The sequence below is a fragment of the Carcharhinus amblyrhynchos genome, chromosome 16 (assembly GCF_965287045.1).
Source record: "Carcharhinus amblyrhynchos chromosome 16, sCarAmb.v2.hapA, whole genome shotgun sequence".
NCBI lineage: Eukaryota > Metazoa > Chordata > Chondrichthyes > Carcharhiniformes > Carcharhinidae > Carcharhinus > Carcharhinus amblyrhynchos.
In genome coordinates this window covers 22,242,093-22,485,885 of record NC_137339.1, presented here as the reverse complement: position 1 = coordinate 22,485,885, position 243,793 = coordinate 22,242,093, and the positions used below count along the sequence as shown (strand labels likewise).

At 40.4% G+C, this 243,793-nt stretch overlaps 2 protein-coding genes across 6 annotated transcripts; one reads left to right on the top strand and one right to left on the bottom strand.

Moving 5' to 3' along the window:
• Positions 1-415: 415 nt before the first annotated feature.
• Positions 416-129,325, bottom strand: plagl2 (pleiomorphic adenoma gene-like 2). Of its 4 annotated transcripts, none has more exons than XM_080204828.1 (5): positions 129,218-129,325; positions 30,921-31,047; positions 29,857-30,107; positions 21,513-21,949; positions 416-5,940 (listed from the first exon to the last, which is right to left on the bottom strand). In XM_080204828.1, exons 4-5 carry the CDS (start codon positions 21,770-21,772, stop codon positions 4,695-4,697), a joined length of 1,506 nt encoding a protein of 501 aa, XP_080060954.1. In that variant the 5' UTR covers positions 21,773-21,949; positions 29,857-30,107; positions 30,921-31,047; positions 129,218-129,325; the 3' UTR covers positions 416-4,694. The 4 variants fall into 4 exon arrangements, with proteins under 4 accessions (XP_080060954.1, XP_080060955.1, XP_080060956.1 ...); XM_080204829.1 differs by lacking the exon at positions 129,218-129,325 and adding an exon at positions 32,737-32,803; XM_080204830.1 differs by lacking the exon at positions 29,857-30,107.
• Positions 129,326-194,900: 65,575 nt separating this feature from the next.
• kif3b (kinesin family member 3B) lies at positions 194,901-231,195 on the top strand. Of its 2 annotated transcripts, none has more exons than XM_080204823.1 (9): positions 194,901-194,987; positions 204,007-205,459; positions 208,381-208,482; positions 211,488-211,610; positions 213,773-213,891; positions 215,349-215,465; positions 221,487-221,592; positions 221,830-222,017; positions 228,195-231,195. In XM_080204823.1, exons 2-9 carry the CDS (start codon positions 204,056-204,058, stop codon positions 228,274-228,276), a joined length of 2,241 nt encoding a protein of 746 aa, XP_080060949.1. In that variant the 5' UTR covers positions 194,901-194,987; positions 204,007-204,055; the 3' UTR covers positions 228,277-231,195. The 2 variants fall into 2 exon arrangements, with proteins under 2 accessions (XP_080060949.1, XP_080060948.1); XM_080204822.1 differs by having other exon boundaries at positions 228,192-231,195.
• The last annotated feature ends 12,598 nt before the right edge of the window (positions 231,196-243,793 follow it).

The following is a 243,793-nucleotide window of genomic DNA, read 5'->3' as shown; positions in this document are numbered from 1 at the left end:
TCAAGACAGATTAAATTAATGGATTGTGTGGAAAGCTGATCAAAAACAGATGTTTGCTTCGGTTCCGTGAATGGGCAGGATGGGTCTTTCTGGATGCAGTTAGTTAAAGGGATTTTACAGTCAAGGGCTGAATGACAAACAGGCAAAATGTGACAGGTTCAGCAGAGAAGCTAGGGCTCTTATACAAAGAAAACCTTCCATCAGCAATCAAAACAGAGTCACTTTAATCTATTAAAACTCATTGGATGTTCTCCTTCCTTTACATCAAAATTGCAAAAAAAGTGTTTGCATGCCAATATGTCACGGAGCACTTTCCACCTGAGATTAGGTTTCGTGTTCTCATAAAAAGTGATTGGAATCAGAATGAAGATAATGAACACTTAGCAATTCAAGCTCCATATTTTAATTGCTCAAAAGTAACATGGTAGCAGTCAAAGTATAATGTACAATAAAGTAAAATATGTTTGCCGAAATATTTCTTTGGATCTACCAATACAAATGTCCAACAAAATTCAACTGCAGCAACAGATTGCAAATGAAACCTGATAAAAACACTCATGTAAAAATATGTGATTATGTTGCTCTTTACCTGAAATACATTTTGTACAAATACCAGTAGTATGTAAATAAAATGCTATATAAAAATAATGATTACCATATGCAACAAACATCCTGTTGTAACAGAATGCAGCATTCAAACACAAAATGCAGGAAAAAAAGTACTATTTACTACACAATGTATAAAGGACAGAAATTGCCTGCAGTTTTTCCAACTGCAATAATGTTTTACTATCTATTACTAATAATCTATTGACACTTTACGTGGACTTCATGCATTAAGTGTTTTACACATTCACTTTAGTCCTGGATGAAGATTGGCACATGGAAGTTTGAGGGGGGAAAAAAACCATCTGAGCAGTATTTAGTGATTTGTGAAGGAGCAAAGAACTGTTTTCAGTCTTCAGTCATCCACTGCGGAACAATCCAGCAAACACCATCATGTTGATTGTACCTCCATTCCCCAAGTCTGTGAACTTTCTTTAGGGGGTAGGCACATTTATTTTTGAAAAAAAAATATATAAAGTGGGCAAATTACGTTGATCTGCTTTCATTCAGTCCCAAAATATCAGTACAAATATAGAACATGACACTTTTAATTGTAAAGAACTTTACAAAATACAGAGAAATTGTGCAACTATGGAAGCACACTGACTATTGGCCATCTGATGTATAAACCATCGGTAAACATTGGTTAACACAGTGAAGAGAGATGTAGCGTGTACAACTCACAAATACAATTTGTAAATCTTTGAACGCTGATGTAGAATTTCAGCATGAATTGGAACAACAATCCAGCACTCAGAATTAATTGTGAAAGAAAAAGATTTGAGAGTAATTGTGGTTTTTACATTAAATTGGTTTATACATCAGACATCCTACATATTAAAGTACAACACAGAGCAGCTGAATGATAGTAATACAAAACACTGTAATGCTCTTTTATCATAATACTAATACATCTAACAAAAATCTAATGGCACTTAATTTTATAAAAGACTCATTACCAGTTTACGGTGCTGAAGAGATAACTCTCCTATAAAGGTTTCTGAAAGTGCTAGAACATAGTGAATTGGCCAGCCATAAGGGGAACTATTAGCCTTACAATGAATACAGCAATTAAAATTCATTGAAAAATGCGTACTTGATCATTGTGCAGTTGCTCACCTGTGAATAAATTGATACGGTCACTTTGGACTTGAACCAAAGACTTTTAAGGTTAACTGGGAAAATGTCTGTCCACAGGTAGTAAAGTTGCCCTCACTCGTTTGCTTCCAAGATAGCCATGATATAAACTATCTCCTTTTGTTGCAGAGCAGAACATGGAAGTAATTCACAATTTTCCAATTGGTACCACAATAGTCTACATTTTAACTTTTTCCTCCCAAAATAATGAACTGAGGAAATCCACTAAAATATTTAGAATAGAATATTTAGTAATGCCACACTACAAATATGGCTGTCACGATTTATCTTTTTTTAAAATCCCTCTTAGCCAGGAGAGGGATATCATTAAAATTCTGCAATAGAGCATTTTGGCAGTGATTTTAATCGTTTCCTAATTTCATAAAAAATAAGATTTTATATATTAAAATATAGATATGGTTGATTTGCAAGAGTTTTCTTTATTGAACATTGTCATCCAGAACTAGCTTATTTGTGAATCAACTTCGGCAGTTTTCTTCCTGATGTTGTCTCTGTACCGGGGTGAAGTTGTGTCCACATTCACTGTAAGGCGAGTTTGGTTTTCTCCTAGGCTTAGAGCAAGAAGCATGCAATGAGGTGATGTGTTGTGTCTTTGTGAGTTCCTGCTCAGAGAACTGTGAAATAAGGATTCAAATAGCTCAAAGCCTCTGATGGCCAAAATAAGGCACTGACAGAAGAGGCAAAACGGTAACAGAACTAAAATCTTTACATTAAAAATACAAGCATAACATAAAAATCTTTCTTGACAAGACCCTGACTTAATATAATCAGGGCATTCTTAAAACAAACACCCTGTTCTGTATCCTTTCTAGATCTCATAACTCCTAAATACAAGGAAAGGAACAATATTTTCAAAGTAAATATTCACTACAATAAAAGTCTAGGTGATACTCAATGGACTTTAAAGGATACTACGCCTACAAGCCAAGAATGCACTTCTTGCAGACGATGGTTAAGAATTTTAATTAGTTTGATGTGTTTTAACTACTTAATTTGGAGCTAAATCTTCTAAAATATGCATTATAGTATTATACACAGATGTATATCATAATGTCTTTCCTTTTCTTGAACTTACGTCTGGGGTTTAAATGAATACACAAAACAAAATTTAGGATTATTACTCAGATGTAAAAGGCAGGATGATTAAAATATCAGAAGCATTTGCGTTATAATTAAGCCGCAATATCTCCCCATTAAGCTGAGAATTGAGGATGACCATTGTTGGTTTCTAAAGATGACTTTTTTTTAAAAAAAAAAGCAAAATTAGTGTTGGAAGGAAAACGGCATTACACATTTACATACTGGCTACTGTGTCATTTCGTTTTATTGCTGAGTTTTAGGGTGTGCCACAAATCTGGAAGCAAAGAATAATTCTGCAATAGTTTAGGAAAATAGAGCCAGACCTCTGTAAAAATAAATGTGCATCAAGCTAACTTTGATCAATTGGCTGTGATTATTTTTGTGCAATTATGTACCTTTGTTAGAAACTAATGTTCAAGTCTACCTTGCTTTAGTTCATTCCTCTTTCAATACTGTTTGCTAAGAGAGCAAGAAATGCATTTACTGTTACTTACAGGGAACACAAACATGGGTGCTCCTGAAGGTAGGACTGAACAAGGTCACTGAGGTGCTTATTCTGTACCCTAGACAAGTCAGCAGTGAAATTCAAACCGCTGATTTTAACAACATGTTGCAACATTTAAGCTTTGCTTTAAATGAGCTACTGCTAATGTTCAAAAACTTCTCATCACGCGCAGTAAAATAACTTAACGTATGAACCATGGATTAAAGTATTTGATCATAAATAAGTGATATCCATCCTCATGAGAAAAATGAAGCAATTAAGGAAATAAATAGGGATTGCTCCTGATAAGATGAAAACTTTCGTACGCCCCAGTATGACAAACGCAGCTATAACAGAAAGAATTGCAAGGTTCGAAATTACTGCTGCCAACATTAGCAACTTAAAGTGTCGACTGAAATTTTTTTTGCCTGCTATTTTAACCTGTCATGACCATTTACTTAAAATGCATTAATGCCACCATTAAAATAACAAAGTGAGAACGTCATATGGATCTGCCAAGTATTTGCCTACCGATATTACCAACAGTAATTTCTGGGTGCTGCTCTTTGAACAATTACACAGGGCCAGGGCTTCTTGGCACATACAAAATGTCTGAATTTGTAGGGAATGATGGGCCAGATGGCCTCTTTCTGCACTGTAGGGTTTCTATGATTCTAACTAAGGGTGGTTTAACAATTAAGCAAGTCAATACTTTTTTGCGAAAGGACGATTGACTGGGCACATCTCACATTGATGAGCATAACTTAAGTTTCACTGTGCAACTTCTGTTTCATGCAGAGACGTGTGTGTGTGTGTGTGTGTGTGTGTGTGTGTGTGTGTGTGTGTGACAAAATATTGTTTCAAAACACAATATGGACAAAGCAGAGATTAATACACATTGCATAATGCTATAATAACTATATTACTTTTTTCCCATCCTTCACTAATTTTTTTCCCTGTAATTCTATTGCAGACTTTTAGCTCATGAAGTAACTTCTCAATCGTAACAGATCTCCATGTATATTAGAAATAAATGAAACATGTAGCTATCTGGGGAGTAATTTTCACATTAAAACTCATCCACGTCTCAAGAGTTCTGATATGTTCAGCCCTCCTGTGGATTTGTATCCATGTTAGAGTGTAGAAAGCAAAAGGCTTATTGTTTGTACATGCCTCGTCAGTTGCTAATAGATTGTTTTTTTTTAAAAAACCCTCCATATTATGGATTAAACTGAATAACGGAAACTGCCTTATAAAAGCTTCTCCAAAGCTTGAGCTTCCTTTGAGTCCTTTGAGAAAGCTTTGTGCGCTTCATTAAAATTCCACTCCAAGCACAGATTTATTGAATAAAAGATCCAACAGCAGTTTACTGGAAAGCCTGGTGGAAACGTGGCAACGTTGTTGTGCTCAGACTGGTGGTAAAGACCGGAGACAATGGGTGAAGAGGCCCAAGGTTCAGACCGTTTCCAGACCCTTGGGAGTCCTGCAGCTGAGGCTGAAGAGAGGTAAGTAAGGACTGAGGCTCACTTTGCGCATAGCCCATTACCAGCCCCCCCGCCGAAACAGGTGGATTGTACGTAGGGTGGTTCAGTGGTAAGAAGCTCAGTAAATGTGAAAAGTCCATGTTTGCTGTACAGAGGGATTCAGTAATTATAGCAGGGCTTTTGGAAAGCAAATTTTCACCAGAAATGTCATCCAGAGGGCCACTTTGTGAATCTAAGCCTACTTTAGCTGGTGAAGACTGAGATTCATGGGATGAAAGTGGCAAACTGCTGTGCAAGTCCATTAAGTAACTTTCCGTTGGCTTTTCAGGCAAGCCAGTGGCATATGAGGTAGATCCAAGCTGATATTTAGAAGAGGGTTGAGGGGGTGCTGAATGAATTGAGGATGGGGCCTCCATTTGGCAACCCATTCCCATAGCTAGAGAACTAGCGACCAAACTATGTGATGATCCTGAATTTGTCATGGCTTGAATGTGTGGACTGTACATGCTCATTGGTAAACTAGTAAATGGTTTACCTACTGTCTCTTTAGAAGCCATGCACATCATTGGACTAAGTTCTTCCTTCACTGTTATGGGTGGACTGGAGTGAAGGAGTCCCATCATATCGGATGGTTCAGTCTTAATTTTCAACAATTCCTGCGAATGACTCTTCTTCATGTGTCTTGTCAGGTGGTCCTTTCTGCCAAATCTCTGAGCACAATACTGACAAAGGAAGTCTTTCCTGCCTGTATGGACTACCATGTGTCTCCGAACATCTTTCCGAGTATAGAACCGTCGGTCACAGTGGTCGCACTGGTGCTTCTTCTCCTTAACTCCACTCGATGACTTGCCCGAATGCGTTTTCAGGTGCTCAAGCAGAATTTCTGTGCTCTCAAATGTCTGAAGGCACACTTTGCAGGTCAGGTCACCACTGGTGGCAGCATGCAGTGCTAGGTGGCGTTTATATCCCAACTTGGTGTTGTAGTTTTTGCCACACTCTTCACACTTGAAAGCCTCTTTATTTGGATCATGTGTCTGAAGGTGGTTCTTCAGATGGTCTTTCCGGTGGAACATTTTTTCACAGTAGGTGCACTTATGTGTTTTTTGTGGTGAATGTGTGGCCATGTGCCTAAATAAAATAATAGTGAAAATAATCAAGACTACGCATATTTCTCATGCTAGCTTAAAATAAAAAATAAGTAGATCACATTAGATTAGATACATTTAATGCTTATTACAAATACTTGGTATTTGATCTCAATTATTTTTGATATGCTTATTGAAAGCAACCCTATGAAGTGATAAGCATAAAACATGTATATTCTTACAGATACTTTACAAAATAATAAAGTACAATTCAGTGCAATTATTTTGCCAAATTATTCTAAGCAAAAATACATAATGCAGTTTCTCAATTGTTACAAGAAGGTCCAAAAGATTAGGGAAAGCTTTCAACACTTTGAAATTAAAATGGAAAGCAACATCACGTACTTTCCATCTCTTAAATCAAACACTTTCATTAATTACATTTTTTTCCCTGAAGGAAATGATATAAAGATCTGGAAAAAGGAACAAAAAGCAGAACAGCAGAAAAATATCTTATCAGCTCCATGGTAGCTCAACAAAGCAAAGTAATTTAATGTTCAATAACAGTTGCGTACATCACAATATTAGAATTTAGGCCTCTATTTTCAATACATCTGCAATTTAGAAAACACAGGAAAAGGCAGCCATGCAGAGCAAGACAGAGGGTGCCTACAATACCGAAGATAGCAAAGGAAGTGTAGACAGGAATCATTGGATACAAAGAGAGTTTGGGCTCTTGGGTAGCTGAATAATTTGATTATAGATTAAGCCAGGTGACATATCAGGGCATTTGGTTGTCAAGCTAGATTTCCAAACTAGGCCCAAATACCAACCAGATTTGTCTGCTGTTGTAGATAACCATTGTTTTACATTCCAGGCTTCACTATGTTCTGCCTGATATCGTTTACCATGCCAATTTTATCATCGTCTCCTGAAGGTCTTTTTCACCCACAGGCAATTATAGCATTCTGAAGTGGCCATTATTCTTGTGTGAACATTGCCAATGACTAAGCATTATAGCTGCGCCAGATTCAGTAATCTCAATATTCATTCTTACAAACTTTCAGCACACGTCACTGAAATAACGGCCATGACTGAAAATTTGGCTGGCAACTTTCCCAACCACAAGACAAGGTGGTCAGTTGGTAACATCTTTACCTCCATACCAGTGAAATAGGCTGAAACAACAGAGTGGAGACAAACCTGATTTGAAAAGCTTATGTAGTTACTGGATAAACTCATCGAATCATGAGGGGATTAGAGAGTTGCTCTAAACTGATGTCGCACTAGATTCCATACCAAGAAACACATTCAGCAGCAAATGGACAGGTTCTCTTGTAAAGAGCACCAGGAAAACTGCTGTCATGTGACACCAGAGGCAGTTGATAGCTTCATATATCTAGGTTCCACAATCACCAGCAATCTGCCACTTGATGCTGAAATCAACACATATAGAACAAAGGCTGCAGCTGTTATGTCTAAGCTAAGAGGCTGCAGAACAACAACAGTCTGATGGCGGACAAACTTCTAGTCTACTAAGTCTGCATTCTCAGCGTACCCCTATGGACAACATATACTAGGCACGAGAAAAGTATGAGTAGTTTTCACAACAGCTGTTTCAGGCATATCCTCAGCATCCCTTGGCAGGAGTGTCACTAAATTGCGATCCCAGAGCATGTTAATTCCATCAGCATGCACTCGTTGTTAAGCCAACTAAAGACTATCGGCTCAGCTGTGTTCATCAGATGTAAGAGGCCAAATAAAAAAAGGAGCTACTGTAGGGTGAGCTGGTGTCCATACCCCTGCTACAAGGACACCTGCAAGTGGGATATGCAGATGGCACTTATTGACACTAACAACTGAGAGATGGTTGCTGGCAGCCATGAGGGCAATGCAGTGACACATTGCTGCCTCACAGCGCCAGGGACCCAGGTTCAATTAGGGCCTTCGGTCACTGTATGAAACTTGCATTTTATGTCTCTGTGTCTGCATGAATTTTCTCCAGGTGCTTTGGTTTCCTCCCACAGTCCAAAGATGTGCAAGTTAGGTAGATTGGCCACATTAAATTGCCCCTCAGTGTCAGGGGGACTAGCAGGGTAAATACATGGGATTACGGGGATAGGGCCTGGGTGGGATTGTTGTCGGTGCAGGCTCTATGGGCTGAATGGCCTCTTCCTGCACTGTGGGGATTCCAGGATTCGAAGATCTCCTGAGACCGGCTGTTTTGGAAGGGCATTGGAAGAGGACAGTAGAAATAAAAAGCTCAGCTGGCTGAGGTGAGGGTCCAGAGAGAACAGAGTCCAGTGAATTGTGCTGCTCTCAACCTACTGTCTTCCTCAGCAGGAAAGGAGGCAGAAAGTGCAACCCCAGAGTGGGGCTCCCAAGCTACACTATGTGATGCTCAACACAGAGGTGAGCACCGTGGCACAAATCTTCACCTCATGATACAGATATGATACATTAAGGCAAGTCTTCAAATAATGCTTCTGATGGTGGTTCACCAAACTCAACTAATTATGATTTGGCATGAATGTTTGTCTGGTGTCTAAACTCAGTGAGGAAGAAGATTGTATTTTGTCTCATTCAAGAAAATTGCTATGAAGTTACAATTGCCACAATAAATTTGGACAGTTCTATTAAAAAATGTTTTGGTGGAAAATGATTGGAGGTTTGAATGAGCAGTCTGCAGATTATGACATTGTTAAGACTGTTGTGCTTAATGCACACAAGCTGATTCCAGAAGCTTACAAACAAAAGTTTAGAAACTCGCAGAAGAAACAGATCAGTTTTTGTGAAGGAAACAAACGATGTCTAACTGATACAGCTAAATTGCAACCGGATTTTGAAAGTCTTAGTGGCATTGTTAATGGAAGAACTTAGAAGTAATATTCCTTTTGGAGGAGCTACAGGATTTGGGAGATCATCTTGATCAAGTTAACCAGGAAGATAATCTCTTGATCAATGGGACAAAACAAGGCGGTGGATAAAAAGAATTATAAGATTCTGATTAATGGAGTTCAGCTTGAACAGACTGATAACCGTCTATCTCTATCTACCTTGGGTCATTCATCATGGAAGATGCAAAGATACCAAAGGAATCTGGGCTAAACTTAACAAGGGTCACGGCATTGTGAACTCACTTAAATAAATATGGAAGGGCTACAGCATCTCAATTACAACAAAAATCTGTCTTCTGAAAGCTCTCATGTGGTCGGTGACAATGTACGGCTGTGAAAGCTGGACCATTAAGAAGTGATGAGGTTTGAATAAGAGCATATGAAACTGAAGAGGTTTATGCGTGTTATGGATGGCCAAATGAATGGGTGTTCAAGAAAGCTGGGATTAAGAGGAACTTGTTTGATGTAGCAATGTCACAGAAGCTAACAGGTTTTCAACACATAACGCAAAAATAATGGGATTGTTTCGAAAAAGGTACTGCACCTGGGACAACACCTGGAAAGCATGCATAAAGGAAAACCTAAGATGACATGAACAGTTAACATTAGTGCAGACAGCTGTTGAGGGCAGTGGAGAATAAAATTTGGATTCTGTTTTGGTATCAAGCACCCTCTAGAAGACCACAAAGTTTCCAAAACAACGGAAGCTGCTGTTTTGACTGATAGATACAAGTGGTCTCACAAACACCTGGTTGCAGCAAATCAGTGCTACAAGCACACAAAAACTGGAGAAACAGGTTGATACTGAACAGAACTCTAATTATCTTGAAAGTGAAAAGGAAAGATACTTCTCAGAGTAGTGAAACAGATAATGCAGTAGATAAATATCAAGGAGACTAAAGGCTAACATGTTACTTTTGCCATAACACAGGGCATGTAAAAGCTGATTGCTAAAAGTTAAAAGTGAAACTGGTAGCTTTTATGTGGGTGTCCAACACTGCTACAGTGAGGGAACCTTGCAACAAACTAAAATCTAACGTAAACAGAGTGGGAGCAAATCAGAGCAAAACATATGAGTTCTACACTAGAAGGTGAAATAACTGTGATTTGTCAGATAAGTGGATGGAAAATGTTGTTATCTTTTGGTTTATAGGGTCAGATCAAAGCTGAATGCTAACAGAAAGTGTAGGTTTCTCTCCAAAGAATTCATTAATTGAAAAGTGTGTATGAGGAGAACACTGGGCATTCATTAATTCATTAATTGAAAAGTGTGTATGAGGAGAACACTGGGCATTGATGGAAACTGTTTGCTTGTTCTATAGTGTAAATTTAACCTGTGTTTCAGTCAATAAGTCTTACGGTTGGAGTGGTGTCTAACTTGCCTACTGACAACGTCAATTTCATTCTAGGAATTACCTCGTGGGGAAGCGAATGCTACCATCATCAGGCAAGTCCATTAAAACGAATGCTACCATCATCAGGCAAGTCCATTAAAACTAACAATGTACTAAAGAATTCAGACACTCTGTAATCATCTTAGAAAGTACTGTTAAAATTAGATGTTTAGACTGAGAATAAAGAACGTTTGAAACCTCCAACTGACAATGAAGAGTTGAAGTCAAATGCAAATGAGCTGAATCTGTCTCGATTAAACATGTCTTCAGATTCTAAACCATAGAGGTCAAAACAGAACACAACAACAAACTTCCAGGCTAATGGATAAGTAAAGAATGACAGTGCTTTGAAGCAAAAAGGCCTATCGGCAGCTAATGCTGATGCAATGAAACTACGGGCAATATTCAAGTTTTACAGTGGAAAGTAAAATTTCAAAATTAAGCAGTTTTGACTTTTGTTTGGAAGGAATGGAACAAAGCTCAGTTTGAATGGAAAGACGCAAAACAATAAGAGTAGTAAACAGAGAACTAATTTTCTTTTTTAAAAGGCACCTGGATTTTTAAAAAATTGGAATGTAAACATCGCAACAAAATTCTGAAAGCGATGAAGGAGAACTAAATATTCTGTATTTCAATGGAAGACAGACAATTTGGATCGTTGGCTAACGGAGACATTTTTATTCAATTTTGGACATTAAAGACATCTCTGGAAATGAATAGTGATCAAAAAGTAAAATCAAAACAGGATGGTCCAAAGACATTGTTTAAAAAGTCAGTACCCACAATGACGGCACAGGATCAGGCTTTTCAAAGGAATGAAATGATGAGTCCAGTGGGTAAAAAGCATTGCAACAGCAAATTTTGACTGAGTCTCCAATTCACACCTGATGGGATTTAAAAGCTAAAATGATTTTCAGAAGTCAACGATATTGTTCTTGATAAAATTTCCCAAACTGAATCAATGGCACCACACATGAAAATGTGAGCTTTGATCCTCATGAGAAAGGAGCTGTTTGTAACAAATCATTTCTCAGTCATATGAGAGAGATTGTAAGAATTACAAGTATTGGACTGACACAGGTTAGCAAGATGGACTGTTTAATGAAAAAATCTGACAGCATGTGGAAGAGTGCTACTTAGTCCAAAGATGTGTGGGTTAGGTTGACTGGCCATGCTAAATTGACCCTGGTGTCAGGGGGATTAGCAGGGTAGATAGGTGGGAGTTATGGGAATAGGGTCTGGGTGGGATTGTAGTCAGTGCAGACTTGATGGGCCAAACGGCCTTCTTCTGCACTGTAGGGGTTTGATGATTTTATTATGTTTGTTGTTAAATAGTTATAAGTTCTGATATTTTGGTTAATGCCTATTTGATTAAGCTCACCATTATGATAGTGACTTTTCATTCTTTAGGCGGAAGGTGGAACATTCATAAAATATACAAGATTATGTTTTGGGACTTTTTTTTCAAATTTAGGGTGAAATGAAGGGGGTCACGTGAGCTGTTCTGGATGCAGGAGAGGGGAAGCAGCCCGGGACCAAAGGGTTCTAGGTGTACTGTGGAGGAATGGGGGTGGAGACTAGCAGTTGGGTGGAAAACATCAAATTTGTGGTATTTAAAATGAGGCTGGAGGAGTTGCCTAGCTTGGCCTAGAGGGAGAATTGCCAGGAAAAAGAAAAGCTGTGGAAGACATTTCTAAGATTGCAAGTTACCAAGTTGAGAAAAGTAAAGAACAAGAATGAACCTTGGGAGCTAAGTAATAATTGTGACTGATTGTGGGAAAACTGACTGTCTATATAAAAGACAACATATTCATGGAGTGTGTTTTTTTTTCATTTGAGCTAAGATATTCCTTTGTGTGGTTTAAAGTGTAGGTTGTCTAGAAAAAGAAAATGAACTTTGCCAACAATATTTTTAGTCATTTGTTATAGAAGTTTTAAAATGTGACACAAAACCCCTGATTTTACCAGCATAGCCACTTCAAAATTGCGGCAGGCGAGGCTCACAGAACGGCATTCCCCATTGGCCTCGGCGCAATCTTAAAAGCCTTGGGCAACGTGCCGGTAAAATCAGAGCTAAGAAGTTTAAATCAGTCTCGTAGCAAAAACCAAACACAAATAAAATTGGGCAATCTGAGATGCTTGGACTATACTCAGTCACAGCCAATAATTCGTATTGTGATTTTAATGTTGGGTTTACAGACAGATGCATGGATATTTGACATGGTTGATGAAACAACGCAATCACTGAAAAGTTATTTAATTTTTAAACTTTCATTTAAATGCAGGTGAAGAGCAAATAAATTAGGAAATTTGTTATTGTTTTGTGCAGCCAACATGGTGAAAATTCATGGATTTACATTCCAAGTTCTCAAAAATTCCCATGTTACAAAAACCAACAATCCAGGTCACTCTGAACTTTTTAATCACTGCCTTGTCAGTGATAGAATTGTATAGTTCTGAAACAAGCCATCTGCTCCTGCGAACTTGTAGGAACCTGACTAGCCTACAGAGTCTAGTAAAGTCTATTTGGAAGCAGCTTAAAGCTCAACTTTCAGATAATTTCTTTAGTTGTAAATGTCGATGACGCAGATTATATGGCCATCTTAAAACCTTCCCTTACAGAATACCCAAGCTTCGACGTATCCCTGCTGATTAAGTATCCTTATTGCGAAGCTGTTCCACTGAATGGAACCTTGGCATAATTCACTGGTTCTGAGTGAGTAAAGAGGTCCCATTGTATGTCCACTCGGCTGAAGTAGATGTATAAACTTCATCTGTGAAAACTGCAGAGTGTGGATGGAAGCGCAACATTCCTCTGTGTGCAACTTTAGTGATAAGACTAACCTAATTAGTTTGTACAAGTGACTTGATTCATTAAAATAGCAGACAGATGAATATCATGTCACCATGTTAAAGAACTAACACTAACATCACAATCTTTTAATTTGTGCCAGGTATCACTAAAGCCAGTTGACAAATCAAAGAGGGCATTCTCTTTGTGTGCTGAGTTACTTTTAGGGACGCAATTTCTCATTCAGAATAAGTTACATCTGAGAGGCAATCTACAACAATGGAGCCCAAACTCCAACCTTAGCAGACAGTTCTGGTCATAGCAAAGCAACGCTTTGAACAAGTGCCATAGTTTGGTAAATTCTTGAGGCCTATTATTCATCATTATTGCTTCATCGCAATCTCCATGGTGAGAAAGGGAGGGAGGCAGAATCAGCTTTTAACATCCACATCAGCTTTCTGCAGAACAAGGGTCAGATAGATATAAAAAGCATTTTTGTGGCAGCAAATCATTTGAAACAACAACATAGCTGAGAAAAAAAAATAGTAATAGTGTTTCACACAATATACGGAAAGAGTGGAGCAATGTCCTCTGTGCATTTTGTGTAAATAAATTAATAAACCCATTTACAAAGAGTTTGTGATTTTGTTAACTAGTGCAAAACAGAAAACTCATGGCAACACGGAACTGATTAGAAAACAGTCTAGAGTTCTAATTAATCAGGGATCTAGTCTGCATTTGAGGGCAATTTTATGGCAATTCTGGAGGTGAGGCATGTGGGTACAGCTGCGACACAGCTGCATTACTAACAGATTTCTTCAGGGATAAAAGCAGGTCAATTTTGGAGAGGGAGGGGGACTTGAAATGTTTTACTGGACTGTAATCTAATCAGTCTCAATTTTCAAACAAGGTTCCACAATGAAAGCCCCTTTATTGGTTGGTGTCCAGGTGATTTTGTTAAGCAAAATTCGCAGCGCATTCCTACAGCTGGATAAAATCTTAAATTAAAATTGAATTTCAAACGATTAATGATTCCCCCAACAAGTTTTCTGGTGTTATAATCTCTTCAGCAACTATTTGTCTAATTCTAAAATAGTAAATTGTCTGTCTGGGAAAGTGCACATACAGAAAGCTTGACAAATCTCCATTACATTCCACTATGAGCAAACTTACACAGGCTTTAACTCATTTTAAATGAGCAAGGCTTTGCCTCTGTAAAAAAGTACCCACACAGTTAAGTAGTTCAAAGTCATTGAGATTTCACATTTTAACTTTGCAAGTTTAAACTTTTTTCCCTCAAATTTCCTGATCTTATAAACTGACCCATTTCAATGTTGGTTTATGATACAGAAATGCCTTAACTAGAGGAAAATAATGGAATACCAAGTATAATAACCAGGATCTTATCACATTACAGTGAAATCTAGCAAAGTATATTAACATTTGCAGCATTTGATATCTCTGAAACGTAAGCACTTTAATTTTTAAAAAATGCATCTTACATTATTTTCAAAATTCAATTTAATGAAGAAACGAAATCATTCAAATTAGCAGCTTGTTTAAAAAAAAACTAATTCTCGATTGTTCTTTGATCATCTGGAAATCTCCCACAACAAAGCCCACAATAAGTCAGACGGTGGGGGTTAGCTGGCAAGGAAAATGATTGAGATTTGAGATAGAAACAAGGGAACAAAATAAATGATGAAAAGGGGCAGTTTTTTTTTATATAAACGTTACCAGAGAAAGGTAAAGAAATAATAAAGCTGGCAGAGACGGGGAAGTTGAAAGAGGATTAATGAATGATTATCTTGTAATTATGGTCTGTAGTTTTGGAGTCCTTCACAGGAAGGAACATTCTCTCTACATCTATCCTATCTAACTCCTTTAGAATTTTAAAGACTTCAATCAGGTCACCAATCAGTTGCCCCTTTTCTGAAGAGGGATCCCACCTGTTCAGTCTTCCCTCAGAGTAATGAGTCAGTCTTTGGATCGGTTGGAGTTTGGAACAGGATGCTTTCTAGGGTAAGGCCGGGAAATCATCATTCTTACCACTTAATTAATTTTTTGGATCAGAAACCAAAAATGCAATTGGTATTTTTCCTCCCAATAAGGGTAAGGAAACATTTTCTTTAAAGAATTGGCTACTTTTGGTAACTGCATCTTTTTTTCGTGCTGGGCATTACAGCAGGGACCTCTGATGTAGCTGGGTCAAAGAGGTGTAGGTGGCAGCAGAAGCTGGTGAAGGATAAATGCAGGAGCTATGGGGAGATGATGAAAAAGGTGCCAAAGGCTACGGTGGAGAGAGACACATAGGGGAAGAGCAGTCTCTGAACTCAGAGGGCCATAAGTGAGGGGCTTTGATGTTTTGAGATCAGTCAGCGGGAGATTCCACTACAACATTTACTCTGAGATGGCAGCAAGAGTAGGGGCAGGTTGGACAGAGGTGAATGGAGAAATGGAACTGTGAACAGGACATCACACATGTTAACAGTGAGGGGGTATAGGAGATGCAAGAGAAACATATTAACAATGAATAAAGAATGTAGTAAGCAAATTGTGATAAATTAAAAATCAGCAGGACCCCAAGAGGTGCCTTCAGATTCGCAGCTCTTGGCAAGTAGGAAACAGAGAGAGAAGCAGCACCCCACTACCACATTTGGAGGATCTGTGTATTGAAGGATTGAAGAGGGATTGAAGAGGAACTAAATTGTCACCAATTGTCATAACGGCTCAAGGATTTTAATACATTTTTGATGGCATCTATTCTGCTTGTGGAAAATTCATTTTGTTCTCAACTAGCCATATTTACATAATCTGTTTAAATGTTTCCCAATACGTTAAGTCACTCAGCAAATGACTGCTCAGGTGTGACATGTTTTCCTAAGTAAAGGGCATGCAGTAATCTCAACGCTTACATTTACACAATGTCTGCACGTATTATGGTCCAATGGCAAGTCAAAAGGCAGTTTGCGGGAGCTTTTTAATGGTTGTGCGTTTTACTTTCGTGGTTACCTTTAATGGATTATTTGCTAAAATGGCATGCAACATGGATAAAAATGTCAGCCTTCAGCATGATAAAAACACCAGTGACATCATGCAGAGAGGGGAATTGCTATTATAGCCAACTCAGCCAACAACTTCTCCTGGCCAAGAGAGCAAAAGCTGACCCAGTCAGTAACGAGTGGCTCCAATAAGGCATAATACTGACTAAGAAAGAGTGAATAGCATCAACTAGGTTCAGGATGGAAAGGAGGGGCAGGTCCTTTTGTGCAAGTCAACATGCAGAGTGATCATGCTGAAAAAGGTGAAATGTTGTTTGCAACTACTGACCAAAAACTTAAAAGCCACATTAAGATCTGCTGTGTCTGATAAACCCAGGCCAGAATTCCAAACTTGGGTAAAGGGGAACTGCAAAACTTTGCACTTTACAGCACTAACTGCTTGTTAAAGAAATATGAATGTGGAAATATATTTAGCTGTATTGTGAACATGATGGTTTCCACTAAAATAAATGCACGTAACTAAAATAGTGACACTCCAACCACCCTGTAGCTAATCAGAAATTTCTATTGAACAACAATGCCCAAGGTGCTTTATAGAGATATAATCAGACAAAAAGAGATGCTGATCCAATGGAAGAGGTAGTAGGAGTGGGTAAAGGGTTGGTCAGCTAGGTTTTAAAGTAGAAGAGAGAGAGGGGGGTATAAGGTCAGAGAATTCCAAATCATCGAACCAAAACTGCTCGAGGAATGGCTGCCAGGGGCCGTGTATGTCTGTTTTTATCTGTAAATATGGAAGCCATACATGACAGTGATGATAAGTAATACTTGGATTGGGACAAGAAAGAGCTCTGGATGAGCTCGAGTTTAGAGAGTGTAGCCAGGATGGCATTGAAATTGCAGAGATTGAAGGTGATACAGGCAATGGCTTCAAGATGAAGGAACATGGCTGAAACATGGACAGCGGGAGGCAATGCTACAAAGGAGCAGACAGACCAAATCTGTGCTTAATAGGATATGCGAACTGGAGCTCAGCCAAGGTGGCAAACAGACTGATGCAAACTTAGGGAATGGTCAGGAAGAAAGACAAGAGTCAGATACAAATCTCAAGTCTATTCTGCCATTTCCTTATATCTACGTCATGCCTCTAAACAATAAAATGTTCAATTCAGCCTTAAACATTTCAATTGACTCAGCATCCACAGCTTTGTGGGACAGGATCACATTTACATTTGTGTGAAAAAGTGCTTCTGAACTTGACTCCTGAATGGGCTACCTCTAAATGGTCTCTCTCTAATTTTAAACTGTGGCCTCTTGTACTGGAACCACATCCTCTTTCCTCCCACACATACTAAAGGAATAGCTTCTCCACATCTGCTTCATCAAATTGTTTTATTATTTAATTATATTAATGTAATCACCCTCAATTTTCCAAACCCAGGAGAATCCAAACTAAGTTTGAACTACCCGATTTCATAATTTAACCTTTTTATCCCTGATTTCATTTTTGTAAATCTATGGCCCTTATTGGGCTAATTTATACTCGTGGAAGTTTAGTGTCTGGAAATCAATGTAACACTCCAGATGAGGTCTGGCCAGTGCTTTGTACAAATGAAGCATGTTGTTCTCCACTGTGAAGTCTACTAACGAGAGATTGCCAAAAGACTAGAAATAAGATACCAGGATATGGAGTTTTGGACACCAAAGTCAATGCCTTTAGTTTTGTCAATATCTAATTCAAAGGAACATGCAGCTTATGCAAGATGGAATGTTGACTGAACTGTCCCAGCCTTGAGACATCCGATGGGTTGAGAAGTGGTGGAGAAACAGAGTTGATGACGTTGGTGTAACTGTGGAAGCTATCACCACAGGGCAGAACGTAGGTTACAAAATAGAAGGGGTCCAAAGACATATCCTTGAGAACTCCAAAGGATAATGTGGAGACAACAAGGAAAGCCACTAATGAAGACTGTCCGATCAGAGCAAAAGCAAATAATGACAGTGCCACAGAGTTGGAAATGGAGGACGATGTGATCCACAGTACCAAAGTCTAGGAAGGGGTTAATAGGGATGAGGAGGGAGAACGCACCACAGTTATAGAGAGGATGTAATATAATTTGTGACTTTTGTTAGGGCTGTTTCAGCACTGTGGCAGGGGACAGATGCCTGATGGGAGAGATTAATAGATCAACATAAGAACTAAGAGGAGTAAGCCCCTCGAGCCCGTTCCACTAGTCAATAAGATTGCAACCTCCAGCCTACCCGTAATAACTTTTTCACCCCCTTGTTTATCAAGAATCTATCTACCTCTGCCTTAAAAATATTCAAAGGCTGTTTCCACCGCCTTTTGAGGAACAGAGTTCCAAAGACACTCTACCCACAGAAGGAAATTCTCCTCATCTCTGTCTTAAGTGGGCGACCCTTTACTTTTAAGCAGTGGTCCCTAGTTTTACATTCTTCACCGAAGAGGAAGCATCCTTTCCACCTCCACCTTGGCAAGACCATTCAAGATCTTAAATGTTTTAATCAATCAAGTTGCCTCCAGTGGATACAAGCCTCACCTGTCCAACCTTTCCTCATAAGACAACTTACCCATTCCTCAGTTTAGTAAACCTTTCCTGAACTGCTTCTAATTAATTTACATCCTTCCTCGAAAAAGGAAACCAAAACTGTACACTGCGCTCCAAATGTGGTCTCACCGGTGTTCTGTGTTACTGAAGTATAACCTATATGTTTTTGTATTCAATTTCCTTCAATAAATGATAAAATTCTATTATGTTTCCTAATTACTTGCTATATCTGTATACTAGCCTCTTGAAATTCACGCATTAGGACACCCAGGATGTGGAGATACTGGTGTTGGACTGGGGCGATGCCACCGAGAAGTCTCACACCAGGTTAAAGTCCAACAGGTTTATTTGGTATCATGAGCTTTCAGAGCGCTGCTCTTTCATCAGGTGAGTGGAGAATTGGGTTCACAAACATGGCATATATAGACTGGGACTCAGTTGCAAGATAATGGTTGGAATGAGAGTCTTAACTGTCATGAAGGGGATAATCCTTTTCTCCACTCACACTGTCTGTACCTGTAAAGACTCACCTGGAAAAGACCCAATTTGCTAACTTTCTGCTCCTGTTAGCTTGCCAATCTTCTATCCATGCCAATATGTTAGCCCTATACCATAAGCTTCTATTTTCTGCTATAGTCTTTGACACCGCACCTTATCAAATGCTTTCTGGAAATCTAAGAATAGTACATTCACTGATTCCCCTTTATTCACAACATGTGACTCCTTCAAAGAACTCCAATGGTTAAATAGAACTTCCATTTTACAAAACCATTTGCCTGAGTCTCTTGAATCTTTTTAAGTATCTTGCCAACATGTCTTCAGTAATGGCTTATAGCATTTTCCCCATGACAGCTGTTAACAGGCCGGTACTTGCCTGCTTTCTGTCCCCCTCTCTTTTTGAATAACAGAGTTATATTTGCTATTTTCCAATCCAATGGAACTTTCCCCGAATCTGGGAATCTGCATGGAGTCAAAGCAAATATAGTCACGGATTTAGGAATAGGTAACCATTTCAACGGCTTGAAATAATGACATTTATTGACAAAATGGTTACAGCACGGAAGGAGACCAGTCTGCTATCATTCTGTGCTGAACCTCTGAAGGAGCAATTTATCTAGTGTCACTATTCCCCCAGCCTTTTTTAAATTCATTCTAGGGATATGGGGATCGCTGGCTAGACCAGCTTTTAGGAAGAGAGTTACCTAGCATCAAATTCTTAGCTTTGATGCACTCTTTTAGCCACAATATTTTACCCATCCAGCTCAATGCCTGGTCAATGGTAACCCTAGCATATTGATAATAGAGGATTCAGCCATGGTAATGTCATTGAATGTCGAAAGGCTTTTCCCCTTCACCCTGCAAATGCTTTCCCCATCAGATAATGGCTTAATTCCTTTGATATCATTTATTTTGAATTTTTTGTTGTACAAATGACCAATTTTTATTGATAGAGAGTAAGCAAACTACATTATTCATTTGCAGGGTCCAGTCCTCAAACAAAAAGATGATGCACCGAGGTCAAATTTAACAAAAACATGTGGGCCAATGGTTCCTTGATGCACTCTCTAAAGCAACACTAGATTTGATTTGCCAATCAGTATTCTGTCTGCATGCATTATAAATTGTTGCTCCCATTTTTTATTGTTTGATATTCTTGCTTCTGTCCTGATGAATTTAAAAAGTTCAACAGCATGACTTTACTTTAGTGAAACTGAACATTGTAGGAACACAGCAAATACCACCAGACAACCTGTGGTTGTTGGGTGCACCTTTGTAATGTGCATCACTGTAAATAAATGCTTATAGTTGTGTGTCAGGCTCCAGTTCAAATCATACAGCACCTGGATTTCTGGAATGTAACAACTGCTGGTAGAGAGTGGAACTGCCTGACATTCCAAGTCGTAACTGCACTCCTGCATTAACAATAAAGCTTCTGAGATCCCCAGAAAGTGAGATCCCATTTTAAATGGTCAGTGATAGGGAGCTTTGGCTGAGGCTCCAATAAGACAGCAACTAACACTGATCTCTTAAAAATATCAAAGACAACTGCACAGTTTACAATTTCCAGGCATACCAATGCTACACTGCTGAATCCTGGCTTTTGTTGTGCCATGTTTTCTCTCCTTGTTATAATAGCAACGCGATTTTAAGTGGCACCAAAGTTGCCTTTTTTCCAACTCACATGTTCCCCTGCCCTTCACCTCTGCCACCTCAGAAATAAACTCGCTGTGAATTTTGCATCCCAGTATCACCTGGTACAAGAATAAAAGCAACAAATAAATTGTATTAGATTGAATGCTGCCATTCTGGTTTGAAATATTTTCAGTGTGTATGCTATGTGGCTAACAGATACAAGACAAGAAGTGGAATTTCAAGACATTGATCTGAATAAAGCCCAATATTTCTGTGATATGATACACTGTTGACTAATCAGTATGGCTTCTTGTTGGATTCCAAGTCAGTGCATTATGCACAATTTGAAAGGCACACATTTTGAAGTTTTCTTTTACACAATGGATGCCAGGAAATAAATTTAAGGTTTAATTTGTAACGATAGCCAAACAGCATATTATATCCTTGCTGTATTGTGTGACATCACTTTATGCAGGAAATCGCTGGAGCAGGCAATGGTCAGAAGTGGAGTGGTCTTTAGCAGATGGCTTGCAAGAATCCTCATTAAGCCTGAAGGAGGTGTAGATACTTAAGTTAATCCTTTGAGGACTGCAGTGGCATTTCTGCGACATTCTTTAAAAAAGTGAGTGATGTGTGAATTTATTACTAACTAAGTATTGCTAGTGCTTGATAATATTGCAATTAAGTTTGATAATTTGTTTACAATATTTCTTTCGAAACCATTTCAAAAACCTAAAGATTCATAATTAGCATCGAAAGTTGCGTCCTCAAAGGATTAAATACATTTGATAAACAGGTTTCAGGGCACTTTTCCCATTCAGCTTCCCATACCTGAGAAGTTTATACTTGGACACAAAGGCTTTAGTGCACTCCGGGTGTGAGCACGTGTAGGGCCTCTCTCCTGTGTGAGAGTATGAATGGACTTTAAGTTTGTCAACACTGCTGAAGAATGCTCCGCAGATCAGGCACTCAAGGGTTCTCCTTGGCTTTGACTCCTTCCCTTTCCATTTGGCTTCTAAAACCTTCTGCGTATCTTCCTTCTGTTTTGTTATTGTGATTTGACTTAGGTCATCAGTGGCAACAGCTGCCATTGCAGCCTTACAGGCCAAGTCCCTAGAAAAATGGGGCTTTACCCACCTTCTCGCTACCAAGTGTATTTCCTGTGTTTTCAGTCTGTGTATTATGATCACTTCCAGTTGATAGATACCTGTTGCATCCAGAGTTTAAGGCTGCTTCAGCAAAATGGGAGGAGTAGAGAAATTTTAGGCCTAAAAGTCAAATTAAATACAAAGATTAACATTTCTAAACATGACAATCATTACATTTGTGTACCTTTATTTATTAAATGCCTTTGGGCTAGCTATGACCAAAGATTCTATGATTCTCTGATAATCCAATATGTTCAGGCTCCCATTCTGTTCTCATGAAGAAATGTATTTTTTACCAAAGGCAATTTTATTCAAAATTATGTACATCTAGATCTGAAAATCATACTAGTCCTCTGTCAAAGGTACATGCACACCAGACTTTGTAAAAGCCATCTTCACTTAACATGCATCCCAGTAACTCATTAAGAATATGCACCAGAGGTTGGACAGGATTGTGAACCAAGTGACTCATGTCCAGAAGTTTTAGAAGTTGGTTCCTTCACGTACGATGAGCAAAATCATGCCGAAACATCAAAAAGAGGCCAGGTAGATGTCTCTCCATATGGGAAAAATAAAATTTGAGACAAATAACATACAAGAGCAAGTCAACTTAGGCTACCTTTTCGGCACCTCAGATCATTATACTGGCAAAACGATACTGCAACAAGCTTGATTATACACTGCTGTTTGGTTGGAAATTTAAAAAGTGTGGTAACTACCTTAACATAAACAGCAAAATAACAAAGACATAAAAAACATAAACTGGAAATTTAAACAACTTAATCTAAAATAATGCACATGTTCTAATCTTTGAGTAGTGAAATCTCAGATTCTTCAGATAAAATCATTATAGCAGTATTTCTGGAGAATAAAATACTCCACGAAAGCAAAATTGAGGTTGTTGCAAAATAATGAACAAAAGACATCAAACACCTTTCTACTGATAGCAGATGGGGATCAAGTCTTTCGGCATAATCCAGGAAAACATTATAGTACTTTAATGCAATTCTTTCAAAGGTGTCACCTTTCTGATGAGCCCCAGGCATTGTTGACCTTGATGGCTTAAGTGCCATGTCACTGCTCAAAGAAAAGCACAAAGTCCTGCTGATATTCTGGTTAACATTCCTCCCTCAACTAACACTATAAATGAGATCATCCACCTCAGTGTTGCTAGTGGAATATATTTAATGGCTACTGTATTTGTCAATGTAACTCTTCAAAGGAACTAACTCAATACCAGAGGTTAAAGAAGCTTAAGTCGTTACAGAAACGCAAGTCTTCCCTATTGATCATCTGAACAGAAATTTCTGAATTTGCTTACTTTGGATGTGGTGCTGAAGTGTTACTGGTGTCCTGGTCAGAGAACAAGGAGGATCATACATAGTGTGTGTGTGTGTACGACATCAGAGAAGACTTCTCTGATGTCGTACACACACACATTAAGACGACCCTAATGCCCCTTTCCAGAACTGTGCAAAGTCTCTTGTCATTTCTCCTGAAGAATTCTGGCCCCTGGAAATGGTTTGTCTGCAAATGACAAAAGGAAACCTCGGGATTCCAGACCTGGGAAATGTATCCTTTTTCCATCACCCAAGAGAAGTGGGAGGTAAGTCACATGTACTTCTCCAAGCTGTTAGAACCTGTAATATTGTCGTGTGGAAAAAAACTCACTATTTAACCTCAGAAGGACTCCAGGCAAACAGCCTATCTCAGTCTATTGTTTTACCATCAAGCAGACAGCAGCAGAAAGAGCTCTGTCCAGGCCTCATCTATAACATGAACTACTGGAACACTGGAATTTTTGTATTTCTGCCTTCAAGACTAATTCAACACTACACTCCTCCTCCCACTGTGGAAGGACTCGCTCTGGTTTGCCAGGTCATCCAGCAACAGTCAGCACCTGGTAGAATGCAACAACATTGGACTTTTCATTCTGGACTCAGATGAAACCATAACTCTGATTTTTATCACAGTCTGCCTGACTTCCTTATCCCTCTTCCAGCATACAAATGCAGAAGGGACAGAAGTTGCAAAACCCCTTTCCCGCACTTTGTGTATGTGTAAAATCAACCAAACCTCTTATTTCACCATGTCTCAATCTTGGAACGCTCCAAACTGGAGTGTTCCAAAAAAATACCCCACCACTTTTAAAAGGGGAAATCAGAAATCAAAACCCAAAAATACCTAACTATTCACAGACAGGCAGTGAAAGGAAAAATCAGGACTATTTAAATTAATCCGCATCCTGTCTGTAAATTTGGCGCTTAATTTATGAGATACTGTCTTGCCCTGTGTGCAAAGTTGACGAATTTTTGATCTAAAATTCAGTGAAAGGATTGATCCTATGCTAATGGAAAAAAGTCAGACTCAAAAATGAGAGTTTGTTGCCGCTCTCAACATGAGCTACAAGATTTCAGGAACTTCAGCGCTGGTTTAAAACGCTGAAAGATTTTGTCTTCCTTTAAAAACATATTTAAATTGCTACCCCCTTTTAACTCCCAGCCTTTTTTTTAAAACACACACTAATCCCGAGAATGACAATAAATTTATTACAAAGACACCATCAAATATGACGAAGGATTTGGTTGTTCGAAAGTGAGAATGACTTCAGCTGATTGGTTTTCAAGGTTCCAATCTTTGTTCCTTGCCTGTGCTGGTGGAGTTAGCCAATTAGCTCCATTACATTATAAAATTGTCCCCTTTTAAATATTTGTAGGGGAAAAAAAACTAATAGGTTAGAAAAGGTTTTAAACCATTAGACATTAAGACAAAGACAGAACTACCAGCACTAAGATTAATGATTTTAAATCAAACTTACAAGCTAACAAGGGAGCAGTCTGCATACATATGAAACACAGTAAGAAATTTAAACAAGTGATAATGATTTAAGACATATATATTGATATTTTGAATGTATTAAATTACTTTATAAATGTATTTTTATGCAAATCATTGCTCGCTTTGGCCAAAGACATGATCATAGAGGGTAAAAAGACAAAACTACATCCAAAGGGAATAATGAAACCTTGGAAATATGCAAGTTTTTAAAATCAGTGGAGTTTCTAATGGTGGAACATTAAAGGACAACTTCATGAATAGGATTGATTCACTGTCCAGATAAAATGGATGCATGCCCAGATGCGGGATCACGTGTCAGTTTGACTTGATAGTGACCTGGAGGGGAGCACATGGGAAGGTCAACGTTGAACTTAGTCACCAGGCGTCTGGTTACTAAGAGATACGGGATGTTGTGTTAGCCAAAATGGGAAGATACATCCAGACTTTACGTACTAATTAAACACCATTACGCCAGATGGTGCAATTGGCTCGAGTCAAACAAAAGATCCATCCTTAAACTGAGACAGTGGCTTCATGAGTCTTGTATTGTCTGAAATTTCAGCAATACCCGATCACCTCGCAAATCCCGTATCGATTAAATTATTCATTGCATGTTAAAATTAAATTTGCTTCCATCACTTTTTTCAGTCAGTCTATTCCAGATTGGATAAACTGGGAAAGCTGAAGATGCTATCCCATGAGCAGAGTAGATTAAAAGAGATTTAATAGGTGTTCAAAAACATGAATGGTTTTAATAAAGTATTTATCTTGCAAAAGTATTGATAAAGTATTCCAGATTGTAACAACTAGCTCTGGGAAAATTGTGTTGCCTTTTTGCCAATTACAAAAAAAAGTGTCGTCTGGTTATCAAAGGGTCATCTGGACTCAAAACGTCAGCTCTTTTCTCTCCTTACAGATACTGCCAGACCGTGCTGCGATTTTCCAGCATTTTCTTTTTTGGTGTCAGATTCCAGCATCCGCAGCAATTTGCTTTTATCAATACTTCTGCAAGATAAATACTTTCTCTTTATTAAAAACCATTCATGTTTTTGAACATCTCTATTAAATCTCCTTTAATCTACTCTGCTCATGGGATAGCACCTTCAGCTTTCCCAGTTTCCCCAGATAGCTGACATTCCTGACCCTAGTATCATTCTTGTAAATCTTTTCTGTTCCCATGCCCACAAGGCCACCCCTTCATTGGCAGAGACCCCTGGGAATAATGCCAGGCAACAATAAAAATCCTATCAATTCATCAATGAGCAAGATTGGCACACCTTCCCCTGAATGCCTTTTATAATGTTGTTTTCTTGACTGAATCTTTTCCAATCGCATTTACCATGTTTTAGAATGTTGGCTTTAGAACAGGAGAACCATCCTCGCTCAGGTGACTGCATAGAGATTTATCTTGTACAAATCATTTATCAAGTATTACAGTAATTTTTGTAACACACAAGGAAATTGCTCTCATTATGGTGTCAAAGGTAGCAGCCATTACAACGCTTTAACAATCATGAACAGATCTCCTATGGTATTGTTCATTGGTCGTCCGGATTTGTGAGACTTCCCTATTAATCAGACCTGCCCTTTCAAAGCCACTGCTAAGATATTACCTGTTGGGAATCCTGGTTATGGAATTGGTGAGACCAACTGGAGTTCAATAAGTTATTAGTAGGTTTCAAGCTCCAGATGAAAGAAATTCAGAATTCTTTTTCTTATTTATCAAGATTTGCTGATTTATAAGTTTAGGAACTGGAGCAAACTGTTAAAGTTACAAATTAATATTAAGGAAACTTGAGTTCGTGCAGATGTCAAGTGAGAGGCCACAGATATTCTGTCTCTGAAAAGTCTTACTCAGAGCTCCCCGCCCCCCACCCCGCAATTCTTCATATTTTTGTTTGAAATGGGACACAGAAGACGGAGTTTGACAGACAAGAAATGCAAATTAATGGGTTTGCAGACAGGAAATGCAAATTAATGGGTTTATCCAAATTTTGCAATCTGGACAAACCATCAGAGGTGATGGCACAGTCACCAGTCGAGACGGAGTGCCGTGGGGGTTCTCAACAGCGTTTCCACAGGTTGTATGAAGGAAATCTCCTGATTAACACCCACTACAAGTTAATGAATCGATAGTCCTTTACATTGAACGTCACTTTGAATAAGCATCGAGGGTAACAAGGGCACAGAATGCACTCTGGATAGGAAATATTGTCCATTATTAAGAGTGGCCTGACAGTCCCACTAATGGCCAAATTGACCAAATCCTGAAGGGCATGCAACAAGGCCTTGACAATGTTCGAGCTTGGACTGATAGTGGCAAGCAACAATGTCCCATCCAAATGTCAGAGACTGACCATCTCCAAGGAGAGAGGCAATTTTACCATTTCCATTTGATTGCATTATCATCACTGAATCCCCTCAGAAACATTGACCAGAAAGCTAACTGGACTAATATAAATACTCCAGCTACACGGGCAGGTCAGGAGCTGGGAATTTTGTGGTGAGTAATCTATTTCCTGACTTCCCGGTGCTTCTCCGCCTTCTTCTATAAGGCACATTTCAGGAGCTTCCATTTGCTTGGGAGCAGACCCAACAACGAAGTTTGATGCCATCTAGGACTAAGCAGCCTGTTTAATTGGCACCCCCTCCACCTTAAGAACAAACTTCAATTTGCCCAAAATTATGCTGCTTGTGTCCTGATCACCCATTACCCCTGTGCACTTTCACCCACATCGGCTCCCAGCCCAGAAACGCCTACATTTTAAAATCCTTATCTTCAAGTCCTTTCGCTGGTTCACCCACTTCTTATCCCTGCAGCCAACATTCCCTGCAAGCTGTGTGGCCACAACCTTAAAGTTCCCTTTTAAGTTATCACATGTGCACAGCCAGGCACAACATTTAAATTGGCTGCACACTTAAACAGATCACCCGCACACTCCAAAAAATGAGAAGGAATGATGCCTGTAACCTCATTCAACCGCATACCTCAAAAGCTTTGCCTCCTCCAACTCTGGCCTTCTATGCATACCAGATTTTAAATGCTCCAACAATGGTGGCCTTGCCTCCTAAATCGCTCCATCGCCTCTGATAAAACCTCTCTGACAAAGCTTATATATCAGCTGCCCTAATATCTGCTTATGTGACTTGTTGTCAAATTTTGCTCGAGAATTATTCTGCAAAAGCTTCCAAGGGTGCTTCAATGCTAAAGGTGGCATATAATTCCAAGTTGTTGTTGTTTTAAGGCATATGCCTTTTATCTACTGCCACTGCTAAGGAAGTGAAACTTGGGCACAGTCATCAATCAGATGGGAAGAATGAGCCAGGTAGGAGTGGCAGAATGAGCCTGCCTAGTTTAGGCTAAAAGCTGGCTGCAATCACTTGTGAATGTGGTGTGGTACACAGGAACTGGCTTTTAAAGAGTTACAGAAATGTTGCAGGAACAAATTGATCATGATGCATACTACATGTAAAGAAAAAGCACTGTTTCTGGTGTAATTGCTCACCGATATTCAAGCACAACTTAAAAAACGAAAGGCGACCAAATGTTGAACCTACTATATGTAGTGAGTTAAATATCAGCAATTTGTCGGGCCTTCCCAATGATTTGTTTGAAATTCCAGCTGTTAAACAGGGGAAACACTGAACAAGATTATCTCAGTCTTGTACAAAGACAGATTCTGAAGGGCACCCAGAGGAAAAGCCAATCCACAGTACACCAATGTGACAGAGTAACAACAGTAGATATCTACAATCAGGTCACCTACTACCCCTTCTCAATCAGAGATAGGGTAAGTGGAAGCTAAACGAAAAAAAAGGTGATGGAAAAACACATGAATGACGTAAAAAGACACATGGGAGGAAGGAAGATTTTGTGCACTGGAAACAGCTAATACAAAATAATGAATTATGTTTGATGAGGCTGGAGTGCACACAAGTGAACTCATTATGTCTCCCAAAACACCAGGGAGCCAATGTAATGTTATTCCATTGCTTCTCTCACAACTAAACCGCAATGTCAAAAATACTTCACTCAGGTTGCATTGCTTGAACTAACTGCATCTCGATTATCTGTACCCCAGGTCCAATGTTTTATCAATAACTAATCCCATATAAGATTCACAGATCACCATTTCCTATTATCAACAATATTTTGTGACCCAGCTGGTTGACTTATACAATACTGCCATCACTTTCTTGGATTCCATTACATCTTACATTATTTTACGAGTTGGCCATGGCTAAGTTAGTTGCACTCTCATCTGAGTCCAAGTTGTGGATTCAATTCTCATGCCAGAGACTTGAAACACTGGGCTGATGCTCCAGTGCAGAACTGAAGGATCAGTGCACTACTGGAGGAACAATCTTCAGGACCTTTAAACCAAGGACCTCTCTCAGATGGGAGCAAAAGATCCCGTTTGAAATGCAGGGGAACTGTCCCTGGTGTTCAGGCTGATATTTATCCCTCAACAAATATCACACTACTGGTTGTGGGAGTTTGTTGTGGCTACTTAGCTGCTGTGTTTCCCACACTGCAACAGTGGCCACACTCCCAAAGTTCTGCATTGGCTGCAAAGTGCTTCTGGGACAGAAGTGCAAGTCTTTCTTTGTCTTCCCATTTTGAAACTCGGCCCCTTTCTCTCTTCTGAGAGTCTTTAAAAAAAATGGGTACCACATGCGTGGCCACTTGTTAGGTGACGGCTATTGCAGCTTTAAAGGAACATCCCATGGTACATCTACAGTGGCCTTACCTTTTGGTAAGGCTCAGACGAAGGCTCATTCAGACTCGAAATGTTGGCTCTATTTTCTTGCCACAGATGTTGTCAGACCTGCTGAGATATTCCTGCGTTTTCGGTTTTTGTTTCAGATTCCAGCATCCGCCGTATTCTGCTTTTACCTTTTGGGTCTTGGCAACAAAATGTATCTAAAGCCATAAGGCAACCTCATCCTGAAGTATTTGTCCAAGAATGTGCTGCACATGATTAGTATAGAGTGTAGATTCCAGGTTATCTTCAATGGTCGTATATTGCCTACAATTCCTTGGCTGCTTGCGTGAATTCACTGCAAGCGAATCTGGGCCTTTATCAAGGAAAATGCACAGCTTCGGTGTTAGTGAATGTGTGCTTATGTTAACAAGATTTTTTTTTGGATTAATTACAACGTGGTGAGAGGATAACGACCAGACTTACAGTGTAGTGGAGGCGTCATGAAGTGGAGGAACACAGGTCGAAATTCACCCCTGTACAATTATCCAGATCAGTCATAACTCTGTGGTCAAGTATATGACCTGCACTTGGCATCTACCAAAAGAGGTAGAATACGTCGCCAGGCCACCGCTCTACACTGCTGAATAACCACTTATAATTGGAAGCAGTGGAGGCCTGGGAGCCAATTGCACGCCTTCTCTCTCAGTCACAGGAGATGCATGGCCCAACGAGATCTGCACAGGGAAAAACACAGAGATTTCAATCTGCCCCATGCAAAGAAATTAACCACCTAATGTTTAATGACTAAGCTTCCTTAAATTTTGACTTTCAATTCCTGGGCAAGTGTAAGGAGGAATTGTACCATGTTCTCAACTGCAGAAAGAGCCCTCAATAAAATGATACAGAATTACTCAGCACTGGAACTAACATCTGGCTGACAAGGAGTCTCTCACACACTAACAATATTGATTTGTCTCAGTTGGGTGTGACTGGTTGATGATGAAGGCAAGGGTGCCATCCATGAAGGCTAAGTAGCTTGAAGAGTTAATCACGCATTCTCATAAATCCTGCAGGCCATTGAGACATTTACTAAGAAATCTATACTGTCACAAAATTTAAAAGAACTAGTGGCAAGCCCGAATTCTTCGATATCCTATTACAAAAGAACATGAGGACAGAAGGAGGAGTCGACCACACAACCCCTTGAGCCTGCTTTTCCATTCAATATGATCATGGCTCAATTTCTGCCTCAACTCCACTTTTCTGCCACTCCCCATTTCCCTCAATTCCCTGAGAGACCAAAGACTAATCAATCTCAGCCTTGAATAGGTTCAATGATGGAGCATCCATAGCCCGTTGGGATAGAGAATTCCAAGATTCACAAATGTCTGAGTGAAGACATTTCTCCTCTTCTCCGTCGGCCTTTCCAGTTACGAGCAGCACAAATCAACTACTTTTACATTCAAAATTAGACGTGTTCCTTCAAGGACATTCTTTGTATTTTGATAAAATACAAATGTGTCTATAACAGTAATTGACGAACTCACCTTTGGCATGACTTGCTCCGCATGTACAATAATCTCCTTTAGCTCTGCCAAGACTATCCCTTTTCAGCCAGTTCCAACAATTCTCGTTGGAGGAGACCATGAAGTGTTGCTGCACATCTTTACTGATCTAGACAGAAAACAAAGTACCATCAATTAGAAATGTTGAATGATTTTCTTAATAAGCAGCAGGAAGAAGGCCCTGTTTATAATGTGGTATGGTTATTTGTCATTGTTTCTTCTGAATGCATCTCTCAATTACCCTGACAACATAACCTCAATCCTAAACTTATATAGGCTCTTAATTAAATAATATCTTTGAGCTAGAAACGTTTTCACAGAAGCTTTCAAATGGGTCTCTGTTCCAACAAGGAAACCTCCTGCCCCCAAGACCGAAGGGATTAGTTTCAAATATGATTCTTGATAATCATCAGAAATTGTGACCATTATTATCATTCACTCAGCTTTCTTTAAACACAAGGATAAGAACATAAGAAAATAGGAGCAGGAGTAGGCCATCTAGCCCTTCGAGCCTGCCTCACCATTCAATAAGATCATGACTGATCTGAAGTGGATCAGTTCCACTTTCCTGCTTTCTCCCCATAACCCTTAATCCCCTTGCCTACCAAAAACCTATCTACCCATGACTTAAATATATTTAGCGAGGTAGCCTCCACCACTTCAATGGGCAGAGAATTCCAGAGATTCACCACCCTTTGAGTGAAGAAGTTCCTCCTCAACTCTGTTCTAAACTGCCCCCCTCCCTTATCTTGAGGCTGTGCCCTCTAGTCCTGCTGATCTTTCTGAGTGGGAAGAATCTCTCTACCTCTACCCTATCCATCCCTTTCAATATCTTATACGTCTCTATAAGATCCCCCCTCATCCTTCTAAACTCCAACGAGTGCAGACCCAGTCTATTTAGTCTCTCTTCATAGTCCAACCCCCTCATCTCCAGTATCAGCCTAGCGAACCTCCTCTGCACTCCCTCCAAGGTCAAAATATCCTTGTGCAAGTGCGGCGACCAAAACTGCACACAGTACTCCAGCTGCAGCCTCACCAGTGCCCTGTACAGTTGCAGCAAGACCTCCCTGCTTTTATATTCCATCCCCCTCGCTATAAAGGCCAGCATTTCATTCGCCTTCTTGATCACCTGCTGCACCTGCAGACTGGATTTTTGCGACTCATGCACAAGGACCCCCAGGTCCCTCTGCACCGTAGCATGCTGCAGCTTTTCGCCCTTTAAATAGTAATCCCTCCTACTATTATTCCTGCCAAAGTGGATAACCTCACATTTGCTAACATTGTACTCCATCTGCCAGGTCCTCGCCCACTCGCTCAGCCTATCCAGATCCCTCTGCAGACTTTCCACAACCTCCGCACAATTTGCTTTCCACTCATCTTTGTGTCATCAGCAAATTTTGTCACCCTACACTCAGCCCCTTCCTCCAGATCATCTATATAAATGGTAAATAGCTGAGGGCCCAGCACCGATCCCTGCTGCACTCCACTAGTCACCAACAGCCAATCAGAATAGCACCCATTGATACCAACTCTCTGCCTCCTATTAGGCAACCAATCCTCTATCCACGCTAACACCTTACTGCCAACTCCATGCCTCCTAACTTTCTGAAGCAACCTTTTGTGCGGCACCTTATCAAACACCTTTTGAAAATCAAGAAACATCACATCTACCGGTTCCCCTCTGTCTACCGCACCAGTCACATCCTCATAGAAATCCAATAAATTTGTCAAACACGACTTCCCTTTAACGAATCCGTGCTGCGTCTACTCAAGCAAATAATTGCCAATGGACCCATACCTCGACTTTCTTTGTAACCCAGTGCGGACAATTTGTCACGAGATATGTAAAGCCACTTCCCGGATTGACTCATGCAAAACAAAATAATATTGGATATCAGTTATCAGCTCAAGTCAAGCTGCAAAACAAAGCAGAAGAACAGTGTGCTATTGCTAGCAGGACTGCAAGGAGGGCCTTTGTTCCAAATCCCTGAGAGGAACCTAGTCGACACTTGCTCATGACAGGAACACTTCGGTGATCTTTGAGGAGCTCCCAGCCCCGCAATCCAGTCAAAATTTAAACTTTTCATTTTCATAAGCACCGCAATGCACTGCCAACTATCATTGGCTTTATCATATGGCTGGCGTTCCTTTACAGGGTTCAAAGAGGACAGATATTTGCTCAAGTGGGGAGTTTTGTATTAACAAGATTCTATTGTACTATGCTTCTTTATCAGGGGAACAGATCACAGAGATCCCATCTCAGGCCGATAATGCTGCTTTTCTTCTGGGTACATCTGCACATTGACATCTAAAATTCTATTTTGTTCAGCTTACGCTGCAGTCGTGTGTGTGATTGCTACATTGTAGCAACAATGCGGGGTACATACATATCGCGTTATAACATCGTTTCAACTGGAACAGGAAGAGTTATCTACACCCACAACATCCCAGATCGCACCAAGTTTAATTCACCCTCCAAAATGGCCAATTCTTTAGCTTCACTGCTGTTAGACCCAGAATAAAGAAATGAATCAAGGAAATGAAAATAATCATTCAGTATATTCACTAAGTGCCGCCAAAATTGTTTGGGATACCAAAAATACATCCTGCAAGGAATTCAACTGGTTTTAAAAGGTAAATGATAGTTAAAAATACAACATATTTTTCAAAATTTCATACAGAAACCACAATGTTTTCCATTTTCTAGCCAAAATTTAAAAGCACCGCACTGGCACATTTGGCATGAAAGCTTCTTTAAAAAAAATCTTAACAAGACATTTCCTAAAATTGTGCCAAGTACTCAATATATTTCCTGTTTCTGTTAATAGCACATTGTCCCCACTAGGTGGTAGGAGAAGAACTGAGTAGATACATTTGCGAGGAAATTCAATACAGATCTTGGCTCAACTGTACTGGGTGCCACAAGGTAGTCATTAATTACATGCAAGTTGAAGTCAAACTGAAATACGAATTTATTAGCAAAAATATAAACGTGTGTGTCTGGCCCCTTGAGCACCATGAAATTCATCACCATCGGCAAACTCGGCTCCAACCAATGGAATTCTCTTCAAAAGGCTATTTGAAACCTACCTCTTTGACCAAGCCTTTGGTCACCAGTTCCAAAATCTCAAATGGCTCAGTGTCAAATTCTGTTCACTATCCTTCTTGTCAAACACCTTGGAGCATTTTGCGTTAAAGCTGCTGTTTAAATACAAATTGGTGTTGTATTGCGCGGAGGGTGTGGAGAGTCTGCAGAAGGATCTAGATAGGCTGGGCGAATGGGCCAGGAAATGGCAAATGGAATTTAATGTTGGCAAGTGCGAGGTGGTCCACTTTGGTAGAAATAATGGTAGGAAGGACTATTACTTACGGGGCGAAAAACTACAGCAGGCGACGGTGCAGAGGGACCTCGGGGTCCTTGTGCATGAGTCGCAAAAACCCAGCCTGCAGGTGCAGCAGGTGGTCAGGAAGGCTAATGGGATGCTGGCCTTCATAGCGAGGGGGATTGAATATAAAAGTAGGGAGGTCTTGCTGCGGCTGTATAGGGCATTGGTGAGGCCGCAGCTGGAGTACTGTGTGCAGTTTTGGGCGCCGTACTTACGCAAGGATATTTTGGCCTTGGAGGGAGTGCAGAGGAGGTTTACTAGGCTGATACCGGACTTGAGGGGGTTGAGCTATGAGGAGAGGCTGAATAAACTAGACTTGTTCTTGTTAGAGTTTAGAAGAATGAGGGGAGATCTCATTGAGACGTATAAGATGATGAATGGGATGGATAGGATAGAGGTGGAGAGACTCTTCCTGCTCAGAAAGGACAGTAGGACTAGGGGGCACAGCCTCAAGATAAAGGGGGGGGGCGGTTTAGAACGGAGTTGAGGAGGAACTTCTTCACTCAAAGGGTGGTGAATCTCTGGAATTCTCTGCCCGTTGAGGTGATGGAGGCTGCCTCACTAAATATTTTTAAGACGCAGGTTGATGGGTTTTTGATAAGCGAGGGGATTAAGGGTTATGGGGAGAGGGCGGGAATGTGGAACTGAGACACGACAGATCAGCCATGATCTTACTGAATGGCGGGGCAGGCTCGAAGGGCTAGATGGCCTACTCCTGCTCCTATTTCTTATGTTCTTATGTTCTTATACCATTGCACATTTAAATCTAAAATTGTGTTTTGTAAAACATATGTTGTTGCAGAGTCGTGCACCATTGTTACATTGTAGTAACTACATGGGGTACATACAATAGGCCGGAATTCTCCCATAGAAATTCGAAGTGTCGAATTCGTGGGAAAACTGGAGCAATCCACGCTCACTTTATTTTCCACTGGGAGTTCACACTAGAATCTCTCACACACAATGCAGAGGCCACCAACCAGCATGAATATCATTATATGTCAGTGGCCAGGGCCTATTCCCACCTGGGAAGCTGAGGCCAGTGGACCTCTGTGCATACACAGTAACTGTGAATTGTCAGCCTTTGGTTTACTGGCCAGCTCTGGACCCCACAATGCTGTCCCCCACCTCCCCTCCCTGCCCAAGCCTAATCATGGCCCAATCGTAGTCCCCCCTCCCCCACCTAATCTCCAGCGCCTCCGGCCACAATAACAATCCTTGGTCAGAGCTGTTGAAGGTCATCCAGACTCTAAGCATTGGCTCTATTCTCTCTCCACAGATGCTGTCAGGCCTGCTCACATCTTCCAGCATCTTCTGTTTTTGTTTCAGATTCTAGCATAGGCAGTATTTTGCTTTTATTATAAGAATTACAGGGTAGTCATTATCAAGAAGTTGGTGGAATTAAGTCGCACAGATTGAGTAACAGAATGTACAGCCACGTTTCATAGCAATATATGTTTTAAGAAGTTTGTTTTGCAAACAGGTCCTGTTATGGTGGGTCTAACACTAATGTGCGTCATCTATTAGGTATTGCAGTATTATAGGGTTTTAAAATTAAAATGCAGCTCTGTTAAAAGCTGTCAAGAAAACAGAATGATGCAACACATTTTTTCCAAGTCTCAGGAGGGCTTCAAAAGGTAGACACCGAGAGGTTATTTATCTGACTGGAGAATCCTGAACTAAGGGTCATAGTCTCAGAATAAGCTGTCAGACATTCACAACTGAGTTAAAGTTTCTTCGTTCAGAGGGTTGAGAGTTTTTGGAGTTCTCTACCCAGAGGGTCATGTAAGCTCAACTATGGAATATATTCCAGATAGAGATTGATAGATTTTTATAAACGAAGGAAATCTAGGGATATGGGGCAAGGTACAGGAATAAAGTTGGTGGAGATGATGATTCATGATCTCATTGAATGGCAGAGCAAGCTACAGCGGGTCAGATAGCCAACTTATATTTCAAATTCTAATATTGGTAACAACTGTTGTGTGCATCCATGCAACATTTAAAAGATCCACGAACGCATTTTTTATGTTGGTCAGGCCTATGCACATGGTCAACAGAACTTGGAGCTGAAGACAAGAGTCTCATGGGCGGCATGTTGGCACAGTGGTTAGCACCGCTGTCTCACACCGCCAGGGGCCCAGGTTCGATTCCCAGCCTCGGGGTCACTGCCTGTGTGGAGTTTGCACATTCTCCCTCAGTAGCTGCTCTAGTTTCATCCCTCATTCCAAAGATGTGTGGCCTAGATGGACTGGCCATGTTAAATTGACCCCAGTGTCAGGGGGACTAGCAAGTTTGCAGGGTATTGCGGGAAGTGTTGGGATTGCGGGAATTGGTCTTCTGTGGAATTGTGGTCAGTACAGACTCAATGGGCTTCAATGTGCCCACACAAAAAGTAAAAACACAGAAAGGGCACAAAAAAAAAACACTCTGGGAGGCACAAGAGAGCAAAGGGTAAATAATGTCATATGCTGTTCTAAAAATCACAATATTGAAACCATGCAGCAAATTATATCTATTGTTCTGTTTAGTTAATACCTAGATATGAGATTAGCATTATGCTGTGACTTCTGTCCTGCACTCTAGCTTTCTCCTCTTTTTTTTAAGTTACATTACCACTTCTTCCTTTTTCCACCTGAGATAATAGTACTTAAAATATGAATACAAAAGCAAGCTGGAAACTTGACACAAGATAAAAAAAATGCTGGAAAACTCCAATAATCAGGCAGCATCTGTGGAGAGAAACAGTTGACATTCATGTTGATGACCATTTCAAAATATCAAACTGTACATGAATTGGATGAATTATTTGTGAACTGTGTTTTTGAGGAAGTCAAGGTCCCCCATTATACAGTTTATATTTATCTTGTATTGTTTACAGTTTTCCAAGTCAATGGCCCAGGTTTTGCGATCGAGGAACTGAAGCTATCAACGTTCAGCATTATTATGGTGGAAATCACATTTTTGGCATCCACGCATGTACAATAAAACATGGAAACCCAAATACCCTGATTCCCACCAGAATTTCCCACCCAAGTTGCTGTTCTCTCCGACAGTGAGCACGGACTGATTATCACCCGAAACATATTTTTCTAAAAGTCAGCTGAGAGAAAATAGGAGACGTGCCTCAAACTTTTTTTTTTAAATATAGCGTATAGAGATGTGCTGTGACATACAAAATGTTGGGAACCACTACTCTATTCAACCAAAGCAGCTCTGATTTGGATACCCCATGAAATCTTCCACAATTAAAACAGCTAATGCCAGAAAATACGTCAATACCATTTCTCAACGACATCTGTAAAAGCCAATTGGAATCACCAAGATTGGTCAACAGCAGGGCTAAAGGGACGTAGAAAAAAAAAGAGATCGAGTGGAAGCTGAATAACCAGGTATTATTTTCTGCTCCTTTTGATGGCACGAAAACCTCCGTTGGAAAGGCTTTAAAGGTGTAGATTTGAGCATCCCAGTTAATCACTCAATCCACAAGACTAAGTTACAAGTTTGGATAAAAACAGTGTTTTCTAACCTTCAAAAAGGTGATGGAGAGAGGGTCAACTAGAAGTGCATGATACTAGCTAGTTAAATTTTAGGATTGTTATTAGTTTAGCGACCCATATCTTGGACAAAACCTACCCAGATTTTTGTTGAAATTTATTACGTTACAGGAGTAATAAAACTGTCAGATATTTGCACAAACCAAATAATTTATTAATGTCCTTTATGAAAGGAAATCTCTAATCGCCTATTAAAATGACCAAGCTAAAGGGCATAGTCATTGTTGAAAAAGGCTACCTATATGTAACATGTTGGTCATGATGTCAGTCCAAAATAATATGAAATAGTATAAATAATATTAAGAAATCTCCTCCTTCTGCATCTCCAACATACTTTTCCTTGCAAGATCCTCCTTAAACCCAACCTCTGACCAAGCTTTCAGTCACCTTCTGAATATGTGCTTCTTGGGCTTGGTCAATGTTCGTTTGATTGCACTTCTATGGAGTGCCTTGGGATGTTATTGCAGCGTGTAATGATGTTTATTTCCAGTCTAAGTAAAGGACCAAGTGAGCGATGTAAACTAGAAATTGCTGTTGGCAAAAAAACTGGTCGAGCTTCTAACGAATTGTGAGACATTGGTTTTAATGGGCTTATTTTTAAGAAAGGTTCAGTGACTCCATTAAAATAAGAGGAATGTCATGCAAGTATTCATTATTCAAATCATAAACAGCAATTTAAAGCCTTCTGTTCCATGATTTTAAAAATGAAACATTTAAAATGCATAGCTCTGTAGCGAGGAAAGGAAAGATTCCCATGCCAAGTCTGTGCTTTGACAATATTGGTTCACCCGTATACCAACCAAAATCTTCTTAAGTATAAAATCTGTTTGATTAGCACACTCAATCTAGATAACCTCCCACCTGTTTCTGGACTGCCATAGGCTCCACAAGAGGGACACATGCAACAGTGAAATCATCTTGTATTGGAACTGGAGCAGGAACTAATGGAATTATTGTAGATGCATGTGGCAGGCTTCATTCACAATTTATCTGGAATTAGAATTGCAGTGAAATAGATACATTTATTTTCATCCTTAAATTTCTATCATTTTCCCAGGGGATTTTTTTCCTTATTTAGACAGAATGGCAGTAATCATCTAACTTTAGGAAATGCAACAAATAAAGTGTAAAATTCAAATTGGTGAGCTGGAACATTCTCACAAATCTTGCTAGAAACCGAATCTCCTGCATTCACCCACTCACATCCTCTGCATTAATCTCCAACTTCATCACATCTGCAAACTGCACTTCTGGGTATTTTAAACTTTGTCTCCATAAACTATAGATGTTGACCAGAACTTAAATCATTCAAAATCCTTCCTATAGTATCCATATGAAATCTATAAACGATAAGGAAATAGCGCTTTGATATCCAAGTGCTGTGGGACTCAAAAGCCACGAAATGCCACCCCAGATGCCATATAAATGTCAAAGCAGGCGGCGGCGGCAATCAGAGCAAAAATATTCAATGAGAATGTTACACGCTGTGCACAAAATTAGCGAATACATAACAGCAACTAGATCATAACTCCTTAAAGATTAGTAGCTCAAAAAAGTAAATGTAAAAATGAGGACCGGTCCTTCCACTGTTTAATTTCACTTAAACTTAAGTTCATCAAGGCAAATGGAAAACAAGAAGAAAAAAAAACACATCAGGAGAAAACGTGGGCACCTTTGGTTCTCTTAAAAACAAAGATGGTATCAGGTTAAAATTGAATGGTATATATTATCTCCCCCATTGTTCTGTTGAATTAACAAAGACTCATCAAGAAATGCTCCCTGGTAAGAACTGGTAAAGCTCAACCTTGCTAGGGAAGGGAAAAAAAGGACAAATTTATGATGTACCCTATCATATACTCAGAATGCCACTAACTGTTTCACAACCAATTAATTATTTTTATAGTGTAGTGGCTATTGTTATTTAGATACGTGTGACCAGTGGAACAACTAACTCCCTGCTCTTTAAATACTCTCATTGGATCTTTTACAGACATTGGCATCAGTTTAACATCCCATCCAGAAGGCAGCTAGCCCAATGATGTAACTTTACACTGGTTCTGCATTGTAGCATCAGCCAAGGTGAACCAAATGGTATTGTCTTTGTTCTATCATTTTCTTATCCATTGCTCAAATATTCAAGGCTTAATCCCACAACCTTCTAGCTTGGAGGCACTGACATTTGACTTGGAAAGAAAACTTAATTTCTTGGGTTGTTTTGAGGTAAAAACAAAACCCAATATTACATTACACAGGTTCAGTTTTAAATTGAAAGCCATCATGTCAATTTTCATTCATGTTGTTTCAGACTAATCTGTCCGGAAAGATCATTGTATTGTCCTAAATTTCTACCCTCCCAATTTTAAGATCACTTTTACTTTTTGCCTTTTGACCTAAGCATTGGTATCAAAACTTGCAGCCCCCACGACTCCACTTTTTCAAACTCATTTCTAAAGCACACTCTGAGTCTCCACTTCGTTTTCTTTTTAAAAATCTTCCTAAAATCTTTGCAACCATCCCTTTAGTTATCTTACTCACTCCATCCACAATTGTGCCCATGTCCCTGTCAATATAAACTAGCACAGGACTCCGTTTTGCATTACATCCATGGTATGCATCCATTCACGTTATTGCAACTAGTACATTGATTGCTGACAATTTTTAATAGGAATGTCATACATTTTGCCTTTCTCTTTAGTAATTTCAGGCATTTTAAAAATTTCAATGCTGGTTGCAATACAGATTTATCAAAAGTATATTTTTGGACAGCAGACTCTCTAAACAGTAACATCTGCTCTGGGCTTCTCTTTTGGTTATGGTCACATAACCAGCTACTTTTGTCTTGCACAATAATCACTTTCATCATTTAATTCCTGTTGTCTACCCTTTCACGCAACGTCCCTTTCATTTCCTTCCTTGGCTCTGGTGTATTCCTGGGTGTTGTTACTTGCTCATAAACTTAAACCGAACTTCTTCCAGTTGTGCTGAAAGGCTATTGACCGGAAATATCCCTGTTCCACTCTCCGCTGCAGATGCCTAAGACTTCCGGCATTTGGAGTATTTTGCCACAGAAACTATATTGGGCACACAAATAAAAAAGTGTAGAAAATATATCATTCAGCAGAAGTATTGTACTAGTAAATCAGAAAGTACATACAGATTGTGGTCTTTTGCCCAGTAAATGGTCAGAGTACAGATGACTTTGTGATGTCCCTAGCTTCCATGGGCTAGTTTGAAAAATTGACTGTAATCTATGTGGAGCCAGCCTCCAATCTTCCGCCCATCCTTTCCTTTTTCCCAGTATCCTTACCCTTTCCCTTGCGCAATTTCTATCTACTACTTATCTCACTGTCCCCACTATCTGGTCCCTCTTCCCTGAACATCTTTTTCCGCCAGAACCTACTCCTCCCTCTTGCACATTTGATTCAATTTGAAGTGACTCTCAAGGGAGAGTTCCCACCAGAGATCGATAACATATATCACAAACAGTAACAAAAATTCTAATGGTATATTGCCTGGGGGGAGCATTCTCAGGGGTCAAGTTACATGACACCAGAAGTACAATGAGACGAAACAAACATTGTGCCTGTCCCAGAGTACAGGTATTGAAATCTGTCAATATGAATTTCACCAACCCACTAGTTCCCCTTTTCCAATGTTACCTTGATATTTTCAGAAATGAACTGAAGTTTCTGCATGGAATCATGCAATATTCTGAGGGAAATGTGCACCTTTCAGAAATGAGAAGAAAGTTGAAGATCACATTTAGAAGTCAATCCAGTCACAGTTCCACAGGAACACGAGTCGGACATTCAACTCTTCAAGCCTGTTCCACCAATTAGATCAGGCCAGATCACCCATGACGAGACTGACTGAAAAGCATAAATGAAGGCTGAAAGCCTCAATAAGTCACTTCAGGATAGAAATCAGGTTCAACAGCAATCAGAAGAGTAAACTGAAAGCATGTTTCAGACTACAAAGTGATCAATTTTTTCCCCCCCAATCCGTCTTATTGTAAAGTGCTGTCACTTCCTTCCATAACTGTTCCTCAATCTCTGCAGTGGGAGTTCCAGTGTTGATGTAAGATTGTCTGGTTGACAGGGCAGTTGCTTAACTCCTCTCTCTCTCACTGCAAGCTAACGTCGGGACAAATAATGATTCATCCTCCTCCACAGTTGGGGCTGCTAAGCCAACTTCACTGCAGTAGCTCCTTCAGACAATTTTGATGATGTGACTACCCATTAGCCCCTACCTCCTTTCCCTGTACACTCTTCCCTCCCCAGCCCAGTGACTGCAGGGGAGGTGGACTGGCCATGCTAAATTGCCCCTTAATGTCCAAAGATGTGCGGGTTAGGTGGATCATGCATGATAAATATATGGAGTTATTAGGATAAGGAGGGGGTTGCTGGATAGGATGCTCTTTCTGGGAGCTGCTGTATACTTGATGGGCTGGATGGCCTCCTTCTGCATTGTAGGGATTGCATGGATTCTATGGTTCTCTGACACCAGCCCTGTAACAATACTTGACCTTAAAAAAAAAATCAAACTGGTCTTCACTACTTAAGACGTTGTGTCTCAGGAAATGGACTTACACATGCTAAAAAGGCAGTTCAGTGGTTAGGAAATAAATCTGTTAGATAAAACTACAAGACAAGATGCAAAAAGACACAAAATACTCAGTAACCCTTAACGATGTTGCACACTTTTGTAACTGTTAGCTTGGTTCATTTGGTAATACTTCTGAATGAGTCAGGAAGTTGTGTGGTCATGCCTTGCAATGTGTTTGAGCATACAATAGCCCTTGATACACCTATGTATTACTGAAGGACTGCAGTCCCACTAGGTGCACAGCTTTTCAATAGAAACACTGCTCAGATAGATACAAAAAGTTGAATGATACAATTTGAAGGGCATACATATATGCCATATTGACTGATATCTCCTCTTCCACCGAAAGGAAACAAAGATTATCTGGGCACTCATTTATTGGATAATATAGAAATGAGTTATGTTTGCCTCTCGAGCAATGCAGTTCAAGAGCAATCTATTGCTGTGAAGCCAGAGAAGACACTCTGAACATAGAGCTACAGAAAAGCATTTTCTTTCTTTTGGCTAATAGGTCACAATAATTAATCTCTTAATATCTCAGAAAGCTTTTCCTTTCTATTACTAACATAGAGATAGGAAAATTCAACCATCTTAGCACCATTATATCCTACATTCACTCTAACACCGGCATCTATATTTGGCAGCAAAGCTGTAACGTTTCACATGCTGCAGTAAGTTCTGCTTTTATGTTTGCAATACTATCACAGTCCTTGATTGAACTTGAAAAAAAAGTTGTTGGATAACCCAATATTGTGACCACAGTTTCTTGAATAAAAACTTCTGGTCATGACTCAGTCCAGAAGCACAGCTTACCCAGTTGTTTAATAGTTGCTGGAGCAACTGACCACACATCTACCACGTCTCATTCAAAGCACTCCAGAACATCCACCTCACCATTCGCTACACTAGCTCTGCCACTAACACTGGAAGAGGAACTACAACTCCTAATATGGTCCAAGCAGCTTTTGTTCACTGAAGCAGAAAGTTATCTTTTTCCTGCTTAAGAACTTCCATTTCCTCAGCTGGATTTTGTTACTGTTGGTCTGTAGCATCTTTTAACATTATTAGCACAGCAATGTTGGTTCTAGAAGCTTCTTTCTTCCCCACTGCTCCCAAAGCATGGACAGTAATAGCAAATGTTAAAACGGAATTAACTGCAGCTCATGAAATGGTTCCACAATGAAACAGAGTCTGGAACTTGGGCAAGTGCAGAATATGACAGCACATCAAAGACTAAGCTTCAGAGCAAGCCAATACTTTTAAAACACTATGAGAATAAACGCAAAATGTATCACTTCTTCAGGACCATGGTGCTGCAGCAAAACTGCACAACACTTTGCAAATCAGTAAACCTCAAATTAATTTTGACAATGGCAAATTTGAAAACAAGTGCAGCACAATTTTGCTTCGAAGAACTGTTTAAGGAAGAACTGTACATTCCTATCCTGGAAGAACAGGTGTTAAGTAACATTTGGAAACTGCTCCTGCTGGAAAATATTGCCATTAGATATGATTGGGTCACTTTATCAATTATCAGTGAAATTAACGGAGGAATATTTAACATAATCAATCGTCAGACACTTAGGTGTCTTGTGTCATTTTAAGGCACATATTTGAAATCAGTTAGTGTTTCTGCTGAAACGGTGGATAGAAGATAATCGTGTGGATATTGACAACAGCAATCCTTAGGCTGACATTGCCACCACTCTTCCTACATTGAGTTCAGCTTTCACTAAAATACACTCAAAACAAAGAGACAGAAAGAAGATCGCTAATTCAGCTCACTCATCTGAGATCAAAATAACGTTGAGATCATTATTATAAAATTCCTTCCTCCCAAACCCAACATTTTCCTACTCTTTGAATCAGGAATTTGTCAATTTATTTTTTGACTGTTCCAATCACATTTAGTTCCAGCCTCACTCAGCCCAATTTGCTATTTTAACAACTTGTACCACCTTCAGTTGCCTCCCCAATCTACTTTTATTTCCCTTCTTCAAAGCTGTTTATTCACTTTTTTTCCCTCATTAAAGTTTGATGCGCCAACCTACTGTCATACAGATACTTAATGCGCTTATATCTGTAAAGAATTCCCGTCAGCCTCAAATTGTCTGCTTTTAAATGCCACGGCATCAGGGCCAAATGGATTATAGTACTCCAGCTTTGATGACTTCGATCTTCCTTCCACTTTCCAACTGATCATCTCGTTCACAAGCCATAGAGATTGCAGAACTAACAGAGCCCAATCAGCCTGTCACGTCAATGTTAGGTCTTCTTCTTTAGCTATCTAATCCGTTAGATAAATTAAAGTGGGAGCTTTTGAATGGATTTTTTGCTCAGAGTATTCAATGTGAATTCTTTACGACAGTAGATTTTATTAGTCAGAACTTGCAAGTAGCCCTTTGCAAATGAAATGGCACTCTGACCTCCACATTGCAATGAATGGATCTGGTAATATTGGCAAGTTATGTGTTATGTATGAATCATCTTTGTTATTTTGGTAACAATTTACCCAAAGGCACATCAGACTCTCAATGGAGAGATGGCAAGAAACTCAAATTTCTACATGATCATTTCCACAAGTTAACCTTTCCCTCAGTCCAGAAAAAGAGATCACCAATGGGGTTAGATGAGCAGGCCAAAGCACGCAGGAAGCAATGATATAATTGAAATCAAGGCCTCTTAGGCAACAGCAGCACTTCCTGTCAGCAGTCTAAAATTCCTCCAAAGCTTTAAGGAACTGATTTTAAACAGGAACATCAATGAGGAACAAAGAGCTTCCAGTTTGAAGCAACGTGAAACTGAACAAAATTCTCAGGCCAAAGCTACAAGCAAAAGTGGCTCATCCCAACAAGGCTGTTGGGAAGTAGCCTCGGTTCTGTTGAAACATCAGATCAACACATGCCACAGATTCTTCACCAGGTGAATCTCTTCCCTGGTACAACACTGCTCGAGAAATCCAAGTGCCTATCCAAGTTCGACTGCTGTTCTTAAAGTGGAATTACTCCCCGAGAATCTTGTACGTACAAGTGTAGAAATCCCCAAAAAATTGTAACATTTTCCTCTCAGCACCAATTTGTGCAGGAATATTATCACTAGGGAATTAAGGGGGCAGCATGGTGGCACAGCTGCCTCACAGCACCAAGGACCTGGGTTCAATTCCTGGCTTGGATCATTGTCTGTGTGGAATTTGCACATTCTCCGTGTCTGCGTGGGTTTCCTCCTACAGTCCAAAGATGTGCTGGTTAGGTGCACTGGTCATGCTAAATTCTCCCTCAGTGTACCCAAACAGGCGCTGGAGTGTGGCGACTAGGGGATTCTCATGGTAACTTAATTGCAGTGTGACTGTAAGCCTATTTGTGACACTAATAAATAAACTTTAACATGCAATGCCAATCCAGTAGAACGTTTGCATGACTTTACAGGGAGTATTTAAAATGTTGGAGTTCCACATTTGCTGAATTTACCAAATCTAACTTGCAATAAAGAGTACAAAGAGGACCCAATGTCTGCACAATATAGATAAAACAATACAGCCCCAGTTTGGTATCTGGCCACAGGACCAGAGTGTGTTGCCAGAAGGTGTTCAGTTGCCTGATTTGGGTGTTCAAATGCATCTTCAAATACAATCTCTTAAACACAGTACCAGCAATCTCACATACAACTCAATGCATCATACCCACAGCATTGATCAATCCACAATTAGGACTGATGTCCAACACCCAAATTCTTCATTTCGCTCCTCACACACTTACTCATGCTACCAGTCTCACACTGATGTCTCATAATCTCTACATGCAACCAATTCAGTTTAGAGATACAATGCTCAAATATGTTGCAACACATTCACTGATGCTGTCCTTTGTGGGACATGGTCACATATAACAAAACAGAGCAGCTGAGATAAGTGGGAGACAGGCACATCCACATTTCCTGAACCCTTTGCAGGAAACACAGCTTTGAATCAGTGTGTCAGCAGTAATGGAGGCTGTTACACTGACATCACCGAGAACATCCAGGAAGACTTATTCACCGGCTGAAACCCAAATTTAACCTCAGCCTGCTACCTGGCCTGAAGTGCAAGCTACAGATGATGTGACCACGCACCTCTTGCTTTGCACCTAAAACCCCTCCCTTATGCATTTATGTTTCCACATATCAAAGGCCTGGCCAATCAGCACAGCCTCACTATGAAGAATGCAAGAACACCTGATGAAATGGCACCAACGACTGTCCCTCAATTGTGGATGACATCTACACAAGGTCACAAATTTATGCCATGGGTCTTCATGTGGCTGAACAGGTCAACTCTCAACCAACAGAAGTGCAGGATTTGCTTCCTCTTCTATCCTTCTTGTGTGGTGTCTCACCATTAAGAGGCTGGAAAACAAAACATGATGCAGCTTGGACAGATTGGCAACAACTCCTTCCATTAATCTCAATGCCGCCACTCTTCAAGGAAAGCTTCAAACAGTCTTTGAAGAGTTTTTTGTCCTCCCGGGAGCGTTGTCCATTTGAGTCGAGGAAAGCAGGTGGGGGAGATGTTTTTCGACCATCAGGCTACAGCATCCCACGCATTAAAACTGATTTTTGTCTGTCTGCTTGTGGGTCAGACACAGTCTTCCCACTGAACCGAGAAACATGGCAGAGACAGTGCTGGTGGAATTAGTGTTTTTTAAGTGTGAGAGTGAGTCACACACCTCTCTGGCATGGAACTATAAAATTGCCTTTCTTTCACTGTTGCTGGGTCAACATCCTGGAACATCCTCCTTAATGGCTCCGTGGGTAAACTGACACCACATGACTGCTTCAAGCAGGCAGCTTACCATCAGCACCATCTTCTCAGGAAGATTAGAGATGGGCAATAAATGCTGTCCAGGCCAGTGATGCCCACATCCCACAAGGGGACAAATAATACTTAGTACAGGTCTCACAGGAATGTGGTGACAACAACTGCTTTACACATTAGAATTCTTTTTGACTCTTGTCTTTGTGGTTAAAACAACAAACATTCATTGCCGTAATCTGTAGAAGACTGAGCTGGCGTAGCTATCCTGGGTTGGATCCCATTAATGGTAGCCTTTTAAGAAAGATTTCTACCAAAGAATGTGAAGTACTCAATATATTCGGGTGTCTCTCCTTCAACAGAGAGTGACTAGCCAGGGATGGGTTGATATACAAGTTTTGCTTTGGCAACAATCAAGAACAGGCCCAGTTTCTTGTATGCAGAATGGAAAAGATGAATAGTGGCTTGCAAATCTGGTACAGAGTGGACAACGACATTGCAGTCATCCACAAAGTGTGGCTGTGTGTCTTGATGGTGGTCAGTTTAGTTTTAGCACAGAGGTAACTGCGGTTAAAGAGTTTTCCAGCTAGGTGGTGTTTAATATTGAGAGCAGAGGGCAGTTATTCTTTGATGAACTGAATCAACATTGTCAAGCGGATTGCAAATACTATGATATGGAGATGCCAGTGTTGGACAGGGATGGACACAGTAAGAAGTTTTAGAACACCAGGTTAAAGCCCAACAGGTTTATTTGGAATCACGAGCTTTCAGATCGCTGCTCCTTAGACTTCCTCCTGTGCAAATATTTTCACAGCCTTACTTGACTCCATTCTGAATTTTAAAGGCATGAGTTGCAGATCTCCCAAGACACTTAGCCGCATATTATGAAGCAACAGCAGGGTTGTGTTCAAGTTTCCAGCCAATCCAAATTTTTGGTATGCAATCCACAAACCCTCACTATTTATTAAGTCAAGTGCATTGGTCTGGACACTGAATAGAAAGAATAGCTCCTGCTGTTGGTGTTGACAATTTTCCTGGATTTGTCTCCAACAAAAGACTAGCTTGGAGGTTCCTCTGGCAGGTCGATAACAACACTGTGCCCCCAGCCACAGGAAGTAAGAGATTCAAGAGCGTGTGTGTCAGGATTCTACTAACTCTGGATAAGAGGGAACTACCTCAATAATAGATTCCACAACATGATTGATCTCCCTTCTTTCAGATAGTTACAATGTCACATTCCAAAAGTTGGAAAGTGGGGTGTAGTCACAGGGGAGTTTTCTTTCAATATCCAGAGGATGAGTGCATGTCATCTTAATGTGAGCAAAAATCCCACCATTTTTGAAGAGCTCAGCTGGAATACCCAGGGATTCAGGCTTGGTTGTTTTTCATCCGACTGTGCTCCAAACCAAGGATTCTACCCCAGGGCACTAAGAAATATCCTGGTGAGTATTTGCTGCCACTGTGGATTCATGGTTGAGTTGTCAAAATGTTCTTTCCAGCACTGACAGATGGCACAATCATCCTTAAAGAGAAAAACACATTGTGATGACGGGGATTTTATTACTTTGACCTTGCGGCTTCAAAAACATTTTGCATGTCATGGTGGTCGGCATATTGTTGGATCTTCCCACCACATGTCTTTTATCTTCAGGATTTGTCAGTAGGCGTCAGCCTTGAGCTGCTGGAATGCTGCCTTTGTAAGTTGTGGCGTTGGGTTGTTCCGCCAGGAAATGAAGGCTTCCCATTTTCCACAGAGGGGAGGGCAAAGGCAGGATTAACACTTGGTGAGTCATTGAGCATGAATGGGATGCAGCCAGAGCTTAGCGAAAGGGACGTATGTGTGCCAGTTCGACAGAGGACAGATGAGCTTAATGGCCGTGGACTCAAGACGATTGACTGGCATCCCAACCACCATTCCCTCCATCTGCAAAATTGACTGGAATAACTCACCCGGGCTCCCGCCAGCTAGAACGATAATGGCAACAGGCACATGCAGACACTGACACTTGCAATTACTTCTCTGAATTGCGCACCATCCTGATTTGGAAAATATCACTGTTCCCTCACTGTCATTGGGTACATTGAGATGGAATAACAGAATATGCTTACAATCAATAACTTTTCCTCTACAAAGAGCAAAACTATAAATAAAATTTATGCCTGCAAGCGAAGGTTCTGTGTTTAAATTATGTAACAGTACCTCCCTTGCTAGTGCGAGTCATTCCTTGTCTGTAAATTTAACTGAAAAGACTGCTATTCTCATTGTTCATGAAGTTCCAAGAGGTCCCATTGTCCTCACTGCACTCGAGTCAACTCACACTTCCAAGTTATGGCATCAAAACTTTGAGCTGAAGGGCCCATGAAAATCTTTAACACACACACACACACACACACACACATTTTGCATCCAGTGCTACCAACTGTCTCACTCGCCTAAACACCATGACAAGTCTGCTGTCTTTGCCTGACTGCTTACTCTTTTAATCATAGTGTACTACAAGGGCACAGTATAATGTCATTCTCATATATTCTGACACCTCCACTAAGTTTATTACTGCTTTCTTTATGATCTATACTTTTCTAGCTCTGCAAATCTTAATATTCATAAATCAAAAATAAAACCACCCCCGCCTTGCATTAAAGTTGTCCTCCCACTTATTGTTTCTAAATTTTTATCCTTTTTTTCAAAGTAATTTGAAAAAAAATTCACTTCTGGTCAATAAATAGGCAAATAAAATTAATATTTATGCATACGTACAGATATCTAAAGTTTTGAGATTTAGCAATCATTTCTGGCATCATACTCATAAATATCAGTACCACACTTCAAAACTAAATCAACTGAGGATCTGGTGCAGACAGTCAACATAAACATGCCCGAAGACAGCACAGCAAATAAATAGTGTGACTCTAAAGTATTCCATCATCCTGTTCTTACAGATCAGCAAATTCTCCTGCAGCAACGTTCTAAGAAATCCATGAATGCGCACTTGGCACATGGCATCAACCATTTGGCCTTTTGGCTAAGATCGAACGTCAGAACAAGCCCAAGATGGAGTACAATGCTTCAACCTGCCAGCTTGGATCTTGTTTGTCTCTCTTGTGAGGACCATGAATTGGATTCAATTTGAATTTGATTTTGATTTTTGGAGCAAGCAAGGAATAGATTTGGGTTTGCCCAGTCTATTCTGAGCACTGGCTTTGTATCTTTACGGATGGAGTGAATATTTTTTAAAAAAGACATGGCATTAACTAAGTTAAAGACGCTTTTTGGACTGCCCGAAACCTGTTGATCTTCCAATGCAATGAACTGCCCTCAATGGAGTGTTGCAGACTGGCATATTTCTAAGTTCACACACTCAAGTTTGGGATGGGGAAAGGCCACTATATAAGGCCATTCAGCCAACGTAGGCCAAGGGGCCAGTAACCGCGTAAAACCTCTCAGACTGTATGCTGAATCCGAACAATCGGTGATGGTAGAGGCGAACTCGCTGGGGTCTTTTAAAAGACTTCTGAATGAGTACATGGGATTTAATGTGATTGGGAGTTACAGATAGTTCTATGGCCTGGTAGGTATGGATATGATCGGTGCAACTTGTGGGCCGAAGGCCTTGTTTGTGCTGTAGTGTTCTGTGTTCTAATACGTAATTGCACTGAAGCACCTCAGACTGCAACATGACCGAAGTATATAATTTGAACAGAATTATACTGAGTAAAATACTGAAATATTTCAATCACTGAATTGAAGCACCTGAGAATACATCTTGATCTCTGCAGAAAATATGAATATCATTGCACTTCATGACAATTTGAAATGTTTTGTAATGTCTCTTTTACATGTTTTATGAATAAAGTATATTTTTGCAATAAATGGTGGTATTGTGGATTAGACTTGGAGTAACAATTGGAAGTTGAGTGTTAAAATGGCACCACAGCACCTGGGGACTTTAATTACAAATAAATAAATATGAAATACAAAATACTGGTAATGATGGCCGTGAAACAACCGGATTTGTCCAAAAACCCCATCTGGTTCACTAATGTCCTTTAAAGATAAAATGCCATTTTTACCCAATCCAGCCTATGTGACTTTGGACCCACAGCACAGTTGTTGACTCTTAACTCTCTCTGAAATGACCAAGCAAACCACTCAGTAGTATTGAGATAAACAACAAATACGAGCCTTTCCTATATTCCATCAGTCAACAAAAACACAGCACAACATATTGGTCAGAAAGCTGTGAATTCTACATCAAAATTACCTATCTTTTGCATTCTTCATCTGATTTGAACCTCAATTCTCTTATCACTTGATGCAGATCTCTATCTTCTCTCCATTGTTTTAGATAAATAGGGGAGTTTACAGTTTATGTTTTGAATCACTTGTTGTAATGACGTATGAGATGAGCATTCTTTGTAGAATACATTACTGACCATAAACTGCTTACAGTTACAGTGCCTCCCTTGTACAATGTATTCAACCATTTTAAGGCTGCTGTTTCAGATTTCATCCATTTGAAGGAGGTGATTAGATTTTGAGTTGTGCTGAGTAATAGTCACAAACAGAAATTCAGGCAGCAAATTCCCAAAGTAAACTGAAACACAATGTCACAGTGCAGGGTCCCTCCCAACTGGATTCTGCTTTGTTTACGCCAAAAATATTGGCAAGGTTGGGACTTTGCTCCTTGGACAGAAGGTGACAAAGAGAAGACTTGACAGAGATGTGCAAAATCATAAGGGGGCTGGACAGAGTGGAGAGGGGAAAACTGTTCCTGCTCGTAAAAGGATCAAGAAACAGAGGACACAGATATAAAGTGATTTGCAAAAGATGCAAATATGATGTAGGAAAAACTTGCTCACACTGCAAGTGGTTCGGGTCTAGAATGCACTGCCTGGCATGGTAGCACAGTGGTTAGCACTGTTGCCTCACTGCGCCAGGGAGCCAGGTTCAATTCCTGGCTTGGGTCACTGTCTGTGTGGAGCTTGCACATCCTCCCTGTGTCTGCGTGGGTTTACTCCGGGCACCCTGGTTTCCTCCCATAATCTGAAAGACGTGCTGGTTAGGTGCATTGACTCGAACAGGTGCCGGAGTGTGGCGACAAGGGGAATTACACAGTAACTTCATTGCAATGTAATCTAAGCCTTACTTGTGACTAATAAACTAACTAACTTAGAAAGTGAGATGGAGATTCAATTGATTCATTCAAGAGAGCATCAGATGCTTGCTCGAATAAAAACAACGTGCGTGGGTGTGGGGAAAAGCCAGGGGAAATGGCACTAAGCTATGATGTTCATTTGTAGTCAGCATAGACACAATGAGCCAAATGGTCTCCTTCTGCATTGTAACAATTGTGATTGTATGAATAGGAGCTAATTGAATGCACAAACTCATGCTTGCATTTTGACAATTTGGTAGAACTACTTTGCAGGCCGATTCAACTACAAATGACTCTTGCCTCTTGATTAGCATTACCACACTACCTACAAGTATAAAATAGCGTTTCTCATTTATTCATCCACATGTAATACATTACCTGTGCAAAATTATCATAGCAATTACTATGCTGTAACCTTCTTGTACCATAACGGGTGTGCAATTGCAGCTGCCATCTGATCTTGGAATTCACGTATACTACAAAAGGGGGTTGGAAATTGGGCTTTTGATTCTAACAACAGAGCAGCAAACTGCCGAAATATCTACTGTCCAACATAGTATGTGGCAGGAGCACACATGAAAGGAGAAAGGCTGAACTAAAACGGCTTATATAAATCACTTATACATGCTTGTTTTTATGCATATCTTGGTTCATCATTTTAAATAGATTGATAATAAACTGCAAAATTGCTTTGGGCTTTTCAATAAAACAGACACTGTATATAGTACATTATCAGTTCTCTCAGAAACATCCCAAAGTGGTTCACATACAGTGAATTACATCGAACGCTGTTGTGTATTCGCTGACATCGATAAAAGTCATCTAGAATCTCAGTATTGGTCTAAACCAAGTTAACAAGAAACAGTGTAAAATTCCATTAGGTAGAAAGAAAAGGAAACTCTTCCTTGCTGCAGCTGTATAGGGCATTGGTGAGGCCGCAGCTGGAGTACTGTGTGCAGTTTTGGGCGCCACACCTGCGCAAGGATATTTTGGCCCTGGAGGGAGTGCAGAGGAGGTTTACTAGGCTGATACCGGAGTTGAGGGGATTGAGCTATGAGGAGAGGCTGAATAAACTAGGCTTGTACTCGTTAGAGTTTAGAAGAATGAGGGGAGATCTCATTGAGACGTATAAGATGATGAATGGGATGGATAGGATAGAGGTGGAGAGACTCTTCCTGCTCAAAAAAGACAGTAGGACTAGGGGGCACAGCCTCAAGATAAAGGGGAGGCGGTTTAGAATGGAGTTGAGGAGGAACTTCTTCACTCAAAGGGTGGTGAATCTCTGGAATTCTCTGCCCGTTGAAGTGGTGGAGGCTGCCTCGCTAAATATTTTTAAGAAGCGGGTTGATGGGTTCTTGATAAGAGAGGGGATTAAGGGTTATGGGGAGAGGGCAGGAAAGTGGAACTGAGCCACGACAGATCAGCCATGGTCTTATTGAATGGCGGGGCAGGCTCGAAGGGCTAGATGGCCTGCTCCTGCTCCTATTTCTTATGTTCTTATGTTCATAGTGAAATCAGAAATCTCAGTAAATGAATTGTAACTTTTTCAACAACAAGTTCAAGCACACTTAACTTACAAGTTAAAATATTTTAAGTAGAAATAGAGCAGTTATGAACATGCCATCGAGATTTAAAGAAAATACTTGCATTTATATATCATCCATCACATCTCAACAACTTAACACACACTTTTGAAGTGCAACTGCTAGATAGGCAAATGCAACAACCAATTTGTGCACAACATAGTAAGGCCCCATAGAAAATGAAACAATGAACCACCAGCAAATTCATTCTGGAAATGCTGGCAGGGAGGGGGATTAATGTTGACCAGAACACCAAGTGTATTTTCGACTCCTCTTTGACAGTCCCACAGAGTCTCATCATCTTGACTGTGCCAAGGGATAACAACATAAGAAACAGATCAAGAAACTACCAAGTCTCAAACGTATTCAACATTGGGGCATCCATAACTATTGGAGGTAAATAATTCCAACAATTCACAATCTGTTGTGTGGACAAGTTTTTCCGTATCTTGGTCTGAAATAATCAACCCTTATCCTGTTGCTATGCCTCTGTGTTCTAAATTCTGCGGGGAAGCGTTCTCCAAGGTGGCCTTCACGACACACGACAGCGCAGAGTCGCTGAGCAGAGACCGATAACCAAATTCTGCGCGTATGAAGACGGCCTCAACCGGACTCTTGAGTTCATGTCGTACTATCTGTAACCCCCATGACTTGCCTGGGCTTGTAAAGTCTCACTTACTGTCCTGTCTGGAGACAATACACATCTCTTTAACCTGTGCTAATGCTATCTCCACTCACATTGTCTGCATCTTTAAGACTTGAATAGCAGGTTAGCTGTAAAGACTTGTATTCTAGTCAGTATTCTGTAAACTGTGTGCGCGCCTTTATATACCCTTCTCTGATCAGAACCTTCCACACACCTGACAAAGGAACACCGGTTCCGAAAGCTTGTGGGATTACTATCAAATAAGCTGGTTGGACTTTAACCTAGTGTTTTGAGACTTCTTACTGTGTTCTAGATTCCCAGCCAGAACAAACAACCTCTCAGTGTCTATCCCATCAAGTCCCTTCGGAATATTGCATCTTTCAATGTGATCACCCCTCATTGTTCTAAATCTCAGGCAGTATAGGCCCAATTCAGATTGAAACCAGAGTGTAACAATCTCTCATCATAGGATTATTTTCTCATATCTGGCACCAATCTCGTGAACCTTTGCAGCATCACCTGCAATGCAAGTATATCCTCCCTTAGACAGGAAGGGAAAAATTGTGCACAGTACTCCAGCAGTGGCTTCACCAGAGCACTGTATATTGTAGCAAGACTTTCTTATTCTTGTGCTTCTCTTGCAATAAAAACCAACATGCCTTCCTAATTGTTTGCTGCTCCTTCCTGTTGATTTTGTGTTCTGAACATCAACATTTAAAGGGTGCACACCTTTAAAAAAAATATTTTTCTGTTCTTACATGAATAACCTCATTTCCTCACATCACCTGGTTGCCTACAACCTGTACGTCTCTTTTTGTCCCATCTCCTTCTCACAACTTGAATGCCCACCAAGCTTTGTATAGGCAGCAAACTTAAATGCATTACTCTCAATATCTTTGTCCGCATCAAAAAATGAGGATTGTAGATAGCTGAAATCCCAGCACTGATTCTTGCAGCATTCCACCAGTTATGGCTATCAACTTGAAAACGCCCTTTTCATCCTGACTCTCTTGCTTCCTGTATGTTAACCAATCCTCTATTCATACTAATAGACTATTTCCACATTATGCAGACTTATCTTATGTATTAGCTTTTTGCGTGGCATGTTATTGAATACTTGTGGAAATCTATGTCTACTAAATCTACTGGTTCTCTTTAATCTACAGTATGAGTTACATCCTCAAAAAATAACTAAGAAATAGCCTTGGTAAAATGCTGTTGACTTTGATCAAATTATGATTATCTAAGTGCATTGTTAAAACTTCCTTGTTAATAGATGTCAGTATTTTCTCAATGACTGATATCAGGTTAACTGGCCTGTGGTTCCGTTTTCTCTCTCCTTGTTTGAATAGGAGTCTTATGTTTGCCAATTTCCAATCTGCTGGGACTGTTCTAAAACATGAGAAATTTTGGGAATTTGTAATGGCTATTTCCTCTAGAACGTTAGGATGTAGTCAAGGGGATTCGTCGATTTTTAGTTCTCCTGAATTTTTATACGCTGGTATTAATTACCTTAATTTATTCAAACTGGATTACATCTGTCTCTTCTGCTGTGAAGACAGATAAAAAAAACTTGTTGAACATCTCTGTCATTTCCTCATTCCCAAGGTCATTTAGGCTGTCTTTGCTAATGTACACATGTTCATTTTAATTATTCTCTTTTTTTAATGTACCTGTGAAAGCATTTACAGTTTAAATTGGTGGATCATTTTCTCATTTAATTTTATTCCCCTTTTCAGCTCTGCAATCACCCTATGCTAGCTTTGAAAAAAAAACCTCCCAATTCTGAGCCTTATTACTATACTTTGCAACATTACAAACATTAGCACAATCTTCAGTTTACTGAATAAGCCAGTTAAGGATCTTGCTGAGATGACTTCTCCCCTCAATGGAATGCCTTTTGATTGAACATTTTGAGTTGTACCTTTAAATATGCCCCACTATTTATTTGCCACCATACCCTTTTAGCCCTGTGGATGTTTTGTGGTTGAGGTAGCATCCTATCTCTGATCCACAAGTTCTGGGTTCAAGTTCCACTCCAGAACATGTTGGCTGGAATGGGCATTCATATCATTTAAAAGAATTGATAATCAGCCTCTAATCCTTCCAATTTCTCCTTTTTATTCCTCAAAAGGAAAAAAGTGCGAAAAGGGTGGTACGGTGGCACAGCGGTTAACACTGCTGCCTCACAGCACCAGGGACGCAGGTTCGATTCCCAGCTTGGGTCACAATTTGTGTGGAGTTTGCACGTTCTCCGTGTCTGTATGAGTTTCCTCCGGTTTCCTCCCACAGTCTGAAACACATGCCAGTTAGGTGCATTAACCCAAACAGGCGCCAGAGTATAGTAACAGGGGGAATTTCACAGTAACTTCATTGCAGTATTAATGTACACTTTACTTGTGACTAATAAATAAACTTTACTTTTATAGAAAATAAACAAATCTTTTTGGTCTCTGACAGAGTTATCCAGACTCAAAACATTAGCTCTGTTCTCTCGCCACAGATGCTGTCAGACCTGCTGAGATTTTCCAGCATATTTTGTTATTGTTTCAGATTCAAGCATCTGCAGTAATCTGTTTTTATTTTAAACTTTTTATTCTTTTAGCTTAGGTAGTCAAATCAACTCTTGCTGAAACCTATACAATTGGCTTGGTTTGCGTTCAGCGTTCTTGCTTGGGACTGGAGTATGTCACTTTCAAATTTAGTATGGGATTCAATTATATTATGATCACTTTTCCCTGGAAGATTTTTTACTGTGAGATTACGAATTATACCTGTCCCTCTGTTTAATGTCTCTTCAGGAAACGTGGCACTCTCAAAAATACATTTAACTGATAACTTAAAAAAGAACTTGAATTTATAATGTGTCTCATCATGTCTTGTGCTTGTGTATCATGAAGTGCTTCTCAAGCAGTGAAGGAATTCTGAAGTGTAATCATAGTTGTTATTTGAGCAAATGCAACAGCTAATCTGTGCACAAGGACCCAGAAACTGCAAATGATGTAAGTGACCAAGTTTTGATCATGTTGGATGTGAGAAAAGTACAATGAGATATGATCTGAAACCAGCAAACCAGCCTTCCAACCACTTACTCTGTCTATACTTCCCCCTGCCTTGGCAAAGCAGCCAGCACCCCAGACATTCTCTCTTCCACCTTCTTCTGTCAGGAAAAAGATGCAAAAATCAAAGGTCACCACCAACCTAAAACAGCTTCTTCCCTGCTGCCATCAGGTTTCTGAACAGACGTACAGTCATAGCTAGGGTGCAGAGAAAGATCAAAATGCAAGGTAACATTAGATTCTGCACCCACTCCTTTCCTTCTCTAAGAACTGTATGCTTTATCTGTATAGCAAGAAACAATACTTTTCACTATATGTTAATACATGTGACAATAATAAATAAAAAAATCAAAAACTTCCACATTCGCTACACAAGTTATAATAAATACTGCTGTTTTAAGTATTGATGAATGTTGTCCTGGGATTTTTTTTAAAGTGACAGCTACGCTGACCTCACTAAATGAAGTGCAGTTTCCGACTTGAACATCTTGTTAAAATCCAAGGTCTGCTATTTGCCTCCAAATGGTTTCAGTTCTAAAAAACCTTTCGTAAATTCACAGCAAATGATTTCAGCTGCTCAGCGAAAGCTTTGCAAAAGAAATGTTCTTGCTTCCATGCACCACAGAATGAGCTGCCCTGCTTTTGATCCAAATAGCTTACGGCAGCTTGTTTAATCTGCGCTGACGGCAGGAAAGCATTGAAAATAGATTATTTATTTCTCTACCAAGTTTCAATTCCAGAGATGTTTGGGACGTGCTGTACAAGAGAGAAGCAAGCTTCCTACAAGACAATCAGCCAGCTGTGATCTCGGGCAGAAGAACATCTCCTTAGAACTGCCACAAAAGCAAAACACTGCGGATGTTGGAAATCTAAGATACACTAACAGAAAATGTTGGAAATACTCAGCAGGTCAAGCTGAGTATTACTGCAGCATCAATTCTGTTCCTCCCTCCACAAATGCTGCCTGATCTGCTAAGTATTTCCAGCATTTTCTGCTCTAAAACTGCCTCTCTTAACTATGTTTTCAATATTGTTGAGGACGATTTGTTTTTGGATCGTAGAACTAATTCTACCAGAGGGAAGATTCTTGCATGTCCATGTGCTTATTTGGAGTGAAAGCTGATGTGAATAGGCTGAGGAACTTACAGCTCTACACTACATATAAATATAACAGTGCCACATTTTAAGCTACTTTAAAGAGCAGAAGCATAAAATTTTCTTGTTTGATTCATTGGTCTATGGATCACACTAGATCATTGGCTTGGGATTCATTGCTTCTCAGATTTTAATCTCAGGATTGGAAATAGGACCTTCGACAGTTTGGGTTCCAAGATAGAAATAACCATAGAGGGTAATCTTCAAAGCAATGCATTGTTGTATTGATACAAACACATCAGAAGACTTCAAACTGATTTCAAAATCAGGAAGGAAGATTCGGAAGAAATGTATAATTGCTTCCCCAAGCTCTTGACACAAACCTGTCAAGACATACCCTTTAGTTTAGTTTAGGGCAAAACAGTGATTAGCATTGTTACCTCACCTGGGTTCAATTCCCAGTTTGGGTCACCGTGTGGAGTTTAGATATTCTCCCCGTGTCTACATGGGTTTCCTCCATATGCCCCTTTTTCCTCCCACAATGCAAAGGTGTGCAAGTTAGACACATTGGCCATGCTAAATTCTCCCTCAGTGTACCCGAACAGGAGCTGGAATGTAGCGACTAGGGGAATTTCACAGTAACTTCATTGCAGTGTTAACGTAAGCCTACTTGTGACCAATAAATAAACTTTAAATTAACTTTAACTTTAGTTGAGGGAAATATAAAGCTACTTTTAAAAGTCAGCTTTTGTGAGATTTCTGAGACAAATTTGCTGGATTTCTTTCGTTAGAAAGAAGGTAGCCCAGAGGACTCGTTATTACTACTGGCCCTTCCCAACTTTTGTCAGTCTTCTCCGGAGCAGGAATTGCTCTGTCCCATTGGTAGCAATGCATGCTGCTTTCAGTCTGCAAGTCACAACGTCATGCTAAACAGCTATTTTCTATAACGCTGTCGAAATCCAAAGTCACTTTCGACACACATACTAGCCAAAACATGGCCATTTTGTGCATGTGGAGATTGCTGAGCCCCATATGCAGTTTATAAAATCATAATGGCTTCACTTCAAAAGTAATTAACTGGTTGTAAAGCACTCGGGGATATCCTGAGGAAATACTATTAATGTGCATTTATTCTTCGCTGCAGCACCTGTTGTAACATATTGCTGCTATCACCTTTACTAAGAAAATAATTGCCAATTATATTTTCCAGTAATAGTCACCCAAAATATGCAAGTGGGTACTGTATCTTTTGGGAAAAAATATTAATGGCATATGTAAATATATATGCCCAGAAGCTGGACCAGAACGATAGAAGTGTTAAAAACCTCAACATTTAAAATAAGTTATACTACTATGTCTACATTGTTCTCGAATTTCATGATATATCTGTATATTGTTAGAATAAACTAGCTCTCTTATGCTCGTGTTTTTGGATAGTTTTATCTGCAGTCTCAACATGTTGTTCTCTGCTACAATGGGAAACGCCCCAGTATTTACTCATAGAATCCCTACAGTGCAGGAGACCACTCGGCCCATCAAGTCTGCAGCAACTCTCCGACAGAGCGTCTTACCCAGACCCATTCTCCGACCTAACCCATAACCCCACATATTTATCCCTCTAACTTCCTTAAACCTCACATCTTTGGAGTAAGAGGGGAAACCGGAGCCCCCTGGAGGAAACCCATGCCGACACACAGAAAATGTGCAAACTCCACAGAATCACCCAAGGCTGGATGGTTCTCTTCCCAAGTGCAGTCATCCTTAGTGCCAGTTAGTGAATCTACACAAATGCTCATTGTGGTTTAAACATCCTTTCTATAAGGAGGTCCCAGAAGTGCAAATAATTATGGCATGTGCAAAATTACCACTTCTGCTCTTGCAATCTGGGTTCCACTTTATAAAGGCAAAGTTATTTTTATTTGTTCACAGGATGCAGGTGGCACTGGCAAAGCCAACATTTATTGCCCATATGTAATTGCCCTTGAAAAGGCACTAGTGAGTCACTTTCTTGAACCCCTGCACTCTATGTGATGTAGGTATACCGAAAGTGCTATCAGAGAGGAAGCTCTAGGATTTTGACCCAGCGACAGTGAAGGAACGATGGCCAACATTAGTTGCAGATCATTATGTTAAGTGGCTTGGAGGGTAACTTACAGGTGGTGATGATCCAATACATCTGCTGCCCTTGTCCTTTGAGATAGTAAAGTTGCAGATTTAGAAGGTGCAGTCGAAGGAGCCTTGGTGAGTTGCTGCAGTACATCTTGTAGATGGCATATACTGCTGCCACTTTGCAGAGGGTGTGGATGTTTATAATTGGGGTCTCAAGCAAAGGTACTTTGTCCTGGATGGTGTCAAGCCTCATAAGTGTTGTTGGAGCTGCACTCATCCAGGCAAGTGGAAAATATTCCATCACATTTCTAACTTGTGGCGTGTAGGTGTTGGACAGGCTTCGCGGAGACAGGAGATGACTTACTCATCACATGATTCCCAGCCTCTGACCTGGTCTTGTAGCCATGGCATTTATATGGCTAGTCAAGTTCAGTTTCTGGTCAATAGTAACCCCTAGGATATTGATAATGGGGGACTCAGCAATGATAATGCAATCCAGTGTCATGGGGAAATAGATTTTTAGATTCTCTCTTGTTGGCAATAGTAATAGTCTGGCACTTGTGTGGCAGAAACATTGCTGCCAATCATAAGCCCAAGATAATGACAAACTATCGTATTAATATATGCTGAAATATTCTGCATCTGACTGAAATGTGGTGTTCTGGGAGCCACAGGTGCCAAGTGTAATTAGCAATTTCTTGAAGGCTGACAAATGCTGTCTTTGGGAAAAATACCAACTGAAAGCCCAAGCTTTTGAGACAGATCAAAGGCACAACTTTAACGACGGTACTCCTGACAATGCTGAATTTATGCTGCACGTGCTTTAAGTCGCTAATTAAGAACAGTTGTCCCCAACTGAGGAGGCATTAGAGGTTCATTACTAGAACATAAAAAAGGTGCTCAGACACAGAGGGTAGATCTTCATGGGCAGGGGACAATTTCAAAGTTTGCGGCTGACACAAAACTTGGAATTAGCGTAAACTGAAGAGGACAGTGTAGAATTTCAAAAACTCATAGGTCAATGGAGGGGGCACACTGGTGGCAGACGTAGTTCAACGAAAAAAGTGTGAGGTGATGCATTTTGGTAGGGAGAACATGGAGAGACATTAATTAAGATGTAAAGTTTTTAAGGGGATGCAGGTGCAGAGGGAGCTAAGTGTAAATGTGCATAGATCACAGAAGGAGGCAAGACAGGCAGAGAGCAGTTATTAAAGCGTATAGCATTCTGGGCTTTATTAATAGGGGCATAAAGTACTAGTGCAAGAAGGTTATACTGAACAAGACACTAGTTAGACCTCAGCTGGAATACTATGTAACATTCTGGGTGCCATTTTCCTAAGAAGGATATGAATGCATTGGAGAATGTCCAGAAATGATTTACAAGAATGATTCCAGACATGAGAAACTTCAGTATATTGGAGAGGTTGGGAATGTTCTTGGAGAGGAGAAGGCAAAGAGATGTTGAACATCATGAGGGGGCTGAACAGAGATGAGAGGGAGAAACTGTTCCCGCTTGTAAAAGGATCAAGAAAAAAGAGGGCACATATTTTAATTGATTTGCAAAGAAGCAAATGTAATGTGAGAAAAAGCCTTCTCTCACAGCCAGTGGTTCAGCTCTGGAATGCGCTGCCTGGAAGTTTAGTGAAGACTGGTTCAATCGAGGCATTCAAGAAGCATTTAGATGCTTGCTTGAATAGAAACAACGTGCAGAGGTACAGGGAAAAGGCAGGAGAATGGCATTAAGTCATGACCCTCGTTTGTGGATCCAGTGCAGATACAATGGGCCAAATGGCCTCCAGTGCTGCAACAGTTCTGTGATCCTGTGAATTGGAAGTCTCTGTGTATTTACTCTGCAGTCTTGCAAAGTGGTGTAGAGGCTGAAAAACTTTAACCTCAAAATCCCAGAGACTACGTTGTGCGTGCACTTCTCATGTCAACGGACTTTTTGGTTTTGAAGAGCGTTCAATTTCATTGCAAAGACTCACTGTTAGACCAAATTTTCACCTGGGGTTTCCAAAACAACACTGCAGTGTTCACACAAGTCTACTTGTGAGACTAACAAATAAAACTTTAAAACTGGCTGCTGGCCTGTAAAGGTTTTGGGAAAGCAGTCACTCCCAACTGCTTTTCTCTCAAACACAAGACAACTATAATAAAGTAAAAAGGTGGAAGTCTCCACTGTTACTGAAGTTCAGGATCACCAAAAGATTGGACGCAGATTTCAGTATAAAGTCAGGGTTGTTGATCAGTCGTCTGAGAAGTGTTGCACTTCTATCTGATTTGAGAATTCATAAAGCAGGTCTATATTGGCAACTATAGACACTTGAGCCTGAGAATTCCATGGGGAATAATTAATCAGTGAGATTCTAAGCATCGTTATGTAATTAAAGGCCCTCAGCAAAAGAATCGTGTTTTTGAAGCAACAGATAATACCAACACCGAGAATGATGGTGACAACTGCATGAAGGAATTGCACTGGTCACCGGCAATGTGAGTCTGGTGCAAGCAGATGATGAAGCACCATGTGCATCACATACTTGTATTCTGAGGTGCAAAGCCAGAGGGAAAGATACAACAGGTCAGGAGTGAGCTATCAATAGAAAATCTGACTCTGATCAACAGAAAGGGGCCATTTTGTACAGAGGTCAGGTGTCTAAAATGGGTTCCGGGTGTTGTACCATCCGGAAGGATCAGATAACGGTGAGACAGGCCACAAGATCTACTGAGCAAAGTAAGAATTAACTCAAAGTCCAGGGTGATGGGCAAGCAATGAACGTCATGGACTGGGAGAATGGAGTACAAGAACAAAAAATAAGGAAGTACTGCCCAAGTTTTAATAATGGTTTGGGTGATAAATTCAGGTGAGGACACATTCACATACAGTGGACAGGATTTGTGGGGGGTTGAACAGTAGGGACCCAGGAAGGCTTTAACAGCTAAGATGGGGTTGCAACTTGGGCGAGACGACAGAGTAGAGTGGTGAATATCGGAGACAAATGAGGCAATAGCAGGAGCTCCATGACTGAAAGTTTTTTTTGGTAACAGCTGTAGCAGGGAGTAAAGATATACATGAGGCTAAACAAAAGGAGTTGGAGAATTGAGGTGGGAGTTCAGTCATTGTTGATGGTCCCAAATTGGGGAGAGCCAATATTATTACAAAACAGTATGGGTCTAAGATGACTTTGCACCAATGATTGTATTTGGAGATCAACTGCCCACCACAGTCAGGAGGGCGAGGAGCTCAGAGATACAAATACTTCTGGAGAGGAGACAGAGCAGCTCCAAAGTCTGATTGGACAAAGGGATTGGTGAGACACACAGATAAGGCTGGAGGTAAGCTTTGATGTTTTTGAACCAAGTACTACATGAAACATCCAAACGACATGATGTCTTAAAGGCGAACAAATTTAAACAATTACAGATGGGGAAAATGTGTATTGATGTTTCCATATTTGGAATCTAGAATTGATTGTGTTCAGTGGCATCTCCCTCACAAGCCTCGCTGATTGGGTACAAGTGCAGTGGCTTTCATAATATTTCTTATGGGGGTAAAATACAAAGTTTTATTCCTTGGCTTGGGAAGCCGAGTAACAAAGCAAATAGTAAAGAAGCACCCTGGCTGCAGAGACTCTCACGCTAGCTGCTTGACATGGCATTATTTATACATAAAACTTCAGCAGTAACACTGCAGGGAGGAAACGATCAAGGAAATATCCCAATAGAAAGTGATGTTGACAATCAACTCCTTTGGGATAATGTACATTCCATGGGGTGTAAGAGCAAAAGAGGGGTGCAAATTGATTTCACAAGTCCTAAACAAATGGCAGAAAGAACGGGGCTTAGATTTCCTATGGGTTGATGCAAGGCGTCAGTTATCAGATTGTTTCTTGTAGGATTGCTCGTAGTCAGAGCAACTGTTGGGGGTATTTAGAAGAGGGATGTCTTAGGATGTGAGACATGAAAATGAGAGGCTTACTCTTCTGTCCTCAATTTCTATTCTTGATAATTATATTGCCTGAAAAGAAAATACACTTGTATTTTTTCCCAACAGGAAAAAGGGAATAATTTTCCTGTTGAAATGGTGCTGCAATGAAGCACTGGCTTGGAAGTTGGGAATGAAGAATAGTTGTCCCCAGTTTCCGAGGAGTCATTGGAGCTTCATTATTCAAATACTGGGCATTAAAGAGGACTGGAAGACTCAGTGCAGTCTTGGAAATAAATTTGCCTGAAGGTACAGGCTGGCTTCAGACTCTCTCTTCAGCTCTGCATTTAACATTCAAAGACAGAAAAGCGATTTTATAAGCAAATTTGATTATGAATGTGCAGATAAAATTATGGACGTTTTAAAAGTTTTGTTGCAGAAAAAATATTGGCTCAATTAATTGTTAAAACATTTGCAATTTGCCAGATTAAGTTTAAAGAAATTTTTAAATTTTTAAACGTAAAACAAATTTCCTTTGGGAAAGTTTTTTATATTTCACCCAGTCAAGAAGCATGGTCAACATGAATCACACCGAATGCCATTACTATTAATATGTACTCTTACTTCTCCTGCATTGCTCATACTGAATCAGTCATCTCTTAAGTTCAGGAAGGTTACAAAATGGAAAGTCTTGACACCATCTCTTAAAAGTGTAAAGTTTATTGAACATGTCAATTAAGAGATTGCAAAATCCTGGTCTTCATATTCTGGGGAGTCTCTTACTATTTTTCTTCAAGTCTGACAAAAATTAATAATTATGTTTAAAAAGTTTGGCAGAGAAAATATACAGTGTACGATTTTTATACAAAATACATATATATATTTCACAGGGTGACATGGCAGGCACAATGGTTAGCACTGCTGCCTCAGCACCAGGGACCGGGTTCAATTCCAACCTCGAGTGACTGACAGTGGAGTTTGCATGTTCACACCGTGTCTGTGTGGGTTTTCTCTGGGTGCTCCGGTTTCCTTCCACATTCTAAAGGGTTAGGTGCATTGGCCATTATAAATTCCCACTTAGTGTCAGGGTAAATTTGTAGGGTTACAGGCTCAATGGGCTGCATGGCCTCCTTCTACACTAGGAATTCTACGATTTCGACAGTAAACTGTAGTATTATTTTATGCTCACAGTCAGCAAAGACGTAGCAGCCACAGAATGATTTGACTAAGTTTATGCAAAAGCTAAAGATACTAAACTGTTAGTGAAATCCAGCAGCGTATAATAATAATTACACAATAACAGTGCACACCACGGTCCACATGATGCTAATCTAATAGCTGAGTTTTGCGATTTGTAGCTACGTCTTGTAGAGAAAAACAAACATTTTTATTCTTTATACTGTGCATCATCAAACCGAACGTCTTTGTGCATAGAATTATGTAATGCATGTCCAACTTCGCTTTTTCTTCAAAGAATTAGATAGAAATCACAACAGGTCATCCCGCTCCACTAGTTCATATTGTTACTTATGCTCTCCACAAACATCCCTCATCTGCCTGTTTCCAGATCCCTTTAACTCTGTTCCTAACCTATTCCCGAAAGTTGACAACTTCTGCTTCAATTGCCAACTACTGCACTATTTGCGACTTCCTTTAACATGCTGCAGCAAAGGATTCATCGCAAGGAGAAGGAACACCAAAAACTGACAATTGAGTTTTAAACCCCAGCTCAATCCAGTACAAAACTGTTTACAAGATTGCCAGTCTGCACACCCAGAAACTCATATATACACCCCTGTGCCATGATCAGTTTCAATTATGGTAACGGTTTCCGTTGCCTGATGTCCCCGCAGTGTTAATGGCGGTCCTTGACATCAAGGCAACATTTGACCGAGTGTGGCATCAAGGAGTCAATGGGAATCACGGTGAAAACTCTCTGCTGGTTAGTGTCAAACCTGGCACAAAAGGTGGTTGGAAGTCAATCATCTCAATTCCAGAACATTGCTGCACAAGTTCCTCAGGGCAGTGTCCTAGGCCCATCACCTTCAGCTGCTTCAGCAAATGACCCTCCGGCCATCATAAGATCAGGGGTGGAAATGTTCACTTATGATTGCACAATGTTCAGTATCATTCGCAACTCCCCAAATACTGAAGTCATCCATATTCAAATGCAGCAAGACCTGAACAATATTCAGATTTGCACTGACAAGTGTCAAGTAACTCTCATGCCAGGCAATAACCACCTCCAGTGAGAGAGGATCTAACCATCGAACGAGGGTGATTGTAGAGGGTTGTTTTTCAAACTGGAGGCCTGTGACCAGTGGTGTGCCTCAGAGATCAGTGTTGGGCCCACTGTTATTTGTCATTAATATTAATGATTTGGATGAGAATTTAGTAGGCGTGGTTAGTCAGTTTGCAGCTGAAACAAAATTGGTGGCATACTCGACAGTGAAGGCGGTTGTCTAGGATTGCAATGGGATCTTTATCAATTGGGCCAGTGGGCTGACAAATAGCAGATGGAGTTTAAATTAGATAAATGCGAGGTGATGCATTTTGGTCAATCGAGCCAGGGCAGGACTTAGTTAATGGTAGGACACTGGAGTGAGTTATAGAACAAAGAAATCTAGGGGTGTAGGTTCATAGCTCCTTGAAAGTGGAGTAAACATCTGGGGGGTTGCCATTGAATAGAAACTGAACTGGACTAGCCATATCAATACTATGGTGACCAGGTCAGGTTAAAAGGTTAGGAATCCTGTGGAAAGTAACTCACTTCCTGACTCCCCAAAGTCTGTCCACCATTGACTAGGCACAAGTCAGGAGTGTAATGGAATACTCTCCACTTATCTGGATAAGTGCAGCTTTTAACAACAAATCAAGGAACTTGACACCATCCAGGGCAAAGCAGTCCACTTAATTAGCATCCACAAACACTCAATTCCTTCACCACCAATGCACAGCAGAAGCCGCTTGTACCATCTACCACGTGCATTGCAGGAACTCAATAAGCCTCCTTAAACAATACCTTACAAACCCAGAACGGCTACCATCTAAAAATGACAAGGGCAGCTGACACATGGGAACATCACAATCTGGAGGTTCCCCTTCAAGCAACCCACCATTCTGACTTAGAAATATATTACTACTCTTTAATGTGTTAGGTTCCTGAAACACTGAACACAAGGACTCACAACAAACAGTAGTTTACTCATTAGCTAAGCACCTTCTTCATGCTTTTATCTGCTTGTTTTGGAGACTGTGGTTTTGTTGCTTTGGTCAAGCTCCAATTCGTTCACCTTACTCACCAGCTGCTATGTTCATGATGTCAGGGGAAGACTGCTGTGGTTTGATCTACAGCATGTAGCAAGTTGATTCCATTTTCCACACAAACAGTTCTATTAAGGGTGTTATTAATACCTGTTGGAGCTGGGCGCATCCTGTACAGTAAACACTACTGTTTCCCACATGAAATCTGTGCTTCTTTTTCCGATTGTTCATTTAACATGCAGATGCTAGGGGCTGCTTATAATGTAAAATCTCTCTCTCGCAGCAGCTGTTTGCAGACTAGATCACTGTGGTCCCCGCAGACTATTCAATCTCTGACTAGTTCATTACTGAGGGTGCTAAGTGCACATTTCTTTGCTAAGATTTTCAAAAGTTGTCTTGTACAGAAGAACTTAAGAACTAGGAGCAGGAGTAGACCATCTGACACCTCGAGCCTGCTCTGCCATTCAATAAGATTATGGCTGATGTTTTTGTGGACTCAGCCCCACTTACCCACCCATAACCTTTTAATTCCTTTACTGTTCAAAAATTTATCTGTCCTTGCCTTAAAAACAATGAGGTAGCCTCAGCTGCTTCACTGGGCAGGGAATTCCACAGATTCACAACCCTTTGGGTGAAGAAGTTGCTCCTCAACTTAGTCCTAAATCTGCTTCCCCTTATTTTGAGGCTGTGCCCCCCAGTTCTAGTTTCACCTGCTAGTGGAAACAACCTCCCTGCTTCTATCATATCTATTCAGTTCATAATTTTATATGTTTCTATAAAATCTCACCTCATTCTTCTGAGTTCCAATGATTATAGCCCCGGTCTACTCAGACACCCCTCATAAGCCAACCCTCTCAACTCTAGAATCAACCTCGTGAATCTCTTCTGCACCCCTCCAGTGCCAATATATTCTTTCTCAGTTATAGGATTATATGGATTCACCTGCTCTTTCATTTGTTGAATTAAATGAATGCATGTCGACGATTACATTTTACATCCAAAAGACAAATATTCTCAAACTTTAGGGAATAATTTCAACCTCCTCTTTTTTTTCCCAAAAACAAGTGAATTTCTCAACAGCTTCAAGCCCCGCTAAATTTAATGCTGTGCATGTTCCTTTTCCAACCTGTCAGACATTGCAGCACTGCAGTAAATGTGCCACTCTGTTGAACTTCTCCAACCGTTTTCAGTATTTTCATTAAAGACAGGCGGGTCGATGAGGCAAAGTCCTTGTGTCATACTGCCTGCTCCTGACACCTCGCAAATGTGCTGAGTTCCATAAACATTGACGAGGACCTGCAACAAACAGGAGTTTGTTCACTAGCTTCATGCTTGTGCTCCCTGGGAGAATTCCTGCACTCCTGCCACATGATCCATTCTGTCGCCGCATTATCGTGTGACCACATTGCTGGCACGCTCCTTTACTGTCGTTGAGCCAAAAACCTGGGAGTTCCCTCCCTAACAGCACTGTGAGTGTACCTATACCACATGGGACTGCAGTGGTACAAGGCAGCAGCTCACCATCGCCTTCACAAGCGAGAGAATTAGGGATAGATAATAAATGATGTCGGAGCCAGAGATGCCACACTCTGTGAAAGCTCCTTAAGCTTCAAATAGGCCAAATGTCACCAGATGCATTCACAAGTAAGTCTGATAGTTGAAGCATTCCTAATGCCACTTAAGAACACTTCTTCAACAAATTATTTTTATGCAAGTTGCACTTGCATAGCATTATCTGAGGTGGTATATTGAACATTTAAATTATTCCAAGTCGTTCCAGTGAAGATCAAGTTCAGCTCCCACAGCTAGCCCGAAGCTTGTGATTTACAGACTGTACGTGGAATTGCCAATGACATGTAACTAAATGGGGGCTTAAGCCATTATCAGGAATGAAGATGCCTCTTTCCATTCTGCAGCACCATTCATTCCCCAGGGTGGCAATGAAATTAATGCAAATGCAGTTTTCATCAAACATGCATTTTTAATGTAAGTCGTACTTGACTTTCAAATTCCATTCAGGGGCTGAAATGTTGGTATGATGTTTTTAAAGATTCCAATATGGACAGCTGAGAGACTTGCGAAATAACCTGCTCCCATCCCTTAACTCGCAAGCAATAAGAATGCAAAACGTAGCCCAGCCAAAATTCTCTCGGCAACTTCAATCGGGAGATACCACAGAATTAGCAGATATTTTCTCAAAGCAACACAGAGAATCCCTACAGTGCAGACTGAAGCCATTCGGCCCATCCAGCTTGCACCGACCACAATCCCAACCATCCTCTATCCCCATAACCCCGCATATTTACCCTGCTAATCCCCCTGACATTATGGGGCAATTTTAGCATGGCCAAATACTCACATCTTTGGAGCGTGGAAGGAAACCGGAGCACCTGGAGGAAACCCACGCAGACATGGTGAGAACATGCAAATTCCACATCGATTGTCGACCAAGGCCAGGTTTGAACTCGGGTCTCTGAGGCAGCAGCGCGAATCAATGTGCTGCCATGTCATCCAATATTGCAACAAAATTACTGCTGATTAGGCAAAGAATAAGTCCTCTTTCTTGACAGTGCACATCCACATCCTTGTACACTGCAACAACGTTGCTCAAAAAGAAAATCGATAACATTTCTTTCCAGTTGCGGATGCTTCTGACTATTCAGTTTTAATACATTATACATACCACGTTTGGGAGTGTCCATCTCACTTTGAAAATCACGTTTGAAGGTTCAGAAATATTAAAACAAAAATACAATAATCTCGATTAAAAACAGAACTGGCTAATTGCTTTTGCTGCCATGGTTTACAGGTTGACCTGGAGACAGAAATGTACATGCCCCTGAAATTTGTAAACATCCTTCACCAGTGTTATGGTTCCAGCTATGAGACTGCTGGGCAAGCTGGCTGGATAAAGATGATTTAATTTAAGGTTTATTTAAAAGACCAAATGTGGATGGACCAAGGATAAGGAAAGAAGCAGCAGGATTCTTAAGGTTAAACTAAAACACCGAAAGGATCTTTACAAACTTGAACAGAACAAGCACAAGCAATGACGTATATCTCATTTGCTCAGTGTTCCTATTTAATGATTCTAAATAATGTGAGCTTCTACCTTCAACCTCGATCCAACAGACTTAGCCCAGCTTAACCTTTTTACTGTGGCTTTCACTCTTTTAAACACTTTCCTTTTGCTCCAGGTCTGGCTGCACTGCTTGATGCTCTTTCCCAACAAATCCAATCACTTGGTCCAAGTGCAGGCATCGCTAACGGGCGTACAACACAACCTAACTCACCAGACACATGGAGACATTCCCTTGGTATCTTTTTCACGGCTGGACTTCTCTCTTTACAGAGCTATTTGGTTCTACTCTATTCTTCAGAACTCCATCTTTTCCTCCCTAAGCATAAAGAACTGAGCTCTCTTGCTAAACACAACAGGCTGGATGTCTGCAACCTCCAGATCAACTTATCTTACCCTTTTCCATTAAACTCCAGCCCCCCACCCTTTTAGGGGAATAACATTTATTTTGTTACACCGTAATCTACAGATTACCAAGATGTGCAATCCAGCGAGTATTGATTACATAAGATCAGAAGTAGGGGTGCTTGCGGAGCGTTCATACAATTTACAATACTTTAGCTACCAAAGTCCACATGCAGCAACGCTTAACCAACATTCTGGAAGGGGTTGCCATGGACAAGAAAGATTTGCACCACACAATTGCCAGGCAATGACCACCTGCAATGAAAAATATCTAACTACATCTCCAGACATTCAAATACATTACCACCACTGAATCCCCTACTATCAACCAGCTTAGCGGTCACTAATAACCAAAAACTGAACTGGACCAGACATACAAATACTCTAACAACAAGGGCAAATCAGATATTAGGAATTGTACAGTGTGTGATGCACCTCTGGACTCATCAAGAAACATCCAACCATCTACAAAGCACAAGTCAGGGTTATGATGGAAGATCTAGATGATTACCTAGGTGAATGCATTTACCACAATGCTCAAGGAGCTTAATACCATCCTGGACAAATCAGCCCACTTGATCAGCATCCCATTCCAAGTATTCATCCACAGCTATTGACACACAGTTAATGAAATGTGTACCATCTACAAGATATACTGCAGCAACTCACCAAGACTCCTTCATTAGCAGCTTCCAAACCTGTGACCTCTATCACCCAGAAAGACAAGGGTAGCTGATGCATTTAGAACACCATCATTTGCAAGTTCCTCTCAGACTTGGAACTATGTTGCCATTCCTTCACAGCCACTGAGTCAAGATCTATGGAACTGCATCCCGAACAGCGTTGTGAATGTGTGTATCGTACATCACATAGCCTGCCATTGTTCAAGAAAGTGACTCACCACCACCTCCTTTAAAGTTGAAGTTTATTTATCAGTCACAAATAAGGTTTACATAAACACTGCAATGAAGTTACTGTGAAATTCCCTAGTCGCCACAGTCCAGCGCAATGCACACGATCAGCAGATCTTTCAGAATGTGGGAGGAAACTGGAGCACCCAGAGGAAACCCAACGCAGACATGGGGAGAACATGCAAACTCCATATAGATAGTGACCCAAGCCGTGAATTGAACCCAGGTCCCTGGCATTGTGAGGCTGCAGTGCTAATCACTGTGCCACCCCAATGTCAATTAAGGATGGGCAATAAACATTGGCATTGCCATTGCTGCTTACACCCCAAAACAAATATTTTAAAAATCACAAAAGAAAGAATGATGCAGGTCATACAAGATAAATTAGCAGCATGGAGTTATTGTAATTTACGAGATGATAATTTTGTTCTCTCAGCATGAAGTAGTTGGCCAGTTTTTGTGCTATACACTCTATTTAAGTTGAACATTTGCTGGAATTCCAGACAGAGGTCAGGATTGTTAAATCATAAAATTTTCCATAATCGACTAGCCTTAAACACTCAGTTTACTTAATTACCCCCAAGACAGTTACTTCAATCTTATGGTGAGCACTTAGTAATTATGAAAAAATCAACAAGGGGGAAGGAAGTATTACAAGAATTAGAAATGCTTGACTTTGTGTTTTAAATTGTCTCCTTTAAGTTAAGGTCACATGATTTGGAGAGGGAGACAAACCCATCTGACCATGGGCACAGGAGTCTAGGTCAAAAATTATTGAAAGCAAGACACAAGTTTTACACAAAAACTGGACACAAATGATAAGACAGCTGGTCTTACTGTGCCCCAGATCCAGTCAGTCAGACAGATTTGGGGAAACCATCATACAACAGGTGCAGCTATGACATTGAGAAGCAAACCATCAAGCACAGTGCTGGTGACAATGGATTCCCACTTCAAGAAATTATACGTCTGAAGATTTAAAAATAAAGGAGTTACAGCAAAGCGTTGTTGCTATGATATCTTTGCAGGACAAAAACGCTGTTACACATATATGGGGTTTTAAATTGAACTGGTTTATCCTAGTTTGTATTATATACATACAAGTAGTTACAAAAAGGTGCTATTATGCTTCTTCCTTCTTCGTAAAAAAGTTACACAATTTTCAAAATCCATCCAAATTAAATACATTTCTTGCATTTTTTAAATTTTTTTACGAATCATACTTAACTGCTGGTTTCCCATAAGAACATAAGAAATAGGAGCAGGAGTAAGCCATCTAGCCCCTCGAGCCTGCCCCACCATTCAATAAGATCATGGCTGATCTGAAGTGGATCAGTTCCACTTACCTGCCTCTCCCCATACCTTAAAGAATATTTGCTTTCTTGACTCAAGCTTTCGGAACTTGGGGAGGGATCTTAATCTATCTGGACCTGAAACTGATCACAAGTTTTCTTCAAAAAGGACTGATCTACCCTTAATTTTCAATTGAAATTTCTCCTTCATCAGACATGACTGCCTGGCTGTGATTGGAAACTGATTTAGTTTCATACATATCTTGTATTGCAACGATTTTGGCACTCTACTCATGCACCAACTATCCAATTCATCAGATCCATATTAATCTTTCCCAACTTCCATTTCCGTTGTGAACCGTTTGAAGTTAGAACCTAACATTTCCTCTGACAAACCTCCTGACCAAACATGTGCTAGGATCACATATTTTCAAGACCCTTCCTGGTAACACTTACGATAATGCTGATCTTTCACCTTAAACTTCTGGTTCAACTTCTGACTGCTTTCTCTCACTCTGACCCTATCACAAATCTCTTTCTGCCTGGGTTGTTCCTACAGACTGTGTTAAATGCGGCTTCGGCAATGAAAACTTCCTTCTAGGCTGTCTTCCAAGAAACAATTCAGCTGGCATGCTGCCGGTAACAGCGTGTGGTGTGTCCCGATATACAAACAAACATTTTTGCCAGTTTGTAATTCAATGACAACTGACATTTTCTTCCAATTTGTAACTAGCAATTGCTTCACAATAGCATGATTAACAATTTGTACTGTGCTGTCTGCTGCTCCGTTTGAAGCAGGGTGATCCGGTGAAACTCGAGTGCACTTTACCCAGTTTCATTCTCATGAATTTTACAAATTCCTCTGAACAAAACTGAGATCTATTGTCGGACACAATTTCCTCTGGGAACCTATAAGCAGCAAACTATCTACACAAAAGAATAAGCATTTGGCTAGCTTTTTTTAAAAAAATACTTAACTGGAAACTTTTCAGTCCACTTCGAACAGCTGTCTATCACAATGATTAGCCGTTGCCCTACAAATTCTGCAAAATCTATGTGCAACCTCAGCCATGCTCTAGCTGGCCATTTCCATTGTTGCAAAGTTAGCGGTGGCAGCTTCTTTTCTACTGCTTGACATGAACTACACTGCTTTACTGTGTCCACTATGCCCTTATCTAACCTTAGATTCTCCCTCAACTCTTTGTCAAGCTCATCCCTCAGGTGTTGATCATGAAGCATCACAAAGCAACTGCAATCTGCAGCCATCAGAAAGTTCAACCCTGGCTCTCCACAAATCAATCTTTATCCACTGACAACTCATCCATATGCATACCAAATGGACTACCTGTGTCAACAACGTGTGAAAAGGAAAAAACATCCACCCCTGTTGGGTTCTAACTCAGATAGGGCTTGAAATCTAGACATTGCATCTGCATGACAATGATTTTCTGATTATCAGTATAACATTATGTACAGACAAGCAGACAAAATCAGAATCCATCTTGGCACTCAGGTTGCAGCTCAAGTGAGCACTGGAGACTTTCGATTCAAAATAGCTCTCAGTGGCTCACAGAAACTACCAAATCAAACTGCAAAAATCAAGAACAGCCCAAATTTTACTTCCCCATTGCCACAGGAATTGGAGCGGACCATGGATAAATCCATTGTCCTCAGGTGGGATTTAATGGTTTCAGAACAAGCAAAGCTGTAAAATCCCTCCCATAATCTCATGTTCTATCGGAGCATAATTTCACCCACAGGCAGAGTGTGTGAAGCAAATACAGTAGTTCGTTTCTCATGATCATTATCCAACACATGAGAAATCACAATACCTACCACATTTGTGGAGGCATCATAGGCCAACTGAATCTTTTTGGACACATTGTAGTGCACAGGCAGTGCATCATCGAGTAATTGACTTTTATGCATTTGAAATGCTTCGTCACGTTCCTTGGTCCAATTCCACTGAACACCCTTTCTCAAGAGTTCACCCTATGGTTGTAATAAGGTTGCAAAATTTGAGATGAATTTACTGTAGCAATTCACAATGCCCAAATACAATTGGAGTTCAGAGATATTCTAGGGGTGTGGCACATTGCTTGTTGTTTGAATCTTACTCTTAATAGAGTAATTCCTACCCTGTGACCCAAATGCTGCACCATTTTGTGAAATATTTTGCAAGCACCTTGTTTTTCCACCTTCTTCAATCTGCCCTCAAGAATCTGCCTGTTGGAGCTGAAAACGTATGGTGACCAAACAGCACACTACTCGCTGAATTCCTGCAAAGTCTGGTTCATCACCCATTGGAAAATCCCAAGGGCTGAAGAAACATTAAAGGGCAGCCTATGAAACTGAAAGAGACTCATATACTAACAGTCAAAACTCAAGCAGCAGATTTTTCAGATCTAACTTTGAAAAAAAATCTAGTTTTCTGACCATGTTGTGAATAGATTCTCCTTGTTGGGTAAATATCGGATGGATGACATTCTGCTAATCAGTTTCTTCTTAACAAGGCTCCCCATATCTGCGTGGGTTTCCTCCCACAGTGCAAAGAAGTGCGGATTAGTTGGATTGACCATGATAAATTGGCCCTTCATGTCAGGGGGATTAGAAGAGTAATAAGTGGGCTTGCAGGGATCAGGCTTGGGTGAGATTGTTATCAGTTTGATGGGCTGAATGGCCTCCTTCTGTCACGATTCTATAGTCCGAAGGCTGGGTTTTTCACCCTTCACATTAACAATGGGCAATTTTGGACACTGCTCCTTGTACACAGACCTGACACACTTCCTATTTGCATATTTTTTCTCCTCCGTAACTTTGTAATTCTGTATGATTTCTCCAGCTAACACTGACTCAACTTTTCATAGTATAGCGATTCTGGAATCAGAAACTAATGCTCCCATGTTGATGTCTCCATGTCTACCTGCGCTCCATCCAGTGTTACTTGAACCAGGATGTCCTGCAAACTTCCACTGGACATCATTGTGCTTTGGATCATATGGAACTCAAGTGATGCATCATTAACATGTTGTCTGACAACTGTATGCAGTGACTGCCATCTCCTCCCGGCCAGCGGCTTTCTCTGTTTACATTCCTTCAACATGCCTTGGCGAGGTGACCCATCTTCTCACAGTTGTTGCACTCTGCCTTCAGAAATAAACAATTGTGTGCCTAAAGTTGGCCTAAGCACCTTTAACAGGACTCTGCAAGTAGTAATAGCTACTTCTGCTGCTGCTGTTGGGGCCTTAGGCTTACTCCATTGCAGGTTACTCACGTCAGCAGATGACTGATGGTTGTTACTCCAACTTCTCATCAGTAACGTTCCACTTCACCCATGGACAATGCTGCTCGGCAAGCTATGGCGAAAGCTAACAGGCAATATAAGCAACATATTGCAATTGTGCTCATTTTTTTCAAACCACACACAAATCTGTCCCACAATGCTCTTTCGCAATTCTCCAAAATCACAACGGATGGATTTTTAAAAAAATTCTCCAGTGCCCCATGAGGCAACAATTTCTTATTCCAAACCAATAGTTTTCAGCAGTCTCCAATGGTTTGAGGTTATGGTGCTGTTCATGTAGCAACGGCTAACAAATTTTTGAGCAATTCAAACTTCTGGGTCTGCTTCTGGTGAAAATATCACCCTTTCCTCTTTCCCCCAACTATCTGATAAACAACTGGATTTTCAGGCTATTACCCGCAGTAAAAAAAAATCATTTCTAACGGCTCTACCAGAACCAAAAGACTCTTGATCATGGTTCGACTCTCCCAACAGCTGTTAAATGGGCCATCTCTGAAAATCAGTGCACCCATATTTAGAATCAGGTTAATATGCAAGATAAGGGCTCATGGAATTGGGAGTAATATATTAGCATGGATAGAGGATTGAAACATGGGCAGCAAGCAGAAAGTAAGGATAAATAGTACATTTTCAAGCTGGCAATCTGTAAGCTAGCAAAGTGCCACAAGGACCAATGCTGGGCCTCTGCTATTTACAATCTGTATTAGTGACATGGAAGGGGGGGGCCAAGAGTAACACAGCTAAGCTTGCTGACAATACTAGGCTAGGTGGGAATGCAAGCTATGAGGAGGACACAAAGGGGCTGCAAAGAAATACAGGCAGATGAAGTGAATGAGTAAGAAGTGGCAGATGGAACTCCGCATGGTGAAGCATCAAGATATTCACATTGGTCGTAAGAGCAGAAAAGATGTGAAACTTGCTTGCAAATGCTGATTTTCAGAGAGATTTGGGGAATACTTGAACAAGCAGCACAAAGTGAGCATACAGGTACAGTAAGCAAGAGGAAGGATATGATATGTTGACTTTTATTGCAAAGGGTCTGGAGCACAAGAAACAAAGAAATCTTGCTATGACTGCAGAGGACTTTGGTAAGACCACACATGTATCACATGCTGCTTCAATTCCAAACCAAAAGGAAGAATATCTTTACCTTGGCGCTAATACAACAAAAGTTTACCTGCGATGAGCGGGTCGTCCGATGGTGAGAGGCTGAGTAAACTGGATCTACACTTTCTGGAATTTAGAAGACAGGCAGGTGATCTCATTGAAATATACAAGAGGCTGAATGACCTTCACAGAGTAGACACAGATACTGCTTTCACTGGCTGGGGAATCTAGAACGTGGGGGCACTGCCTTAGATAAGGATTCAACCACTTAGGGCCGACAGGTTTTTCATTGAGAAGAATCTTTGGAATTCTCTACCCCAACAGGGCTGTGAATGCTCCACCAATGAATATACTCAACAATGGGATACGTTTATCTCTCAGGCAAAGGAGTGAGCAACAAAGTGGAGTTGAGACAAAGATCAGCCCTGATCATATTGAATGGTGGAGCACACTCGAGAGCCATATGATCAACTCCTGCTTCAAGATCTTATGTTCTTAACAGAATGCGGAGAATAGCAGACACATATTGCACCATGAGCTAATAACAGAAATAAAATTCTTGTGTCAATGATGCCCTTGGGTAAAACAAGACAACATTGAGCTGGTTAACTCTTCACTGACAATGTGTGATATCTATATACAAGGCAGTAAATTACAACATAGCAAAAGAAAAATAATGCATAACCAGACATACCATAGGTTCCAGTTCATGGATCAAACACAACATGTGGTGCGAGAACACAAATGCTATTTTATTTTAGGTAGCATGCCATCTTTAAAATGTAACAAATACCCCAGTAAGACTTTTAAAGAAAATTAATCATGGCCTGAACAAGTGTTAACAACAGCAGCTCTCTGAAATAACACTACCTCTTGCTGACTAGCTAAGGTTTGGATAATGAAAGTGAACCACGTGAACTGTATTCATACAGTTATGTGGTCTGAACCTCTTGCCACCTTGTAATTCATATAATTATCCATTCAGCGACACAAGATCCTTCTCAAATTTCTATATTCATAATGTGAAAACAATTAGAACATAGAACATTACAGCGCAGAACAGGCCCTTCGGCCCACGATGTTGCGCCGACCAGCTTTTAAAAAAAAAACAACACTAACCCACTAATCTAAACCAATCCCATTTCGTCCATAAACCTATCCACAGATCTCTCAAACGCCCCCAAACTAGGCGCATTTACAACTGCAGCTGGCAGGGCATTCCAGTCCCTCACCACCCTCTGGGTAAAGAACCTACCCCTGACATCAGTCCTATAACTACCCCCCCTTAATTTAAAGCCGTGCCCCCTCGTGCTAGCTTTCTCCATCCTAGGAAAAAGGCTATCACTATCCACCCTGTCTAAACCTCTAATCATCTTATATGTTTCAATAAGGTCCCCTCTTAGCCGCCTTCTTTCCAGCGAAAACAACCCCAAATCTCTCAGTCTCTCCTCATAGGACCTCCTCTCCATACCAGGCAACATCCTGGTAAACCTCCTCTGCACCCTCTCCAAAGCCTCTACATCCTTCCTGTAATGTGGGGACCAGAACTGCACACAATACTCCAAGTGCGGCCGCACCAGAGTTGTGTACAGTTGCATCATGACGCTGTGACTCCTAAATTCAATCCCCCTACCAATAAACGCCAAGACACCGTATGCCTTCTTAACAACCTTATTTACTTGATTCCCTACTTTCAGGGATCCATGTACACATACACCTAGATCCCTCTGCTCCTCCACACTATTCAAAGTCCTCCCGTTAGCCCTATACTCAACACATCTGTTATTCCTACCGAAATGAATTACCTCACACTTCTCCACATTAAACTCCATCCGCCACCTCGCGGCCCAGCTCTGCAACCTTTCTAAGTCACCCTGCAAACTATGACACCCTTCCTCACAATCTACCACACCTCCGACTTTGGTGTCATCAGCAAACTTACTAATCCACCCAACTATACCCTCATCCAGATCATTAATAAAAATTACAAACAGCAGTGGCCCCAAAACAGATCCCTGAGGCACACCACTCGTAACCGAACTCCATGACGAATATTTACCATCAACCACCACCCTCTGTCTCCTATCTGCTAGCCAATTCCTGATCCAATTACCTAGATCACCCCCAATCCCATACATCTGCATTTTCTGCAGAAGCCTACCATGGTGAACCTTATCAAACGCCTTACTAAAATCCATATACACCACGTCAACTGCCTTACCCCTATCCACCTCTTTGGTCACTTTCTCAAAGAACTCGATAAGGTTAGTAAGGCACGACCTACCCGCTACAAAACCATGCTGACTGTCTCTAATCAATTCATTACTCTCCAAATAATTGTCTTTATTTTAGGTCAAAAGGTAGGATGTGGTTTTTAAAGATATTAAATATCCAAACACTCTCAGGATAATAGATAGCAGACAATGATTACAAGGCTGTCATCAAATCAAGATGATCAGGTGGCATCATGCACCACAGGAACGAATCTCTTGCAGTTTATAAGTGTAATTTGAACCATGCAATTACATTTCAGCTTTGAATTGATCCCTTCTGTATGTTGATGTTTGCTCAATATTTTGGCTTCCAACATTAGGCTCATAAGCCTTGTAATTTTGTACGTAGCCTCAACATAGAAAGCGGCAGACTGATTTCACATGGACATGATGTGAAGATGCCGGCGTTGGACTGGGATAAACACAGTAGAAGTCTCACAACACCATGTTAAAGTCCAACAGGTTTATTTGGTAACAAAAGCCACTGGCTTTCAGAACGCTGCTCCTTCGTCAGGTGAGTGGGAGTTCTGTTCACAAACAGGGCACAAAGACACAAACTCAATTTACAAGATAATGTTTGGAATGTGAGTCGTTACAGGTAATCAAGTCTTAAAGATACAGACAATGTGAGTGGAGAGAGGGTTAAGCACAGGCCAGAGAAATATGTATCTGGGGTAACCCCTACGACTTGCCAGGGCTTGCAAAATCTCACTAACTGTCCTGTCTGGAGACAATACACATCTCTCTGACCTGTGCTTAACCCTCTCTCCACTCGCATTGTCTGTACCTTTAAGACTTGATTACCTGTAAAGACTCACATTCCAACCGTTATTTTGTAAATTGAGTTTGTGTTTTTATATGCCTGTTTGTGAACAGAACTCCCACTCACCTGACGAAGGAGCAGCTCTGAAAGCTCGTGGCTTTTGCTACCAAATAAACCTGTTGGACTTTAACCTGGTGTTGTGAGACTTCTTACTGTGTTCATGTGGACACTCAGCAATTGTTCTTGTGAAATGCATTTTTCAAGTCAGACGTGTCATCATGTTGAAATAACCACCCAAAAAAAAACCACCTACTGCCTCATAAGTTTTAAAAAGGGAGTTGGCCATCACACAGGATTTTTCCGATAATCCTTCATCCAAATTTTGTGTTGGTGCTTTTTATGATTCATCAATAACTGACTGAGGTTAATACCTAAAGGCACTTAAGGCATTATTATCAGAAGTTTCCAGAGGAAGTTTGTTCAATGTATTGGGCGGGGGGGGAAATACACATTCAGTATTTTGCAAAATGGTCACATTTTCTTGCAACAGCTGTAATAAGACAGGATTTAGCAAAGATTCACCCCTTTTGGAATAACTAATACATTGTTGTGAAAGCAAAATACCACAGATGCTGGAAATCTAAAATAAGGCATTGCATAATGTTTAGGATCCTGGAATTAAATGAGAACATTAACCAAGACTCATTTAGATTAGAAATTTCAAGTTTATTTTGTTGCCAAGCTCTATTTCCCTCAAGTTCAAATGCTACTGTGCACATACATGACACATGCCTACATACATAACATTGTAAAGCCAAGAAAGCAGAATTGTGCACATCCCTTCCAACTGCCCGAGACGCATTTAAGATACTCTCAACATCTTTCAACTTGCATATAATCAAATTTCCATTTATAGAATGCTTAAATCATTTTGCAGAAACTTCACATACAATAACTTGCAAGTGCAACCGCTCTTGGTCGGTAAAAAAATGCGGCAGTAAATTTACATACAGCAAGACCTTATAGGCAGCAACAGATGGTCAAATTTTGTACAGCATTGATTCAAAGGAATAACGGCCAAGAGAGCTCCCTGAGCCTCCTGAAGTAGTGCCAATGGACATATTAATTTATTTGAACTATATGAAGTAAGGTTAATGTCTCATCATTAATAAATAACCTAAGGGGGAGGGTGGGGAGCAGGGGAGGGGGGAGGGGAAGGGGTGGACTGAAGATAGGCCAGATGAATCAGAATTCTCTTCAGCCATTCTGAAATGGAATTTTCATGCCAAATTCATGGCACCATTGCCATGAAATTGCCATAAGCGTCCCCATGCACACAGCAGCATCAAGCTTAGCCAACAGGGCAGGGCAGATTATCATAGACCCATGAATGAAGGAAAGACTTCCGCGAGGCTGATTCGTTGTAGTGAAAAAAAAATAAACATTTCATTGAAGAAGTTGTAGAATTCTGTCCTCTTATAAGAAGGGCTTCCTGAACTGTAGACTAAAGGCTGAATTATTGCATTCCCTTAACCTCAAGGTCTTCATTAAATGCATTCAAAATCAACCCACAACTGCTGTTTGAACTGAAAGTTAAAAGGGGGCAATTCTCCCACCCCGCTGTGCTGTTTCAGCAGTAAAAAGTCTGACAACACCAGGTTTTAGTCCAACCGATTTATTTGATAGTAAACTCACAAGCTTTCGAGGAGACTCCCTCTTCGTCAGGTGAATGGAGAGTTCTGGCCTCGAACAGAGCATATAAAACACAGACAGTTTGTCCGAGGCCAGAACTCTCCATTCACCTGGCGAAGAGGGAGTCCCCTTGAAAGCTTGTGAGTTTACTTTCAAATAAATCGGTTAGACTAAAACCTGGTGTTGTCAGACTTTTTACTGTGTTTACTCCAATCCAACGCCGACACATCCACATCATGACTGTTTCAGCAGGTCAGGGGACTCGAGTAGAAGCTGTTTCCTGGGCTCCCTGCTGGGTGCCATGGCCTTTGCGCATCTCTGGCCACCGGATTTCCAGTGCTGTCAGCTCCACGCCAAAAATAGGTGCAGACCTTTATAAAATTATTCAAATGAGAATTACCATCTCATCAGCGGCCTCGGAAAGAGGCCGGTGATCAGGGAGCCGGAGATCGAGAGGGGGCGAGGGGTTGAGATTGGCCCAAACATATCCGAGAGGCCAGCAATCGGGAGGGTGAGGGGTTTCCAAAGCCAGCAACGTGGGGTCGGGAGGCTGACAGTGTGGGGCTACTGCGCACGTGCCAATCTCCATTATGACAGATCGGTGCAAGCGCAGTGGCCCACTCAGTACTATGCTGCCACCTCTCCAGCAGGAAGAGGCCTTGTTGCCAGATTTTTAATCAGATTCATGCTAGTGCACTCTGCAGTGCACACAGTGAGGGAGAGTCATTTTGAAAGTCCTGCCAAAAAAAAACAGTGCCGTTTACCACTGTTTTTACGCCAATTTGACACTTCGAATTCTTTTGGGAGAATCCCACCCAAAAAGTTTGTTCTGTGCTGAAAATGGTCTGCAGATCAGGCAGTATCAGCACAAAACAGATACATTTTGGACTCTTCATTAGAGTAAAATGTGAACCAAACAACGGGACATAGGAATTCGGAGCATCGATAGGCAAATGCAGCCCTTCAAGTCTGCTCTGCCATTCAATCAGATTATGGCTGATCTCACCCTAGTCTCAAATCCACCTCCCTACCTGCTCTCAATATCCCTTTTTATGACAAAAACATTTATCTCAACATGAATTAATGCCCAATCTATTATCTAAATAATTATGGTAAAGAAAGACCTTCAATAAATTTTCATCGGCGTAATTAACATTTTATTAAAAACATCTGAAAATATCTCTCAGTACTGGGATCCAAGGCTTCTGGGGCATTGTCAAGTGAATGATGGTTATAGCATAGAAATTAGATTATCACCTTCCAAGAGTGAAATCAGTGACATGCCGGCACATCCACAAAACAAACAACTCCAGTAAACCCAAGGCCAATGATAGAATAAAGTGCAAAACACCCAGTGTCTTTGAAGCATCCAGCACTGGACTGATTGGCTGGGGTGATATTTCTCAAAAGACGAAGGAAATTTGGCATGTCAGCTATGACTCTCACCAACTTTTACAGATGCACCATAGAAAGCATTCTTTCTGGTTGTATCACAGCTTGGTATGGCTCCTGCTCTGCCCAAGGCTGCAAGGAACTATAAAAGGTCGTGAATGTAGCCCAATCCATCACACAAACCAGTCTCCCATTCACTGCCTCTGTCTACACTTCCCGCTGCCTCGGCAAAGCGGCCAGCATAATTAAGGACCCCACGCACTCTCGACATTCTCTCTTCCACCTTCTTCCAGCAAGTTAAAGATTCAGAAGTCTGAGGTCATGTACAAACCGACTCAAGAACAGCTTCTTCCCTGCTGCTATCAGGCTTTCGAATGGACTTGCATTGCATTAAGTTGATCTTTTTCTACACCCTAGCTATGACTGTAACACTACATTCTGCACTCTCTCCTTTCATTCTTTATGAACAGTATGTTTTGAGTGCATAGCACGCAAGAAACAATACTTTGCACTGTATGCTAATACATGTGACAATAATAAATCAAATATCAAAGGAAGGAAACCGAGTAAAAACACAATCACACTTGCCATTCAACTTGTTTGAAATTAAAAAATGATTTTACAGTTTGATTGCCAATACCCAATGTTTATGTGCTTCTTTAATCCAATAAGGCATTGGAATTTACCACTGCATTCATAGGGTGCTTATCACAATGTCATGATGACATGTCAAGCCTAAAAATGGGCTGTCTGCTGTCTTAATCAGTGGCCATCTAAAGAAACAATAATTTAAAAAATAAACTACCTTTTATCGCTCAGTGAGTTTCCTCATTCACCTCAAAATGGAGTTAAAGCCCCTCAAATTAATTTTGCTATTGCATATTCGTGTACTTGGGCAAATCAGCTTTGAAGACTGACAGAAAACCAAGGATAAAGCAATTTGTTGAACATAAATTGGAAGAGAATATAAAAGTAATGGATTCTTTTCTGTTTGTAAAATTAAAGATAAAGGAGGAACAGATTCATTCTTTCACCCTGACAGTGTTTGTGTTATGCAGTATATCAATGAAATGAGTCATCCCGCAAGTACGATGATGATTCAGACATTGCTTAGTATTTGATGATTGAGAGGAAGTGCAATTTACCGTGACCACTCTTATCAAATTCAGAAATGTAAACTGTCTGACTCAAGAGATACTAAGAATAAACTGCCTTCATTAACTAACACTTTCCAGGCTTGAAAAGCTTTGCGATCTTTCCTTCATGAAAGGACAAGTTGCATAAATTCTTCTGTTTTTGATTTTCAAGAGCCTTGTTTTAAGTTACGCATCACATTGACATCAAGTATGAATTTCCTGGCACGATTTCTTTCTGAATCAGCACTACCCACTTACTGCTGAGTTCCGCTGTGACTAATCAGACACTAATAAAACGTTTGAAATTCAGGAAGTAAACATAACAGTATATTTTACTACAGCCAGAAAAACAAAACTGATTCATCATATTCACGTTTCATTAATTTTTTTTTTATTCACAATGTATTGTGCACTCTATCCTGCTTCCTGCTTGTTAAGACGGCACATCACCACAGACCAGATGGGATTGGCCTTGGTTTTGTTTTCCATTCCCCAAACGCCCACAAATATTCTTCCTTCCCTCTGCAGGTGATAATTCTTGCTAGTGTAGAGTTCAATTGGCATGCATAGCCCTTGGCCATCTGAATATTCTTTCTCAGCCAGCCCACAGAGTGCAGGCTGTTCAGCGTCAGTGATCACCATGGCAAACCACGATTCACACAATCCCAACAGTGCAGAAAGGCTATTCAACTCTCGAGCCGGCACTGATAACAATCCTACCCAGACCCTATCCCCATAACCCCATGTATTTACCCTGCTAGCGTTCCTGACATGAACAGTCAATTCAGCAATCAACCTAACCCTCACATCTTTGGAGTGTGGGAGGAAACCCATGCAGACATGGGGAGAACATGCAAACTCCATGCTGACAGTGACCAGAGGCTGGAATTGGACCTGGGTCCCTGCTGCTATGAGGCAGCAGTACTAATCACTGTGTCACCGTGATTCTTTCCTCCATCAATGTGTATACACGACTATACAGGAGAAACACAGAAAAGACTTAACTGCTGTTAGAGTGCCAAGTGGCAAATTGATGTTAAAGTGAAACAAAAGATACTAAGGGTAATAGGAGGACCTGGCAACAGTTGTGATAGAAAACTACAATATACAATACAAATACCTCTAAGTTGCCAGGCACGAGAGAATACAATATTCATAAAGGTATGGTGTGGGTAGGAAGGATAGAGTAGACTGGAAGGAGATAGGTTAGTGTTGTGTGTTAATAACCTCTTTGGTCAAACAGAAAAATAATCCTGGTTGAGACAAAATGTTGCTTGAACTGGACAAAAGATGAAACGAATGCTAGTGATAGGTCGACTTGGCGCACTTGCAGCAGAAGGAAGACAGCTGGTTTTCAGAAGAGATAAAAGTAAGCAAAAATAGGGAAGTTCTCTTGGGAACTTCAATCAACCAAATATAAATTGGGAATACCCAAGTGCTGTGGAGTATCAACTGGTAACCATAATGCAGAACTGAACTGTAAGGGAAGCCACAAAGTGCACAGCTCTATGCATTAACTGTATAATCTCAGGCAAAAAGGTGGGAACGCTTACTTTAAATCCTTTCAGCATCCACTCTGTCAAGACACCTCTTCAATGAGATCGACTCTCGTTTTCTAAACTCCCCTAGATACAAGCCCAACTTATTCCAACCTTTCCCCTTAAAATATCAGCCAGTCAAGTGAATCTTTTCTGAACTGTATCAAATGCACTTATGTCCTTCCTAAAAATCAGAAGACCAAAACTGATGTGGCCTCATCATTACAACTATAGCAAAACATGCCCTTGGAATTCAGTCACTGAAGGACTGAATTCCATTCCTCTTGCAACAAACACCAACTTGCCTTTCTAATCACTTGTTGTACCTGATTACAAGAACAAGAACAAGAACAAGAAGAACAAGAACAAGAACAAAATCAGCCTGGGAAACAGACCCTTTGGCCCAACGAGCCTGCGCTATTTACAAGACTCACCAGTGATAATCAGCAAGAGGTTTCCTTGCCAATGTTTAACCTAATACCATTACAACTTTATGGGGTCTGCAGTCATTGTTGAGGACTCCCTCCTGACTGCATATCAGCGTGCTGCCACCTCTGGTGGGTCTATCCTGCTAGTGTGACAGGACATACCCAGGGATGATGATGTCTGGGACAATGTGAGCTACGATTCCATGAGTATGACTATGCCAGGCTGCTATGTGACAAGTCTGAGAGACAGCTCTCCAATTTTGGCACAAGTCCCCAGATGTTAATCAGGAAAACAGTGTCAACAGGGCTGGATTTGCTTTTGCCAATTCCAATGCCTAGGTTGATGCAATATATTCTCAAATCCCTATGGTACACGAGGCGGCCATTCAACCCATCAGCCTGCACCGACAACAATTCCACCTAGGCCCCTTCCCGTAACTTCACGCATTTACCCAGTTAATCCCCAGACATTAAAGGGGCAATTTAGCATGGCCAATCCACCTAACCTGCACATCTTTGGACAGTGGGAGGAAACCTACACAGACACAGGAAGAACGTGCAAACTCCACACAGTCACTGAAGGACTGAATTGAACTTGGGTCTGGCATACCCGTGATTCCAGACACACAGCAGCTAAGGATGGCAGATTTCCTTTCCTGACATCAGTGAACCAGATGGATTTTTCCAACATGGTTTCAAGTCATCATTACTGAAACTAGTTTTTTTTTAATTCCATATTTATTATTGAATTTAAATTCCACCAGCTGCTCTTGTGGAATTTGAAGACAAGTTTTTAAAACAATCGACAGTGGTTTCCAAAGGACAAGGAAGCTCCTTAATTTGCATACCAAAATGCAAAACCTCGCATTCAAATTAATTTTAACACAGATACATCCATTCTTCACATTTATTAATACCTTTCTGTATTTTGGTGCAGGAACAGGCCATTCGGCCCACTTGTCCATACTGGGTATTTACATGCCACACAATCCTCCTATTCCATCTGCCTCATCTCAGCATTTCAGCACACCTTCCTACTTCCTTTCTTTTCAAGCACTCATCCAATTTTTTTTAAAGCACCGAAGCTGATCATTGTACTTGGAGGTCAATCGTCTTAGTTCCAGGGTGTCACTGCAGAAGTTCTTCAGGGGAATGTCCTCAGTAAAATCATCTTCAGCTGCTTCATCAATGACCTTCCTTCCATCTTACAGCCAGAAAGGGAGATGTTTGCTGACAATTGCACAGATGTTTTAACACCATTCACATCTTAACTATTCTGTTCTATTCTAATCTAAAGTAATATCTTTCTATTTTCCAACCGGACTTATTGGAAACTATCTTGCATATATGGCGCTTCATTTTGGATTCTCCCACAAATCGAAACATCCTCTCTACGATTACCTCGTCATAATCATTCCTAAATTTGAACAGGTTATTTCTTTTCTAAAGAGAAATTGCCCAATTTTTTTAACTTGCTTGATGAGAGTAACATCTCAGTTCTGGTACTAATCGCTGCAAATTTTATTTTGCATGCTTGTTTTCTCATTAGCTTAAACGCGGCCTAAGCTATCACCAAATGCTGTCTCTTTAAGAAGGGTTGTAGAAATAAGCCTGGGATCTACAGACCAGGTGAGTCTCACATCAGTAGTGGGGAAACTATTGGAGAAAGTTCTGAAGGAGAGAATCTATCTCCACTTGGAGAGGCATGGTTTGAACATGGATAGTCAGCGTGGCTTTGTCAGAGAGTGGTCATGCCTAACAAATTTGCTTGAATTTTTTTGAGCAGGTGGCCAGGCATGTAGATGAGGGCACAGCAACCGATCTAGTTGATGTAGATTTCAGCAAAGACTTTGACAGGGTTTCATCATGGGAGACTCAAAGAAGGCAAAAACACATGGAATACAGGGTATTTGATAAAGGTGGATTGAAAATTGGCTTAGTTGTAGGGCACCGAGGGTGATGACAAAGGCCGGTTTAATGACTGGATGCCAATGTCCAGTGATGTACCACATGGACTTTTGAAGGATCTCATATTATTCATCATTTATATAAAATGGCAAAATGATTATGTGTGGGGTAGGATTAACAAATTTGGAGATGACAAAGATTGGCTGGGTGGTTCACAGTGAGGCAGAATGCCTTGGGCTGCAGGAAGAAATGGGGAGGGGATGGTCAAATAGGGGGATAAGTGGCTGATAGAAGTCAACCCTGAAAAGTGAGAGATGATGCACTTTGAAGGAGTAATTTGACAAGGAAGTGGTCAATGAACGGCATGACACTAGAAAGTCTGAGGAACAAAGGGACCTTGGTGTGTTTATCCGTAGATCTCAAAGCAGAAGGGCACGTTAGGCAGGCAGTAAAAAAGACATATGGGACACTTGCAGTCTGGGAGGGTGGTGGAGGCAGGTTGTATCACACCTTTTACAAAGTATCTAGATGAGCACTTGGCACGTCATAACATTCAAGGCTATGGGCCAAGTACTGGTAAATGGATTAGGTGGGAGTTCAGGTGTTCCTCACGTGTCGGAGCAGACTCGATGAGCCAAAGGGCCTCTTCTGCGTTGTATGATTCTGCTGCCTTTATAGAGTTGGAGATATACTTGAATTGCAGAGGAGGGCTGTGGTTCAATCACAAATGCTAAAAACTTAAGAGCACAGCAAAAGAAACTGTCGCTTTGTATATATCAACTCGTGGAAAAGTATTTACAATTCAGCGAGCGAGTTCAGCAGTTATATGGTTAAGATTACTGCTGTGCTTCAAGGCAATTAGAAACATCAGCATAAAATGACTGTGCAATTCACAGGGGAAAGAGTGAACCGAACGGACTTCCACTCAGCATAAAAATTAGGAGGGAAAGAACAAAACGGGAAGAGTTTAACACAGCTTGCCGCACCTTGCAATTCACCGCTGGTCTCATCTCTTCTCCTGAAGTTTCTTTTAACAGATATGCAACTTTTTCATTGGAGCATGCCGGCTAAATACTTTGGCAAGCACCATCGCGGCTTTTATTTTTGATCAGCGTGGTATTGTTTGTGCTTGGAGCAGCTGGTTGATGATTACATAGCTGGGCACGGGTTTGCAGATTGAGACATTTGTCACTGATTGGATCCAGCCCAACTTTACAATCTTCTCCATATCCGTACTGCTCAATTCTGGCGATAAAGAAACAAGATTTCCGTTTCCCTGGAGAATGCTTCTGCTTTGTCCTTAATCACCTCTGGGCTGAGCTACAGTCATCATCGTCTTGGGTGCGAGGAGTTCACTGCAGTTGTGCCCTTTTAAGGTCTCCAATTACATCCCCTACATCAGTGAGAACAGGGACTTGCGGTGGCGCAAGCAGCCATGAAGTGGGGAACCCCACAACGTTTAGCAATTGCTGGCGCGTAAAACTTTAATTGCAGCACTTAGAAATTTCCTTTGTGTACAATGCCAACCTAAACAATGTCAATCACCCTGCTCATTTATCCTTTTATCTTCTGATGCCTAATGCAATTTCCATACTAGATATCAACCAACATTACAGTATTGCCTTTCTCAAATATAAAAATAAACTACATTGCGGCGCTCCAGGGAAGAACAAAGCATGCTGCTTTATGCAACAACCCAATTACTCCTTGCAGCCAGCTGTGTTCTCCCCTGGGCTGCACATCTGTTTCATTAAATGTACCAAAATGTGTTTTGGAAAAAAACAAAACTTTACACCAATCACTTGTGCAAAAATGTTTTCAAATTATGAATTGTTTTTTGCTTATTTAGGACATTTTTTTTATTATTGCCTTTTGACAGACAACTTACGTAAACAGTTTGCACCTAAAACATTCTGGCAAACATTCAGGGAGTGTACACTTTCTGTGATTCAAGTTGGAGAATCCCACTTTATCCTAGCACTGAAATCTATATGGGTAGATGACCTGCACAAGCAGATGGACGTGCATATACAGATATACACGCACACATCTGCACATGGACATGCATATAGATATATGCACACACACATGCATACATATCTGCACGTGTGCACATGGACATGCATAGACAATTATATGTGCATAACACACATACACATGCACACAATACAAAGATATGGCAATCAACTTTGAGGCACTATGGTCAATCCAGGAGTGTACACAATTCTAAAACTTGAGACATTTATGAGTTTCACCATATTGGTGAACATTTCCTGACTTCTGATAAGTAGAAATGTGTATGCAACTATCCATTAATGGCAGAGCAAATTGAAGGGCAGGAAAGGGTAACAGCACTCGAAGTCAGCAATGTGAATTGTCAATTTTATTACTGCTGCTAGCAACTTGAACCAGATTTCCGCAGCATTAATGAAGGGGCCATTTTACAATGACCCTGCTGAGCTACTGCTCTTGCCATTAAAGGCCGACTGATACCAATTCTGCCTAGCCAAGATCAAGGAAGCCGTTTTACAGGAACTAATGTATTACATGAGCACTGCAATAATGGTTTTACTGTACTTCAGGCTGCAATTCAAGGTAATGCCATGATTGAAATACTCTGAGGTTTCATCTCTCAGCTGATTGCTCATTCTGAATTAATGCATTCTCACATCTTTATGACTTAAACACAGGCTTCCTTCAAATTTGTGAAATATCTACAGCAATTATTAAATTTACCCAACTGTAGATTGAGTAACATAAAATTCAATGACTTTTTGAAAGCAGTAGTACAAATCTTTTCATCAGACAATTGATTTCACTGATCATCATGACTGGATGAGGCGAGACTGACTGGCCCTGGTATCATGCAACTTTTAGCCCAATGTAGTCTCATGCAGCCCGAACAAAACTGGAGTCAGTGGGGTTCAAAGGAAAACTCTCCATTGGCTGTGGTCATATCTGACACAAAGAAAGATTGGGGTGGTGGTTGGACATCAATCATCTGAGTTCCAAGACATCATTGCAGGAGTTCCTTAGGGACTGTCCTCAGCTGCTTCATCAATGACCTTACTTCCATCATAAGATCAGAACAGGGGATGTTTGCTGATGACTGCGCAACGTTCAGTACCATTTACAACTCCTCAGATACTGAAGCTGTCCATGTCCAAATGCAGCATGACCCAGTCAACATCCAGGTGTGTACTGACAGGTGGCACCGAAGTGTCAGGCAATGACCATCGCCAACGAGTGAGGATCTAACCATTGCCCTTTGACATTGTGACATTAACATCTTTGAAACCCCCACCATCCACATCCTGGTGATTATTATCAACCAGAAACTGAACTGGACCAGCCATTCTGCAACAAGTAACGTACTTCCTGACTCCCCAAAGCCTGTCCACCATCGACAAGTCACAAGTCAGGAGTGTGGTGGAATACTCTCCACTTGCCTGGATGAACAAAGCCCAGCTCCAAAAGCATCCAAGTTTGACACCATCCAGAACAAAGCAACACGCTCGACGGGCAGTCTATCACTGATGTACAACAGCATCAGTGTGTGCCATCCACAAGATGGACTGGAGCAACTCACCCAAGCCCCTCCAACAGCACCTTCCTAACATGACCTCTAATACCTAGAAGGGCCTGTAAGTTTCCCTGCTCTATGCCATTCCTTGGCTATCACTGGTTCAAAATCCTGGAACTCCCTCCCTAACAGCACTATGGGTGCACCTACACCACACGGACTAGAGATTCAATAAGCTGGCTCATGGCCACCTTCTCAAGGGCAATTAGGGTTGGGCAGAAAATGGTGGCCTAGCCCGCAACACCCACATCCCACGAAACAATCTTTTTTGAAAACCATGATTTCGAAATCAATCTCAACCTTAAATAGTTAGAAGAACCAGATTATTAACAGGCCTGGGTAAGTTTGATTTAGTTATGCCATTGGGCATCAGAAATCAAGATCACATGCTGGGCTGGAAAGGATAGAGAAAGGAGTGGGGACAAGGCCAGGGACAATAAAGGAGGAGCAGAATTGGGCAATAGCCTTCAGCGGCCGTGTGGGTTGAAGGTAATAATCTGGATTCTTACTGGAGCCACAAACAAATTGGCACAAGGGGAAAAATAAAACCAATGAGTTGAAAGCATAGCTCACAGATTAGAGTCTAAGAAGTAGACTTTGACTCATGTGGTACTGGCACCAGTACTGGGAAAAGAGGGAGCTGCATCATTGGGATGGTCTTCACCTGAACCATGCTAGGTATAGTGGCAAATCACGTAACTGAGGACCGTGGAGAGGACCTGGGCTTAATAGTAGGAATGAGGGTTTAAGATGAGAGATTGGAAAGATAAAGAGAAACCCAGGGTAGTGATACGGGGGTAACAATAATCAAATTGTGACAGGAAGGCACAGAATGTACAAACTGCAGCAGCAAATAATCTCAGACTTGGGTAAACTGGTAAAAAGACAAAATTGAATCTTCTTGACCTGAATGTCAGCAGCATTTGGAATGAGATAAATGAATGGGTGACAAATTGAGATAAATAAGTATGATATGTTACCATTCCACAGACACGGTTCTCAAGGTGATCAAGACTGAGGCCCGAACATTATGTGGCATTGGGCATTTTAGAATGTCAAGCAGCAAGGAAAAAGAGTGGGGTAGCTCTGTTAATCAAGGGTGATATCAGTACGGTGTTGAGAAATGATATTGGTTCACAGGGTCAAAATGTACAATCAGGTTGCAGACATAATAAATAGGTTATGGGGACAGGCAGCAATCCAATCAGCCACAAACTTATCAAATGGGGGCATACAATGGAACGGCCTACTCCTGCTCCCCATTTCTCAGGATCTTAATAAAGATCAAACCATCTTATTCCTAAAAATTTCACTTGAGTTGAGGAGAAAAACTAGATTCTCATTGATACCCAATAGGAGGGCAGGGAGCCCTGAGAGAAATATAACATACCATAGGCCACAAATCTTAGTTTATCACACTCTTAGGTTTAGCCATGCATGGGTAAAGGCAGGGAATGCGGTTGTTCATATTTTACTATCAGATAAAGTTGACAACATTTTAATGGTGATGGAGGCGAACTTGGGAGTGTCACAGAAGGGGTTGGTTCATAAGGGGTTAACGCAGGGCTGAGTGCAGTATCACCCACCTGTCGGAAGGCACCTGGCCCAGAGTCAATCTGGAGGCGGACATAGTTGGGTTAAGACCTAGAATGGGGTCAGCTCTACCCCTACACCTTCTACAGTAATTATCTACATAGTTATGAGTTGCAAATAAAGACTTGCTGCTAATATACTCCAGGCTAGGAGCCTATTTCAGGTTGTCCGGAGTAGGATTCTTTAGAAAGAGTAAATACAGCAAAACAGCCTTAACATGATTAGGGTTGCGGGCTGCTCCTGAGGGAGAATAGACGTTCACACATGGAATTAGCCAAGAAAAGGAAAGCTGGAGGAAAGTCAGAAGTCTTAAGTTTACATCTACAATCCTTACAATCTCATTTCTGTGTTTACTTTCACAAATTACACTCTCATACTTCACCAATAATTCCAAAGTTTTTCCTCTGATTTCAGTTAAAGTGGAAAATAGGATCATTCTGCTGTGCAGCCACCTGGTGGCTGGGGTGCAGCACTGCAAAATGCAGCAATTCTGCGCAATTTCTAACCGAACAATGCATGACCATTTAGTACGGCAAAGCCCCACCACAAAGTACCAATTTACACACATAGGTAGCAGAGCATGAGCACACGTAAAACCTTTTAAAAATGATCTCTGCCAATGTTAGAGCATGATACAGGAGTTTCAATGGATTTGTAAATGGAAGGTTATGACCCAACTATCTTAATATTAGACAGAGGGGTGGGAGGGAAAGCGACAGAAATATTCCAATTATTTAATTTAAATCATTTTGCTTTAAACTGCCCAGACAACCCCAGCAGTTGATGTGCAATGTAGTTGGTCCACAACATTGCACGTGGCATCTCCTCTTGCACCATGATGCTAATTTCCATTCAGACGATCAGCACTGTCCTTACTCCTGCCTGCACCCACCCCTGCTGCTTCTGCCTGCACATGGGAGGTGTTTAAAAACCATGAACAGCACATGCCCATGAGAAAATGTAACAAATGCTTTTCACTGTGAAATCACCAGTCAGCTGGCTCATTCATTTTGATTCCACTCATGTGAACTGAATAATAAATTAAATGCTCAAGCTAAACTAACAATAGTCAGGAACCACACAGCCTTGACGAATTGCTGGACTGAATCAAGCCATTTCTCAAACGGTTAGAAAACAAATGTCCTGAACCCTGCCTAAGCTGAAGTTGGCAATTTGATCAGATCGCATTTCCCCCATAGGTGTCTTCCAGTATCTCAGTCGCATCAGTACAATTCTGTGAGCCTTGTTTGAATGTTGGGCGTTCCAGACCCACATGTTCACTGCACAAGTAGTGGTGGCGGCAGAGAGAGAGAGAGGGGGGGGGGGCAGGAGGAGAGAGAAGACCTCAAGAAAACATTAAAACATAAGGACAAAAATAAAGATGAATGCATAATAGCAGGAAAGACAACTTCAAAAGGTAGAAAGGCAGGTCAGGAAACAACACGATAGAGATTCAAAAGGAAACCTGCTAACAATACATAAATGGAACTAAAAATGCAACAAAGATTGATTGATTGATAATACATGTTTAAATAAAAACCAAAGGTGCTGGAAAATATTCACCATCAATATCATTGGCAATATTTTCTGATGCTGATTTCTTGTCATCTTCCCAAAGGGCTGGAGCTGGGGATTTGCAAGCAGTTGCCAAAGGGAAGTGGCCACTTCTGGGTCCAGTTTGTTACACCTCTTCCTCAAGGAAGGTGCACTAGACAGGACAGGACAGGTCAAACAGGCAAAGCAGGCAAGACAGAAAACTAGCATTCAGCGCCCTCCTCCCTTTTACTGTATACATCATGCTTTATCGATTCGCCCGAAGGCAGCATATCCGACTCTCATTCAATGTGAGCAGTGCCACAGGGGGTGAATGAGTGTAAAATTTATACGAACAGACTTCTGACGATTGCAAGCTCAGAGGGCTGCCTGTTGTTGAGCGCAGAGAACCAGAGCTTTATAGCCCAACATTAGGCAACTTCAAACAAGTCGTGCTACAAGTTGCCCATGCACATTATGGCAACATCTACAGTTAAATAAAAGGCTTATTTGCAGCTGTACTGCAGACTTTCCTCCATCGGAGGTAGCCACTCGACTTCCTGAATTTTAATTTAACCCCTCCACTGCACCCTTTGTACATCATGAAAAGCTTTCAAAGTTGCATTTTCTCAGTGGTATCAATGCATGAAGAAGCCTTTTCATTTACTGTCAGGCCAGACTGTTTGAAATGCAGGTCTCCAATGTCTTCATTGCAAACTAACCTGTGGCATTAACGAATACCTCACTTAATCGTTGCTGATAAAATTAAATTCCATGAAACAAAAATGACATGCTCAATTTTATCTGAAAAAAGATGTTCTTCTGAGATGGGCAGCTGAAAGGCTTGCCTTCCTTTCCAAATGGACAACCTGGAGATTACTCAGTGAAATCATCCTACAAGCCTTCTGTCTGGAAGATATGGGATATACATGCTTGGATTTGCACTGCATAATCTGCAGGCAGAGATCTCTGCACAATCATCAGAAATGGTAATGCTTTCCCTTTCCTGACTCAAGAGCCTCCAAATGTTGCTGTGTCTAACTCTGCACTCAATTATTCTTTGTCTTTTAGGCTCAGAGACGGAGACCGAGGGAGGGGGGGAGGCAAAGAGAGATTTTCTGGCTCTCTCCATAGCGTTGTTCTTGGGGGTGGGAGGCGACTCAGCATTGCCCATTGGCAGTCTTCAGGCCCCTGGCGCTGCCAATGGGAATTCCCATTGATTCTACCACCAGGAAACTCATTACAGTTCAAAAACCATTTAATAGTTGATGCGGTTACTGCACCAGACCCATTGCATCCCACCAACCTGACTTCTGACTTGCAAGTCTGTAAGTTGACTTCTGTAATTAACTTTATGGTTAATTAATTATTCTACTTAATGATATTTTAAGGTAGTACAGCCAAATACAATGAAAAAAAAATGCAGCAAAACCTCACTTTGAGGACCAAAAGATCCAAGCGCCCTGCAAACATGAACACCAACGTTTTATTAACATCTGATAAACAGCATTAACGCTGCAATGGAAACACTGCAACTCATAGAACAACAGAATCCTAGCAGCGCGGATGGAAGCTATTTGGCCCACTCAGTCTGCACCAACTCGCCAAAAGAACGTCTTCAGCCAGGCCCATCCCTCCTGCACATTTACCATGGTCACTCCACCTAGCCTGCAATTCTTTAGACTATGGGAGGAAACCGGAGCACCCGGAGGAAACCCACACAGACACAGGGAGGATATGCAAATTCCACAGACAGTGACCTAAAGCTGGAATGACTAAAGCTGGATCTCTGGTGCTGTGAGGGAGCAGGCATTTGAGGCAATAAACCACAAGTTTTCCGTGCAAGTATACAGCTACAGAAAATACTACATCAATGAATAATTAAAATAAATGAAAAAACCCATTGACTGGCACATCATGGCAGCACAGTGGTTAGCACAGCTATCTCACAGCACCAGGGAGTTTGCACGTTCTCCTTGTGCCCGCGCGGGTTTCCTCTCGGTGCTCCAGTTTCCTTCCACACTCCAAAGATGTGCGGGTTAGGTTGGTTGACATGCTAAATTGCTCCTGGTCAGGGGGACTAGCTAGGGTAAATGCATGGGGTTACGGAGATAGGGTCTGAATGGGATTGTCGTTGGTGCAGACTTGATGGGCCTCCTCCTGCACTGTAGGGATTCTATGAAAGTCTGATGGTTTATGGAAAACTTTGAATTCCTAGACTCGAATTTATCAGCTCCAAAGTTGGTGATTTGAACTCAAGACTCGTTATTTTTGAAGGAGCAGTGACTCCAACTGTTAGTTACTCTCAGAATCTCATAAGAAAAATGATTGCTCACCACAAGCTTCAACCTAGCTTAATGTTATCCTTGTGGCGTTTTCTTCAAAGCTGCGTATAATACAAACTTATATTGCTTCAATTTCTGCAAAGGAAGAAAACATTTATAGGGCCAGTGTCGTTTTTCAAATAAGTTGCTTTGTAACATCTGTATCAACAGCTGCCAGCTACAACACCTTCTGAATGCACCTGCAGTATGCTGACCATTTCCCTGAACTCATTTCCAGTTAGAGTGGGTCACTTTTCCCTGTCAGTATTTTGCACAGTCTTAAGTATCAATAAATTTCTTTTTTGAATTGATAATTAATGACATTAATAACGAAACTGTGGCACAGTGGTTAGCACTGGTGCCTCACGGCACCAGGGACCCAGGTTTAATTTTGCCTTCGGTGACTGTGTGGAGTTTACACATTCTCCCACATCTGTGTGTGTTTCCTCCCACCGTCCAAAGATGTGTAGGTTAGGTGGATTAGCCATGGTAAGTGTGTGGGTTTATGGGGATAGAGAGGAGTGGGCCTGGGTAAGAATTATAGAATCCTATAGTGCAGAAGGAGGCCATTCGGCCTATCAAATCTGCACCAACCACAATCCCACTCAGGCCCTATCCCTTACCTTATGCATTTACCCTAGCTAGCCCCCTGACACTAAGGGGCAATTTACCATGGCCAATCCACCTAACCTGCACATCTTTGGGCTGTTGGGAAAAAACAGAGCACCGGAGGAAACCCACACAGGCCTGGGGAGAATGTGCAAACTGCATACAGACAGTGACCAAAGCTGAGAATCGAACCTGGGACCTTGGCGCTGTGAGGCAGCAGTACCAACCACTGCGCCGTCGCACCACCATAAAATGCTCTTTTGACAGAGTTGGTGAAGACTCGATGGTCCTGTAGAGGGCCCTGCTCTGTAGGGGTTCTACGGCTTATATAGTTAGATCAAAGCAAATCAGTTATCATTAAAACTGTATAAGATATAACTCAACAATAACGTGATGATTTAGCTGTTCTGTCAGCTTGAGGGAGGGCAGTTGGCTACAACGTAAGAACTCCCTGAGCTGCGGTAGATACAGCCTCACAACACCAGGTTAAAGTCCAACAGGTTTATTTGGAGTCATGAGCTTTCAGAGAGCTGTTCCCTCATCTGATGAATGACTTACTTGAGGAAGGAGCAGCACTCTGAAAACTCGTGACTCCAAATAAATCTACTGGTCTTTAACCTGGTGTCATGAGACTTCTTATCTCCACATCTGTGGTAGATAAATGCTGTGGGATCTTATAGCTCAAACTGAATAGAGGGGATCTGCACTTCATGTCTCATTCAAAGCAAAAGGGAACATTCATCATTAGACTTACAATTTCAGATTTTTTAAAATTCAAATTTCACCATTTGCTGTGGCAGGATTTGAATCTGGGTCCCCAGATTTTGCTCAGTGTCTGTGGCTTACTGGTGCAGTGACATTTCCACTGTCTCCCCTAAATAAAACAAGAGCTACTCGATAGTGTGACAACTCATTACACTTGAGTCTTCAAACATGGTAATTTCTGGGATTATAACAGTAGGAGAAAACAAGAAGTTCAATTAATTGAATTAAGATCTGAAGGACACAAGAATAAATTAACCATATCATAATTACAATGACTAACTATTAAATTTGGGGCACTGGCTCCCATACTGTGAATTTATAAGTATCTATTAATAACAGACAAGGCTAGGGACTGCTGGCATTTAGTCCGACAGGCTTTCATTTAGAGAACTGAAATTCATGAGACAGCAATCTTACAGCAGCCTAAATCAAGATTCAGCACCAAAAGCAATGAAAACCAGAATGTGCAGTGTAAAGCAAACAACAGCTGTGAGGCAGACTGGGGAAGCGATGGTCTAATGGTATTATCACTAGACTATTAATCCAGAAACTCAGCTAATGTTGTGGAGACCCAAGTTCGAATTCCGCCACGACAGATGGTGGAATTTGAACTCAATTTTAAAAATCAGGAATTAAGAATCTACTAATCACCATGAAACCATTGTCAATTGTTGAAAAAACCCATCTGATTCACTAATGTCCTTAAATGAAGGAAATCTGCCATCCTTACCTGGTCTGGCCCACATGTGACTCCAGAGGCACAGCAATGTGGTCGACTCTCAACTGTCTTCTGAAAGGGCCAAGCAAGCTACTTAATTCAAAGATGACTAGGGATGGGCAATAAATGCTGGCCAGCCAATGATGCCCATGTCCCATGAAAGAATAAAGAGAAGAAAAAAATTTTGGTTAGTTCATTTTCCTATCTTGTGGGATGACCTAAGACGCAATTGGTTTGCTGACAGCAAATGAAAATGTTAAATTCTGCCCAGCAGCATCTGCCCCATGCTTTTTTTTTTAAAAACAAAAATTTTTTTTGTCATTTCCACAAAACAGCGAAAAGTCTAAAAACAGGTTTACAGCATCCGTAAAATATTTCTGGGAACAGTGAAGGCATTTTATGTTTCAAAGGTGCAATTTTTTTCATTCATCACTCAGCCCAAGTAGATAAATTTATTTCATGTTGATTTAGGATTAAAAATACAGCATAGGCCAACTGAAAGACGTGAGACTGGAAACGGGACATCACGCAAGATAAACCATCTGATGGGCAAAGACTTCTAAATATTATCTAGAGAATCCTCAGATGCTGATGTTTTGAAATGAAAAATGTTATTAAACAGAACGGTTAAAAAGATTGACATGTGCCAGGCTAGATTTTTAAGTCTGAATCTCTTTCAATAAAAATTGAAGGAAATGATTGCTAATTTCCTCCCCTCTTCTTCCAAAAGATGGCTTGGAGGATTACTGCTTCACTGGGATTTGCAAAACTCCATCACCCGCCATTGTGCAAGTCAGCAATGGTCGTGAGACCTCGGTGCCTGTCCTCTGAGATAGGCAACTGTGGGAGAGCCTGATGTTATCAACAGTTTTTTTTTGTTCTCAACAGTTGTTTGCTTCTAGCAGACATTACGAGTTAACAAACAGCAGGAAGAATCCATGCCAATTTTCTTGCCAACTCTAAAACCAAATTGCATCTAACTCAGCCTGGGCTGGAAACTTCACCTGCAATCTCCCGGGATGATAGGACTCAGCTCTTCAATGGGTAAACTTAGAGAGGTTTGGGAAAAGTTCTATGAATACAGATTTTTAAGACTTTCGCTCCGTTGGATCTCAGCTTTAATCATTTGAAGGCAAAACAGCTACATTTCAAATGATCAAAAGCGCATCAACCAGCACCTGCCCAATTTTCCCCCATAGGTTAACCTGAAAACAGGTTAGACATCCATCAGCCTCTCATCCTTGGATTCAAATCTAATCCTTAGATTCTGAGTAGAAAGTCTCTCATGTCAGCAGAGGGTTTTGAGTAGTCTCAATCAGGGCAATAACTCGCATCATAAAACCACTCCGAATTCAGCAGTAATTGGGAATGATCACAGATGGAATCAAGGATGCTTAGCCCCTGAAATGGAGAAATGTGGTGCAGTGGCAGTGTTTTACTGGTGGATTTAACTCACATTGTTGGACCGTGCATTGGGCCAGGGAGTTCCAGAAGCTGATACCACCCCAATGCAAAGAATTATGTTCCTCAGCGCTAACGCCCCTACACTGATTGGAAAAAACACGAGACAAATTGCAAGATATATTGCGGCCCGGAAATAAGTGCAAGCAGCATTACCAAGCAAGCAAGTATCGAATTCACTACCTCAAAAGTGCAGTGGGCGCTCAGACAGTAAGTTTAAGGAGGAGTTAGACAGATTTTAAATTGGTAATGGGTTGAAGGGTTATGGGGATGAGGAGCATGTCAGCCATGAGCAAATGGCGGAGCAGGCTTGATGGGCCAAATGGCCTAATTCTGCTCCTATATCTTATGAGCTTATAAGCCTCAACGTGTTTTATGTGCAAGTATGTAATCTTCAAACATAATACCAACGCCTGTATCAAACTGCTCTTTCCTCCATTTTAAATGAAGAAATTTACCTATTTTAGACAAATAAATGGGTTAATGTCAGTCTTCAGATAAGAGGGTAACATGACATAAATGCATTCCGTGTTTATAGAGTATTACTCAGAGTTTCAGGCTTTTATATATTTGACTAATTGACAAAACGAAATTGATGAAACACTGAACTGGAATTATGTTAGCACAGTACATTTCTGCACATGACTATTTTGTATTCAGTCCTGTTGCCAAGTTTTACAACACCACTGGAATATTACACAAACTCAATTTAATTTCCAATCTGTTTTGTAGCGTATTACAAAGGAACTACTGCCTACAGGGACGTAAGCTTGAGGAAAGCAAGACATCATTACCTCATTTGGCACTATTTAGCAATACTAACAACTACTGGTGGTAACAAAAGGCCAAGCTCTTGTAACACGATTTGTTCCATTGGTAATGGGAATTGGTGGTGCGTTGCATAACATGAAGTTTGATGACAAAATTATTTCCAGTCCCATTCACACACCATTACAGCAGCATCAATTCAATTTTAAAATCTGTATTGTTACAATTCGTTACTATTTCTCTGAGGAAGATACTTCAAACACACTGAAGTGCAGATGCCAGTATATTAGTCAATGTTGTAAACTGCGTCTAAGGTGACATACAAAAGTTGAATGATGCGTTAATTTATTGTCGCTGTGTTTTTTTGAAGATTGTAGAGTTGCACCTGGAAAACATCTTGTTCCTCTTCAGGTAGCACATAGGACCTTTTATGCTCACCTTAACAAGCAAGACTCTAGTTTAATCTCCCACTTTAAGGTGGATCCTGTGAGGGGATCCAAGAAAATCATGGGGATTTTCACAGTAACTTCATTGCAGTGTTAATGTAAGCCAACTTGTGCCAAAAACAACTAAAAAAAAACAGCGTGGTTCTGAAATACCATATGTGCAAGTCTAAGAGCAATATCATGAACTCAATCTTCTGTTTCAGAAGAAATTTTCCCAACAAGAATCCAAACTGACAAATAAAAATTGGCATGCAATTAAGTTTAGATTTTTTTAAAAATCAAACATGTTGGAAAGCAGGAAAAAATTAAAATGCTGACTACAGTGGAGCTTGGCATTGCATTTTATGCAAAAATGGCTAAACTATAGCCTGCAGACCAAGTATCAGTCCAGGCTTAAAGCCTGGGTCACTAAATTTTAATTTTTTTTCATACTTCTTACTTGCTGTTTATCCTGTTTGAATATTGTGTTTATGTTTATAACAAGCTGATCTTAGCATTGCACATTCACAACACCCTGCCCCAGTCTCTACACCAGCCCCGTATTCTAATGCCATAGGAGTCACAATCTCCCCCCGTTAAACACCGAGGAGACCAAAGTCATTGTCTTTGGTCCCAGTCAACTCCCTACCCTCACCACTAAATCCATAACACTCTCTCTGACACCAATCTCAGGTTGAACCTGGCAGCTATCCTCTTGACAAAAATGGCCACCTTCTTTCATCTCTGTGACACTGCTAAAAATCATACGTTCTGATGTATAGTTTCTTGTTTTCTCTCCCCCTCCCTCCTTTCTTGAGCAATGATGTTACATTTGCCAACTTACAATCTACTAGAATTGAGGGCATTTTGGAAAATCATAGCCAGTACATCTATTCTCTCTGCAGCTCTCCCTTTTAAAACCCAAGGATGTTGGCCATCAGGTCATGGGAATTTGATGGATTTTAGTCCCTTGGGTTTCTCTGATGTTAATTTCCTCACTCTTTTCTGTTCCCAGATTACCATTTATTGCTGGTGTGCAATTTGTGCCTTCTGCTTTGAAGGCAGAAACAAAATATCTGTTTACCATCTTTGCCATTTCCTCATTCCCCATGACAATTTCTCCTGTCTCTGCTTCAATGGGATCAATGTTTGTTTCAGTTACTCGCTTCCTTTTTATACATTTGTAAATGCTCTTACAATCGATGACTCCCATTTTAGTTTTTCCCTTTTTGGCTAATTTCTGGTGGCTCTTTGCTGGTTTCCAAAACACCCCTAATCATCAGATCTGACTACCTTTTCCTGCAACATTACAAACCTTTTCTTTAATCCAATACAGCCTTAATCTCCTTAATGAACAACGGGATGGGTCCTTCTTAATGAGTTCTTTGTTTGTCAATGGAAAGTACTTTGTTGGAATATTTTGAATTGTTTCTTCAAATGTTTCCCACTATTTATTCATGGTCACACTATTTAGTTGATTTACCCAAACAACAGTAAACAGCTCTCCCCTCAAATCCATGATGTTAGCTTTATTTTTAAGACCTTGTTCGTGATTGGAATATTTGAAGTATTTCACATGGCTTTTGTTATAAGCTTTGATATTTTGCTGTTTAATGCTTTATCCAACCGCCAACCAACAACGAGGGGCCTAGAAACCACTCACACCAGCATTTCCTGGTTCTTGCTACTCCTCATCTCCAGCCAGATGTACAGAAAATAAGGCATAAAAATAAACTGCTTCAGAGTGAAGTGAGAGTGGCGAGAAACACATCAGATATAAAGAAGCAAGGTTCATCTACAGTTCATGGGGTGGCACAATGGTTAGCACTGCTGCATCACAGTGTCAGGGATCCAAGTTTGATTCCTGGCTTGGGTCCCTGTCCATGTGGAGTCTGCACGTTCTCCTGGTGCCTGCATGGGTTTTCTCTGGGTTCCTCCCACAGTCCAAAAGACATGCTGGTTGGGTGCATTGGCCACGCTAAATTCTCCCTCAGGTGTACCTGAACAGGCACCAGAGCATGGCAACTAGGGGATTTTCAAAGTAATTTCACTGCAGTGTTAAAGTAAGCCAATTTGTGACTGCTAATAAATAGACTTAAACCCAATTACTAACCAGACCCACCCAAAACCCTACCCATATGCAGGGAAAATACAATACCAGCACAGAAATGTAGCAGTGGAGGTCCAAACAGTAGAATGAAGCGCAGCCTAAAAGCACACTTACAAAGAAGGAAATCCAGGCAGACACAGGGAGAACGTGTAGACTCCACACAGACAGCCACCAAAAGTGGCGACAGAATGACAGTAAGAAATGGATAACATGAGCAGATGTGGGGTGAACTCTTATATAAGCATCTGGATCTGCTTCTGAAATATTTCAAAATTATGTCTACTCGGGTGTTAGGGAGAGGGCAAAATTCAAAACCATGTGTGGACTTGCATTGTTTGATGGCTGCTGTCCATATTTGTTGGGTCCAAGCAAATTTACATTCCGAGCGACATCACTGAGAGGGTGGTGTGAGAAGTTCTTTAAAAGTTTGGGCTCGTCAGACTGGGGTAACAGATGCAAAAAAGGCTTTGATGTTGGCTATTAAGGTTGTACATAGGGGAAGATCAGTTAATAAGATCACAAAGTAACTTGCATGTATCAATCCGTACAGAAATTCTCAAGAACCCTCTGACTGTTGTAAACAGGGACATTGAACTTGGAGGAGAAGCACTCCCCTGGTCTCCATTCACTTATGGAGATAGTCATTTAGAAATTCTATCTTTGTGCCTCATTTCCATTTCTCGTCATTGTTCACCGTGTTTGGGCGCATGCTGAGAGAAACCATTTTGAATACAAGTGTTAATTAAAATTCACCCCCAGGACAAACCCATTTCCTTTTTTCCAAACAGGATACAATAACTCAGTTTGCTAATCTCCAACAGTAAACTGGGGAACCCTCCTCAGAAGGGAGACACAACGACAGATGTGCTCCAGCAGTGATTGTACGGCTTTGGGCACACTGCCAACAGGCACTCCTCCAAGAGAGTCAGCTCTGTATCAATAGCGGATAATGAAGCCTTCTTCAGGCAACAGCATAAGCTAGCAATAAAATGGCATAAAGCCACTCAAACTAGAAAATTGCTGTGTTACTTCGTGCCAGTAGCAGGGCTACGTAGAGACGGCAAAATTAGGTTGACAAAACTGAAGCCGTTCTAACCACATGGGACCGCTAACTTGTATCACTGCCTAACAGCGTATTGGTGAGTTAAGGTCATCTGACTGTCTGGCAGAGAGAAAATAATAGAAGTCTCTTGGAGAAGGGCAGCAACCATTGGACACAGACCAAGATGCCACTACCACACACAGGGTCAGTATTGTTCGCTATTATTCTTCATCTCTCTCAGTGCATTTATCATTCAATTAAGTCTGTGTTCACACCAAGCTCAGCAGAAAAGAGCCTTCAATCAGACAGCAAACCTTACCAACACCATACCTCAAAGTGGTTCATAGTTGTCACTTGAGCTTTGTCTTTCAGCAAAAGAGTACTGTTTGCAAATGTTTGGCAGCTGTTTTGCTCCTCAAGGGGGATATCGGAGTGTTTGTCTATTAAAGCAAAATCTCATTGCTTTTTAGTTGAGGAGTTTAATTCATTCAATTTGGTCACTGTAGCCTTTATGTGTTTTGTTTTTCAGATCATTTCCTGTTGATTATATACAGTACAAAGTTTCAAATGCACAGATACTGAAATGAAAGGGTCTGGAATATAACAGCCATACCAAGATCTTTTGGAATGAAGAGGTGCATTTTCAAAAAAAAAATGCATAGATATTATTGCCTGATAAACTTCAATGAAGTTCCAAACAAATCTTTGAAACGCAAAGAATGCTTTAACTACAATGCAGATCTACAATCAGGTCATGTTGGACTCCAGGCACGTGCAGTTGAGGACAAAGCTACATAAACAGCCCGAGTACTTGGCAGAGAAGTTAGACAGTGTTAACAATCTAGAAGTGAAATGTGAAAATCTTCCAACGTTAACTAGTGTGTAGTCTTTTGTCAAACTAGCAATATATTGGATTTGGATTCAACATTCAGTCTTGTCTTTCACCAATTTAGTCTAACCTGGTATAATCTTAATTTTCGGTAATACGCTTCAGGGTCATCAATTCAGTCTTTGCTTCGATATCACAAGATATTAGAACATTGAAATTACATCATGAAAGATTAAATTTGACATGATTATCCCCTGCTATTTTGGTGTAGATGTATTTGAAATAACTGAGTTACATGCCTCTACTGAAGTGAGACTGTGTGGAATTTCGAATGACGTGTGTGAACTTTTTGGTTCTCATGAAAACATTTAGATTTCAGGAAACCCAATTCTGGTATTACCAGATTTCCCTGCAGTTGCAGCTAGCTGAAAGCCAAATGCAAAAGCACCAGGTCTTGCTAAGATTGAGTACCACAAGGACCAGCTGCTGAGCTGAGCAAACCCTGCTGCCCTTACAGTGGACTTGAGAGTCTGTTGCACCAGATCTGCAGTTGGGTAGCCTGCACCATTAATGCTACTTTCCAGACAAGTGCAATTGGTACAGTTACTGAGCCTGACCGTGTGAAGGAGTTGAATGACAAGGTTACTGAATAACTAGTGAGAAGCAGCTTTTCTAAAAAAAAACTTTAAGTGTGTCCTTTTATGGCAAGTTAGTGTTCCTGGTTGAAGACATCTTTTGATGAAATAGTTGCTGAGTTGATGATTACAGCATTGCAATTAGTGCCTAATATTATTATTACTGAACACACATGGATCAGATTCCTCTGTCCACTATTTTCAGAGATGTAAAGCTACTTAGTATAAATAGATGATCGCCTCTTAAAGGATAGACAAAGAAAACACTGTAGGAACACAGTTGCCTTGTAATATCAGCGACAAAAATTTCTAACTTTTGATTCACTGTTCGTTCAGGTTCTTCCATCCTCAATCAGTTCCATCAAATTATTCGGGTCAGTAACTCACTCTTTTCTCCCCTGGTCCCCCGGCAGTCACTGCTGTCATGAAATGTTCATCATTGAGACAAAAATAACAGATGGCATCTGTATTATGATTAACTCTTGACGGTACTTGAAGTATTGCTGGTGAAAAGACTCCCTCTACGTCACCCTTATATTTGTGGAAACATCCGACAGGAGCAACTCAGACAATTGCCTCGATTTTCTCTGCTGCCTACTTATCAAATCGTTACCCCATCATGACAAGAGTAGATATCAAATACGATCAAGCAGTCTGTTTGATCAGTTAAAAAAAGACTGTTTATTTTGCACTCCTTGAACTGTCAAATTGCCTCCATCTTGCGTAACAGTCTGTAAAATTTCCAACTCATTTACCAAATCTGATCATGTTTCTGGGTTGTAGCATTCTGGTAGCACAGTGTTTTTTCTGCCCACTTTCATTGTCGTCTTCTTTCAAACAGCCATCTCACGCCCTTGCAAAGGAATTGATGGATTTTGCCTCAATGACATAACTACCTTCAGTAAATCAAATCTGACCTCGCCATAATTCTTTTCATTTAAACGTTGCAAGTTTATTGATTAGTGTCACAAGTAGACTCACCTTAATACCGCAATGCAGTTACTGTTGGAATCCAATAGTTGCCACACTCCACCGCTTGTTCAGGTACACCGAGGGAGAATTTAGCATGGTCGATGCACCAAACCAGCACATCTTTGGACTGTGGTAGGAAACTGGAGTACCTGGAGGAAACACATGTAGACGTAGGCAGAACGTTCCAACTCCGCACAGACAGTGTCCCAAGCCCGGGAACTGAACCCAGGTTTCTGGCGCTGTGAGGCAACAGTACTAACCACTGTGCCATCCCAAAATGTGTCTCATCGCAATCTCACTGCCCTGTAGAAACATTGCATCACTAGTCACTACTTCCATTTCAGCTTTGGATAGTTGCCACTTATCTTTGGTCAGCCTGAAGCTGAAACCGTGCATTCTCTGTTGCTATTGTAGAATTGTTCAAAACACTAAAATCAATCACACAGCTCTAATTATTTCTTCTAACAAAGAGAAGGGCATCAAAAAAAAATACAACACAACCACAAGTATTATCGAGATAAATAAGCTTTTCAAACAGCAGCTTTCCTCGGATCCGGGTCACTTGTTTCCAAACAAGAGGGAATGGTAATTGTATTTATTATTTGCAGGGGGGGCAGGGAAAGGGTTGAAACACTGAAAGTGAAATCACCAAAAGTATCCCAGCTAAAAGTTTTAAGCAGCCATTCAGAAGCGAGACTAATCTCAGAATGACCGAGGCTGACTTCTTCAAAAGCAGGCTTAAAACCACATCCTTACAAATGTTGGAGGGAATTGTCATTGTAGAGGGGATTTTTTGAAGGGAGGGGTAAGTGGTTTAAGTTTCTGGTAGCAACAACACACACCAACTCAACAGTTGAAAGAACAGTGCTTGGCGGCCAGATTATGCTTGTGCTGCAGCCTCATGTCGTATCTACTGTATCATGACTCTTTTTTTAAATTCTAGAAATTAGCTTATACCATTACAAAACTGTGCCCCCCTTTGCCTTCATATCCGGTCCAAGTGCTTTACCAGATAACAGCATGCTCTCAGCATTGCTACCTCCCCCACTTTGGATTAACAAGAGTCCACTCATTCACAGTTCAATAGGTGGAAAATTTAGCCTGTAATTCCCATATCCTAACTTCTCTGTAAGCTTCAAGCAAGACTATTTAGGTCAGCTTGCGCAAACAGTTTGCTCCAACTATCTCCTCTGCTCCTGCTCAAGGACAAGAATTGTATTTTTTGCTTTACTTAGTCCAATTCCTACAGAGGCAACCAGAACTGTATAATAACAGGGGAAAAGCAAATCAGTTTGGATCAGCACAATTTAAATTGGAGTCTAATTTGGTTAGCTTACGGCAAGAGTGCGACGCAGAATAACAATTCAATCCCCACACTGGCTGTGGTAGTTCGTGGAGGCCTGCCTTCTTAGTTTGCCCCATTCTTGATTCTCAAGTCGTATCGTAAAATCATAGAAACCCTATGGTGCAGGAAGAGGCCACTGGGCCCATCGAGTCTGCACCAGCCACAATCCCACCCAGCCTCTACCCCGATATCTCTACATATTTACCTGTTAATCCCTCTAACCTACGCATCTCAGGACACTGAAGGACAATTTTAGCATGGCCAATCGACCTAACCCGCACATTTTTGGACTGTGGGAGGAAACTGTACTGGTTACAAATATGAGAGGTCATGATTTAAGGGTGAGGGGGGAAGAGGTATAATTTGGAAGTGAGAGGAAGGTTCTTTACGCAGAGAGTTGTGGGGGTATGGAACGCGCTACCGAGTAGGGTGGTGGAGGCAGGAACATTGGACTCGTTTAAGGTTCAGTTAGATAGACACATGAGTGCAACTAGGATGGAGGGTTATGGTAGGGGCTATTAAATAAGGTTAGAACCTCGGGAGACACCGAAAAAGCAGACTTGTAAGATTAACGTTTTTGTCTTTTTATTCCGCAGGTGGAGGTGCACCTCGTTGTCAAACGAGGGGCATGCACACGGTGGGTCGTGCGTGGGCTGCTCTTGGAGGTTCCGGGAGTGACCTAGTACTTCGTGCCGGTGTGTGTGCTTGATCCTGGACCGGTAGACGGGCGCCGCAACTGCTCGGTGACTAGCACTGCTGGCTGTGCAGATACATGGATTTGGGCCTGTGTCGGTGGGAGTTTGTGCATTCTCCCTGTGGTTGCGTGGGTTTCCTCCGGGCGCTCCGGTTTCCTCCCACACCCCAAAGATGTGCTCTTAGGCTGATTGGTTTTACCAAATTGACACTATTCTCCCCTGAATCTGGCTAAGTTAGGGGTTCCATTCGTAGACATGCAGGGTAGAATAGGTGTAGGGTGATGCGGCGGCGCGGGCTCGTTGGGCCGAAGGGCCTGTTTCCCGTGCTGGGTTGTTCTTTGTTCTTCTTGAAACTGGAGGAAACTCACACAGACATGAGGAGAATGTGCAAACTCCACACAGACAGTGACCCAAGGCAGGAATCGAACCCAGGTCAACCAGTTGTCTCTCTCGCTCGATGGGCCAAAGGGCCTTTCCTGCACTCCATGACTTTCTCCCTCCATGCAATGAAAGGGAGATTCCTGTGATCCTTAGTGGACTATGGCTAATTACTGTGGAGGTACAACAGATTCTCAGTGTCAATGAAGCAAAGGAACAGCAGACATCAACTTCCTCGCCAATAATCTTTCAAGGCTCTGCTTACTTTTTTAAAAAACCACATTAGTCTGCGACTACTTGTTACCAAAGTTTGGCAGAGGAAGCCAAGATTCCTGACACTTCAGCTGCTGAAGGAAGACGCATATTACAGAAACTGGAATCACAGAATTGGTACAACACGAGAGTCGCCATTCAGCCCATTGGTACAAGCTCCCCAAGTGGAGTAGTTCATCAGGGTGCCAGTCTCCTGACTTCTCCGATTATGTCTTTATGAGCTAAGAAGGGCTAAAAGAGGACATGAGAAGACTTTGGCTGATAGGGTTAAGGAGAATCCTAAGGCGTTCTATAGGTATGTTAAGAACAGAAGGTTGGTTAGGGCAAGATTAGGGCCCGTTATAGACAGCAGAAGGAAGTTATGTGTGGAACCGGAGGAGATTGGAGAGGCATTGAACCAATATTTCTCTTCGGTGTTCACGCAAGGGGACATGGATATAGCTGAGGAGGACACTGGATTGCAGGGGAGTAGAATTGACAGTGTTGCAGTTGATAAGGAGAATGTGCTAGATATTCTGGAGGGTCTGAAAATAGATAAGTCCCCTGGTCTGGATGGGATTTACCCCAGGATTCTCTGGGAGGCAAGAGAAGTGATTGCAGAGCCTCTGGCTCTGATCTGCAGGTCGTCGTTGGTCTCTGGTATAGTACCGGAAGATTGGAGGATAGCGAATGTTGTCCCATTGTTTAAGAAGGGGAACAGAGACTTCCCCGGGAATTATAGACCGGTGAGTCTCACTTCTGTTGTGGGCAAGGTTTTAGAAAAAATTATTCGGGATAGGATTTATAGTTATTTGGAGAGTAATGAATTGATTGGAGATAGTCAGCATGGTTTTGTAGCGGGTAGGTCGTGCCTTACTAACCTTATCGAGTTCTTTGAGAAAGTGACCAAAGAGGTGGATGGGGGTAAGGCAGTGGACGTGGTGTATATGGATTTTAGTAAGGCGTTTGATAAGGTTCACCATGGTAGGCTTCTGCAGAAAATGCAGATGTATGGGATTGGGGGTGATCTAGGGAATTGGATCAGGAATTGGCTAGCGGATAGGAGACAGAGGGTGGTGGTGGATGGTAAATATTCATCATGGAGTTCGGTTTCGAGTGGTGTGCCTCAGGGATCTGTTTTGGGGCCACTGCTGTTTGTAATTTTTATTAATGATCTGGATGAGGGTATAGTTGGGTGGATTAGTAAGTTTGCTGATGACACCAAAGTCGGAGGTGTGGTAGATAGTGATGAAGGGTGTCATAGTTTGCAGGAAGACTTAGACAGGTTGCAGAGCTGGGCCGAGAGGTGGCGGATGGAGTTTAATGTGGAGAAGTGTGAGGTAATTCACTTTGGTAGGAATAACAGATGTGTTGAGTATAGGGCTAACGGGAGGACTTTGAATAGTGTGGATGAGCAGAGGGATCTAGGTGTATGTGTACATAGATCCCTGAAAGTTGGGAGTCAAGTAGATAAGGTTGTTAAGAAGGCATACGGTGTCTTGGTGTTTATTGGTAGGGGGATTGAATTTAGGAGTCGCAGCGTCATGTTGCAACTGTACACAACTCTGGTGCGGCCGCACTTGGAGTACTGTGTGCAGTTCTGGTCCCCACATTTCAGGAAGGATGTGGAGGCTTTGGAGAGGGTGCAGAGGAGGTTTACCAGGATGTTGCCTGGTATGGAGGGGAGGTCCTATGAGGAGAGGCTGAGGGATTTGGGGTTGTTTTCGCTGGAAAGAAGGCGGCTAAGAGGGGATCTTATTGAAACATATAAGATGATTAGAGGTTTAGATAGGGTGGATAGTAATAGCCTTTTTCCTCTGATGGAGAAATCTAGCACGAGGGGGCATGGCTTTAAATTAAGGGGTGGTAGTTATAGGACGGATGTCAGGGGTAGGTTCTTTACCCAGAGGGTGGTGAGGGATTGGAATGCCCTGCCTGCTGCAGTTGTAAATGCGCCTAGTTTGGGGGCATTTAAGAGATCCGTGGATAGGTTTATGGACGAGAAGGGATTGGTTTAGGTTAGTGGGTCATTGTTTTGTAACTGGTCGGCGCAACATCGTGGGCCGAAGGGCCTGTTCTGCGCTGTAATGTTCTATGTTCTATGTTTAACCTAGAAAAACATCCCCAGGCACTAAAAATGCTCCGAGCATTCTAACTGTATCACATCATGAGCTAATGTTTACAAGTTGCCACTCACATTCAGAACTTCTCACAATACAATGTGCATTGAGGCACACACATTTTCCCTCCGTCAAAACTAAATTCCCAGTATACAGCCCCATTGCACAAAGCAAAGTGCAAAATTTACTTGACAGGAATATCAATAAACGATATAAAGATTCAACTGGACTGTTGCCACCAAAATGATAGAAAAAGAACCTATCAGAAGGTATCAGTTGATTCCTAGTCTCAAATTCATAAAATCACTACAGTACAGAAGCAAACCAATCAGCCCATCAAGTCTGTACCGATAACAGGCCCCGTTCCCGTAACCCCACGCATTTATCCTCTAATCCCCCTGACGCTATGGTCAATTTAGCATGGCCAATCAACCTAACATCTTTGGACCACGAGAGGAAACCCATGCAGACATGGGGAGAAAGTGCAAACTCCACACAGACAGTGACCTGAGGCCAGAATTGAACCTGGGACCCTGATGCTGTGAGGCAATAGTGCCGCCCTGCGCTGACTCTGCTGATCTCAGTCAGGTTAACTGCTGGCCTCTCTGCACCTGGGCTCCGAAGGCAAGGTGGTGGTCAAAATTCCTGTTCTGGAAGCAATCTGATTACCCAAATGGAAAATGCTCATTACGTGAAGGCCTGATCAAATCAGAATTGGTGCTGGTTATCTAATCCTTACAGTCAAACAATCTGTTGACGCTCCATTGTCTAGGTTCACTCAGAAAGGATGGCCACCAGGTACAGGAGAGTTGCTATTATCTGTGACACAGGGCTCCAGCTGAGTCAACACCTTCAACAGAAAAGAGAATGGAAAATTTCATGGAGCAAGATGAATCTCCAGCTGCCTGGTGTACAAGATGTTTTACAAACAGTTGCTCCTCACTCCCAGGTTTATTATGCATGGATTTGCCAAGTCCATACTATATCCAGGTTCTAGTATTGATATTATAGAAGATGTCTAATTTTCAGTGGTTTTAAACAATTCATGTTTCTCTCAGAACAGTGAACAAGTGTAGATTGAATTGTGGACAGAAAAACTATCAGTACAAAACACTGTTACTACCTGAACTAAAACTTAACAGGAAGGAATGGAGGTGGAATTCTGAACTCCAAAAGTTACACCAGTCTTTAAAAGGTTTCTGTACTGCCCAAAAGTCCATTTTCATCTCTAATTTGATTTGTCATTTTAGTACACAGCGCAAAATACTGGTTCCTGCGCACTGTACATACAAAACATACCATAGGAAGGAAAGGAAAGGGTGTAGCATGTAGCATGTAGTATTACAGTCAGAGTCAGGGTGTGAAGATCAACTTAATGTCAAGTTGGTCCATTCAAAAGTCTGGTGGGAGCAAGGAAGATGATGTTCTTGAGTCAAATGGTACATGACCTCATACTTACATACCTCTTTTCCAGGCCCAAGAAAGTGAAGAAAGTACGTGCGGACATGTGGGGTCTTCGATTATGCTGGCTGCTTTTATAAGGCAGCAGGAAGTGTAGACAGAGTCAATGGATTGGAGGCTGGTTTGCATGATGGACTGGGCTTCATTCAAGACCTGTGTAGTTTCTTGCATGCCTGGACAGAGCAGGAGCCATACCAAGCCGTGATACAACCAGAAAGAATGCTTTCTATAGTGCATCTGTAAAACTTGGAGACAGTTGCAGCAGACATGCCAAATTTCCTTTGCCTCCTGAAAAAGTAGAGGCTTTGGTGGGCTTTCTTAACTATAGTGATGGTGTGCAGGGACCAGGACAGGTCACTGTGATCTGAACACCTAGAAACTTGAAGCTCTCGATTGTTCCTACTTCATTCCCTTTGATGTAGACATGGGTATGTCCCCCACTTTGCTTCCTGAAGTCAATGACTATCTCCTTTGTTTTGTTGACATTGAGGGAGAGATTGTCATCGCACCAGTTCACCAAATTCTCTCTCTCTTTCCTGTACTATGTCTCGTAATAGTTTGAGATCCAACCCACTACAGAGGTGTCATCAGTTCTAAGCGCTGCCCATCTACTCGAGTTCCTTCCCTGTTCTTGCTTGCCCTTTTTCTAGATTTATATCCTCCTATAGTTATATCCATTTATCTCCCAACATTGCCATCCCCTGATGTTGGACGAATTTTTCTGAACTGTACAAATGAGATCCAAGGGTTTCTCTTGCACGACTTGTTTCCCTGCATTCAGTCAACATCAAACTTGAATAGCCTCTCATCACCTTTGTCAAGATTTTCAAAGCACTTCCTTTCTCAACATCAATGATCTTCTGCCAATAATGTAAATTTGCATTGTGTTGACTGTTACTAACTTGCATTTAAGCTTACTGTTGCAATATTACAATTCACTGCAATAAAACAAAAGAGGGCTTATTGGATGAACAAGTGGTAGAACAAGCTGGAACAATCACTTCTTTGAGGATAAGTGAAGGAAACTCAATAAATTTAACATGTTTGACTTCAGCTAAGGTTTTGACACAGTGGGCAGAGAAAATTACTTCACAAAATTGAAATTCAAAGAAAGACAGAGGGTGTGAAGTAGATAACTCATCAGGTTAGGACCATGACAGGGATAGAAAACCAAAATAGAGGGAGCAAAACATGAAGTTCTTGGAAAGATGGGCATGGATTTAAGAAGCCGCACATTCATGGAATGAAGGGAGGAATGGGAGGTTGCAAATAGGCTGGTAGTTTGCAAGGATGGTGGGGGGGATCAAAGTCTGTTTCTTAGAGGCGAGATCTGCTGATGGCAGATTTAAAAGGCAAGAGGGACAACACATGCACAGAGAAAACCGTTAATAATATTCACTAAAGAAGCGAAGTTGGGTGTCCACCAGATTAGTAAAAGAGTAAAGTGAAGGAAACCAGAGGTGGGTCTCATGAACAAAGGTCATCCTGGAGAGGGCCTAAAGAGAAATGGGGGAGAAAAGCAAGGTGACGAGCAGGAAAACGTGGAGGAAAAGTATCCAACCTGGTTTTCAACTGAAGTTCCAATTTTTAAAAAAAATGGAAAATAGTTCACAAAGACAAATAAATGTGCCTCAAGTGAAATGAAGCCGCCTCTCTGCAATCACCTTTGGAAGCCTGGAGTAGAGTATATGATTTCTCCTTTAATTATGGAGCTACCAATAATGGACTAGAAGTTGCGGTCAGCAGCCAAACAATACTGACCACAAAAAAAGCTGCTCACGAAGATTCAGCGATCTTTAAATCTAACACCAGGCCAAGTGAATCCAAAGGCGTCCAGCCACAATGCTGTTATTGAGCAGGGTGGTCAAACATGTTCTAATAAGACAGCCAACTTGAAAGTAAAAACTATTACGTTTTTTCACTTTTAATTTTTTAAAATTATATATAGCACATTAAATGTAGGGACATACATATGGGATTAAGATAGTGGCTAAAGTGTCAAACAAACGTCAACTTTTTAAAAGATTTAGAATTGTTCATGAAGGAAAATGTTAATGATAATAAACAAATGTAAAATTGCTCTCAGGTCTAGTGAAGCCATTTGGCAATAAATATAAACTTAGGACAACATGAAAATCTGAGTTACAAATCATTCAACAAGATTCCAACGACTTTTACAACATGACTAACAGCACAAGAGAGTGAATGTTCCTGTCAGTTTGCTGATCTCTAATTGGTGACAGATCGGGCGTGCGGGGGATACCTTCCTCAGTGCTCCCTGTAGGATGCGCAGAATCAGTGATAACAGTTCAGGATGTCCACATTTAAACAGCACATGTGCCAACTTTTGAAGTTTCTCTTGTTTTCGGCGGAGTCAGGATGGCAAACACCCAACAGTTTTACAATCACCACAGAATGTTTTATTGTGGATGAGACTCTGGTATATCAGGCAATGTTATAGTGAGAGGTATGGAATTAAAAGCAGGCACATGTGTCCATGAATAAATCCATGTGTCCCCACAGTTTTGTTATTCATAAACCTTTTCTGTTAACGAGCTCTTTCTGGTTAGATTAAGTTTCTTTTATCCAGAGTATGTTTTTAATAATGATAACCTAAACAACAGGAAGATATCTTAAAGCAATCTGCATTAATGAGAGACTCCATGGGCTCCCAACAGAAAAGGCAAAGAGAAAAAAATGGAGGTGGTTCGGACGAGGGACAAAAGGGGAAGCAAAAGATTTTAATTTTGTTACCAAGAAGGGAATTGGTACAGCAAAAGGAAGTGGGCAAGCAATTCCAGAAAGTAGGAGCACAGTGATTGAGAATCAACCATCAAAACAGTGGAGGGAGTGCTGAAATATGGAGCATCCCTTCCCCCAGCCAAAATCCCAACCCCCGAGATTATTCTCTCTCTAGCATCCGGTGAATGAGACATTTGATGTTCAAGTCCATCTTTAATACAAATGCAATCAGAAAATGTAACTATAGTTTTCAACTTTCACTGTTCATAATTTAGCTAATCACAGCACATAGATGAACTTGCGTTTGATATTCGCTTTCTGCATTTTAATCCTTCACTTCTGACACACACTCAAGAGAGCAGGCTCTGCACAAAATTATTCTTTTAAAGCCTTCAACAACACTTAAAATTAGGTGTATTAAATACATACACAAACCAACTGATTAAATTGGAAAAATGATTGAAGGACTGAGTGCAGCAGTGGATTCAGCATCGCCTGTCCTTTTACTTTTGGGATCCAAGTTTAATTTCACTGGAAAGGAGTGCTGAATCTGAAATTAATTTAGTCAGTATCTCAACACTGATTTTTAAAATGATGTAATGAGATGAACACACTGTACTCATAATTCAACATCCAGCAGGTACCATTGACCAGAAACTGAACTGGGCTGGCCACATAAATATTGTGGTTACAACAGCAGGTCAGAGGCTGGGAGTTCTGTGGCTTGTAACTCACTTCCTGACTCCAAAAAGCTTGTCCACCACCTACAAGGCACAAATCAGGAGTGTGATGGAATGCTCCCCACTTGCCTGGATGGATGCAGCTACAACAACACTCAAGAAGCTCGGCACAAGCCAGGACATAACAGCCCACTTGATTGCTACCGCTTCCACAACTGACAAACAGTGGCAGCAGTGCGCATCATCTATAAGATGCTCTCCAAGAAGGACAAGTGCAGCAGATACCTGGGAACAGCAATACCTGGAGGTTCCCCTCCCAAGTCACACACCATCCTGACTGGTGGAAATAGATCACCATTGCTTCACTGTCATTGGGTCCAAATTCTGGAAATCCCTTCCTAACAGGACTGTAGGTGTAACTGCACCTCAGGGACTGCAGTGGTTCAAGGAGGGCAACTAGGGATGGGCAATAATTGTTCGCCTAACCAGCAATGCCCACATCCTGTAAGTTAACTTTTAAAGAATCGACTCGAGGACAATCTCATTTCAAGTTTCACTCTAAGTACAGTCATATTTGATTCAATGTTAATGTTGCATATCTCATTTTAATGACCAGAAATAAATGCACCTAATTATACAATCATACAACTTATACAATCATACAATTATACAATCATAGGAACAAGGTATTTCTCCTACCATGCCTATGCTGGTATTTTTCCACCATATAACCCACAGGCTTCTATTTACTTGCCATATCTATAATATTCCAAGTAATTATTTCATCCCCTTGTAGAACTAATGGATTTTAACAATCTATGTCAGAGAATTTCACCTGCTAGCCACACTGAGTGAGGGTATCATTATTAACCTTTTCTAGTGTCCATGTACCAGGTTCAAAGATTAGAAATCTTGAGATGTACAAGATCTCCTTAGATGAACTCTAAAGCTGTTATTGACTTGCGAGAATGCAACGTTAAAAATTGGACAGTCTCCAGTAGGCAAATGTAATGAAACTTCCACCCTGCTTCATTCCAGTTGCAGATTGAACTCTCCAGATTTGGGCTGCATTCATACTACAACGACATATGGTGCAAAACCGCCCAGATTGAAGCCACATTGTAAATACGGCTTTTAATGATTATCGGACCTACTTTTATTTCCAATGTCCTTCCCAATAAATTACTAGGTTCACATTGGAGGATTTTCCGAACCAATGTGTGTCAGTTTTTCAGCAGTGAAGTCACAAGCTCGCCTGGAAGCTGTGCATCAGTAAGTACCACACAGCAGCTCGCATTCAGCACTGCAAGCAGGTGAGTGTGGGCATGTCAAACACACTATGGCTGTGCCACGTCTAAGATTCAAAGCTCTATTTGTGAGCAAAATCCCATTACAAATTTCTAATCAGGGTGCTGCTGTCTAAATATTTTCACATACTCTCCTCACAAAAATGTGAAGGGACTGAGAAGTGAGACAAGTGTACGGGAATTACAAAGGCACATGTGGCGGGTATGTGTCTTACGATGTTAATCTATCAGCTGACCCTTGCTTATTCTGGCAAACAAAATACAAGTAGTATTTAAACCACAAGGACAACAACAAGAAGTTGCTACTTCAAGATGTCAAAAACCAGATCCTACCTCAAGAATGTTTCTTAACAAACTTCATGCATTTTAAAAATACACTCTTCAAATAGTCTCTGAATATAATGAAAGATGCACAATACAGAAATGCCTATAACTCAATTATCTTTTCAAAACTGAAGGCAAATTTAAGTGGGTCTATTGCTTACAATGATGCACTTTGCTTGATAATTATGTATATTCTATTCAGTGAACAAAATAAATCTACTGGGAAAAGAATCAACACTGGAGATGCTTGATGACTTGTGACAATACTTATGAACACATTTTAATTAGTTCTATAAGAATATTGAACATATTATACATTTGTCCATTAGTATTACCAATAATTATTTCTGGGCTGTTCTGTACAGTCAAATATCTGTGTAACACATGAGTGAGATCTGTTGAAGTATCAGCTCCTTCAGGTACTCGCCTTCCCAGAGTGCACTGATAACTGGTCAACAGATTGCCACTAACAATCACTCATTTCGACAATCTTTGGGGAATTGACATCAATGGTTTTGGTGATAACTGTTGGATTTCATACTAGCATAACCACTTTTCACATAGCTACTTTTATTCTTAGAAACTTAGTAAACTTAATTCCTGCTCCTGTGTATCTGGTGATATTCACTGATTGAACACATCACTTCTACAAATTACTCCTGAAACTCAATTGACAATTAATTCCTTTAACTAGTCTCCCTGCTCCTCCCCTCCACCAAATAAAGTCTTCACCACTCTGTTTAATATCACTTGCATGTTCTTGGTAAACTTGTTCACAGTTTTGTGAGAAGAAATACCCTGGAACCATAAAGAAGTGCAGGAAAATTCAATTGCACATACAGACATGTCTACGTGCAACAGATATACTCTGCATCAATCTCCTTAGAATCAGAAATGGAAACATAACGGTACATCAAGAAATATTCTTCCCAAAAGCACAACAGGTTCAAGTGGAAACCCTTTGACACAAGGAATGTCAATGTGTTTTAATCTTCAGTTAAAATATAAAACAATAAATAAATGTAATGAACTTTTTACACATAGCATGGAAATTTGAGACAAGATGTCCATAAATCCATATCCAATGTTTAATCCATTAACTACAGCAAAACAAAACTAAATCTGTAATCAGAGTTGAATATAATTGGTTATCTGAATGATATTCAAGAATTAAGATTCATTTAATGCGAAGTTATAGTTTTGATCAAAGTGGCAAAATGTAGCACTCAATTTCAGTGAAGCACAGATTAAATGGGAAATCTAAAAAGGGCATTCAAAGAAATGAAAAACATTTTCAGAAAGATTATTTTCGCATGCTAGCAAATTTGTAGCATATGGACAGTGACTTGGGATTATAAAAAGTACTTAGAAGTATTTTTCCGCAAAAAGAGAGCAATTAAAACATGGAGTGCTTTATAACAAGTGGCTTTTAAGGATGAGACCATAACTTCACTTATAAACAAAAACAATGTGGTCAAGCAGCATCTGTACAGGAGAAACGTAGACAAAAATTTCAAGGCAAGGATTTCCCCAAAATATTCTTCTTTCTTTTCTCTTTACTGATATGGATAAATCAGTTATGGAATTTCAACTTTTTTTTTCATTTTGAGAGAGTTTGGCTAATTAAATCAAATATTAAAGGAAACAAAAGTCTGAGCAAATGGGATTGCAGTAGATAACATCTATTAAAGAGCTAAATGTCAGCACAGATATGTTGGGCTAAATTACTATAAAGTGTACTGCAATTTCTATGGATCCTGTAAAAGTAACAACATTACTCCAACCACTTTCACATGCATTTCAGAATTAAATATTAAATATTTGTGGATAACTTATCTATCGTCATTGTGACGACAGCCGACAAAACTTTTTAACCTAGTTTGGACATACATTAAGAAAAGGATTATTTAACAGGTTGGACAAAAGGTTTATGAGAATTAGTATCATTCATTTGGAAGTTTCTATTTCACAATGCTACATCACAGGAACTGGGGCACACAGGCAACGTGAACAGTTCCATAGCACAATGTTATCTACACATACCACTTGTGTCCCAGCTGCTTTTGGTAAGAATCCCTACCCTGTCAGGGTCAAGTCCAGTTTTTCCACTATATTGTGTCCATCCACTTACTTTTATAAAATACTACAACTTAGAGAATGCACCCAGGACAGAGGAAAAAAAGCATCTTGAATTACATTTCATAGGCTTACTTCAGCTGCATTTTATGAAATTGCAAACATGTTACAACGTTGGAACAATTGTTCAGTTAACTGGGTAACCAAACACTGCTGAGCATTCACTCAGAGTTAAATGGGGAAAGGTTACTTGATTAAGTGTTTTCTACAAATTATTCAACTTTGTGTTTAAATGATGGCAGTACATTTCCAAAATAAATGCCAGAAGTTCAAAAAAAAACAAGAAACTCTTTAAAGCGATCAATACAAGTTTTTTTTTTAAACATGATTATATTTAAATAATTTCACCAAACCATCTCAGACTCCAAGAATCACATTCACAAAGATACACTGAAGGCAAACTTTATACCCTAACCAAAATTCTTGATGACTCAATAACACACAAGACGTCAACCTCGGTAGTAAAAGCATTCTGAAAATCAAAACGTGCAAAGGACTGATAATTTAGCCCTCGTACTTCCATCACAATTTATTTCTTACTGCAGCTTTGGAAAATGGGAGTGAGAAAACTGGTCATGGTCCATTACAGTACACCTTAGGATGTGAATAAACTGCAGACTTCAGGTGAGCTGAACAGATAAGACATTTACAAGAATGGGAGTAATGTATAGTAGACGCTGCACCCTTTTTTGTCAGAACAAAGCCCTCAAATACTCTACTCTGGCTAACTGACCAGAAGTGCTATCAGCTTAGTAATCAAACTAGAACCATTTTCTGTGTAAAATAAAAATGAATAATCCAGAAATTAAATTAGGAACCAGAAACCTTTTCAAAAAATTATATATCTAAGAACGACCATTCACTGTGGAAGACAAAGGCAATGGATCAGTGCAACATGATTGGACAGATTTGAAGAGAAGGTTGCCTCAGAGGGCATTGTTGCATCAGGAGACCATTACAAATATTAATTGTAGAACTCTATTTTTAATTTCAGCTTTTGTGTCATTTGATACAAATGGGATGCAACAGGGCAAGAAAGAGATAGTTGAAGGGAAGCAGTGCTTGACCAATTTTAAAAAGGAAATTTCAAGTTACTAAATGTCACTTAGTAAGAAAGCTTCTTCACTAAGAATACTGAGGCTCATGGGAGCCTTTTTACTTGTAAACGCACAACCTGAAAGGTTTATTTCCAAAACAAACATGCCTTTGCCTTTATTCTAAAATTAATTTTCTCGATGGCAGTTTTTTAACATTTCCTGAGGTCTTCCTGAAATAGTTACTATTCAATCTCAGGTTAAGCTCATTGGACCATGATTAGTACATAACATTCTTCAATCTTACTCATGCTTTAGACTCCAAATGCACGTAATCATATCTATATTACAAAAAGGATTTTTCAGCAACAGATTCAAGTCCATTCCATTTCCTTTATGATGTCAAGTCAATGCCAAAAATCATTTTTATATTTTCAAAATTATATACGCAAAAGATCTTTGGATAGCATTGACTCTAATCTTTGTCCAGTTTATTTGCTACACTTGTGTAAACGTACCTTTCAATTTACCAATTTACTTTCAAATAAATCTTCACCTGTTACAGAATCCAAAAATAGCATTCATCTACCTTAGCAGTCACTATCAATTTTTAGTTCTTTTGATGTATACTACACACAACTTTCATCTCCTTAATTTCTAGTAATCATTACTGCGAAAATTGATGAATTTCCATGATTTTATAACCATACAAAAACAACTTCTCCCCATGCTCACAGCCTCACTGCCGATTGCAAGTTGCAAATCTAAAGCTTAGTTTCACCAAAAACCCAGCTACATCCATCAAGTATTTATGCACAGAGGCACAAAACATGGACCACAGAAGTCAAATCACATAACTGTCAAATCTTGAACAAATTAACAAACTTGTTCTTTCAAAGTGACTCATCACATCACTCAGAAACAGCACAAGGTACTTCACAAAGAATGAACTGCGTGGGAAATAAGGCTTGGGACTGAATTTTATCTGGTTGATTTGTTTCTTAAATTATTAAAAATGCTGGTTAAAAACACCACTGTTTCATTGCATGTCTCTGGCTGGAAACTTCAGTTCCTGATGCCACTGCCGGAGTTTGCTTCAAAGCTGATAACTAATCTTATAATTGTACAACTTTATTCAGAAAATCATCAATATTAAATTTAGTTACTGTGCATTTCAGTAAGTTTCATAATTCATTCATTAGCTGACAGAAAGCTTTCAATCAACTGCCTAATAGGCTCATGAAAACTAAACCAAGATTACCAGCTCTGACAATATTTAAGAAATAGAATTTCTACTGTGTAGTATCTCATGGTTGTACACATTTTGTTTTTTTGTCACATCAACAACTTAGTTTTGAAACAAGAATCCAGGATCCACTTTTGCTGGGAAAGTTCTCCATATTATGAATATTCAATCAATCAGACTCCAACACATCCTGTCCTTACAGCAGGAGTCTACACATGCTCCCAGTCAATTTCCAGCAAAGTGATTCACAGGAAAACACATTTTCAGAGATCTGGGATACTAATCTGCCAGATAACATGCAATACAAAGCTTAGCTAATCTTTTGAGCATTTGAAGATAATTGCTGGTATCTGGCTAAAGATACAGTATTTCTCTTATTAGCCTTGATAGTTTGGATTATCAGTAATCAAACTTATCTACAGATAAGTCTCTCTCACTGTGTATAGTCCTTGTTTAAGGTTACTGATGATAAAAGGTGCTAGAACAGAAACTGGATACTGACAGCAGCATTAAAGCTTCATTTACCAAGAAAACATTTGTCTTCTGAATGTGTCATATCCTGCACCACTTCAACAATGCTACATGGACACATTAAAATAATGTGGAACTTGCATTCTAACAATTAACAGATTCTGGGAAACAAGAAACAGCTTCATCCATTTCACCTGTACTAAAGGGTTTAACATAATTTGCACAAATTTTTTTTTCAAAGAATCTCAACAATGAACTTCAAAAGGTCACATTCAGCCAAGCTCTCTAAAACTTTTAAGAAAGATCCAAATCGAATGCACACTTTTCAAGACAGCTACTGAACAAAAAACTTCAGACAATTTAGTAGTCGAAATGCGAACTGTAGAAAGTAGTTAACAAACAAGATGTATTTCTTTATAATAATCTAAAGCAAACTGAAGAATAAATTAAAAAGAATCCAAGCATGGCAAAGAAAAGTACTTGGAATATTTCAGCCTGTCCATAAAGCTGAAATCTGCAAATTTCGATCGAGAAAAATCACACAAAAGAATTAAATAGTAGAAAATTCTACTTTCTCCCAAACTACCTTAGAGAAATTATTGTTCAACATGCAGGCACAATGTTTATCTTACTGCAATTTATTCTTTTTAATAGCTTTGAATTTTAAAATTTAAATCAAACATTTGGAGCCATTTCCAACAATTCTTGTCACAATTTTCATTCACAAACAGAACCAGCAAACAACAGAAACAAAGTGAGCAAACAGAAAATTAGCAGTTGAAGAATCTAAACAAATTTCTGAAAATCCAAATACATCATCTTATTTCATTCTACAAGCCTGTTCTCTCTGTTAGAAAGTGAACAAATTACTTTTAACAACCTTACATTTTCACAATTATTTTCACTGTTTCAGAATTTTTCCTCCAGTTTCTTTAAAACTAACAAAAGTAACTGAAAAATGTTCAAGTAAAAATAGTTAAAAGATTATTTCAACGAGAAATATTTTCAATTTTCAGCTCATTTCCTGATTACAGATTGAAAATATCAGTCTGTCAAAATTAGACCTCAAAAGCATCTGTTTGCTGGTTGGAACCACAAACAGTAAATCGGAAAACAATTACAAATGGATGATTCTTTTGATTCTTAGCTTTGGCTGAAAACACAACTTATTTACAACAGAGAAATTTATTTATCTTTTTCATCGCTGGAGTTGTATTATAAGTGCAGTTATCGAAAGGTGTTTCATCCGAACCCTTGAAAGTTACTTTCAACAAATTAATTTTGTAAAGCATCTGAACATATATTTAAGATTCCATGTTTCATCTTTATATGCTATGATGAGTAAAAAAGAGTTTTACTCTTTAATGAGTAAAACACCATGACAGCTGGCCATATATGGATTGAAATCATTATGCAGAAGAATGGAGACTTAGTTACAATTTTTGATAGATAATTGAAACACAATATAGTGTATCATTTAAAATATACTACTGTGTTTTGAGATTCTTAACTAAGTTTGTTAGTTTTCATTTTTTTGGAACTGAAATTTAATCTAATTTGAAGCTTTTGAAAAACAAGTAATTATGCTAATATTATGGTGAGTGTTTTGGAAACATCAATAGTCCACTACACAGGTAAAATTTTACACAGTTCAAAGTTGGTTATATTTTGTTTTAATTTGATCTGATCATGTCTTTTTTTGCACTGGATTTATTTACAATCTAATCATTTTAAAAGATATTGCACTTGTGAACTTGATAACTTCTTTACAACTTGCACTGAACAAATGGTCAAATTGTTCTGATGAAACGAAATTGATTGAAGCATAAAACTATGCCTTAAAATTCCACAATTTTTCATACTTACTACATATCATACACAGAAATACACACACGTAAGAAAGTGAAGGGTATTTAATATTACATTTTATTTTATTATTTCAGGTATGGTTATATGCAAATGATAAGCAACAGTCCAAATGAAAAATATCTATTTCACACTTGTTCATATTTGAAAGATAAAAGGACACAAAAATTTACACTGATAAGCAGATCAATCCCAACAACTAACACTCAAAAACCTTGTCAAATCAACTTTACAGCAACTTAAAACATTTTAGAAGTTTCAAAATTTGGCAATATACAACTACATCACAAGATATATACAACTCCAAACTAAAATGATTAAATACTGCATGAAGTGTCCTAAAGGATTGAATACACCAGACCAAATATACCTTATTGGTATAACTTTAATATTTCTAAGACAATCAGGTTTGAGAGTTACAGTTTTGAGATTTGGTTCAGATATTCTTTAGAATACAGTACATCTTAATTGCTTGCCTTGTTCTTTGATTTCCGTCATTCTTTTTAAATGCATGCAAATCTTGCGTTTTAGCTAGGCATATTGTAACAATTCATAACCAAAGTTCGTAGATTCCACAATACAAACAAGTTCAACTCAAACTGATGATTTGAAGCATTATTTTCTCAGACATTTACAAACATTTCACCATTACTGCTAAATTCAATTTTGATATTTCTATTCCCATCTTTTAAAGCTACCATGCATGTTCCATAAAAAACAACAATTTGTCACATCTGATGGATTAAGGTTAGCTCATTGGAGTATTAAAAAAAACAAAGACCTAAACTGAATTAACGCATTTGTTTATTTCCAATATTTAAAGTTTGATATTACAACTTGTATGTTATACTAATGCCAACGTTCAACAAAATTCCTTAAATACAATCTAGCACTTCATCCTACTTAAAAGCAACAAATCATCTGATACCAACATCTTCAATTAGTTTGTCAACAATGAGAAATAGTTACCACATCACACTTTGCAACAAAGCAAACAAACTTATTGTACATCTCTTGGAGAAAACAAAATGTTGTATGTTCAAGACTGTCAGGTAAACATGTTACTTACTCAGAGGTGTCCTAGGAGTATCTTTAACTATGAAATTGGCAAGACAAAGCAGATTCCTTAGAAACATATATATGTGAACACAACAACAAGCTTTGGAAATTCTGACCCACAACTTCAGTACCAATTGGAAACAGGAGTTTCAGAGTCATATTCTTGAAATTAGGACTCTAAACTCAACCCAATCGTTACAAAAGTGCTCACCTTACATCAATAGTCATTAACGTTTTGTAAATTAACAGATTAAAGTGTTTATTTTTAAGTTTCAAACTGAAAACAAGCCAAACGCGGCTTGCACTTCATCAACATTTGCAATGGCTAGAAACTAAATATTTAAACTTTTTACAGGACAAACAATTAAAGGATAGTATCTTTAAATGCCCCATTTCTCTCCAGTCTCTCTTACAACTAAACGAGCTCACGTGTTGCTACACATACTGGACTAACGACGAAACAGCTTTTCATAAAACACAGGACAATATTTCTATCTCTTCAGTGGAAATGGTCGATGAAACTTCAACGGGGCACCGGCGCCAAAACAACTCGAGAGTAAACAAGTGCAACAGTTATCCATCTTAAAATAAAACGATGCATTTCTTTCCTCTCCGAAAGGTTTGAGTTATCTGCATATATTTTGTCACAGCCCCGGCAGCGTGACCACCTCCCTGACTCACAGCAACAAAACCGTAATGTGAGCCACACACACAAAATAACTAGTTAACGTTAACCAACCCAGAACGTGTAACTTTCTTTTAGAAGTTGGAAGGGGGCAGGGGAGAAGGAGGGGGGGAGGCTGGTGGTGGTGGTGGTGGGGAATAAATCCTGAAACGTAAACAGTCTGGAAAGCGTCGGAAATATTTACCGACTCCTCCACACCGACTTCCCAAAACGAAATTCAAAAAGTTTTCAAAAACTTTTCCCAATTGCAAACTTGGGCAAAAATAAAAATCACACTGCAACTCACCAACGCGCAGCGGGGCATCTGAAGATCAAGTATTGGAGAGAGACTCCCCCAAAAAGACCTTTTTTTTTGGGATCACGTAATTAATAAAAAAAAATCACCAAAAAAAAATGAAGATCTGGCAAAGGGGAGGTGGGGAGCGCTTGCGAATTAAGAAAAGAAGTGGGATTTGTTACTATTTGGGAATACAATTTGTTGAGGTGGGGAGGGGGTGGTAAGTGATTTTAGTTGGCAAACCTCTGTTGTAAGGGGGTGCGGGGAGCTGGAGTGTAGAATATGAAAAGGAGCTCCCTCCCTCCCTCACTCCACTCCACTCCACTCACACAAACACACACACACACAAACTGCCCAGCAAAAACTTCCCAGGACTTCACTAGTCAATTTCATCCCCACAACCCGCACCATTCGTTCCAGCAATTGGCACAGACTCACCGCCGTTGACCCGGCATCTCTTTCCGATCGGTTTTTGCACGCCAGCTCCACTTTCCAAATTTTGGAAATTATTTTTCTCTATTTTTCACGGCCTAAAAAAAATTCTTTCCCCCAGCTTCTTTTCAGAAGCCATTGTGCGGAGGATGCTGGGAGTGACGTCAGGGAGTTTCGCAACATTTCGAGGCTGTTGCAGTTTCTGGGAGTCCAGGAGGTGGGGGGTAATGCAAGCCCTCCATCCATTCATTCCTCACTCCCTCCCTCCTTCCCTCCCATGCAGGGTGCCACCACCACCACCAACTGCAACCCTTCCTCCCTCCACACTGGCAACAGGCTACTGCTTCCTTTGTGTGTGTGTGTGTGTTTCTATTTTTTTTTGCAATTGGGTAGAAAGAGCCTGGCATCCAAAAAAAAAGAGCAGCATTGCAAAGGAGGAGAGGTTGAGGAACCGTCCACGCTGGCGGGCAGCGTTGGACAATCAAATGAATGGGAGCGACCAAACTTTCCTTTTGTTTCTCCCTCAGTGGTTGCATCTGGAATAAGAGGGATGGACTGAGCTTCAAGAGTTGGATGCGTTTTTGTGGAAGTTTAAAGAGCAGGAAAACTCCCTGGGATCATCTCTGGATGTTACCTCAGTAACCGGAACGGAGAACGCAGGTAGGACTTGGATTGTTGGTTATTATGGTCATTGAGCACATTCGAATTCAATGCAAAAGGATGGCCAAATCGTGTGTTTGTTATTAAGACTGACGTATGGATGCAGGTTTTATCGAATCTTATTCATTGGAAGAGGCATTATTTAAATATTGGTATAAAATGTTTAAATTTTTAAAACTAAACTTTGCTGGCTGTTACCCTTGAATGTTTGTACAATTTGGTTTCATTCTAATCTGCCTCACCTTTTGTGATAATCAGTCTCAAATCTAACGTTTTTTCTCAATGTACCTCAACTGGAGACTTGGCTGTAGTTGAAAGGCATGGACAGCAATTAGAATTATACTTTGTTCAGGCAATCAAAAGGTACTACATGAGGAAATAAAGTCTACTATTCACATTAATACCAAGCAATTTATATTTGTTTTACATGTATACTGGTGTTATTTAATGTTTATTGTAATGTTATTTGATGTTTAAGCTAGTGGTAAGGTTGTGGGTACGAGGCTGCTGAGGGATATTTCGTTGAAATCAAATTTTAACATTTCCTTGACTGCTGCTCCTTGGTTATTAATACTGTAGAGACAGGAATAAATTGAAGTCCAAAAAAGAGCAAGATGGTTGTTCGTGGTTCAAAATATTAGCAATAAATGCTTTGGTCCATTGATGCCACAGACATCATACTTTGCTTGAAAATAACTGGATCACTTAAATGGAAGCTCCTACAAAATATGTCAGTCAACGAAATTAGTGGAATTAATATATTGAAAGTTAATGAGACTAACACTGGCTGTAAAGTTACTGATGCTCAGTGTCTCGTTCACACATCAGATCAGAATTTGGATGTTTTTATACTCTCCATGTATCATTTTGAAGCTCGTATTAGGCAGGAGGTGAAAGTAGATTGTGCCCCTTTCTTCGTATATAGTATGATGCATCGAATGTCTTTGGCTTTCAACAATTGTAGCAATGGATGCCGAGGGACAGATTTTAGAAAGCACCTGTCGTAAATTCAACAAATGCTCACAAAACACTATTATATTTAAGTTAATAATGCATGAGTACTGGCAACAGATTTCTGCTGGACTGCACAATTTTGGAGCGAATACATGAAATCTGAAAAGTTGACCTACTTAATTTTACTGATGTACAGATATTAAGTGAACTGTTGTTTTCTTGTTGATGATTGAACCATGGAAACGATACAGTAGTTAGAAACTAACAGAGGGATGCTCAATGATTCCTATCAGTGCTTCTTGACAAAATGATGTTTTTCTTTTCATTTAAAACAAGTTATAAAGGAATAATTTTTCAAGGATTCTTTACAAATTAGCAACAATGTTCAAGTCTTTAGTCAGGGAACACACTGAGAAATCGATATACAGAAATGTAGTTTCAGTTTATTGGAGCTATTAAGTAGAATTGCATTATCATTGTATGACTGAACGAGCTTTTACTCTCAAGAATTGGGACATGCAGACTGGTACCTGCATCTTAATAATGTTGTTTTAAATCTTCTTGACACGAGGTAAAAGCCTCTTGCATTATCCACAAATTGGAAAATGTAAAATTAATAGCAATTATGAATGTCCCAGTGAATATAATTTGTGCAACATAATTGTAATGTAATGTAAGAATCAGAATAAAGTTCCAATTACAAAAACAGAATCAGGTTTACTATCATCTACAACAGAATTAGAAAACATTATTAAATTCTAGTAACAGAATTCCACTATGTACAATAGAATTACTGCACATTAACAGGTATTATACAGAATTCGAACAGTACAAATATTTTTAAAATAATTTGAGAGCAAATAACCGCATTGTATGTTTGATACAATATTCCAAATCCAATGTACTCAGAATATGTTCCAAAAATCAAATAAAACCAGAGTACTTACTTTGTCATAGCTGAATCGAAACAATGCACCAAATATCCATAAAACAGTGAGCAAATTAACTAAATATGCAGAATAGAATACAAAAAATGATACAAAAACCCTGAACAGATTTCAAACTTGTTATTGAATATTCAGGAAAAAAATTCCAAATACAGATAGCATAATCAGTATCTAGTACCAAATAACTTCAGTGGAACCAGAAAATGGTGACAAGTAATTATTGCAGGATTAAAGCTTTTCACCCAGTACACTGTACAGAATTATTCTAATATATCAAACTTCTACAAGATTATTAATAGAAACTGCAAACATCTAATAATTGAATTATACATAATACCGTATGTCTCACAAAAAATAGACCATGATAAGAAATACTCAGAATAGAATCAGGATGTATCTTCAGAATTGGAATATTGGAGAAAATCTTTACAACAGAATTGGAACACAATAGGACATGCCCAGGATATAATTAGAATACTGGACTGACTGCCCACAACAAAATTGGAACAAAATACCAAATGCACGTACAAAAGCAAAATACTAAGTGCTTTATGCTGGGAATCAAACAAAAAACTAAAAATGCAGGACGGGCAGCATCTGTGAAATGAGAAACACAGTTAATGCTTAGGTTACGACCAGTTTAGGTCACAAACCTTTTGTCAGAACCAAATAAACATTGAATTGAAATTTTAACAGAATTGTTAAACGAAACTTTTAAGCTGTTGACAAAACCATTCTTGGTTTTTGGACCACAAGTGCTAATTTGAATTTAATCTCTATAATATATTTTCAGAAAAAAATGTCTTGGGTTCAGTTTTCGCATTCCATACATTGTAATTTCAGAATAATTAATTTCAATTTAAATAGTGTACATTTTGGATACAGTAACGTATGTGTTTTTCCATAAAACAGATAAATTGTTTTACACACAGTATTTTCTGTTTTGTTTGACATATTATATAGCACATCTGCAAACCACCTTGCTAGTCGTATATTTCCTCCTTCTGATCTTATGAGGAAAGCAGTGCTTTTCAGATTGTAAGTGGATAAAGGACACAATTGGAATAACTATGGCTTATTTGAGCAAACCATCAAGGAATGCCTGCTCAATCACGGTGATAAATAGGATAATCTGAATCAGAATATGTTTTAAAATATAGTATCAAGTACATGAAATGGAACCAGAACATCATGATATTTTCAGGCAGTTACGGTTATTTAATATAACATTTGAATTTTTCTGTGGCGATTTGTTACTGTGTTCTGATGTTGTTGCAAGTACCTGATATCATTTTCTGATTCTGTTAAATTCTTGTTTGAAATATGTTGCTGTTTAGTATGATATTCTCATTCTGTTGGGAGTATTTGTACATAACACAATCTATCAAAATGGGAACCAGAATTTGATGTCAAATGCCTGCAAACAGAAAATGGAAGCCAGAACCAAATACTAACAGCAGAATTTGAACACAATCGAAATATAGGACTAACTATTAGCAATACCTTCCCAAGAAGCTGCAACATACTTGGAATATTATGCTAGATACAACTATCTCGGAATATATTACTGAATACTCAAACCTGTGTCAGAATATGGTACCAAATACTCATTGGAATTATAATTAACAGATTGTGTTATATGGCTGAACCATAAATACGTTTCACAAAATGGTACTAAGTACCCATGGTAGAGTTGGAGGATTGTTTAAAAAAAATCAGAAAATTGTACCAAATAGCCACAACAGAATTATGATATGTAATGAAAACATGCCCGAGAGAATGAGCAGGTATTGCACAAAACTCTCATCAGCATCAAAATACAACAAAAAAACTCTTAAAAGAATTAGAACATCTAAATATACATCTTTTATAACAGAATTTGATTAAAAATGCATAGAGCCAAATTAGAACTCAAAAAAAAATTAAAACATCCACAGCAGAATCAGAATGTGTTATCACAGGCACAACAGAATTAGAAAGCTGAACAATATATCCTTCACTTTGTCAGATCACCAGGATATGGGAATAAATACTAGAATCAGACATTGTTACTATATATCCATATCAAAATCTCAACATTGGAACGAATAACAGAAACATAATCAGACCAACCACAATAGGATTAGGAGGGTGAATGAAATGACCAAAACTGAATTCGAAAATGGTCCAAATAACAGGGAAAAAATAAAGTATCAGATCCTCCAACAAAATCTGTACATAGCATGAACACAATTAAAATATTGTGCCAAAAACCCATAAACAATGAAAAACTCTCAAAATAATTTATTTTAAGAAATAGGAAACGCCTACAATATTACAGAACTGAATTCGCACTTAGAATGAAAATACGCAAGGAAATACAACTTATTACCAATATGGTACTAAATACGAACAGCAACATGAGAATATAGTACAAAATACTCACAATGCATGAAGAATATGCTACCAAATCACAACTGAATTAAACTGTAGTATTAAACACCACAGTAAGATTAGAAAAAGAGCTCAAAAATAATTTTAACATAATATTGACTAATCAAAACAGAATCAAACCATCAAATTGACCTCCTATGACAAAATTAGAACACATGGAGAAAAATCTTCAGGACAAAATTGGAACACCATAGGACGTGCCCAGGACATAATTAGAATACTGTACTAACTGCCCACAACAGAATTGAAACAAAAACTCTAAATTCGGTATGCTGAAAATCAAACGAAAAACTAAAAATGCAGGACAGACAGCATCTGTGAAGTGAGAAACACAGTTAATGCTTTAGGTCACAAACTTTTCGTCAGAACCAAATAAACTTTGAATTGAAATTTTAACAGAATTGTTAAACAACATTTTTAAGCTGTTGACAAAATGCTTCTTGGGTTTTGGAGCACAAATGCAAATTTGAATTTAATTTTGATAATATATTTTCAGAAAGAAATGTCTTGTGGATTCACTTTTCACATTCCATACATTGTAATATCAGAATAATTAATTTCAATTTAGACATAGTGTGCATTTCAGATACTGTAATGTATGTGTTTCTCCATGAAATGGATAAATTATTTTACACATAGTATGTTCTGTTTTGTTTGACATATATTACATTATACAGCACATCTGCAAACCACCTTAATAGTCGTATATTTCCCTCTTCTGATCTTATGAGGAAAACAGTGCTTTTCAGCTGTTCTTTCAGAAACTAGGCACAGACCTTATCAAAGCAGCTGATTATAATATGAAAGATTAACATACAACTTTGACAGGGAAGAAAGGACCAGCTGGTTCATTAACTCTGCCCCACACCAGGATAGGAAATATAGGAACATCGAAAATGGTAGCAAGGGTAGACCATTCAGCCCCTCAAGCCTGCTCTGCTATTCAGCTAGATTATAGCTGATCTGCAACTGCAATGCCATTTTCCCACATTATCCTTATGTTGTCAGATGCCCTTACTATCTAAAAGTCTTCATGACCGGATCATCATGTTGATTTCTTCCTGCACTTACTTCCCCATCCACCTCTGTAGCTGATTAATTTCCTGGAAACAGCAAAATAAAAATTGAGACAAAAAATAAGGTTATTAAGGGGGAAGAAAGGACTCTGGAAAATTCCTGCCCTACCCCCTCAGGTAAATGAAACTAGTTCAAATGTTCATATGGAATAGGTGTTAGGAATAAAGAGAATTTGCTTTTCTGTGCTAACACAAATACATAATAACTCAGACACACACACATACATATATATGTAACGTTTTCATTCATCCTTCCCCAGTAATTATGGAAATTATAAATATATTAAATGTTAAAATGAACATATGTTCTTAACTGAATATGCAAAAGAGATAATGATTTGATGATGCCAAATATGTCAAATTACATGCAAGACACTGGCTCTGGTAAGATGTGCAATATATAAACATGTTAAAATGTTGACTATGAAAAATACTAGCTCCATAAAATATACTTTGATATACAAATATATATTTATAAACATTAAAATACAGAGCATCTTAAAATACGAGGCAGTTAACTTGATTTAAGAATGTATCAGATAGCAAATATTTTTCATAATTAGCTTTTTATAAGCTAAGTAAGGTTCAAAGAAGAAGAAGTGAATGTACACTGTGTAAAACCATAGATATGAAAATAGATGTGAAGAAAACTGCTGAAGATGCAAAATGACCAAATGTAAATGATTAAAAATTATAGATGTGTAAGAATACTGGGTATAAAAACACTGAAGCTATAAAAACACAGATGTGTAAATTAACAGATATTTTGTGATGTTAAATGTATAAAATCCCAACTTTTCAAATGCTTGATATGCAAATTGCTCTATGTGCAAATATGTAAAAATACTGAATGTGTAAAACTACCAAAAATACCAAAACATCAATTTACACTGATGTGTAAGAATATTCGATGTAAAAACAAAAGAAACAGGATTTGTTAAAAAAAAGTTAAATTTTTTTTAAAAATTGACTTAGAATTTTATATCATCTAGTACTTTTCTATGTAGAATGTAGAGACAAGTGTGGAAAATGCCAATGATGTAAAAATATCAGGTATATAAAAATATTGTGTAAAATTAATAAAAAATGCAACCACACTAGATATATCAAACAGTTGACAATTTAAAACAGGGAGTTATGTGAAAATACTGAATGCATTAAGAAATCTACATACTCAGTTTATGAAAATACTAGCAAACAAAAATAGTGAAAACGTAAAAATATCTGATGCTATAATGCAATAACACTGATTACACTGAAATGTTAAATCTGTGCATTCAGCAGATAAATTTAAAAAAATGGAAAATACTGTGCATAAAATTACAAACTTAGTCCAGGATTTTGTTAGGTATGTTATTAGTTTTATAATTTATAAGTATTGGCAATATAAAAAGTATTGAAGATATTCAGCGTCAGATATGCAAAAGTGCTGCAATATAAAAGTTTCAGTTGTATAATAACAGAAATAAAGCAAAAACTGCTCCATTTGTAGAATGCAATGAAAGCCACAGGGTTCCTGCCAGCCTCCCATAACAATTCTGGTGAAAACAACAGGGATCCAGCTGTGCAGTGTCCCCACTGTTTCAGGATAGTCTTCTAAGGAGCAGATTCACTGCCCACCCCTGAAAAGGAAAATGACATCTGGGCAGACCCAGGCATGGACCCAGCAGTGGGGATTCCTCATGCTGGGAGTATTTCATCACTAAGTCTCTTAGACTTTCAAATTATTTTGTGAAATAAAAATCTTAATACCAAATTATGTTAGGTTAATGTACAAAAATATTGATGCTTCAACAAGTTTCTGCATTTTCAATTCAACAGCCATGATTAACATAATTAAGAAGTCTCTTTATTTCCCCTTCACAGCTTGACAAGCCTTCTGAAGTAAAATAATTAAATTAATTACAAAATTAAAATTTTAGTTAAATCCTGTTTATCCTCCTAGGTCTTTGATGGGGTTGTTCATGATTTTGACTTACACTGCTGGAGGTAAGCTATTGGTAAACTCCATCTTTTACTGAACATTATACAACCGATGAACAGTGCAGACTCAGCTCGAAATTCTACATAGAACTGTGTTTCTCCATGTGTTATTTGTCATGTAATCTTATGTTATTGATGATGTGGACTATATATTTACATATTTGACATGAATCCTTTAAACTGCATCTCTCTCCAAGTCTCTGTTTCCCATACATACATTATTTACATTTATCTACATCTTTCTCCCTGCCCCTCCCCCGCCCATTCAAGTCTTTTCATTCATCTATGCTTCACAGGGATAAACATTGAGGTGGTTTCACCAACGTGCCTTGTCTTGTTCTCACCTCTCGGAGATTTCATACGATTCATGTTTCCCCGTGTTTTCCTTTGAATTTTGTAGGGTATTATGTAAATCATCAGAGACTATTGGTTTTCTGTTCAGATTGTCTCCTTCACCATAACGTTGGTTAGTCCATTCCGTTGATGGTCTTCTTGTGCATATATTAGCGTGCTTCTGTTTCTTCTCACTATCCTATTTGCAGTCTCCATGAGATAAGATTTCAGCTTTTGTGTCTTTCCCAGTACATGGTCTTCTTGATTCTGTTCTCTAATCCAGACTGACTGGTTAGAGAACTGGTATAACATGCACCCTGTGGTGTTGATTGAGGTTTCTAGTTTGATTTACTCTCCTTCTCCTTTACTCTCCTTCTCCTTTACTCTCCCTACATCAGTTGGTTTTTTTTCAGGGCATGAGAGTTTGTGGAAGACCAAGAAATTGAATCTGCAGTCTTCACGTCAGAAGTACTGACATAGCCAAACTATTCCAAAGTAGTGTGGAACAGTACCTCAGCAAACCTAAGTTATGTCATCATTCTTTTTCATCAAAGCTTTTATCATTCTTACTTTTTGTTCTGGCCTCTCCGTCTGCTTGTGTATCTGGGTAAAATAATTATGATTTGATTTGATTTATTTTTGTCTCTTTGTCACATACAGTGAAAAGTATTGTTTCTTGCATGCTATACAGACAAAGCATACCATTCGTAGAGAAGGAGATGAGAGAGTGCAGAATGTAGTGTTACAGTCATAGCTAGGGCATAGAAAAAGATCAATTTAATGCAAGGTAGATCCATTCAAAAGTCTGATGGCAGTGGGGAAGAAGCTGTTCTCGAGTTGGTTGGTACATGACCTCAGATTTTTGTAACTTTTTCCTGATGTAAGAAGGTGGAAGAGAAAATGTGTAGGCTGCATAGGGTCCTTAATTATGCTGGTTTCTTTGCCGAGGCAGCAGGAAGTGTAGAAGAATCAATGGGGGTGAGGCTGGTTTGCATGTTGGACTGGGCTTCATTCATGACTGTTTGTAGTTTCTTGCAGTCTTGGGCAGAGCAAGAGCCATACCAAGCTGTGATACAACCAGAAATAATGCTTTCTATGGTGCATTTGTAAAAGGTGGTGAGAGTCATAGCTGACATGCTAAATTTCATTAGTCTTTTGAGAAAGTACGAGGAAAAATCCATAGATTTCTTGAACCATTGATTCACAAACTGTCAGCTATTGTCTACAGAGTTAGGAATGCCTGTAAAAATTTCTTTTTGTGAATTAATGTCTGTTTCTGAGGGTGTACCACGAAGACATTTAACCTTAATCCATCTGGAATAATAGTCAACAACTATGAGAAATGTCTTCCCCTTGAGTTCAGAAAGGCCCGTTCCGAGACATTCCCGAGGTCTGGGTAGGAATGAGGATACCATCAGCAGTCCTTTTTGCTCTTGGCAATGGAATGCTCAGGTTATGCAGCTCAAGATAATTTCCTCCAGCGATGTTGGGATTCCTGGCAGTCAGACTGAATGTTATGCCCTAGCATGACACTTTGTAATGCCGAGATATCCCTGGTGTATTCAGTGAAGAATCTCGAGTCTGAAGATTCTCGGTACAACCAACTTGACATCATAAATTTCCAAATCATCTGCGACACTGGGATGTCTTCATTGCTTGAAGTATTAGTTTAGGATGATATTGCTTGTGACATGTTCTGGCCATCTGCTTTTGCAATATCCTCTAATTTTAAACATCGTTCACATGATTTTTGTACTTGTCAGATTTCAAGCTGGTAGGAATTTTGTAGTCCGAGGTATATAATTCTATATTCTTATATCCTCCTGACCTTCCAACAGGAATGTATGACAATGTATCTGTTGCTATTTGCTTTGGACCTGTTCACCCAATGGTTTTTTGCTTAATACCAGCTTCTCTTTCACCTAATGGACTTTTGGTTCCTTCACCTGCTGTTATTGAAAAAGATTTTGGTGCTCCTGCTTCAGGCCACTTGTTTGATCCTTCTCAAGACCTCTCAATAATTCTGGGAATTATGTCCTGTTGAATTTTTCTCAGCTTCCCAATTCATCAGTTTTATGATAAAAGCAAAATACGGCAGATGCTGGAATCTGAAACAAAAACTGAAAAAGCTGGAAAACTTCAGCAGGTCTGACAGCATCTGTGGAAAGAGAATAGAGCCAACATTTCGAGTCTGGATGATCCTTCATCAGGGTGGACTTCAGTGCCTGAATATTTTCAACACTTCTGTTTTCATATTTTAATTGCTGGATTGTGCTAAGGTGCCGCAAATGGATCAGCTTCTGGTATTAACTGGTGTTCTTTCTGCACATATGAATGCTCTACATGCAGGAAGAAGCAATAAATGTAAGGGTTTTACAAGGGGCATTCGGGGAATAGTTTGACCATTGAATGTTATATATTGTTTCCTGTGGGATAATGTACATTCGACTGTGAGTGTGACTGAAAAAAAGGCTAAGGATTGACCTGGCTGGTGTAAAATGAAGAGCTGGAAAGAAAATAAATCTCCAAGATAAAATAGATCACACAAGTCACCAGTTGTCAGATTGCTTTAGGCAAAGGAATGGATGTAGGGAGATGATTGGAGATCCGAGAAAGGGATGACTTGTATTATGAAGTGGTTTATTGAATATGGAAATCTTTATTCTCTTTTTGTTTTCAATTTGTTTTGAAATATGGGGCTGGAGAATTCTGGCCATGGTTTTTGAGCTATCAAGTTTTGTTTTAACAAAAAGCTGGGAATCCGTTAAGGGCAAGTTCATTGTATTATTAAGGTTACATTGGTGGAGGGCACTGATGGATAACGTACATGGGGTACATATAAAGAGAGACTTCTGTTAGTTAAAGAGAAGGCAGACTTCTATATTCTGTAAATAACTCTAGTATTAACTAAAAAATGGGGATCTAGTTTCCTAATTTACCATCTGGCTTCCGAATAAATGAACAAAAAGTCCCGAATTTCTCCTGTCTTTTCTCATGACTCTTCTCATGACTCAGGCTATTAAGGTCAGGAATCAGCTTCATGATGGAAGAAGTGCCAGGCAAGCGGGTTGCTTTGTCCTGGTTGGTGCCGAGCTTCTTGAGTTTCATTGGAGTTGCACTCATCCAATCAATGGAGGATATTCCATCACCCTCCTGCCTTGGTGGCACAGTGGTTAGCACTGCTGCATCACAAGATCAGGGACTCAAGTTCAATTCCCGGCTTGGGTCACTTTCTGTGTAGAGTCTGCACACCCACCCATGTCTGTGTGGGTTTCCTCTGGGTGCTCTGGTTTCCTCCCACAGTCCAAAAGATGTGCTAGTTAGTTGCATTGGCCATGCTAAATTCTCTCTGTGTACCCGACCAGGCATCGGAGTGTGGCAACTTGGAGATTGCAGTGTTAACGCAAGCCTACTTGTGACACTAATAAATAGACTTAAAAACTTGTACCTTGGTTAGCCTTTGAGGTACCATGAGCTGAGTAACTTACCACAGAAAATACTTTATCGACTGAGGAATGCTTGGAGATACTCTGGTAAATGAAAGGCACTAGGTAAATCCAAGTTTGTTCATTTTTTTCTTCACTTCCTTACTCCACATCACTCTTGCTTTCCCGCAGCTTCTCTCTTCCTTTACTCCTGCTTCTCTCCCTCACCTTCTCTCCCACCTCTTGACTCTCTTCCCTCCCCTATACCTATCTCTTCCCCTTGTGTTTCAGCATTTTTCTTTCTCTGCGATAAAAGCAAAATAATGCAGATGCTGGAATCTGAAACAAAAACAGAAAATGCTGGAAAATCTCAGCAGATCTGAGCATTTGTGGAGAGAGAATAGAATCACCATTTTGAGTCAGGATGACCCTTCATCAGAGCTGCTGAGATTTTCCAGCATTTTCTGTTCTTGTCTCTTTTTCTGTGTGTCCTCCATGTTCTTTCTATTTCCATATTCTCTTTTTCCTCTTTTCCTCCTGTCTGTATGTCTGTCTCCTGTTTCTCTAATCTCTCCTCTGCTCCTTTTCTCTTCATTGTTCATTCTTTTTTCATTTCTGGTTCTTTTCCTTTTTCCTGGTTTGTATTCTCTTTCCTGCGTTTGCCTTGTCCTTCTCTATAGGCAGCACGGTGACACAGTGGTCACTGTGTGTGTGTGGAGTCTGCAGGTTCTCCTAGTGTCTGCATGGGTTTCTTCTGGGTGCTCCAGTTTCCTCCTACAGTCTGAGAGACATGCTGGTTAGGTGCATTGGCCATGCTAAATTCTCCCTCAGTGTAAGCCTACTTATTACACTCATAAATGAACTTAAAAAGCTCTGCTACTTCCATCTTCTCTTTTATGTTTGCCTGCATTTCTGTGTCTCTCACCATAGAAGCAGAATCAGCGGGAGTGACTGAGTCAGGGTTGACAAATAGCAAACTCATGTGCACGTACACATACATGCTACCACAATGCAAAGCAGCACAACATATAAATGGAGGGGTGAAATTTGTCCACAGCACAATCATTATTCTCCATCTTGTGCTGCTGCCCAGGAGGCATTTCAGCCCCACGAGCTTTTCTAAACCATGTTGCATTATTGTCTTATGATCATTGCTGTTCCTATCCTGTTGCCCAGTGTTCAGGGACTGCATCTCAAGTTATTATGGTTCTGGACATTCAACCACTGGAAATCAACATTTCATTTCTTTGGCAACTTTACTTGAGGACTTTGGGTGTCAAAGAGTGAGAAGCAATGAAAAACATTGACAGTGTTTTTTATATTTGTTCTGTGGATGCGGACAACACTTGCAAATTAATATTTATTGCCCTATACTAATTACTCTGAGAGCATTAGGATTGAGTTAGGTTTAATGACAATTTAGCAGATGCTATCATTTTTCAGATACTAACCAACAATTTTACCAGATTTATTGAGGAGGGAGATCAGGACTTGCAGTGACAATTTGAACTTTTGACCTCTGAGCTGTAAGTCAATAACCAAGAGGACAAGCAGACATCCTGTGGCATTGCTCCTAGTAAATCAAAAATGTGATACAATTGAGACTAGACCAAATGTAGCACTGATGTGAAGCTACGCTACACACAAGACCTTTAACAAATGAGAGGTTATTAAAATGTCACATGAAAACAGCCCTAAGAATTAAAAATAGCTGGATCTCTGCAATTTCCAGATATGTGATAATTTTTTTGTAAAACTATGGACCAATCACAAGATGGAGCAAAAGTTTAGATGTACAAAAAATACACCAAATTTGCAAACTTACTCTCAGAGATTTTCCCTCTTTCGGAAATTTCCATTCTTCCAATAAATACCTCAGGAATTCAAATTTACTTAGCAGTTGAGCTAACAAAGCGAGCAGCAATATATGCCTTAAACCAGTGGTTCCCAAACTGTGGCTCATGTACCCCTGGTGATCTATGAACCACCTCTTCGGAGTACATGGGAGAAATTGTCTAATAATAATGGATCCCCTCAAGCATTGCTCCACTTGCATTCACTCTTCCATGTTGCCTTCTTTGTTATCCCCCATTTCACTCTAACTTGTTACGATTTGCATTAAATTAGGAGCTGCAGACTCCCAGTCACCAGCATTGATGGCACAATATGCAGTTAATTGCAAGAGTCTTTTGTGTTTGCTGGCAGCATTTGATGGGGTTTAAATATTTTGGTGCATGGGGCTGTCATTGACTTTTGTTAAGGTAGTTTCAAGTTCAGAGAAACACTTGCCTCAAAGATGTGCTGGTTCAGTGCATTGGTCATGTCAAATTCTCCCTCGTGTATCCGGAGTGTGGTGATCAGGGGATTTTCACAGTAACTTCATTGCATTGTTACTATAAGCCTACTTGTGACACTAATAAAATAAACTTTAAACTTTCTTATGGACATTACCAAGGCCACCACTGCTCAGCTGTCATGAAAGGAGATAGTAGAGGCAAGTCGCAGATGTGCTCTAATGTTCCTCAATGTGTTTAGTTTTATATAAAAAATCCTGGTTGTTGTTATCCAAGATTTGCTCCTTCTTTGTGATTGTCTTTTCTCTATCTTTCAAGGTGTTAATTTTGACTTTTAAACTAGTTTTTTGGGAAGAATTGAAATTATTTTATGTATTGAAACCAATCATTCTGTTGAAAATCCTGATTTATTTCACCAAATTCACAAGCTGACAGATCTGACCTATTTGTAAAATTGATGATTTTTATGCAGTGTACATGAATCCCAACTGAAATCTGAAACAGGTGACTTGATTGGGCAGCACAGTGGTTGGCACTGCTGCCTCGCAGCAGCAGAGACCCAGTTCAGTTCCAACCTCGGGTGACTGTGTGGAGTTTGCACTTTCTCCCCGTGTCTGCATGGCTTTCCTCCCACAGTCCGAAGATGTGTAGATTAGGTTGATTGGCCACACCTGAATTGCACCTCAGTGTCAGGGGGATTGGCAGCATTAAAAAATACATGGGCCTGGGGTGGGATTGTTACCAGTGTGGACTCGATGGACCAAATGACCTCTTTCTGCACTGTAGGGATTCTATGATTGTATGAACATCACTAAAAACAGTATCATTAAAGTCTGAAATGTTTTAATCTAAAATGGTAATACTTCGAGGGAACAAGGTATTGAAAGCAACTGTGTAAAAGCAATCCTACTCTTAGATGTGGTTGACATTAAGTAGAGCGCATCAAAGTAATGCATGTGGCGGAAGATAGAAGTTCACTTCAAAACTGGCTATATTGTAGATGGTAGGTATCATGGTTTCAAAACCTAATGGAACCCAGTGCTGAGAATTGCACTTAGTAAAACCAGCAATGGGCTGGTTTGCTCCACATTCTTGAACTTTGCAGCATCTGAAAATGTTTCTGGGAAATGTCAAACATGAATGAATGATCCAAGTTAGGAGTCATAAGAACATAAGAAATAGGAGCGGGTGTAGGCCATCCAGCCCTTCGAGTCTGCCCCGCCATTCAATAAGATCATGGCTGATCTGAAGTGGCTCAGTTCCACTTTCCCGCTTTCTCCCCATAACCCTTAATTCCCTTGTCTATCAAAAACCTATCTACCCGTGACTTAAATATATTTAGCGAGGTAGCCCCCACCACTTCAACGGGCAGAGAATTCCAGAGATTCACCACCCTTTGAGTGAAGAAGTTCCTCCTCAACTCTGATCTAAACTGCTCCCCCCCCCACCTTATCTTGAGGCTGTGCCCTCTAGTCCTGCTATCCTTTTTAAGCGAGAAGAGTTTTAATTTATTGATTGTTATTTGGTTCTGTGGAACTGATAGTCGAGATCTTTTCTGCATGTAGTGAAATATAAACTGCTGGGTCCACCACACTTTCTTCTGCCTCAGGACTTCTCAGTAAACGAGCAACAGAGCCTCCTGGACATCTCAACTGATAGCATGGACTCAAGATTGAGTTCCAACAAAAAGCAGTTAGCTGAGATTTTGGCCTAACGGTGAACACAATTCCCTGAATTGTCAGCCAGCGCTGCCAAGGTTTTGAGACCATTTGCTACAACTTAGCTGTGTGAAAGTGAATTTCTGTCACTTGCTGGAGTGAAATCAAAATATTATAAAGAGCCTTTGTGTAGAAAGCAACTAGCAACTCAAACTCCCACCTGTCATTCCAAACATCATACATCTATGCTCTCAAGTAGACAACCTCATCCATCACATTTATCATGAGTAGTATTAATAAAACATTTTAGAAGTGGATGAAAATTTGTACATTTTGGAAAATGCTTGGGCAGAAAAGAGGTTTAAAATATTAATAAGAACATAAGAAATAGGAGCAGGAGTAGGCCATCTAGCCCTTCGAGCCTGCCCCGCCATTCAATAAGATCATGGCTGATCTGTCGTGGCTCAGTTACACATTCCCGCCCTCTCCCCATAACCCTTAATCCCCTCTCTTATCAAAAACCCATCAACCCGCTTCTTAAAAATATTTAGCGAGGTAGCCTCCACCACTTCAACGGGCAGAGAATTCTAGAGATTCACCACCCTCTGAGTGAAGAAATTCTTCCTCAACTCAGTTCTAAATCGCCCCCCCTTTATCTTGAGGCTGTGCCCCCTAGTCCTACTGTCCTTTCTGAGCGGGAAGAATCTCTTCACCTCTATCCTATCCATCCCATTCATCATCATATACGTCTCAATGAGATCTCCCCTCATTCTTCTAAACTCTAACGAGTACAAGCCTAGTTTATTCAGCCTCTCCTCATAGCTCAATCCCCTCAACTCCGGCATCAGCCTAGTAAACCTCCTCTGCACTCCCTCCAAGGCCAAAATGTCCTTGTGTAAGTACGGCGCCCAAAACTGCACAGTACTCCAGCTGCGGCCTCACCAATGCCCTATACAGCCGCAGCAAGACCTCCCTACTTTTATATTCAATCCCCCTCGCTATGAAGGCCAGCATCCCATTCGCCTTCCTGACCACCTGCTGCACATAATCCCACATGTTGGTCAGGATATGCAGGCAGCTGATAGACAACAAGAAACATTTGGGGACCTCTGCCTCCTAAGTTAACCTTTTGGAGTGCAGGTATCGTCTTGGTAAATATATGCTACACTACTTCAGAGAGTAATGCATCCTTCCTTGGGTATGATGGCCATAACCTCTTGCACTATTTCAAATACTCTCTAAGCAGGGTTTTGAACAGTTGAGTATGACTTTGACCCACTTCTATTCCATCCTTGAGTTATACAAAGACCATATTTTGTTAACCTTTCTGACATTTTAATGATCTATACAAATGGATTACAATCTTGCCTCCCATCCCTGCTGACCATGTTTAATGGTGTGGATGTGCCGGCGTTGGATGGGACCACCCTGGGATAGAAACCACCTGATCATGGGCATTTGTCGCTCTTTGATGCCATTATTTTCTTCATTACTGTTACTTTGTGTTAATTTTGGTGAGTCCCTGACCTGGTATGGAATTTATTGACGTGTGTGTTTTGACACTAGCTTTTTGCTATTTACAAACTACTTTGTTCTATATTTTTAGCCACTAAATGGATTATCTCATTTTCCAAAATTGAAATCCATTTGCCACTGCTTTGGCCAATTGCGTACTATATAAATGCCTCTTTGTGATATTACACTTCCATTGCTCAGGTTGCCACCTCTGCTATGTCATTGGAAAATTTGGAGATGTGGCTTTCCATCCCATCATCTAAATCACTATTAAATATTGCATGAGGAAAGGATGCTGATTAATCAGTAAGTTGGTTCTGCTTGGTCTAGGCATTATTATGGTGAATACATTAAGGAGCTATATTGTCCCCCATGCTTGTGTCTCATTCAAGAAAAGGTGCAATGTCTGGACATCTGTGTTGCAAGGTGCAAAACTTTGACAGCATGCCTCTTTTTTTCAGCAATACTCAACTTCTGTACTAGCATGAATAAAAACAGTAAATAGTTGAGGCCCCACCAGATCTTTGCAGGGCAGCACTCGTCAATGGGAATTCTTGCTCATTATCCCTACTTTCTCACTGTTGCCACTCAACCAATTTCCTAACCAAATCAAAAGTTCCTTCTCAATTCCATGCTTTAGAAAGCAGTCCGCTATGAGAAACTTTTCAACTGTTTACTGGAAGTCTAGATAAAATTCAAAGCCGTTATCTTTGTGCACGACATAAGTCTCCTCTTTGAAGAATTCAATTAGATTCCTTTACAAATCCATGCTGGATCTTTCTGAGCAGCTGAAAATTTTCAATGTGTTGGGTGGGATTTTTCCAGCCTTGCTCTCCCCTAAGCTAGAACATCCCGCCTGAGGTCAACGGAGCTTTGCATTGATTCTCCCCATACGATTCCCATGGTGGGCAGGATGGGAAAAATCCCTCCACCCCGGTTCAGTCAGCCCTTTCTAACTTAGAGATTCCAGTTATTTCTTGATAACAGATGTTATGTTACCTGGTCTGTAATTCTCTGCTTTCCCTCTGTCACTTGACTTAAATGAGGGCGTGACATGCAATTTTCCAACTTAAGGGAACAGTTCCCGCACTGAACTTTGGATAATTATGGAAAGAACATCTGCAACGTTATCGCCCTCTTCCTTGAAAACCCTGGAGTAGAAACCATCACCTGATCATGGGCATTTGTTGCTCTTTGGTGCCATTGTTATTTTGCTTATGTTAATTTTAGTGCGTCTCTGATTTGGTATGGATTTTTTAAAAAAATATTTTCAATTAGCGTTTTATGGTAGCATCAATGAAATTGTTGGTGACAACAGTTGAGATTAACAAGGATGAAGAAATATTACCTCAAACTGTTCAGGGATGTTTTATTATTTTAAAGGCATTATATAAATACAAATTATTGTTGCTGAAAACATAACAAGGATCATTTAACATAATATCTTGCTGTTTAATTTAAATAAGATTTTTCCTTATTTATTTCTTGTTTTGTAGAATTTTATGGAAAGCTATTTAACTAATAATATGAAACAATGCTAAAAAGCTATTTGAAAAGTAAGCCTGTTATTCAGAAAGTCCTCGTTTGAGAGCAGTTATCAGACCTTTTTATCATTGCACACAATAAAATACTGTGCAAAGCACAGACTGCAAAACCTGTGCATTTTGTCTCCAAGGAAATTTCTGACATGGGCAGTAGGAAACTATTCTGATTTTACCTGCCAGGCCACACTTGAAAGCTGCATGTCCACTTCCCACCCAGAGCAAACATGGAGGTGGCAGAGAGAAGCTGGCAAAAGATGGCCCAACAACTTCCAGTAAAGGATCTAGTCAGGGGTTGGGGGGTGGCAGCATGGAGAGATATGTGGTTACAAGTCCAGGACGAGTCTCAGCAGAAACCAATCAGCAGACTACAATCAGCAACCTTTATTGTCAGACCGAGAGGAGCATGTGGACTTAACTAAAGAGCATCTTTTACCTTCAGACCAACCAGAACTGGACATCTGCGTATCTGTGAGGCTTCCCTTCATTTCTCTAACATCATGAGCCTTGTGCCTCATCTGTCTGCAAAAAATGGAAGACTAAGAGCAAAATGGTTAGAATCTGAATAGATAAGCAGCCTTTTTTTTAAATGTCCAATTGTAAATCCAGTAAGTTTATGACAGCATTTTGAATATCGCTGCAATCAGTGACTCCTCTGCTTCCTCGTATTGTTACGATCCTGTTTGACACCATTGAATGTTTAAAGAAGAAATACAAGCACCCAGCAGTTAAGCAACAGAATTATGCCACAAGATTTCACATTTTTCAACAAAAATAAATGTTTTCTTAGATCAAAAAGCATTAAATAAAGTAAGTTTACAACTATATATATTATGAACTCAGTTCTACTTTTTACTTCCCACCCATCTAACAGCTCCGCTATCTTCTGAAATCTTGCAATTCATCAACTTTTCCTAGAAACAAGCCAAAGGTATGCCACAGCCCTTTTGAATTCACTTGAATTCTCCTCAGTATTCCACCTATCCTTCAGGGTAAAATTCTATCCGGGTCCTTCCATTCACTTTTTGACTTCTTGATTCCCCACCTTTTCCTTACAGAAGTGCTTCAGTTCCTTGTTCAGGTTACTGGCAGAAATCCAACTTCTCAAGCTAACTCTGCAGATTGCTTTCTGCCACAAGGACCGCTGCAGACTTTTTTTCACAAGCTGCAGACCAAGTAAATCTCCCCATTGCACCTTCCCTCACAAAATCCAAACTGATCTTGAGCCCCACCTTTGTGTAGTGCAGAGAACGATAAAGTCAGTATTTTCTCTGCTTGAAGTGCAGGCCGAACTGACTATCATATTCTGCTGGCCCTCTCAATCTATAAGATGCAGTCTACACCAAAGCAAAGCTACAATTTTTGTCTGTTTCCAAACTGAACTATTTGCTCCTGTCGGCAAACAAACAGAAATAAACTAAACAGAAGAACCTTCTGACAAAGGCTCCAACCAAAATCACCATCTCTATGGTAAAGTGTCGTACATGGCCTGTTCCCAGGTAAAATGCATATTAACTTTGTAATTCTAAAGTTTTCCTTAATTCTTGGAAACCATGTGAGTAATTTATAGTTCTAACAAAGACAGGACAATGCTTCCCAGATTAACTGGCATTATTATGAATCTAAGAGCACGTAACCTGCTGTACATTGAAAAATTCCAATTCCCAAATTAAAAGTCATATTCCTAAAATTAAATATTATATTCTAAAACATAATCTTGAATTATATGTTCGCAACAATATCATGATAATCCTCTTGAGGTTGTAAACTCCTCTCAATGCACCATGCTCCAAGTTTAAATTTTGAGAGTGGACATTACAGGTTTTAAAGATTTGCTCAAAACAACTAAATTGATAGAAAATGGTGTCAAGATAAATTGTTGATACAATGCCATTTAAATGCATTTCCCAATCTGGCACTTTGTTTATTGCAGGTTAGTCCAGTGATGCATTTACATTGATAAATTGGCCCTGTGTGTGAAACTCCTTGGTATAAGATTAAAATGAAGAAACATACAGTGTCATGAAGAAATATTTTAAGAATTCAATCCCTGTTAAAATTCAATGGAAGGGAAACAAATTAACATTTGTTCAAAAGGGCATTCTTTGCAAAGCCATTTGAAATAGGCAATCTCTTGTGGAGTTGCTTCAGTGGTTTGCTGGTTGTAAGATTAAGCAGTACGATTGGTGGTATTTGTTAACACAATGGTTTTGACAATGTTAAAATACGACTTATATAAAAAAAAACGATGCAATCTGCTTTCAAGAACATAGACAATCTGAAACCAGGTAAATTAGTTAAGTCACTCAAGTTATTGTAAGTAAATGTGTAAAAGATCTATTTTGATACTGATTGCAGATTTATTGAAGCACAGCAGTGGAATTCAGTACCTTCTGAAGGAAGGATCACCCTTCAGAAGTAATTGAAAGAAGTTTAAAGACCAGCATGGAACTACTAATATCTTAGCCCTGCAACTGCACTACCTAATTCATTTATTTTAAAAGCATCTTTTGTATTCTGCTTGGTATCTGTACTTCCTATTGATTTTTAAAATAGAAAGATTACAATTTCATTTTCACAATCAATATTGTGAAATTTCACTGCACAGGCAATCTTTTTCCACAGCTTGCTGTTATTTCTGCACCGTTTGCTGAGGGTTGCAAAACAGCTTGGGATCATAATTTGCTATCAAGGTGATGCTGAGGCAATGACACAATTGCACACCCTGTTTACTCAGCTCCCAAATGTCTGATTTCCCTCACTGCCAAGTTTCAGCTCCGTTTCAGCAACTTGCAATGTAAAATTGTTTGTCTAAATGAGCAAGGGCAAGACTAACTAATGGCAGATGCCATTTGATTCACTCCTGCAGCAATTATGGCCCATTATGTTTATGGGCAGCACGGTAACACAGTGGTTAGCACTGCTGCCACACAGCACCAGTGACCTGGGTTTGATTCCTGGCTTGGTTCACTGTCTGTTCGGGGTCTGCATGTTCTCCCCATGACTGTGTGATTTCTTCCAGATGCTCCAGTTTCCTCCCACAGTCTGAAAGATGTGCTGGTTAGGTGCATTGACCATGGTAATTCTCCCTCAGTGTACCTGCACAGGTGCTGAAGTGTGGCAACTCAGGGATTTTCACAGTAACTTCATTGCAATGTTAATGTAAACCTACTTGTGATACTAAACACAAAACAAACCTTAAAGTGTTTTATTTTTCAGCCAAACAATAACACATCAACTTGTAGATTAATCCAGTTAATACAACCCTTCCAATTATTACATTATCTCTAACTAATACAGTATTTAAAAACGAATACAGCCCCTCAAACTAATAGCCTCTCAGACTAATAGTGTATTTAAATATAATACAGCCCCTCAAAGTAATTGTCCCTCAGACTAATACAGTCAAATTAATACGGTCCCTTTAAAGTATTGACACCTCAAACAATACAGCGATTAATAAATCACCTTATACGAAAGCATCAGTCCAGTTTAAACAGCACCTCAATCTATTGAAGCTTCTAAAAGGATAACATTCACACTCCCTTTCACAGTCCAGTACTTTAAAGTCCATGTTTGTTTCAGTATGTGGAGTGACCCTTTGGAACACTTGAAATCTTGGAAAGATGTACGGATATTTATAGGTTTAAAAAGTATATATGAGGATCAAATTTTTTGATTACGTAAATTTAAGCAAAAAGATGGTAGTACTGTTTGTGTAATTTATGGAGGTTCTTATTAGGATAATACGAATACAAAAATTAGAAAGTATGTGTCTGGAAACTGGAGTTTTATTAAATGCTTGAATTGCATTTGTGAAAAGGGACTGTGATTTGCAAGTTTGTACTTCCTGGTTGTTTTTCATCATGTATGTGCTGTATATCATTTGGTATTTATTTTATTTCTATTGTATTGTGTAATATTTTAAAATGTTGGTGTGTTCCAAATAAGTAAGTACTTCAAACTAATCAATGCCTCAAAGTAATACAGCACATCAAAATAATAAAACACTTCAATTAACATATCAGCTGCTTTGTCAATGTCCTTTCTTCCTTATTAATAAATATTCTTTGTGTTCCTGACGGAGTCTGTCATGTGCATCATTACAAGTGTCTCAAAATAATACTGTCTCTGATGAGCAAATCAACTGAAACTGAGGTCCCCACACGCTGAGTGTCCACGTCTCTCGATTCACACTCGTTTAAATAATAACCTGCCGCCTTATTTCTGCAACCAAAATGGGTAACCTCATGTGCCCACTCACTCAGCCTGTTTAAATCACACTGAAGCATCTCTGCATTCTCCCCACAGCTCACCTTCCCATCCAACTTTGTATCATCAGCAAATTTAGACATAACACTTTTAGTTTCCTCATCCAAATCATTAATATAATGTGAACAGTTGGGGTCCTAGCTAATAGGACCTCCATAGTCACTGCCTGCAAATCGAAACAAGAAGCATTTATTCCAAGTCTTTGCTTAGTGTCTGCTAACCAGTTTTCGATCCATCTCAGAACACTATACATAATCCCATGCACTTTAACTTTACATCATAATCTGCTATGCACACTTCTCAAATGAATAAAAGATCATTTAAAAAAATAACTAAAACTAATAAGTCCAAAGATGCGCAGGTTATGTTGATTGGCCATCTAAATTGACCCTGGTCCCAGGGATTAGCAGGGTAAATATATGGGAATAGGGGCCTGGTGGGAGTGTGGTTGGTGCAGAATTTATGGGCCGAATGGCCTCCTCCTACACTGCAGGAATTCTATGATTCTAATACAGCCCGTAGCCTCCCAAGCTAAAGCACCATGTTAAACTAATAAGGTTGACAAGGATGGTACCAGAATTGCAAAGTTATATCAACATCCCCTGTGGATTGCCATCTTGACCTAACAAAGAGGTTTGGGCATGCTGACAACAATCCCCTGAGTGATGTCAATGGGACCTCCTTACCCCTGGTTGGGTCACCCATGACAGCAACATCAGGGGGAATGTGGCCCAAAATATCCACGGGATGGAAGACTGTGCATCACACCACCTACAAAGAAGATGGAAGCAGGCTGCAGCAATAAGATGGCCCCAGTCACCAATATCTGACCACCAAACATCAAGATTCAAGATGGGCAGCATGGTGGCACAGGGGTTAGCACTGCTGCCCCACAGTGCCAGGGACCTGGGTTCAATTCCTGGGTTGGGTCACTGTATGTGTGGAGTTTGCGCATTCTCCCTGTGTCTGTGAGGGTTTTCTCCGGGTGTGCCGGTTTTCCCTCTCAGTTCAAAGATAGGTAGATTGGCAGTGCCAAGTTGATCCTTAGTGTCGGGTGGGGGCTGGCTAGGGTAAATGCATGGGGTTATGGGGATGGGGCTTAGAAGGGATTGTGGTCGCAGATTCGATGGACTGAATGGCCTCCCTTTGTACTGTAGAATTGTATAATTTCCTGTGGACAATGTTTCCCACATTAAACAAAGTCACATTCAGGTTTCTACCAGGGTCTGTCAGCCAAATCCTGTGGCAGTGCAAGATTGACAACAGGGATAGGACTGTGAACCTGCAAGTACTGAGTCAAGAATCTGCACACAGGCAATAAATACATCAAAGTTGTAGGACCCCTGTTTTTGGGACAGAGGTGTCTTTGGAAAGTAAAACCTCGCTGAGCAGTGCTCTTCATAATTCCTTATGCTCAAGTCAAGTGAGGAGGGGGCCTGGAAAACTTGCCCTAACACTGAGCTGTTTCACCTTTCACTGGCTGGAAAACCATATCCAGTGGATCATTATCTTTGCGGTCATGGACAGAAAGATTATTTCAAAAGGGCACCGTTGACAAGGAAATCCAACACTGAATCAGCTGCTCCAGCTCAGTCTTCCACAATCCAAGGTGAGTGTTTACCCATCAAGATCTCTGCAAGTCAGCAAAGGTTTTAGTGTGCAGAACAATCTTCACCATGCTCCTGTATTGCAGTGAGACCTGGACAGTGTACCAGTGACATTTAATAGTATTCGAGAAATTCCATCAGCAGTGCCTCCGTTGCATCCTCCAGCATCGCTGGGAGTACCATCGAACACACGTTAGTGTCCTTCTTGAAGCCAGCCCCTTATGCGTTCAGGCAAAACCCCAACAGAATCAACTTTGGTGCACTGGTCACAGTGTCTGGGCGGCTGAAAAAGGTTTCCTCGACCAGGCCCTGTTCTCTCGACAATTAAATGGCCAACATTCCAAAGGTGTGTGGGTTAGTTTGATTGGCCGTGATAAATTGACCCGAGCATTAAGGGGATTAGCAGGGTAAATAAGTAGGGTTATGGGAATAGGGCGTGGGTGGGATTGTGGTCAGTGCAGACTCTATGAGCTACATGGTCTCCTTCTGCACTATAGGGATTCTATGGATTCCAGGGGAAGGCAAAGAAAATCCTTCTAAGGCACTCGGAAGCTTTCCTTGAAGCGTGACAGCATTGACCTTAATGATTGGAAGGAGTTTGCTCTTTATCATTCAGAATGGTAGCGATTTGTCCATCAAACTGCATCATCTTTTGAATCCCAACCTGAGTCATATTGTTTTACAGCACAGAAAGAGGTCTTTCAGCCCATCGTTTTAGCGACAGCCATCAAGCATCTATCTATTTTAATTCCATTTTCCAGGACTTGGTCCGGAACCTTGTATGCTGTGGCATTTCAAGTGCTCATCTCAATGCTGCTTAAATGTTGTGAAAATTCCCGCCTCTACCATCCCTTCGGGCAGTGAGTTCCAGATTCTCACCACCCTGTGGGTGAAAATGGCCCTCGTAATGATGAGGCAAAGAGACGGCAGAGTTGGAAAGGAAAGGAAGCAAATCCTGCACTCTGGATCCCATAACCTGTTGTAAAACCTGCCGTGTGTGCCCAAAGATATGCTGCTCGAGAATTAGCCTATTCAGTTACATGAAGACCCATGGCAGAAACTGGTACCCTGAGGAGACATCATCCTTGAATCAAGGGGCATCAGACAACAATGACCTATCAGCAAATGTAGTACAGGCAATGTCTCTATTCTCTTGATGTGGGTATGCCGGCGTTGGACTGGTGTAAACACAGTAAAAAGTCTGACAACACCAGGTTTTAGTCCAACCTATTTATTTGATAATATACTCACAAGCTTTCGGGTTAGCCCCTTCGTCAGGTGAATCATTGATGAAGACGAACATCTCGCCAGGGCTATCCCCACACCCCCACTCCTTGCTTTCAGACAACCACACAACCTCAAACAGACCATTGTTCGCAGCAAACTACCCAGCCTTCAGGAGAACAGTGACCACAATACCACACAACCCTGCCACAGCAACCTCTGCAAGACATGCCGGATCATCGACATGGATACCATCATCACACGTGAGAATACCGTCCACCAGGTACATGGTAAATACTCTTGCAACTCGGCCAACATTGTCTACCTGATACGTTGCAAGAAAGGATGTCCCGAAGCATGGTACATTGGGGAGACCATGCAGACGCTATGACAACGGATGAATGAACATCGCTCGACAATCACCAGGCAAGACTGTTCCCTTCCTGTTGGCGAACACTTCAGTGGTCACGGGCATTCAGCCTCTGACCTTCGGGTAAGCATTCTCCAAGGCGGCCTTCACGACAGCGCAGAGTCGCTGAACAGAGACTGATAGCCAAGTTCCACACACATGAGGACGGTCTCAACAGGGATCTTGGGTTCATGTCGCACTATCTGTAACCCCTGTGACTTGCCTGGGTTTGCAAAACCTCACTTACTGTACTGTCTGGAGACAATACACATCTCTTTAAACTGTGATCAGTGCTCCTTCCACTCACATTATCAGCCACTTCAGGTCTTGAACAGCAGGTTAGGTGTAAGGATTCGCATTCTAATCAGTAATCTCTAAACTGTCTGTGCTTTATATGCTCTGTCTGAGGCCAGAACTCTCCATTCACCTGACGAAGGGGCTAACCCGAAAGTTTGTGAGTATATTATCAAATAAATAGGTTGGACTAAAACCTGGTGTTGTCAGACTTTTTACTCTATTCTCTTGAACAGGGAAGGCTGAGCATTTACCTTTGCAGTGGATTTTAAAGTTATGAAAGGTTTTGATAGAATGGACACAGTGAAAGAGTTTCCATCAATATGATTTACACCATGAAATCAAATGAAGAATTCAGAAGAAACATCTCTACCCAGTGAATGATAAGAATGTGGAGCTAGCTACCACATGGAATAGAGAGGCAAATAACAAGAGATACATTTAGTGGAAGGCGAGATAAGCAGTTAGAGGAGGAAATAGAGGGTTACGCTGATAGAATGAGATAAAGGAAGATGGGAGGTGGTCTGAGTGCAGCATAAATGCTGACATGGAGTAGTTAGGCTGGGTGGGCTGTTTCTGTGCATGGTATTTTCCGTAATTCCACATATTTTAGTTGCTCACATGTTGGCGAATGGAAATCATGTTTGTGCTGCGTCAAGGGGATTTCATTCCACCCTGTCACTGGAACCCAGACTCTGTCTTGAGCTTGCTTGTAAAACCTTTGCTGAGGTTTTACCTGAGCATGGGGTTTTGGAAATATTTCTGTTTTGTTTTGTATCTAAGAACAATGGTCAAAATCTTCCAGTCTTTTGATTATCAGAAACAGGGAATCGTGACATGCAGACAAATGTTCGAATTGCCTGGGACATTTAACCTCACTGTTTCAGGGATCTTCCGTGAATGTCTCTGCCTTGGAGCTGGAGTCAAAGACTTGGGAAGAGATCTGTGGTACTTACCCAGACTATTACCCAGGAAATAAAGATTGAAGTTTATTTATTAGTGTCACATGTAAGCTTACATTAACACTGCAATGAAGTTACTGTGAAAATCCCCTAGTCGCCACTCTCCAGTGCCTGTTTGGGTGCACAGAGGGAAAATTTAGCATGGCCTCTGAGCCTAACCAGTACGTCTTTCAGACTGTGGGAAGAAACTGGAGCACCCGGAGGAAACCCACGCAGATACGGGAAGAACGTACAGACTCTGCACAGACAATACAAAAGTCTGAGGTCACATACCAACCAACTCCAGAACAGCTTCTTCCCTGCTGTCATCAGAGGTTTAAATGGACCAACCTCATACTAATTTGATCTTTCTCTACACCCCTAGCTATGACTAACACTATATTCTGTACTCTTTTCCTTCTCTATGAATGGGGGGCGGTTTAGAACGGAGTTGAGGAGGAACTTCTCCACTCAAAGGGTGGTGAATCTCTGGAATTCTCTGCCCGTTGAAGTGGTGGAGGCTGCCTCGCTAAATATTTTTAAGACGCAGGTTGATGGGTTTTTGATAAGAGAGGGGATTAAGGGTTATGGGGAGAGGGCGGGAAAGTGGAACTGAGCAGCGACAGATCAGCCATGATCTTATTGAATGGCGGGGCAGGCTCGATGGGCTAGATGGCCTACTCCTGCTCCTATTTCTTATGTTCTTATGTTTGTATAGTGCACAAGAAATGATACTAGTACATAGGACAATAATAAATCAAATCAAAGACAGTGACCCAAGACTGGAATTGAACCTGGTCCCTGATGCTGTGACCACTGTGCCGCCCTAAATGCTAGACAGATTAAAACCTGTTTTAACATCTGGATAACTGATGCCCTTGCACGACCACCCAACTACCACACTAGCCCAACCCAGTGCCCCAACCATCTGACAACAACTTGACTTCCCCCTTAAACCTGATCTGACCATCCCCTCCAAACCTCACCTAACCTGTTACCCATCCAATTAGCCTGCAGATTTGACCACCCAACGACCAACCTTCAGCAAAACAATCTCAAATTGTGTAGTAAAAAATAAATTTGAGAGACACAGTCAGTCCTCTGAACAAAATAAAATATACTTTTACTGTCAGTTTATTTTGGGAGTGGTCCTAAAATATATTTAATAACTGTAAAAAGAAACATGATGAGTTAATAAAATAAATGTGATCTTCAAAAGCAAACGATTATCAACCCTGAAGTTATTGGACGTTGGTTTGAAAGCACACTATCCAAATTTGGCCACAAGGTTGGCGCAATTCTTTAAGCAGAAAGGACAAGTCATTTGATGTATTGCTGTAATGTATTGATACAAGGAAAATGCAATAAAAAACAAAGATGCTGGAATTATTCAGCAAGTCCAGCAGCAACTGTGAAGAGAGCAGCAGAGCTAATGCTTCATGTCAACTACTTTCCTTCAGAAAATGAGTTTGCTCAGGGTTGGAATACAAATAATCAATTCCAACAAGAGGTTATTTGGCTTAAAAATGTCAAACTTTCAAAGCCATGTCAACCACTATTTAACAGCGATTGGTTTTCACAATAAAACATTGCAGGGGTGCGACGACAAACATTTGCCAGGGAGAATTGCAAAAAACCTGTCTAATTTTTCCTCCATTTAATTGAATGGAGAAGGGGATCAAGATTCCCCATCTGATATTTCTCCCTACACTCAACAAGGACCGGGTGGTAAAGATGAATCACTGCCCAGTAACAGCGAATATCTATATTGCAATCTCTGTATGTTATGTTAATCTTTGCTAGCAATTTTGGAGATGTTTATTAAAAAGTTTTATGATGAGCAAGGTACAGTCTGACAAGATTTTCTCACATTTTGTCTGGTAAAGAGGTTCTTAGGGCGTGATCTTACCTGCCGTTCATACAACGCTTCCTTTGCAGCAAGGTCGGAGAATTTGGCAGCCAGCCAAATCTTTGTCTATTGCAGCATGAATGGTGTTAAGATTCCACCAGTGTTTGGAATTGAAGAACAGAAGACATTAAATAGACACATGTTTATTGGATTTGAACCACTACATGTATAAAAAAATTCAGGTTGAGGTGAGTGCATGGTTCCTTGGTTTCAATTCGGGATATTGAAGTTGAATTTTTGGGGTTTTCTGATTATCAGAACAAGAGCATCCGAGATCCAAATCAAATAAGAAAAAGTGAAGTTTTCATTTGGAGCTGTTTCAGATAACATGATTCACCTCAGCTGCAGTCCAAGCACCAATCGTGGATCCAGATTTTTTTTGTCCTACAGCACTTGTCTTTGTTTGATCCCAGCATCCCATTACTTCAATAGATTTCCCTTCCTCGGTATTACCAAAATGTTCTTGTGAGCAATTTTGCTATAAAACACTGGGTGAGTGCTCCTCCAACAACATTGAAGAAACTCAACACCATCCAAGACAAAACAGCTTGTTTGATCACCGCTCTCCTCCCACCCCCATCCATCAGCTTAAACATTCACTCCCCACCACCCGCCCCCCCCCCCCACCCCCCCCCCATTGTTGGCACATAGTTGGCAGCATTGTGTTCAATTTATACAAGTGCTGCAGCAATTTAGCAAGATTCTTTCGACATCAAACCCAAGATCTATGCCACCTGGAAGGATAAGGGCAGCAGAAATATGAGAATGTTACCACCTGCAATTTCCCTATCAAGCAGCATATCATCCTGACTTAGAACTAAACCATTGATTATTCATTGTCATTGGGACTAATGTCTGGATCTTCCTCACTAACGGCAGTATGAGAGTGCCTATGTCACAAATACTACAACCATCCAAGAAGGTAATCAAGGGCTGGTCAATAAATGCCAGCGGGCCAACTGATGCTCGCATCCCAAAAACAAATTTAAAAGACTTTGAAAAACATCACAATCAAGAATAAAGAGAAAAGCATTGTTCTGTGGACAGGTTTCTAGAACAACAGCTCACAAGTTACATATTTTGTTGTCACACGTTTTAGTACACAGTGAAAAATATTGTTTCTTGCATACTGTACATAGAGAAGGAGAGGAGAGGGTGCAGAAATCCTTTATTTCTTTAATTAATTTGATACTTACCCATTTCTCAGTTCGGGTAAGCCTACTATCTACATCTGCTGAAACAATGATGGAAACTTGCTTTAAAAAATCTCCAAATTGGCTTTGCATATGTAAAATAGTTTTAGTGCCTCAGATTCGGTAGTTCAAAGTACAAAATTATACATAAAAGATGTAAAACAAAACATCATATTTTGGCTCAATCCCAGAAAAGTCAGCAGTTTCATTTCCATAACAAATGCACACTGCTCCATATTCCCTTCATCTTTTCATACCAAATAATTTTATTGCAGAATGCATACAACATTTATTTATGATAATTAAAGAAAACGGTTTCATTTTAATTGGTTTACTGTGCAGTACTCCTTCCTCAGTAATTAACTTATAAATGTTTAAATGTTTGTGTCTGCCATCACCTTTTCAAAGACAAACAGGGTGCTAGAAGAAAGCTGATGAGACAAAAGGTATCATTCAATAATCTGTGTGATAATCTGCTGCAATGACAAGAATCTTTCCCTCAATGTCAGCAAAACAAAGGAGATAGTCATAGACTTCAGGAAGCGTAGTGAGCAACATGCCCCTGTCTACACCAATGGGGATGAAGTTGAAATGACTGAGTGCTTCAACTCTCTCGGTGTCCAAATCACCAACAACCTGTCCCTCCATGACAACGGTATAGTTAAGAAAGCCCACCAACGCCGATACTTTCTCAGAAGACTAAGTAAATTTGGCATGTCAGCTACAACTTTCGCACCGTAGAAAGCATTTTTTCTGGTTGTATCACAGTTTGACATGTTCTTGCACTATTCAAGACCAACTACAAAGGGTCATGAAAGAAGCCCAGTCCATCACGCAAACTAGCCTCCTATCCATTGATTCTGTCTACACTTCCTGCTGCCTCGGAAAAGCAGCTAACATAATTAGGACCCTACACTCCCAGGAAATGCTGTCTTCCAACTTCTTCCATTGGGTAAAAGACACAAAAGTCTGAGGACATGTACTAACCAACTCAAGAACAGTTTCTTCCCTGCAGCCATCTGACTTTTGAATGGATTTACCTTATATTAAGATGATTTTCCCCTACACCTTAGCTATGACTGTAGTACCATATTCTGCACCCTCTCCTTTCCTTCCCTGTATACGATATGATTTGTCTGTATAGCTTGCAAGAAACAATAATTTTCACTGCATAATAACATATGTGACAATAATAAATCAAACCAAAAAGTGATCCTGATGTGTGGATTCATCATGCTAACCTTGAAACTATATGGAAAAAAGAGAAATTAATTCCTATCAGATACTGCCTTTTTTTTCTGAAGGTGTTTTTGCACTACAAGTTGTGTGCTGATGCACAGTTTTGTACAAGCATTGAACTTTGCATTTACATCCACAATCAGAACACAACTGATTGTCCTGTGACGTGGGGTTAGATTCCTTCTAGACATGGTAATCTCACACCACACTGGTCTGACATTGCATGATGTGGCCAATATGGTTTCTAAAATCTCTAGAAATTTGTTGGACTACCTGATGAATTCTTAAATCCACCTGATCTTATTTAAATGTTTAGAGGGCTTGAAACTTTTCTTCTTCATTGTATTATTTAACTTCCTACTGAACGGGAGAGAGCACTATGCATCTAGGTTTCCAGATTTTCACAGGGTTCCTCAATACCAAGTTGATAAAAGTTCTAGTTGGGCAAGAGCCAAACAAGGCAGACGGTCACACAGTGGTTAGCACTGCTGCCTCACAGCACCACGGACCCAGGTTCGTTTCCTGTTTGGGTCACTATCTATGTAGAGTTTGCCTGTTCTTACCATGTCTGCGTGGGTTTCCTCCCACAATCTGAAAGACATGCTGGTTAGGTGCATTGTCCCGAACAGGTGCCAGAGTGTGGCCACTGGAGGATTTTCACATTAACTTCATAGCAGTGTTAATAAAAGCCTTTCTTGTGACTAATAAATAAACCTTTTTTAAAACACTGTTGTGGCAATGAGATAGGATGGAATAGTCACCAAGTTGCAAGAGAAATTGTGTAGTTGTAATTCTAAAAGATCTCTGCTGCTTTGGAACAGTTTTTTTTTATTGTGTTTTCAAAGAACCAAACATTACTCTTTACAAAGCTACTAATTGCATGGTGCTATCTTCAGCTATCAAAATGAAAATAGTCACTTTTGCCTGTAGGGAAACTGGTGCTGTCATAAAGAACTGAATGTTGACTGTGGTCAGGGAAGAAGAAGCAGAGAATAATTAGAAATTTGTAGAACAGCTGGTTTGTTGTAATTGCTTTATTTCCCCAATGATTTGATGTGTACCACAAAAAAAAATGATGCTTTGTTCTGAACATGTGGATAATTTGGACTTGGGCAAACAGAACGCAATACTGAAATTGGTTGATGACATAAATTAAGGCATTTGGCAAACAGTGAGGGAAGAAAACCATTAAACAAATCTTAAGAAATGCACTGACAGGTTTGTAGAATTAGTAGTGGGGAAACTGATGCAATTCATTGCAAAATATGAGGTCCTTAATTGATTCAAGAAAGCCAAAGAATCCAAGATATTGAAGTATGCAGATGAACAGACATCTTGGGTTCATGCACATAATTCTCAAAGAGTTGTAGCTTGGTTAAGCCATAAAAAGACAGTTCTGGTGATATGAGTAGGGTCATCGAGTAAAGGTAAAAGGCTAATAAGATTTCTCCAGAGCAATGGTTCAGACACAATCAAGAGTCATGTGCACAGTTTTGGAATTCCCGTTATCGAAAGGGGATTAATCCCAAAACGCATGGAGCATTGCTTCACCAGGATGCGAACACAGCGAAAATTATTGTGATGTGGAGAGATTTCAGATCCTTTGGGTTATTTCCTCTGGAACAGAGACAATGCAATGATGCTTTTAATTAATGAAGGGCTTTCAAAGTAAGAATTGTTAAAGTTTTGTTGGGAAGACAGTAATGAAAAGTTAGCAATTTTAAATTGTCATTGAGAGAGATTAGGTCAAAGATCTTTACATGAGTCATTTAAGCAGGGAAGACCTTGCTGCACAAGATAATTAAGGTAAGGATCAATGCACCTTTTAAGAGTATTGGGTGAGCATTTGAAGTAGAGCAAACACTTTTGAGAAAGGGCAGGGTAATTGAATTAGTTTTGGATTGTTCTTGCAAGAACTTGCAGAGACACAATGGTGGCAGTCGCCTCTTTGTAAACTCTTGTTCAATGGAAATGATAAGGAGTTTCCTGGATACCTTGCTGAAGTACCAAATAAAGAAAATCACATGGTTCCAAACCCCAGAGAAACCAACAGGCCATTTCAGATGCCATTAGCTTTGCCTCCGTGGCCTCAAGAACTGCCAATATTGATCGTATCAGAACTGAAAAAAAGCTTTTCCCCATCAGTTAAAAATCAAATAGTTAAATGGGTTGACAAATTTTGACATCTATTTTAGTTGATCAGTTAATTTATTTTAAAATATTCTATAACACAATAAAAGAAATCTATTGATTAGCAGCACTGTACTTAATGGACTCTACAGTGCAAATTATCATCAATAAATGTAGTTATTCACCTACAATGCATTGACGTACTTCCTTTGTGCCATGCAGCACAGTAATTGATCCAGCTAAGTGTCCTGCTTATACCATCGGCACTTAGTGCGGGATTTTCCAGCCGCACTCACCCCGAAATGGGAAAATCCCACCCGAGGTCAACGGATCATTCCGTGGTCTGCACCTTGCCTGCTACAATTATTGTGGCAAGCGGGATGGGGAAAATTCCACCCTCAGTGTTTCAACAAAATATCCACAGTAAATAGGAACACATAAAAGATGTTAAAGTGGATCCTAATCCTTTGTGGCCATTGGATGAGAGCAGGTTGGCGAGATGTAGGATGAGAATAGCAGTCCGAGATTTAGATTTTAATTGGGCTCATCTCTGTACTAAATCCACCAGTTGTGACCTTACGGAAACCATACAGTAGTTACTTGGGTTAGCATGCCCTGACAAAACAATCTTTTGGTGATTCCCTGATCTACAGATTCGCCTGTGGCTCAGTTGTTAGCAGTCTTGCCTCTGCACAATAACATTCTGGGCGCAAGTCCCGCACTTTGAGTTGAATACAAAGTCAGGGTTGATACTCCAGTGCAGTACTCTTGGGACTTCAGCACTGCCGGGAGTGCCACCTTTCAGCTGAGATGTTAAACCATAAGGACTGGGAGCAGGAGTAGGCAATATAGCCCCTCCAGCTTGCTTTGCCATTTAAAGCGATCATGGCCAATCTCATCTCAATGGCTCCATTTGCCAACCCTGGTGGGTGTAAAAGATCCCACTATTCACAGAAGAGCAGGGGAATAATTCCTCATGTCCTGGTTAATACTTATCCCTCCATAAATGTCACAAAAGAATGGAATATCTGGGCATTATCACATTGCTGTTTCTGGTACTTTACTGCGAATAGATTGGCACCACATTTCCTGCATCACAATAACTACAGTTCAAGTCTTTTTTTCTTGATATCTCAGCCAACTCACTGTTTGGAGAATTGTAATGCTTGCATACAATGTGGCAGTCAAACACCAAATTAACTGATAAAATTTGAATGTTTTTGGCAAAAAGATTTGTCAGATACATGAAAACAAAGGTAATCAATTTAAAAAAAAATGAAGGCACATCATTGAAATTAAATTTCAACAGAAACAATAATTAAGAAAAATATACATTCTAAACTATTGATAACGTTATGGTTCTAAAATTAATCACTTTGAAAATTGGACTATCTTACAGACTTTTACATTAATTGTAAATATGTTTCAAAACGTTAATATTTAAACTTGAAACTTTAACTCCAATCCATTAATTCTGTGTGCAATTCCCCCTGCTTCGGCAAAGCAGCCAACATAATTAAAGACCCCACGCACCCAAGACATTCTCTCTTCCACCTTCTTCCTTCAGGAACAAGGTACAAAAGTCTGAAGTCGACTCAAGAACATCTTCTTCCCTGCTGCTGTCAGACTCTTGAATGGACTTACCTTGCATTAAGTTGATATTTCTCTACATCCTAGCTATGACTGTCACACTACATCCTGCACTTTCTTGTTTCCTTCTGTATGAACGGTATGTTTTGTCTGCATAGCGTGCGATTATATGTTATGTTAATATGTTAATGCATATGACAGTAATAAAGCAAATCAAATCAAAATTCAGTTGACAGTTTAACAAGAGTTGCTTCATAATCTTTAGTTACATTTCTCCCACACACTGGGTGGAATTTTGAGCTTGCAGTAACCGTCAGCGGAAATGGCGATGCGGGCACAAAAATCCACAAGAATCAGGAAACTCATTCTCTCCAGCAAGATCACCTTTCCTGATTTTTCACATTCCACGCTGGTGATGTAACAAGATACCCACCGAGAAAGCTCAGAAATACATCAACATATAATTAGCAAGGGATAAAAGCAAATAACTGTGGATGCTTGAATCTGAAACCAAAAGAAAAAATGCTGGAAAATTTCAGCAGGTTTGGCAGCATCTGTAAGGAGGGAAAAGAGCTGACGTTTCAAGTCCAGATTACCCTTTGTCAAAGCTAAAAGGCATAGAAAGTGGGAGATATTTAACCCGTCGGGTGAGGGAATGAAAGATGAGTCATAGCCATAAAAACAAGGGGAAAGGCTGTGAATGACAGTCCATAGAGAGAATAGGAGGTGTGAATGGCCAAACGGCAGAGAAGCTGAAATAAGAGGCTAAGCTGTGACAGATGAAGACATGGGGGAGGGGGGGATGTGTGGGAAAGAGGTAAAATTGAGAAAAGGGAGGAAAGGGGAAGCAAAGAGGGGAAAAAAGGTCAGGAAAGAGGGAAAAAATTGGGGGGAAAAGTGGGTGAAGAAAAATAAAGACATTAAAAGACAGAGAACAGTTTAAAAATGAAGTAAAATGAAAACAAAGGGATTGAGGTGGTAGAGCTAATTATCTGAAATTGTTGAATTTGATGTTGAGACTGGAAGGCTGTAACCAGAAGATGAGATGCTATATCGGTCAGTCTCAACATTGAATTCACAAATTCAGATATTAGCTCTACTCCATCTTAACCCTTTGTTTCCATTTTATTTCATTTTTAATAATTCTCTACCTTTTATTTCTTTAATGACTTTCTTTATTTTCCTTTCTCCCCCATTCTTTCCTCCTATTTTATTCCCCTTCCCTTACCTTTTCTTCCCCTTCCCCCTTTTTTTCAATTTTACCTCTCTCCCACCCATCTCCCCCCCCCCCCCCCCCCAGCTTCCCCCAAATTTTCACCTGTCACAGCTGATCCTCTGATTTCAGCTCCTCTGCCGTTTTAGCTGTCCACACCTTTTATTCTCTCTATGGACTGCCATTAGCAGCCTTTCCCTGGTTTTTGTGACGATGACTCATATTTCATTCCCTCACCCTACCGTATAAATATCCCACATTCTATGCCTTTTAGCTTTGAAAAAGGGTCAATGTAGAACTCTAAATATCAGCTGTTTTCTCTCCTTACAGATGCTGCCAGACGTGCAGAGATTTTCCAGCATTTTCTCTTTTGGTTATATAATTAGCAAGCCCTCCTGCTGGGACTTTCCAACCAGCTGGGTTGGTCTCCTTGCTGGCTGGACATCTGCCAGTCAAGGTTGAGGGTCTCCAACCTCTGCTCGACCTCCTCCAGCATCTTGCTGCAGACTCCCTTGATAAAGCATGATGCAGTCTTTCTGGGCCATCTGCCCACCTGGACTTGGAACAGGTACTGGGGAGGCATTTAAATGGTGTACCCCATTGATAGCAGCGATTTAAGTTGTAACGGGGTGAGCAAATCAGAGGCAGCCGCAGTGTGAAATTCATGAAAAGAAAGGATTCTCTTAAGGAGGCTAAATATACGATGACTTTTCCCACCGATGGTGCCAGTGGGATTCTCCCTGGTTTTCTCAGCAAGACTGACACTTAGAGAAAAGAAAATCAGATAGTTCCACCCACTGTTTCTCTTGGTTAGTCTGCATCCAAGATGAGTCGTCAAAGGACCGTTTTGTGAGTCTGTTCCTAGATGCACAGGGTCACACATGACTGAGGAGGCTCCCTTGGCTGCTTGTGTGTGTATAAATCATTGGTGTGCACCCAGACGGGTCATGGATAATGACCACAGTGTTCATTGGTTCACCAGAAGTTCTTGGGCAACTGAGTGTCACTGCAGAATGTCAAGTGCTTCCTTGACCTAAGTTTCAAAGTTGACTTTCAGAAGTCTTAATGGGCATTTGCCTTTACATTGGTCAGGGGTTGCACTGATGTTATGCCATCAAAACACAGTTGAGGTTTTGCTATTTAACATGGCTATGATTACAAAGAGGATGATTGTGGATCCTATATGCTGCTCTTACAAGGCTAAGGCATTCCTAACACATGATTATTTTCCTTGTGGAAGAATCATGTGGCATGCAATCAATCATGTCCCAACTGTGATTTTAATCTAAGGGTTTGCTGTGAAATTCTGTTTTCACAGAAGTCATTAATTTATGGAATTAATTGCCTTGAATTGATTTCGCATGTGGGGACCTAGACCACACCAGTGCCTTCGCACAAAATAAACAGATGTTTAATTATTACACTGAACTAAAATTACTCAGCAAAGTGCTGCAGATAATTGGCAGGGTCACATGACTGAAAAAAACATGTCCTAATATATTTTACTCAAGTGACAGGATTGAGGGGTGATTATAAAGTCTCCATCTTAGGACAATTTAAACTGACAGCGCAGGATTGGTGCTCCTGACTTAATCTGGTCAAGTTAAATTTTAAACTGCAAGGACTTGAGCTGCAAGCTAATGTATTCTTCATTTAAATATGCTGTGATCAGGGTCCGACTGTTAGTTTTACCTGAGTGGAAGATGAGTTCCCCCGTTCAGGTCAGAACCGATGACAACGAGTAAGAGAATGAGCAAAGGTGGCAGAGCAAGTTTGCGTGTTCGCCCCGTGGCTGAGTGGGTTTCCTCCGCGTGCTCCAGTTTCCTCCCACAGTCCAAAGATGCGCAGGTTAGGTGAATTGGCCGTGCTGAATTGCCTCTGGGTGTCCCAGGAAATGTAGGTCGGATGAATTAGCCATGGTAAATGTGTTGGGTGCGGGCTAAGGCAAGATAGAGGGCATGGGTAAGATACTCTGTCAGAAAGTTGGTGCAGATTCGGTGACATAGTGTCAATGAAAATAAGGTTTTGAAATACACTGTGCTTCTTGTTGATTTTTGAGGACAGTATTGGATGCGATATTTGCACATCATTTGAAATGGAGACAGACTACTCTGCTCCCTGGTGTGACTTTTAAGATGCTTGGGGCTGACAACTGCTGTGTTTTAGAACCCATAAGAGGACCATATGGGCTTCTCATTGGACACCACCCGGATAACTCATTAGCCGCCCAGTGCTGAAACTGTTGTTTTCAAGCTACCCCACTTTCTGGCCATCCCCAACTAAAGCACAACCCTCCCTCAGCTGCGATATGGACAGCAACTTAGGAAGGAGGAAATGGGAAGCGCTGCTTACATACTAAAAAGAGTGCTTGCTAATGAATTAAACTGAGCTCTCCGCGGGCCCGCGGCATGTTTCACATCAGTCCACCGGCGAGGAGCCGGGAGGATTGGAATTCAAAATTTAGCTGCACAAAACGCACTTTCCGGATTTTGAGCGCACACCATCATTTTCGCCAGAGAGTGTGAGCTCAAAATCGCCCCCATGATCTTTTCAGATGACAAACATTTAAATTACTTCAAACCAGCAGGAGCAAACTTGCAGGCAAACAATGATGGAGAAGCAAATAATAAATCGACCTGAAGTAAATTGGTGAACTGGGAAGTAATGCAAGCTTAATTGCCTGAAAGTTATTTCACGAAATGGAAAAACTTGCACATTTCATGTCTGAACAGGTTTGTTTTCTGAAGATTGGTACAAGAAAGGTATTATCATTACACTTAAGTTAATATGACAAGCAAACAGGAATGTCACAGGAGACTGATAAAATCGTGCCTAACAATGGTAAATACTATAGTTGTTTAAACGCTAAACAATGGAATCAAGAGTCCAGAGAATTGAGAGAAATTCTACCTTGTTTACAGTGAGAGATAGAAGTAACACGAAGTTTACACACAATATGGGACAAAATTGGACAATTTCACATTATTCAAAAGTCAGAAAAATCAGACAAAAATAAATTCAAAAAGTGAATACTGTCATCAAGAAATTGAAATTTTAAATCTTGCATAACCTATTGATATCTATTGCATTTGTTGAGTAAAAATTGCTGAGGAAAATATCTCTGTTGGCAATCTCTTTTGACCAAAATTAGAAGCTACAAGTACATTTTATTTTTGCTACTTCCCCTGCTCTACTCATCCACTTTGTATCTGGTCCTCTGCTACTGAGCAACAAACTCCAATTGATTAAATAGAAAAATCCCTGATGTAAAAAGGTTGAGAATTTTAAACTAAATAAAGTTAAAGATTGCTGCCTGTTATCTCCCTTCCCTTCTCTGATTTACACCTTATAAGGAATTAGGACATTAGGCAGTATCATTTCTTGCAAAGTTGGTTTATATAAGACATGAAGTCTATCAGTTTAGGAGTTTGGTAATATAAAACAGAACAGTAGTTTCTGGAAGACATTTTAGAAGGTACTCTTGAACACTTGGTTTCAATGTTTACAGGAATGGAACTTGGGAAATTCCAACAAACTACGTCTTTTCAATAATTAGCTGGAATAGGGATGAAGAAGAACATCAGTACTAGCAGAGCAGTAGACAAAACAAGGAAAGGAGAGAGGTTTATAGTGGATAATAGCAATTTAGATTTTCACAGCAAAGTGATAGAGAAATAATGCTTTGCTGCCATCAGGCCAGGTTCTTACTAGGACATGAATTACACTTCATTTATGTTGCACCAACCAAGTTTGCACCGATTATTTTTTTCTTGCATAAGCAAGAAAGTTTTTTAAAAACATGAGAAGCTCAGAGGATATTGTCCTTGACTCAAGACTCTTAAACAAAGGATCCCAGTGTCAGAATGAGGCATTGGTCATTTAGGACTGAGATAATGAGAAATACCTTCACTTAAGGATTGTGAATCTTTAAAATTCCCTATCCTAAAGATCTGCGAATCTTCATTGTTTATATTCAAGACATAGACTGATACATTTTTGGGTACTGAGGGAATCAAGGGATATGGGTTAGTGCAAGATGAAATTGAGGTGGCTAATAGTTATAATTTCGAAAGGCTCATCAACAAAGGGCCAAATGACCTTCTCCAACTTCCTATTTGTCAAAATGTTAAGGCTTATTCATTATCCAGCAAGTGAAACTTAATGCTGAGAGAAGTTTTAATTACCTAACAATCTTTCTGGTACTAAAACATTTATTTTCAAGTGTGGAGTCTCATTACTTCAGATTTAAAATCGTGAAGTATTTATTTTAACTTTGTTGTTCTCTTATTTTTATTTATTTGCATTAATTCACTTTCTGAATGTGATTTGACATTGAATTAGCCTACACTTTTTTGTTTGGACTCTACGCATGTCTCAACGAGGATTGTGTATTCCAACTGATTCATGTTGTTGCCTCCCCAGTTCACGCACACACCACACATTCCCTATAGAGAATATCAGACACCTGATGGTCCAATGCTGTTTGGCCGAAGCACACAATAGATGGAAGCATCATTAAGTTGTCATGGACTGCAAAATCCAGGCCAATTATTGTCTGCAATTTACATACAAAACAGCACATGGAACTAATCTCAAAGCAATCAAAATGTAGCTGCATTCAGAAAGTTTCTGCTTGAACTGGTTCTTATTGCTTTATTATAGTACCTAAAATAAATTCAAAAAAATAGAAAATGTATGGCTTTTCAGAGTTTTATGCTACCTAAAAGAGTTCAATTTGTGAGCATGCTTAGGAAATACGTGAGTAACATCATTTTTACTGGATAAGTAATTATTTTTCTATGTTAGTCGGACCTAATTTCTGAGCTGGCAGTGCATGGGAAATTGTGAGCAGTTATTTCTCAATGTAAGAGCTGTCATTAAACAATGTTGCCCAGCTGAAACATGGACTCTAAAAATAATAACTATCAAATAATGGGCTGAATCCTCTGAGGAGTGGCAGTCACTGCCAGATTGCCATTCTGCTCTTATTTACTCATCTTGCACCGGCGCTCCATATTTCTCACTCGGCCTTCCGAATGGGAGATCCTCAGGAACATTGAGTTTGAGTTCTTCTTTGTAGTGCAGGATCATGGAGGGAGGTCAAGGTACACCTGCTGCCATGTTCCAGTAAGTTTAAGTGTCCCAAAGTCACTTTGAGCAGCTAGGGAGAGAAAGGTAAGTGGGTAAAGGAGTGATGTAGCAGGCAGGAGAGGTGATATGGTGCCTAATATTTGGTTGAGGTGTAGGGTGGGCCATTGGGTAGTCAGGTGACTGGGAGGGTGTTCGGGGTGTGGGAAGTCAAGTGATTGGAGTGTTGGAAGTGCAATCAGGTTGGAGAGTAGTAAGATATGTGATAGTTATGCTCATAGTATAGTTACTGGTTTCAATCCTTCTAACTTGGGTAACTTTTCTGGTGAGTGAGGCGGAACCATTCAAAGACCTGGAAATGAACACAAAATGCCCAGTTGAAGTTTCCTGGGTGATTCCTACAGAGTCCTTGCATTGGAATTTTCAAAAGATCGCCCAGTGCATCTTGCAGGGTACCTCCATCTGGAAACTAGAAGACCTGAGCCAATAAGTTTGTATCGAATGTGCATTTCCTACTTATTGTATTCACTTCCCTGTGATTTCTGTCAGTCTTGAATGTCATCCGAATTATTACTGAGATGCAAATTCCCTGTATTTGAATTATACTTGCCTTTTTGGTCTACCCAAGTGGTGCTGCTGCTTTTCCAAGTTCCATCTCCCTGGCCAGTTTGTTATATGTAAATTTAAATTTATATATCATTCAAAGTCAAAAGCAGGCTCCTAGGCTCCACCTGAAAATAGAAAAAAAGACTGGTATAATTCCCTGCACTTTTTCTGTGTCTCTGGAGAAAAGGAGAGCAGAGATCCATGGAGCAAGAAATGGAATGCTTCAACATCTCCTATCCCAGGACCAACCTGTCAAGGTTTTGACTTTGAAATACAAATCTGAAGAAGCACCCAATATTACAACTTCAGTCAATTTTACTCAGACCATAATATTTTTCTTGTTAAATTTCTTTGCGTTTAGGTGTCCATTTTCCACTTAAAACAGCGGGATGAAGTTCCCCCTTTTACCGTAAATGGAGTAAAACTCCCTCATGCTGTCTGGAAGAAGTAGATAAAAGCAAAATGCATTGCAGTGCAGTTCACCAAACCAAACTGTGCCACCTCCTATTGTTTTTTTTCCTTGCGTTTCCTCACCATAGATACGATAAGGGCAATGCATTCAGAACTTGTTGCAACAAACTCTGCAAACAGCCACCCCAGGGCTTTGTTTTAAGTACAGCACCTCAAACTTCATTCATTTATAAGAAATAAACTTGTTTTGCCTGTCACCGTAAGTATGTAATCTAATTGTGTTGTTGAGAAATAGTACAGTTTGTTTCCAGAAATGCTGAGGACATATCCAGCAGATATCATGATTTTAAGGATCTTGTTCTTAAGGATCCAGTTTTGTAAAAAGGCAGAAGACCTGGATCATACCTCTCAACTACAATGGTAAGTTCAGTTGCTTGTGAAGCTTTGACAGTAAAATTCAATGATTTGCAGGTAGTTTTCTAAAAAAGAATGTACTTCAGTAGATGAATTGAAACCTTATGAATTGGAATTTGACCTAAACCTAACGTACACTGTGCACCAATGCTGACAAGCTCACTGTCCACACCCAGTATTTGTTGATTTGTTACACAAGTCTGTTATCAGTGGTTACCACACCAAGTATCATTCATGTAAAACCACAAGACTTGATTCTAGAGAGTCAGAGGAAGGAGTTATGGGGAAAAGCTGGAATAGGGTGACTGCAGAGCTGTCGGCAAGACTAAACAGTATAGAAAAATTAGATCAAGTACACTTGTTTAAACTAAGCCATATCAACGGCACCAAGGAGACACGGGTTCAAATGACTGAAAACAAATCTAGTCATAATTAAAGGGACAGGAGTAGGGCATTTAGTCCTGAAGCTGTTCTGCCAGTGCAATCATAGCAATCTGCAACATAACTCCATGTACCCCACTTTGCCACACAACTATTGATACTGTTAGCCTTTGCCCTCTATGCATTGACACTGTTGACTCACATAAATCTATTCATCTCAAATTTAAAATTTACCATTGATTGAGCTTCATTTGCTATTTGCAGAAAAAGAGTTCCAAACTTCTGTCACCCTTTGTCATTAGGAAATTCCCCCTCACAGAGCGATTAGTACATGGGATGGAGTAATACAGGGAGCAAAGAACACCATTCAACAGTTAATTCAGGCACAATTTAATGCTGTGCTCAGAGAAAATTAGGATACTACATAATGGAGGAACAAAGGGCAGCTGAATTGCATTTCACTTTTGTATCAGTCTTGAGATAATTAAACCATGAGAAGAATAATCCCAACTTTTGAAATGCACCATTGATTCATTCTTGGGATGATGGTGTTGCGAGTTGGGCCAGCATATATTGCCCATCTTTAATTGCCTTTGCTCTGGTGAGATTCAGATTAATAAATTGAAAACTGCGCCCCAGAAATATACTGCACCTGTCAGTCTGAAAATCATGAATGACAATATTGTTAAGAAGAGTCCGCCTGTTGCCTTTGAAGTTGTAAAGTGGAGGAGAGGATGGAATAGAGTGGGCAACGTTCTGATAGTAGGAAATATGGAACTGTAGTTGCACGTCACAAAACTACAGTTTCCATTTGATCTCTGAGATACGAGTTTCCTTGTTTAACAGGAATACAAGTACTTGGTAACTGCATCAGAGAATAAAGGAATAAGAGCATGTACCTCACTGATGGGGTTTGCTTGGAGAGGAGTCATAATCAGTTTTAACATCTCGTTGCAACTGGGAGTAACTGACCATCATTGACAAGTGAAGAACTTCCAAAGAAATTGTGTCTGTTATCTTCCAAGGAAGGATGAACTCCAACTTAATCTTGTGGCGACTCAAGAAATTATCTAACAATTTTGAAACTGCCATTAGCAAGTATTTAAACTAAATTTGAAGTTAGAATTGATAATTCTATGCTAAGTCTCTCTAGTGTAGGTTTCTGAAACACCCAGTCATTCTACAGCCAAAGGGCAAGGAAACAAAGAGAAATTATCCTCCATTTAATGATTAGCTCAATTCTTATAATTTAAGCAAATGCATGGGATATTAGAAATAAATTGGTGGAATTATGATTCGAATCATCTTTCAAGAATTTAGATATCAGAATGATTTAAAAGCCAAAGATTAACTCTGGATTATAATTCCATTTTAAAAGGTTGGTAAAATTCTTTGTGCTATCTGCATATGTTACAGCCTCGACTGTCCATCAAGGAATTTCTGAGGTTCATTTTGTTTTTCTAATTGACCATGTGCCATTTACCTTTCTGCAATCCTAGGAAATTATACGAGAGACAGCATGTTGGCACAGTGGTTCGCACTGCTGCCTCACAGCGCGAGGGACCTGGATTCGATTCCCGGCTTGGGCCACTGTCTGTGTGAAGTTCTCCCCGTGACTGCGTGGGTTTCCTCCGGGTGCTCCTGTTCCCTCCCACAGGCTGAAAAACATTCTGGTTAGGTGCATTGGCCATGCTAAATTCTCCCTTAGTGTCCCTGAACAGGTGCCGGCATGCAGCAATTAGAGGATTTTCACAGTAACTTCATTGCTATGTTAACGCAAGCCTACTTGTGATACGAATAAATAAACTTTAAGAATGATGGTGGGTTTGTGTTCGAGTTGAATGGGTGCCTATTTGTGATATTCCAGGCGTTACGATTGTATACTGGACAGGTCCTGGTCTCTTTAGAACGTCATCTTGCATTACATTTAATTTATATTGGAAAAACTGCACAGCGAAGTAATTCATTGTCTGTGAAGTACTTTGGGATGAGCTAGTTTACAGGATCAGGTACGTTCCTGAGCACAAAGTGCGGCACAGCAGGAAGCGCCAACTAACGGCTTGCTGCCACATGACTTCAGGAGCAGGTGGAGTTACTCGCACATACTTCAGGTTTGCAGCCGTTTCCATCATCTGAAACACAGGTGGTTATTACTGAGCCCACTATTCTGGGACTAAACTCTGCAACACATCTGCAATCATTTTTTAATTCCAATTACCCATTCCAGTCATTAACAATAATTATTTTGGTTGGATTATGAAAATTTCCATAACTTTCTGGTTTCAACACAGTTTTCTTTGTGTAGTTAGTTCCATACTTCCAATGTGTAATAATGGTATTCAAATAAATCTGGAATAATTATTTAAACACTGAACTACTTAACCACTTATCTGGTTATACCCATTTCAAAGCAAAATTTTTATATTCTCTCATTGGTTACATTGACTGCATAGAACACAATGATAAATTATTGTCCTGTCTCATTTTTTAATTCAAATTTTTTGTTCATTCAGACAGATGAGGGTGGCACGATGGCACAGTGGTTTGCACTGCTGCCTCACAGTGCCAGAGACCCAGTTTCGATTCCAGGCTTGGGTCACTGCCTGTGTGGAGTTTGCACATTCTCCCCATGTCTGCATGGGTTTCCTCCAGGTGCTCCGGTTTCTTCCCACACTCCAAAGATGTGCGGGTTAGGTGGATTGGCCATGCTAAATTGCCCCTTAATGTCAGGGGGACTAGCTAGGGTAAATGCACGGGGTTATGGGGATAGAGGCTGGATGGAATATTGGTTAGTGCAGACTCAATGGGCAAATGGCCTCCTTCTGCGCTGCAGGATTCTATGATTCTATGATGATACCATGGCAGCTGGGAGACTGGAGTTCAGAGAAACCCAATGACAGTGCCAGCTTGGTGAGGTTGGTGGTTTGTGAAAGAATTGGAATTATGGCACTAATAGAGATGGGAACGCAACTATGTGAATTCTGTGAGACACAGTCCCAGGAGAAAAGATTGAACCATTGGGAGGTGAACAGTTATTGAGGTACTTTGAGTCAGGGCACCTTTGAAGGAATTCAGAGATAAGGACTGGAATTCCCCAACCGTTCACCCCCGTGGGATTCACTGGCAGTGCACTCCCGCCGCAGGTTTCCTGCTAGCATGGGGTGACGTCAAAGGAATTCCCATTACCAGCAGCAGGACCAGAGAATCCTACGGCTAGCAAACAACTAAGAAAATGAAGATTGAGAGTTCAGAGTTAAAATCCAATGAGAAATAGTTTCAGAGGCCAGCAAGCTGATCGACTTTGTAAAATCCGCTTTTCCAATGGTGTGGATAAAAAGGCATGCAGAGATGAATCAGTTTTGTAGGTGATGGTACAAAATTCCCAACAAGTTAGATGGGGCCTAGTTGTCCAGCCTGACCAGGGCTTGCTTCATCATAGCTTGCCAGTCAGATGTTAAACAGCAGACTGGAGCTTGCAGCTTCAGGAAGGCAACATCAACCTGTTCAGCAGTGCACAGCCTTGACTCATGAGACCTTGCCTCACCACAATGAAAAATCTTTATCCCATGTCTGGAAATTGGCTGTGTGTTCCAGGCAGATAATGTCTCACTCATTATGGGTTGAAAGGGATTCTATTTGTCAAGGGCCTGGTCTTTGCGAAGTCATTATCTTTGGATACTTTCAGGCTGTGCTAGCACACGTGGTTTATCAAATGCAAATGACCTTTGGGTAGTTCCATTTGAACTTGGGCTGTGCAGTTTACGTTTAAGTTTAAAGTTTATTTATTAGTGTCTCAGGTAGGCTTACATTAACACTACAATTAAAATCCCCTAGTTGCCACACTCCAGCGCCAGTTTGGGTGCACTGAGGGAGAATTTAGCATGCCTAATACACCTAACCAGCACATCTTTCGTATTGTGGGGGGAAACCAAAACACCCAGAGGAAACTCACGCGGATACGGAGAGAACGTGCAGACTCTGCCCAGACAGTGACCAAAGCCGTGAATCAAACCCGGTTCTCTGGCGGTGTGAGGCAGCAGTGTTAACCACTGTGCAGCCTCAAGGTGGTCTGGGAAAAGCTAAGAGATAACGAGGTGCGGCATTCTCAAAACTGCCAAGTGACACATGTACTTTAGCTGTGGCTAGTGAGCATTTTATATTGCTGTATCATAACCTGCACATACCCTAATCCTAAGCTGAAAAGGCTAGAATCCAATGTGCCTTCTTAACCACATTGTCCACCTGTCCTACTGCATTCAGAGATCTTTAGACTTGCATCTCAAGGTCCCACTGGTCCTCTGCTCTTCCCAGCATCCTTACTGTTCATTGTGTATTCCTTTTCCCTGTTAGTCCTCCCAAAATGCATTACATCACAGTTTTCAGGGATAAATTCCTTTTGCCATTGTTCTGCCCTTCTGATTGTCGCTTTCGTCCTCACTATTACCACACCACCAATTTTCATGTCATTTACAATCAATCATTGTTGATCATACTTCCAACTTTCACATCATTAATGTAGTCTACAGCAAGGGATTCGGAACTTTTACCCTTCCTTAATGTAACCTCAAATGCCAGAGAAACAACTTGCCCATCAGGTCTTTCCCTGGTAGCCTCTGCTCCTGCTGCAGGGCAAGACCAATCTCTGAAGATTAAAAAGTTTGAAAGCAAAAAGTAGCAAAAGAGCAACTCTTTCCCCTTCTGTACTCCAAATTCCAAATTACACACACACTCTGGCTGTGTCTCACTGAGGATGTTCTCTCTCCCAACTGCTCATGCTTGAAGGTGGTGGTTCTTCTATTGAGGCTGTTGTTCAAAGTTCTGTCAGGTTCTGACTCTTCTCCTTGAAACACTGTTGTAGAAATCTAACAGCATTCGGTAGAGACTATGGCCAGAATTTTAGTGCAGTATGGTAGCACAGTGGTGAGCACTGCTGCCTCACAGCGCCAGGGACCCAGGTTCGTTTCCTTGGGTCATTGTCCATGTGGAGTCTGCACCTTCTCCCCAGGTCTGCATGGGTTTCCTCCAGGTGCTCCGGTTTCCTCCCACCGTCCAAAAGACATGCTGGTTAGGTACATTAGCCACGCTAAATTCTCCCTCAGTGTACCCAAACAGGCACCGGAGTGTGGCGACTTGGGGATTTTCACAGTAACTTCATTGCAGTGTCAATGTAAGCTTACTTGTGATGAACAAATTAACTTTACCGGCAGGTGCGCCCTGATTCAGGGGGCGGGCGAGACTCGGACAATGGCATTCTCCATCAGCCTTGGGCGGGATCGTACAAACCTCAGGCGGACATGGTGCTAAAATTCTGCTGTGAGAATGTCAACATATTTTAATTCAGGAAAACAATGTTCAATGCTTTATGGAATTCTGTAGAGAGAGCAAGTGTGAAAGACAGCCGCTTCCTCTCACAGTAGATAAATCAGAGGTCAAAAATCCAGCAGTTCCACACAGGAGCAGTGTCACTGTCCCTTAACCAAGTTAAGTATTTTTCATGTCCCAACTATTAATTCCTGAATAATCCATCCTTCATCTTGACAAGATAGGAAGGAGCTGTTCAAACCTCCTATCAGGAATAATAATTTACAATTCCCTCAGTTGGTCCTACTGATAGACCTTTTATTTAAAAAAAAGGACACTGGCTCAAAGTAGCTGCTGACCTGTATTCTGTGAAGTCACATTGCATTCCTTGGAGGCGCTACATCTCTGGATACTCCAACAGAGACCATGGCACCATGGGTTTGAACCACAGAGAAAGCGACCCAGGAGCAAAAAGTGGGAGCGATGGCCCCCACATACATCACTTATCCACCCACCCTGCTGCTATCCAGATCGATCCTGACCCCCTGCCCCCTTTCCCCCGAACCGATCGCCCGTAGAGTGGCAGCAGACCCACCCCCATCCCCCTCTGCCAGAGATCCATCTGCCCTCCCCTCCCTCCCCTGGAGAATGATCTGGCCTCACTCCCATTCTTTCCCCCCCCACCAGCACCTGAGAATGATCTAGCCTCACATGTCACTCCTACTCCTCCTCAGAGAAAGATCTGGCCTCACCCCTCCACCCCCCCCCCACCGCACCTCTCAACCCCAGAGAACGATCTGGCCTCACACCACCACCACCTCCGCCACTGCCACACACCCCCCACCCCCCAGGGAATGATGTGGCCTCACTCAAACCCCCGCCCCAGAGAACGAGTTGGATGGTCAGCCATGATCATAATAAATGGCGGAGGAGGCTCAAAGAGCCATGTGGCCTCTTCCTGCTTCTACCTTCTATGTTTCTTTGAAATGGGCAGCACAGTGGTTAGCACTGCTGCCTCTCAGTGCCAGAGACCCAGGGTTTCATTCCCAGCTTGGGTCACTGTCTGTGCGGAGGCTGTACATTCTCCAGTGTCTGCATGGGTTTCCTCCGGGTGCCCCGGTTTTCTCCCACAGTCCGAAAGACATGCTGTATAGGTGCTCTAGCCATGCTAAATTTTCCCTCAGTGTACCCGAACAGGCACCAGAGTGTGGCAACTCGGGGATTTTCACAGTAACTTCATTGTAGTGTTAATGTAAGCCTACTTGAGATTCTAATAAATAAAGTTATTGGAAAAGATTATTCTTGCGTTCGATTTCTGACTTTTCTTGCCTTTATAGGGACAGGCATAAACAATGATATTGATTTAGAATTCAGTCCCTATTTTCTTCTTAAAATTCCAATTAGGCAAAGTCTAATATGAAGTTTCTTCATATTGCTGTTCACACCCGGGCTGTTGATCTTTTGTAGGGGTAAGGAGATTTTGTAGTTTCCACTGGTTCCACCCAGACTTCTCAGCAGAACTGCTCTTGGAAAGCAAATGTAACTATAGGGCTCAACGGTTCATTGTCCACCTTGAAAACCCATGAAACAAATTGTTCAAACTACCTCCAAAACCCGTGAATTAAAACCCATGAATTAAATTGTTTAATCCCAGGCATTTTTACAGCTCTGATCCAAGGATGTTAATTGGTTGTCGTTTGCTTTCAAACCCTGGTATGGTGTTTTGGACTCGTTCCCTACACCTCGCTTTTGGTGGACATTGCCCGTACACTGCTGACTTTGTTGAGGTTTAACACCAGAGATTGCTCACTTGATCCACCGGTGGGTAACTCCACATGGATTTCACTGGTGTACTCCTTGTGGCTTCCCCAAGTGCTGCCTGTTTTCAGGTGTGTTATCTGCCCTTCCACTTGGGAATGGGCTTTTCCCTAACCCAAAGAAATACCAGAGGATTGGAAAACTGCCAATGTGACACCCCTATTCAAAAAGGGGCGGGAGGCAAAAAGCAGGTAAATATAGGGAGATTAGCCTAATATCTAATGTTGGAAAAATGTTGAAGTCAATTATTAAGGAAGTAATAGCAGCACATTTGAAAAATTCTAATCAAGCAGACTCATAAATGGGAAATAATGTCTGATTATTCAAGAAAATCTCAACCAGAGTGGAGAAAAGGGGACCAGTAGATGTGTATTTAAGGCTTCCAGAAGGCATTCAACAAGGTATCTCCCAAAATTATGTCATTCAAAGGGTCCATGGCGTTGGAGGCATGGATAGAGAATTGGCTAATGGCCAGGAAAGAATGAATGGGAATTAGGGGTAGACATGAGCAATGTTGGATTCGCCATGATCCTATTGAATGGTAGAACCGGCTCAAGGGGATAAACAGCCTATCGTGTTCCCATTTCTTATGATCTATTCCATGTCCTTTGGAACATTACTGCCCCCTGGTGGCTGTTCAAGAAAGTGAAGCATCACTGCCAGCTTGGAAGTTTTCCTGGTCCTCATTTAAATCTGAAAGTGTGTGCTAACCAGACTCCTGGTTTATTCACTTCATACTGTCCAAACTCCATGGGTCCTTCTGTCTGTCCTTTTTGGAGGTACCATCCTTCAACCTGCCAGGTCATCCCCCATGCAAATTGTCTCCTGCTTGCGTGAATAAACCTGGGATTACACTTACTGTATACAATGCAAGCTGACTTCTGTAAGCTAATACTTACCAGTGACAACTCTGTAGTTTCTCCCATGAGATGTGTCTTAATACACTGGAATTTACTCTGCTCTTGGATGGAAATTCTTTAGTCTCTCCCACTAACAAAGTTTGCAAGCAGCCTGTGTCTTCGAGCATGCTGATCTCCTTCTCTGGTTTTCTTGACCAGTTAGGGATAACTTTCCCCTTAAAATAAAAACTCTGCTTAGTTACTGACAGCATCTGTGGTGAGACAGTAGAGCCAACTGACACTTTACAGCCTTCTGGACTGAACATTGAATTCAACCATTTCAGAACATGAACTTTCCCCTCCACCCCATTTCCATTTATTTTATTTCATTTAATTTCATCTCATTCTCCACTTTATCGCTGTCCTTCTTTTCAACCTCCCCCCACCTTCTTCAGGCAGTCCTTTACTGAGCTGTACCTTTGTTTTGCCATTCACGCATTCTGGTCACTTTATGGATACACTCAACAGCTTGAAAAGTTTTGTCATGTGCTTCAGTGTTACATAATGGTTAGCACTGCTGTGTCACGGTGCCGGGACCCGGGTTCAATTTCCAGCTTGGGTAACTGTCTGTGTGGAGTCTGCACGTTCTCTCAGTGTCTGTATGTGTTTCCTCCAGGTGCTGGAGTATCCTCCCACAATCTGGAAGATGAGCTGGTTAAGTGCATTGGCCATGCTAAATTCTCTCTCAGCGCACCCAAACCGGCACCTGAGTGTGGCAACCAGGGGATTTTCACAGTAATTTCATTGCAGTGTTAACGTAGGCCTACTTGTGACACCAATAAACAAAGTAAAGTAAAATTTATTTATTAGTCACAAATAAGGTTTACATTAACACTGCAATGAAGAAAATGATGAATTGATGAATTTCTTAGTTTTTTGCCGACATACTCCTGAGAGTGCAAATTAATTAATATAGAAGGTGTAGTAGGGTGAGAATTTCAATAAACTTAAACTCTTCAGTCCTCCCTCCAAAAAAAGAAAGGGTTGTAAAGCAATCTCCCGTTAAAGTTTTAATTTGGACTGCAGGTCTCAAAGGAAAGCAATTTCATCTGTTTTAGCTGATGCAGCCAATGACGTGGAGATGCCGGCGTTGGACTGGGGTGGGCACAGTGAGAAGTCTCACAACACCAGATTAAAGTGAGTCACCTGATGAAGGAGCAGCATTCCAAAAGCTTGTGCCATCAAATATGCCTGTTGGACTTTAACCTGGTGTTGTGAGACTTCTTGCGCTGCCAATGAGTATACCCTATTTGTTTCATTCTGAATTACTCTTCCATCCATGACACATTTTATTTTTGGAATTTTAGGAAATCTCATTCATTTACATATTTTCAATGTTGTTGCCTACAGAATCCGCAGATAAAATGAAGACATTCATTTATATTGCACACTTTGTGACAGTTGGCCCAAAGCACATGACAGCCAATGAAGTGCTTTTGAAGTGTGGCTCCTGTTGTAATACAGGGAGATCCAAGGTCCAATAGTGGTACACTGAAAGAGTGGTCCAAAATATCAGTAAAATTAGGTAACATCAGGGCCTTTTAAGATCATATAAAATGGAAATGGGTCGGTACTTGGAAGATAAATATTATAATGCTGAAATAGCAGGGACGTGGAGTAAGAGTTTCAGTTTAAGGCACCTCTTCCATACCGAAATTTCTGTGACAAATAATCCATGCACTTTTCTTTTTTAAAACCTGTGAAGACATAATTTTCAGCCTCTTAGCTAAGATCAAGTGACAGGTCAAGCCCAAGATGGGTTGCAATGTCTCATCTTGTCAGCTTGAATCTTGTTTGTCTCTCTTGTGGGGACCCTAAATTGGATTCTACTGGAATTTGAATTTGATTTTTGGAGCAAGCAAGGAATGGATTTGGGTCTGCCCAGCCCATTCTGAGCGTCGGCTTTGTAACTTTTAAAGCTGGAGGAAAAATAAAATCAAAAAATGTTTTGCTTAAGAAATATTATTGCTAACTAAATCCCTTTAATTCATTCGATAAACCCTTTTTATTGTGTCTTTAGTTGCAGAATTGTACTTTTTGTTCCTATCCGATTTAAAGCCAGCCTCATGCTACATGACAGCAGAGGGCACTGTATACACAGCCAAGCGCAAATAAAATTACTATCAAAGGCTGTCTTAAAAACCTTGACTGATTTTTGATTCCACAGAGCATGCATTGAAACACATATCTCTTTATGATGCTCTATTATTCTAATTACCTCATCTAAGGGTGTATTTAAAATTCTAAACACTTTCCAGGAAAGCACAGAGTTAATTAATAGCAAAGCATAATAAAAATGGCATAAAACAGCAGGGAACGATTCTGCTTTTCTGCTGATTATACTGATCAAGGTGACTTCAATCCATGACCGGTTGTGCGCAGCCTCATTCTAACTGCGATGGGCATCAGTACAGTTTATTCATGCAGTCCCTTTCAAGTGATGGCTGGCATATTTGAATCAATTTTTTTGCTTTTATGGATCATGTCAAAGTGGATATATTGGGTCAGAGTTAAAGAAGTGCTGTGCAGCAGCTGATGAATAAAATGGAAACCAGGCCAGCAGTGCACTTTGTTATTTCTATTCATTGTTTGAAAATTGAAGGGAAAACATCGATTTATGAAGTAGGAATTTCCCAACTGACTGCATGTCACTAGTTTTTCGACCGTGAGTTAATATTCTGCGATAAACGGACAACTTATATAATCGATTGCTTACCCTGTGTTCTTCGTTATTTGGTAATAATGGTGAATCAAGTTGTGGTTAAATCCTTTGAAATTAAAAGATTTCCAAATGTTTGCATGAAGAATTATGAGGCTGGCGTTGGTAACATTGAGTCAACAAAACTTGACTCATTACTGGATATCCCTCAGCCCCCTTTAAATAGTGGGCTCTGCCTCTGTTGGAATGACAAATAGAATAGTATGGAATGTCCACAGAGAGTATTCATCTGTTAGCATTGCAAATAATGTTTTACAATCCTATTGGGAATTATAGATTAACAACAGCACCTTACATTAACACTGGTACATTTAACACATTTAAATCTCAGGTGAGCCTGGAAGCCTTGAGTTATTAATTTTATGTAAAAGCCAAACAAACTAAATGTGAAACAGGAAAAAAATGCAAAAGCAGCAAATCTAAAATAAAACAGAAAATGCTGGAAACATACACGAAGTCAACCAAACCTTAAAGATTAACTTGACTAAACTTCCGAATGTAAATTCAGCTGAAAAGAATGCTGGGCTACCCAACCACCTGTCTGCTGCCACATCCCATTTTTCAATTTTGAGATGCAGGGCAGGTTCTTAGCTGAATCTCCACTATATAGAGGAGGTCACCTTTATGCATGGGGAAATTGGCAAGACAGCAACAGCAAGGAGGATGCTGTCTTGAAGGAGGTAGGAGGCCCTTGAAAATGTTTTTACTTACTGCTGAAAAGCCAAAACATTTCATCTTGTATCTGGAAAATTGCAAGAATGCCAAATTTCAAACCATCACAATAGGTTGTAAAGGATGTTCTGCCCACCACGCAATTCTGCAATATTGTGCATGGATTTCAGTGTTGGTATGATGCAAGGTACATAGGCTGGATGACCCAACAATTGGCTGAATGAATCAAACAACATGTTCATTTGGTTGTTAGGGAAAGGGTCATATTCAACTCATGTACTTGTAAAACTCAGAACAAAACACCTAGTCTATCATTGGATAGCACTTGCTGTACAATCTTGAATGTGCTGATAGCAACACAAGCTATCAACCAATTTAAGATCATCATTCCAGCATGCAATATACGCTTGCTAGAGGTGATAAACGTTCATACACAAGAACACTTTTCTGCAAATAAAAGTCTGGCACCTTTTTGAATTACTCAGGAACTTGTGGGGCCCACAGTTTTTACATGCCTTGGCCAATCATAGTTGACTTGCCAATCACTCAGTACCCTTTCCTCCTGTAATATAAATTGTCATTGTTTGAGATTTGGCATTCTTGTGTTTGTCCTGATCAGTGAAAAACTTCACCAACTTGTCTCTATTTTCAATTTTTTCATAACTAAGTAATCAGATCTTCATGAGATACAGATGTTTCAGGAAAAGAGGCTGGAAGACAAGTAAAGATACCCACATCTATTTTCTCTCTGTCCTAACGGTACCATTTGTCGACTTCGTGTGGCTTCTTCCAATTATACCACCACTCCACTCTTGACATTCCGAGGATTAGTTGTTTTCCTGGGCTCTGTCACCTGCTATCAATTGGAGGTCGTCAAGTTTCAGACAACCAAAATCTTTGCTGGCTGGAGGATTAGGGGGGCATAAAGGGCAGCATGGTGGCACGATGGTTAGTATTGCTGCCTCACAGTGCCTGGAACATGGATTTGGCTTGGGTCACTGTCTGTGTGGAATCTGCACATTCTCTCTGTGTCTGTGTGGGTTTCCTCTGGGGCCTCTGGTTTCCTCCCAAAAGATGTGCTGGTTAGGTGCGTTGGCCGTGCTAAATTCCCTCAGTGTACCCGAACAGGCGTCAGAGTGTGGCGACTTGGGGATTTTCACAGTAACTTAAATTGCAGTGTTATTGTTACCCTACTTGTGACATGAATAAAGAATAAATAAATTACATTGATGCTGGAATGGGTGGGAAGCACGAGGTCAGCCATCTTGCTTTGTTTTTCTTTTCCAACTGCCATGCCACACTTCATCAGAACTGAAATCTGAATGATAATTGGTTGGGATAGAAGAAGAGAGAGCTCGATCGTTTCTCCTTAGAGAGACGAAGGATGAGAAGGGGCCTGATAGAGATGTATAAGATGGTGAGAGGTATTGATCAGGTGGGCTCTCAGAGGCTTTTCCCTATTCTCTTCTGAAATGGCTGGCAGAAGAGGACACAGGTTTAAGGTGCTGGGGAGTAGGTATGGAGGAGATGTCAGGGGTAGGTTTTTCACTCAGAGGGTGGTGGGTGAGTGGAATCGGCTGCCATCGGTGGTGGTGGAGGCAAATTCGTTAGGGTCTTTTAAGACACTTTTGGATGAGTACTTGGGACTTAATAGGATTGAGGGTTATAGGTAAGCCTAGTAGGTAGAGATAAGATCGGCGCAACTTGTGGGCCGAAGGACCTGTTTGTGCTGTAGTTTTTCTATGATTCTAATTGACCAATGTGGCAACAGAATTAAGTAAAAGGAAAAAAAACCTTGCAAATATTGGAAATCTGAAATTAAAAACATAAAACATTGGATAATCAGTTAACATTTTTAAGGTGGTGAGGATGAACAAAGAAGGTTTGGGCTGAATGGCCTGCTGGCTGCTTAATCAAACACCATTAGATCAGGTGAAAGATCAGGAGTAGGATCATGGAAAAACATTGAAAGAATAAAAGGAGTGTGCCAATAAAGCAGTGAAAAGGCTTAAAACAAATGGATCTGATATTTCATTCCACAGTACATGCCATTGATTTGCTACTTTTTTAATGTTTTCTTGCAATTTTCAATTTTCTGAGTATTCTTGGTGTTTATGCTGGAGACAAATCCTGCCTTTTAACAACCATAGGGGAAATCTTTCCTGTCTGTGCTTTGTATAATTAAGTCATCAAGCCACTCGTAAAGGAATGGGTTTGTGATCTTATAGCATGCAATTCCCAGCAACCAGCACTTCTACAGATCTGTTCCTTGCACACAGCTTCATCCACCAGGAACTGATATATGTATATATTCAGGAATTCAGATGCAGAGGACAGAGGGTGCGACAGCTTTCCTTTCAATGGGTGGGCATTCCTGCCAAAGTCTGTGTGTTCCTCATGGACAAAATCTGTACAGCTGGGCTTGGTTGAATCATGTGGAGCAAACGGAGGAATTCAGCAAGTGATTGCCAACTCAGTGTTGGAGGCTGTTCACTCAAGCGGCAGCTCTTTCCCATTGAAATCACCAGCAATACAGTTGGAGACAAAGCAGCTATCGCCTGTAACCAAAGACCCCATTGCAGCTCTGGGCGTGCTGCATAGGTCATAAGTAAGATCTGTCTGTCCCTGGCCAAAGGTATGGAATCTGGGCTCCAGAATGCCTTTATTTAAATACACTGAATAATAGGATGCATTCATAATTTGAAAAAAAATTATTCTTTAGAAAATTGCAATCGTAAATGCACCATAATAATTTTATACATATATATATTTTAAAACTTCCAGTTCTGTCCTCTTAGTCTTTCTTTAAATCATTGTTAAGCCAGGGAGCAAAGCCAAATGGTGAAGGAGCAGTGCTCGTAATTCTGAATAAACCTGTTGGAATTTAACCTGGTGTTGTGAGACTTGGTTACAATAAAGGTTTGTGGTCTTATGGCATGCAATTCACAGCAGACAGCATTAATGGTGAGATACTGTGAGGTGGTCCCATTACCATGGCAACATGCTAACTTGGTTAGATATGTATGACAGTGTCTTACTTCTCAAACAAGTCTCCAGCTAACACTGATCCCATGTGTTAAGAAAAATAAAACAGAAACAGAAAATGCTGGAGAAACTCAGCAGGTCTGACAGCATCTGTGGAGAGAGAATAGAACTAATGCTTCAAGCCTGGATGATCCCTTGTCGGAGCTAAAGAGTTTAAGAAAAATCATTTGGCTCTTTCGGTCAAGGAACTTAGTGCCCCTGCTTATGATGAAATTAACATATTTGAAATGAGAGAATTCTCTCATTCGTTGTACGTTAGCTTCCAACCAACAACCATATCTCAAGAGTTATGGAATTTCAAGTCCTTCAATTTTGACTGAAGGTTCAATTTTCCTTCAACAGAAAGTGAGCACAAATTATAGCACAAGAATATGACTCAGAAGTCTCCATGTAATTGCTCAAACTATAACGTTGTTCTAGAAGCCACAATGATTGTGTAAAGATATCACTTAAGGAGCAGGGAGAGGGGGGAAACAAATTAATTAACCCCACTTGCCAATAAAGTGGACCACAGTGGGCTATCTTTATGTAATAATGACACGTTGGCATTCTGTGCTGATTTTCTAAATGGTTTGCATTTACATCATGCAGTTTTATGCCATTGTATAGGTAATTATCCAATTTCATTGTAGGTTTTTTGCTGTTTTTGAAGACAGCTGGGAGTCATTACTTGGACCAGAGATTAAATTTAAATTACTCTGCCAGAAAGATATAGCGACCCTGATTTAATTTTGCTATTTTAGGTAATAGCCATGTACTCGCAACAAGGATTTGCAGTTGAGAGGGACACAGAATGGGAACTTGACATCATGGTGTTATAGTTCCACTTCTGATTCATGTTTTTTGAGTACTGCTGAGAGTGGACACGTTGCATTATTTTGCATCACCTTTTCTGTATATTGCAACAAGGTTAATTTTTGCCACAGCATGAAGGGCACTTGAGCAGCAACTGATTGTGTTGTGTTGCGAATATTTAGTTTGTAGTCCATGTGTTTTAGAATATAACTTGTTTTCTTTTAGGAATTAAAGTTCTAGGTGGAAATTGGAGAAAACCTAATTTGAAACTGGTAATAATCCAGACGTAAATGCAAATTAAATAAACTTGACGTTTATTACACTTAAAAAATTTGGGCCACATTGATTTAAGAGATTAACACCTAAAAAGATATGATCACAAAAAATGATAGGTGGGGGTGCTTAGCTAAAGAATTGGATACATGACTTCCACAGTTATTCCAGTAAAGGATGTGTTATTTATGCTGTTTCCTAAACGTAAGGCATGCTTTATAATTAAAAGGCAGTTAATTTGTATCTCTACAGGAAAAAGGCTATCAGCGAGATTCTCTGGCCTCCTCTCTGCATTTTTATCAGTGGCGGGAGGAGGCATCATGTTGGCTAATGGTGGGATACTCCGGTCCCATTGTTGGCAATGGGAATTCCCATTGAAGCACCCCACATCATCGGGGAACATATGGCAGAGGCTGTGCCACCAGCAAAACCAGAGAATCCTGGCTTAGGTGTATCATCTCATCACTGAGATGGGTGGAACTTAGGGACATCACTGATTTTAATTTCCCTGGGTATCAAGCTGAGAGTTTTAGTTGCAGCTTGGACCTGCTTTATACAGTTTGCAACTCACTAATAGAAGGTAGCTAAAGTGGCTGTGTTATGGACAAGATAGGGGGAGGCGGTAATTTAAACAGGCCTGATTTCTCCTCCCACCACTTTTTCATAAACAGAAAGGTGCTTTAATTTATTTCCCCTTTTGTAAGCAATGGTGCATTTCCCAACCCCTCAGTTTTAGTGTGATTCAATTTCTATTAATAACTGCACAGCAATTCCATGATAGGATGAACTCAGAGGGTTAGTTTAATTGCACAATCTCAAATCATAAGGGGTCACTACTTAGTACTTAGACCCTCGTGCTCTCAAACAGTAAAAGAGGGATTGAGAAAGGAAAATATTTACAGGGCAATGACCACAGTGAAAATAATTATTGTTTCATGATAGTCCAGAATCACAGTCCATTGGTGTATTCTTTCACAGAGGTCAGCAGCTGAATTGATGCTAGATCATTCACTTTTTCAGTAGAGATGATTTCCGCAATGGGACAGGCAAGCGAAAATAAATCAGTTCTGTAGAGAATGGTCCAGAAACAGTGTAGATGGGGTCAGTTATTCAGTCTGGATAGACCCTTTTCTGTGCTGCTGCTTGTGAGATGAGAAAATGATAAAGTAAGCTTTTGTAGCTGCACAAGGCGATAATACTGTTTCCAGCAGAAGAAGATTCATGTCTCATGACTCTTATCTCTCCACGACACCTTTGACAAAGGATGTGTATTCCTTGTCTGGGTCCCCAAGATGGTTAAATGTCACAGCCTTAGGAATTGAAAGGAAGGTTGCAGGGCTCGTTATGCTGGCAGACTAGCAGAATCTGGTCAGCCAACCTTGGTTCTGAAATGCAAGTGGCTTTTGTATAGTTCTCCTTGAATTTGCTTTCTGAAGCCCCCAGCAAGGTTGTTAGGGTCTCTACAGTGGTAACAAGGTAAACTTCTTCAAAACTGTCAAATAGCCCTTTTGTTCAGTGTCACGGTTAGGCATTTTAAAAGGTTATTCAGTTTTTTAAATTTTAGAAATTATGCATGAGGATATATGTATATATTATAAAAATATAGTGTGCATGGTGTGAGTTAGATGTGCACTATTGGCACAGAAAAGGCTAATTTAATCATTCTTGCATGAAAGGTGTAATTTCAGTTTGAATTTCATAGGGAAATAGGAATTATTCGAACTGTCAGCTAGTAGTGTCTGTAGTGTCCTCAGAGTCTTGCTGTAAAAGAAAGCAACCAAGTTAGCTTTGAAATGTTGAGAAAATAACCAGACAAGGAACCAAGATATCCACAGTCAGGAAATGATAAATGGAAGTTTTAACTTGCGAATAGCTGGAACTGAAGAGAATTGAAGTAGATTAATTGATACTAACTAGTAATAAATTCCAGAGGATTGTGGCATACATACAAATAGAAGTGATAACCTTTAAGATATTGCAACATGTGAGAGAATTCTTGGGGGAATGAAGAAACACAGAGTATAACGTATGTGAGTATTTGAGAGTATAAGATGTAGCGTTAACTTGAACACAAGCTTTGTTTGATTTGTTCTCTATACAATAAAGTTTGTGTTTTTCTTAAACATAAAATTTTGTGGCATTATTCTATTGGTTAAATCAGTGGGTGTTCAGAGTTTTTGTTTCATGCTCATGGTCACTAATCAGATTGTAATAGTTGGCAATTGAGTTAAATAGTCTCGGATTCATGGAGTGATTGCAGCACAGAAGAAGGCCATTCAGCCCATCCTATCTGTGGTTGATCTTTGCAAGAGCAAATTCACAGGTCCCACTCACTCGCCTTTTCCTTGTAGCCCTGCATTTTTTTCTACTCAGTTAATTGTCCAATTCTCTTCTGAGAGGAATGAGTGAATCTGCCTCCACCACATTCTCGGGAAGTGCATTCCAGATCCTAATCACTTGCTGCAGAAAAAACCTTTCCTTGTGCCAGCTTTGGTCCTTTTGCCAATAACCTTAAATTAGTGTGCTCTGATTCTCATCCCTTCTGCCAATTTATACAGTTTCTCTCTATATAGTCTGTCCAGATCCCTCATGATTTTGAACACCTCTGTCAAATCTTTTCTTAACGTTTGCTGAGAACATCTCCAGCTTTTCCAAACTACCTACATAACTGATCCTTCAAGTCATTCTCAAACCATCTTTTCTCCAGAATACCTTCACATCCTTCCAAAAGTGTGGTGTCCAGAAGTGGACACAGTATTCCAGTTGTGGCTAAATCAGGTTCAGCATAACTTCTTCACTTTTATATTCTGTGCCTCTATCTATCAAGTTGAATATGCTACAAGCCTGATTTTCGCACTTTTGGGCACTAGTAAGAACCTAAGAGTGTAAGGGCCAGAGGAGCTTCTGGGTCTCATCCCTCCATCCCATGGAGGGGTACAGGAGCCCCCGAGAACCAAAAGGATTGGCAGGAGTACAACCCAGGCCTCTCCATCCAGGGAACTCTGGGCATCTCCAGCTGATCTCCCCCCCGCCCAAACATCTTGTGAGTGACACACCGCCAGCCCCTGACACCGAGGAGTTTAAAGAATTGGATGAATGGGAATTGTTAAGAACGTAGCTGCCTTGAGGAGTTTTAATATGCAAATTAACTTAGTAACAGGGTAATCAGATATTTACTTAAGTGGAATCGTATATGCTAAATATAAAAGTAGGGAGGTCTTGCTGCAGCTGTATAGGGCATTGGTGAGGCCGCAGCTGGAGTACTGTGTGCAGTTTTGGTCGCCGTACTTACGCAAGGATATTTTGGCCTTGGAGGGAGTGCAGAGGAGGTTTACTAGGCTGATACCGGAGTTGAGGGGGTTGAGCTATGAGGAGAGGCTGAATAAACTAGGCTTGTACTCGTTAGAGTTTAGAAGAATGAGGGGCAATCTCATTGAGACGTATAAGATGATGAATGGGATGGATAGGATAGAGGTGGAGAGACTCTTCCCGCTCAGAAAGGACAGTAGGATTGGGGGCACAGCCTCAAGATAAAGGGGGGGCGGTTTAGAACGGAGTTGAGGAGGAACTTCTTCACTCAAAGGGTGGTGAATCTCTGGAATTCTCTGCCCGTTGAAGTGGTGGAGGCTGCCTCGCTAAATATTTTTAAGACGCGGGTTGATGGGTTTTTGATAAGCGAGGGGATTAAGGGTTATGGGGAGAGGGCGGGAATGTGGAACTGAGCCACGACAGATCAGCCATGATCTTATTGAATGGCGAGGCAGGCTCGAAGGGCTAGATGGCCTACTCCTGCTCCTATTTCTTATGTTCTTATGTTCTTAAATCTGCAAAAGATAGGAGTTCAAAGCGGAGACATAAGAATGCACTTCACACTTACATGCCCCTTGGGCAACTAGGGATGGGCAATAAATGCTACCCATGTTCCATGCATGAAGAAAAAAAATGAATGACTTCTAGAATGAGTTGTTTAGGTAAAAGGAGATCAAATGGACAAACAGCATATCAATAGTAGGATTAGCTCTGTACTGCAGGAGTAAGACAGCTGATGAGCAAGGAAGATCATCGTTCCGCCCAGCTGGAAGCAGAAACTCTCCCAAAAGCAGGATTCTATGCTAAAAGTTGTTTGAAAACCTCAGGGAACCTTTACTGAATCAGAAGAAGGTCTTCCCAAAATAAAGATAACGTGTGTGGTAATTATTTGCTGGATTTGGCTCAGAGATTTAAATCTTATGTGAGCTGATGTTTCATGTCCACATGACCCTTTGGCAAAGCTGAAAGGCATAGAAAGTGGACGATATTTATACTGTAGAGCAAAGGAATGAAACAGTAAGAAGTCTCACAACACCAGGTTAAAGTCCAACAGGTTTATTTGGTATCACAAGCTTTCGGAGCACTGCTCCTTCATCACGTGAGTGAAGGAGCAGCTCACCTGATAAAGGAGCTTGTGATACCAAATAAACCTGTTGCCAATAGCAGCCTTTCCCCTTATTTTTGTGGTTATGACTCATCTTTCATTCCCTCACCCTATAGAATAAATATCCCCCACTCTCTATGCTTTTTAGCTTTGACAAAAGGTCATGTGGACTCGAAACATCAGCTCTTTTCTCTCCTGAAAGATGCTGCCAGACCTGCTGAGATTTTCCAGCATTTTCTCTTTTGGTTTCAGATTCCAGCATCGGCAGTAATTTGCTTTTAAACCTTACGTGATATTGTTTTTGGACAAGGGACAATCCTGAAGTTTCGGAACGTAGATAGACATGGAATGGGGGTTGATTCAAGCATGTGTACGTAACTGTTTTTGTCGTTACATGCACTTTGTTTTGTGGCGCAGTATTTACAATTTAATAAATATTCTTTACTTCAGTTATTAGAACAAGACTGAGCCTTTCCTCACTGGGTTGCATATCTATCCTCACATTATCCCAAACTGCAAAGTAAACAATTAAGAACCTGCATTCCAAGTAATCCTTCTGGTTTTTGGGAAACCCTAGAAAGAAAAGATAGAGAACAGTTAAAAAAAAATTGAAATGTATCATACATCAGCGGGGTTCCTAACATTTGGAACATGGAACCTTTTGTAAAATGGGCTTTCCAGTGAAGGTAGCAATTGTTTGCAGATGTTGGTGTTTATTTAAAAGCCAACAGTCCTGCTGGCGTTGAAAAGCCTGGGTGAAAGTTGTGCTTGTAATTGTGCTGTTTTTCTTTTTCTGGTGAAGTTACCATTCATATTTGTACTTAAATTAATTTGTATAATCATGATGTGGAGATGCTGGTGTTGGACTGGGGTAGGCACAGTAAGAAGTCTCGCAATACCAGGTTAAAGTCCAAGAGGTTTATTTGGAATCACAAGCTTTCGGAGCGCTGCTCCTTCATGAGGTGAGTGGAGAGGTTGGTTTCACAAGCAGGGCATATATAGACAAAGACACAATTGCAAGATAATGATTGGAATGTGAGTCTTTTCAGGTAATCAGGTCTTTATAGGTAAAGATAGTATGAGTGGAGAGAGGGATAATCATAGGTTAAAGAAGTGTGAATTGTCTCAAGCCAGGACTGTTAGTAGGATTTTGCAAGCCCAGGTCAAATGGGCTGGTGGAAGTGGAGGTGGAGGTGGGGTTGGGGGTGGTAGTTTACACATCGTGTGACATGAATCCAAGATCCAGGTTGAGGTTGAGTTTTCATTCATGCAGAACTTACCCATCAGTTTCTGCTCAGCAATTCTGCATTGTCGTGTATCGTGAAGGCCACCTTGGAGAACACTTATCCAGCGATTAGAGGCTGAATGCCCTTGATTGCTAAAGTGTTCCCCAACTGGAAGGGAACACTCCTGCCTGACGATTGTCCCTTCATTGAGAAAGTTGGAGCAAATGGAAGGGCAAGGATGGGTTAGAGATTAAGGGAAATTAAATAACAAAGATGTCACGGGCGTTTTTTTGTTAGTTTTCTTTAAATGACACTGGGATGACACTATTTATAGTTTAAAATTTATTTATTAGCGTCACAAGTAGGCTTCATTAACACTGCATCAAAGTTACTATGAAAATCCCCCAGTCGCCAAACTCTGGCACCTGTTCAGATACACAGAGAGAATTTAATATGGGCAGTGCATCTGACCAGCATGCCTTTCAGACTGTGGGAGGAAACTGGAGAATCCAGTGGAAATCCATGCAGACACAGGGGAATGTGCAGACTCTGCACAGGCAGGGACCCAAGCTGGAAATTGAACCCTGATCCCTGGTGCTGTGAGGCAGCAGTGCAAACCACTGCGCCGCCCTGCTTTGGGAAAAAAAAGGCACCTGTTAGCCTTAGCCACAGTGAGGCAACTTGACAGGGTCCCATGGTGTTGAGAGCAGCCTGAGGCGCTCCGGCTTCGGATTACACGCTCTCCGGGTTTTAGCTCCGACTCCGGATCCGGCTCCGCCTCTGGAATCCAGCTCCGGGCTTTCCTTCTCATCCGGGGCAGTGTCGCCGGTGCCGACTCCCCTGCGCTAATGGCTGACCGCCGCTGAGGGAACAGGTAGAGCCGCAGAAAGGCTTCAATCCGCCTCCTCCCCGGGGCCGCTCGCCGCTTGCCCGTGTGGGGGCTCCGAGAGGCCGGGGGGAGGGGGAGAGACGCTGCTCCGGCTGCCGAGTGGGCGTCCGCCGGCTGTGTCTGTGGGGCGGCCGGGCGCCTTGTTTTGCCGTTGCTAGGCCGCTGGTGATGGAGAGGCGCCCGGGGGGTGGGAGCTCAGGTGAATGCGGGCAGTGGCTGGAGCTCACTGCAGGGCCAGGAGTGAGGAGGGTGGGTGCGGGGGAGAATGTCTTGTCCAGGAGTGATGGGGTTGGGTGCGGGGGAGAACGTCTGTCTTGTCCAGGCTTGAGGAGGGTTGGGTGCGGGGGAGAACGTCTGTCTTGTCCAGGAGTGAGGAGGGTTGGGTGCGGGGGAGAACGTCTGTCTTGTCCAGGAGTGAGGAGGGTTGGGTGCGGGGGAGAACGTCTGTCTTGTCCAGGAGTGAGGAGGGTTGGGTGCGGGGGAGAATGTCTGTCTTGTCCAGGAGTGAGGAGGGTTGGGTGCGGGGGAGAACGTCTGTCTTGTCCAGGAGTGAGGAGGGTTGGGTGCGGGGGAGAATGTCTGTCTTGTCCAGGAGTGAGGAGGGTTGGGTGCGGGGGAGAACGTCTGTCTTGTCCAGGAGTGAGGAGGGTTGGGTGCGGGGGAGAATGTCTGTCTTGTCCAGGAGTGAGGAGGGTTGGGTGCGGGGGAGAATGTCTGTCTTGTCCAGGAGTGAGGAGGGTTGGGTGCGGGGGAGAACGTCTGTCTTGTCCAGGAGTGAGGAGGGTTGGGTGCGGGGGAGAACGTCTGTCTTGTCCAGGAGTGAGGAGGGTTGGGTGCGGGGGAGAATGTCTGTCTTGTCCAGGAGTGAGGAGGGTGGGCGTCGGGGAGAATGTCTTGCCCACGAGTGATAGGAGAGGAGGGTGGGCGTCGGGGAGAATGTCTTGCCCACGAGTGATGGGAGAGGAGGGTGGGCGTCGGGGAGAATGTCTTGCCCACGAGTGATGGGAGAGGAGGGTGGGCGTCGGGGAGAATGTCTTGCCCACGAGTGACGGGAGAGGAGGGTGGGCGTCGGGGAGAATGTCTTGCCCACGAGTGATGGGAGAGGAGGGTGGGCGTCGGGGAGAATGTCTTGCCCACGAGTGATGGGAGAGGAGGGTGGGCGTCGGGGAGAATGTCTTGCCCACGAGTGACGGGAGAGGAGGGTGGGCGTCGGGGAGAATGTCTTGCCCACGAGTGACGGGAGAGGAGGGTGGGCGTCGGGGAGAATGTCTTGCCCACGAGTGACGGGAGAGGAGGGTGGGCGTCGGGGAGAATGTCTTGCCCACGAGTGACGGGAGAGGAGGGTGGGCGTCGGGGAGAATGTCTTGCCCACGAGTGACGGGAGAGGAGGGTGGGCGTCGGGGAGAATGTCTTGCCCACGAGTGACGGGAGATGAGGGTGGGCGTCGGGGAGAATGTCTTGCCCACGAGTGACGGGAGAGGAGGGTGGGCGTCGGGGAGAATGTCTTGCCCACGAGTGACGGGAGAGGAGGGTGGGCGTCGGGGAGAATGTCTTGCCCACGAGTGACGGGAGAGGAGGGTGGGCGTCGGGGAGAATGTCTTGCCCACGAGTGACGGGAGAGGAGGGTGGGCGTCGGGGAGAATGTCTTGCCCACGAGTGATGGGAGAGGAGGGTGGGCGTCGGGGAGAATGTCTTGCCCACGAGTGATGGGAGAGGAGGGTGGGCGTCGGGGAGAATGTCTTGCCCACGAGTGACGGGAGAGGAGGGTGGGCGTCGGGGAGAATGTCTTGCCCACGAGTGACGGGAGAGGAGGGTGGGCGTCGGGGAGAATGTCTTGCCCACGAGTGACGGGAGAGGAGGGTGGGCGTCGGGGAGAATGTCTTGCCCACGAGTGATGGGAGAGGAGGGTGGGCGTCGGGGAGAATGTCTTGCCCACGAGTGATGGGAGAGGAGGGTGGGTGTTGGGGAGAACGTCTTGCCCACGAGTGATGGGGATGGGTGTTGCAACAATTCTCTGTTTCTGGTGGCAGAGGGAAGAAAGAGCAAAGACTGGGCATAGTGATGGCTGAGAAGGTAGAGGGTGTAAGGCTCAGCAAATTTCTGGCCATTGCTGCCTCCCCTGGTTATTACTCTCAATTACTCCTGTAATCTCAATTTCTCCCTGGCGTGTTTTGCGTGTTTTATACATCTGATCTTGAATTGTCAGTCAAGTGCTTTCTCTTCATTTTTGTGGTATATTTTATGCTGAGGCAATTTTATGTACTTTGTGACATGTTCAGGTTTATCTAAATCCACCATACTGATATTTCAATTACTTTAAAGGATTTCCCATGGTTTTTTGGGTGATTCTTCTACATAGTTGCCTAAAACTAATTGCAAAAGTCAGTTAGTTGCATTTTGGTAAGCATAACTCTACCACATTACTTCATTTTACTACAATAACCAGTTAACACTTCACTGAAAACAAGGTCATTTCAGTGAGTCCAGAATAAGAACTTCAGCTGTAAACCTGCATTTTACTGCAACACATGCTGTTTATTCCTATCGTACTGTAGTTATCTTGGTGATTTGGCAAGTAATATCAGCCAGAAGACTGAGAATATATGTGGTGATTCCACTGCACTAAAAAAAAATGCAGCCTGTGAACCCGAGCGTGGCTTTGCTGAATCCTTGTAGCTGTTTTCATAGGGTGAGGCCAGATTTATACCTTGCCCTTTGAGATATTCTCCTGTAGGGTGTTTAATATTATTGGAGACTGTTTGTTGCACTCCCATTAAAATTGAAATACAACTGGAAATTTGAGGCTGAGACTAGCGAAACACTGGAGTTAATGAATTTTGTTTTGCTGCAGTCAGTAGTCTTTAATACTTGCAGAAGTTCAGTGTTGGTGCAAAGTTCACATCATGCTGGTGCAAAACACGTAGTCAACTTAATTTTTTGTACTGAAGTATATTTAAATCCCTACGTTGAGCACAAGTTGAAGGCTGTATAGAATATTGGTTATTTTCTCCACATTGCAATTCTTAAAACCAGCATGAACAGAAATTGAAAGCGCGACCGATGGCTACTTTGCATTGGCATTGGACATGGTTTGTTGTTATACGTCAGACTCACTCATGCTATCGATAACCTGTTGTGTCCGGCAGGATTGATTAATCTCATGGGTGAAGGTATTCTAATGTCCTGTTTATCACAGTCTGATCAATTGATTTAACACTTTTCGTTCTATAATTTGAACTCCTTTGAAAGTTCTCTGTAATATGACTTTGTCCTTGTAATTTCATAACAATGGACTTTTATTTCCATTCCTGTACAGTGCAAATTATATTTGCTTGTACAGTAAGGCAGATAAATACACAATGTTACAAGAAATTCCCTCATTGCTTACAGCTGTTTCCATAGCAACCAACAGTGTAAAGGCACAGAATCCACAAACCTTTCTTATACTGAAATCATTCGTATTTCTCAGACTTCTGAGAGAGCAACTAATGCCTCTTATAAATTGAGTTTGTCTGATGTATTGATGTTTTTGTATCCTAATTCACTCGGTTTATTGGCTTCAGTTGCTTTGCACCATAACTGTAGGATGCAGCATGAGAATTTACGTTCCGTTTTCTCATTCCTATCCCTCTCAGAGGGGCCTTTCTTATTCCCGAGAGTGTAATTAGGATGAAGTCAAGGTTCTCAGATGTATTATGTATTGTAATTTGTTCAGCTTCTCCTTTATTCGACTTTGAAATTACTTTTCTCTTCCCCTTGCATTGGTACAGTACAATAGTACGTGACCAAAAATCATTTTCTATGATTCAATGTAATATTTATTATGGTAGCTGTAAGTTTACTTCAACTTTCTCTATCCAATAAAAAACATGTTTTATTCCCACAAGATAGGTAGCAGAATCTTTGAGGCACAATTTAACTTGTGTTGGAATAGCTCTGGAGGATTTGGTTGCTAGTAGGAAAATTTATATTTAGATGTTTATGGATTGATTCATTGGATAGAACTGTGAGTTAAGAAGGGCAGTGGGTTCCATTGCTTACTTTTCGTTTTGCCTTACTAATGAGCAGTATTGACTTGTTCTGAAAATCAGTTATTGCGAATGCAAGTAAGGACAGTAACAAAATAATGGGAAACTTTTAAAATTAAGGTTAGAATAGCTCAATCTATGAATACAGCATCCAATATGAAACTAACTTTGCAGACTGAAAAAATATTGTGCCAGGTTTAGATCCTAGCCCCTCTTGAGTTAATTATTTCATCGTTGCAAGGATCCGATTATTGGTCTCAGCAAGAAAAAAAGAGTCCCTCCTCTTGATTTTCAGTGACTTCTGCATGAGGGGGTGTGCATGTAGCATGGCTGAAGACTGGTCTTGTCTTTGCTGCATTGCCTAACTCATTCGCTAAACTGCCAAAATCTTGGATCACTTATTAAGAGGCACAGGGAGGCAGCAGGATTCATAGAATCATAGAGTGCATCTGGCTTGTTGAGTTCATGCCAGCTCTCTGCAAGAGCCATTTAAATGGTCCCACTTGCCCACTCTTAACTGTACCATTTTTTTGTTCAGCTGCTTCTGAAAGTAACAATTAAATCTGTCACTACCATATTCTCAGGCAGTTGCTGCAAAATAAACATTTTTGGAAATAATGATATTGGTTCTTTAAGTGTTTTCTGCAACCTTAAAGAAGCCTCATACCTTCCCTGCAGTGCCCAGAATTAAACACAAGCCACAGTTGAGGCAAAACCAGTATTTTCTAAAAGCTCATCGTAGCTTCCTTATTTTTTATGTTATGCCTCTGTTTATAAAGCCCAGGATTCTGTCTGCCATTTTAACCACTTTCCCCACCTGCCATGCTATGTTCATCCATTTGTGCACATATACCCACTAAAGGATGCTCTTTAGAATTGTAACCTTCATATTGCCTCTGTGCACTTTTCCTTCCAAACTGTTCCACTTCACACTTCTATTAAATTTCACCTACACTTGTCTGCCCCTTGCACCAACCTGTCTGTCAAGAAACGCAGTGGTCCAAGTACTGATCCCTGGGGAATCCCACTGTCTACCTGCTTGCAGTTTAAAAACAAGCGTCATCTACTATTACCTGTCACTCGGCCAACTATGTATCCATATGGCTACTGTCCATGAATTCTATGGGCTTCAACTTTGCTGGCAAGCCTGTTATGTGGCACTTCATTAAATGCCTTTTGGAAATTTGTATGCATTGTATCGACTGTGTTAGTTTTATCAAAAAACTCCTAAATCAAGTTGGTTAAATCCATTTTGTCTTCAATAAATCCAGACTCGCTTTTCTTAATTAGTCAACTGTTCTCCAAATAACTGTTACTTTTACCCTAGATGAACATTTCTGAGAGCTTTCCTACACTGAGGTTAACATGACAGGCTTGTAGTTGCTGGGTTTATTCTTGCATCATTTTAAGAACAAGGGTTTAACATTTGCGATTCTCCAGTGCTCCTCATTAACATGAGCAAACGGCTCCATTAAGACATTGGTCCCAACTAAAATGCAACCCTTCCAGCCTCTGCAAGTCACATCTCTCCCTGAAACAGTCCCAATATCTCTGGAATCTAAAGCCAGCTTTCCTACATCACCATCAGCCACACATTCATCTGCGATATCTTATATAACCATTAGCGTGTGATAGTGACAGCAATCTGAAGATGGCTACCCTTGAAATGCTACTTTTTTTTAGTTTCCTTCCTTTCTCCCAAACATATGCCTGCAAGGCCTCAACTTCCATTGTTGATACCAGTCTGCTGTTCATCCTCCTGTCTGTGTGCTCTACAGTCACTTAGTGACATGCTTGATCCTCGTACCAGGGCTACGCTATACCATCCTGAAATCATACCTCCAGCTGCAGAAACACCTGTCTCTTTCCCTAACGATTGAATCCCCTGTACAGTTTCCATTATTCCTCCTGAACCCCAGGGCAGCTGAACCATCCATGGTGCTGTGGACTTGGCTTAAGCTATACACTACAGAGGAACAATTGCTTTCATCAGTATTCAGAGCTGAATAGTGATTAGACAGTACAGTTAATTAATGGCCTGGCAATCACTCATTTACTGTCTTCTTGCACTCTCTTCAGCTGCAGGTGATCACCACCTGAAACATGCCATCCACAAAAATTCAGTCTGCAACTTCATTGTAATGATGCCAGCTGCTGCCCAAACTGTGAAACTCAGAGCTTGAGCACTTCCAGCTGGTAACACCACTTGCACCTGTGGTTGTTCAGGACACGGGAATGGTCCTGGAGTTCCCACATGACAGAATGTGCACTCCATAGGACTGCGATGCCTCTGCTCATTGTACCAACTAACAACAATAATAGCCAAAGATTTAAAAATATTTGATGGCAATTCACTGAACGGTGCCTTTGTATCTGGGCTCTCTGATCCTTGAACAAATCAATCAGATGTTAAAAATACAAAACGTAAGGATCCTTAACCTATGCAATTACCTTAAAACTCTTTGGCTCTGTTTCTCACCCCTCTGGTCTTGGTTGTGATGTCACTTCTAGATTTTGGCTGCAATTGCTTTTGTTCAGCCTCCAATCATTGCAGTTTTTAAAATCCCTGCTCTGCTCCTTTGACTTTCAATCTGGATTTCACTTTCCTGGTATACTACTTCAGTCTCTGCTGTGATCGCATTCCTTTATATCTAGCCTTAAATCTCCAGGTGTGCTTTTTGGAACCAAGTTGCAACATAGATCTTTGCCTTCAGGGATGGAAGAAATCTGTCTTGGGAAAGGAAAAAAGGATTTTTGCGTATATCTATTATATTTAAAAGTATAAACCTCTTCAGTGAATCAGTATGTAAAAGCTATTTGTTCTTTGTTAATAAAGATGTGTGGGTTAGGTTGATTGGCCATGCTAAATTACCCCTTCGTGTCAGGGGGCTAGCAGGGTAAATAAATAGGGTTATGCGGATAGAGCCTGGTGGGATTGTGGTCGGTGCAGATTTAATGGGCGAAATGACCTCATGCACTGTAGGGATTCTATGATTCAATGAATAAAGAAAATCTTGACAGTACTGAACATCAAAACACAATATTGTTGTATGATCATGTGGTTTGTTTGCAAGAGCTGGGCTTTCATTTGATTTATCAAGTATTAAGAAATCAAATTCTTGCTCCATAGGTTAATACACTCGAGTTTCTTGGAAAGCAATGAAATATTTCAGAATAGAAATATAAGTGATAGATCATGACATATTCTCAGTTCTTTGTGTTTTAAATATAAATTTCTTTCAGTCTTTATTTCTCACACACACACTCACCCTCCCCCCCCCCACCCCCACCGTGAGAATGACACTGTGGTAAACTTGGAAACATTTTAGATGCAGCTAGAAATTTAGACTCGTGGATTTAGTAATACCTGGAATGAATAATGTGTAGAATTGTGGATGATGGGGAGTGAGCAATATGTCTAAAATTATTCCAGGGGTGCAGACTATGTTGCAAGCCATGGGGGGGAAGCACAACTTTAAGTAATCTGTTTATATAAGATTTCAGCGACTATAGAATGCTGTAGTGAAATTGCAGTCTCATTTACTGAAATTTAGCCATAGTTTCTACTGTATTGTATTCAAATTGTGAATACAAAATTAAAGTACATTAACTAACATATTTAGAATGAAAGTAAATATATTTCATGATGTAACCCTATTGGATAGAACTCATTATCAAGATTGAGAAATGATTCAGTCCTGGGTCAATACATGTAATTGTGGAAACAATGAGCTACCCTGAGGGCATCTTGCATTGTTTTGAGTGGCACCACTGTTGTGCTTAAATGAGATCAATTAAGAACATATCCAGTAGCTCTAAAATGGGTATAATTTAGTTGTTGTGGGCCATCAGTAGCAAATTGTATACCATTATAATCTGTAGCCTCATAGCATGACATGCCTCCATGCACCCTGAGTAACTTGCTACTCATTGGTTTCAGCAACTCCACAACCTGTGCAAACTTTGCAACCTATCCACATTGTCACAATTTGCTTAAGTACAAGGTTCCATCTAATTTTTGTTTGGAATGTGTGAGCAATTTTTATAAGTATGTAGCTGCCCACACCTGGTCTGCATGGATATTTTTGGGCAGTCCCTAACCCATACAGCTAAATGGAATATTGCTTAAGCAGCTAACAGAAAGAGGAGGTTTCATGAACATTCCTATTATCAGTGATGGCAGAGTCCAGCATGAGTGTGAAAAACAAGGTACCTAAGTTCAACCAAAAGTGTAGAGTGACTGATTCTTGGCAATATCCTGATGTCCCCGCCATCCTAGACACCAGTCTAAAGCCAGGCAACAATTGGATGTACTGGACACAGCAAAGGTCCCTGACAACATCCTAGCTGTATTACTTATCCCTTTGTCCCAAGTCAAAATCTTCAAATACCCTCAATGACATTGGAGGCACATTCATCACATGGACGGTAGTTGTTCAAGAGTAAGGCCCATCATCATCTTGTTAAGGACAGCAAAGAGTGGGAAATAAATCCCACCAATGCCCACATCCCTCAAATTAATAAAACAAAAAGCCATGTATGAAGAAGTGTGATGTTGAACAGAAGAGTGTGAATGCCATTGTATGAAGAAAAATTGAAAAATAAACTGAGATTTTATCTCTTGCTTTACAGTTGGCAAAATAATGCTTAAAAGTTTGTACTTAAAAATGTTGTATTCGCGATATATTTTTGAACATGGGCATTTTCCAAATATTCAATGCAAATATTAGCTAGCAAAAGGATCAACTTAAGAAAGCTACCTTGCAATTGGCAAATTAGTAGCTAGGCAATGATGACCAAAAACTCGCTTCATATTAGATATGACATTCTACATTTAACCTTCTATAAATCAACGTTAATGAAGATTTTTAAGAATACCATTAGATTTTGTCAGTGTGATGTATTGCCATTAGTTTATGTTTTGTAGACTAATTGAGTTGAGTCAGAGATTGATGTGTGTTAAATATCTTTTACAGGTTCTCACTGGCAAAACCATTTCTTAGCATTTGAATTTGAGCACAACGCATGATGTCGAAGTTAAAAAGTTCTGAATCAGTTAAGGTGGTGGTGCGATGTCGGCCAATGAACGAGAAGGAAATTACAGGTGGTTATGGAAGAATTGTTGATATCGATGCAAAACTGGGTCAAATTTTGGTGAAAAACCCCAAAGGAGGTCCAAGTGAACTACCCAAGACTTTCACATTTGATGCTGTATATGACTGCAATTCCAAACAAGTAGAATTATATGATGAGACCTTTCGACCTCTTGTGGAATCTGTTCTTTTGGGTTTTAATGGGACAATTTTTGCTTATGGACAGACTGGAACAGGGAAAACATACACCATGGAGGGACTCCGCACAGACCCTGAACGGAGAGGTGTAATCCCAAATTCCTTTGAGCACATATTCACGCACATCTCTCGATCACAAAATCAGCAGTACTTGGTTAGGGCATCATATCTGGAGATTTACCAGGAGGAAATAAAAGATTTACTTGCAAAAGACCAAACTAAAAGGTTGGAGCTAAAAGAGAGGCCAGATACTGGCGTATACGTCAAAGACTTGTCTTCTTTTGTAACAAAAAATGTGAAAGAAATTGAACATGTTATGAATGTTGGTAATCAGAATCGGTCTGTTGGTGCCACAAACATGAATGAACACAGTTCTCGTTCCCATGCAATCTTTGTTATAACAGTTGAATGCAGTGAAATTGGACTTGATGGAGAGAACCATATCCGTGTGGGAAAGTTAAATTTAGTAGACCTTGCTGGGAGTGAACGACAAGCTAAAACTGGAGCTCAAGGAGAACGGTTAAAAGAAGCAACAAAAATTAACCTTTCTCTCTCAGCACTGGGCAATGTAATATCGGCACTTGTCGATGGTAAAAGTACTCATATCCCCTACAGAGATTCAAAACTAACTCGATTGCTTCAGGATTCATTGGGAGGGAATGCCAAGACCGTTATGGTGGCAAACATTGGTCCTGCTTCCTATAACTGTGAAGAGACACTGACAACTCTACGATATGCAAATCGTGCCAAGAACATCAAGAATAAACCACGTGTAAATGAAGATCCAAAAGACGCACTTTTGAGAGAGTTCCAGGAGGAAATAGCTCGGCTGAAAGCTCAACTGGCAAAGCGAGGTGTAGGCAAGCGGAAGAAGAAGAATCGAAAGAGGCTGGGTGGAGAAGGAGAGGAGGATATAGAGGAAGATGATGGAGATGGGGAAGAAGATGAAGGAATTAAAAATGAGCCTGACTACTGGAGGGAACAACAGGAAAAGCTGGAGAGAGAAAAGAAAGCCATTCTGGATGACCACAGCTTAGTGGCAGATGAGAAACAGAAGCTTTTGCGTGAAAAGGAGAAAAAGATGGTAGATGTGCGGAGAGAGAGGGAAGCCTCAGAGACTCTTGCCACTAAAATTAAGGTATAGTAATAAAGTACTGCATGAATTATTGGTTAATCTGAATTGTCATTGGTAATACTTTGAAGCTTGATTTGAATAGCTAACTTGAAAAACACATCAGTTGAGATGGAAAATCTGTGTCAAGTGACTTGATATGTATCTTGCACTGTATTGTGCAAATTATAATGTTTGGCACAAAGATATCGATATGGGTTCATTGCAGTCTCACAAACTGCAATGAAAGAAGGTTGCTACAAATCTGCCCATCTTAAATCAACGGGGAATGAGGAAATGGAGCTTGAAATCTGCTTTCTATTTCCTATGTAAATAAGGTGTAAGTAAGATAACAGAAAATCTGATGATTTTTGCTCAGTTGTTAGGTCTACTATAAAGGACTTTACTAATTTAAAGGTAACATTATTTTTTGTTGCAAGTATCTCCCTTAGTTCCTTGTGAATATAAATAGTTGATTAACATGACTAGCGTTGCAAAACTCAAGCCTTTAGCAGTGAAGTCATGAGTGAATTATAGAAGTTTCCCTAATTCGAATTCCATCTGGATTTTTCTTTGCTCCATACCAAATGAATATAAGTTTATAATGCATTTGTGGAATTAACTTTGAAGAAGTTTTATTCTTTTTCTCACCAGTCTTTGGAACCTATGTTGGAAATGATTGTCTGCCATGACCAGAATGATGTGATTCAACATCAAAAAGGTGGCACATGGGAAAGGTTTCTTTTGTTCTACCAAATAAATTAGTTCTTGGTACAGATTTTGCACCTATCTTTATGATTCGATAAACTTGTGTTTTGAGTTTCAATTTGGTCTTGCAATCATGTCCCATGAAAATTCAAGGTTATATATTTTTTCAAAACACTATTTGAAATTGTAGACAAAGGCACAGGAGTCAAAACTAAGTTAAGCTTCAGATGAAGTAGAGTTGGACAAGAAGTTTTAAAGACGTGTATTTTGCCCGAATTTTTATCAGTTCCTGTGTCCAAATTTATAATGGAAACTGCACACACCCGTATAAGCTTTGTAATAGCACATTGAAGGTACTGCAGCATCTCCACTGCCAGAACAATTGCAAAGTTAGACTTTTATGTAATCAATTTATTTTATAAATGCAAACGTAGGAATTTTGTCATGGAAAAGCGTGAAAGGAAGTGCATACAGAGGTAAGATTTCTAAAAATATATATTGCTAGTTAGTCTCCCATGGCATTGCAAAGATTAAGTTAGAAAGCTGGTCACTATCCCACCTGCCTCTGTTGTCTTTGTTTTAGCTTTTCTTCATACGTTTCTTTCTCTCTGTGTAACATGTGCACCTTCTGTCTCACACTGAGAGAGGTGCAAAAGAGGAACAGCCAGCCATCTTAGCAAGGGATGGAAGTATTGAAGAGTAGAAGATCTGTCACTGCACTGAAATGAATTTGGTATTAGAAACTTAGGTGGGGAGGATCATGAAGGTCAGTAACCTACCTTGATTGTAGGGAGGGCTGTTGGGAGCAGTGTTTGAGAGTCAGCATTCTGCCTTGGTGTGAGGATGTGTCGAAAGCTAGTAACCTGGCACATGATTGAGGTTACCAAAAGGTAGTAACCTGGGTATGTTATACAAGTGTGCATTCACATGAAGGATAATTTGCAGTTTCAAAGAATAACAGGCACTCGTGGAATTCAATCTCCGAAGCTCCATTGAAAATTCCAAAGTTTCCTATTTAATAAAGCAAGAATTGGACTTAGTCATTGCAAATCAATGGCTTGGATGACATAAACACCTTTGTTATAAAATCAAGTTGTCTCTGAACTACTAAAAACTATGTTATTGAAAATGAAAAATATTAACCAGTAAATTTGTTGGAATTGTAGCACCTGATTCTTGTCATTGGGTGAAATGTCTGCCAAGAAGTATTTGGAAAGTTGTAATTACTGCACGTTTGAAATAAAAAAGAAATGCACGGCAAATGTGTCAACAGAAAGGTGAGTCAGAATTTCAGAGGCAGGCCATCAGTCAGAACCACTATTCCTTCAACAGCAACCACTTTGCTTTACATAGAAAAAATCCCCAGGCACTTTACAGAAGCACAGTGAGAGCTAAAGGGCATTTGGAAGAGTGACTAAAGTTTTAAAATGTTTTAAGGAGTACATCAAGGGTGATGTGGGAGGACGGATTCAGAAAGGTTGAGCAAAGTTATAGAGTGTAGTGTCTAGACTGCTAAAGGTAGAACTACTATTGGGTGGGACAATGGAAATAGAAATTACACATTAATTAGTCGTTATTTCTGTCTAGCATTTCTAACTTTGTTTGGCTTTTGTTTTGAAGTAGAGGAAGATGCAAGGTATGGAGAGTGGTCGGATAAGTTAGATTAATTATAAGTTGATTTAGTACACAGTCAGCACAGACGCAGTGGGACAGACTCCATGCTGTAAACAAGTTTATTTGAATTGTCCTATTTCTACAGATCTCAATTTTTGCCATTGAGTGGTTCTGTACCAAAACACAGAACAATTTCTGTGGGCATCAATGAATCTATTTACAATTAGATTAACAGTTATGTAATTCATGAATTACTTCATTACTGAAAGCTTGAGTTTTGCAGCATTGATAATATTGGTCAAGTAACCAATTTTGTCTTCATTTTTGACCAGTGGAAATTTTCTAACTTAGTTTTAAATGAGAGAAAAATATAAGTACTTAAAATTGCTAACCGCCTTTACCAAGAATAAAACACTAGTAGGAAATAAAAATATTATTTGCCTTCAAATTTGCTTACTTTTCAGTATTGTTGATGCTAAAATATTGTAGGCATTTAGAACAAAATTCAGGTACTTCAGTTTCAAAGAACAGGATAATCTCTACTTAAGAAATTATTGGTTAATATTTGTGCATTCTATTTAACCAAGGCTAGATGGTAAATAATATTTTACTGATTCATTCAATAGGCAATGGAAAGCAAACTTCTAGTTGGAGGCAAGAATATTGTTGATCACACAAATGAACAGCAGAAGGTTCTGGAACAGCGGCGTCAAGAAATTGCAGAGCAGGTAACATGGGCAGAGAGCAAAGATTTGAAAGCAAATCACCACTCGTTCTAGAGACTTGAAATCAAAAACAGGAAATTCTGGATGTGCTCAGCCTGACCTGTTGACTATTCCAGTATTTTCTGATAATATTTCACCAAACGTTCAAAACTGTTTTAAGTTATAAGTTAGAAGTGAACTGCAATAAAGGGTTTAAGATTGTTTGCTTTGGTTGCTTCACACCAAGACCAAACGGCATTTATGATATAGGAATAAGAGCATTGTTTATTTTATTTGCACTCCTTTGGTTTCGTAACTCCATTATTGTAGGAATTTATCATTTGCTCAGTTAAAAATGACATGGGCCACAAGTGGATTCTGTGCCAAAGCAGATTTAGTAAAAGTTACATCATTTGCCATGCTGTGGAGAGCCATTAGAAGGCATGAATATTGTGGATCACACAAATGAACAGCAGAGGGTTCTGGAAGAGAAATCCTCGTTCCTGTAAGTATTTTATCCAAGTCTTCAGAAAGAAACTTAGTAAATAAAAGAGAGATTATTCTTGTCACCCATTTTGACCTGGTTATTTTGGATTCTGAACAGATTGATCAACAGGAAATAGAACAAAGAAAGAGGCCATGTAGCCCATCAAGTCTATGACAGCTCTTCGAGGAGCTATCCAGTTAGTCCCACCCCATTGCTTGATTGCCAAAATCCCTCATGTTTATTTCTTTCAAGTGCCCATCCAATTTCCTTTTGAAATCATTGTCTCTGCTTCCACTACCATCATCGAGTGAGAATTCAAGGTCATTGCCACTCAGCGTTAAAATGTTCTTCCTCTTCCTCACATACCCCTGCATCTAATGACCAAAATCTTAAATCTCTGTCCCCTGGTCCATATGCTATCGGCTAATAGGAATGCCTTTTCCTTGCCTACCTAATCAAAATTTGTGATCAGAATGATCTTGTATACTTCGAACCTCCTTTGCTCCAAGGCAGACAATCCCAACTTCTCCAACCTAACCTTGTAGCTCAGATTCCTCATCCCTGAATCCGTTCTGGTAAACCTGTATATCCTATCACAAACCCTCACTTCCTTCTGAAAGTGTGGTGACCAGAACTGGATGTCGTACTCTGGTTGGAGCCTAGCCAGAGCTTTCTACAGATTCAGCACAACTTCCCTGATGTTGTACTTAATAACTCTACTTGCAAAGCTCAAGATTCCAAATGCTTTCCTAACCACACTTAGTATGTTCTACCACTTTCAAAAATCAATGCACATTTCCCTGCACACACTTTAGAACTGTGCCATTAAGTTGATACTTCCTCTTCCTGTCCCTAATGCCAAAATACATCAGCTACTTCTCTATATTAAATCCATCTGCCCCTCCCTGCCACTCTAATAGCCTATCTATGTCTTGTTTTAGTTGATTGGAATCACCCTCACTCTTTGCCGTTTCTCCAAATTTAATTACATTTGAAATTTTTTTTAAAGATTTGACTCTCTATTCCAATATCCAAGTCAAGTATAGAAAGCAGTGGTCCTTGCACTAATCCTCAGTGAATAGAAGTAAATGTGGCATCCTCCAATCTGAAAATTGACCGTTTATCAGGACTGATTTTCCTTTTTTTCTAAAGCCAATTTTTATTGACATTGTCACTGACCCTGCTATTCCATGAGCCTCCATTTTGTTAACTAACCTTTATTATGTGGTAGTTTCTTTAAATATATAGAGCCATAGCATATCCTTTATCTACTTTCTTTGTAGCCATCAAAAGAAAGTCAGTTAGACTGGCCAAGCACGGTCAAAGTTTTATAAATGTAAAACGGCTCTCCTTAATTAACACGAAGCTTTCTGAGTGTTTTTTTTCCCAAGATTATTATTCTGAAAACTTTATGCAACACTTGTTAAACTAACTGATCTATGGGTACTAGGACAGCCCTTGCACCCTTTCTGGAAAAAGGGTGTCTAATTTGGCACTTTCCAATCCACTGACACCTTCTTCACACTTCCCCATCCATCCAGAATCCAGGGAAAATTGGGACATTGTGGTCAAATCTTCAGCTTTCTTCACCCACACCTCCCATACAACCTGGATGCAAACCATCTGGATCAGGTGACTTATCCACTCTTGGCTTAGCCAGATTTTCCATTACCACCTGCCTTCCAATTTTCACCCACTCCTGCCAAGTCTACTTCTCCTGATTACCAATCTAAACTTAAAATGTTTTAAATATGAGATAATTTTACCACTTTTTAATTTTAAATTGTGCATGTTGTCTAAGTATCACTGATCTTCAGCCAAGTTAGTAATAAACCAAGAAGCCTCTGCTGTGATTACTGCAAAGCCCATTCCTATTCGGGTCCTGATTTTTACCAGGGGAAATGCAAAAACTGACCACCTCTGGTGACTAATCTGGTCATTTTCCACAATTTGGACTGGCAAGAAAAGCTATTCAATCTTTCCTCAGTCCATTAACCATCCACTAACTAAAGAAATTGATTGGCTATGTGATGTCTCAACAAATAACCTGAAACTTCTTGGTGCTTTCTTTCCTGATTGACATTAGGGAGTAATCAGTCACTCCCTTTTCCTTTCCCAGTGAGGCTGCTCTCTCTTCTGTTCTCCCTTTCCTTATCACTAACCATGAGCCTTAATTAACTGTCAATAAATGCTGACTAATGTAATAGAAAGATAAAAAGGCTGATAAATAAAGGCAGGAGACATTTTGTGAGAAAGCTATCAATGGGTTGTTTGAGCCAAAAGTTATTGTTTAAAAAGTATTTTACTGGTCATGCCATCACAGAATGAAGTTCTGTCTAGAAGTATTATATGGTCACCTGTCCTAATACTTCTTGATATATTCTTTGTCAAGTTCTGTTTAATAATATACCTCTGCAGCACCTTGAAATTACTTACTGCATTAAAATGTTAGAGTTATTCTTGAGAAGTTAATGTACAAATTGAAGATAAGTTCAGAAACACTTTCCTCCAATGTCCTCCGTTCTGACTATTTCCTGTTCAGAAACGCCGGGAACGTGAAATGCAGCAGCAAATGGAGACTCAGGATGAAGAGACACTGGAGCTGAAGGAGACGTACAGTTCTCTCCAGCAAGAAGTAGATGTCAAAACTAAGAAGCTGAAAAAGGTAACATGAATTTCAAAGTTCTACGGTTAGTGACTTCCTTCAAATCAATACACAAAATAACAGGAAAGCAAATGTAAAACTTTAAAATGCAAGTCTCTAAGAAACGTGTCTAGTAAAGTATGAAATTACAACTGTATCCATAACTAGCAACCTAGCATGTTTGTTGCTTTAGTTATTAAAATAGTAGGTAATTCTCAATCAGATTCTGACTGAAGCTAATTCACAATACGTTACTGCAATGAGATTAAAACTTTAATTTAACATATCCCAAGTAATTTCAGTATTTCAATGTCTAAGAGAAATTCAAGGGGAAGATTCCTAAACCCAAAAATAAATTATGCTTGTATTGTCATTTCAGCAAATGATTCTGAAGAATAGGAGGGTGCATGGTTAATTCAATTGCCCCATTCCCCACTCTCAAGAGCTTTGTATATGTGTGTGTTTGTGTATATACATTGCAGTCTTGCATCCTCTATGCAGTCGGCTCGTCAGTTGCCAATTCCTGCACGGACATCATTGACCACAGCTATAAGGCTCACGTGGCTGGAGAAGAAATCGGAGGTCTTGCAAGGAACGAAATGTTATTAGCATAACTTTAGAGACATTGCATCATCCATATTCCCTCCCTTTTATCAGCTATTTTTCACTTCCATTACAGAACATCAGATTCCTTCCTCTACCTTGGGTAAAAAAAGACCCAAGTAGAGTTGTCAATATCTTTACGATCCTCAGTCCTCTTCTTTACTTGATAGTCAAGCTGCTTTTTTAAGATTCCAGTTCACTCTAAATTAAATAACTCTGGTATCTGTTTTGTCCAACCTGTGGATAGGAAATACATCCTCCCAATCTGCAACCTTGCTTGAATTTTATACTTGTGTTCTTTATTCCAATGTTCATCTTTCAAATTCAACAGCTCACTTAATTCAATCTTATCTGTAGTTTTCAATACTTTGAAGACTTGCAGCATGATCATCGGCATCTACTGATGAAAGGAACATATATAAAAAGATGGATCTACTGGTCCTTTCAGCCTGTATCTCTCAGATGTGGTCACTTGAACATCTCAATACATACGCTGAGGGAATCAAAATAATCTCCCTGTTCAACCCTTGCTCCTGCTTAAAAATGCACTTTCATTATTTGAACCTATCTTACAATCATCATTATCACTCTTAACTGAACCCCTTCTAACATTTTGAGGTAGGATAGAAAAGGTGCAGGCACTTTGGAATTGGTATCCTATTAATCTGTGCAATATTCATATAGTTCATCTATTCGTAGAACTGAGTAACCTGTTCATTGATGTCTGCTTCACGCTGACCAGTTATTTACAGGGTAGAGATTACTAACCACTTCCAAATGATTTTCCTTTTCTTCTTCTGCCTGTGGATTTGAAATACAATTATTTAATGTGACATATATTTGGTGGGTTTTTTTGCATATGATTTATGCCCACATTAAAATCAATCTGCTTATCTTGATCCATCTACGCAGTTAGTATAAGCCTCTCAGAAGATAATCACCTTTCTACTCATAACTGCCTGTATGTAAAATTGGAAATAGTTTTGCCCTCAGTAAAAGTAAAATCATCCCTGGTCTGGTGACGATCTCTAATAAACACACAAATAAAAGCTGAGATATACTTATAATGTTTCTGTTTCTCTCTGACAAACCATTGTGGTAAATTTATTTCAGCACTAAAACTATTGGTTATAGTATGAGGATTTCCGTATTTTCAGTTAATTTATGGCCACCATATTCAAATTAATATTTGTATAAGACAAGTGTAACATCTATAATTTTGTCAGAAAATAACTCTGGATTTACAAGGCAGTAAGTAATTTTATAATAAACTTGAGAGGTTTGCATATTGCTATTGTGTTTTACATTAAAAATACAGAAACGAGTAATTGCATGATAATTGTTTTTTTTCCTGCGTCTGAAGATGTTACATTTGATGAGATACTCTGGCCACAAAGAAATTCCATCCAACAATTACGGCTCTCAACATTATAAAATGTCATTAGGTATAATTGTGTTGTACAGTGCGAATTTATTTTTAAGGAAGCCCTTTTTCAAAAACCAAAGCTTCTGTGCTAGCCCAGTGACTATTTATAAGCAATCTGATTAATATTGCGCTTAGTTCTTACAATTTCTTTTAGTTATTTGCAAAGCTCCAGGCAGTTAAAGCTGAGATTCATGATCTACAAGAGGAACACATCAAAGAGCGACAAGAACTGGAACAAACACAGAATGAGCTAACCAGGGAACTCAAACTTAAGTATGTATCTGGTATTGGAGAAAAGTATACTTAAACTCCTTTCTTCAACTATCATACTTGAAAATTCTTCCAGTCAGTCATAGGTTGTTTATCATAGGTTTGTTGGATGCTATTTGCTTGTAACCAAATTTCATCTCTATAACCTGAATTACTCCACTAGTGTGGAGCATTGAAGCAAGACTTTATCTGAAGAATGTGAAGAGACAGTATGAAATAAAGGGAGAAACTCTCAAGGATATACTGGAACAAAGGAACCTAGGTGTGTATGTATGTAATTCATTGTAGCTGGTGGGGCATGTGAGAGCAATTAATAAAGTGATATCATAGGCTTTATTAATAGGTGCACTGAGAATAACAGTAAGGAGGTAATGCTGAACATGTATAAGACAGTAGTTAGGCCTCATCTGGAGTACTGCATTCAGTTCTGGGCACCATATAAGAAGAAGGATGTAGAGGCATTGGAGAGAGCTCAGGGGCAATACACAGAATGATTCCAGGGATAAACAGCTGTAAGTCTGGAGATAAATTGGAGAGTTTGGGTTGTTTTCCTTAACGAAAAGAAGACCTGAGAGGAAACTGGATAGAGGTATTCAAGATCTTGAGGGATATGAACAAGGTAAATCGTGAGAAACTGTTCCCTCTCAGGAATACACCAAGAACTGGAGGGCACAGATTCAAAATAATGGGCAAAATTGGATAATGTGGAGAAAGATTATTTCACCCAGAGAATGTTGGAGTCTGGAACAGACTTCCTGAGGGAGTGCTGGAGGCAGTTTGATCGAGGTATGCGAAAGGGAATTTTATTGCTATCTGAAAAGAAGCAATGTGCAAGGTTGCAGGTGTGAGGCAGGAGAGTGGGATTAGGTAGAATGTTCTTTCAGAGAGCCAGTGCAGACTTGATGGCTTCCTGCGCTGTAAAGATTCTGTGACTCTGTTTTAATAGCTTCTGAATTTATTGTATTAACTTGCAAAGTTAAGATGAAATTTCAAGAAAGTTAACCTTATTTCCTTTGGAAAAGAATGTGTTTTGGAAGGATCAAATTGAAGCTTTCAGAATGATAATGGAATTTGATCTTGATCCAGGCAAATTATTCTTTATACTGTAAAGATCAAATACCAGGCAATATGTTAACAAAAAATTGGAAGAAAGCTGGACGAACAATATCTTTATTCGAAAGGATAAAAGGACTATGGAGTAAAAGATGAGTCAATTTTTAAAAAAATTTAATTTCTGATCATTAGAAGTGACTTATTTTGTCTCCCCTCTCCATAAGTAGGATTAATTGTTAGTAATAGCTTTGTAATGAAGAAATCCAGTGAGAACGATCTTGCACATAGTTGGATATATACATTTCTTGTTATTATTCGTGGTTCTAAAAATTATTTATTTTACATTGGCTTAAAGCTACTCTTTCACATGGGTCTGAACAAAAAACTTTTGATTATTTTCTTTTAAGGCACCTTGTAATTGAGAACTTCATACCTTTGGAAGAAAAGAACAAAATAATGAACAGAGCTTGTTTTGATGATGAAGAGGACCAGTGGAAGACCCAGCCAATCACACGAATTGAAGGGTGTGGTTAAGTATTTATACTTGCACAGATCTTCAAAGGATTTGTAGCATGGGAACAAGCTCTTCCGTTCAACCTGTCCTTGTCAGTGTTTATACATTTCCCCCACACTAGCCACTCCTACCCTCCTTCATGTAATCAGATCTGAATTTCCTAATACTCAGAGAGTCTTTGAGGTTTACAGCATGGAAACAAGTCCTTCGGCCCAACTTGTCCATGCTGCCCCTTTCTTTAACCCCTAAGCTAGTCCCAATTGTTTGCATTTGGCCCATATCCCTCTACACCCATCTTGCCCATTTAACTGTCTAAGTGTTTTTTAAAACATAAAATTGAATCCACCTCTACTACTACCTCTGGCAGCTTGTTCCAGACATTCAACATCTTCTGTTTGAAATAACTGCTCCTCTGGACCCTTTTGTACCTCTTCCCTCTCACCTTAAACCTATGCCCTCTAGTGTTAGACTCCCCCACCTTTGGAAAACGATATTGACTAACTAGCTGATCTGTGCCCCTCGTTATTGTATAGACCTCTGTAAGATCACCCCTCAGCCTTCTACGCTCTAGAGAAAAAGTCCCAGTCTATCCAGCCTCGTCTTAGAACTCAAACCTGGTAGCATTCTAGTACATCTTTTCTCGCTCTTCTAGATTAATAATATCCTTTCTATAAAAAGGTGACCAGAACTGTATACAGTATTCCAAATGTGGCCTTGCCAATGTCTTGTACATTTTCAACAAGATGTCCCAACCCCTGTATTGAATGTTCTGTGAGAAGTCTCACAACACCAGGTTCAAGTCCAACAGGTATATTTGGTAGCAAACACCACTAGCTTTTGGGGCTTTGCCCCTTTGTCAGGTGAGTGAGGAGTTCTATTACAGACAGAGCATATAAAGGCACACACTCAGTTTACAGAATACTGATTTGAATGCAAGTCTTTACAGCCAATGTGAGTGGAGATAGCATTAAGCGTAGATTAAAGAGATGTGTATTGTCTCCAGACAGGACAGTAAGTGAGATGTTACAAGCCCAGACAAGTCATGGGGGTTACAAATAGTGTGACATGAACCCAAGATCCTGGATTAGGCCGCCCTCATTTGTGCGAAACTTGGCTATCAGTTTCTGTCGTATGCCATGAAGGCCACCTTGGAGAACGTTTACCCGAAGATCAGAGGCCTAATGCCCGTGACCGCTGAAATGTTCGCCAACAGGAAGAGAACAGTTTTGCCTGGTGATTGTTGAGTAGTGTTCCTTCATCTGTTGTTGTAGCGTCTGCATGGTCTCCCCAATGTACCATGCCTCGGGACGTCCTTTCCTGCAGCGTACCAAGTAGACAACATTGGCCGCGTTGTAGGTTTATTTACCGTGTACCTGGTGGATGATTTTCTCACATGAGATGATGGCATCTGTGTCGATGATCTGGCATGTCTTCCAGAGATTGCTGTGGCAGGGTTGTGTGGTGCCATGGTCACTGTTCTCCTGAAGGCTGGGTAGTTTGCTGCGGACAATGGTCTGTTTGAGGTTGTGCGGTTGTCGAAGGCAAGAAGTGGGGGTGTGAGTATGGCCTTGGCGAGATGTTTGTCTTCATCCTTCCTGCCTTCAAACAACTGCACAACCTCAAACAGAGTAAGAAGTCTCTCAACACCAGGTTACAATCCCACCAGGTTTATTTAATAGTAAATGGCGCAAGCTTTCAGAACGCTGTTCCTTTGTCAGGTGAGCCTGACAATCTCAAACAGACCATTGTCTGCAGCAAACTGCTCAGCCTTCAGGAGAACAATGACCACGACACCACACAACCCTGCCACAGCAACCTCTGCAAGACATGCCGGATCATCAACACGGATGCCAACATCTCATGTGAGAGCACCATCCACCAGGTACTGGGTACATGTTCTTGCAACTTGGCCAACGTTATCTACCTGATACACTGCTGGAAAGGATTCCCGAGACATGGTACATTGGAGACCAGATGCTACGGCAAAAGATGAATGAACAAAGAACAATACAGCACAGGAAATAGGCCCTTCGGCCCTCCAAGCCTGCGCTGCTCATTGGTCCAACTAGACCATTTTTCTGTATCCCTCCATTCCCACTCTGCTCATGTGACTGTCCAGATGAGTCTTAAACAATCCCAGCCTGTCTGCTTCCACCATGAATACTGCTCGACAATCACCAGGCAAGATTGTTCTCTTCCTGTTGGCAAACATTTCAGCCGTCACTGGCATTCGGCCTCTGATCTTTGGGTAAACGTTCTCCAAGGCAGCCTTTACGACATACAAAAGCGCAGAGTCGCTGAACAGAAACTGATAGCCAAGTTCTGCACACATGAGGACGGCCTCAACCTGGATCTTGGGTTCATATCACACTACTTGTAACCCCCATGACTTGCCTGGGCTTGCAACATCTCAATTACTGTCCTGTCTGGAGACAATACACATCTCTTTAACCTATGCTTAATGCTATCTCCACTCACATTGTCTGCACCTCTAAGACTTGATTAGCTGTAAAGACTCGCATTCTAATCAGTATTCTGTAAACTGAGTGTGTGCCTTTACATGCTCTGTTTATGATCAGAACTCCCCACTCACCTAACGAAGGGGCGAAACCTCGAAAGCTAGTGGTGTTTGCTACCAAATAAACCTGTTAGACTTTAACCTGGTGTTGTCAGACCTCATACTGTGTTTACCCCAGTGGAACACCGGCATCTCCACATCTTGAATGTTCTGACCAATGAAACCAGACATGCCGAATGCCTTCATCACTACTCTGTCCACTTTGACTCCACTTTCAAGAAGCTATGAACCTGTACCCCTAGATCTTTTTGTCCTATAACTCTCCCCAATGCCCAACCATTAACTGAATAAGTCCTGCCCTGGTTCAGTCAACCAAAATGCATCACCTTGCATTTATCTAAATTAAATTCCATTTGCCATTTGTCAGTCTACTAGTCCAATTGATGAAGATCCCGTTGCAATCCTAGATCACCTTCTTCACTGTCCACCATGCCACCAGTCTTGGTGTCATCTGCGAACTTAGTAACCATGCCTACTAAATTCTCATCCAAATCATCAATATAAATGACATAACAGTGGACCCAGCATTGATCCCTGAGGCACACCACTGATCACAGGCTTCCAGTTTGAAAATCAACCCTCTACAACCACCCTCTGTCTTCTGTCATCAAACCAGTTTTGTATCTATTTGGCTACCTCACCCTGGATCTCGTGAGATTTAACTTTATGCAACAACCTACCAAATGGCACCTTGTCAATTATCTTGCTAAAGTCCATGTAGCCAACATCAACTGCACTGCCCTCATCCTTGGTTACCCTTTTTTCTCCATCACCTATTTTCTCTTAGTCTTTTCTCCATCATGTATTTATTCAGCTTCCCTTTAATAGATCCATGGTTTATCCTTTAAAGAGATCAATGCCTAATTTATGACTAATTTGGCAAAATCTTTCCTCTTCAGTCTTGAAAGTCTTCCTCTCTTTTCATCTACTGTTCTTATGTCATATTGTGTCTTCTAGACTCACTGGGGAATGCTGATCCAAAGGGGTTATTCACGACTACTGCTATTTCACTGTCTATGTGTTTAACCTCTGCACTGCTTATTGGTCCTATGCCTAATCCATGTTGAGTCCTAAACCTGCATATCAGTTTCAACTATAGTATCCCTGGTGAAACCTCAGACCTTCCTATTTCTGCCTGTCCTACATTACCCTACTTAATCCCCAAACACACATCACTGAGCCCATGAGATCATAGAAAGTCTCAGTCATAACCCTTGGATACTTTGGTACAAATGCTGCAGCTACAATTTTGTGAAAAATCAGCCTGTCATCCTGTAGCACCATCTCAAGTCTATCTAAAGTGCATTTAAGAACTCTTGAGTCTCAAGTACATTTATTTTGTTGAGAATCCACCAAGTCTTTTGCTGCATTAGGTAATATGATACTTGGACTCTTTTTTGGCCAATTTTGATCTGCTTCGTGTGTGGGATACACATTATTACCCAGACATAAAACACAGAATAAAGGAGCAGGGTTTTTTTGATGTTGGGGTTTCTGATTCCTTGAATGTATGGATGTGCTTTTTTGGGTTTCCCATGAGAGGAATGGTGAAAGCATGCAAATGGTATGAATAACAAAACTGGATGTTACCTTCCCTACATCCATTTGGAGATGGCACTGAAGACAGTCTTTATTCAGTCTTAGCACGTGATTACAATGTTCAACGTAACCAGCAAACATCTCTTACCTCAACCACTCCATAATTTCAATTTGTTTGTTTTTATGTACTGAAGTGAAACCTCAGTTAATAACCGCCATCTGCATACAATTAAATACATTTAACACTAGAGAGGCATCACCTCCCATTGAATGTTCCTGAATCACTGCTTGGAGATTATGCTGACATCAAATGGGCTTTCAGACCTATACTAGAGATACCTAGCATCTACCAATGATTGTCTTTAAACAAGTGGCCTTTATTTATATTATACTTTATGTTATGAATGCATAAACACTATATATAATTACAGACTTTTTCTTTTGTTTACTCTTTACCATTTCAAAAGTTTAAAATCCATAGCAAGATAATATGTAAAATGTCCCAGTTGTAGTTTGGTAGTACAGAATTTGAGTATTGCTGAAAAAAGACATCTTGTTGAAGCTTTTTGTGTTGAACTCATCAGGACAATCACAAAAACACCAATGTTAGGAGAAATAACTAAACTGTATGAGAAGAGTTGCTGATTAATTGGCAACGGACTCTGATTGTTGAAGGCATTACCATGGAGAGTGCATCAGTTGATGGTGACTGACAGTTAACTACCAAGCATTGTTTGAAATTTAAACCAGGCAGCTTGAATCTAGTCAAGCCTGTGCCCTGAAGAGTGAACAAGCAAAATGATATCACTGATTTTGTTTAGCTGAAACAGGGGCAATGTGTGTACGTGTTCTTTCTGTCTGCAAAGAAAAGTCCCTGTGTATGAATATATGTAGTTTCCAGTACACGTAAATGCACTACACTGTGAGCCCAACTAACAATCTTAAATTGGTTGACAGCATAATTTTTAACACACACAAGATTACTAGGTGAATGTCATCCAATTGTGGAATCGCATCTAATCTTGGAAACTGATTTGCAAGCACGGGCTGGTTGTGTGCAGTGTGGACTTTCTCTGTTGCAGAAAACAGAAGGAACATGCTGCTTAATACAATCTATCAGTCTTTGGGACGTATGGCCCACGTACCTAGCATCATACTGGCACAGACAGTGAAATATGAATTTCAGTGGAAAAAACTATTTTGGGTTTGACTCAGTTGGATGGATGGCTAGTGTGAATCACAGTGGTGCCCACAGCATGGAGTTTAAACCCCATCATGGCCAAGATGGATTTGGAATCTGTCCCCCTTCCCTACCCATGGTGGAGATTATGACACTGTTGGTCAGATCTGCCCCCGGACAGAGAACTGAAGAGGAGGAGATTGTTGATGAATTAATGGATTATTCAAACCATTTCTATCTGCCATTTTCCTTTCAGTATCTGAAATTTGAAGTCCACTGCGTTTTAAACAAAATAATTTCACAGTAGCACCTAATCAAATTTCAATTGAATTGCTTGAAAAAAGGAAACAAACATAATGATTTACACACCCTGTTTAAGCACCTTGTGTTACTTGCTGTTAATATTATACTCAACTATAATTGGTTACATGTTATCTTGCTATATCTTTCCAACTTTCAGAATGGTAAGAAGAATACATATGCGCACTATATGGCTACTTTTGTTAAGGGACAACCTTTAAAAGTCTGAGTGTTATTTAATAAAGATGGGGATTGATTTGAGTCATAAGTTGGTGACATTGCTGTTACGTGCTACAAGGCACGAACACTCATGTTGTTATAAAACAATTAATCTGGATTAATTGAGAAATATCCCAGGAAATTCACCACTTGTAATAAATAAAGATTAAACAAAAAATCAGTACTGGAATATTTTTCATCTTTATAATTCCTAGCAATCAGCAGATGATGAAGCGACCTGTGTCAGCAATTGGATACAAGAGACCACTTAGTAATTATGCAAAAATGGCGTTGATATCAAGATCAGACCCCAGATACAGGGTGAGTAAGTGAGACTGCATAAATTCTAATTGTCCCTTTTATGGTCTGTGCTGCTAAAATGTTGATCATTAAAAACTAATTAATATATTTTAAAAGTGCAAAGCTAAATTGTACCCAATGCTGACGTGCAGAAGTGACTTTTATTCATATACTAATGCTGTCATTTATTGTGTGCTGTAATCTTGCTGTGTGAGGTTGCCTTATTTATTTGTACTTATTATTCTTGTTCATTTACAGGCTGAAAACATCTTACTCTTGGAACTGGACATGCCCAGCCGAACAACCCGGGACTATGAGGGACCAGCCATTGCTCCAAAGGTGCAGGCAGCACTGGAAGCTGCCCTGCAAGATGAAGATGAGCTTCAAGTAGATGCCTCTACATTTGATCCTCTAAGAAGTGGCAGTGCTAGAAAATCGAAGTCCAGGTGACCTGCAGTCACAGTACACTTTATTTTTTAAAATACATAATTGCTTATTTTTTTCATCATTATGAAATGTCTCTTCGCTGATTTAGATGGATTCAAATTTGAACAGAGAAGTGATCTCCCAATATGTTCAGTTATATAATTGCAGATCATGAGGTGGGCTTCACTTTTTTTATTGTCCTTTTGAAAAGTTTATTTTCAATTTGCAGACTGATTGACAAAATTGTTTATTAAGTGACTCTGTCCCTTTAATAAACTCAAACTAAACACACATAATATAGATATTACAAGCCTTGCATCTGCAACTGGATCCCATCAACATTTTCCATTGTAAATTCTTGCATCCACATTTATGACAGAGCTGCCTCTATAAGTTTGCGCTCAATACAACATTCTCCCACGTTATTGATGCTTCAGAATTACGATATTAAATGTTTCTATCACTATTCATCACAGGCCAATGTTAATCACCTATTCTTAAGTAGCCTCATATATATTTAGGGTTTTGAGGCAGCAACAATGACAGTAGCTTCCCATTCGGTTTAGTTTGTGATTTGGAAGGGAACTGTAAGGTAATGGTGTTCCTACATACGCACTGCCGTTGACCTTCTAGGTGGGAGAGGATGCAAGATACGGAAGTGCATCTTGTAGTTAGTACATATTTGCTTGATGCAATGGTGATAGCAGGAATTAATGTTACAAGGGCGAATGGGGTGGCAGTCAAGAGAGTTGCTTTGTTCTGGATGATATCAAGCTTCCTGAGTGTTTTTGGAACTGCATTCTTCCAGGCAAGTGGTGAATATGCTATCATATTGCTAACTCGTTACGCAGAAAATAGGCTTTGGAGAGTCAAAAAGTGAGTCACCGCAGAACACCTGACCTCTAAAAGCATTTGTAGCCACAGTTATGGGATTGGTCCAGTTAAGTTTCTGGTCAGTGGTGACTCCCAGGATGATGAGGTTGTTGGATTCAATTATGGTAATGATACTGAGTGCCATGGGGAGATGGTCATTGCCTTACGCTTGTGAGGCAAGAATGCTACTTGCCACTTTTTAGCGCAAGTCTGAATTTTTTTCAGGTTTTGTGACAAATAATCGTGGACTGCTTCAGTATCTCAGGAGTCATGAATGATTCTGAAAATTTTGTAAACATCAGCAATTATCCCCACTTCTTACCTTTAACATAGGAAGATCATTGATGAAACAGCTGATGATGATTGGGCCTAAGGCACTGCTCTGAGGAACTCTGCAGGGATGACCTGGGCAGAGATGAGTATCTTCTAGCAAACACGACCATCATCCTTTGTGTGAAGTATGACTGTAACCAGTGGGGAGAGAGTGTGTGCGTCCCCATCTCCATCCCCTGATGCCCACTTCAGGTAAACAGGGGGTCCATGATACCACACGCAGAGGCTGCCTTGATGTCCAGGGCGTTCAAACGCACCGTGGCTCCAACGTTGTAATGCAATCTGGAGCCCAGTACACCTCGCAGAACCCACAGTGAGCAGGTTATGTTGGTGAATGTGTGCCTCTTGATAGCACTGTCGACAATATCTATCATCTCTTCTAGCAGTAATTGGCTGGATTGGAATTGTCCTTTTTATAGACAAGACACACCTGGGCAATTTTGCACATTGTCAAGTCTTGAAACAGTTTGGCTCGGAACTGGCTTGTTCTGGAGCACAAGTTTTGAGTGCCACCCCTGGGATGTTGTCAGGATCCATAGCCTTTGCTGCATCCAGTGCCTTCAGCCATTTCTTGATGTGGTATAAAGTGAAATGAATTGATTTGAGACTGACATCTGTCATTCTCGGGTCCTCAAGAAGAGGTTGAGATGGAGTATCTAGTCTGCACTTGTGGCTGCAGATGAATCGAAACACTTCAGACATGTCATTTGTACTTGTATACTGGGCTCCCCCATCTTTGAGAATCGGGCCCACTTCTCTGGTTTGTCGTTTAATTGCCCGCCATCTTTTAGGACTGGACGTTTCTAAAGACTGTAAAGTTTTGATCTGTTGTATGTATAATTGCTTAGCTGCATCTATCATACAGTGTGCTGTTTATCACGCACGTAGTCCTGTTGTAACTTCACCACGTTGACAACTCACTTTTATGCCTGTTGCTACTTTTGTATGTTGTGCTGTCCTCATTGAACCAGGTTTGATCCCCTGGCTTGGTAATAATGATAGAGTAAGGAATATGCCAGGCCATGAGATTACAGATTGTGATTGAATACAATTCTACTCCTGCTGATGTCACACAGCACCTTATAGATGCCAGGTTTTGAATTGCTAGATCTGTTGTTCTTCTACCTCATTTAGCACAATGATAGTACCATACAACATGATGTAAGATATCTTCAGTGTGAAGATAGGATTTTGTCTCCACAAGGGCTGTGGAGTGATCATTCCTACAACTACTATCAAGGACAGATGCTTCAGTGAGAGGTAGCTTGGTAAGGATGAGCTCAAGTCGGATTTCCCTCTTGTTGGTTCCTTCATAAGCTGCCACAGGCCCAATTTGATAGATACATCCTTCCAGACTCGATTGGTTCAGCCAGTTGTGATGTTACCTAAGCAAGTCTTGGTGATGGATGCTGAAGTCCCCCACCCAAAGTACATTCTGTGCTTTGCCTACCTTCAGTGCTTTTTCCAATGGGTATTCAACATGGAATACTGATTAACCTGTTGAGGGATGACAGGTGGTGGTAGTTAGCTGGAGGTTTCCTTGCCATTTTTTTTGAATTAATACCATTAAACTTCATGGGGCCTGGAGTTGATGTTAAGGACTTCCAGGGCCACATCCTTCCAACTGCGTATCACTGTATTGCTGCCACCTTTGGACATGCCCAGAGAGGTGATGGAGCACTCTGGCAGAGTGAGTAAGGCTGTTGCTTGACTGATCTGTGAGGCAGCTCACACTATTTTGACACAAGCCCCCAGATGTTAGTAGGATCAAGTGGGCAAAGTGTGCCTTCGTTTCTGGTGGCTGAGTCAACACCAAGTGGTTAGTACAGCTTTATCCTTCTTTAACTTGGCTGTAGCAGTTTGATACAGCTGAATAATTTGCACAGCCATTTCAGAGTGCAGCTGAGATCCTGCACATTTCTGTGGATCTGAGATGAGCAAGACCAGTGAAGGACATTAAGGAATGAGATAGGTCTTTATGGTAATAGGCTGGTTTAACAGTTCCAGATTTATTAATTAATTCAGTTTAAACTCTACCAGCTGCTGTGATGGAGTTTGAACTTGTCTTCTCCGCTGTATTAGTTTTGGTCTGTGGATCACACTTGTCCAGTAACATTACCACTCTGCTGCAGTTCCCTGCACCTGAATTTGACTGTAATTCTCCAGCTGCTGCAGTGGGATTTGAACTCATGTCTCCAGATCATGATTCTAGGCACCTGGATGATTGGCCAGTAACATAATCACTCTCCTGCTCTCCCACAAATTTCTATGTCCTCGTTTACAATAGAAATTAAGAGAAGTATAAATCTAAGAACATATTGTATGATTTTAAAATTGTGTGTTCCAAATATCCATTTGCTTTTAACTCTACTTCACTTGAAGACTATCATTTGTTATGACTCACCATATGTAACTTCACAAGCAATTGTTTAGTGTTACTAACAAAAAACTTAAACATTTTATTTCTACCCTGTCTTTCTGGTCCTCATTTCTTTTTCTATTTTGCTTTTCTTCCTTTCATACCTCATGATCAAAACTTCTAAATGTTTTACATGGCTTCTTGATCTGGAGCACATTGTTCATTTTGGAAGTGGGGGGACAGTTTTTAAAAATGGTCCTGATTAGTTCAAAAATGACTGACATCTTTATAAGGGGCAATGTGCAGCCACCATTTTATAGGGGACAGTATTCAGTGATGTAAGACCTCAGTGTTACTAAGACTGCACTCACCCCCGCTCAGTTTTCTGGAGCCGCACGGCGCATACTCCGCGCAGACAGTAATGCAAGTAGATAGTAGGTTTCTGTGAGAGTGATAGACTATATTGCATATCCTCATTCTCATCTACCACTCTGCTGCAGGTTCCTGCAATGACATCATTGGTTTTCTGTGCATAAAAGGAGCAGTGTGCATGCATAGCCTGGTATCGGCATCTATCTCTTGCAACCATTTTGCGTTAGCAGGAAACGCATTGAAGGAACAATATCCAAAGACCATTTTGTTGTTAAAATCATGGATTGATTGATTTAGTTGCGCAGTACCTAAAACAAGATCATTTTTTGACGAATTTCATTTATCAGTGCCACCAACCAAGTATAAATGCCAAAGACCCCTTGAGGAATAATGCATTATGAGTAAACTCATTCCATGCAAAATGATTTGCAACCTTTTTGTTTCAGAGGCCGCACTGTCTTGTTATAAATCTTCCATTGATCTCCTATAATTCAACCAGAGTGTTTCTTCAGTAATGCAGCTGAACATGTATTTATTATTTTGTTTTACTTAAATGTGAAATGTTTTGTTAGTGGTCAATCCTAAGACAATGGCCATGTCCAGCATAAAAGAATCCAACCACCTCTGTTTGATATTCAATGGCATTACCATCGCTCAAATCTCCACCATCAACCCCTTGGGGTTACTATTGTCCAGAAATTAAACTGGATCTGCCATTTAAATACTTAAGCTACAAGAGATGTCAGAGATTCAGAATTCTGAATCAAATAATTCACTTCTTGACTCTCCAATCCTGAACACTATCTACAAGGTACAAGTCAGCAGGGTGATGACATACTCTGCTTTTCCCTAGATGAGTGCATCTCCAACAGCATTCAAAAAACTTGACGCCATCCATGACAAAGCAACGTACTTGACTGGCACTCCCACTGCCACTTCAAACATTCAGTCCCGCCACCATTGGCACACAGTAGCAGCCACGTGTACTACCCACAGGTTGCGCTGCAATAAATTGCCAAGCCTCCTTTGATGTTTATATAGATGATCTGGAGGAGGGAACCGAGTGTATGGTGTCGAAATTTGCTGATGACACCAAGATTGGTGGAACGGCAAATTGTGCGGAGGATGTGGAGAGTCTACAGAAGGATCTAGATAGACTGGGCGAATGGGCCAGGAACTGGCAAATGGAATTTAATGTTGGCAAGTGCGAGGTGGTCCACTTTGGTAGGAATAATGGTAGGAAGGATTATTACTTACGTGGAGAAAAACTGCAGCAGGTGACGGTGCAGAGGGACCTCGGGGTCCTTGTGCATGAGTCACAAAAACCCAGCTTGCAGGTGCAGCAGGTGGTCAGGAAGGCGAATGAGATGCTGGCCTGCGTAGGAAGGGGGATTGAATATAAAAGTAGGGATGTCTTGCGGCGGCTGTATAGGGCATTGGTGAGGCCGCAGCTGGAGTACTGTGTGCAGTTTTGGGCGCCGTACTTACACAAGGATATTTTGGCCTTGGAGGGAGTGCAGAGGAGGTTTACTAGGCTGATGCCGGAGTTGAGGGGGTTGAGCTATGAGGAGAGGCTGAATAAACTAGGCTTGTACTCGTTAGAGTTTAGAAGAATGAGGGGAGATCTCATTGAGACGTATAAGATGATGAATGGGGTGGATAGGATAGAGGTGGAGAGACTCTTCCTGCTCAGAAAGGATAGTAGGACTAGGGGGCACAGCCTCAAGATAAAGGGGGTGCGGTTTAGAACGGAGTTGAGGAGGAACTTCTTCACTCAAAGGGTGGTGAATCTCTGGAATTCTCTGCCCGTTGAAGTGGTGGAGGCTACCTTGCTAAATATTTTTAAGACGCGGGTTGATGGGTTTTTGATAGGCGAGGGGATTAAGGGTTATGGGGAGAGGGCGGGAATGTGGAACTGAGCCACGCCAGATCAACCATGATCTTATTGAATGGCGGGGCAGGCTCGAAGGGCTAGATGGCCTACTCCTGCTCCTATTTCTTATGTTCTTATGTAAACCCATGAAGTCTACCACGTGGATGAACAGGAGTTGCAGGTGCATGACAGCGCCATCACCTGCAAGTTAATTAACTATGTTTTAAATCTGTATGAATTCATAGACTTGTAGAAATTCTTAATTATTGGTACTTGTTAATAGATGCGTGCTTCTATTTAAGTACTGTGTTTACTGGGGGAGAGCTGTACATTATTTGCGAAGAATGCATTTTGCTAACTCAGTTATATTTCTGTTATTTCCAGCAGGCCTAAAACTGGGAGAAAAATTGGTCCGTCATCTTCTGGAGCCCAGCTCTACCCCCAGTCTCGTGGCCTTGTCCCCAAGTAAACCTATTCTCATGAAGATACAATAACTTGTCAGCAGGGAGAAAAGAAATAGAGACAAGTAAACTTTATCTCCTGGTCTCATTTTTAGTGTGACCTTACACAGATCAAAAATACAGCTCCGATTGAGATTTAATTTACATTTTTTTTGTTTTTACAATCCAAACCATTCCACTGCTAGACAAAAACTGCACTTCCCAGGTATCCACAACTCTTAATCTAACAAAATTATCTGTTTCGTAATATAACCCAAGTGGATAGTGCCACTGCTTGCTGCTATGGAAACACATTACCCTATATGTATCAAAAGAATACCTCACATTTTATGAGGAAATTTATTGTATTTTAAAAATTTCTTAAAAATGCTGCATAACTTTGCTGTTTTTAATTTATTAGATTTTCTTGTTGGAAAGTTGAATGTAGATAGAATAGATTTGAATTTTTGTTAATGTATAGTTGGTATTTTTCATACATATTTTTTATTAATGCTTAATTTGAATATTAAATGTATAGTATGATTTTCTTTCAGACCCTAAGACAACATGTCGTAAGAAATAGTAAAAATTATCTGCCCAGTGGTCTGACATGATAAGGCACAGTTAGCAATTGTTGCCTACTTAGGAGATAGCTATGTGTCATCAACCTGATTTGTATTAGTATACATTAACCTCACAAAAAGTCAATGTTGCTTCTCCAAAACATATATTTAAAAACTACAAATCAGAAACCTATTAACCAGGCTGTAAATGTGGCAGTTTACTTCAGCAGCAGGGAAGTGATTCAGGAGCAAATATATTTAAACTTTTGGAATATTCCACGAGTACAAAGTCACAAATAATTTTTACATTGTTGGTTTCAATTCTAGATAACACTAATACACCATCTTACAAACAAAATTTCATTTTTTTAGCTCCATTTTTAGATTACCAAGACAGTCTCCTGACTCAGCATCCGACCTTGCCAAAATATTTTGGTACTTCTAGTCTCATTTGGACCTAATAAGATGCTACATTGTCACATAGTGCCACATTTTCCTTGTAGCAGCTAAGCCCATTTGGTTACTGATGTGCAACCAATTATTTGCAACACTTATGGAGTATTGTTTGATGGAATCACTGATTTGGAAAATCGGACATACTAATTTCCTTGCCTAACCTATTACTCATTAATTAAGGCTTCCCAATAGAAATGTGGATTTACAAAATTTTCCTCAGATATGTACAACATTTGGGGTTAGTTTGAGTTTGGGTGTATGTCTAAAAGGCTATGGGTATTCTTCCTGAAATGTTTTGTGTTTTTTGCAGTTGGTGCTTTTATTGCAATATTTGGCTTGTGTAAAAGCACAATGCCCAATAAATCTTTACAGCTCAAATTACATTCTAGCGTTAAAAATCAAATAAGGAATTGAGAATATGAACAGGGATGAGTGAAAGTTTAACTGAAAACTCAAGTAAATGACCCCAATTTTAAGATAAAAAAAATTAGTGAAGGAAGTGATGTTAACATTCTTACATAAGTCAGGACTTTTGTTATATCACAGAGAGAATATGATATTGTTGCTCCCTAGGAAAGTGTTGTTAATAGTAAAGAATATTTAAGACATTGAATTTTTTTTAATGTGATCTTAGATTAGACTGTTCCAACCTCATTTTATGACCTACTTAAATTTGAAGTCTCTTATTCCTCAAAAGATCTCATCATTCCAGTGTTAACTGGAACTCCACTTTGCATTAAACAGTATCGTCATAATTTATTTTACCATTTCAATATGAAAACGTAGGGAGTCTTTATGCATATTGATACCTTATATTTGCAGTCATGAAATCAGTGTCAGTAGAGTGGTAATTTTCCATTAAAGGCTCAAATGTATTTACTTTTTTTGGCACTGGTCACAGACTGTCTTTTCAAAACGTGCACATTTTTTGAACTCTTAAACGGCTTCATTGTTATTTTTCAAACCACTGTGTCAATGCTAAATAGAATGAGAGGGGGATTCTCAAATGCTGATTTTGGAGAGTTTAAAAGCGCATCTTTACAACGTTGCAGCAGAGCATCTTAAAAAGTGGAGTTAGTTTGCTGAGTTTTAACCTAATTCTATTATGCATCTGGCTTCCAATGAAGCTTTATAAAGGAGCAAACAGAAAAAAGTTTTATCACTAGATGAATTTCACAGGAGAAATCCCTTCTGTTTAAACAAATCTGGCAGGACAAGAGCGAAACAGGTTTTGTGAAGTTGCAACAGTTTTCCTTAATATTATCTCTGTGATCAAGAGGAGATTTAAGTCACCAAATTCTTAGCATTAAGTAATTCTGATTTTAATTTTTAGTTTTTAAATTAAAAGGCTGCTTTGCATCACAATCTAAGGTGACTAATATACTTGTCATGTTTACGTTACTATTTTCACTGTGAGTAGTGCATACAGAAATGTATAGGGCATTAGTAATGATTTATACTATTGATGCGCTAATATTTTAATTTTGTGTAATTCTAAACTGCAAACACAGTGCTAATGTAGGATAACTTTTTGTTCCAAGATTAATACCAATTTTGAATTGGTCAGCAAGTATGAATCACTAGCACTTGTTTGGAGGCATAAATGTAGGTCGGAGTCCAGGTCATGGAAGTGCTATTATGCCAATGGTGTGTTGTTACACTAACCCGAATTCTGTGACAGCAGCATGTGTCAACTTCTGACTCCCTGAAATTGTGAGATAATTTATATGCTGATAAAAGGTGGTTTCCAAATCTCCTGTGTATATTGACTCTTAAGTTACCAAATTGGTGTAAATCTAAATAAATGTTTTCTTAAGTTTGTTTGCAACAAAAAACTTGTTTCTTCCAGATATATTGAGCAAATCTGGAATAGTCACAAAATTGTAATGTCAGCTGCTAAAATAGATAATCTTCAAATATTAAAGCAAACGGCCAAAACTTCAGCAACTTCACTTTCAACCAGAAGAAAAAACCTTGATTTTTTTTATTTCATTTAAGCCAGCGATTTCTAGTGTCAGTATAATCCTGCATGTAGTCTGATGTATGAAACACATATTATGAATGAAGACTGTGTCCAAAGCAAGAGTTGATATAATTGACTGCATATTTTGGAAGGACAAAATCTGCCATCTAGCACAGAGGTTTGTGTCCCAAATTTCAAACTGAAGGGAATATCCTTATTTAAATGATATATAAATTAAAATTATCTCTGCATCTTGTACTTTTTTTAAATCCCTCTGTTTGTAAATGCACACTGTAAATGACCTTAAATAAACTTTCTGAAGCAGTTACAACTTAAATCTTCAACGAGTTTCGTTTTCTGCACCTGCATAGCTTTCGTTTTGGAACAACCTGAGAACATAAGGAATTAGAGAAATGTAAATTTGCAAACAGTAGTGTACGACCAAATGAAAAATTCAGAGTGTAATTCCGTGAACTACGTGCAGTGATTTGCTAAGTATTATGCATAATAATGTGAAAAGCTAAGTGCACTTTACCTATTAAATTTTCACGGTTGATGGCATCTTGCTATCTCTCCACATTGTTAAATCAATCGTGAATACAGTAAGCTATTATTGATCAGTTTTAATGTTGGATGTGCTTCATTTTGAAGAAGTGATCGTCTCAATGTGTACCTTTTTTTTCAGCTTCTTCTATTTGCTGTTTAAATGGAATGGCATATAAATGTTGAAAATAATTTTGTACTTACCCAGTTTGGTTAAAGCAGACATAATTAAATATGTTTTGATTTTCCTGTGGCCACAATTATAATTCATATGTGAGCTACGGTTTTATTTGTGAACCACCTTAACGTAATAAGATATCACAGAAGCAGCCCAAAACAAAATTTGACACCAAGCTACATAGAGACATTAGGGCTGATGACCAAAATCTTAGTTTGAGGTACGTTTTAAGAAGTGCCGTTAGGAGGATTAGAGAGGGGATTTCAGAACTTTAGGGCCTCAGCAGCTGAAGGCACGGGTATCAATGCAGGTACAATTAAAATTGGGGATGCCCAAGAATCCAAAGTTAAAGTGCCGATATCTCCAGAGGGTTGTGGGGCTGGCAGAGATTACAGAAATAGTGAGGACCCATGGTTATGGAGCGATTTGAAAACAAGGATGAGAATGTTAACACTGAACCCGTTGCTTGTAAGTCAACAATTATAAGGTAATGGTAAATAGGATTTTTTGCAAGATAGCTCATTGCTGCATAGGGTTGAATGTGGGGATCTGGTCACTGTGTGTTGGAATAGTCAAGTATCAAGCTAATGTTGCCATTCAAGATTTATGCTCACCATCCTACCTTGTTAACTTTCACAGTATGTTTCTCATTTTCCCTTATCCTGGCATAGCTTGTTATGGACTTACAAGTGGGTTGGAAATTTAAGTCTGAAACACCATTGACTTAAAACATCAATCCCTAGTGAACAGCTGGACCATGTCAGGCCTCTGTTTCCTCTGCCAAACCTGTTTTCCACCATCTCCCACGGTAGCACATGGTTAGCACTGCTGCTTCACAGCTCCAGGGTTCAATTCACGGCTTTGGTTACTGTCTGTTTGGAGTTTGCATATTCTCATAAGAACATAAGAAATAGGAGCAGGAGTAGGCCATCTAGCCCTTCGAGCCTGCCCCGCCATTCAATAAGATCATGGCTGATCTGTCGTGGCTCAGTTCCACTTTCCCGCCCTCTCCCCATAACCCTTAATCCACTCTCTTATCAAGAACCCATCAACCTGCTTCTTAAAAATATTTAGCGAGGCAGCCTCCACCACTTCAACGGGCAGAGAATTCCAGAGATTCATCACCCTTTGAGTGAAGAAGTTCCTCCTCAACTCCGTTCTAAACCGCCTCCCCTTTATCTTGAGGCTGTGCCCCCTAGTCCTACTGTCTTTTTTGAGCGGGAAGAGTCTCTCCACCTCTATCCTATCCATCCCATTCATCATCTTATACGTCTCAATGAGATCTCCCCTCGTTCTTCTAAACTCTAACGAGTACAAGCCTAGTTTATTCAGCCTCTCCTCATAGCTCAACCCCCTCAACTCCGGTATCAGCCTAGTAAACCTCCTCTGCACTCCCTCCAAGGCCAAAATATCCTTGCGCAGGTGCGGCGCCCAAAACTGCACACAGTACTCCAGCTGCGGCCTCACCAATGCCCTATACAGCTGCAGCAAGACCTCCCTACTTTTATATTCAATCCCCCTCGCTATGAAGGCCAGCATCCCATTCGCCTTCCTGACCACCTGCTGCACCTGCAAGCTGGGTTTTTGCGACTCATGCACAAGGACCCCGAGGTCCTTCTGCACCGTCGCCTGCTGCAGTTTTTCGCCACTGCGTGTGTTTCCTCCCACAGTCTAAAGATGTGTGGGTTCGGTTGATTGGCCATGCTAAAATTGCCCCTTAGTGTCCTGAGATGCGTACGTTAGAGAGATTAGGGGGTAAATATGTATAGATTTGGGGGTACAGCCTGGGTGGGATTGTGGTTGGTGCGGACTCAATGGGCCAGATGACCTCTTTCCGCACTATAGGGTTTCTGTGATTCTAACATTCTGAAGAGGATATCACCACCACCCCCCCCCACCCCTCCAATCCTCATGCCCACTTCATCATGTCCAACAACAAGAATAGAGAAAATCTATTAAACTGTTTCTGTTACTATCCTAGCCTTGGACTTCCATCTCTCTCTTTTCCAGCCTATATTTTTCCAAACTGATCTTGTCCATGAGAACCCTCAGTTGCTTACTTGACCAGAAAATTGGTGACTATCCAACTTTCCTTCCTGGCAGCTGATTTTATAAATGGTCATTCCTTTTCAATTCCTAAGAATTCATTTTGGACTCAAAACATTAACTGTTGTTTCATTCTCCACAATTACTGACAGACCTGTTGAGTTTTCCCAATACTGTTTTTGTTTCTTTCCAGCTGCTGGCCCCGTCCTTTTCAGAACAAATCATTCCCTCATCCAAACAAAATCCCACCCTTCTGTAGTTTCAAACTATCGTCCTATTCCCAACATCCCTGTTCCTGCAAAGTTATAATCCACTCTTCCACTGTCAACCTTCCAATTGTGCCTGCTAAAGACCTATCTATGGCCTATCCTTCCTTATCTACATGTCAGCATTATCATGTCAAAATCAATAGCACCCAGTTCTGCATTTATACTACCTTCAATTACTTGACCAACAGCATATAAAACTGAAAGACCAGCTGATCCATCAAGCATGTTTTCCGTGTGTAAGAAAGGATATATTTGCCCTGGAGGCGATATAACATAGGTTCCTTAAAATTTGTTACTGGCATGGGGGGCGGGGGGCGGGGGGCGGGGGGGGGGGGGTTCTTCAATAATGATTGACTCAGTTAATTGAGCCACAGTCTCTGGGGTTTAGAAGAATGAAAGATGACTGTACAAGCATTTGAGAAGGTAGACACTAGTAGATTATTACCCCTGGCTGGGGAATCGAGTACATGTGAGCATAGCCTTAGGATAAAGGATGGATCATTTTGGCTGAGATGACAAATTTCAACATTGAGTGTTGTGAATCTGTACTGCAGGTGATTGTGGATGAGCCATTGCTCAATATATTCCATGCTGGGATAGCTAGATTTTATGTCAATCATGGAATGCAAGGATATGGGGAGCAGGTGGAAGAGTGCAGTTAAGGCAGAGGATTAGCCATGATCTTATTGAATGGTTGAGCAAACTCCAGGGGCCATATCCTCCTCTTTCTTATGTACAGACCCCTCCTGATGTTAAAATTCTGAACCTTGTACCAAGAAGAATCTCTAATCAGTGCAATGAGTGAAGAGGTTAGTAAGCTTATGATGCATTGGAACAAAATCAGAATGTTCTGAAAGCTGGTATAATTCTGCCACAAAGTTAGCTGTTACTTGACCTGTTTTTTGGAAATGGAGATGAAATTTGAGTCTTTGAACAATAACCAAGGTTTCGCATTGTGGTGATTCTGGACCAGAACAGCTAAATCCACAGATTAAATAATCGCTGGCTTCTGTGGTGTGGCAACACCAGGTTTTAGTCCAACCTATTTATTTGAACTAAACTATTTATTTGGACTAAAACCTGGTGTTGTCAGACTTTTTACTGTGTTTACGCCAGTCCAACGCCGGCATACCCACATCATTCTGTGGTGTGGCCAGACTCCTCACCAACTTAAGTCTTTGCCCCAAATACATACTGAGGAGAATCAAGTGTCTCTTTGTCTCATTTCCGATTCTAATTGCTAAAAGTGAATGCTGCAATCTCTCCACATGTTCAGTCAAGTCCATACTTCTCTCGTTAAACTCACCAACACCCCAAACAGCCATGGCGTTCCTAACTTGAAATTCTGCTGAATAAACCACTATGCAACTTTGTGTTGCTATGCTGAACATAAACATATTTTGCCATTTTCTCCTCGTCAGCAAAAAGATGTGACAACTTGAATCTACAATAAAGGTAAGAAAGGAACGCGTTGTGAAAGAACAATATATAACAAAATAACAAAGTTTACAAACAGCAATAAATAATCAACAGTTACAAAAAACAGGAGCAGCTAGAACGCAGACCTTGCTTGCAGACTGATAAAGCCCATGTGCTCAGAACCCCCAACAGATGTGAGTAAAACAATTGCATAGGAGAAAGGCTTTTAAGAACACTCTGTAATCAAAATGACACTTTGTAACATGCACGTCTTTAAAAAAAAACTAATTGTTTTTCGCCTGCTGGGAATAAACTGAACAGACCTCCAAAAATTGGATAAGACAGAAATTTGAAGATTGATAAATAATTTATGAATCTTACAAGCTGCTTGAGGTATTGGGGATGAACATGGAACACAGACATTGAGCAGAACAAGCCTTCATTTTTCAGTGATCAAAATTTTAAATCTAACATAAAGTAGCAGAGCAATTAGAAGATGAATAAAATGGTTGAGAACCATAGAGATGTTACCAAAACCTATTTACTTGGGAGGTTGGGGGGAGAGCTATTGATATGTCACCCAACAATTGGAGTAGAACAGATAGCCTGGAGGATTTCAAAATAGACAGGCAAAAGTCATTGATTGCTTAAGGATACTGAAGACGAATAAAACACCCCAGTCAGATGGCTTATATTCTAATGATCTAAAGGACAGTTTAGAAAATTTGAAATATGTACAATCATTAAAAATTCATGCAGGACAAAAAGATCCTGCCAAATAAAATATTTTTTTAAAAAGCTGCAAGTAGAACAATCTACAACAGAGTTGCTGAATAAAAAGAACATAAATTTAGAAAGGGATGGTCTCAGAAAGGCTTAATTTCCTTAATGTTATTTTGGAACATCTTTTAATATTCAGGTAGTTTATTTGGAATCCCAGAAAGTAAAATTCTGCAGGTTAATAAAACTATTGTGCAAATCAGGAATGGGGAGGCGATGGCCTAGTGGTATCATCACGAGAGTATGAATCCAGAAATTCAGCTAATGTTCCAGGGACCTGGGTTCAAATCCTGCCATGGCACTGGTGAAATTTGAATTCAATAAAAATAATCTGGAATTAAGAATCTTCTGATGACCATAAAATCATTGTCAGTTGTTGGAAAATCCTATCTGGTTCACCAGTTTCCTTTAGGGAAGGAAATCTGCCACTCTTACCTGGTCTGGCCTACATGTGACTCCAGAGCCACGGCACTGTAATTCGCTCTGAAATGGCCGAGCGTGCCAATCAGTTCAAGGGTGACCGGGGATGGGCAATAAATGCTGGTCAGCCAGCGATGCCCATGTCCCACAAACAAACAAAGAGGAATGGGAGACTAGATAAGAAGCCAGCTACATAAATGACTAAATGTAGAAAATTGTACTTGAAAGCTTACAAAATTGGATTTGTAAACAATGCTAGCAGAGATTGCATTGTGGTAAAGTGGATACAATGAACAATTTATAAAATGATGTTTACTAATTATGCCATTTGATAGGCAAATTAAAATGGCAAATTTAGGGAAGAAATATTGAAAACTATGAAGTCTTGTATATTGGGCAAAACAGTGAAAGATGAAGGAATAGAGCAAAATAAATATAGTTGGGAGACTTAGAAAGGAACCTGGAACAAATAAAGACTATTTTTCAATGTTGAGCAGTTTAAATAACAATTATATGTTAACATACATTTAAAAAAATCATAAAAACAGAAAATGCTGGATAAAAGAATGCTACCTTTTTCAGTTCTCTGCCTGAAAGCAGGTCTAACCCACAGTGCCACAACTTCCAACAGGGGTGGGTCAAGGAGGGAGGTCCCAAATTCATCCCAATCAGGACAGGGATCGAATCCCCTGCTGTTGAGACCAATCTGATCCACATCAGCTGTACAACCAGCTGAGGCAATGGGACTTGAGCCCAGAGTTTTTGGCTCAGAGGTAGGGTTGCTACCCATTACACCACAAGACCTCCTATAGAGAGGCATAAATCAACGAACGTCATGCTGCATGTTCCTCACATTCTAATCGATTATAAAAGTTAAGTTTTATAATGCGATGTTCAGAACACATTCCATTTTAGGTTGCCATGCTCAATGGCGTTCATTTGAAGAGATTGCAGAGAAAGACAAAGGAAAGGATGGGACTCATTGTGTATATCAAATATTAAGTGGTATAGAAATAGTGAAACCAAAATGTATTAAAAGGTAGTAATATGGTAAGAGTATTGATTTATGTTAATGCAACATGAGTTTATAATGTCTGATGCATGTTTCAATTAATTTGCAATAATGATTTAATTTTAAATGCAATTGGATGTTCAGGATATTTTAAGATAATGGAGAGCTCAATAAACCAAATTACTACTTCTCATTCTTAATTTTTAAAAAAATTCTGTAAATTATTTGTACCAGACTCTAGTATGTTTGACTTGTAGCTTTTGATTGTTATTTTCCCTCTGCTCTCTTTTAAAGGGAGCTCACTGTTTATTTCATTGTCCTATTAAAAAATGAAACATTCATCCATATTTAATCTTCAAATGTTGATAAGCGATTCCAGCATATTCACCACCAACTTTATTTATTAGTGTCACAAGTATGCTTATATTGAAACTTTAATGAAGTTACTGTGAAAATCCCCTAGTCATTACACTCCGGTGCCTGTTTGGGTACATTGAGGGAGAATTTAGCTTTGCCAATGCCCCTAGGCAGCACATCATTTGGACTGTGGGAGGAAACTGAAGCACCCAGAGGAAAGCCACACAGACACGGGGAGAATGTGCGGACTCTGCAGAGACAGTGACCCAAGCGGGAATCGAACGTGGGCCCCTGGCACTGTGAGGCAGCATTGCTGACCACTGTGCTACCATTTCGCCCCCAATTAGACAGTTAAAGGAAAACAAAACTTGCATTTATAAAACATCTCAGGATGTCCCAAAACAATTTGCAACCAATGATGTACTTCTATTTTGAAACCTAGTCACTGTTGCAATTTTGCTTCCAATAAAGTCATAATCTTATTAAATGCAATGACCTATTCTCTATATTTGCTTCACTTGAGGTTTCATGGTTTCAGTTAACAGCAAACTAGAATGTGCTATATGAGCAATCAGTTATCATTTTAACTCGCCACAATGTTCAGGATTTTCAGCAAAAAACGTAATTGTGAAGCTGTCTGCACCTTTTCACTCCAATAGTTTGAGATTAAAAAAACTTTTGATTACCATTAGATCTTGCAGTCTCTGATGATCAGTCTTGTTTGCTCCTTTGTCCTACTTTCAGTCCAATCTCCTGTTCTACATTTAATACCTTCCTTCTGGTTTCCTTTTAGTCTAACACTGCTGATGATGGTGGGGATAAAAGTTATTTTAATTTCTTCGATTTGTTTCTTTAAAATAATTAACAAAGGTGGATAAATTGGCCCTAAGCTCTTTGTGTTCGTTTTCCTTCAGCAGGCAGGCTAACATTTTTATGTTAAAGATTCTTCATTTTATTAATTTATTGGACCTAGTAAGATATGTTCTCCTAGAACTTATTGTGAATTAGAAATAAAATTTATGCTTCATTATTATCAAGCCACACAAGTGCCCAGAAATGACATTTAATGGCATTACTATCATTGAATGCCCTCCTATCATCATCTTGGGGCCATTGATCAGAAACTGAATGGGACAGTCAAATAAATACTGTGGCTACAAGAACAGGTCAGGGGCTAGGAAGTCAATGGCATGTAAGCCACACACCAGTTTGATCTGAAACTACATCATCATTCCTTTTGATCCTTGAATCAAAATCTTGGAACTCCCCTTCTAACACCCCTGTGGGTGTACCTACACCGCATAAACTGCAACACTTTAAGAAAGCTGCCATCTTTTCAAGGGCTATTGGAGATGGGTAATAAATGTTGCAACATCACCCATAACCCATGAAATAATTTTTAGAAATGTTGTTTTAATGGAAAATAAACTTTGCAAAATCTGATCCTCAAAACATTGATTAAAATCCTGGAATTTCCCTGTAATAAAAATAGAATTTATCTCAGTACAAATCATTATTAATGGGGTTGAATTACTTGATGAGGATCAACCTGTCCCTCCCAACACACCTAAGAAAATGAATCCTGCACTTCACAATGTTAGAAAGTTATCTTCCTGATAACTGTTTAAGAAGGTACCATTTCGCTCTGTCAAACCTAACCATTTCCTGGGATAACCTACACGACTTCTTTAGTGCAATGAGCGTGAACGCGTTAAGTTTTCTGAAAGTCCAAAAATGTCAGGTTCCTCCTTTTGTTACAGTAAAATAGGATCAGAGCTGACTTTATAATAGTAATACTGATTCCAACATAGGTTGTCACATGGTTTTGTGGATAAATCTAACCTAAAACACCAAGGAAGAAGAAATCAGTGAAGGATTATCCCAAGAACAAGATGAACAGATTTACCAATGCCAGCAGTCAGTTTTACAAAATTGTTCTGGGCGGCAACCAACAGTTTAACTGCACTGAATTAATTCTGCATATGAAACAGTCTATTATTGAGCGTTATATGCAGATGACCACTTTTGAATTTCACCTTTATGAAAATTAATCTTGTGGACATAAAATCACTGAACTCCCTGAAGCAAGAAAAACAGAATCTGTAGAATGCTGAGGCAGAGGGATGTACATCAACCCAAAGCCAATACTTTTCCAATAGTGACAGAAAATAAGATTAACTATACCGTGGAGAATTCTGAATGGCAGACCATGTAATAGGTATTAATCTCTTGAAATGAGGCAGGTAAATTAGTTCTCATGAATGGATTACAACACTGACTGTCAGTCACTATTCTTTTCATAACAGTCATGCCCTTTTAAATTCATTGTTTAAAATCTTTTACATTTTGTTTTAAACCATAGTTGACTATCCGGTGGAAATAATGTTTCTCTTTGACACCAACAATATGAAGATGTGTTTGACTTTTCCATTCTCAAGGACCACATGTGTGATACAAACTGTTGTGAATTTAAAGGAATCCACTAATGCTTGCTGCAGGCTGTGTAAGAGGCAATTCGCAGTCTTTTACAAGTCTCTTTATCCAAACAAAGCAGAGCAAAACTACACATAGGGGGTGATCTTGAGCTCACGTTCGCTGTCCTTGCGAATGCCGGACTCAAGATCTGGAAGTTGCAGATCTCACCTGTGAGGTTGCGATTTTGGATCTTCCTCACCCCTCACCGGCGATGTCATCAGGTTCACATCCATAATAGACGTGATCCCCCATTATATGAACTTCAATACATTTGAATGGGTGGCACAGTGGTTAGCATTGCTGCCTCACAGCATCAGGGACCCGGGTTTAATTCCTGGCTTGGTCACTGTCTGTGTGGAGTTTACATGTTCTTCCCGTGTCTGCATGGGATTCTTCTGGGTGCTCCAGTTTCCTCCCACGTTCTGAAAGATGTGCTGGTTAGGCACATTGACAAGAACAAGTGCTGGACGGTGGCAACTCGGGGAATTTCACAGTAATGTCACTGCAATGCTAATATAAGTCTTACTTGTGACTAATAAATAAACGTTTTTTTTTACTCTTAACTCATTAACCTGCCCTCCCCGCCATACATTGACACCCTGCCGTACATTGATACCATGCCAGCATAAATTTATTGTGGAGGTCACCCGGGGTGTAAAGTTAAGTGTAGTCCCCAGGGAAGAGGGACATGAAAGGCAATGGCATATCAATGCCCCTTGGGCACAGGTTGGCATTGCCACATTGGCATCATGCCTATGCCAATCCAGCAATGCCAAGCAGTGCCAAGGGGCAGTTCCCATGAGAGCCTCATGTGGAAGGAGTTGTTCATTTTGATTTGGTTGTGGGCTGGGAGTGGATGGAGGAGCAGGAGATTCTGGCGATGGCCATTGGTGGGTGGGGGCAAATGATCGGGGGGAAAGAAGTGCCGACTCCAGTTGGGGATGGAGAGGGGAGCGGAGCCCCTCAGATCTCTGTGGTAGGCTTGGGAGAGAGGTGGTTTACCCAGGTTATGATCAGTGCTGCCTTTAAATGTAGCACCCCAATTTCAGTGCAGCTGGGTTTTGCTGGTGTGTTGAGACCTCACTCCCCCCGCCTCCCCCAATGCAAAACAATGTGAAATACTACGCCTTGACTTTTTTTTGGCAGATCTTTAGTAAGATCTGGAGAGAAACGCTCTGGTTTTCTCTCTGGAAACAACAGTCTGCCGTTTTCTGTTAAGATTCCGCCTATATACACCTATATTGAGAATCAAATTATTTCCACGAATAAGTTGGGAGAAAAAGAACTGCTGAAAGATCCCTTTTTGAATTTTACCCAATCATTCCATGAAAATTATTAACATGAATAATTCTACCCTCTCACACTCATTTCCTGGTGGGCTTTTATGAAGCTGTCCTCAAATTCGGCACATTGCAGGCTCGCAATTATGATCAATTACAACTAAAATTGTATTGCCTACCCTTCTTTATCAATTGTATTGATAAAGAAGGGTAGGAGAAACTATGAAGCTGGGCTAGCGCTTAATATAAAAAAGGATAGCAAGAGTTTTTATAAATACATAAAAAGGAAGAGGCTGGCTAGGGTGAACATTGGACCCTTAGAGGATGAGAGGGGGGACTTAGTGGTAGGAGATGGGGAAATGGCTGAGGCCCTGAATGACTTTTTTGTTTCGGTCTTCACGGAGGAGGACGTGAGTAATTTGCCGGGTGTTAGCGATGGAAAGATGGTAGGAGTGGAGGGCCTGAATGACATTATTGTTACTAGAGAGGCAGTGCTCGACAGACTGGAGGGACTGATTGTGGACAAGTCCCCAGGACCGGATGGAATGCATCCGAGGGTTCTGAAAGAAATGGTGGAGGTGATAGTGGATGCCTTGGTGATTATTTTCCAAACGTTGCTGGATTCCAGGGAAGTGCCGGAAGATCGGAAAACAGCTAATGTTACGCTGTTGTTTAAGAAGGGTGGTGGGCAAAAGGCGGGGAATTATAGGCCAGTTAGTTTAACGTCTGTTGTAGGAAAAATGTTAGAATCTGTGATCAAGGAGAAAATAGCGAGGCACCTTGAAGAGAATTGTTTGGTAGAGCAGACGCAGCACGGTTTCATTAAGGGGAAGTCGTGTCTGACGAATTTATTGGAGTTCTATGAGGATGTGTCTAGGGCGGTGGATAGAGGAGAGCCGGTGGATGTGGTCTTTCTTGATTTTCAGAAGGCGTTTGACAAGGTTCCTCACAAGAGGTTATTGCAGAAGGTCAGGGGGCATGGAGTTGGGGGTAGGGTGTTAGCGTGGATAGAGGATTGGTTGTCAAATAGGAGGCAGAGAGTGGGGGTCAATGGGTGCTATTCGGATTGGCGGTTGGTGACTAGTGGAGTGCCCCAGGGGTCGGCCCTAGGGCCTCAGCTATTCACCATTTATATAGATGATCTGGAGGAGAGAACTGAGTGTATGGTGTCGAAATTTGCTGATGACACCAAGATTGGTGGAACGGCAAATTGTGCGGAGGGTGTGGAGAGTCTGCAGAAGGATCTAGATAGGCTGGGCGAATGGGCCAGGAACTGGCAAATGGAATTTAATGTTGGCAAGTGCGAGGTGGTCCACTTTGGTAGGAATAATGGTAGGAATGACTATTACTTACGTGGCGAAAAACTGCAGCAGGCGACGGTGCAGAGGGACCTCGGGGTCCTTGTGCATGAGTCGCAAAAACCCAGCCTGCAGGTGCAGCAGGTGGTCAGGAAGGCGAATGAGATGCTGGCCTTCATAGCGAGGGGGATTGAATATAAAAGTAGGGAGGTCTTGCTGCAGCTGTATAGGGCACTGGTGAGGCCGCAGCTGGAGTACTGTGTGCAGTTTTGGTCGCCGCACTTACGCAAGGATATTTTGGCCTTGGAGGGAGTGCAGAGGAGGTTTACTAGGCTGATTCCAGAGTTGAGGGGGTTGAACTGTGAGGAGAGGCTGAATAAACTAGGCTTGTACTCGTTAGAGTTTAGAAGAATGAGGGGAGATCTCTTTGAGACTTATAAGATGTTGAATGGGATGGATAGGATAGAGGTGGAGAGGCTCTTCCCGC

What these genes read in the sequence shown, in the direction of transcription:
- plagl2 (XM_080204828.1), bottom strand. Translation starts at nt 21,772, where the DNA reads ATGGCAGCTGTTGCCACTGATGACCTAAGTCAAATCACAATAACAAAA. An exon ending in TCCAAGTATAAACTTCTCAG is followed by an intron (nt 5,941 to 21,512) that starts GTATGGGAAGCT and finishes TATTTTATTTAG; the next exon opens with GCACATGGCCACACATTCAC.
- kif3b (XM_080204822.1), top strand. Translation starts at nt 204,056, where the DNA reads ATGATGTCGAAGTTAAAAAGTTCTGAATCAGTTAAGGTGGTGGTGCGA. An exon ending in ACCAGGGAACTCAAACTTAA is followed by an intron (nt 213,892 to 215,348) that starts GTATGTATCTGG and finishes TTTTCTTTTAAG; the next exon opens with GCACCTTGTAATTGAGAACT. An exon ending in GCTAGAAAATCGAAGTCCAG is followed by an intron (nt 222,018 to 228,191) that starts GTGACCTGCAGT and finishes TGTTATTTCCAG; the next exon opens with CAGGCCTAAAACTGGGAGAA.